Source organism: Ahaetulla prasina, chromosome 2 (genome assembly GCF_028640845.1).
Source record: "Ahaetulla prasina isolate Xishuangbanna chromosome 2, ASM2864084v1, whole genome shotgun sequence".
NCBI lineage: Eukaryota > Metazoa > Chordata > Lepidosauria > Squamata > Colubridae > Ahaetulla > Ahaetulla prasina.
In genome coordinates this window covers 23887370-24128278 of record NC_080540.1, presented here as the reverse complement: position 1 = coordinate 24128278, position 240909 = coordinate 23887370, and the positions used below count along the sequence as shown (strand labels likewise).

Sequence of the window (240909 nt, the reverse complement as noted above, 5' to 3'; positions counted from 1 at the left end):
AGATAGAAAGTGGATAAGAGAAACAAGGAGATTGCAAGATAGTCCATAGGACTGTAATTTAATTAAATGATAACCAAAGAAAATTAATAGTTGAAAGTTGCAGTTATATTGAGAAGCTTACTCAGGTTTCAACCAAGGTTTAAAAACTTTTCTGCAGTTTGTTCTTGCCTAGTTTTTTTTTTTTTTTGTCCTGCTGTGTAGTTTTGTGTCTCTCTCAGGTTTGTTTCACATACCTCCCTGAACACAGAGGAGTAGCTTCTGATGGATTTCCTCTTCACCTTCGTGCAGCCTAACTTCTGTTTAGAATCATGTTGCAATTAGCTAAAAAGTGGTGAGCAGGACCCCCCAGTGAATCTAGGAGAAATCCTAAATTCTGAATCATGCATACATTGCTCTCAAAAATGAAATTTTCCTAGAAGAATTTTCCTGGGGTTTGGTGGTAATTTACAGAACTCTCAGATTGCATTTACTTTTTTTAAGAAAAAACCTCCTGCCACTACAGTAATTGACTTAAGAGTCTCCAGCCAGACTCCCAGAGGGAAATTGGGGAGGAATATACAGAACTAAATAATAACCAAACAAACAAAATAATAACCAAAAGCCAACATGGGTTTGTCAAAAACAGATCATGCCAGACTAATCTTATTGCATTCTTTGACAAAGTGACAAAATTAGTGGACCAGAGGAATGCTGTCGATATAATTTACTTGGACTTCAGTAAAGCATTTGATAAAGTAGACCATAACCTACTACTAGATAAAGTAGAAAAATGTGGGTTAGACAGCACCAGCACCAGATGGATTCATAACTGGCTGACCAACCGCACTCAATGTGTAGTCTTCAATGGAACTACATCCACATGGAGGGAAGTATGCAGTGGAGTACCCCAAGGCTCAGTTTTAGGCCCAGTACTCTTCAACATCTTCATCAATGACTTGGACGAGGGGATAAATGGGGAACTCATCAAATTTGCAGATGACATCAAGCTGGCAGGAATAGCCAACACTCCAGAAGATAGACTCAAGTTACAGAAGGATCTTGACAGACTTGAACATTGAGCGCTATCTAACAAAATGAAATTCAACAGCGAAAAAAGTAAGGTTCTACATTTAGGCAAAAAAACCAAAATGCACAGGTACCGTATATGTGGTACCTTGCTCAATAGTAGTACCTGTGAGAGGGATCTTGGAGTCCTAGTGGACAACCATTTAGATATGAGCCAGCAGTGTGCAGCAGCTGCCAAAAAAGCCAACACAGTTCTGGGCTGCATAAACAGAGGGATAGAATCAAGAATCACGTGAAGTGTTAGTACCACTTTATAATGCCTTGGTAAGGCCACACTTGGAATATTGCATTCAGTTTTGGTCGCCACGATGTAAAAAAGATGTTGAGACTCTAGAAAGAGTGCAGAGAAGAGCAACAAAGATGATTAGGGGACTGGAGGCTAAAACATATGAAGAACGGTTGCAGGAACTGGGTATGTCTAGTTTAATAAAAAGAAGGACTAGGGGAGACATGATAGCAGTGTTCCAGTATCTCAGGGATTGCCACAAAGAAGAGGGAGTCAAATTATTCTCCAAAGCACCTGAGGGTAGAACAAGAAGCAATGGGTGGAAACTAATCAAGGAGAGAAGCAATTTAGAACTAAGGAGAAATTTCCTGACAGTAAGAACAATTAATGTGGAACAACTTGCCTGCAGAAGTTATGAATGCTCCAACACTGGAAATTTTTAAGAAAATATTGGATAACCATTTGTCTGAAATGGTGTAGGGTTTTCTGCCTGGGCAGAGGGTTGGACTAGAAGACCTCCAAGTCCTTTCCAGCTCTGTTATTATTATTATAACTGTACTTACAAACACAATACTTGCAAACTCCAGTACAGTTCTTAAAAAGAAACAGAGCAGTTCCCAAAGTGCTTACAAACAGGCAGTACAGTACTAGAGTTACAAAAAAGAATTTTTAAAAATACTTGTAGAATTCCTGAATGCGAAATAACATCATAACTACATAGTACAATGGACTTTCAGGGCTGGCGCAACGTGTAACATGTTCACACGGGTGCAATAGGACTGGGTGGTTGTTAATATGATTTATTGGGTTAGGGATTCACTGTGATTTATATTGTGTTGGGAGGGATGCATGGAGGGAGCTCAACCAATCTCATTGTATATATGTTGTGCCATGCAATAAAGATATGAATTTAGAAGCAATTCTAGGACTCCAGTTCTCAAGCCGAGGAGCAGCAGATCCTCCACGCCAGGGGTCCCCAACCTTTTGGATCTCAGGGACCACTAAATTCATAATTTTAAATCCCACAGATAACTAATACGATCTGCCTAATGACCAGCTGGGTGGGCATGACTAGGTGGTCATGTGACTGGGTGGGTATGGCCAACTTGATGTCACTCACATCGAGAGGCGCCTCACTGGCTTCTACTCACTCCTCCCCTGCCAGCCACTCCTCACCTCCCCCGCAGGCTCCTTAGGACCCCAACAGGAAGCAGTTGTTGGAGCTAAGCAGCCACCATGAGAAAGAGTTGGCAAAACAGCTCAGTTCAAATTGGATCTGACCCTGAAGGAGGCTCAGCAGAAGCACCTCACTGAGGACTACAGGCATAGACTTTCCAAGCAGAGGGAAGACCTGTGGGAGTGCAAGGCCAGGTATCGGTGCTTGGAGGCTCAGCGGGCTGCGATGGTCAGCCAGTTCCAGGCCATGAGGCAGTCCCACTGGAGCAAGACCCTCCGGCTCTTTGCCACCAGTGGCACTTCCCTCCAGCCTTAGCCCAAAGCCCCTCACTAGGAGGCTGAAACACACCCGAAGTTGGAATTTCTGCCCCCCTCCGACCCACACAAAAAGACCCTGAAGGGGGAGACTCTCTGAAGTAACAAAAATGTTCATTGCATGTATCTGGCCCAGGGGCCATAGTTTGAGGACTCCTGATTTAGTTCAATATTAAAAATGCAAATAATTTTTCAGCAGACCACCAAAATTTTCTCATGGACCACCATAGTTGGTGACCGCTGCTCCACATAGCACCAGAAAAACAAAAACAAACAGAGTGAGGTGGGTTTAAATTCCATGTGCTGCTTTGGTCACTATCTCTAGGCAGTTGGTGTTGATATTCAAAGAAATATGGAGTTGTTTGGCTGCCCCCTAAAAGTTGGTGCCTCTGTCTAAACAAATGTATTTAAAGGGCCTTGGATAGCAATAAAATATCTGAGGGCATTTATGAAGCTAGAAGTGTCCATACTTAATAACTTCAGAGTGGGCAGCTCTAATGGCCATACTGGTGAATAGGGCTGCCCACCTCTTATTATTTGCTTAACACCCTCTAGTGTGATGCGTGGTCACAGACCAGGGGCCAAAGATATCAAGGCCAACGTTTGTGAAAGGAGGATTTGCACTGAGTCTGTCGTCTGGAAGATCAGCCATCTTTTGTGTTTGTAACCTACCATGGATCTTGCGACAAGAAATAGACCTGAAGATTACCTGCTCACACATCTTTTAGCTCCAACTATCCACAAACCAGCAGTTCTTATAGCTCCTTCTGTAAATAGTCATCCTTGATGTTTGACTTGATGGTGATAGTGCAGCACAATCAAAGAAGCAACGTGATGATTGCCAGGAGGGTTTTTCTCCTCTGTTTCTATCTTTAAGGCAGCCACCTACTCCCCATAGACCATTTTGATGGAGAAATGGGTCACGTTTCCTCAGGGAGCTCTCTCCAGGGATCAGTCTTTAGTTTAGCATACAGTCAATTTCTTGGGATTAGTTGCTCTAGTATTATTGCAATTAAAGCTGAAGTAGTCTTTGACAGGAAGGACATTACAATAGATGATTCTGTGAGTTAAACTTAGGTCTTGTCGAAGGCGACGGAGTTCCAAGTTTTCTAAGCCTAGGATTTCAAGTCTGGTGGGATAAGGTATTTTATTGTTTTCAGAGGAATGGAGAACTCTTCTTGTAAAATATTTCTGGACACGTTCAATTGTATTGATGTCAGAGATGTGGTGAGGGTTCCAAACAGGCGAGCTGTATTCTAGAATTGGTCTAGCAAATGTTTTATATGCTCTGGTTAGTAGTGTAGTGTTTTTGGAAAAGAAGCTACGCAAGATTAGGTTTACAACTCTTAGAGCTTTTTTTGCTATGTAGTTGCAGTGGGCTTTGGCACTTAGATCATTTGACATGAAAACTCCAAGGTCTTTAACGGGATGGGGGTCGTCTGCAAGGTAATGTCCATCTAGTATGTACTTAGTGTTTGGGTTCTTTTTTCCTATATGTAAGACTGAGAATTTGCTGGTTGAAATTTGGAGCTGCCAATTTTTAGACCAAGCGGTTAGATGATCAAGGTCGTTTTGAATGATAGAAATATTGTCTGTGGTGTTAAATAGTTTGACATCGTCAGCAAAGAGAACACAATTACTTGAGATATGGTCACAAAGATCATTTATGTATAGTATAAATAGTGTTGGTCCAAGAATGCTGCCTTGAGGAATGCCACTCTTGACAGGAACAGAATTTGATAGAGCATTGCCAATTTTGACCACTTGTTGTCTGTTAGACAGAAAAGCAGATATCCATTTGTGAAGGGGTCCTGAGATGCCATAGGATGTTAGTTTTAGGAGAAGTTTATCGTGTACTACTGAGTCAAAAGCTTTGCAGAAGTCTATGTAGATTGCATCTATTGATTTGCCTTTATCAAGATTTGTAGTCCATATGTTTTTACAGTGGAGAAGTTGTAAGTTACATGATAATTTTTTCCTGAAACCAAATTGTTTATTGGAGAGTAGGTTGTTAGTTTCTAAGTATGGATTGGTTGATGATTGATTCCATGACTTTGCAGGTGACGCAGCAAAGAGAGATCGGTCTGTAATTTTCGACTAAGCTGGGGTCTCCTTTTTTGAAGATAGGGATGACTGTGGCTAGTGACCAAAGTTTGGGAAGGGAACTGGTAGTGGAAGCTTTATCAAAGATAATACTTAGGGGTTCTGTTATATTAATGGAAAGTTTTTTTAAGGAGTATGCACATAGTCCATCGGGTACAATAGATAGCGATGGCTTTAGGTTATGAAGAGCTTTTCCACCGTTATCTTCTGTGAAATCTATATGAGTTAAGTCATCATAATCATTGCTGGTACGTTTGTGGAATGTCGGATATGTGTTATCGGAATTAACAAAAACTGAGCCAAAGAAAATGTTGAAGAGGTTTGCTTTAACTGTTTCATCATTGCATTCTTTGTTGTTAGAATCTTTTAGTGGTGGAATGGATCTTGAGTCTTTAAGTTTATTGTTAACAAAATTATAAAAGGCATGATTGGAATTTGTGCGCAGAAGGTTCTCTTCTTGCTTGGTGTGGTAATTTGTGTATTCAGTTTTTATTTGGTTGCATATATTTCTGTAGCGGTTTTTGAAATTTGCAACATAGCCTTTTTTGTTTCTTTTCCAGAGGGATTTTTTTTTTGATTGAAGCTTTTTTATTGATATGGGTAGTTTGTTTTTCCTGATCATGGTAGTCATTTGTGGAACATATAGTTTAATGACTCTATTGATTTCAAGTAGGAAGACTCTATAGTGGTCTTCAGCGGTTATGCAGGTTGCAAATAGATTTTGCCAGTCCAGAAATGAAAGATCGTTGTTTATAAGGTCGTAATTGGCTTTTTTGAAGTTGTAGTTGGGAATACTGTTGTTATGACGATTTAAGTATGGACGTATATTGAGACGAAAATCAATCATGCAGTGGTCACTGTTGGAAAAAGGTTCTTTAATTTGTAGTCCATAAATTGAGTTTGAATTGTTGCAGAAGATGAGATCAAGGCAGTTGTTGAGTCTTGTATTGTTAGTTACAAGTTGTTCAAGACCTAGGTTTGTAACAGCATTGTATAGTGTAGCATGGACAATCGCTACCGGGTCACACGAGCCGGTCCGATCCGGGAGCATTTCACCCCTGGTATGAAGAGTGTTGGTCCAAGAACGCTGCCTTGAGGAATGCCACTTTTGACAGGAACAGGATTTGATAGAGCATTGCCAATTTTGACCACTTGTTGTCTGTTTGATAGGAAAGCAGTTATCCAATAGTGAAGAGGTCCTGAAATGCCGTAGGATTTTAGTTTTAGGAGAACTTTATCGTTTACTATTGAGTCAAAAGCTTTGCAGAAGTCAATGTAGATTGCATCTATTGCTTTGTATATATATGTATATTGTGTGTGTGTGTGTGTGTGTATGTATGTATGTGTATATATATATATTTGTTTTCTGAGGTTTTCGCGGGTGTTTGTATGTAGGTCTTTGGTTATTCGGGTTTTCTCCCGCGTAAAATTGAAAGTGTCTTGGCGACGTTTCGACGAAGTCTCATTCGTCATCTTCAGGCTTCAGCTTCGTGCTTCTGGGAGCAATGTGTGTCTGGGAGCACACATTGCTCCCAGAAGCTTCTGGGAGCAATGTCTGGGAGCAATGTAATCAGAGAAGCCATCGAGATAGAAAAACGCCCACACAGCATGAACAAACGAGATGACGCCTCCTGCCTACCAGCCATTTGGAAACCCGCCCTTATTGACAAACGAGTCCCTAACATGAGGAATGACACCAGACCCACACTCACAAGGTCCACACAGGATGTCACCCCCACTACATACAAATACCCGCGAAAACCTCAGAAAATATATATATATGTATATGTAGGTCTTTGGTTATTCGGGTTTTCTCCCGCGTAAAATTGGAAGTGTCTTGGTGACATTTCGACGAAGTCTCATTCGTCATCTTCAGGCTTCAGCTTCGTGCTTCTGGGAGCAATGTGTTATTGCAGCTGTTTCTTCCTTTTTAACTGCTAGTGGGGGTTTGAACTGATTGGGTGGGAGCTTGGCTGTACTCTGATTAGATGGGAGGTTTTTTGTGCTCTGATTGGCTGGGTGTGTGTCCTGTTTGGGTGGGGGCTTGGTTGTGCTAAGATTAGTCTGAGTTGCAGGGGTATTTGAGCTGGTGAGCTGCATTGCTGTTGTTTGGCTTCGTGGTCATGGTCGTGCTACATCTTCATAGTGGGTGTCATTCTGCTGCATGTATGGATTGGAGGGGTTTGAAATGTCTAATGTTGCAGCTGCGGTCTGGCTTCTGGTCCTTGGTCGTGCTTCATGATCAGTGTGGGTTTGGGACTGCTTTCTGGGTGGATGTGCGGTGGTGACATCCTGTGTGGACCTCGTGAGTGTGGGTCTGGTGTCATTCCTCGTGTTAGGGACTTGTTTGTCAATAAGGGCGGGTTTCCAAATGGCTGGTAGGCAGGAGGTGTCATCTCGTTTGTTCATGCTGTGTGGGCGTTTTTCTATCTCGATGGCTTCTCTGATTATTCTGTTGTTAAAGTGTTCAGTTTTGGCGATAGTTCTGGTCTTTTTAAAGTCAATATCATGTCCTGTGGCTTTAAGGTGTTGGACCAGGGAAGAACAAACCCCCACTAGCAGTTAAAAAAGAAGAAACAGCTGCAATCACACATTGCTCCCAGAAGCACGAAGCTGAAGCCTGAAGATGACGAATGAGACTTCGTCGAAACGTCGCCAAGACACTTCCAACATTACGTGGAGAAAGACAACTAAAAGACCTATATATATATATATATATATATATATATATATATATATATATATATGTATGTATATATGTATGTGTGTGTGTGTGTGTCATCTATCTCTGTTGCACAAGAATGCAGGCCCTGATAACCGTGCAGTGTCTTTAAGGTGACTTGCAGCAACAGCTCTTGTAGAGTGGTCTAGAGGGTTGCGATCAGGAGGTACATAGTGTAGGACAGTTAGATCTCCTAATTCTTAGAACTCTGTTGGTGGATGATGATGATGCATATGGAAGCATAGAGGAGAAAGTTTGCAGGATGCAGTTTCCTCTGAGTCCACCTTCTGCCTTGACAGGTCTCTGGAGAGGAAGGGGTGGGGGGTGGGGGAGCTATGTTCTGAAGCCCCAACACGTTAATCTGTGTGAAGCTCGACATGCAGCTAAACCCACCCATCCTCCAATAAAACAGACCGTGTATGTAGATCTGAATGCTTTATTGAAAGAACAGGCTATGGTGAATGGAGAAAATAGGGATACATACAATGAGAACTGAAATACAAGAGAGACCATATTCAGTTACTGCTGAACATAACAATTAATAAATACAAGCAATTTAAATCTCACCAGCGATGCTCTGTGTGTGGGACATAGGTTTGTCCTTGGATGACCATGGATGACCATGTGCCATAGATTAAGATGGCAAATTCCAAATTCTAAAGGAAATGGAGTCTGGCTTCCCAGCCTGCACTTGGTTTGAGAGTATGGGCTGATGGTTAAATGGGTAGGATCAGCTTCAAACAATATACTTGGGGCATGTTTGTCTCTCCAGCTACTAGATGGGGCTAGAGGGCAACAACAGTATATAGAGAATGTTAGGGCATGTTTGTCCCTCTGGCCACTAGATGGGGCTAGAAAGTCACCACAGTATATAAGATTATATGGTGTGGCATGACACTCCCTTCCGGGTATTAACCGAAACCACTATTTGAGTTTGGAGATGATAGCATTAGGTGAGCTGCTATTGCTTTTTTGCTGATATGGTCATCGATGTAGTGGTGCCACTGCAGTTTCCGATGAGGCTTTTGGGAACTTGACAATGATCTAAGACCTGAATATAACATCCCATTGCTATTCTCTAATGTACTTGTCAGCATGCTGCTAACTAAGAGGTTGGTTTCTTCCAATATAACTTCTTACACCATCTCCATCCTCATCATCCTCTGTACGTCCAGGTCAATCGACTGGCATTTCATTTGATGTGGACTGAATTTTCATCATTTCTTAAATACACTGAATATTTTAGGTGGAAGTCATCAATTTACCATCTCAGAAAAGTCCTTCTATGGGGATGTGTGTTGTTGAATGGCTGTTGAAGGCTTAATGTTTTTGTATAGATGAACATTGCTATAGTTGAAAAAGTATTAAAAAGGATGCTCGGTAACTAGATTAGTATTTCCCTTTCCCTCAGGAAATCTGCTGATGTACATATTATACGTAGTCCTCGATTTTGCTAAGTCTCCCTCACAAGGAAGGGTAGTGAGAACTTGACTCATCCATATGGTAGAGCTGAAATAGTGATCAAAATTCCAACTCACGCAAGACGAGGAAATTTATTAGATTTGTATTCTTCCTTTTCTTTGGGTACAGCTGGGGTACATTGTACAGTCACCTTTCATTTTTCTTATTTGTTTCGGTTGACTTATTCCTTTTGTAAGGTCCCAAAAGTTCCCTCAGCCACTGAGATGCCAAAGAGAGTGAGACTCAAAACGAGGCTTGCAAAAAATATCAGCTTTTTATTTATGGACAAAGTAAAAAGTCTGGGTGACAAAGCTATACACAAAACATAGAGACATAATGCATGTAAGAAATAACCATACCCCTGCGAGAATGGCTCAGAGTATTATATACATTGTACCCCATTAGAAACAAAGTTTACCCAATCAGAGACAAAGGTTCATTACCAATGTGGTCTTTAAAGCAGGGATCTCCAACACTGGTCCCTTTAAGACTTGGGGGCTTCAACTCCCAGAATCTCTCAACCAGCAAAACTGGCTGAGGAACTCTGGGAGTTGAAGTCCACAAGTCTTAAAGGGACCAAAGTTGGAGATCCCTGCTTTAAAGTGTTCTCCATAGATAAGGTGGGCAGGCCCCTGTCCACCTTATATATGGAGCATGTTTTCAGGATTCAGAATTTATGAGAAAGAAAAACTCCCTACTCTGATTCCTTTATCTATGGGGCCTGATATTCCTGGTTAACACTTTCTTCTATATTAACTTTGAAGGAACAGGAACAGAAGTGAAACTCAGAAGCAAGATACAAACTTTGCACTAATGCCAACCAGTATTAAGGTTACAATTTACTTAGCTAGAATTAGTTCCCAACAACTAATTTCTGACAGTGTACAATAATATGAGCAGAAGCCAATAACAAAACTTAATTCCTAATAATGATTTCTAGCAGTATATCATATCAGAAGCAAACACCAAATATTGGTTGGATCACTATGCTCCTTCACTTTCTCCCCCAGCAACAGATTTCAATGAGATTCTTGTACGGAATTTTATTTTCCTAATACCAGTACTTTACACACAGTGCGATTTACTAACATTGCCAAAAGCTTCCCAATCAAGGAGCCCCCTCCTGGCCCCCCATGGGAAACGCACCATTTCTCTGCTCTTGGCATGAGCACCTTCCGTGCACAGAAAATCCACCAGGGGGGGCACTTCGGTTTTGGGCCTTACAAGTTGGGAAGGCAATGACATCATTCAGGTTTTGCCTTTCTAGGATACTGGACTCTCTCTCACTTTAACCCTTTGAGCTTTGCAGGAGTTTACAAAGGCGGAAAATAAAATCCAAAGGTAGAAAAGGTGGGTGTCTGTGCATGTATGTTTTCTCGTAGAAAGGGAGACAGAGGGTTCTCACTCTAAAAAAGGGCAAGAGACACATGCCAAGTCCTCATCCATTTGCAGTTTTTTTGAGTATCAGGAGTGGGAGACTCCCCCAGATCCCATATTCCCCTACCCTCCCTTTCCCCTGATTGTAAGAGGCACGGGGGAAAGCAGAGACCACGCACGCTGCCCTCGGGAATAAATCGAGATCCTCAGGAATGAAAGTGGGGGGGGGAACTTGAGGAGTCATTCACACCCCATTTCCTGGTGAAAGCTCCTGTGTAGGGGGAGAGCTTGCATGGGAAATCTCAAGAAGGAAATAAGAAATATATTTGCAAGGAAGGGAGGCAAAAGATGATGCCTACATTCTCACTGTGTGCTGGATGACACTAAACTGGGTTTGGATCCCCAATTTGTCTGTATGTAACCCAGCATCCTAAACAAGGGTCAATTGACTGGCATTTCAATTTATGTGAACTGAACTTTCATGCTTTGTTAACCTGTTCTGGGCAAGAACTGGGCAGAAGATGCTGGAAGAAGGAACCATCCTTTCACAAGTTCATGACTCCATAGGAATCCAGAAGGTTTAAAATAAACCCACTCTAAACTCCATTTTGTCAGCTCTCCCAGAATCACATGTGGTTGGTGGATCTGCTTCAACAATAAGGGGATAAAATAACCTTTCTTTCCAATCAGCCTCCACCCTCCATTTTATTTCCAGTGCCTTCCTCCTGTATTAGAACTGAACCAGATGGATATTTCTTCCAAGAAATGAAAAAGCATTTGGAGATACACAATTTTCCTTGCACTAATTTAGAATTGTGTTATAGGACAGAGAAAGAATGGCAAGCCTTCCTTTAGCAAGTGGGGAAACTAGAAAAGGCCCTTCCGGTGCTCAGTCTGGAATCTACGGGGAGATGTTGGCAAGAACTGGGCAGAAGATGCTGGAAGAAGGAACCATCGTTTCACAAGTTCAGGCTTGGAATTTCAGGAACTTCCAATTTCAGGAGGATGAGAATCCCCGAGGACTTTGCAGCCGACTCCACTACTTCTATAGTCGGTGGTTGGGACCAGACAAGCACACAAAAGCGCAGATGCTGGACCTGGTTGTTCTGCAGCAGTTCCTGGCCCTTCTGCCCCTGCAGATGGAGAGCTGGGTGCGGGAGTGTGGAGCAGAGACCTGCTCCCAGGCGGTGGCCCTGGTGGAAGGCTTCCTCCAGAGCCAGGCGGAGGAGAAGAAGGAGCAGGTTGAGTTGCAGGTGAGAGGACTTCCTCTAGGGACTCCAGAAAAAATTGAATATAATAATATGTTCACATTTTTGTGTCCTTTTAATAGTTTTATTAAGTTTATTAAGAAATAAAATACAAAAAAATGTAAATAGTAGGAACTGAAGGGAAGGGAAGAGAAAGATGTGTAGGAGAAAGGGAGGGGGGAATTCATTGAAAATCGGAATCTTTTTAGCACAGTCGAATAAAATGGTAACATTACAGGATCAACTTTTTACTTTTACATACTTAATAGGTACTAGCAAATTCTGTAACAACAAACTTATGCAATCAGCAAAACTGGAATAGAATAGAATAGAATAGAATAGAATAGAATAGAATAGAATAGAATAGAATAGAATAGAATAGAATAGAATAGCATTGGAAGGGACCTTGGAGGTCTTCTAGTCCAACCCCCTGCTTAAGCAGGAACCTTATATCACTTAAGACAAATGGTTATTCAATCTCTTCTTAAAAGAAAGAGAAAAAAGCCAACACAGTTCTGGGCTGCATAAACAGAATCAAGATCACATAAGTGTTAATACCACTTTATAATGCCTTGGTAAGGCCACATTTGGAATAATGCATCCAGTTTTGGTCGCCACGATGTAAAAAAGATGTGGAGAATCTAGAAAGAGTGCAGAGAAGGGCAACAAAGATGATTAGGGGACTGGAGGCTAAAACATATGAAGAACGGTTGCAGGAACTGGGTATGTCTAGTTTAATGAAAAGAAGAACTAGGGGAGACATGATAGTGTTCCAATATCTCATGGGCTGCCACAAAGAAGAAGAATAGGTAGAAATTAATCAATTTCCTGGGCAGGGGGTTGAACTAGAAGAGCTCCAAAGTCCCTTCCAACTCGTTATTCTATTATTCTATTCTATTCTATTCTATTCTATTCTATTCTATTCTATTCTATTCCTATTCCTATTCCTATTCCTATTCCTATTCCTATTCCTATTCTACTCCCCAGTACTTCGTTGCTTTCTCACAAGTCCAGCAGAGATGGTAAAAAGTTCCTTTTTTACATTTACATTTCAATCATGTATTTGAAATTCCATTATACATCGTTGGCAGTTTATCATGTGTTAATAGAAGTACATATCACTTCATGATGTGTGATGTCCATTAATTCTTTTCTCCTGCATATGATTTCAAGTCCTTCGCAATGGAGATCAGAGATCCTGAGAGAAAGAGGCATCGCTCAAATCTCCTTCAAGAACTGTCTTTCAGGGGGATCCCTCAGGAAGATCCAATTCAGGACACCTCAGGAGGTAATATAAGGTCCTTCTTCTCCTCTGATAAATCCTAACTTTCTCACCTTCTCTGGGTCTTCTCCTGTATAGCATTCCTCCTCCCAGTTTACTAATTATGCTTTTTGAAATTCTGTCTCACCCACAGGGGAGAATAGAAGGAAGTTGACTCTTTGTTTTGGGGGAGCAGAAACTAGGATTGACCCTCCAACTCAGGTAAGAGAAGAACATTCATTTACTAGATTTTTATTTTCCATTTCCCTCAAGGAAATCAGAGGATTTATATAGTATATGTCAGTGATGGCTAATATTTTTGTTGTTGATAGCACACGCGTGCACAATAGCACACGCGTGCCAGCACCCATAATGCAATGTGTGTGTGACACCCAGCCCGCATACCCAGCTCCCCTGTGCATTTAGCATGGCCCCCTGCACTCCCCCATGCAATGCACATACTGCTGCCCTGCCCCGTTTTGGCCGAGTAGGCCTCCCTGCAGCCTCCTGGGACCAAAAGCGGGCCACGGGATGTGTGCTGCACCCCCCGTGTTCCCCCCAGCCTTATGTAAATGCGACCCCCTGCCCCACCCCATGTGCATGTGATTCTCCACGCTTCAGCATACATCTTCCACATGTGTCCCACCAAACGGCGCATGCGCAACAGAGTCCCAAAAAGCAGCTAGCTGGTTGGAGGCACGCATTCATGCACGGTGGAGCACATCTGGGTGACGACTTGTGTGCCCGCAGAGAGGGCTCTGCATGCGTGCCATAAGTTCCCTGTTGAATTCCGCATGCTGTGGTGACAACTTGGGCGCAGCATTCTTGATTGGTTGACTTACTGTGCGGGAGTTTTGCTGGGTTCCTATTGGTTGTTCCGATCTGATAGCCGAATATAAAAGGGCTGTCAGCTGTTCTTCGTTGCCAGTTCTGTCAGCAGTTGCTGGTTATTAGTTGTCAAATAAAGAGTTCTGTTTTAATCACCCGGGTCGCCTCAGTAATTACTCCCCCTGCCTCGTACCAAGCACTGGCGACAAGAGTGGGGATACTGAGGCGAGCGGTGATCTGAGCCTTGAGCGGCTGCGCTGCGCAGGAAGGAATGAGATGTGGAATTGAGGCAAATTCTTGCTGTCAGAATGGCACCGCCGATCTTCGCTCCTTTTGATGCGGCTGCTGAAACGTGGGAGGCATACATGGAGAGATTTGAGTGCTTCTTAGAAGCAAATGATTTTACCGATCTCTCCAGCAGCCGGAAGCGGATGCATTTCTTAAATTCTTTCGGTCCTAAGTTATTTGCGACCGCCAGGGCATTACTCGCCCCTGCCCCACCCCATGCCAGTACACACGGCACACTGGGAGATTTTGAGGGAGAAGCTGAAAGGGCATTATGTGCCTACCCCCTCCCGAATTGCCCACCGCTTTAAATTCTGACAGACACTCCAGGAGGAGGGAGAGTCAGTTAATCAGTACGTGGCCTCCCTCAGAACCGCAGCTCTTGATTGCGAGTTCCGGGACTTAGAAGACTCCCTGCTGGAACAGCTGGTATGTGGGGTAAATGACATGCGGCTGCAGCGGCTGTGTTAGCAAAGAAGGAGTTGACTCTCCAAACCGCTTTGGAAGAGGCTTAAGCATCGGAGATGTCAAGCAAGTCGACTGCCGATATTCGCAAGTTCCACACCCTCACTGGCCAAGCCGCGGCCGTTCATTATTAGGAAGCCGTTTCTACCGAGGGAGACACGAGGAAGCTGAGGTTAGCTGTCTGAAAGCCTTTGTTACCAAGAAGAAGGGCGGATAGAAAACACCCATCGCTTCTTGCCTAAGCTGCGGTGATCCCATTCTCGTCAACCTGCCGTTTCCGGTCAGCTACTTGCCACCGTTGCGGCAAATCTGGCCATATTGCTAGAGTCTGCCATTCAGGCAAGCAGGCTTCCCCAAAAGAACGGCCAAGGTGTTTTTCAGCCAAGCGAAAAATACCGGGTGAGAAGTGTTTTGCCATCTTCCATGGCCGTAGGGTTGCTGAGGTGACAGCCTGACAATCTGATCAGGAGACTCCGAACAAATTGACTTTAATTGTCAAGATTGAGGGGGTGTCCTGGTTAATGGAGGTTGACACGGGTTCCACTAAGTCAATAGTTTCTTGGGCCACTATAAAAAAAACTAGTGCCTTCCTTGCTGAAAAGTCAGTTGCAACCCTGTCCAGTCTGGTTGTGTGATTATCAGGGAAATTCTATTCCAATAATTGGCCATGGCCGTTTTCTGGTCAAAAAAGATGGGTTCACTGGCTGGCTTCCTTTGATTGTGGTAAACGGAACTCTACCCAGTCTCCTGGGTTTGGATTGGTTCAGCTCTTTGGGGCTGGGCATTTCTGGTATTCATTCCACTGAGGCCACCAGCCCTGATCATTTGTATCAGGAATTCGCTGATGTTTTTAGCGATTCTCTGGGCAAATATGTTGGCTCTCTTATTACCCTTAACTTAGACCCTCAGATAGCCCCCATTAGGCTGAAGCCCCGCAGGGTCCCTTTTGCTCTCCGCCCTAAGGTGGATGCGGAGTTGGACAAATTAATCAGCCAGGGGTCCTTGAGCCCACTGACCATTCCCACTGGGAGACCCCAATTGTTATTCCCATCAAATTGGACGGCTCTATTCGAATTTGTGCGGATTTTAAATGCACCCTCAACAAAGCCTTACAAGCAAATCCATGTCCTGTTCCGGTGGTGCAACATTTGCTTCATTCTCTGGGGCTGGTGTTGCAATGGCCCGAAGGCTGAAGATCATTGATCAGACTTTATAGCAAACTGTCCAGAATCAACAGCACTTTATTGAACATCACAGAAAGTTTATATAGTTTCTCAGTTTCTCATTTCTCATCTAACATACATTACTTCATTATTGTATAATGAATCTCCAAGGCACAATAATTGGTTAGTAATTACACCATTGGCTTTTCGTGTGAATATGTGTTTATGCTAGAAAAATAAGTGCAACAATGTTTCAGAGTTTATACTTTGTTTCATCCTGTATTCTTGTATATGCTGGGAACGCTGCTTAACTGAGGTTTGCCATCCAAGATAAGAGTACTACCCACATTCCAAAATGTATACATGATGATGAACAAAATGTTAACCCTTCATAAACCCTTCATTTCCTTGCTTTTTGTTTTTAATGAAGAAAAGAGAGATTTTTCAAAAGCACGCAATTGAATTGGATGGAAAGTAATTGGAGGAGGCTTACGAAAAAGAGCACAAAATGAAGGAATGCATTGCATAAAACAGCCACAACTTATAAGAAAAACAAATATAATCACACCATAGAAAAGCAATTGTTTTAACCAGGAAAAATCAGGTAACCAATTAGTTAACCAATCAAAAGGAGAAAAATTTTCATGAACATTATCTTTTATAGAAGCTTGTAAATTAGCCAGTTCATCCTCAATAGTCTTATTAATAGTCTTATTAAGTGAATGAAAATGTACAGCACAAGCACGTTGACCAACCAAGGTACAAAATCCACCTTGACGAGCTAACAAATAGTCTATAGCAAATCGTTGTTGAAGCATATCTTGATTTAATTCTTCAATTTAATTCTGCAAGTCTCAAATGATTGCAGCAGTAGCATTGATTGATTTTTCTAAGCGACATGTAAGTCCTAAAATAGAACGTCTATTTTCTTGAACAATTATTCCTGGATATGATCCCAAGGTAATGACTCCAGTTATTGCTCCAGCAATTGCACGTCCATAGGTAGACAATGCAGAAAGTTGAGTGTCTATGATGACTTCATCAGAACATGACGGTCCCAAGGCTGCACGCTTTCTGTGAGATGATAATTGTCCAGGAACACCTATCTGTACTGGTAATGACAAATATCCAATTGCTGCACATTGATAGTTCTGAGGGTGTATATTTGTTGCATATTTGTCAAAGAAAAATCATATAGTAGAATCTTTTAACTGCCACCCAGCACAAATAGATCCCACATTAAAAGAATTTTTGGCTTCAAAAAGAGGAAAATTATCAGGATACATATCAGGTACAATATTATGACCCTGTGATGTTTTATTAATAGTATCCCATAACCAATATTTTTGAGTACAATGACTATAATTTCCCAATTTATCTAAAATACGTTTTGCTTTTGGGTAATCAGACCAATTATTAAGCCAAGTTTGTCTAGCATAACAACAAAAACATAAACCTCGAGTAAACTGATTAATACAAAGATACTTCCATTTAACAAAATTCAATTGACTTGGAAGTTTAGAAAATAACTAAGAAGAGTTAAAGCGCTCCATGGCATAGGGCCGGGCTATTTACGGGACCGCCTGCTGCTACCGAATACCTCTCACCGACCCGTGCGCTCTCACAGAGAGGGACTCCTCAGGGTGCCGTCAGCTAGGCAGTGCCGTCTGGCGACACCCAGGGGAAGGGCCTTCTCTGTGGGGGCTCCCACCCTCTGGAACGAACTCCCCCCAGGACTTTGTCAACTTCCGGACCTCCGAACCTTCCGTCGCGAGCTCAAAACACATCTATTCATCTGCGCAGGACTGGATTAGATTTTAAATTTATATTGGTTTTAATGGGTTTTATTATTTATATTGTTCTTTTAAAAATTTGGCCATGTAGAATAAGTTTTTTAACTGTTATTTTATTCTGTATTTATATGTACTTTTTTATTTGCCTGTGAACCGCCCTGAGTCCCTAGGGAGATAGGGCGGTATACAAATGTGATAAATAAATAAATAAAGAAGAAATATGTTTAAGTTGCGAAACAATAAAGGTAGATTAGGAATAAAAGCAACTTGATCAAAAGCCATAGGAGCTTCATAATATAAAGTTATATTGCGGCCATGAATTAAAAACATATATTGAGCATGACAAATCCAAAGGTTAGGACTGAGGGAAAAAGTAGGAGTTGTTTCAGAAGTAGTTAAAACAGGAGGAGGAAAACAAAGGAAACAACATAAAATAACATATAACATCAACTTATACATTGTAAGCCGCCCTGAGTCTTCGGAGAAGGGCGGGATATAAATGTAAATAAATAAAATAAATAATAAAAGAATAGTAACAGAATTAGCAGTTATAACAGCGAAAACTGCAGCTACAAGATTTTCTGGAGTTTGAGGTAAAGAAGCTTTCTTTAGTTGTTGTTGAGCTTCATAGGTAGTAGCTTTAACTTAACCCCAAGTCATGGCTGAAGCATGTGGCGACCTGGGAAGATGAGTCTCCATTTTGAGATTTGGATTGAAGTTTGGAATGGGTTTGTGAAGACTCTGATGCCATGCCATGATAAGGACGAACACACCAGCCTGGAATCCACACAGCTTGTTTTGTCTGAGAATCCTCAATTGCAGCGTAACCACGACCCCAGGTTATAAGTTTAGCAGGTCCACGCTAGGCAGGATCAGGAGGTTGACAATAGGATAACAGAGGTCGAGAGACAGGATCCTGAATATGAAAATGTAAGTTGACTGGAATTTCTGAAAAGGAATCTAAAAAAGTTAAGTAATTCCAAGCATAAAGAGCAACAGATATCAAATTTTGAATCTTTTGCAGATTGTATGGGCCAGATTCAGTTTTCATTAATTTAGTTAATGTAGCTTTAAATGTACAATGAGCTCGCTCAATTATAGCTTGCCCTTGAGAGTTGTAAGGAATTCCATGAGTCAACTTAATATTCCATTGTTGACAAAAGGAAACAAAGTCCTTACTAGTGTATGCCGGACCGTTGTCTGTTTTCAATTGAGTCGGTCGGCCCATTGCAGAAAAAGCAGAAAGACAATGAGACACTGCATCAGAAATGTGCTCATGTCTAGAAGCAGTAACCCACAAAAAGTGAGAATATGTATCAATGGATACATGCAAATAAGTGTATGGTTTAAAATTAGGAAATTGTGTGACATCCATTTGCCAAATCTGATTAGTTTTGTTCCTCAAGGATTTACTCCCATAGGAAAAGGAACAGCAAATTGTTGACAAGAAGTACATCCTCGAACAATATCACGAGCCTGAGAAAGAGGAATATGAAATTGTTTAGCCAAAGAGTTAGCATTTTGATGAAAATATGAGTGACAAGCAACAGGATCTGAAAACAGTGTTGCAGTATTTTTTAGAGCTTCATCAGCTTGTTGATTTCCTTCTGTTAGAGAATTCTGAAAAGGAGTATGGCTCCGAATGTGTTCAACATATGAAGGAAAAACACGTCCTTCCAAAATATGTTTTAAAGATAAAAATAAAGATAAGAGATTGACATCAAGAGAAACTGCACAATAAGCATAAGGAAGAGATTGCATTGTAAGAAATACATATTGTGTATCAACAATTAAGTTGAGAGGCTGATCAGAAAATAATCTTAAAGCCAAAATAACAGCAGCCAACTCAGAATGTTGAGCAGATGTCTGAATTGAAGTGTATTTAGAAAACCATTGTTGACCATCTGTCCAAACCACAACACCTTGAGTCGGTGATCCATCTGTGAAAACTGTTAATGTTTCAGGAAGAGGAGAATAAACAAAAATAGAAAAAAAAGAAAGATTTAATGTATTTGTAATAACTATACGAGGATCTTTAGGCAAAGAATAGCTAATATCACCAAGATATTGAGAAAAAGCAATTTGATATGAATCAGAGACAGTCATTAAATGTTCATGTTCAAGTTTAGTATGAGTGAAAGCAATACCCTCCAAATCTTGACCTGTTAATTGTAAAGCACGTCACCTTGCCTTCATGATTAATTCTTCTAAAGCTGACTGATAAGGAAAAATATTTCGAGGAGAAGCAGATAAATTTAACCATTCATGAATGTGAATGCCTTTTCAGTAAAGAGAGAATAAAGACAAGCAGTAGGTAAAGGTGAAATAGAAAGAATTGCTAACCATAATCCCCTAGCTGTAGAAGCTATTCTATCAACATATCGCCGTTTTAAGTTTAGTTAGAATTTTATGTAAACAATTCTTCTGCAAAGTGGTGAGAGACACCAAGTCTCCAGGATGCTTGGAACCTTTTAACAAAGAGAAGAGAGGTAACATTTCTCCTGTAGAGATTTAAAAATATGGACGAGCCCAATTAATTATACCTAACAATTTTTGCCATTGAACTAAAGTATATGAAGTTTGTACTTTCAGTTCAGGTAAGATAGGAATAGAAGAAGATTGTAAAACTTTATGACCTAAATATGTATAAGGTGCAGTGCGTTGTATTTTTTCAGGAGCTATATAGAGACCCCTGCTGGCCAAAGTGGCAGTCAATTTTTGTAGCATTGTTCTTCATCAAAATCTTGGCCAGCTATTAAGATATCATCCATATAATGATAGACTAAATAAGAAGGAAATTGATCATGAAAAGGTTGCAAAGCTTGATCTACAAAATATTGACATATAGTAGGAGAGTTCAACATACCCTGTGGTAAAACACACCAATGATAGCGTTTTGTAGGTTGACTTTTATTTAATACAGGCACAGTAAAAGCAAATTTTTCTTTATCCTGTGGCTGTTAAGGAATAGTAAAGAAGCAATCTTTCAAATCCACAACCAATAATTTATGAGACTGTGGGATTAAATTAGGGTTTGGAAGACCACATTGTAAAGGACCCATAGGTTGAATGCATAAATTAATTTTCCTAAGGTTATGTAAGAATCTCCATTTTCCACTTTTCTTTTTTATAACAAAAACAGGAGTTTTCCACTGACTAGTGGAAGGCTCAATATGGCCAGCATCTAATTGCTCCTGTACTAAGGAATGAAGAGCAATCAATTTTTCAGATGATAAAGGCCATTACTCAATCCAAACAGGTGTAGAACAAATCCATTTAAGAGGAAGTGCCATCGTCTAAAATCACATGAGCATTGAGAAGAGAAAGAAGATCCCTGCCCCATTTATTAGTATGAATATCTAAAATGTAAGACTGTAAAGATACAGACTTACCCGCAGAAGTTGTGATGGCAATAGGACGAACGCTTTGCCAGGAAGATGTTGACCCACCAATGCCCCATAAGGAATTAACAGCACGTTTGGGCCATTGCACGGGCCACTGCAAAAGTGAGATGACAGTAACAATGGCACCTGTATTTAACAATCCTTGAAAAGGTTGCTTATTAAGATATAATGTAAGAAGTGGACGAGAAGAATTGATTTTTTTTTAATAAAAATTTTTTTATTTCCATTTTCCAACATCATATTCATGTACAGTCTGTTGTCCATCATTAATCATTAATTTTTATTTATTGCTGATTCGGGCCTGCCCGACTGCCACTTCCTTTCTTCACCACCTCTCTCTACCCTCTACTGCTTTCCCCTCCTTCATCTCCTTCACTTTACTACTTCCTCTCCTCCTTCTCCACTCCTCCCTTCTTCCACCCTTTCTAACCTTCTTATTCCCCTCCTCCTTCTCAACTCTTTCCTACCTACTTTCTTCCCTCCTTCTACTCCCCTCTCCCTTTCTTTCTGAAATGGAAGTCGGGCAGCCCCAATATCATTTCAAATTTTAATTTCATAATTTCAATCATTACATTATAATGATGATATAATAACCAATCCATGTATCATATCCGATCTTCCAATATTACTCCATCAGTCAAATATCATTACGAATAAAGTCTCTCAGATACAATATTTCCAACTTAACTCCATAACTTTTACTGTCTATAAACGTATCAATTAAAACGAATAATCATTTAAGTTACATCCACAATGTAACAGTAAAAATTAACATCATTACATCCACAACATTATCTAAATTCATAAATTTTACTTTCCATCCTTCACAATTAAATAATATCATCACATTGGTTTATACCTTACAAATAACAAATAACAAAAATCCTATAATTTATATCCTAAACAAATCAATTCTAGAAATTAACCATAATCATCATATTCACATCTTAAACATTCCCCCCCTCTCCTGTTCTATTTTCCATCATCTCCAAACCAGTTAACTTAGCATCTAACAACAAAGGATTCCCACTCTTTAAAACATTAATATAGAAATGTCTTGCTTTCATAACTGTACTAAGAAAATACTTTCTACCTCTAAAATTCACTGACAAACCCATTGGAACTTCCCATCTAAAATATATCTGATGTTTCTTAAACTCATCCACTCATCTTGTGGCTCAACAGGCTAATGCAGTCTGTTATTAACACAGCTGCCTGCAATTACAATTACTGCAGGTTCGAGTCCCACCAGGCCCAAGGTTGACTCAGCCTTCCATCCTTTATAAGGTAGGTAAAATGAGGACCCAGATTGTTGGGGGGGCAATACAAGTTGACTTTGTATATAATATACAAATGGATGAGACTATTGCCTTACACAATGTAAGCCGCCCTGAGTCTTCGGAGAAGGGCGGGATATAAATTAAAAACAACAACAACAACAACAACAACAACAAAGCAAATTCTCTCCTCTTTCTTAACATTTTAGGAGGAATTTCCTTCATCATTTTTATATCTTGTCCCAATATTTGAAATTTATTTTTATAAAAGGCTTGCAAGATTTCAAACCTAACCTTTTTAGTTGTAAAATAAATAACCACATCCCTCGGTAATCTTGCCCACCAAGAATTAACACAATAAATTCTTTCAATATTAATGTCACCAGTTTGTGGAACTTTCAAAAAAGCTCTAAAAGCACATTCAGAGACTACAGCTAAAGTAGCAAGAGGAAGAACAACCTGTGTAGGGATAGTTGCAAATTGACCAGATCCAAATAATTGTTCCACTGTGTAAGCACCCCCCTCCCCAAAGCAGCTGCTTGAGCATGACGAAGATATTCACTTTCCCAGGCAACATATTGCATAGATGATAATATCATGCGAAAAATTTGTTTCCAATCTTCAGGTACCGTAGTATATCCATCTTTAATTCCTTCTAGTAATCCCCTTGTAAAATTACCACTAATTCCATAATCAGTAATAGCTTTTTTCAACTCACGTAAGATTTGATATGGCAAACCTTCCCATTTTGCTATCTGTTGTCCAGCTTGTGGTTCTGGATGATATTGCACTGGACAAACTGATAACAATTCAGCTAACTCTTCCCCAGAAATAGCAGCAACCTTCTTACAAGTTTCCACCATCTTTTGAAAAGAAGATTGTAGAACGATGTCAGGAGGAGTTTTTTGTCCAGTATCAGGAGGTGCAGAAGGCAACAAAATTTTAATTTCAGATACCGGAGGAAGGACTACAGCAGTAGAATGCTGAGGCAAAGGAGGTGATAAAAGAGAAACTTCCTCATGACCAAATGTTTCCACAGCATGCCTACACAAATGCCAAACATGCAAAATTTCTATCTGTGCTCTTGGCTCAGAATGCAAAACTTTACCAATTTTTTCCCAATCCAACAATTTTAAAGAACCCTTTTCAGGATACCATAAACATTTTAAAGCAATTTCTCGTACCAGCCGAAAAAGAACTTTTTGTGAAACAGCTATATCAGATTTTTAAAGAAGATAACCCAATTCCTCTGCATGCTTTTTCTGTTCCTGTGAAAGCGAAGACCCCATTACTTACAGAAACCTTGAAAGGTTGAAAAGCTGAAAGCTGACGATGCATCTGTCCTCGCCAGACGAAGTAAAAAGTCCCTGTTCGGGTGCCAAATGTTGCAACAGCCTGAAGGCTGAAGATGATTGATCAGACTTTATAGCAAACAATGTCCAGAATCAACAGCACTTTATTGAACATCACACAAAGTTTATATAGTTTCCCAGTTTCTCATTTCTCACCTAACATACATTACTTCATTATTGGTTAATGAATCTCCAAGGCACAATAATTGGTTAATAATTAGATCATTGGCTTTTTGTGTGAATATGTGTTTATGCTAGAAAGTAAGTGCAACAATGTTTCAGGGTTTATACTTTGTTTCATCCTGTATTCTTGTATATGCTGGGAATGCTGCTTAACTGAGGTTTGCCATCCAATATAAGAGTACTACCCACATTCCAAAACGTATACATGATGATGAACAAAATGTTAACCCTTCATAAACCCTTCAGGCCGGGATCTATTTTTGCCAAATTGGATCTGGCTCAGGCATACCAGCAGCTCCCCGTGGATGATGCCTCAGCTGAGGCACACGATCGTCACCCACTGGGGAGCTTTCAGGTGTCGCTGCCTCCAGTTTGGAATTAGTATTGCCTCAGGTTTATTTCAAAACCTGATGGAACGCCTTCTCCACGGGTTGCCTGGCGTCGTGCCCTACTTCGACGACGTTCTCATCTCCACTTTGAGTCGTAGTGAGCTCATTGATTGAGTGAGGGCTGTCCTAACCTGTTTCTGGGAGTCAGGGCTTAAATTGTAGAAGTCCAAGTGTGTCATTGGCGTTCCCCACATGGAGTTTTTAGGTTACCTTATTGATGCATCTGGCATCCACCCCACTCCTTCCAAGATTGCTGCTATCAAACACGCTCCTGTCCCCTCTGGCAAAATGGAGCTTCAGGCCTTTTGGGGGCTCTTGAACATTTACAGCATTTTCCTGCCCCATAAGGCCTCTGTCACTGAGCCGCTTCATAGGCTCCTGGACAAAAATGCCATTTGGTCCTGGTGGCCGTTGCAATCCAAGGCTTTCAAGGCTGTTAAAGACTTGTTGGCATCCTCTGCTGTGCTGGTTCATTATAGTCCACATCTTCCACTGGTGCTGACAGTTGATGCCTCTCCTTATGGGATAGGTGCTGTATTGAGCCATAAGCTTCTGAGTGGTTTGGAAGTCCCCATCATGTTTTACTCAAGGACTCTGTCCATTTGGACTTTGCGGGCCCCTTTTTTGGTCGCACCTTCTTAATTGTAGTAGATGCATATTCAAAGTGGGTAGAATTAGCACTCATGACCTCCACCACATTGGAGGCAGTTGTTCAGGTGCTAACTCGCCTTTTTGCAACCCATGGTATTCTGGATGTCCTGGTTTCGGACAATGGGCCGCAACTGACTTTTGCTACTTTCCAGGCTTTCCTGGCCACCCAAGGTATCCTTCAGGCCCTGGTGGCTCCTTTTCATCCGGCCGGAAATGGTTTGGCCGAGAGAGCCGTAAGGTCCGCTAAGGAGGCTCTGGCCAGACTGGGGCCGAGGGGGTGGCAGGACAGGGTCTCCACTTACCTATTGGCCCAACACACTATGCCCTGCCCATCTACCAACCGAAGCCCTGCAGAAATGCTTGTGGGTTGTCGCCTTCGTACCACCCTTGACCGGCTGCATCCCAATTATGTGGCCGACACCCCCCCTAACTTCACCCACCCCCAGGACCTTTATTGAGGGGGACCTGGTCTATGTGCTAAACTTTTGGGGTGAGCCACGGTGGTTGCCGGGTACCATTACTCATGTTACAGGTCCCTGTTCTTACAGGCTCTGACCAGAGGACGGCAGAGTTTGGCACGTCATGTGGATCAAATAAGGGGGCGGTTCCCAACACACCTGCTGGCTGGCGGATCTGATATGCAGCTCGCCACGGCCGAAATGAATACAAGCAGCCCCGAAGTCAGAACCCAAATAACACCCATCCCAGGAGGAGCAATAACCGTGCCAGGTTTACCGGAAGGAGCTGATCCATCGGAAACTGTCGTGTCGCCAGATGAATCTCCAAATGAGTTGCCGGCCGCCTCGCAAACAGAGCAAGCCGTGTCCCAGCCAGCTATCGGACCAGAGCTACGTCGCTCGGGTCGAATTCGCTGGTGGCCGGCATAACCTGACAGTGACACCGGAAATCCAAGTCAAGCCGGTCTTATTCAGATCACATCCCACCATGTTTTGAAAGGGAGAAGGCACAGCCCTTGTTGCCTATGCTCAGCTTTGCACAGCAACGGTGAGAGACTTCAGGATTTATTAATTTTTTTTATTTCCCTTCCAAAACAGGCAGGGACAGCAGCAGGCAGAGGCAGAGGCATGGGACCACCCACTTCATTCCAGCAATCGCTGCAAGCATATTTCAGGCAGCTGTCCAAGCTGAGTCCTGCTTTTCCCTTTTGACGCACTTGCCACTCCCTTGCACCGAGTGGCACAAGTGACTACCTGTGCTGCTGCTGGCCTCAGGGGACCTCTTTGCCCTCCTGGCAGCACTGCTCTTGGCCATCCTGCTGGGCTGCTCTTGCCTGGTGCAGGACGAGTCGACCGAGATCTATGACCTCCAGAGCACCTTCCCACTGTCGGCTTGTCCTTAGATGAGCCAAGGAGGGTTTCCTTCCATGCAACAGGAAATACAGTGTTTCTGTTCTGTTTGCCTCCCCCCAATACTCCCAGCAAAGAGTCAGTCAGAGGCCTTCTTTTCTCCTTTTATTTACATAAATAGATGTCCTGGCCACGTCTACCCACGGGCCTGCCAAGTTTCTGGAGATAACGAGGAAATTATAGATAAGGCCAGAATTACTCACGAATATATTCTTCCCTCCATTGATACAGTTTGCCCGCGCAAATTCATTGCTTTGTCCAAGACAAAAAACCAGGAAGTCCCGCCTCCTATTTATAGTCTCTGCAGATGTCACTGCATGACAATTATGACTTGGCTTTATCCCAACTCTGCTTCTGCTGCTGCGCGCGATCACGCCTGCGCAGTCTTGCATCACTCAAAACTGTTCTTGGGCGTTGCCAAATCAGAAGAAGGCTCCAGAGAATCAGGTCTTGCCGGCCCCTCCTCCTCCCTTTGAGTGGGTGCCAGGGAGGGAAAGGGCTCAAGAGAAGCAGGGCTTGCCAGGTCTTCTCCCTCACTTTCTGAATCATCCGAGTCCAGGAGTCCGGGTCCAGGAACCTGGGTCACAACACTATCCCTCACCGCAGGGCCCTTCCCCCGGGGCTGACGATCGGGATGCGGTCGAGCTGGATTCTACTCATGGAAGGCCTGCACCAGGTCAGGGGCAGGAACGTCGGAGCCATCTACCCAGGAGAAATCAGTCCCATATCCCTTCCACGCGATCAAATATTGGAAAGCGACCCTTCAGCCAGCGGGAGTCTCAGACGCTGTGGACTTCAGATTCCTCCGACCCGTCCTCGGCGACAGTGACGGTGCTGTTGGGCACCGAAGGGGACTCGGTGTGGCCTCAGGAACCAGAAGGGACCGGTGAAAGACGGGTGGATCCGCATGGATCGTGGCAGGGTCAGTCGGTAGGCTACCGGGTTGATGACTGCCTCGACAGGGAACGGGCCGCTGAATCGGTGGTCCAACTTCTTTACCGGGCGGTCGGACGGGAGGTGTTTGGTGGAGAGCCACACCCGGTCTCCAACTGCCAGCGGGCGTTGCCCGTCGGGAGCGGTCGGCGGATCGCTTGTAGTCCTCCTTTGCCCGATTCAGCTGCTGGCGTACCAACTGTTGGACCGCATGCAATTCCGTCAGGAAGGTCTGCGTTCGGGAACAGGAGAATTTGGTGGTGCCAGAGGAAGAGCCGCGGATGGTACCCACATTGGCAAAGAACGGGTCATCTGAGTAGAGGTGTGCTGAGAGTTGTTAAAAGCAAACTCCGCCAGGGACAGGTAATCGGCCCAGTTGTCCTGTTGCTGGTTGATAAAGCAACGGAGATACTGTTCCAGTATACCGATGACCTTCTCTGTACCCCTGTCGGTCTCCGGATGGTGCGATGACGACAGACACACCTGCACCTCCAACGCGCCATCAGGCTCTTCCAGAAGCGGGCTGTGAACTGAACTCCGGTCCGAAACCACCCTGTCCGGTAGACCATGGAGGCGGAAGATGTGCTGCAGAAAGAGGCGGGCGTTTTGCGGCTGTGGGCAGTCCGCGGCATGGGATGAAGTGTGCCATCTTGGTGAGCATGTCTACCACCACCAGCACTGTGGTGAACCCAGAGGACAGCAGCAGGTCCATCAGGAAGTCATGGAGATTGCCCTCTAGGGTCTGTTGGGTGTCGGCAGGGGCTGGAGGAGACCGGAAGGGGCCCCCGTGGCGGCCCTTGGTTGCCCGCACGGGACGCAGGGTGGCACGTAGGCATGTACTTCATTCCGCACTCGGGGCCACCAAAAGGTCCATATCACCAGGTGGAGGGTCTTGAAGAACCCAAAATGTCCTGCTGCAGGGTTGTCATGGCATTGGGTCATGACGAGGGCTTGGAGTGGTGCTGTGGGCACATACAATCACCCACGGAACTTGAGCAAGTCCTCCTCCAAGGTCGAAGGAGACGTGGAGCCCACCTCCACTCTCCTCTGCTGGAACCAGGCATCCTGGCACTGCGCCTCTTGCACTCAGGCCCGGAATTCCACCGGTTCCCGTGCTGCGGCCAAGGCTTCTGCCAGCACAATCCATGGAGGAAGAGGGTCCTTGGTGCAGAGGTACTCTGGCTTGCGGGACAGGGCATCTGCCCTCTGGTTGTGACCGCTGGGAATGTAGGTCACATGGAAGTTGAACCAGGCGAAAAACAACAACCACTGGATCTGCCGCTGGTTCAACTCCCGAGCCGTGGTGAGGTGCTCAAGATTCCAATGGTCCGTTCGGAACTCGACCTGATGTTGGGCCCCCTCCAGATGGTGTCGCCAAGCCTCGAATTCAGCCTTGATAGCCAGCAACTCTTTTTCCCAGATGGTGTAGTTGCGCTCCGAAGGATTGAGTTTCCGGGAGTAGTAAGCGCAGGGAAAAAGTGTGCCGCCGTTCGTCGGAGCCTGTACCAGCACCGCTCCCAGAGCCACATTGGACGCGTCTGTTTCCACCACAAAAGGCCGGAGTGGGTCGGAATGCCTCAGGACGGGTTCCGTGACGAAGGCGGTGAATACTTCTTGAGGGCGGTGAATACTTCTTGCTGTGGGGGACCCCACCGGAATGCAACCTTCTTCCTGAGGAGCTGGGTAAGTGGAGCTGTCAGTGTGGCAAAGCCCGGGATGAAGGTCCGGTAGTAGTTGGCGAAGCCCAGCAGGCGCTGAACATCCTTCACCCGACGAGGGGCTTCCCAGCTACACAAAGCTTCTACTTTGCATGGGTCCATGGCTATGCCCTCGGGCGAGATGATATGCCCGAGGAATTCTATGGAAGTCCGGAAGAAGACGCATTTCTCCAGCTTCGCATTGAGTTGTTGCTCCCGCAAGCGTTGCAGAACCAGACCGACGTGTCGAAGGTGGCTTTCCCTGGACCGGGAGTAAATCAGGATGTCGTCTAGGTAGATAACCACGAACCGATCCAACATGTCTCGGAACACGTCGTTCATGAAGTGCTGGAAAACGGCGGGAGCATTGGTCAACCCAAATGGCATGACAGTGTATTCGTAGTGTCTGTATCGGGTGCCGAATGCCGTCTTCCATTTGTCTCCTTCTCGCATCCGCACCAGGTTGTAGGCCCCCCGGAGATCGAGCTTGGTGAAGATCGTGGCCTCCCGCAACCTCTCCAGCAGCTCCGGGATGAGCGGCAGGGGGTAGCGATTCCGCACCGTAATGGCGTTTAGCCGGCGGTAATCACAGCACAGGCGCAAGTCCCCTGTCTTCTTCTTCACGAAGAGGACCGGGGCCGAGAGAGGGGACTTTGAAGGCCGGATGAACCCTTGGGCCAGATTTTTGTCCAGGAAGTCCCTGAGGGCGGCCAACTCGGGCTCCGACATGGAATACCACAGGCAGTGTTCTCTGTGTTCTCTGTGTTTCCACCCAAGCTGCAGCCGCACTCCCATTTGCCACAAGCAGTAGATGGGAGGGCGGCTGTGGCTGACTTGGGATGGAAACGGCTGAGCCTTTTTTTTTCTTTCCCCCTCCTGCAGCCGCTTCGAGGGCTTTGCAGCGCGGAGGACGCTTCCTCCACAGGCTGCGACAATGGGAGTAGCCGCCTCCCAAGGTTTGAGGAGGGAAGTGGGTCGTGTTAAAGAAAGGTAAAAGGGAAGCGGGGTGGGGGTGGGTGGCAAGCTGGCCACAGGGACAACAGGAAGGCTGCGTGGAAGGCAGGCAAGCATGGCAGGGAAAAGAGAAGGCTGCTAATTCCCTTCCCCACAACCCTGCCATCCTTGCCTGCCTTCCATGTGGCCTTCCGCTTGCCTGCCTTTGCAAACTGGCTACGGGGATGCCAGGAAGGCAGCATGGAAGACAGGCAAGCATGGCAGGGCTGTGGGGAAGGAAGTAGGCTGCTAGCTCCTTTCCCCACAGCTGGGTGGCCCTGCCTGCTTGCTTACCTTCGCAAGCTGGACACGGGGAAGGCCGTGTGGAAGGCAGGGAAGCGTGGCAGGGATACAGGCCACGAGGAAGGGAGTAGGGGAGGCAGGCTGGGATGGTGAGGGAGGGCAGGGGCAGTTAGGTAGGGCACGGCTTGCAGGCTTACCTGGCAGGCAGATCAGGGCTGCTCAGTTGGGGCGCAGTGCTTCAGACAGGCAAGCTGCAAGTGAGGACCCATGCAGTAGAAGTGAGGAGTGACTCAGTAGAGGGGGCAGGGCCAGTGAGTGGGGACTGGTTCAGGGGTGTGGTCAGCCCACGGTTTAGCGACGCAGCCCAAATTACCGCTACCGGTTCTTCCAAAATGATGTGAACCGGTAGCAACCCATCACTGGTTGGCTGGCTGGCTGGATGTTTGGTAGATCAATTGATCCAGGAGGAAACTGGGCTTATTGAACCTGAGTGGCACTGAAAGTCCTACAGAATCATTCAAGTTGATAAAATGTGTTTAAAATATTTCTTTAGTCAAATGCTTTTTGTTCTCTCCATTTTGTCATCTAAACCATGATTCTTACAAAGCATACTTACCTTAGTATATATGTTTGCTTTGGGAATTTCTAAATAATAGGAAAGATCCTGCAGTGCCTCCTCGGTCTGTTTTGTACTTTTTGTTCCCTTTCAGGAGGGTCTTGTGTCCTTTGAGGAAGTGGCTGTGTATTTCTCAGAGGAGGAGTGGACTCAGCTGGATCCTCACCAAAAAGCTCTGCATTGGGAAGTCATGCTGGAGAATTATAAGAATGTGGCCTCTCTTGGTAAGAGTTTCCTACTCTCCAGTCAGAGAGTTCAGGAAGCCATTTTGTACTTAATGTCATTAGTTATTATTTCTTATGAAAACTTCTCTAAATAGATTTCTTCTCTTCAGAGGAAAAAGGAAAAGTTCTGTTTTTCTACTGCTCCAAGGAAGGAAATAGGTCTATGTCATTCTGCTTAGATATATCCGATCCAATTTATTTTTGTATTTGTATTTAAACATTTTAGTGACAAAGTAATTCCTTAGTTTGAGGTAATGCCGAACTCCATCACACAGATTTCCACTATTTTGGCCCAGATGCTTCACTTTTACGTTTTTTGACTTAATGTCTTTTTCAAGGTTTTATGCTTCATCAATAGAGATACTATCATTTCTATAGCATGCCATTATAAGGATACAGATATGCAGTATATATTAGAATTTGGCACAATACCTGAAGGCAATTAATATGACTTCCGACAGAGTGAACTTTTTCCCTAACCTTTCTCTCACTTTCATTTCTCTTTCCCTTTGAAGGTGATAATGAGATTGACAATAAAGAATCTGGAGAACCAATGAAAGTGTTTCGACAAGGAGACATAATGAAGAAATCTGCAATTCAAACAGAATTCCAAAGGCAGGAGAGAAACCTGTCAAATAACTGGAATAAGGGAAGTTCATCTTCGATTGTTGCTCAGATGCAGGAATTTATTGATCACCGAAGAAAACTAAAGAAGAAATATATTGGGAAAGTTGTAAGACTCTTCAAAGACACATTAGATGTAAATGGACCCTCTCCATCAAAAGCCAAAGGAGCAGCCAATATATGCGAAGACAAAGGGAAAAATTACAGTTGGATATTCACACTTTCTCAAGAAAATGGGTCACTTGAGTCACAGAAAAGTTTTCACATGGGAGAGAAGTCAAATAAATGCAATGACCATGGAAACAATATTGTTAATAAAGGGACATACACAAGGGAGAAGCCATATAAATGCATGGAATGTGGAAAGGGCTGTAGCCAAAAGAGTGCCCTTATTACCCATCAAAAGATCCACACAGGAGAGAAGCCATATAAATGCATGGAGTGTGGAAAGAGCTTCAGATTAAGCAATAATTTTACACGTCATCAAAGGATCCACACTGGGGAGAAGCCATATAAATGCATAGAGTGTGGAAAGGGCTTTAGCCAAAAGGGTATCCTTATTGACCATCAAAGGATCCACACAGGGGAGAAGCCATATAAATGCATGGAGTGTGGAAAGAGCTTCAGAACAAACCGTAAACTTAAATCCCATCAAAGGATCCACACTGGGGAGAAGCCATATAAATGCATGGAGTGTGGAAAGGACTTCAGAATAAGCAGTAAACTTACATGCCATCGAAGGATCCACACAGGGGAGAAGCCACATAAATGCATGGTGTGTGGAAAGGGCTTTAGCCAAAAGAGTATCCTTATTGCCCATCAAAGGATCCACACCGGGGAGAAGCCATATAAATGCATGGAGTGTGGAAAGGACTTCAGAACAAACCGTAAACTTACATCCCATCAAAGGATCCACACTGGGGAGAAGCCATATAAATGCATGGAGTGTGGAAAGGACTTCAGTACAAGCAGTAAACTTACATCCCATCAAAGGATCCACACAGGAGAGAAACCATATCAATGCATAGAATGTGGAAAGGACTTCAGTACGAGCAACGAACTTACATGCCATCAAAGGATCCACACAGGGGAGAAGCCACATAAATGCATGGTGTGTGGAAAGGGCTTCAGAAGAAACAGTCATCTTACATGCCATCAAAGGATCCACACAGAGGAGAAGCCATATAAATGCATGGAGTGTGGAAAGGGCTTCAGAACAAGCAGTGATCTTACACGCCATCGAAGGATCCACACAGGAGAGAAATCATATAAATGCATGGAGTGTGGAAAGGACTTCAGTACAAGCAGTTACCTTACATGCCATCAAAGGATCCACACGGGGGAGAAGCCATATAAATGCACGGAGTGTGGAAAGGGCTTCAGAACAAGCAGTTACCTTACATGCCATCAAAGAATCCACACAGGAGAGAAGCCATATAAATGCATGGAGTGTGGAAAGGACTTCAGTACAAGCAGTAAACTTACATGCCATCAAAGGATCCACACAGGAGAGAAGCCATATAAATGCTTGGAGTGTGGAAAGGGCTTCAGCACACCCCATAGTCTTATTTCCCATAACATGATTCATAGACTGGAGAATCCCGAAAACAAAGATACATTTGGATGAGAATGTATGCTAATTATTGATTTAATAGGTTCTGTGTATGGATTTCCAATTTACAGACTGAACTCTGAAAAGGGTTTTTCTGCGGTTCACCCTCCTGACAGCCGTAGAGAGATGAATTTAGTAATGAAAATAAAAACAATGGACATGTGTCATTATAATTATGATTTCTACTTTTTTGAATGTATCTGTATATACAGTATATAGCAGTGTCAAAATGGAAGCTCACGGTTCGGATGCGTCACAATGCAGAACACACCCACCCCAGCTCCGCGAATAGGGAAACTGTCCCAATGCATCCCATAATGGCAAAGTCACGTGGGGAGTTTGAAACCGGTGGTATATGGGTTCATTTTATTTTATTTTTTAGAAAAGACCTTCCTGTTCCCCAACTGTCATCATTCTCCCAGTTCGTCATAGCTCTCAGAGGGATGCAAAGACGTTTAACAGATGTTGCTTTCCTAAACCCAAACGGAAAATATCAAAAAATAATCAAATTGCACCCATGGTGTAGAACTGGGATCCCCAAAAGTAATTAAATTTGCAACCTCAGTGTAGAACTGAGACCTGAGTCAGCCGGTCTCTATGCAGAAACATTGAACATCATTCAGTCAAAGGCCTCAGGATATGAGGGAATTGTCACATGCAGATCAATGTAGAGCATGTGGGAAGAGCTGAAAGGATGAACAATTCCTCTCTCACAAAAGGAGCCAGAAGCACCCCAAATGCTTGTGCAAGTTTGTTTTCAAGCATTATGGCCGTATTTTGCTCTTCTGTAGTGTGGTGAGAGCTAAGAAGTCCACGTTTGATTTAAATAAAATTAATTAAATATCAATGGTGTGGTTTTCTTCTAGTCTTGTATTATATTATCTATTAAACTCTTTAGTTGCTTTAAAAATGTATTAACACATGAAGATTTTTGGAAGGATTTGGAGGGGGTATATTTCAGGATTTGAGAGGCTCATTTAGTTTGAAGCTCAATTGTCAGTAATAGTGTCAGACGTGCCTCCATTCAAAACCCAAGAAAGAAAAACCCCAACTCCATGTTTATAGAGTGAGGTACTTTTACTGAGTATGAACTGAATGCAATGAAAGAAAAACAAGGTCTGAGGCAATAGGTGTGAAAATTAGATTGTCAGGCCTGGAAACCATACTAGGCCGTAGGTTCCCAGACGCTGCCACATTTCTCCCCTGAGGGGAAGAAGGGGGGGTGATGGGTATGGTTATATTCTTCAAGCGGTGAAGGTCGGATTGTGTTCGCATCTGCAGAAGAAGTGGCAAGAGGTGGTTTCAAATAAAGTGGAAGAACGTTGGACCATGTGACCGACAAAGGGGTTAGGGGGATGGGACTCTTGGGGTTTGTATAACTCAGAAAAGAATCCGGAAGTTTCAGTTTTGGAATTATGTCAAGGTTCCAGAAAACTGTTGAGACTTGTCCTCCCTCCTCTCCTCAGCCGGGCCCGTCCCGTCTCCAACCGGGCCTGTTATCAAACTCCGAGTCTGATAATGAAGATGAACGGCCTGTCATGCCTCCAGCCCCCGGCCCTGGCCCCATGCCCAGAGACGATTCCAGGAGTGAACAAACAAGCCCGATAAACCTCACTCATACGGCGTGTGTTAGAATAGAATAGAATAGAATAGAATAGAATAGAATAGAATAGAATAGAATAGAATAGAATAGAATAGAATAGAATTTTTTATTGGCCAAGTGTGATTGGACACACAAGGAATTTGTCTTGGTGCATATGCTCTCAGTGTACATAAAAGAAAGATACGTTCATCAAGGTACAAATTTACAACACAATTGATGGTCAGTAGATCAATATAAATCATAAGGATTGCCAGCAACAAGTTATAGTCATACAGTCATAAGTGAAAAGAGACTGGTGATGGGAACCATGAGAAGATTAATAGTAGTGCAGATTCAGTAAATAGTTTGACAATGTTGATGAAATTATTTGATTAGCAGAGTGATGGCCTTCGGGAAAAAACTGTTGTTGTGTCTAGCTGTTCTGGTGTGCAGTGCTGTATAGCGTCGTTTTGAGGGTAGGAGTTGAAACAGTTTATGTCCAGGATAGTATTGTTCCTTTGGCTCAGCCGTCAGAGGAAGCCAGCCAGGGATTGGAATTGCTCGGGCCTACTCCTGACTCCTCCCTTTCCCAAACAGCAGAAGACAATTCAAAGTGGGAGGATCCTTGCTTCCGGAGATCTGAGAGGCGATGCCAGCAGAAGGAAGGGAGGGGCAGGCCTGGATAAATGCTGAATCATGGAGCCACACCCCACAGCCTATATAAAGGACCTGCTTTTGGCATTCCAACCTTGAGTCAAGCAAAGTCTCATCTAGTTTGCTGATATCAGACTCTATCGCTGAAGTCACAACTTGGACTCCTGCCTGCCCTGATAAACCTCGAAGGAATTTGGCAAGCTGCAGAGGCTTCGTTGCCATGTTTGATACGGACTTCCTTAACCCGGTCGTCGGAGGGGGAGGGGGACAGGACATCAACCCACTTCTGCATAAAAAAGAAACTGAAGCCATTTTCTTTCAAAGTTCTTTACTAGCATAAGGAAACTGGCACACAATGAGTGAAATTCCAAAACTGAAATTTCTGGATTCTTTTCCCAGTTATATAAACCCCAAGAGTCCCACCCCCCTAACCCCTTTGCCGGTCACATGGTCCAACATTCTTCCACTTTATTCGAAACCTCTTCTTGCCACTCGTTCTGCAGATGTGAACACAATCTGACCTTGACCGCTTGAAGAATGTTACCATACCCATCACTCCCCCTTCTTCCCCTCAGGGGAGAAATGTGGCAGCGTCTGGAAACCTACGGCCTAGTATGGTTTCCAGGCCTGACATAGATACTGAAAGCAATCCCAAATCCCTTCCACCAAAGAAGCATTTATAATCCCTGAGCAGCCTCGTGTCACTTCCTGAACAGCCAGCACTAGCCAGAAGGACACGGGGTCCAGTAAATGAGTTGCATGTAACCTCCCCAGCAACCCGTCCACGTCTGGGAAGGCCATTAAGAATCAAACTCATCCCAAATAACCTCAACAAGACCAAGTCTCAGTCATCTTGGTCGGATCATCACAATCTTGGTCCAAGTTATCCAAGGTGAACGATTTTATCATATAGATAACTGTTAAATCCCTCAGCTCGTCTAGAAGGGTCATTGCCCTCGGAAAAACTGTTGTTGTGTCTAGCTGTTCTGGTGTGCAGTGCTGTATAGCGTCGTTTTGAGGGTAGGAGTTGAAACAGTTTATGTCCAGGATAGTATTGTTCCTTTGGCTCAGCCGTCAGAGGAAGCCAGCCAGGGATTGGAATTGCTCGGGCCTACTCCTTCTGACTCCTCCCTTTCCCAAACAGCAGAAGACAATTCAAAGTGGGAGGATCCTTGCTTCCGGAGATCTGAGAGGCGATGCCAGCAGAAGGAAGGGAGGGGCAGGCCTGGATAAATGCTGAATCATGGAGCCACACCCCACAGCCTATATAAAGGACCTGCTTTTGGCATTCCAACCTTGAGTCAAGCAAAGTCTCATCTAGTTTGCTGATATCAGACTCTATCGCTGAAGTCACAACTTGGACTCCTGCCTGCCCTGATAAACCTCGAAGGAATTTGGCAAGCTGCAGAGGCTTCGTTGCCATGTTTGATACGGACTTCCTTAACCCGGTCGTCGGAGGGGGAGGGGGACACGACATCAACCCACTTCTGCATAAAAAAGAAACTGAAGCCATTTTCTTTCAAAGTTCTTTACTAGCATAAGGAAACTGGCACACAATGAGTGAAATTCCAAAACTGAAATTTCTGGATTCTTTTCCCAGTTATATAAACCCCAAGAGTCCCACCCCCCTAACCCCTTTGCCGGTCACATGGTCCAACATTCTTCCACTTTATTCGAAACCTCTTCTTGCCACTCGTTCTGCAGATGCGAACACAATCTGACCTTGACCGCTTGAAGAATGTTACCATACCCATCAACCCCCCTTCTTCCCCTCAGGGGAGAAATGTGGCAGCGTCTGGAAACCTACGGCCTAGTATGGTTTCCAGGCCTGACATAGATACTGAAAGCAATCCCAAATCCCTTCCACCAAGGAACCCAGTTCAGTGTCCAATCCACATCTCCCCTAGGTGTCATGTGGGGCTCTTCTTCAGATGGGCCCCATCTCTCTGGCATGCCGGAAAGGTTGACCTTGACAGCTGTCAGTTCCTTTCACAGCTGCTTGAAGCCTGTGAGAAATTTCCTCCCTTTTCTGGAAACATCTCCATCAGCTCGCTTCCCCCCCCAACACCCATATACCAGCAAAGCCTCCCCCCTCCTGTTAACAATGGCAGCCAATAGCAAGGAAGCATCATGGATCAATCAAGAAAAAATCAATAAATCAATAAAAAATCAATAAAAAATCAGGAAGGCCCTCTTCTTGATTCGTGCAGTATACAAGTCCTCAATGGAAGGCAGGTTGGTAGCAATTATTTTTTCTGCAGTTCTAATTATCCTCTGAAGTCTGTGTCTTTCTTGTTGGGTTGCAGAACCAAACCAGACAGTTATAGAGGTGCAAATGACAGACTCAGTAATTCCTCTGTAGAACTGGATCAGTAACTCCTTGGGCAGTTTGAGTTTTCTGAGTTGGCGCAGAAAGAACAGTCTTTGTTGTCGTTTTTTGATGATGTTAACTGTCCATTTTAGATCTTGCGATATGATAGAATCTAGAAATTTGAAGATTTCTACTTTTGATACTGTGTTGTCAAGTATTGTGAGAGGTGGAAGTATGGAAGGGTTTCTCCTAAAGTCTACCACCATTTCTACAGTTTTGAGTGTGTTCAGTTCCAGATTGAGATGCTACAGAAACACACCAAATCTCAGAAAGCTACACAAATATTTTATTTTATTATTTTATTTATATTTTTAGATAAAAGCAGCTAAATTGAGAACTTCCTTAACTTTAAATTGCTATGTCTAACTAAAAACTAAAAACCCCTAATTAACTATTTTTTAAAGCCTCCCTTAGTTACCTAATTCAAGGGACAAGGCAGGCAGATTGAGTTGCTCACCATGAGATGGATTGCAGGCAGGCTTTGATTGAGTTGCTAGCTTATGCAATTGATTGCAGCAGCAAGGCAGGAATAGCTAGCAAGTCCGAAAGAAGCACCAAGCTGCCAAGTAGGCAAGTGACCAGGCGATTGCGTGGGCATGGGCAGGGGTTGGGCAGGGATTTTGCTACTTCTCTTCAGAACTACCCACCCCATTGCTACCGGATCATCAAGCATTTCACCCTGGTTCTATGTATGAAATCCTTAATTTACAGACTGAACTCTGAAAAGGGTTTTTGAATGTATCTGTATACAGTATATAGAATGTACAAAACTGAAGCTCACGGGCTGGTTGTGTCACGTGCAGGACACGCCACCCACCCAGCTCCACTGAATAGGCAATGCAATGTTACAAATGGCAAAGTCATGTGGGGAGTTGAAACCGATAGTTCTGTGGCTTTAATTCCTTCCTGGCTTGCCCTCCGTGACTGGGTGGTGTGGCCAATAACAATAAATAATAAAAATAATGAACAAAGTACACAAAACAATAAGAGGTACCAAAACAAACTTTCACATGATCAATCACACACAACACAATACAACTGACTCACACACAATGTAAAGCAGCTGCATCATCTAAAATGGCCCTGCTGCAAGCAGGAACCTCAGACAGCTACAAAAGCTCAAAACCAAGTTTCACACTTTACAGACACACAACACAACATCAACTGATTACACACACAAAATGCCACATAAAGCTTTGGGATTTTGTGTGTTCAGTTCCAGATTGTTTCGGTCGCACCACAAGGCTAGTCTTTCGACCTCATGTCTATATGCGGATTCATCAATGTCTCGAATGAGACCAATCACTGTTGTGTCATCTGCGAACTTCAGTAGTTTAACAGATGGATCGTTGGAGATCCTCTGATTCAGATAAGTCCTCCGATCGCCTCGGGATTGAGCTAGCTGTTGGTTCAAATGTTTGGTAGTCAGGGTCTGGTTGTTTGGTCTCTGGATCGTTTTGCATTCTTTTTCGTAATTGATCTATGTGGCGTTTCCACACCCAGCCATCCCCCATGTCCACTAAATATGATTTGGGGCCTGTCACTCCTACAATTGTTCCCTTTAGCCACACGGGACCCTCACTATGGTTGTGTGCCCATACCAAGTCGCCCGTGGTCATCGTTCTGGTTTTGTCCCTTGTATTCTGGTACCCATCAGGGGAGTATGTTGGGTTTAACCGATCTAAGGGGCACCGGAGTCTCCTTCCCATTAATAACTCCGCTGGGCTGCGGCCAGTGGCCACACAGGGTGTTCTATGTTGGACTGCTAGAAAGGTGTCAATTTTGGTTTGCCAATCTCCTGGGCTAATTCTGGATAGCGCTTCCTTGGCACTGCGCACAAAACGTTCTGCAAGTCCATTCGTCGCCGGATGGAAAGGGCATGCCGGATGCCCACTTCGGCCAAGTACCCCTCAAACTGGGTGGCCATGAATTGTGGGCCGTTATCAGACACTATGGTGTCGCGCAACCCGTGTGTCACAAATAGTCGCCGCAAAACTGTAATTACGGCTTCAGCTGTTGTGGTTTTCATGAGTATTATTTCGAACCACTTCGAATAGGCATCTACCACAATCAAGAAGATCTGCCCATGGAAGGGCCTGGCAAAATCTATGTGGATCCTTGACCAAGGTCCTTGGGGTTTTTCCCATTCCCTTATTGGGGCTGTAGGGGGTAGTGGTCTCGAATCTTGGCAAGTTTGGCATTTCCCCACCTGGTCGCTAATGTCTTTGTCCATTAGTGGCCACCACACATAGCTTCTTGCTAGGCTTTTCATCCTCACAATACCCAGGTGGCCCACATGTAACAATTCCAATATATGCCCTCGTAATCTCTCTGGAATAACCACTCTATCCCCCCATAACAAACAACCCTCTTGTACCGACAGTTCTGAACATTTTTTGGTAAACTCTTTAAACCATTCCCCCGGTGCAGTGGGCCATCCCCTCTGCACCCAGCCGATTACAGTACAGACAATAATATCTTTGTAGGATGCCCTAGCCACTTCTGTGGACGTGACCGGGCCAGAGTCCAGAGAGTCAATTAGCAATACAGGTGTCCCTGGGGTTGGGTCTTCAATAGTCTCTGGCAATGGACATCTACTTAAAGCGTCCACATGTCCCAAGTCCTTGCCCGGTCGGTGAGACAGTTGGTACGAGTATGCTGCAGGAAAATAGTCCAACGGGTCAGCCTGGGCGATAATGCAACCGGTGTTGGACGGTTCCCCGCCAAGAGTCCCAATAAAGGTCTATGGTCTGTAACTATTTCAAATTGCCGCCCAAACAGATATTCGTGAAATTTCTTTACTCCTGAGACTATGGCTAGCGCCTCCCGGTCTAGTTGGCTATAGTTCCTTTCTGTTGCTGACAACATGCGGGAAAAATATGCGATAGGGGCTTCCGAACCGTTCAGTAACTTTTGGCTGAGGACAGCTCCTACTCCGTAGGGTGAGGCATCGCATACCAATACTAATGGCATTGTCCCATTATACTGTATTAAAAGGCTGTCGCTGGACAATAGTCTCTGGCAATGGACATCTACTTAAAGCGTCCACATGTCCCAAGTCCTTGCCCGGTCGGTGAGACAGTTGGTACGAGTATGCTACCAGGAAAATAGTCCAACGGGTCTGCCTGGGCGATAATGCAACCGGTGTTGGACGGTTCCCCGCCAAGAGTCCCAATAAAGGTCTATGGTCTGTAACTATTTCAAATTGCCGCCCAAACAGATATTCGTGAAATTTCTTTACTCCTGAGACTATGGCTAGCGCCTCCCGGTCTAGTTGGCTATAGTTCCTTTCTGTTGCTGACAACGTGCGGGAAAAATATGCGATAGGGGCTTCCGAACTGTTCAGTAACTTTTGGCTAAGGACAGCTCCTACTCCGTAGGGTGAGGCATCGCATACCAATACTAATGGCATTGTCCCATTATACTGTATTAAAAGGCTGTCGCTGGACAATAGTCTCTGGCAATGGACATCTACTTAAAGCGTCCACATGTCCCAAGTCCTTGCCGGTCGGTGAGACAGTTGGTACGAGTATGCTGCAGGAAAATAGTCCAACGGGTCAGCCTGGGTGATAATGCAACCGGTGTTGGACGGTTCCCCAAAATAATTAAATTTGGACACCTTGAGTGTAGAACTGAGACTCAGTCAGGGCATGCAGAAACATTGAACATTATTCAGTCAAAGGCCTCATGATATGAGGGAATTGTCCATCACCAGATCAATGTACAGTTCCTGGAAGAGCTGAAAGGATGAACAATTCCTCTCTCACGGACCAGCGCTTCCCAAGTGCTTGTGCAATTTTTGTTTTCAAGCATTATGGCCACATTTTGCTCTTCTGTACTGTGGTGAGGGCTACAAAGACCATATTTGATTTAAATAAAATTAATTAAATATCAATGGTGTGGTTTTCTAGTCATGTATTATACTCATCTATTAAAGCTTTAGTTGCTTTAAATGTATTAACACATCGTCAAAATATGGGACCACTCCCGGTAGACCCTGTAGGAGCCGTTTCATGAGGTTTTGAAATAACCCAGGGGCTACACTAACTCCGAATTGAAGTCGAGTGCATTTAAAAGCGCCCCTGTGTGTGACAATTGTCTGTGCTTCAGCTGTTTCGTTGTCAACTGGTAACTGTTGGTAGCCTGTGCCAAATCAAGTTTGGCATTTCCCCACCTGGTCGCTAATGTCTTTGTCCATTTGTGGCCACCACATAACTTCTTGCTAGGCTTTTCATCCTCACAATCCCTGGGTGGCCCACATGTAACAATTCCAATATATGCCTCGTAATTTCTCTGGAATAACCACTCTATCCCCCATAACAAACAACCCTCTTGTACCGACAGTTCTGAACATTTTTTGGTAAACTCTTTAAACCATTCCCCCGGTGCAGTGGGCCATCCCCTCTGCACCCAGCCGATTACAGTACAGACAATAATATCTTTGTAGGATGCCCTAGCCACTTCTGTGGACGTGACCGGGCCAGAGTCCAGAGAGTCAATTAACAGGTGTCCCTGGGGTTGGGTCTTCAATAGTCTCTTAACAGATTCGAACGCCTTTGCCTCAGCCCTGCTCCAAGTCCAGACAGAGTTTTTTGCTAGCAGCTTGTGTAGCGGTTCGGCCACCATTGCCTTATTTTTTAAAAATACTGCATAGAAGTTTACAAGCCCCAAAAATGCTTGTAAATCTGCTTTGTTTTTTGGGGGTAAAGCCTTCCTAATGGCTCACACCTTGCTCTCCGTGGGGTGGATGCCTTCCTTATCTATCCGATAACCCAAGAATTCTACTGATTCTACTCTGATATGGCATTTGTTGAGTTTAACCTTAAGCCCCGCAGTCCTGAAAATTTCCAAAACCCTTCGCAATTTAACCCTTAATTCTTCCAAATCTGTGGCTGATATTAATACATCGTCAAAATATGGGACCACTCCCGGTAGACCCTGTAGGAGCCGTTTCATGAGGTTTTGAAATAACCCAGGGGCTACACTAACTCCGAATTGAAGTCGAGTGCATTTAAAAGCGCCCCTGTGTGTGACAATTGTCTGTGCTTCAGCTGTTTCGTTGTCAACTGGTAACTGTTGGTAAGCCTGTGCCAAATCAAGTTTGGCAAAAACCTGTCCCTGCCCTAACGAGTGCAACAAATGTTGCACGATGGGGACAGGGTAAGCACTCTTTTGCAATGCCTTGTTAAGCGTTGCCTTATAGTCAGCACAAATATGGACAGATCCATCCGGTTTGACTGGGGTCACTATTGGTGTCTCCCATTTTGTGTGGTCGACGGGGACTAGAATTCTCTGGTTTACTAGTTTGTCTAATTCCCTGTCAATTTTGGGTTTGAGAGCGAACGGAACCCTCCTTGCTTTTAGTCTAATTGGGGTTACCTGGGGATCTAAATTGAATGAAATGGGGGTTCCCACGTACTTGCCCAGGCTGTCTTGAAAAATGTCCTCGAATTCCCGCAACAGTTCCTCCTTCAGGTCGCCACCGACGCTGTGAACCCCGGTAATGCCCATTCCCAGGGCTCGGAACCAATCGAGACCCAGCAAGCTGGGCAGGTTTCCATCGACGATGGTGATCGGCAGGGTTTTATTGAATTGTCCATATCTCACTCTGACCATGGTGGCTCCTCGAACAGGGATTCGGTTTTCCTGGTAGTCTTGCACTCTCAGCTTCTGGGGTTGCAGCTGGCGTTTCGCGACTTCTGGCAGGTCCTTTGCGATTGTGTCCCAGGACATAATCGTGATTGATGAGCCGGTGTCCACCTCCATCTTACACGGCACTCCTTCGATGTAGGTCCTGGTGAATATTTTCCTTTCCAGTCGTGTCGATGCGTGGCCCACTCGCACAGCGGTGTGGTTTGACTTCGCACCTTTTTTGAATTGGCCAATCCCTGGACGTCTCGCGGAGCCAGGGCTTTGCTGATTTGCCGGTTTGAATTTTTGGCGGCAAGGTTGGGAGGCTCGGCACGCCTGAGCTATGAGTCCTTTCTTTTCACACCTTCGACAAATTGCGTCTTTGAAACGGCAATTCTGTCATTGGTGTTGGCCTCCGCAACTCACACACTCGTCACGGTCGCTTCTTTCCGGCCTCCCGGTGTGGAAAACCTCTTCCTCTTCTTCACCTTCCCACTCCGCCTGGATTTCTTCGCTGTGGACCAGCTTCACTTTCGCTGAGGAATTTGGCGTGTTCGGCTTCTGTAAGGTTTCCACCACTTTGGTGGACATCTCGTGCGCCCTGGCCTCATCTAGGGCTATCGCTAGGGTTAGGTTGCTCTTCGAAAGCAGCTGCCCCTGTAGTTGGATGTCCCTGATCCCACAAATGAGTTGTTCTAATAGAGTGTCCTCCAAGTCCCTATACTCACAGTGGGTTGCGGCTTTCCTTAATGCAGCCATGTACACGCTGATCGATTCGCCCTCTCGCTGAACTCTCTGCCTTAGTTTGAAACGTTGCACGAACTTCGATGGCACAGGCGCGTAGTGTGCTCGTAGCGTTGTCTGTAGCATTGTCCATGGCACCGACTGGACCGGCGTTGGTTCCGACAGTGATTCGGCGGTATCGAAGACTTCTGGTCCGCAGTGGTTCAGGAAGTAAGCACGCTTCCGATTATCCGATACTCCTTGCAGTTCGTTGGCTTCGAGGAAACACTCGAAGCAAGCCATGTATGACCCCCATTTCTCCTTGGCTGGGTCGAATGGTGCTGGCGGCGTATAGCTAGACATCGCTATGTATCCGTCCTTGATAACTGGCTGGGTTTGAAACTCAGTTGCTCCTTCAGCTCTTTTCCTAGTCTCACTGCCTTCAATATCCCATCCTTGTCGCCAATGTTAAGTTTGGGCAATGAAGAGGCAGGAGACGATGCAAGTGACAACAGCTCTTTAGTTTATTGTGAAAACCCAGCAAAGACAATAGGCAAACACCTCTCTTTATATAGTATTTGGCTGAGGCACCAGCCAATCAGCAACATGTATTTTCCCGCCCAAATTTCCCTCCAAAAATTCAAATACATTACACAGTCATTGGTATACAGAGAGAAGAGAGGTGGGGAGAACACACAGCCTTGGGGGGGGCCTGTGCTAATTGTACAGGTATCTGATGTGATCCTGCTTAGTTTCACCTGCTGCTTCCTGTTTGTTAGGAAGCTTGTGATCCACTTACAAGTCTGTTCAGGTACTTGTAGCTGGTTTAGTTAAGTTAGAAGAGTGTCTGGAATGATGGTATTGAATGCTGAACTAAAGTCTACAAAGGACCCTTACATAGGTTTTTGGAGATTCAAGATGTTGTAAGATGTAGTGCAGAGCCATATTAACAGCATCATCTGCTGATCTATTTGCTCAGTATGCAAATTGCAAGGGGTCTAACAGCGGATCCATGATGGTTTTCAAGTAGGAGAGCACTAGCCTTTCAAAGGCTTTCATGACTACAGATGTTAAAGCAATTGGTCTGTAGTCGTTCAGTTCCTTGATAGTGGGCTTCTTTGGCACTAGGATGATGGTAGAGCGTTTGAAGCAAGAAGGAACATAGCACATCTCTAGTGATTTATTAAAGATATGGGTGAAGATGGGGGCCAATTGGTCAGCACAGACTTTTAAGCAAGAAGGGGTTATCTTGTCTGGGCCTGGAGCTTTTCCTGGCTTTTGTCTGTGAAATAGGTCCTGCACTTCCTTTTCTGTGACCACTAGGGGTTGTGAACCCAATGGGATGGGGTCAGTTGTAGGAGGCTTGGCTGTTGTTGGTGTGTCTGAGATGGGGGTTATGGAGATAGGTGACTGTAGTTTCCTTTCAAACCTGCAGTAAAACACGTTCAAGTCATCTGCCAGTTGTTGATTTCCTTCAGCCTGGGAGGGACGTTTGCCATAGCCGGTGATATTTTTAAGAGTTTTCCACGTTTGCTGGCCGTGAAAATATTTACAGATCCCTCACATCCTGGACATAAACTGTTTCAACTCCTACCATCAAAACGACACTATAGAGCACTGCACACCAGAACAACTAGACACAAGAACAATTTTTCCCCGAAGGCCATCACTCTGCTAAACAAATAATTCCCTCAACACTGTCAAACTATTTACTAAATCTACACTACTATTAATCTTCTCATTGTTTCCATCACCAATCTCTTTCCACTTATGACTGTATGACTAACTTTTTGTTGCTATCATTAAGGGTTAAATTGTACCCTATGACCATCATTTGTGTTGTAAATGTTGTACCTTGATGAAGGTCGATGTCACTGTGGTGGCCATATTCAAAGAAACATGTAGTTCTTTGGTTGCCCCCAAAAAGTTGGTGCCTCTGTCTGAAGGGCCTTGGATAGCAATAAAACATCTGAGGGCATTTATGAAGCTAGAAGTATCCATACTTAATAATTTCAATGTGGGCAGCTCTAATGGCCATACTGAATAGGGCTGCCCACCTCTTACTATTTGCTTAACACCCTCTAGTGTGACGCGTGGTCACAGACCAGGGGCCAAAGACATCAAGGCCAACATTTCTGAAAGGAGGATTTGTACTGAGTCTGGAAGATCAGCCATCTTTTGTGTTTGTAACCTACCATGGAGCTTGCGACAAGAAATACACCCGAAGATTACCTGCTCACACATCTTTTAGCTCCAACTATCCACAAACCAGCAGTTCTTATAGCTCCTTCTGTAAATAGTCATCCTTGATGTTTGACTTGATGGTGATAGTGGCTTCATCAGGTGATGATTGCCAGGAGGGTTTTTCTCCTGTTTCTATCTTTCTTCCTTAAGGCAGCCACCTACTCCCCATAGACCATTTTGATCGAGAAATGGGTCACGTTTCCTCAGGGAGCTCTTTCCAGGGATCAGTCTTTTTTTTTTTAATTGAAAAAGTTTTTACAAAAATTTTCAACCCCCCCTTTTCCCCCACCCACTGCATCCCCTCCCTACTCCCTCCAAAACCACCCTCCTCCCTCCCCCACCCCCAACTTCCCAGAACAAACACAAAGTATAGTTCAAAAGAAAAAAACAATAATTCGCTAAATTTTCCCTACCACAAATTATAATCCTCCTTCTTCTCAAATCCTAACTTCCCCATACAAATCAAAGATAAATACATCCTAATCATTCAAAAGCAATCTGAAATCTCTTTTTTTTAATTGAAAAGTTTTACAAAATTTTCAACCCCCTTTTCCCCACCCACTGCATCCCTCCTACTCCTCCAAAACCACCCTCCTCCCTCCCCACCCCGACTTTCCAGAACAAACACAAGGTATACTTCAGAAGAAAAAAACAATTCGCTAAATTTTCCCTAACACAAATTATAATCCTCCCCTTCTTCTCAAATCCTAACTTCCCCCATACAAATCAAAGATAAATACATCCTAATCATTCAAAAGCAATCTGAAATCTCTTAATCTGATATCTAGTTTGCGTATATTCAATCCATTTTTTCCATTCAGTTAGATATTTTTCTTGTGTAGTGTCTTTCAAAAAGGCTGAGATTTTAGCCATCTCAGCCAAATTAGCAACTTTCAATATCCATTCTTCTATTGTAGGTAACTCTTTTTTCTTCCAGTATTGTCCTATCAGTAGTCTTGCCGCTGTTATTAAATTTAAAATCAATTTAGTCTCAATTACCGTACAGTCCGTAATAATTCCCAATAAGAAAAATTGCGGTAAGAACTTTACCTTCTTTTTCAAAACATTTTGTATAATCTACTAGATCCTTATCCAAAAAGCCTTAATCTTCTTACAAGTCCACCAAATATGAAAATATGTAGCATCATTACAATTACATCTCCAACATTTCGCTTGCATATCTGGATACATACATGATAATTTCTTAGGGTCTAAGTGCCACCTATAAAACATTTTATAAAAATTTTCCCTCAAGTTCTGTGCTTGCGTAAATTTAACATTTCTAACCCAATTTTTTCCCCAAGTTTCCAAAAATATTGGTTCTTGAATATTTTGTGCCCATTTTATCATACAATCCTTTATTAGATCCCTTTCAGAGTCTATTTCTATCAACACATTATACAATCTCTTTATATGCGCCTGAGTTTGATTTATAATTTGTTTTACCAAGTTTTCTTCATTCTGCATGATACCAATTTTCTGGTCTTCTTTCCACCTAGCTCGTAATTGCCCATATTGGAACCAAGTATAGTTTCTCCCTTCTTCTTTTAATTGTTGCAAGGATTTTAATTGTAAATTACCTCTCTCGAAATATAAAAGTTCTTTATAAGTAATCATTTCCTGTTTCTGTTCTATATTTCTATTTTCTATTGCATGCCTGGGGTTTGCCCAAATAGGAATTTTATAATTCAACTTGTAATAGTATTTCTTCCAGACACGCAGAAGAGCAATTCTTAACATATGATTCTTAAAGGCTCTATCCACTTTTTTATCATACAATAAATATGCATGCCATCCATATAGTAATTCTATATTCAAAATCCTTTCCTCCGTTAGGTTAAACCAATCACTTATTACCGAAAGAGCAGCTGCGTCATAATATAAGTTAAAATTGGGCATTTTTAAACCTCCTCTTTCCCGTATGTCTTGAATTATTTTCATTTTAACTCTCGCTTTTTTACCTTCCCATATAAATTTATTAATTCCAATCTGCCATTCTTCCAAATTTTTATCTTTCTTAATTATTGGTATCATCTGAAACAAAAACAAAAATCTAAGTAAAACATTAATTTTAATGGCTGCTATTCTCCCCAATAATGATAATTGTAATTTTTTTCCAACCAAGCATTTCCTTCTGAACTTTTTGCCATAATACCTCAAAGTTATTCTTATACAATTTCACATTTGAAGATCCCAGGGATCAGTCTTTAGTTTAGCATACAGTCAATTTCTTGGGATAGGTTTCATACTGCACAGTGTGGATGATGACATTTTGAGATTGCTGACGTTCTAATACTGAACAGAAGTGTTGGCAGTTGTGCCAGCCTTTGCAGCTACTGCGTGTGGCACTTTTGAATGACTAAGCTAGGTGAGTCAGGCAAGTAGTAGCTCGAATGACTGAATTCCAGGTTGAGAATCTGCCAAATCTATGTGATTCAAATTGAGTCTCTGGGGCCAGTGTCCAAACGGTAAGAACTTCAAGACGGACTTCTGCATCTGAGTGTGCAGGTTGAATGTATCGACCTGAGGAACAGTCTGATCTGTGTTGCACAAGAATGCAGGCCCTGATAACCATACAATGTCTTTAAGGTGACTTACAGCAACAGCTCTTGTAGAATGGTCTGGAGCAGGGATCCCCAACCTTTCGGACCTCAGGAACCACTAAGTTCATAACTTTAAATCCCACGGACCACTAATATGATCTGCCTAATGACCAGCTGGGTGGGCAGGCTAGGTGGTCATGTGACTGGGTGGGCATGGCCAACTTGATGTCACTCACATTGAGGGGAACCTCACTGGCCTCTACTCACCCTTCCTCACCTCCCTCCCAGGCTCCTTAGGGCCCCAACAGGAAGCAGTTGTTGGAGCTAAGCAGCCACCATGAGAAAGAGTTGGCAAAACAGCTGGCTCCGTTCAAATTGGATCTGACCGAGAGGAGGCTCAGCAGAAGCACCTCAATCAGGACTACGAGCATAGGCTTTTCAAGCAGAGGGAAGACCTGTGGGAGTGCAAGGCCAGGTACCGGTGCTTGGAGGCCAGCGGGCTGTGATGGTCAGCCAGTTCCAGGCCATGAGGCAGTCCCACTGGAATAAGACCCTCCGGCTCTTTGCCTTAGCCCAAAGCCCCGCACTAGGAGGCTGAAACAGACCCCAAGTTGAAATTTCTGCCCCCCTCTGACCCACACAAAAAGACCCCGAAGGGGAGACTCTCTGCAGTAACCCAAACGCTCATTGCAGGTATCTGGCCCAGGGGCCGTAGTTTGAGGACCCCTGATTTGGTGCAATATTAAAAAATGCAAATAATTTTTCTGTGTGAAGCTCAACATGCAGCTAAACCCACCTATCTCCCAATAAAATGGACCGTGTGTGTAGATCTGAATGCTTTATTTGAAGAACAAGCTATGGTGCATGTGGGGAAAATAGGGATACATACAATGAGAACTGAAATACAAGAGAAACCATATTCAGTTACTGCTTAACATAACAATGAATAACTACAAGCAATTTAAATCTTGCCAGCGATGCTCTGTGTGTGGGATATGGGTTTGTCCTTGGGTGACCATGTGCCACAGATTAAGATGGCTGCTTCTGCCTTCACCAAATGCTAAAGAAAATGGAGTCTGGCTTCCCAGTGTGCACAAAGAAGGATTAGGGGAGACATGATAACAGTGTTCCAATATCTCAGGGGTTGCCACAAAGAAGAGGGAGTTGGGCTGTTCTCCAAAGCACCTGAGGGTAGAACAAGAAGCAATGGGTGGAAACTAATCAAGGAGAGAAGCAACTTAGAACTAAGGTGAAATTTCCTGACAGAACATTTAATAAGTGGAACAACTTGCCTGCAGAAGTTGTGAATGCTCCAGCACTGGAAAAAATTAACAAAATATGGATAACCATTTGTCTGAAATGGTGTAGGGTTTCCTGCCTGGGCAGGGGGTTGGACTAGAAGGCCTCCAGGGTCCCTTCCAACTCGTTGTTGTTGTTGTTGTTGTTGTTATTTGGTTTGAGAGTGCGGGCTGATGGGTAAATGGGTAGGATCAGCTTCAAACAATATACTTGGGGCATGTTTGTACCTCTGGCCACTAGATGGGGAAAGAGAATGACAACAGTATATTAAGTTATATCATGCGGCATGCCAAGCTACATGGGGGAGGCTGGCCAGGCAAAGCAGGAGGCAGAGGGCGATGCTGCCAGTGGAGCTGCAGTGTCTAACTTCTGCTTTGGCAGATCTCTGGAGAGCAAGGGGAAGAGGTAGCGGAGCAGCACTCCCTGAGTTGTGGGGTCCTGCACAAGGGAGTCTGGCCCTTCTTGAAAGGGAATCCTTGTTTCCAATATTGTGTGGTAAGGATGGTGGCTTGTTGGGGCAGCCTTCCCTCATGCAGCTCCCCTCCCACCTCCTCTCTAGAGATCTGCAGAGGAGACACATCTGGAGGGCAAGGTGCAGCCTCCATATTGGCTACTTCTACCTCTACAAGCCCCCCCCCCTGATGGGAGGAAAAAGCCAAAAGAGGGCACCTGTGAGGGGCCAAGCAAGGCTGGGAGGGAGGATCTGGAGGTCTCCAGCAGAGGAAGGTGAGACCAGGGTGAGCGCCAAAGTCTTGTCCACTGGAGGAGCCTAGCTATTCCTCTCAGGCCACACAGAGGACCCCTGGATGGTGGTGCAGGCTGCCTGGAGCTCCTGGAAGCAGAGGACAAGGGCCCAGCCCTCAAGCTCCCAGGGCATCAGGACCCCACAACTCAGCCCAGCCCTGCTTCCTCCAGGGGCCACCCAGCCCTGTTTATCTCCTCCTCGAGGCTGCTGCTACTGTGCTCCCTCTCCTTAGGGAGGTTGGTCATGGTGGGTATAGAAGGGCGAGGCTCACGGATGCTGCTTTGAGGCTTCTGCTTTACCCAGTGGGCTATGGCCACAGCTTCCCCTCCTGGCTCATGGGCTTCCCAGGCTGGAAGACAGTGGAGGGGTGGCAGGGCTCCTCCTGGACAGGGGCTGCTGCTTCCAGTGCCACCATTGTATGGTGAGGCGAGGCAGGTGGCAGGGGTGTGGGGCCCCGAGGTGTGCAAGTATGGTGCAGGTGGGTTGGGGCCAAGCGCAGTTTATTGGATCTCCGGGCTCACATTCAGCTGGCTACCAACAAGCTGCAGGTGCTGCTGGGCACCGCCAGTTCCTGCACGCTGACCACATGAACCCGGGGGAGTGCCCAGCTGGGCTGGTGTGGGCCAGGGCCGAGGCCGTGGGGGCAGGCCCCTTGCCATCTCCAGGGCAGCCCTGCAGCCCAGATGTAAACACCTTATGGGCTGGATGCAGTGATGGGATTCAGCCAATTCGCACCACCTCAGGAGAACCGGTTGTTAACTTTCTGAACAGTTTGGCAAACTGGTTTTTGGAAGAAATCATTAGGGCAGAGACCGGTTATTAAATTACTTGAATCCCACCACTGGCTGGATGCGGCCCTCGGGCCTTGAGTTTGACATGTCTGTTGTAAAGGGTATATAGGGGGCATATAGGTATGCAACTTGACAATCAGATAAGGTGGTAGAGAATTTTTCCATTCTTTTCCAGGGGTTCCTCTTTTCATCAGGTAGTGAGGCATTCCAGTCAGATGTTTCACAGGTTAAGTCTCTGAGTAATGCTTTACCTTGAGTTAGGCTGCAAATCCTAATGGGGCTTAAGGCTATTTATTGCAGACAAGACACCCCTATGAGTGAAAGGTTTCCATTCTGTATTTACTTGGGAAGTAAAGGAATCAGTGTTCAAGTCCCACAGAAGACCAAGATTGTGTTGGACAGGTAGAGAAACTGTCCCTAAATTGAAAAGTCTTGAAATGGAAAGGCTTCCATAACTTTTTTACTGTGGGAAGCAATCTTGTGAAGCCTGAGAGTTGAACAGAAAAGCGTTTCCTGAGCTCTTTTGAGGAGACTGATTGCAGACTCATTTGAAGTTATCGATTTTAAGCAGTCATCTACATAGAAGCCCTTTTCTATCAATTGTCTAGCATCGGAGCCGTACTTTGTCTCACCTTCTTTGGCAGAATGTCTGAGTCCCTAGATAGTGACCGAGCAGAAAGGCTTGTTGCCAAAGATGTGTATTTTCATACACTACTCTGTGATGTCTTTGGAGGGATCATTGTCCCCCAAAAAAAGAAATCTTAAGGAATTTCTGTGTTTCTCTCTAACAAAGAAGAAATGGAACACCTGTTGGATATTGGCTATGAAAGCAACAGAATCTCTGCGAAATCTCAAGAGCACTCTAGAAGTTTGTTATTGAGGTCTGGACCCAACAGGAGAACATCGTTTAAAGAAACATCTTCAACTCTGGCACTAGAGTCAAATATCTGACCTGGCTTTTTAGAGCAGGGGTCTCCAACCTTGGCAACTTTAAGTGTGGCAGACTTCAATTCCCAGAATTTCCCAGTCAGCTTTGCTCAGAGTTCAAGTCCGCCAGGCTTAAAGTTGCCAAGGTTGGAGACCCCCTGTTTTAGAGGGCTATCGTAGTAGGTACCAGCATTCCTTGTAGTCTTTCTGCATGACCATTCTGAAAGATTTTCTCCATGAAAGAAAAGAAGTAGTCGCTCCTTTCTTCCTCAGCAACAGATTTAAACGAGATTCTTGTTAGGGAATGTTTTTTCCTAATACCAGTACTTAAAATGCAATGGTCTTTACGACTGTATAACATCGCCAAAAGCTTCCCAATCAAGGAGCCTCTTTCCTGCCGCCCCCACCCCCAATGGAAATGCACCATTTCTCCGCTCTTTGCATGAGCACTTTCCGTGCACAGAAAATCCACGGGGGGGGTGCCTTCAACTTTGGGCCTTACAAATTGGGAAGGCAGTGACATCATTCAGTTTTTGCCTTTCTAGGATACTGGACTCTCTCTCATTTTAACCCTTTGAGCTTTGCAGGAGTTTAGAAAGGCGGAAACAAAATCCAAAGGTGGAAAAGGTAGGGGTGTGTGTGTGTCTGTTTTCTCATAGAAAGGGAGACAGAGGGTTCTCACTCTAAAAAAGGGAAGAGTCACATGCCTAGTTCTCATCCTGGTGCAGATTTATGAGTATCAGGAGTGGGAGACTCCTCTAGATCCCATATTTCTCTACCTTTTCCGTGATTATAACAAGCATGGAGGAAAGCAGAGACCACAAACGCTGCTCTCAGGAATAAAAAGAGATCCTCAAAATTAAAGTGGTGGCGGGGGTTGGGTGGGCTGGAGAATCCTACACACCCCATTTCCTGGGAAACTCCTAGTTCTGGGGAAAGCTTGCATGAGAAACCTGAAGCAGGAAGTAAGAAATATATTTGCAAGTAAGAGAGGCAATAGATTATGCCTACATTCTCAATATGTGCTGGATGACACTAAACTAGGTTTGGATCCCCAATTGTCTGTATGTAAACCAGAATCCTAAACCAGGATCAATTAACTGCATTTCATTTTATGTGAACTGAACGTTCATGCTTTGTTAACCTGTTCTGGGCAAGAACTGGGCAGAAGATGCTGGAAGAAGGAGCCATCCTTTCACAAGTTCATGACCCCATAGGAATCCAGAAGGTATAAAATCCACCCACTCTAAACTCCATTTTGTCAGCATTCCCAGAATCACATGTGGTTGGTGGATCTGCTTCAACAATAAGGGGAACCTTTCTTTCCAATCGGCCTCCAGCCTCCATTTTATTTCCAGCGCCTTCCTCCTATATTAGAACTGAACCAGATGGATATTTCTTCCAAGAAATGAAAAAGCATTTGGAGATACACAACTTTCCTTGCACTAATTTAGAATTGTGTTATAGGACAGAGAAAGAATGGCAAGCCTTCCTTTAGCAAGTGGGGGAACTGGAAAAGGCCCTTCCGGTGCTCAGTCTGGAATCCACGGGGAGATGTTGGCAAGAACTGGGCAGAAGATGCTGGAGGAAGGAACCATCATTTCACAAGTTCAGGCTTGGAATTTCAGGAATGTCCAATATCAGGAGGATGAGGGTCCCCGAGGACTTTGCAGCCGACTCCACTACTTTTGTAGTCGATGGTTGAGACCAGACAAGCACACAAAAGCGCAGATGCTGGACCTGGTTGTTCTGGAGCAGTTCCTGGCCCTTCTGCCCCTGCAGATGGAGAGCTGGGTGCGGGAGTGTGGAGCAGAGACCAGCTCCCAGGCGGTGGCCCTGGTGGAAGGCTTCCTCCTGAGCCAGGCAGAGGAGAAGAAGGAGCAGGTTGAGTTGCAGGTGAGAGGACTTTCTCTTGGGACTCCAGAAAAAGTTGAATATAATAATATGTTCATATTTTTGTGTCCTTTTAAGAGTTTTATTAAGTTTATTAAGAGATAAAATACAAAAAAATGTAAATAGTAGGAACTGAAGGGAAGGGAAGGGAAGAGAAAGACGTGTAGGAGAAAGGGAGGGGGGAATTCATTGAAAATCGGAATCTTTTTAGCACAGTCGAATAAAATGGTAACATTACAGGCTCAACTTTTTACTTTTACATACTTAATAGGTACTAGCAAATTCTATAACAACAAACTTGTTCTATCAGCAAAACTAGAATAGAATAGAATAGAATAGAAAGCATTGAAAGGGACTTTGGAGGTCTTCTAGTCCAACCCCCTGCTTAGGCAGGAACCCTATATCACTTAAGACAAATGGTTATTCAATCTCTTCTTAAAAGAAAGAGAAAAAAAGCTAACACAGTTCTGGGCTGCATAAACAGAGTGATAGAATCAAGATCACATGAAGTGTTAATACCACTTTATAATGCCTTGGTAAGGCCACATTTGGAATACTGCATCCTGTCGCCACGATGTAAAAAAAGAAGTGGAGAATCTAGAAAGAGTGCAGAGAAGAGCAACAAAGATGTTTAGGGGACTGGAGGCTAAAACATAGGAAGAATGGTTGCAGGAGCTGGTTATGTCTAGTTTAATGAAAAGAACAACTAGAGGAGACATGATACCAGTGTTCCAGTATCTCAGGGGCTGCCACAAAGAAGAAGAATTGGTGGAAATTAATCAAGGAGAGAAGCAACTTAGAACTACGGAGAAATTTCCTGACAGTTAGAACAATTAATCAGTGGAACAACTTGCCTCCAGAAGTTGTGAATGCTCCAACACTGGAAGTTTTTAAAAAGATGTTGGATAACCATTTGTCTGAAGTGGTGCAGGGTTTCCTACCTGGGCAGGGGGTTGAACTAGAAGACCTCCAAAGTCCCTTCTAATTATTCTATTATTCTATTCTATTCTATTCTATTCTATTCTATTCTATTCTATTCTATTCTATTCTATCCCTATCCCTATCCCTATTCCTATTCCTATTCCTGTTCTATTCTATTCCCCCAGTATTTCTTTGCTTTGTCACAAGTCCAGCAGAGATAGTAAAAAGTTCCTTTTTTAAATTTACATTTCAATCATGTATTTGAAATTCCATTATACATCGTTGGCAGTTTATCATGTGTTAAATAGAGGTACATATCACTTCATGATGTGTAATATCCATTAATTCTTTTCTCCTGCATACGATTTCAAGTCCTTCGCAATGGAGATCAGAGATCCTGAGAGAAAGAAGCATCCCTCAAATCTCCCTCAAGAACTGTCTTTCAGGGGGATCCCTCAGGAAGATCCAATTCAGGACACCTCAGGAGGTAATATAAGGTCCTTCTTCTCCTCTGAGAAATCCTAACTTTCTCACCTTCTCTGGGTCTTCTCCTGTATAGCATTCCTCTTCCCATTTTATTAATTATGCTTTTTGAAATTCTGTCTCCCCCACAGGGGAGAATAGAAGGAAGTTGATTCTTTGTTTTGGGGGAGCAGAAACCAGGATTGAACCTCCAACTCAGGTAAGAGAAGAACATTCATTTACTAGATGGCTAATATTTTTGTTGTTGCATGCTGAGAGCACACGTGTGCACGATAGCACACGCGTGCCGGCACCCATAATACAATGTGTGTGTGACACCCAGCCCGCACGCCCAGCTCCCCTGTGCATTTAACATGACCCCCTGCACTCCCTCACACAATGCACATACTGCTGCCCTACCCCATTTTGGCCTAGTAGGCCTCCCTGCAGCCTCCTGGGACCAAAAGTGGGCCACGGGGTGTGTGCTGCACCCCCTGTGTTCCCCGTAGCCTTATGCAAATGTGACCCCCTGCCCCACCCCATGTGCATGTTACCCTCCAGTCTTCAGCATACATCTTCCACATGTGTCCCACCAAACGGCGCATGCGCAACAGAGTCCCAAAAAGCAGCTAGCTGGTTGGAGGCATGCATTCATGCGTGGTGGAGCACATCTGGGCGACGGCTTGTATGCCCGCAGAGAGGGCTCTGCATGCGTGCCATAAGTTCCCTGTTGAATTCCGCATGCTGTGGTGACAACTCGGGTGCGGCATTCCTGATTGATTGACTTACCGTGCGGGAGTTTTGTTGGGTTCCTATTGGTTGTTCCGATCTGACAGCCGAATATAAAAGGGCTGTCAGCTGTTCTTCGTTGCCCGGTTCTGTCAGCAGTTGCTGGTTATTAGTTGTCAAATAAAGAGTTCTGTTTTAATCACCCGGGTCGCCTCAGTAATTACTCCCTCTGCCTCGTACTAAGCACTGGCGATGAGAGTGGGGATACTGAGGCGAGCGGTGATCTGAGTCTGGAGTGGCTGCGCTGCGCGTGAAGGAACAAGATGTGGAATCGAGGCAAGTTCTTGCTGTCAGAATGGCACCGCCGACCTTCGCCCCTTTTGATGTGGCCGCCGAAACGTGGGAGGCATACATGGAGAGATTTGAGTGCTTCTTAGAAGCAAATGATTTTACCGATCTCTCCAGCAACCGGAAGCGGATGCATTTCTTAAATTCTTTCGGTCCTAAGGTATTTGCGACCGCCAGGGCATTACTCGCCCCTGCCCCACCCCATGCCAGTACACACGGCACACTGGGAGATTTTGAGGGAGAAGCTGAAAGGGCATTACGCGCCCACCCCCTCCCAAATTGCCCACCACTTTAGGACACTCCAGGAGGAGGGAGAGTCAGTTAATCAGTACGTGGCCTCCCTCAGAACTGCAGCTCTTGATTGCGAGTTCCGGGACTTAGAAGACTCCCTGCTGGAACAGCTGGTATGTGGGGTAAATGACATATGGCTGCAACGGCGTGTGTTAGCAAAGAAGGAGTTGACTCTCCAAACCGCTTTGGAAGAGGCTCAAGCATCAGAGATGTCAAGCAAGTTGACTGCCAATATTCGCAAGTTCCACACCCCCACTGGCCAAGCTGCGGCCGTTCATTATGAGGAAGCCGTTTCTACCGAGGGAGACACGAGGAAGCTGAGGTTAGCCGTCTGAAAGCCTTTGTTACCAAGAAGAAGGGCAGATGGAAAACACCCATTGCTTCCTGCCTAAGCTGCGGTGATCCCCATCCTCGTTCAACCTGCCGTTTCTGGTCAGCTACTTGCCGCCGTTGCGGCAAATCTGGCCATATTGCTAGAGTCTGCCGTTCAGGCAAACAGGCTTCCCCATGAGAATGGCCAAGGCTTTTTTTGGCCAAGCAAAATATACCGGGTGAGAAGTGTTTCACCATCTTCCGTGGCCGTAGGGTTGCTGAGGTGACAGCCCAACAATCTGATCAGGAGACTCCGAACAAATTGACTTAACTGTCAAGATTGAGGGGGTGTCCTGCTTAATGGAGGTTGATACGAGTTCCACTAAGTCAATAGTTTCTTGGGCCACTATAAAAAAACTAGTGCCTTCGTTGCTGAAAAGTCAGTTGCGACCCTGTCCAGTCCGGTTGCATGATTATCAGGGAAATTCTACTCCAATAATTGGCCATGGCCGTTTTCTGGTCAAAAAAGATGGGTTCACTGGCCGGCTTCCTTTGATTGTGGTAGACGGATCTCTACCCAGTCTCCTGGGTTTGGATTGGTTCAGCTCTTTAGGGCTGGGCATTTCTGGTATTCATTCCACTGAGGCCACCAGCCTTGACCATTTGTATCAGGAATTCACTGATGTTTTTAGCGATTCTCTGGGCAAATATGTTGGCTCTCCTATTACCCTTAACTTAGACCCTCAGGTAGTCCCCATTAGGCTGAAGCCCTGCAGGGTCCCTTTTGCCCTCCGCCCTAAGGTGGATGCGGAGCTGGACAAATTAATCAGCCAGGGGTCCTTGAGCCCACTGACCATTCCCGCTGGGAGACCCCAATTGTTATTCCCATCAAATCGGATGGCTCTATTTGCATTTGTGCGGATTTTAAATGCACCCTCAACAAAGCCTTACAAGCAAATCCATATCCTGTTCCGGTGGTGCAACATTTGCTTCATTCTCTGGGGCCGGGATCTATTTTTGCCAAATTGGATCTGGCTCAGGCATACCAGCAGCTCCCCATGGATGACGCCTCAGCTGAGGCACACGATCGTCACCCATCGGGGAGCTTTCAGGTGTCGCCGCCTCCAGTTTGGAATTAGTATTGCCTCAGGTTTAGTGCCTGGCGTCATGCCCTACTTCGACGACGTTCTCATCTCCGCTTCTTGTTGTAGTGAGCTCATCGATTGAATGAGGGCTGTCCTAACCCGTTTCTGGGAGTCAGGGCTTAAGTTGAAGAAGTCCAAGTGTGTCATTGGTGTTCCCCACGTGGAGTTTTTAAGTTACCTTATTGATGCATTTTGCATCCACCCCACTCCTTCCAAGGTTGCTGCTATCAAACACGCTCCTGTCCCCTCTGGCAAAATGGAGCTTCAGGCCTTTTTGGGGCTCTTGAACATTTACAGCATTTTCCTGCCCCATAAGGCCTCTGTCGCTGAGCCGCTTCATAGGCTCCTGGACAAAAACGCCACTTGGTCCTGGGGGCCGTTGCAATCCAAGGCTTTCAAGGCTGTTAAAGACTTGTTGGCATCCTCTGCTGTGCTGGTTCATTACAGTCCACATCTTCCGCTAGTGCTGACAGTTGATGCCTCTCCTTATGGGATAGGTGCTGTATTGAGCCATAAGCTTCTGAGTGGTTTGGAAGCCCCCATCGTGTTTTACTCAAGGACTCTGTCCATTTGGACTTTGCGGGCCCCTTTTTTGGTCGCACCTTCTTAATTGTGGTAGATGCATATTTGAAGTGGGTAGAATTAGCACTCATGACTTCCACCACATTGGAGGCAGTTGTTCAGGTGCTAACTCGCCTTTTTGCAACCCATGGTATTCTGGATGTCCTGGTTTCAGACAATGGGCCGCAACTGACTTTTGCTACTTTCCAGGCTTTCCTGGCCGCCCAAGATTTCCGTCAGGCCCTGGTAGCTCCTTTTCATCCGGCCGGAAATGGTTTGGCCGAGAGAACCGAGGGGGTGGCAGGACAGGGTCTCCACTTACCTATTGGCCCAACACACTGCGCCCTGCCCATCTACCAACCGAAGCCCTGCAGAAATGCTCATGGGCCGTCGCCTTCATACCACCCTTGACCGACTGCATCCCAGTTATGTGGCCGACACCCCCCCGAGAACTTCACCGCACCCCCAGGACCTTTATTGAGGGGGACTGGGTCTACTCACGAAACTTTTGGGGTGAGCCACGGTGGTTGCCGGGTACTATTACTCATGTTACAGGTCCCTGTTCTTACAGGGTCCGACCAGAGGACGGCAGAGTTTGGCAGCGTCATGTGGATCAAATTAGGGGGCGGTTCCCAACACACCTGCCGGCTGGCGGGTCCAATATGCAGCTTGCCACGCCCGAAATGAATACAAGCAGCCCCGAAGTCAGAACCCAAATAACACCCGTCCCACCAGGCAAAAGCAGCCCAGCAGGGTGGCCAAGAGCAGTGCTGCCAAAAGGGCAAAGAGGTCCCCTGAGGCCAGCAGCAGCACAGGCAGTCACTTTTGCCAGTTGATGCAGGGGAGTGGCAAGTGTGTCAAAAGGGAAAAGCAGGACTCAGCTTGCAGCAGCTGCCTGAAATATGCTTGCAGCGAAATAAAAACATTAATAAATCCAGAAGTCTCTCACCGTTGCTGTGCAAAGCTGAGCATAGCTAACAAGGGCTGTGCCTTCTCCCTTTCAAAACATGCTGGGATGTGATCTGAATAAGACCGGCTTGACTTGGACTTCCGGTGTCCCTGTCAGGGAAACACAGAGGGAAAAGAACGAGCTCTGTTCTTTGACTCTGTTTATTTTGTGCTTGGGGACCCTTCGAAGGGGTGTTGAAGGCTTGGAGAGCTACATGAACCAGAGGGGAAGCCCGGGGGTCAGTCAGGTGGTATGCAACCGCCCGCTGGAACGAGGGAAACCCTCTTTAACCCGGCGTGAATGCGTCTGTCATCTCATTCTGACATGGCTGATCCGAGGCTGTGACAGCGCATAATAGAATTGGAAGAGGAAACTTAATCAGCACACTGTGCCCATTTTTACTGGTGAGAGACTCCCAGATGCATAGCAGTTGGAACTGTCAAAGTGAGTAAAAACAGAGTATTTGGCAAAATACAAGACAGCTCCAGCAGGAAACGAGTGGCGAGTTAAAGAGACGAGCCGTGACTAAGTGAAAGTAATTGGCGAGAGAGGAATTGGGTGAAATAGAAAGGAAGACCAAAAGCTGACCATAAAGGGAGGAGTGAGAGGGACATAACGGAGGAAAAGGAAGAGCAAGGGAAAAAAGAAAACCTTTCACTTTGAAAAATGATGAGGAAAAAAAGGATTGATGAAAGACAATCAAAGACGGAAGGAGATCGGGTGTCCAGGGAAAGTACGAGAGACAAGGAAAGGAATCTGGAGGATTAGAAGATTTGTGAATAAACAAACTGAGAACGGTGTGTGGTGGAGGAAAACTGGAATATATAACGAAAAAGTGGAAGTGGAGCGGCAGAAACAGCCCGGACTCAAATAGCTGATATAATGTTAAAGACATTTGAAAGGGTCAGTGAGAAGACAGTGAAAGAGTGAAGAGAAGAAGGGGAAAAAAACCCTGTAAAAACTGAGAAATCCAGATATAACAGAGCATTGGGAAACTTTAAAAGTTAAAATAGAGGGCGACTTTCGAGTGAAATAGCAAATAGACTGTTATATTATTACACTATAGTCTGTGATCAACATTCTGGTAATAGGATATTTTCTGATGGTGATGTTCTGATATTGTAACTGTAATTTTTTCCCCCCAAAAAAGTTTTATTTTAACATTCATATCCAATAATATATTTAGTGCACCATTATATACAATTAATCGGACCTGCCCGGTCACCACCCCCTTCCTTTAACTCTCTTCCCTTCTCTACCTTCGTCTACTTTCCATGACCATCCTCCCCTTCTCTTATCTACATCTTCTCCTCCTTCCTCCCTACTCCTTTCTTCTCCCTCTTCTATCCCTCTTCCTTCCTTTCCTCTTCCTCCTCTTCTCTTTCCTACCTCCTTCTCTCTTCTCCTTCCCTCCTTCCCATCATTCTGAAATGGTAGCCAGGCAGCTCCGATCTTACATTAATTATACATCTTCAGTCATCTCTGTACATTAACCATCAATCCATTTTCTACCCTCATACCCCCCTCCCCCTCCTTCCCCCCACCCCCCGGGACTTCCCAGAACCGAATACAGGGTATAAAACTAACAGTCAAAAATTAAAATATAACACAAATCATAATCCATAGTCACTCCTTAAAATCTCAACTCCCCTTCCAGAAACAAAGAAAATACATTTCTTCCAATCCATTATATATCAAACCATTCCATTCCTAGAGTTCTCAGAAATTTCCGATTGAGTTGGTGTTTGTTCTTCAATAAAGTACATAGTTTTTGATATCCAACCTTCATCAATCAATATCAAAAGAACGTTCCATCTTCCAATATTCACCAAGGATTCTTCTGTAATGTCTTTCTTCATTAGGCAGTCTCACAAAAATAGTTCATATTTCCAACTTAATTTCTTAAATTTTACTGTCCAACCTCCAAAGGTAAAAAATAATCCATCTTTTCATATCTTTGGTATCATTTACATACATCCAATAATATTACAAATATTATTATTAATCCTATATTATCTCCACAATATATCAGTTGTAATAATTAAAATCTTCACTTTACTTTGCTTATATCAAATAACATTATTAAAATTACACCTATAACTTATCCAAAATATATCAGTTATAACAATTAAATTCTAGTTAACCATATAACAACGTTACATCCATCTCTCAAATATAATATTTAATCCAAATTCCTAAATTTTACTATCTATCCTCCAAAATTAAACAATATTCCATCTTCCTATTCCTTTATACCTCAAATATATCAAATAGTACCCCTAAAATTACACATTTATATCCAAAATAAATCATTTACAAAAATTAACCATAATCATATATAATAAAATTAAACATTCTCCCTCCCCTTATCTTCTATCTTACACATTTTCCACGATCTATTCACCATTCAACTTAGCATCTATCGATTAAGGATTCCCAATCTTTAATACATTAGTGTAGAAGTCTCGTGCTTTAAAAACTGTATTAAGAAAATACTTTCTTCCTTTATAATTCACTGTTAAGCCAGCTGGAACCTCCCATCTAAAATATATCTGATGTTTCTTAAACTCATCCACTAAAAGGCAAATTCTTTTCTCTTTCTTAACATTTTAGGAGGAATTTCCTTCATCATTATTATATCTTGTCCTAATATTTGAAATTTATTTTTATAAAATGCTTGCAAAATTCCATACCTAATCTTCTTATTTGTAAAATAAATAACCACATCTCTCGGTAAACACTTCTGCCTTGCCAACCAAGAATTAACACGATAAATTTTTCAATATTAACTTCAAAATCTTCTGGTTCCACTCCATCTATCTGAGCAAAGGCCTGAGTAAAATCTCTTTCAAATTTTCTTCCTTACATTCTTTTAATCCCTCACCCTTATAGCATATTCCATTAATTTATATTGTAATATAACCCTTTCTTCATCTGCCCTATCTACCTTAACCTGAATATCATCTATTTTATTTTCTAAATTAAAATATAATTCAATTGTTTTGACTTTGTTCTTTCTTCTTAACATTTTAGGAGGAATTTCCTTCATCATTATTATATCTTGTCCTAATATTTGAAATTTATTTTTATAAAATGCTTGCACAATTCCATACCTAATCTTCTTATTTGTAAAATAAATAACCACATCTCTCGGTAAACACTTCTGCCTTGCCAACCAAGAATTAACACGATAAATTTTTTCAATATTAACTTCAAAATCTTCTGGTTCCACTCCATCTATCTGAGCAAAGGCCTGAGTAAAAATCTCTTTCAAATTTTCTTCCTTACATTCTTTTAATCCCCTCACCCTTATAGCATATTCCATTAATTTATATTGTAATATAACCCTTTCTTCATCTGCCCTATCTACCTTAACCTGGATATCATCTATTTTATTTTCTAAATTAAAAATAATTTGAACCTCTATCTTCCTTTGCAAATCTAAATTAATTTGGTTAAGTTCTTCCAGTCTTTCTTCGGTCTGAATATTAGATAGCAATAATGGGGTAATTGATTCCTTTAATTTTTTTCATCTCCCTCCTCTGCTCTTCCACCGTATCCTTAAAATCCAATATTTCTTTCTCCATTTCATTAAATTTTTGATCTATTTCTGAAAGATGAGCCTCCATAAGCTCCTATAAAAATTCCTTAGACCTTCTTTGATATCTTCTTTCAATTTCCGTATCTGAATTGAAAAAATTTCCAATATTTTAGAAGTAGTTAAATCTCTTTGCTTAAGAGCCATTTTTAAACTAAGTAATACCAAGAAGAAGAAGAAAAAAGAGAAAAAGAAAAAAGAAAAATTCAGTAAACTATTCTTCTTAAACACCGTAATAAAAAGATAAAAGAAACAAGAAAAAAAATCCATTTAAAAAAATATATCTTGTTATATTCTTCTTAAAGGTTCCAGGCCAGCAATTGTAATAAGCATTTCCTTAGCTTTCACTTCCAATACACAAAATGGCATTTACTTTCAATACACAAAACACCATTTCCTTTCATCATCTCCAATCTTGACTACGAATACATTCTCTGTCAGGGAGTTAAAATCTTCTTACAATCAGATGCTAACGCTCCTGTTTCAACTCTGTCCGTGTTAGCAGTCCTTCAGTAATCCATTTCAGTCGCGGAGATGGACGCTGCGTTTTGTTCTGCCACTTGGCAGAAGCGTTCCGGATTCTGGAGCTTTTTTCGGGCTATAGAAGGAGCGTTCCCACCAAGCCACCAGACTCTTCCTGGGGCTTTCCCTGGGAGCTCTACTTCAGCCCAAATGCTCACCTCCCCCTCTTTGCCCGAGGGAAGAGGTTTTCAAGCCACTTGACAGCAGATTAACGCTGACTAAGCGGCTCTACAGAATCACACAGAACTGGCGGTCTGAATAGACCGCCACTAACGAAGCGGAGCCACCGGAACTCTGTAACTGTAACTGTAATTTTTGTGGTAAAGCCATATTTATAAGCATACAATGAAATATTGATATAGACAGTAATTTAAGGTTAGTTAGATTGTTTTGAAGGTATTATATTTAACATAGAATTATTTATAATTAATATTTATTAGAAAATAGGATATTTAAGTTAATTTAACCAGCTAAATTAATTCGACTGGTAACCATAGAAGATCTGTTTAGAGTAATTCATAATTATATCGTATTGAATTGTACGCTCTTATAATTGACTTACGGTTATAAATGTTAATAAGCTTTTGGGTAGGTAGCTAACGATAATAACAATAATAAGAATTGAAACTTAGAACTTAGAATCAGCAAAACGTGAAAGAAACAAACACTGCAATATTGATAGGTAGTGGTCAAACTTACTTTAGATATAAGGGGGGGAAAAGAACATAACTATAGGAAAATTAACCTAGGGGGATAAAAGAAAATACTACTAGCGATAAAAACAGTGGCTGGTGATCTGGGAAAAGATTTATAGAATTTTAGAGTAAAATTCTAAAAGAAATGACAAGTATCACTACCACAACACTGAAAACAGGGGAAAAGGCAGCATCAAACCCAACAGCGGCGATGGCTTCTCCATCAACCCAAAGAACAATAGAAATAATGCTGTCCACAGAAAAAACAAGCCCCAGTTTGACTTCCCAATCGATGCAGTCTACTCTCGTAACGATACAGGAAACGATGATGAAACTTCAGGAGATGATGACAAAAAAACATGGAGAACTGAAATCCAACATACACATTTTAGACAACAAAGTGGATTCAATTCAAGATGCGATACAAAGAAATAAGCAAAAAATTAGGTCCGTGGAAATAAAAGCTGAACAAACTGAAAAAAAACTAGAGCAGATAGACCAAAAAATGATGGCAGCGAACAAAGATTTGGAAAGTACGCTAATACATCTACTTCTGACCAGCCTTCATGTCATTCCTTTATCATGCTTCCTTCCAGAAACCTAGTGCTATGCATTGGCATGAACACATCAAGATTAGCATGCACCTGATTCCCATTGTTCTGCTCCGCAAAACTAGCAGATCTAGAAATCACAACTTTTCTGGTTCCATCTGTAAACCTATACCCTTTGGAACCTGGCTCATACCCAATAAACTTAAGCTTCCTGGCCTTTTTCTATTCTTTTCTCCTGGTGCCTTTGGGACTATGCATCCAGGCATAACTGTCAAATGTCCTTAGATGAGCCAAGGAGGGTTTCCTTCCATGCAACAGGAAATACAGTGTTTCTTTTATCGCCACACTCCATCTCTTGCTGTCTTCATGGCTTCCCCTCAGTAAACAAGGTTGACTCAGCCTTCCATCCTTTATAAGGGGGGTAAAATGAGGACCCAGATTGTTGGGGGCAATAAGTTGACTTTGTATATAATATACAAATGGGTGAAGACTATTGCTTGACATAGTGTAAGCCGCCCTGAGTCTTCGGAGAAGGGCAGGATATAAATGCAAAAAAAAAACAACCACAAAAACCTTACTCACACTTGCATCAGCAAGCAATGAGTCCTTCATGGCCTGTTTCTCACCATTTCTTCTTGCAACCACTCCGTTTACAACCAGCGAATATGGATTCGTACATCTAAACTTCTTAGTTGGAAATTATTGTTGGAAATTATCAGACATAAACTCTGTTCCCCTGTCTGTTTGCAGCTGCCATACTTTACAACCATACCGTCCCTCTACAACTTTTACCCATTGCTTGAATTGTTGCAATATTTCTGTCTTGCTTTTTAGCAGATAACAAAGCCCATGTCTCCTGTAATCATCTACTATGACTAAAGCACACCTAGCTCCTCCTAAGGAGGGTGCCATAGGGCCAATCACATCGGCGTGCACTAACTGCAATACTCTGTTTGTTTGCCTTCAGCTTTTCCTACTTACAGGTTACAGCCTGGACTTTGACTCGTTACAAACAGCGCAATCTAAATACACTGAGGGCCTTTTGATTGTGGATGGATTAATAGATCTAGAAGGAAGAGTATTTTGATGATGGTTGGCTACAGTGGTGGGTTCCAAAAATTCTTACTACCAGTTCTGTGGGCATGGCTTACTTTGTGGGCATTGCTTGATGGTCATGTGACTGGGTGGGCGTCTTGGTGGTCATGTGACTGGGTGGTCATGGCTGGTTGGTCATGTGACTGGGTGGGCAAGGCCAACTTGACATCACTCAGATCAAGGGTTAGGGTTAGGGTTAGGGTTAGAGTGCCTGGCCTCTCCTCGCCTCAAAGGCCTCAACAAGATACAATTTCCCTATTTATTTACTACTACTCAACATCCAAAATATACAATTTAATCCTATGTATATATGTCCTATGTGTACATACATATTACATAGTATAGAGCAGGGGTCTCCAACCTTGGCAACTTTAAGACTTGTGGACTTCAACTCCCAGCCAAATTGGCTGAGGAACTCTGGGAGTTGAAGTCCACAAGTCTTAAAGTTGTCAAGGTTGGAGAGCCCTGGTATAGAGTGTATATAGGCACACAAAAAAATACATTATCTACTATATATGCTGTATGTGTAGTATACACACACACACACACACACACAGCTCTTCTAAAACTATACACATTCAACCTCACTTACTACATTTGGAAAAACACACCCAGAGTCCACTTTCTGCCACACATTTAACTATAACGTCTGTACATTTAGAACATTACATACACCTTCAGATGTTCTTCCCTAGCTTGTACATGACTGTTAGAGCCTGGAGAGGTCATGGATTGAATAAAATGTGGTGAAACTCACTTAACAACGCTCTTGCTTAGCAACCAAAATTTTGGGCTCAATTGTGGTCATAAGTCAAGGATTATCTCTGCCTTTCTCTGCATGGCAGCCTTGTCCTAGTAAACTCCTTTTCCTTCCTGGCAATTTTCCTCTGTTAGAGGCACCAAAATAATCCAGACGATATAAGGTTTCCTGCTGGGTTGGACAAGATGGCCTCCAAGGTCCCTTCCAGCCCGAGATTGCTGTCCTGTTTCAAAGTGTCTTCTGAAGCCACGTCTAGTGCCAGGGTTTGTGGGCCTTACTTCTTCTTTCTCTCCCCCTTCCTTCATCTTCCTTCCTCTTTCTTCTCTTTTTTCTTTCTCCCTCTCTCTCTTTTTTTCTCTCCCCCTTCCTCTTTCTTTCTTTCTTTCTTTCTGTCTTTCTTTCTTACTTTCTTTCTTTCTGTCTTTCTGTCTTCTTTCTTTTTTTCTTTGTCTTTCCCTTTCTCTTTCTCTTTCTCTTTCTCTTTCTCTCTCTCTCTCTCTCCATGTCACATCTTCTTTTAGGGGGGGAGGTTCAATTCATCACCCAGTTAAAGATTGAAATGAAATGCTCCAGGCTGACAGCATTACTTTCAATGACATTCGGCTCCAGATCAGATCGGGCTTTTTTTTTTTTTTTGGCATGAAGGAGGAACAAGGAGCGAATGAAAAAAAAGGATCCGTCTCTCTCTCTCTCTCTCTCTCTCTCTCCCACCCCACTTCCCTTTTACTTTTCTTTAACACGTTCCCCTTCCCTCCCCAAATCTCGGGAGGTGCGGCCTGTGGAGGAAGCCTCCTCTGTGCAGCAAAGCCCTGGAGGCGGCTGCAGGAGGGCGAAAAGAAAAAAAAAGGCTCGGCCTCTGAAGCCACCCAAGGAGACCTCCTTGTGTGTGTGTTTGGCGGGCTGAGGTGAGCCATGTGAAGGGAGCCTGGGGAACCATGCCAGCTGTGATCGGCCACTTTCCTGCCACTGCTGCTGGCGCCTCTTCCCTTCTCTTCACTAAGAGAAGTCGGAGAGGAAAAGGCAGTTGCTTCATTGCGTGTTTCTCTGTGTTTCCACCCAAGCCGCAGCCGCACTCCCATTTGCCACAAGCAGTAGATGGGAGGGCGGCTGTAGCTGACTTGGGATGGAAACGGCTGAGCCTTTTTTTTTCTTTCCCCCTCCTGCAGCCGCTTCGAGGGCTTTGCAGCACGGAGGACGCTTCCTCCATAGGCTGCGACATGGGAGTAGCCGCCTCCCAAGGTTTGAGGAGGGAAGTGGGTCGTGTTAAAGAAAGGTAAAAGGGAAGCGGGGTTAGGGTGGGTGGCAAGCTGGCCACGGGGACAACAGGAAGGCTGCGTGGAAGGCAGGCAAGCATGGCAACAAAAGGAGAAGGCTACTAGCTCCCTTCCCCACAGCCGGGTGGCCCTGCCATGCTTGCCTTCCTTCCCGGTGGTCCCCATGCCCAAGCCTGCTTGCTTACCTTCGCAAGCTGGACACAGGGAAGGCCGTGTGGAAGGCAGGGAAGCATGGCAGGGATACAGGCCACGTGTGAGGGAGTAGGGGAGGCAGGCTGGGATGGTGAGAGATGGCAGAGGCAGTTAGGTAGGGCACGGCTTGCAGGCTTACCTGGCAGGCAGATCAGGGCTGCTCAGCTGGGGCGCAGTGCTTCAGACAGGCAAGCTGCAAGTGAGGACCCATGCAGTAGAAGTGAGGAGTGACTCGGTGGAGGGGGCAGGGCCAGTGAGTGGGGACTGGTTCAGGGGTGTGGTCAGCCCACGGTTTAGCGACGCAGCCCAAATTACCGCTACCGGTTCTTCCAAAATGATGTGAACCGGTAGCAACCCATCACTGGTTGGCTGGCTGGCTGGATGCTTGGTAGATCAATTGATCCAGGAGGAAACGGGGCTTATTGAACCTGAATGGCACTGAAAGTCCTACAGAATCATTCAAATTGATAAAATGTGTCTAAAATATTTATTTAGTCAAATGTTTTTTGTTCTGTCCATTTGTCATCTAAACCAAAGCATACTTACCTTAGTGTATATGTTTGCTTTGGGAATTTCTAAACAATAGGAAAGATCCTGCAGTGCCTCCTCAGTCTGTTTTGTACTTTTGTTCCCTTTCAGGAGGGTCTTGTGTCCTTTGAGGAGGTGGCTGTGTATTTCTCAGAGGAGGAGTGGACTCAGCTGGATCCTCACCAAAAAGCTCTGCATTGGGAAGTCATGTTGGAGAATTATAAGAATGTGGTCTCTCTTGGTAAGAGTTTCCTACTCTCCAGTCAGAGAGTTCAGGAAGCCATTTTGTACTTAATGTCATTAGTTATTATTTCTTATGAAAACATCTCTAAATAGATATCTTCTCTTCAGAGGGAGAAGGAAAAGTTCTGTTTTTTTACTTCTCCAAGGAAGGAAATAGGTCTATGTCATTCTGCTTAAATGTATCCGATCCAATTTATTTTTCTATTTGTATTTAAACATTTTAGTGACAAAGTAATTCCTTAGTTTGAGGTAATGCCAAACTCCATCACACAGATTTCAACTATTTTGGCCCAGGTGCTTCCATATCTTTCACGTTTTTTGACTTAATGTCTTTTTCAAGGTTTTATGCTTCATCAATAGAGATACTATTATTTCTATATCATGCCATTATAAGGATACAGATATGCAGTATATATTAGAATTTGGCACAATACCTGAAGGCAATTAATATGACTTCCGTCAGAGTGAACTTTTTCCCTAACCTTTCTCACTTTCATTTTTCTTTCCCTTTGAAGGTGATAATGGGATAGACAATAAAGTCTCTGGAGAAACAATCAAAGTATTTAGACAAGAAGACGTAATGCAGAAACCTGCAATTCAAACAGAATTCCAAAGGCAGGAGAGAAACCTGTCAAATAACTGGAATAAGGGAAGTTCATCTTCGATTGTTGCTCAGATGCAGGACTTTATTGATCAACGAGGAAAACTAAAGAATAAATATATTGGGAAAGATGTAAGACTCTTCAAAGACACATTAGATGTAAATGGACCCTCTCCATCACAAGCCAAAGGACGAGCCAATATATGCAAAGATGAAGGGATAAATTACAGTTGCATATTCACACTTTCTCAAGAAAATGGGTCTCTTGAGTCACAGAAAAGTTTTCACATGGGAGAGAAGCCATATAAATGCATAGAGTGTGGAAAGAGCTTCAGATTAAGCAATAATTTTACGTGTCATCAAAGGATCCACACTGGGGAGAAGCCATATAAATGCATAGAGTGTGGAAAGGGCTTTAGCCAAAAGGGTATCCTTATTTACCATCAAAGGATCCACACCGGGGAGAAGCCATATAAATGCATGGAGTGTGGAAAGGACTTCAGTACAAGCAGTAAACTTACATCCCATCAAAGGATCCACACAGGAGAGAAACCATATCAATGCATGGAATGTGGAAAGGACTTCAGTACGAGCAACGGACTTACATGCCATCAAAGGATCCACACTGGGGAGAAGCCATATAAATGCATGGAGTGTGGAAAGGACTTCAGTACAAGCAGTAAACTTACATGCCATCAAAGGATCCACACTGGGGAGAAGCCACATAAATGCATGGAGTGTGGAAAGGACTTCAGTACAAGCAGTGAGCTTACATGCCATAGAAGGATCCACACAGGAGAGAAGCCTTATAAATGCATGGAGTGTGGAAAGGACTTCAGTACAAGCAGTGAGCTTACATGCCATAGAAGGATCCACACAGGAGAGAAGCCTTATAAATGCTTGGAGTGTGGAAAGGACTTCAGTACAAGCAGTTCCCTTACACTCCATCAAAGGATCCACACAGGGGAGAAGCCATATAAATGCAGGGAGTGTGGAAAGGACTTCAGTACAAGCAGTTACCTTACACGGCATCAAAGGATCCACACGGGGGAGAAGCCATATAAATGCATTGAGTGTGGAAAGGACTTCAGTACAAGCAGTTCCCTTACACGCCATCGAAGGTTCCACACTGGGGAGAAGCCATATAAATGCATGGCGTGTGGAAAGGATTTCAGTACAAGCAGTAAACTTACACGCCATCAAAGGATCCACACCGGGGAGAAGCCATATAAATGCATGGAGTGTGGAAAGGACTTCAGAACAAGAACTTACCTTACATGCCATCAAAGGATCCACACTGGGGAGAAGCCATATAAATGCATGGAGTGTGGAAAGGATTTCAGTACAAGCAGTAAACTTACACGCCATCAAAGGATCCACACAGGAGAGAAGCCATATAAATGCTTGGAGTGTGGAAAGGGCTTCAGCACACCCCATAGTCTTATTTCCCATAACATGATTCATAGACTGGAGAATCCCGAAAACAAAGATACATTTGGGTGAGAATGTATGCTAATTATTGATTTAATGGGTTCTGTGTATAGATTTCCAATTTACAGACTGAATTCTGAAAAGGGTTTTTCTGCGGTTCCCCCTCCTGACAGCTGTAGAGAGATGAATTTAGTAATGAAAATAAAAACAATAGACATGTGTCATTATAATTATGATTTCTACTTTTTTGAATGTATCAGTATATACATTATATAGCAGTGTCAAAATGGAAGTTCACGGGCCGGTTGTGTCACAATGCAGGACACACCCATCCCAGCTCCGTGAATAGGGAAACTGTCCCAATGCGTCCCATAATGGCAAAGTCACGTGGGGAGTTTGAAACCGGTGGTATATAGGTTCATTTTATTTTATTTTTTTAGAAAAGACCTTCCTGTTCCCCAACTGTCATCATTCTCCCTGTTCGTCATAGCTCTCAGAGGGATGCAAAGACGTTTAACAGATGTTGCTTTCCTAAACCCAAATGGAAAATATCAAAAAATAATAAAGTTGCACCCATGGTATAGAACTGGGATCCCCAAAAGTAATTAAATTTGCAACCTCAGTGAAGAACTGAGACCTGAGTCAGCCGGTCTCTATGCAGAAACATTGAACATCATTCAGTCAAAGGCCTCAGGATATGAGGGAATTGTCACATGCAGATCAATGTAGAGCGTGTGGGAAGAGCTGAATGGATGAACAATTCCTCTCTCACAAAAGGAGCCAAAAGCACCCCAAGTGCTTGTGCAATTTTGTTTTCAAGCATTATGGCCGTATTTTGCTCTTCTGTAGTGTGGTGAGGGCTAAGAAGTCCACGTTTGATTTAAATAAAATTAATTAAATATCAATGGTGTGGTTTTCTTCTAGTCTTGTATTATATTCATCTATTAAACTCTTTAGTTGCTTTAAAAATGTATTAACACATGAAGATTTTTGGAAGGATTTGGAGGGGGTACATTTCAGGATTTGAGAGGCTCATGTTAGTTTGAAGCTCAATTGTCAGTAATAGTGTCAGGCGTGCCTCCATTCAAAACCCAAGAAAGAAAAACCCCAACTCCATGTTTATAGAGTGAGGTACTTTTACTGAGTATGAACTGAATGCAATGAAAGAAAAACAAGGTCTGAGGCAATAGGCGTGAAAATTAGATTGTCAGGCCTGGAAACCATACTAGGCCGTAGGTCCCAGACGCTGCCACATTTCTCCCCTGAGGGGAAGAAGGGGGGGTGATGGGTATGGTTACATTCTTCAAGCGGTGAAGGTCGGATTGTGTTCGCATCTGCAGAAGGAGTGGCAAGAGGAGGTTTCAAATAAAGTGGAAGAACGTTGGACCATGTGACCGGCAAAGGGGTTAGGGGGATGGGATTCTTGGGGTTTGTATAACTCAGAAAAGAATCCAGAAGTTTCAGTTTTGGAATAATGTCAAGGTTCCAGAAAACTGTTGTGACTCGTCCTCCCTCCTCTCCTCAGCCGGGCCCATCCCGTCTCCAACCGGGCCTGTTATCAAACTCCGAGTCTGATGAAGATGAAGATGAACGGCCTGTCATGCCTCCAGCCCCCGGGCCTGGCCCCATGCCCGGAGACGATTCCAGGAGTGAACAAATAAGCCTGATAAACCTCACTCATACGGCGTGTGTTAGAATAGAATAGAATAGAATAGAATAGAATAGAATAGAATAGAATAGAATAGAATATAATTTTTTATTGGCCAAGTGTGATTGGACACACAAGGAATTTGTCTTGGTGCATATGCTCTCAGTGTACATAAAAGAAAGATACGTTCATCAAGGTACAACATTTACAAGACAATTGATGGTCAGTAGATCAATATAAATCATAAGGATTGCCAGCAACAAGTTATAGTCATACAGTCATAAGTGGAAAGAGACTGGTGATGGGAACTATGAGAAGATTAATAGTAGTGCAGATTCAGTAAATAGTTTGACAATGTTGATGGAATTATTTGATTAGCAGAGTGATGGCCTTCGGGAAAAAATGTTCTTGTGTCTAGTTGTTCTGGTGTGCAGTGCTGTATAGCGTCGTTTTGAGGGTAGGAGTTGAAACAGTTTATGTCCAGGATAGTATTGTTCCTTTGGCTCAGCCGTCAGAGGAAGCCAGCCAGGGATTGGAATTGCTCGGGCCTACTCCTTCTGACTCCTCCCTTTCCCAAACAGCAGAAGACAATTCAAAGTGGGAGGATCCTCACTTCCGGAGATCTGAGAGGCGACGCCAGCAGAAGGAAGGGAGGGGCAGGCCTGGATAAATGCTGAGTCATGGAGCCACACCCCACAGCCTATATAAAGGACCTGCTTTTGGCATTCCAACCTTGAGTCAAGCAAAGTCTCATCTAGTTTGCTGATATCGGACTCTATCACTGAAGTCACAACTTGGACTCCTGCCTGCCCTGATAAACCTCGAAGAAATTTGGCAAGCTGCAGAGGCTTCGTTGCCATGTTTGATACGGACTTCCTTAACCCGGTCGTCGGAGGGGGGGGGGACATGACATCAACCCACTTCTGCATAAAAAAGAAACTCTGAAGCCATTTTCTTTCAAAGTTCTTTACTAGCATAAGGAAACTGGCACACGATGAGTGAAATTCCAAAACTGAAACTTCTGGATTCTTTTCCCAGTTATACAAACCCCAAGAGTCCCACCCCCCCTAAACCCCTTTGCCGGTCACATGGTCCAACGTTCTTCCACTTTATTCGAAACCTCTTCTTGCCACTCGTTCTGCAGATGCGAACACAATCCAACCTTGACCGCTTGAAGAATATTACCATACCCATCACCCCCCCTTCTTCCCCTCAGGGGAGAAATGTGGCAGCGTCTGGAAACCTACGGCCTAGTATGGTTTCCAGGCCTGACATAGATATTGAAAGCAATCCCAAATCCCTTCCACCAAGGAACCCAGTTCAGTGTCCAATCCACATCTCCCCAAGGTGTCATGTGGGGCTCTTCTTCAGATGGGCCTCATCTCTCTGGCATGCCGGAATGGTTGACCTTGACAGCTGTCAGTTCCTTTCACAGCTGCTTGAAGCCTCTGAGAAATTTCCTCCCTTTTCTGGAAACATCTCCATCAGCTCGCTTCCCCTCCCCCAACACCCATATACCAGCAAAGCCTCCCCCCTCCTGTTAACAATGTGTGAAAATATGGTGAAAATATGAAAATACGGTTCTGCGCATGCGCCAGATGGCGCGGTGCTGAAGATCCGGCTTCGGTGTTTCTGAGGCCCTCCGAGGATGGCAATGCCTGGGCCGCCCACCTAGCTGCCTGCTGCCCCTGGCCTGGATTACCATCTGTCCGGCAGCCGTGGGAGAGGTCTCCGGACATTTTTGTGCCCACGGCTGCTGAGAACGGGGCCGGGTAAGCAGGCGGTGAATTCCGGCGGCCGTGTTTTTTCGGGCCCGGTGGTGGGGCGATGACTCGGTGTTTTTTCGGCCGATTTTTTCGGCTGATTTTCAGCCGGTTCCTGCAGTTTGCTTTCGGGATTTGGTATCTCTTGGCTGGTCTGCTTCCTGACTTTTACATCTTGGCATCTTGGCTGTGCTGTGCCGTTCGGGTCTGGGTCCTTTTGCTCTGATCTGGGCGATATCGACAGCGGAGACGTTCCATCTGTCTCCTGCCACGTCGTCCATGGCCTCTCCCTGCTGCCAGATTGCGATCATGGTGTCCTTCATAATCCAGCCTCTCGGAGAGGTTCAACCTGCTGGACAGGCCTAAGGAATCTTAAATTTACACAAGCGCAAAATATGAGAGAAAATTTTTATAAGATGTTTTATAGATGGCATTTAGACCCCCAAAAATTGTCATGTATGTATCCTAATGTACAGGCTGGAGATGCGATTGGAGATGCGATTGTGAAGATGCCACTTATTACCATATATGGTGGACTTGTAAAAAAGTTAAAGAAAATAGATTATTGCGCATGTCCAAGATGGCGCCGCGCCGCTGAACGGGAGATGCGGCGACAGGCCTCTTTTGGACCCAACCGGGCTGGGGGGGGTCTTTTTGAGAACTTGGACCCCCCGCCCGGGTAGAGGGCAGTGTGATGAGTCAGGGGAGGGATAGATTGGGGCTGGGTGGCTCCGGGTCGCTTCAGGAGGAGCCCCGGAGCGCTCTCCCCCCAACGGCGATGGCCCGGCCTTTTCCAGCGGCCGCGGCCGGGCTTCGCATGGCCTTGGGGAGAGCCCCGGAGCTCTCTCCCCTTATCGATAGACCATCGGCGGTGATGGCGGCCTGGCCTGGTCTTTCCCGCCGGTGGCGGCGGTGGCCGGGCCTTCAGTAGCGGCGGCGGCGGCCGGATCAGCGTTGCTTTGGGAGGAGCCTTGGAGCTCTCTCCCTCCAGCGGCATTGCCATCAGCGGCAGCAACGGCGGTAGCGGCGGCCTGGCCTGGCCTGACCGGTCTGGCGACCGCCTGGCCCGACAATGGGCTGCTGGGCCCGGCGAACTGGCCTAGGGGTCGGAGCCGGTGGTGTGGCCCAGTGGGCCCAGCGGGCGAGTGGCCTATTCCAGCGGCCTATTCCAGCGGCCTGGCGGCCGGGCCGGTTGGGCAGCCTAGCTTGGAGATCGCAGGTGGGCCCGATAGACGCCTTGTTGGTATCATCTTGGAGGCTGTCCTCGGGCCTAGTGGACGCCCCCTTTTTATCATCTCTACCATCTAGACGACGTCTATGGACCGCCTGTGGGGGGGACTTTTTAAAGACCTTTTTAAGATCCTGCTCCTCCCCCCCTGGACTTTGGGAGAGAGATGGCTTAGCGGCTGAGCGGCCTGGCCTAATGGATGCCCCTGGCCTAGCGGTGTAACAGCTTCCCCCATCCTCTTTTAACCACCCCTCGGGACTGTATAATGAGGGGTTGGTGAAACTGACTGAATCATGGTGGTGTTATCCATCTACCGCCCAAGAACTATTCCTTAACTGTGCTCACCCGGAATTGCCGGTATTATCAGTTATCATCTTGACTGGTCCAGGATGGGCCTGTTTGCCGGACTTTTACTATGCGGACATTCACAGCGGCTGACCTTCTTGCCCTGTGAGATTCCCCTCTCTCGCGGGTTTGGCCCCCTACACTATCGAGGGCCCATCTTGAGGACGGGTTTTGGAACCCCGAGAGGTGGCATGCCAAAAATAGGAGACTCAGGGGATTTTTAATTAACTGTTTTAACCGTTTTTTTAAGGGGAGTTTTAATGGGAATTTTAAGGGGGGGTGGATGGGTGGGGGGGGAAACCCGTCATGGAGGGGGCTAGGTCCACCATGTGTTCGTGGCGGTAACTTAATAGGTCCTAGGGTTGTGGAGAGGGGTGTCGTTCCAGTTTGTCAGGGTCGAGCTATTACTACGGTAAGTGGGAGAGGCAGATATGACAGAAGGGGGGGGCCACATCAGGTTTCGGGGGCTCGCTCGCGCTGTTTACGAGCGATTGCATGCTCCGGCCCCCCAGGAATTTCCCGTGACCTGAGTGGCCAGAGTAATCGGGACCAGGGTCTTCGGCTGATGTTATGTAATGCCAGGTCCGCGGTTAATAAAGCCCCCCTGATCTCAGATCTTATTCAGGAAGGGACCGCGGACGTTATGGGCATTACGGAGACCTGGTTGGGCACCGAAGGGGGGGTCCCCCTAGTGGAGATGTGCCCACCAGGTTTCCGAGCATTCCATCAGCCGAGGGCCCAGGGTAGGGGTGGCGGGGTGGCGGTTATTATTAAGGAGAGTCTCGAGCCGAGGGAAACCACTGTGCCTCAGATAGCTGGGTGTGAATCCCTCTACGTGAAGTGGGGTCGTAGAAATCAGGTGGGCTTGTTGATCACGTACCTGGCTCCTTGCTGTGTGACAACAGCCCTGCCTGAGCTGTTGGAGTTGCTGGCCGGGTTGGCAGTTGAAGCCGGCGTAGCATCCTCAGCAGCTCAGGAGTTCATGGCTTCCATGACGGCCATGGACCTGATTCAATTAATTGATGGCCCTACCCACATCGGGGGAGGCACCCTAGACTTGATTTTTATCTCTGGCCAGTGGTCTAATGATCTGGTTTTAAATGATTTAGTTGTCGAACCTTTGTCATGGGCAGATCATTTTCTCCTTTGTCTAGACTTTCTGATCGCTACCCACCACCGCAGGGAGACGGAACCAATGCGTTGGTTCCGTCCCAGGCGCCTGATGGACCCGGAGAGGTTCCTGACGGAGCTTGGGCCGTTTTTCGAGCACCTGGCCCACGACTCGACTGAAGAACTAGTTGCGGCCTGGGAACAGGCTGCAGCTGGAGCTTTGGACCGTGTCGTGCCTTTGCGGCCTCTGACCCGGCGTCGGTCTCAACCAGCTCCTTGGTTTTCCGAGGAGCTGAGGGAGATGAAGCGCCGGAGAAGACGCCTAGAGAGTGTCTGGAGATCCAGCCGTTCTGAGGCTGACTGGACACTAGTTAGGTCCTATAGTAGGACCTACCTAGTGGCAATGAGGGCTGCGTTCCCACGTTCCTCCCTCATTCTGGCCGGCAGATAACCGCCCGGCCGCCCTGTTTGGGTGACCCGCCGCTCCTTCAACAGGAGGGGCGGAGGACCCCTACAAGGCGTGCCGAGGAGTTTAACGGTTATCTATCGACAAAATCTTTCAGCCGGGACGGACTGGATCAAAATTGGGTAGATCCAGGCGAGGGTTCTGAGACCCGTCTTGTTGAGGTGGTTTGGGATGACTTTGATCCTGTGACTCCCGAGGACATGGACAGGTTGCTGGTTAGGCTGAACGCCACCACATGTTTACTGGATCCGTGCCCCTCCTGGTTAGTACTGGCTACTCGGGAGGTGACACGAGGCTGGCTCAGGGATTACAAATGCTTCTTTGCGGGAGGGTCTTTCCTGTGGCCTTGAAGAGGCGGTGGTGAGACCCCTCCTCAAGAAGCCTTCCTGGACCCAGCTGTTTTAGGGAACATCGCCAGTCTCCAATCTTCGCTTCACGGCGAAGATTGTAGAGAGTGTGGTGGCATGTCAGCTACCCCAGTACCTGGATGAAGCTGTCTATCTAGACCCATTCCAGTCTGGCTCCCAGCCCGGATACAGTACGGAGACAGCTTTGGTCGCACTGGTGGATGATCTCTGGAGGGCCAGGGATAGGGGTTACTCCTCTGCCCTGGTCCTATTAGACCTCTCAGCGGCTTTTGATACCATCGACCATGGTATCCTGCTGCGCCGGTTGGAGGGGTTGGGAGTGGGAGGCACCGTTTATCGGTGGTTCTCCTCCTACCTCTCTGACCGGACGCAGACTGTGTTGACGGGGGCAGAGATCGACTCCAAGGTGCCTCATGTGTGGGGTGCCGCAAGGGTCGATTCTCTCACCCCTCCTGTTCAACATCTATATGAAGCCGCTGGGTGAGATCATCAGTGGCTTTGGGGTGAGATACCAACTGTACGCTGATGATACTCAGCTGTACTTTTCCACACCGGGCCACCACAGTGAAGCTGTTGAAGTGCTGTCCCGGTGTTTGGAAGCCGTACGGGTCTGGATGGGGAGAAACAGGCTCAAGCTTAATCCCTCCAAGACAGAGTGGCTGTGGATGCCGGCACCTCGGTACAGTCAGCTGCAGATGCGGCTGTCTGTCGGGGGTGAGTCATTGGCCCCGATGGAGAAGGTACGCAACTTGGGCGTGCTCCTGGATGGTTGGTTGTCCTTTGAAGATCATTTGGCGACCGTCTCCAGGAGAGCATTTTATCAGGTTCGCCTGATCCGCCAGTTGCGTCCCTTCCTGGACCGGGATGCCTTATGCACAGTCACTCATGCTCTCGTTACCTCTCGCCTGGACTACTGCAATGCTCTCTACATGGGGCTCCCCTTGAAGAGCACCTGGAGACTTCAGCTAGTTCAGAATGCGCTCGCTGGTTATTGAGGAGCGGTTCGAGCTCCCACATAACACCTATCCTGCGCAGACTGCACTGGCTACCTGTTGTTTTCGGTGCGCTTCAAGGTATTGGTTACCACCTTTAAAGCGCCCATGGCTTAGGACCGGCTATCTACGGGACCGCCTACTGCCGGCCTCTATCTCCCATCGTCCGGTGCGCTTCAAGGTATTGGTTACCACCTTTAAAGCGCCCATGGCTTAGGACCGGCTATCTACGGGACCGCCTACTGCCGGCCTCTATCTCCCATCGTCCGCACGCTCCCACAGAGAGGGACTCTCAGGGTGCCGTCAGCCAAACAGTGTCGACTGGCGGCCCCCAGGGGAGGGCCTTCTGTGGGGCTCACCCTGTGGAACGAACTTCCCCTCGGACTTCGACAATTACCTGACCTTAGGACCTTTCGCCGCGAACTTAAAACTTATTTATTTCGCATGGCTGGACTAGCTTTATTTTTATCTTGGAATTTTAATTGGATTTGATGGGTTTTTAAAGTTTTGTAATTTTATGGGGGAGTGTGTTATTTTAACATTTGGGCAAATTTAAATTAGTTTTTTAAGGGATGTTTTTAACTATTGTGTGTACCTGTATTTTATCTGCCTGTTCACTGCCCTGAGTCCTTCGGGAGAAGGGCGGTATACAAATTAAAATATTCATTCATATTCATATTCAAAGCATTTTGGATTAAAGTATGGTGGATCAGAATATTTTGAAAAAGAAAATTAAGTTTACCCCGCAGTTCTTTCTACTAGGAATAATTATGGATTGTACAGCTATAGAGACTAAATTGATTTTGAACTTAATAACAGCCGCAAGACTTTTGATTGCTCAATATTGGAAGAAAGAAGAATTACCTACAATTGAAGAATGGACACTTAAAGTATCAAATCTGGCAGAAATGGCAAAAATCTCTGCTTACTTGAAAGACTATACACAAGAAAAACATATTTTAGAATGGAAAATGTGGATTGATTATATTCAAAATAAGTATCAGATAAAAAAATATCGAATAGCATGTGAGTAAATTTAGGAAATATTTTGTATTAGATATATTTCTGAAGGAGAGGGGAATTGAGAGTGTGATTAAGTGTGGAGAGACTAGAGATTATAATTTAGGAATTATTTTAGATTATGATTGTTAGTTTTGATACCCTGCATTTTGTTCTGGGAAGTCGGGATGGGGGGTGGGGGGTAAGGGGAGGGAATTGGGGGTTGAGGCTAGAGATGGAGTGATGGTTAATGTACAGGGATTATTGAAGATGTATAAATATAATTAATGTAGGGTCGGGTCTGCCCAGTTACCATTTTAGAATGGTGGGGAGGGAGAAAAGAGAGAGTAGGAGGTAGGAAAGAGGAGAAGAGGAAGGAAGAGGGGTAGAAGAGAGAGAAGGAAGGTGTAGGGAGGAGGGAGGAGAGGATGTAGATAAGAGAAGGAGAGGAAGGTCTGGAAAGTAAAAGAAGGTAGAAGAGGGAAGAGTGTTAAAAAGGGGGGTGGTGACTGGGCAAGCCCGACTAATTGTATATAACTGTACATTGAATGAGTTGTTTGACATGATTGTAAAAATAAAACTTTTTTATGAAAAAAAAAAAAGAAAGAAAGCCTAGAGCCAAGGGAGTCCACTGTGCCTCAGATAGCTGGTTGTGAATCCCTCCTTGTGAGGCAGTTGAGATTCCCAGACTTTTGGTCATGGGTGATTTCAACTTGCCATCGGCCAGCTTGTCATCAACGGTAGCTCAGGAGTTCCAGGCTTCCATGACGGCCATGGACCTGATTCAAGTAACTGATGGCCCTACACACACAGGGGGAGGCACACTAGATCTGATTTTTATCTCTGGACAGTGGATTAATGATCTGGAATTAGGAGATTTAGTGATGGAACCGGTGTCATGGTCAGATCATTTTCTCCTTCGCCTGGACTTTCGGACCACCGCTCACCACCGCAGGGAGACGGAGCCAATGCGTTGGTTCCGTCCCAGGCGCCTGATGGACCCTGAGAGGTTCCGGATGGAGCTTGGGCCGTTCCCTGAGGATCTTGCTCACAGCACGACTGAAGAACTAGTTGCGGCCTGGGACCGGGCCGCGGCTGGGGCTTTGGACCGTGTCGTGCCTTTGCGGCCTCTGACCTGGCGTAGATCTCAATTGGCTCCTTGGTTCTCTGAGGAGCTGAGGGAGATGAAACGCCGGAGAAGATGCCTAGAGAGTACCTGAAGGTGTAGCCGTTCCGAAGCTGATCGGACACTAGTGAGATCTTTTACTAAGACCTATCTAGTGGCAATGAGGGAGGTGAAACGTTCTTACATTTCCACCCTCATTGCATCGGCAGATAACCGCCCGGCCGCCCTGTTTCGGGTGACTCGCTCCCTCCTTCACCAAGAGGGGTGGGATGACCCCTTACAGAGAGGTGCTGAGAAGTTTAACAGTTATCTATACGATAAAATCGTTCAGCTTCAGGATAGTTTAGACCAAAATTGCGATGATCCAAGTGGGATGACGGAGGCACGTCTTGTTGAGGTTGTTTGGGATGAGTTTGAGTCTGTGGCTCTAGAGGACGTGGACAGGTTGCTGGGGAGGTTACATGCAACCACATGTTTACTGGACCCGTGTCCTTCCTGGCTGGTGCTGGCTACTCAGGAAGTGACACGAGGCTGGCTCCGGGGAATTATAAATGCTTCATTGTTGGAATTTTCCCGCTGCCTTGAAAGAGGTGAGACCTCCTCAAGAAGTTTCCCTGGACCCAGCTATTTTGGGAAATCGTCAGTCCAACCTTCGCTGCAAAGGTTGTAGAAAGTGGTTGTATGGCAGCTTAGTACCTGGATGAAGATGTCTATCTAGACCTGTTCAGTCCCCCGGTCCGGACATCACGGAGACAGCTTTGGTCGCAGGATGACCTCTGGAGGCCAGGATAGTTGGTCCTCTCAGCTTTGATACCATCGACCATGGTATCTTGCTGCACATGAGAGTTGGGAGTGAGGCACCGCTTATCGGTGGTTCTCCTATCTCCGACTGGTCACAGACGGTGTTGACAGGGGCAGAGGTCACCGCAGGCGCCATTTGTGGGGTGCCAGGGTCGTTTCTCACCCTCCTGTTCAACATCTATATGAAGCCGCTGGGTGAGGTCATTAGTGGTTTCGGGTGAGTTACCATCTGTACGCTGATGACACTCAGCTGTACTTTTCCACGGACCACCCCAACGAAGCTGTCAAGTGCTATTCCGGTGTCTGGAAGCCAATGGGTCTGGATGGGGAGAAACAGACTCAAGCTCAATCCTCCAAGACGGAGTGGCTGTGGATGCTGGCAGGTACAGTCAGCTGCAGCCGCAGCTGACTTGTGAGCATGGCCCAAAGGGTGCTAACTTGGTGTCCTCTGGATGGGCGGCTGTCTTGAGATCATTTTGGCCGTCAGAGGGCCTTTCACAAATTTTTCGCCAGTTCCTTGAGAGGGATGCCTTATGCAGATCACCATGCTTGTCACTTGTTGGATTATTGCAATGTTTCACATGGGGCTGCCTTGAAGTAACCCGGAGGCTGCAGTAGTCCAGAATGCAGGGTAATAGTGGGAGCAATGTGATCCCATGTAACACCATCCTGCGCAGTCTGCACTGGCTCCAGTGGTCTTTGCGCGCTAAGATTTTACCACCTTTAAAGCGCCCATGGCTTAGGCCCGGTACTTACGGACCGCCTGCTGTTACCTTATGCCTCCCACCGACCCATACAGAGAGGGTTCAGGTGCCGAAACAACAATGTCGGGCCTTCTGTTGGAGCACACTTTGGAACAATTCCCTGGTTTACGAAATGCCTGATCTTGACTTCAGTGAGCTAAAAGATATTTATTCAAGCGGGACTGGCTTAAAAGTTTTATTAAATTTTTAATTGGGGCTATTTATATTTTAGGGTTTTAAATTGTTTAAAATTTTGGCCATCTTGTAATATGTTTGGTTTTAGTCTTGTTTTAATTGTGTATATTGTGGATTTTTATTTGGCTGTACACCGCCCTGAGTCCTTTGGGAGAAGGGCGGTATAAAAATCTAATAAAATAAAATCTAATAAAATAAAATAAAATAAAATAAAATAAAATAAAATAAAATAAACAATGGCAGGCAATAGCAAGGAAGCATCATGGATCAATCAAGAAAAAATCAAATCAATAAAAAATCAATAAAAAATCAGGAAGGCCCTCTTCTTGATTCGTGCAGTATACAGGTCCTCAATGGAAGGCAGGTTGGTAGCAATTATTTTTTCTGCAGTTCTAATTATCCTCTGAAGTCTGTGTCTTTCTTGTTGGGTTGCAGAACCAAGCCAGACAGTTATAGAGGTGCAAATGACAGACTCAGTAATTCCTCTGTAGAACTGGATCAGTAGCTCCTTGGGCAGTTTGAGTTTTCTGAGTTGGCGCAGAAAGAACAGTCTTTGTTGTCCTTTTTTGATGATGTTAACTGTCCATTTTAGATCTTGCGATATGATAGAACCTAGAAATTTGAAGGTTTCTACTGTTGATACTGTGTTGTCAAGTATTGTGAGAGGTGGAAGTATGGAAGGGTTTCTCCTAAAGTCTACCACCATTTCTACAGTTTTGAGTGTTCAGTTCAGATTGTGGTATTAGTCTTTCGACCTCATGTCTATATGCGGATTCATCATTGTCTTGAATGAGACCAATCACTGTTGTGTCATCTGCGAACTTCAGTAGTTTAACAGATGGATCATTGGAAATACAGTCATTGGTATACAGAGAGAAGAGAATAGAGCACAGTCTTGTTATCTTATAAATAGTCACAGAAATTTCATGAAAACAAAGGACTAGATATGATAGCTGTGTTCCAATATCAGCTGACAAAGAAAACCACTGTTCACCAGCACCTGAGTAGAACAAGAAGCAATGTGGACTGTCAAAGAAAGAAGCAAATTAGAACTAAGGAGAAATTTACAGTTGAATTAATCAATAAGGGAACAACTTGTCAGAAGTTGTGAATGCTGACACTGGAAATTTTTAAGAAAATGTGACAACCATCTGACAGATGGTGATCTGCCTGGGCAGGTTGGACTAGAAGGCCCAAGGTCCCTTCAACTCTGATGTTATGAAGAAAGGATGTTGTTAGATGTTATGTTATGTTATGAGTTATGTTATGTTATGTTATGTTATGTTATGTTATGTTATGTTATGTTATGTTATGTCAGCTCAGAAGATTCTGTGATCTGAAGAACTTCTGGTTTATTAAATAGACTGGACCTTTCACAATTGAAAATGTATTTATTTATTTTAAAAAACATATTTATATACAATCTTAAGGACTCAATTCATGGAAGTTAAAAATATAAAAAGATTATTAAATACAGTATTTATTCATTTGCAAAATTTTAAATTTATATTTTTAAATTTATATTCCATATTCCTAAAATATGAATTTTAATGAGAATTTTAAATGTTTTAAAAAGTTTTGCCAATTGTGTAATAAGATTTCTGTTTAATTGTATATTGTATTGTTTGACTTTATGTACATCTGAGTCCTTCAGAAAAGTATAGATTAAAAAATAAATAATATTAATAATAATAATAAAATTAAAATAATAATAATAATAAAATTATTATTATTATTATTAAAATATTATTAAAAAAAAAAAAATTAAGCCCTATGCTAATTGTACAGGATCTGATGTGATCCTGCTTAGTTTCACCTGCTGCTTCCTTTGTTAGAAGCTTGATCCACAGTGTTCAGGTATTGTAGCTGGTTTAGTTCAGAAGAGTGTCTGGAATGATGGTATTGAATGCTGAACTAAAGTCTACAAAGAGGACCCAATATCTTTGGAGATTCAAGATGAAGATGTAGTGCAGAGATATTAACAGCATCATCTGCTGAACTATTTGCTCAGTATGAAAATTGCAAGGGTCTAACAGCGGATCCATGATGGTTTTCAAGCAGGAGAGCACTAGCCTTCAAAGGCTTTCATGACTACAGATGTTGAATTGTCTGTAGTTTCAGCCTTGATAGTGCTTTTTCACTGGATGATTAGAGCTTTGAAATAAGAAGGACATAGCACATCCTAGTGATTTATTGAAGATATGTGAAGATAATTGGTCAGCACAACTTTACAAGAAGGATTATCTTGTCTGCCTGAGCTTTTCCTGGCTTTTGTCTGTGAAATAGGTCCTGTACTTCCTTTTTCAGACCACTTGGGTTGAAATTTATTTATTTATTTATTTATTTATTTATTTATTTATTTATTTATTTATTTATTAATCATTTTATACATTCTCCCAAAGGACAGGGTGGTTTACAGCCAGACAAAAGACAACAATATAAATATAGAATAAAATAATATTTAAAAACTTATTCAATTTGGCCCAAATTAAACTTTTAAAAGATAAACCCAAATTAAAACCAAATAAAATCTAAAATATGCCAGTCCTGCTATGAATAAGTATGTCTTCAGCTATGAAGGTTCAAGGTCAGAAATTGGCAAGTCCTGAAGTTCATTCCAAATAGTCACAGAGAATTTCCTTACCGCCAAATCACATTGTTTCTGACGGAAAGGAGATCTGTGAGCACATCAGTGAGAGGTAGTCGATGGCACGGTCCTGTAAGAACTGTCAAGCCATGGAGCGCTTTAAAGGTCAACTAGATTGAAGTGCAAAGACCACAGAAGCCAGTGCAGCCTGCACAGGAGTGGTGTCACATGAGCCATGAGCTTATGAGAGCTGTATTCTGAACCAACTGAGCCTCCAGATGCTTTGGAGCATGTAGAGACATTGCACCCAAGGAGATAGAGCATGAGTGACCCATGGGCATCGGCCAAGGAAGGCAACTGGCAATCAGCGAACCTGATAAAAAGCTCTCCTGAGTCATCCACCAATGTGACAAATTGTTAAGAGGCCAATCACTGACTCAGATAGATGCATCCATATTGAAAGAACATAACTATGGAAAATTAAAATGAAAAGAGAAAATACTGATCAGGGATGGTGATCAAAAGATTATAGAATTTGAGTAAAAGAATGAAAGTATCACTACCACAACACTGAAAACAGGGAAAACATCAAACCCAACAGAATGTTTCCATCAACCCAAAGAACAATAGAAATAATGCTGTCCAGAAAAACAACAGTTTGACTAACGATTACTTAAGATACAGGAAACATGATGAAACAGGATGATGACAAAAACCATTTATTTTATTTTGTTCAATAATATATGTAGGAATCATACAAAAGATTATATTAATATATATGTATATAAACATATATGGGTAAATATAAGGAGGATAAGCACATAGAAAGAAGAAAAGAAAACAATAGGACAGGAACTAGGCACGCTTTGCTTTATGCACCTTTATGGTCCTCTTAGAATGTGAGTCAATAGTAGAAAGTGGATAAAGCTTTAGGATTATGGAAGAGACCACAGAGTCAGGTAAAGTATTCCAAGAATTGATGATTCTGTTATAGAAGTATATTTTCTGCAATCAGATTAAAGCTTGACATTAAGTTTAAATTATTAGTTTTAGTATTATTGCAATTAAAGAAAGTAGTCTTTAACAAGGACATTAAATAGATGGTTCTGTGAGTTACAGGTCTTGTCAAGGCAAGGAGTTCCAAGTTTTCTGCCTAGATTTCAAGTCAAACATTCAGAGGAATGGAAAAACTCTTCTGTAAAATGGACAGTCAATTGATTGATGTCAGAGATGTGGTGAGGGTTCCAAACAGGCAGCTGTATTCTAGAATTTTCAGCAAATGTTTTATATGCTCTGGTTAGTAGTTGTTTTTGAAAAGAACACAAGATTAGGTTTACAACTAGAGCTGCTATGTAGTTGCAGTCTTTCACTTAGATCATTTGACATGAAAACTCCAAGGTCTTTAACATTTGTCTGAAGGTAGTCCATCTAGTATGTACAGTTTTTGTTCTTTTTTTTCCTATATGTAAGACTGAGCATTTGTTGGTTGAATTTGAGCTGAATTTATCAATTAGATGATCAAGATTTTGAATGATAGAATTTTGTCTGTGGTGTTAAATATTTGACATCACAATTTTGAAACAAAATATTGAGAATGGTCACAAAAGATCATAATGTATATATGAGGACTAAGGCATTCATTGGTTATATTCAGACTGTGATTAAAGAGATCAAAGGATCATGTGAAGGTTCTCTGTTCTGTTCAACATCTATGAGAGAGATCATTGGTCTTGGGGTGAGTTGTCATATAGCTGATGATACTCAGTATATTTATCAAAAAGAGGCTGTTAAGTGATGTCCCAGTGCCTGGAGGCCGACTCTGGATGAGGAACAGACTCAGACTAATACCAAGAAGTTTGTATTAGGAGTCAGCTAAAATCACTGACATTAAATTGACGAAAGTTTAATCTCTCCTGATGCATTGTCTTAGAAGATCATATGATAGGACCAGGAGCTTCATCAGGTTGTGATAGCCAGTGTTTCTGGATCGGGCTATGCACTCGATGCCCTTGTTACATGCCTGACTGTAATGTTACATGTGATGTGAGAAACTGGTCCAGAATGCAGCTGAGGGTGAAGAGGAGCATTGGATGTAACATCTTGTAATAATATGCACTTAGTGGTCTTGGTTCACTTTAAGGTACTTGATCACCTTTAAAGATGGCCTAGGGCCGATATTTGGGATACTGCCAATTAGTCTAACCAGTGCGCTCACAGAGGTATAGAGCTAAACAATGTTCTGAAGAGGGTTCTTGTTATCTGGAAGATTGGGGCTTGAACTATCTCAAGTCCTTAGAGCTGAAGACGCTGTAAGAGCAGGACTATTTAATGTAATTTTAAATTGGGATTTTTAAAAATTTAAATGAGGTTTTAAATTTGTATTTAAAAAGTTAGAGCATCAATTGAATTTAACTATCTATTCATTTTTATCTATTATATGTTTTCTGTTGTTTTAATGTGAATGAGTCCTTCAGATGTATACAAATATAATAAAATAATAATAATAATAATAATAATATAGTATAAAGAGTGTTGGTCCAAGAACGCTGCCTTGAGGAATTTACCTTGACAGGAACAGGATTTGATAGAGCATAATTTTGACCACTTGTTGTCTGTTAGACAGAAAGCAGATATCCATTTGTGGAGGGGTCCTGAGATTATAGGATATTAGTTTTAGAGAAGTTTATCGTGTACTACTGAGTCAAAGCTTTGCAGAAGTCTATGTAGATTGCATCTATTGATTTGCCTTGATCATTTAAGTCCATATGTTTTTGCAGTGAGAAGTTGTAAGTTACATGATAATTTTTCTGAAACCAAATTGTTTGTTGAGAATAGGTTGTTTGTTTCAAGTATGAGGTAATGGATTGGTTGATGATAGATTCCATGACTTTGCAGGTGACACAAAGGAGATCGGTCTGTAGTTTTACAAGCTGGGGTCTCCTTTGAAGATAGGGATGACTGTATTAGTGACCAAAGTTTGGGAAGAGAACTGGTAGAAAGCTTTTTAAAGATAATACTTAGGGTTCTGCTATATTAATGGAAAGTTTTTTAAGAAGTATGCACACAGTCCATCGGGTCCAGTTGTTGTGAAGAGCTTTTCCAACGTTGTCTTCAGAAATCTATATGAGTTAAATCATCATAATCATTGCTGGTATTTTGAAGTCGGATATGTGTTATCGAGACAAAAACTGAGCCAAAGAAAATGTTGAAGAGGTTTGCTTTAGCTGTTTCCATTGCATTCTTTGTTGTTAGAATCTTTAGTGGTGGGATGGATCTGAGTCTTTAAGTTTATTGTTAACAAAATTATGGCACGATTGAATTTGTGATATAGAAGTTCTTCTTGCTTGGTGTGGTAATTTGTATTCAGTTTTATTTGGTTGCATATGTTTCTATAGCGGTTTTGAAATTTGTAACATAGCCTTTTTGTTTCTTTTCCAGAGGATTTTTGATTGAAGCTTTTATTGATATGGGTAGTTTGTTTTTCTTGATCATGGTAGTCATTTGTGGTACATATAGTTTAATGACTATTGATTTCAAGTAGGAAAACTCTATAGTGGTCTTCAGCGGTTATGCAGGTTGCAAACAATTTTAGTCCAGAAATGAAAGATCGTTGTTTATAAGGTCAATTATTTTTTGAAGTTGTAGTTGGGAGTACTGTTGTTATGACGATTTAAGTATGGACGTATAGACAAAATCAATCATGCAGTGGTCACTGTTGAAAAAGGTTCTTTAATTTCTAGTCCGTAATGAGTTTGAATTGTTGCAGAAGATGAGATCAAGGCAGTTGTTGAGTCTTGTATTGTTAGTTAAGTTGTTCAAGACCTAGGTTTGTAACATTGTATAGTGTAGTATGGATTGGGTCAGTTAACATCAGTTGTCCAATTAATGAGAGGTAGATTTAGGACCCAGGAAGATGAGAGGATATGGGCAAGAGGTAGCCCATGTTAGCATGAGTTAGCATTTGCATGGGTAATGTCATAGTCAGGGCTCTGTAGCATAGTAAGAATCAAGAGTAGTGTCAAGGATAGGTTGCATACAATAGTTTCAGGAAGAGAGAGTTTATACTACTGGATATTTTTAGATTCAGTGACTTTGTAAAAGATAGCCACTCCACCACCTCTTGTTTTCACGATCTGATCGATAGACTTGATATTCTTTGTTTGAGATAATGGAGTCAGGAAGGATGAGTTCAGCCATGTTTCACAAACAAAAATGATATCAAATGTGCCACTGTTTAATAAGAGGAAATTCAGGTAATTTGTTGACTATGCTTCTTGCATTTATCAATCCATTTGAGATCCAAGTGATTGGTGTTGAGAATGCATACCTAGTTTTGGATGTTAGTAGGTTTTGTGTACAAATTTTGCAGATGGTTGGGTGGCTGTTTGGATGGCTGTTTGGATGGTTGTTTGGATGGCTGGTTGGGTGGCTGTTTGGATGGCTGTTTGGATGGCTGTTTGGATGGCTGGTTGGATGGCTGTTTGGATGGCTGTTTGGATGGCTGTTTGGATGGCTGTTTGGATGGCTGGTTGGATGGCTGGTTGGATGGCTGTTTGGATGGCTGTTTGGATGGCTGTTTGGATGGCAAGATGGTTGAATTTATGCAATGAAAAAATGAAATTGTTCTGATGTTTGATGCAGATTGCAATTTGTCACATGAGTCAATAGATTATCAAGAATGATTCTGAAAACTGGAGATTTTCAATGATGTAGAGAGCATTGAATGCAGAGAAAATAGGTGCATCCCGGTCAAGGAAGTGGCGCAACTGGCGAATCAGACGAACCTGATAAAAAGCTCTCTTTATTGAAGTGGAACCCCAAGAGGTAGCTTACCAAATTGATAAAATATATAGAGTTAATTCCTGGATCGCAAGACAGAGAAAGCTTCCTCAGGACATTGTGGTTTATTTTGTGAAAAGGACTATGAGAAATCAGATTTTGCAAGTTTCATATCAGACAACTTTAAAAATTGGAGAACAGGAGCTGAAGGTGCTGAAAGAGATTCCTTCAAAGATGTTAAGAGATAGGAAGGAATTTGTTTTTTTCACACAAGAACTTAAAAAACATCAGATTCAATTCAGATGGGAGGTGCCAGTTGGACTGACAGTATTTTATCAAGGAAGGAGGTACAGAATTGACACTGTTTTAAAGGCAAAGGATTTTCTTTCTACAGTTTTGAAAGTCGAAATAGAAGTGATAGAAAAACTTCAAGAGATTCAAGAAGGTGTGGTGATCCAAGAGGCTTCATTGCTGCCAGCATCAGAGGAACCACAAGAGCAAAGGGTGACAAGAGGAGCTCTTAAGCATAAAGAAGAGCAACAGTTTCAAAGTAAAAGTCAGGACCCCGGTATGGAAGCTGTGGGAGGAGCTAGACGGAAGATACCAGAGGAGGATCTTCCGTTATTTGCTTCAAAGCTTCAGGAGGCCAGTAATGGCAAATAGAATTTTGTCATGGAATGTTAATGGCTTGAATTCAGCTCAGAAAAGAAGGAAAATATTTCACTACTTGAAACAATTTTAAAATGATGTGATTTGCCTGCAAGAGACACATATCAAATTATCAGACCAAAAATACTTAATTAACTCAAAATTAGGTAAACATTTTGTTGCTTCAGCTTTGGATAAGAAGCAAAATGGAATTGTTGTATATATCAGGAAGGATATACCAGCTAAGTTAATTGAGGCAGATATTCAAGGAAGATTTATTGCTATTGAACTGGTGATAGATGCAAAAAAGACTTTGTTGATAGGTATTTATGCACCTAATCAGCAACAAGAAAAGTTTTATAAAATGTTACACGAGAGGTTGATCCCCTGGGATTATAGTTCGTTTATTTTATTAGGAGACTGGAATGGAGTAATTGATACAAGAAGTGATAAGAGAACCTCTTCCAAGAAGATACCTATACATGCAAAATTACCAAAATCCTTCTTTGAAATGATGGAAGACTTTGAGTTTAGAGATATATGGAGGTTACGGAATCCAGATGAGAGAGATTTTACTTTTTTTCCCGATAGGTATAGGTATATGACTTGCTTTCTAGGGTGAAGAAAATGAAGATATTTCTGAGGTTTTTAACTGACCGTAGCCCAGTATGGATGGAATTATTACAAGGGAAAAAAGGTGGTAGAACATGGAGGCTGAATGAAAATCTGTTTAGATATGAGGATAATGTAAATCATTGTAAGAAACAGATGAAGGAATCTTTTGATTTTAATATGCACAAGGGGACACCTATAGGAACTGTGTGGGAGGCGAGTAAAGCTTTTATTAGAGGTATATTGATATATTTGGACAATAGGCAGAGGAATAATAAACAAAGGCAGCATAGGTACTTGGAAGAAGAAATTCAAAAGAAACAACAGTTATTAATTCAAAACCCACAAGATCACAAACTTAAAGAGGCTATAAGAAGATTACAGAGTCAATTTAATATGTTAATGGCAGACCAGGTGGCAACGAATATACAATATGCTAAACATAATACCTTCTGTAATGCAAATAAACCTGGGAGATGGCTGGCATATAACTTAAGGAAAAAACAGAAAGCATGTGTCATACAAAAAATAGAATATAAAGGTAAAGAGATATATCAACAGGATAAAATTAAAAAGGCCTTCTCAGAATTTTACACTATTCTATATGCAAAAGATAAAATATCGAATAGGGACATTTATGATTATTTGAAAGATTATAAGGTTAATACTCTAACATTAGAACAAAGGGAGGAGCTGAATCGGCTGATAGCTACTGGAGAAATAGTGGAGGCAATTAAACAATTAAAAATGGGGAAAAACCCCGGTACAGATGGTCTTACAGCAAGTTATTATAAAAAACTACAGGATGAAATACTAGGCCCACTTAAAGAATTATTTAATCAGATACAACTAGGAGCGGGAATACCCCCGTCATGGAAAACATCTTTTATTTCACTGATACCAAAAGAGGAGCAAGATTGCTCTAAACCCGGTAATTACAGGCCTTTTAAATAATGATTATAAGATTTTTGTTAAAATAATAGCAAATAGATTAATGTTAGTTTTACAACAAAGAATTCATACTGATCAATCTGGTTTTATAAAAGGGAGGCAGATGAGGAATAATGTTAGACAGATTATTAATATATTGGAATATTTGGAAAAGAAGAATACTTCAGCAGCACTTATTTTTTTGGATGCGGAGAAGGCCTTTGATCGATTGCATTGGGATTTTTTATTTAAATTAATAGAGAAAATGCAATTTGGAGATTGTTTTGTTAGAATAATTAAAGCGATTTATGGAGAGCAAACAGCTCAGATTATAATAAAGAAGTTATTAAGATTGCGAAAGGAATGAGACAGGGATGTCCCTTATCACCTCTATTGTTTGTTTTGACTCTGGAACCATTATTAGATAAAATACGAGAATTAACGAAAATAGAGGGAATTAAAATTAGACAATATGAGTACAAAGTTAGAGCTTTTGCAGATGATGTAGTGGTTACTTTAACAAATCCTATAAATTCAAGTAGATCATGTTGGAAGTAATTGATAAATATGGAAAGGTATCAGGATTTAAAATAAATCAGAATAAAACAAAAGTGATAATCAAAAATATGTCTATACAACAGAAACAAAAACTAGAGGAAATAACAGGATTTGAGGTGGTAAAAAAGGTTAAATACTTAGGGGTTTATATTAGCTCATCGAACAAGAAATTTTATAAGAATAATTATGCCTTGCTATGGCAAAAAGTTCAGAATGATATGAGTGTCTGGAAAAAATTGCAGTTGTCGCTATTGGGGAGGATTGCGGCTATCAAAATGAATGTGTTACCTAGATTTTTGTTTCTGTTCCAGATGATACCAATAATTAAGAAAGATAAAAATTTGGAGGATTGGCAGATTGGGATTAATAAATTTATATGGCAAGGTAAAAAGGCGAGGGTTAAAATGAAAATAATTCAGGACTCACGGGAAAGAGGTGGCTTAAAAATGCCTAACTTTAAACTATATTATGAAGCAGTAGCCCTTTCAGTAATAAGTGACCGGTTTAATTTAATGAAGGAAAGAATTTTGAACATAGAAGGTTATGACTTGTTATATGGATGGCATGCGTATTTATTTTATGAAAAAAAAGTGGGATAGGGCTTTTAAGAATCATGTGTTGAGAAGTGCTCTTTTGCGGGTCTGGAAAAAATATTCTTATAAACTAGACTATAAGATTCCTATATGGGCGAGCCCCAGACATGCAATAGAGAATATAAATATAGAACAGAAACAGGAAATGATTACTTATAAAGAACTTTTGTATGCTGAAGGAGGTAGATTGCAATTAAAATCATTACAGGTATTAAATGAAGAAGGGAGGAATTATACTTCGTTTCAATATGGGCAAATAAGTGCTAGATGGAAAGAAGATCAAAAAATTGGTATAATGCAAAGGGAGGAAAATTTAATAAAGCAAATTAGAAATCAGACCCAGGAGCATATAAAGAGATTGTATAATGTGCTGCTTGAAATAGATTCGGAAAAGGATTTGGTAAAGGACTGTATGATAAAATGGGCACAGAATATTCAGGAACCAATAATGTTGGAAACATGGGAGAAAATCTGGGTTAGAAATGTTAAGTTTACACAAGCACAGAATTTAAGGGAAAATTTTTATAAGATGTTTTATAGATGGCACTTAGATCCCCAAAAATTATCATGTATGTATCCTGATATCCAAGCAAAATGTTGGAGGTGTGACTGTGATGACGCTACGTATTTTCATATTTGGTGGACTTGCAAGAAAATTAAGGCCTTTTGGATAAAAATTTGGTGGATTATTCAAAATGTACTGAAGAAGAAGATAAAGTTCCTGCCGCAATTTTTCCTTTTGGGAATTATAACGGATTGTACAGGGATTGAGACTAAATTGATTCTGAATTTAATAACAGCAGCAAGACTGTTGATTGGACAATACTGGAAGAAAGAAGAAGTACCTACAATAGAAGAATGGATATTGAAAGTCACTAATTTGGCTGAGATGGCTAAAATCTCAGCTTTTTTGAAAGATAATACGCAGGAAAGATATTTAATTGAATGGAAAAAATGGATTGATTATTTACAAAACAGATATCAGATTAAGAAATATCAGATTGCCTTTGAATAATTAGGAAGTATTATTTTATGTAATGGGGGGGGTTGGGAGATGAAAAGATTTAGATGAGGTTAATTGGATTAGAAGGGAAAATTTTACTCTATGTTTGGTTTATGTATAACAATACCTTGTGATTGACCCGGGAAGCTGGGGGGGGGGAGGGGGGAAGGGGGTTTTGTGGGAGGGAGGGGGGAAAAGGGGGGAAAATGTTTTTGTTTTTTAAAACTTTTTCAATTAAAAAAAAAAAAAGAAAGAACAGTTATTGATAACTGATATTGACTGCCCAGGAAATAGTAAAATAAAAGAATCAATAAATATATTAAGAGGTCAGTTTAACATGTTGATGGCAGATCAAGTAGCAATTAACTTACAATATGTAAAACATAATACATTCAGTAATGCTAACAAGCCAGGAAGATGGTTTGCCTATTTAATAAGGAAAAAACAGAAATCACAAACGGTTGATAAAATAGAATATAGGGGTAAAGAAGTGTATCAAAAGAATTTGATTAAAAAAGCGTTTTTAGAGTATTATACAAAGTTATATACTAGGGATATGATTGATGATACAGAGATAGAAAGATATTTACAACAATAAGATATTTGTGAGCTTACAGAAAATCAAAGGGAAGAATTGAGTCAATTAATTACTTCAGAAGAAATTATGTAAGTAATTAAGCAGCTTAAAGTCGGTAAAGCACCAGGTACAGATGGCCTAACAGCTGTTTATTATAAAAATATACAAAATGAGATGGTTGAACCACTTAAAGAGCTATTTAATAAAATTCAAATGGGAGGGGATGTTCCCCCTTCATGGAGGGCAGCTTTTATTTTGTTAATACTGAAGGAAGATCGAGATGGTATTAAAGCAGAGAATTATAGGCCAATATCACTTTTAAACACTGATTATAAGATATTTGCCAAGATACTTGCTAATAGATTAATGCCAGTGATGAATCAAATAATTCATAATGATTAATCAGGATTTATTCAGGGTAGGCAGATGAGATACAATGTGAGGCAAATTGTAAATTTATTTGAATAATAAATTTGAACAAAACAACCAAGTCTCAGCGGCACTTTTTTTTCTGGATACTGAAAAAGCTTTTGATAGATTGGATTGGCAGTTTTTGTTTAAAGTAATATAAAAAATGCAATTTGGGGATTATTTTATCCATGCAATTAAAGCAATATATCAGAAGCAAACAGCACAAATAATAGTAAATGGTGGGTTAACAGAAACTTTTAAAATTGGGAAAGGGACGAGACAGGGATGCCCCTTGTCTCCATTACTTTTTATTTTAACTTTAGAAATTCTTTTGAATAAAATACGTGGTTCAGATCGAATAAAGGGAATTAGAATTAAACATCAAGATTATAGATTAAGAGCCTTTGCAGATGACTTGGTTGTTACTGTATCTCAACCAATATATTCAGCTATTGGTTTAAAAGAAATAATTGATCATGGTAAAGTATCTGGATTTAAGGTGAATCAGCAAAAGACAAAGATGATAACTAAAAATATGAATATACAACAAAAAGAAGAGTTAGAAAGATCTACGGGTTTTGAAATAGTTAAAAAGGTTAAATATTTAGGAATATACATTACAGCTTCAAATGTGAAATTATACAAAAATAACTATGAGATATTGTGGCAGAAGGTATGGAAAGAAATGGAGAATTGGAAGAAGTTACAATTATCTTTGCTGGGAAGAATAGCAGCTATAAAAATGAATGTTTTGCCCAGGTTTCTATTTTTTGTTCCAAATGATACCGGTACTTAAGAATGATACCAAATTAAAGGAATGGCAAAAGGGGGTTAATAATTTTGTATGAATGGGCAAAAAACCAAGAATAAAGTTAAAAATAATGCAGGACACAAGGGAAGGGGGGGGTGTCTTAAAATGCCTAATCTAAAATTGTATTATGAAGCAGTTGTCTTATCATTAATTACTGATTGGATTAATTTAACTGAGGAAAGAGTTTTGAATATAGAAGGTTAGGGTTTGTTATATGGGTGGCATGCCTATTTATTATATGATAAGAAAGCTGACAAGATATTTAAAAGTAATATAATTAGAAATGCATTATTGAGGGTGTGGAGGAAATATCAATATAAATTAGATGGAAAGATATCAATATGGGCAATTCCGAGACATATGATAGAAAATATAAATATATATCAAAAGATGGAGGTAGTTACCTATAAAGAACTCCTTTGTATGGAAAAGGGGGAATTACAATTAAAATCCAGAGAAAAGATGGGGGAAGAAGGGAAAAATTATACATGGTTTCAATATGGACAATTACAAGCTAGATGGAAATTAGATCAAAAAATAGGTGTTAAGCAAACTGAGGATAATTTGTTAAAACAAATGAGAGATCAAGGTCAACAGCATATTAAGAGGTTGTATAATGTATTAGTAGAAATAGACTCAGAGACTGAATTGGTTAAAGATTGTATGATTAAGTGGGCACAAAATTTTCAGCAACCAATAATGTTGGAAACTTGGGAAAGAATTTGGGTGAGGAATGTTAAATTTACACAAGCGCAAAATATGAGAGAAAATTTTTATAAGATGTTTTATAGATGGCATTTAGACCCCAAAAAGTTGTCATGTATGTATCTTAATGTACAGGCTAAATGTTGGAGATGTGATTATGAAGATGCCACTTATTACCATATATGGTGGACTTGTAAAAAAGTTAAAGCATTTTGGATTAAAGTATGGTGGATCATGCAGAACATTCTGAAAAAGAAGATTAAGTTTACTCCACAGTTCTTTTTACTAGGAATAATTATGGATTGTACAGCTATAGAGACTAAATTGATTTTGAACTTAATAACAGCCGCAAGACTTTTGATTGCTCAATATTGGAAGAAAGAAGAACTACCTACAATTGAAGAATGGACACTTATAGTATCAAATCTGACAGAAATGGCAAAAAATTCTGCTTATTTGAAAGACTATACACAAGAAAAATATATTTTAGAATGGAAAATGTGGATTGATTATATTCAAAATAAGTTTCAGTTAAAAAAAATATCAAATACCATATGAGTAAATTTAGGAATTGTTTTGTATTAGATATATTTTTAAAGGAGAAGGGAATTCAGAGTGTGATGATGTGTGGAGTGACTAGAGATTATAATTTAAGATTTATTTTGGATTATGATTGTTAGTTTTGATACCCCGCATTTTGTTCTGGGAAGTCTTGGGTGGGTTGGGGGGAAGGGTAAGGGGAATTAAGGGGGGGAATGAGAGTAGAAAATGGAGTGATGGTTAATGTACAGGGAATATTGAAGATGTATAAATATAATTAATGTAAGGTCGGGTCTGCCCAGCTACCATTTTAGAATGGTGGGGAGGGAGAAAGGAGAAGAGAGTAGGAGGTAGGAAAGAGGAGAAGAGGAGGAAAGAGGGGTAGAAGAGGGAGAAGGAAGGTGTAGGGGGGAGGGAGGAGAGGATGTAGATAAGAGAAGGGGAGGAAGTAGAAGGAAGTGGAAAGTAGAAGAAGGAAGAAGAGGGAAGAGAGTTAAAAGGAGGGGGTGGTGACTGGGCAAGCCCGACTAATTATATATGACTGTACATCAAATAAGTTATTGGATATGAACGTAAAAATAAAACTTTTTTACAAAAAAATAAAATAAAAAAATTGACCTCACCCCATTTCTAAGAGGTCTGTAAGGGGCGTGCATAAGAGCACAAGCGTGCCTACCGTTCCTGTCCTATTGTTTCCTATATCCAACTAATATAGTTATTACATACTCATACTTATATATATGCTTATATATTGTATAGTAATTTCATGCTTATGCTTATATATACTGTGTGACAAAATAAATAAATAAAATAAATAAAAGAGAGGGTGGGAGGGTGGGAAGGGTAAATCCTTTTACTCACACTTCATCCTCACTTTTTAGGGATCCCCACGTGCACTGAGCTTGAATTGAGAGCTTATTGTAAGTGGCTGCTAGCTGTCCTTGCTCAGGCTAAGCTAATTAATAGTGGAGCTCTAAGAATGCCAGATGATCAATGGGCATATTCTGAGTTTCCAAACGTCCGGCTTTGCTTCCTCCTACTGAAGACCTTCTGGGGTTCCTCACAGAAAGGGAGAAAGGAAGAAGAGAGGGAGAAAAAAAGAAAGAGAGAGGGAGAAAGAGAAAGAAAGGGAAAGAGAAAGAAAAAGAGGAAGGAAGCGGGAGAGAGAATGCAGGTATTTATTTATTTATTTATTTATTTATATTTATTTATTTATTTATTTATTTGTCACAACAGTATATATAAGCATAAGCATCAAATAACTACGCTATATATAAGCATATATATAAGCATAAATATGTAATAACTATACGAAATTGGAGTCAATCAAGGGAACATTAGGACAGGAACGGTAGGCACACTGCTGCTCTTATGCATGCCCCTTATAGACCTCGTAGGAATGGGGTGAGATCAATAGCAGATAGTTTTTGGGTAAAGCTTTGGGGATTTTGGGAAGAGACCACAGAGTCTGGTAGTGCATTCCAGGCATTAACAACTCTGTTACTGAAGTCATATTTTATGCAATCAAGATTGGAGCGGTTCACATTAAGCTTAAATCAATTGTGTGCTCGTGTATTGTTGCGATTGAAGCTGAAGTAGTCTTCAACAGGAAGGACATTGTAACAGATGATTCTATGAGTTAAACTCAGGTCATGTCTAAATTTTTTAAACCCAGGATTTCAAGTCTGGTGGCATAAGGTATTTTGTTGTAATCAGAGGAGTGGAGAACTCTTCTTGTAAAATATTTCTGGACACGCTCAATTGTATTAATGTCCGAAATGAGGTATGGGTTCCAGACAGGTGAGCTATATTCAAGAATTGGTCTAGCAAATGTTTTATATGCTCTGGTTAGTAGTGTAGTGTAGTGTGAAAAAAAAATTCTATTCTATTCTATTCTGGAGAAGAAGCTACGCAAGATTAAGTTTACAACTCTTAAAGCCTTTTTTGCAATGTAGTTGCAGTGGGCTTTGGTACTTAGATCGTTTGATATGAAAACTCCAAAGTCTTTAACGGGGTGAGGGTCATCTGCAAGGTAATATCTATCGAGCTTGTATTTAGTGTTCAGATTCTTTTTTTCAATGTGTAAGACAGAGCATTCGCTGGTTGAGGTTTGGAGTTACCAAGTTTTTGACCATTCCGACACAAAGTCAAGGTCTTTTTGAAGGGTAGCTTTATTGTTGGTAGTGTTAAATAGTTTTAACATCATCAGCGAAGAGAACACAATTACTTATAATATGGTCACAGAGATCATTAATGTATAATATGAAGAGTGTTGGTCCAAGAACGCTGCCTTGGGGAACGCCGTTATTGCTTGAACTTGCCTGAAATTAGATCAAGCCCTACATCACTTACCCAATATATCAGATTAAATTGTTATTGAATTATTTTTGGTATATATATTACATTCTCTTGTGTCATTTAGTTAGGTTAAAACTAGTCCATTATGTCTCAAAATAAAAGGGAGATCAAAATCCAATTAGTGCCATGTAAATTCTGAAGACCTTTTCCATTGTATTTAATAAACAAATTTATATAGTTACCCAACTCATATAGTGACTTTATCATATTCTTGGTCTTTTCACATAGTTCTCAATGTGTCAATCTCCTTGCTACTCTATTTCCTCCATCAAAATTCTATTATAAATAATATTATCACACATTACAGCTCTGATTTTGCGTATTTGGGCCAGTAATTTTCAGAAAAAGATTTTTTAAAATTTTTATTTACATTTATATCCCGCCCTTCTCCGAAGACTCAGGGCGGCTTACAGTGTGTAAGGCAATAGTCTCATCCTATTTGTATATTTATATACAAAGTCAACTTATTGCCCCCCCAACAATCTGGGTCCTTTTTAAAGCAACTAAAGCAACTATTTTTACTAATTTTTAAAGCAACTAAAGAGTTTAATAGATGAATATAATACAAGACTAGAACAAAACCACACCATTGATATTTAATTAATTTTATTTAAATCAAACGTGGACTTCTTAGACCTCACCACACTACAGAAGAGCAAAATGTGGCCATAATGCTTGAAAACAAAATTGCACAAGCACTTGAGGCGCTTCTGGCTCCTTTTGTGAGAGAGGAATTGTTCCTCCTTTCAGCTCTTCCCACACGCTCTACATTGATCTGCATGTGACAATTCCCTCATATCATGAGGCCTTTGACTGAATAACGTTCAATGTTTCTGCACAGATACCGGCTGACTCAGGTCTCTGTTCTACACTGAGGATGCAAATTTAATTACTTTTGGGGATCCCAGTTCTATACCATGGGTGCTATTTGATTATTTTTTTGATATTTTCTTTTGGGTTTAGGGACGCAGCATCTGTTAAACATCTGTGCATTCTCCTGAGAGCTATGACGAACTGGGAGAATGATGACGGTTGGGGAACAGGAAGCTCATTTCTAAAAAATAAAATAAAACGAACCTATATACCACCAGTTTCAAACTTCCCATGTGACTTTGCCATTATGGGACACATTGGGACGGTTCCCCTATTCGCGGAGTTGGGGTGGGTGTGTCCTGCATGTGACGCATCCGAACCGTGAGCTTCCAGTTTGACACTGCTATATACTGTATATACCGATACATTCAAAAAAGTATAAATCATAATTATAATGACACATGTTCATTGTTTTTATTTTCATTACTAAATTCATCTCTCTACGGCTGTCAGGAGGGGGAACCGCAGAAAAACCCTTTTTAGAGTTCAGTCTGTAAACTGGAAATCCATACACAGAACTCATTAAATCATTAGTTAGCATACATTCTCACCCAAATGTATCTTTGTTTTCAGGATTCTCCAGTCTGTGAATCAGGTTGTGGGAAATAAGGTGTGCTGAAGCTCTATGGATCCTTTGATGGGATGTAAGTTTACTGCTTCTTCTGAAGCCCTTTCCACACTCCATGCATTTATATGGCTTCTCCCCAGTGTGGATCCTTTGATGGCGTGTAAGGGAACTGCTTGTACTGAAGCCCTTTCCACACTCCATGCATTTATATGGTTTCTCCCCAGTGTGGATCCTTTGATGGAGTGTAAGGGAATTGCTTGTACTGAAGCCCTTTCCACACTCCATGCATTTATATGGTTTCTCTCCCGTGTGGATCCTTCTATGGCATGTAAGATCACTGCTTATTCTCCCCACACTCCATGCATTTATATGGCTTCTCCTCTGTGTGGATCCTTTGATGGGATGTAAGTTTACTGCTTATTCTGAAACTCTTTCCACATTCCATGCATGTATATGGCTTCTCCCCAGTGTGGATTCTTTGATGGCGTTTAAGGGAACTGTTTCTTCTGAAGCCCTTTCCACACTCCATGCATTTATATGGCTTCTCCCCCGTGTGGATCCTTTGATGGGGTGTAAGATCACTGCTTATTCTGAAGTCCTTTCCACACTCCATGCATTTATATGGCTTCTCCCCAGTGTGGATCCTTTGATGGCGTGTAAGGGAACTGCTTGTACTGAAGCCCTTTCCACACTCCATGCATTTATATGGTTTCTCCCCAGTGTGGATCCTTTGATGGAGTGTAAGGGAATTGCTTGTACTGAAGCCCTTTCCACACTCCATGCATTTATATGGTTTCTCTCCCGTGTGGATCCTTCTATGGCATGTAAGATCACTGCTTATTCTGAAGTCCTTTCCACACTCCATGCATTTATATGGTTTCTCTCCTGTGTGGATCCTTTGATGGGATGTAAGTTTACTGCTTATTCTGAAACTCTTTCCACATTCCATGCATGTATATGGCTTCTCCCCAGTGTGGATTCTTTGATGGCGTTTAAGGGAACTGTTTCTTCTGAAACTCTTTCCACACTCCATGCATTTATGTGGCTTCTCCCCAGTGTGGATCCTTTGATGGGGTGCAAGTTCCTTGCTTAATCTGAAGCTCTTTCCACACTCCATGCATTTATATGGCTTCTCCCCAGTGTGGATCCTTTGATGGCGTGTAAGGGAACTGCTTGTACTGAAGCCCTTTCCACACTCCATGCATTTATATGGCTTCTCCCCTGTATGGATCCTTTGATGGAGTGTAAGGGAATTGCTTGTACTGAAGCCCTTTCCACACGCCATGCATTGATATGGCTTCTCCCCTGTGTGGATCCTTTGATGGGATGTAAGTTTACTGCTTATTCTGAAACTCTTTCCACACTCCATGCATTTATACGGCTTCTCCTCTGTGTGGATCCTTTGATGGGATGTAAGTTTACTGCTTATTCTGAAACTCTTTCCACACTCCATGCATTTATATGGCTTCTCCCCTGTGTGGATCCTTTGAAGGCGTTTAAGGGAACTGTTTCTTCTGAAACTCTTTCCACACTCCATGCATTTATGTGGCTTCTCTCCAGTGTGGATCCTTTGATGGGGTGCAAGTTCCTTGCTTAATCTGAAGCTCTTTCCACACTCCATGCATTTATATGGCTTCTCCCCTGTGTGGATCCTTTGATGGATAATAAGGATACTCTTTTGGCTAAAGCCCTTTCCACACTCCATGCATTTATATGGCTTCTCCCTTGTGCATGTCCCTTTATTAACTATCTTGTTTCCATGGTCATTGCATTTATTTGACTTCTCTCCCATGTGAAAACTTTTCTGTGACTCAAGTGACCCATTTTCTTGAGAAAGTGTGAATATCCAAAGGTAATTTTTTCCTTTGTCTTCGGATATATTGGCTGCTCCTTTGGCTTGTGATGGAGAGGGTCCATTTACATCTAATGTGTCTTTGAAGAGTCTTACATCTTTCCCAATATATTTATTCTTTAGTTTTCCTCGTTGATCAATAAATTCCTGCATCTGAGCAACATCTGAAGATGAGCTTCCCTTATTCCAGTTATTTGACAGGTTTCCCTCCTGCCTTTGGAATTCTGTTTGAATTGCAGGTTTCTTCATTACGTCTTCTTGTCGAAACACTTTGGTCGGTTCTCCAGATTCTTTATTGTCAATCTCATTATCACCTTCAAAGGGAAAGAGAAATGAAAGTGAGAGAAAGGTTAGGGAAAAAGTTCACTCTGTCGGAAGTCATATTAATTGCCTTCAGGTATTGTGCCAAGTTCTAATATATACTGCATATCTGTATCCTTATAATGGCATGCTATAGAAATGATAATATCTCTATTGATGAAGCATAAAACCTTGAAAAAGACATTAAGTCAAAAAACGTAAAAGTGAAGCACCTGGGCCAAAATAGTGGAAATCTGTGTGATGGAGTTTGGCATTACCTCAAACTAAGGAATTACTTTGTCACTAAAATGTTTAAATACAAATAGAAAAATAAATTGGATCGGATACATCTAAGCAGAATGACATAGACCTATTTCCTTCCTTGGAGCAGTAGAAAAACAGAACTTTTCCTTCTCCCTCTGAAGAGAAGAAATCTATTTAGAGATGTTTTCGTAAGAAATAATAACTAATGACATTAAGTACAAAATGGCTTCCTGAACTCTCTGACTGGAGAGTAGGAAACTCTTACCAAGAGAGGCCACATTCTTATAATTCTCCAACATGACTTCCCAATGCAGAGCTTTTTGGTGAGGATCCAGCTGAGTCCACTCCTCCTCTGAGAAATACACAGCCACCTCGTCAAAGGACACAAGACCCTCCTGAAAGGGAAAAAAAAGTACAAAATAGACCAAGGAAGCACTGCAGGACCTTTCCTATTATTTAGAAATTCCCAAAGCAAACATATACATTAAGATAAGTGTGCTTTGTAAGAATCCATGGTTTAGATGACAAAATGGATAGAACAAAAAGCATTTGACTAAAGAAATATTTTAGACACATTTTATCAACTTGAATGATTCTGTAGGACTTTCAGTGCCATTCAGGTTCAATAAGCCCAGTTTCCTCCTGGATCAATTGATCTACCAAGCATCCAGCCAGCCAGCCAACCAGTGGTGGGTTGCTACCGGTTCGCACCAGTTTGGGAGAACCGGTAGCGATAATTTGAGCTGGGTCACCGAACCACTGGCTGGCCATGTCCCCAAACCGGTCCCCACTCGCGGGCCCCTCCCTCCTCCACCCAGTCACTCCTCACTTCTACTGCATGGGTCCTTGCTTGCAGCTTGCCTGTCTGAAGCACTGCGCCCCAACTGAGCAGCCCTCATCTGCCTGCCAGGTAAGCCCACAAGCCGTGCCCTACCTAACTGCCCCTGCCCTCCCTCACCATCTCAGCCTGCCTCCCCTACTCCCTTCCCCGTGGCCTGTATCCCTGCCATGCTTCCCTGCCTTCCATGTGGCCTTCCCGGCAGTCCCCATGACGAGCCCCACTTGCGTAGAAATGAAAAGGCATTAGCCAGCATAATTCTGGCTTTAGAGGACAGTCAGCTGATAAACCTGAGGGGTCTCCAGTCTGCGAAAGAGTGCTGGGAGGCTTTGCGCATTGTGTATCTTAGAGAGACTACGGGTAGTAAAGTTGCTGATAAGGAAACTGTAATTAGCACAACTGAAGCCGGGGGAGAGCATGTCCACACATCTGCAGGATATGAGAAAGACATTCCTTGAGTTAGAGGAAAGAGGAATGACATTTAAAGAGGTACAGAAGGTGTATGTGGCACTCAGTTCAGTCGACAGTTCATGGGACGTTCTTGTGACTAGTCTAGAGTCCATGCAAGAGTGGGATTTAACCATGCCATATTTGACTGGTCGATTGTTGAAGGAGGAGCAGAAATGGCTGGAGAGGCGACCAGGAAAGGGCGGAGAGAATGCTCAGCAATAACCAGCATCTGCACCAGTCCAGGATGCCAGCAAAGCAGCTGAGACAGTTTATTCAGTAAGAGATACTACACGAGTGGCTCTACGGAGTATCTCTAGAGACGCTGCCCGGAGAGGAGAAAAAGAGGAGCGGCGAGACAAGGGCGCAAGACTACTCAACACATAAGGAGCGGATCTCCAGCAAACAGAGTATTGCAGTTAGTGCATGCTGATTTGATTGGCCCTATGTTACCCACCTTAGGAGGAGCTAGGTATGCCTTAGTTATAGTAGATTACTACAGTAGACATGGGTTTTGTTATCTGCGAAAAAGCAAGACAGAAATATTGCAACAATTCCAGCAATGGGTAAAACTTGTAGAGGGACGGTATGGTTGTAAAGTATGGCAGCTGCAAACAGAGAGGGGAACAGAGTTTATGTCTGATAATTTCCAATTATGGTTTAGATGTACAAATCCATATTTGCCAGGTATAAACAGAATGGTTAAAAGAAGAAATGGTGAGAAACAGACCATGAAGGACTCATTGCTTCTGATGCAAGTGTGAGTAAGGTTTACTGAGGGGAAGCCATGAAGACAGCAAGATATGGAGTGTGGCGATAAAAGAAACACTGTATTTCCTGTTGCATGGAAGGAAACCCTCCTTGGCTCATCTAAGGACATTTGACAGTTATGCCTGGGTGCATAGTCCCAAAGGCACCAGGAGAAAAGGACAGAAAAAGGCCAGGAAGCTTAGGTTTATTGGGTATGAGCCAGGTTCCAAAGGGTATAGGTTTACAGATGGAACCAGAAAAGTTGTGATTTCTAGATCTGCTAGTTTTGCGGAGCAGAACAATGGGAATCAGGTGCATGCTAATCTTGATGTGTTCATGCCAATGCATAGCACTAGTTTTCTGGAAGGAAGCATGATAAAGGAACGACATGAAGGCTGGTCAGAAGTAGATGTATTAGCGTACTTTCCAAATCTTTGTTCGCTGCCATCATTTTTTGGTCTATCTGCTCTAGTTTTTTTTCAGTTTGTTCAGCTTTTATTTCCACGGACCTAATTTTTTGCTTATTTCTTTGTATCACATCTTGAATTGAATCCACTTTGTTGTCTAAAATGTGTATGTCGGATTTCAGTTCTCCATAGTTTTTTGTCATCATCTCCTGAAGTTTCATCATCATTTCCTGTATCGTTACGAGAGTAGACTGCATCGATTGGAAAGTCAAACTGGGGCTTGTTTTTTCTGTGGACAGCATTATTTCTATTGTTCTTTGGGTTGATGGAGAAGCCATCACCGCTGTTGGGTTTGATGCTGCCTTTTTCCCTGTTCTCAGTGTTGTGGTAGTGATACTTGTCATTTCTTTTAGAATTTTACTTTGTTGTCCTAAAATTCTATAAATCTTTTCCCAGATCACCATCCACTGTTTTTATTGCTAGTAGTATTTTCTTTTATCCCCCTAGGTTAATTTTCCTATAGTTATGTTTTTCCCCCCTTATATCTAAAGTTAGTTTGACCACTACCTATCAATATTGCAGTGTTTGTTTCTTTCACGTTTTGCTGATTCTAGGTTCTAAATTTCAATTCTTATTATTGTTATTATCATTAGCTACCTACCCAAAAGCTTATTAACATATATAACTGTAAGTCAATTATAAGAGCGTACAATACAATACGATATAATTATGAATTATTCTAAACAGATCTTCTATGGCTACTAGTCAAATTAATTTAGCTGGTTAAATTAACTTAAATATCCTATATTCTAATAAATATTAATTATAAATAATTCTATGTTAAATATAATACCTTCAAAACAATCTAACTAACCTTAAATTACTGTCTATATCAATATTTCATTGTATGCTTATAAATACGGCTTTACCACAAAATTTACAGTTACAATACCAGAACATCACTATCAGAAAATATCCTATTACCGGAACGTTGATCACAGACTATAATGTAACAATATAACAGTCTATTTGCTATTTCACTCGAAAGTCGCCCTCTATTTTAACTTTTAAAAGTTTCCCAATGCTCTATTATATCTGGATTTCTCAGTTATTACAGGGTTTTTTCGCCTTCTTCTCTTCACTCTTTCACCGTCTTCTCACTGACCCTTTCAAACGTCTTTAACATTATATCAGCTATTTGAGTCCGGGTTGTTTCTGCCGCTCCACTTCCACTTTTTCATTATATATTCCAGTTTTCCTCCACCAGACACCGTTCTCAGTTTGTTTATTCACAACTCCGTCAAATATGTGGGTCAATATAAAAGGGGAAAAAATGATATTGCCATAGGTCTATAGGCCACCCAAACAGAGGAAGTAGATGAACTTTTTGCTAGTCAGCTAACCAAGGTAGGTAGGAAGCACATCACAGTAGTAATGGGGGATTTTAACTACCCTGACATCAACTGGGAGACAAATTCTGCACCAAGTGGAAGATCCAACAGGTTCCTAACAAACTAGCAGACAACTTTGTTTCCCAAAAAGTAGAGAAGGCAACAAGGGGATCAGCCATACTGGGCTTAATTCTCACTAACAGAGATGAAATGATAGAAGGTGTTGAAGCTACAGGAACCTTGGGGGCAAGTGATCATGCAATATTGGAATTCAACATTAAGCAAATACAAGTAGTAGAACAAAGTCAAACTAGAGTCTTGGACTTTAAGAGCGCTAATTTCAATAAACTTAGAGAGAGCTTGAGAAGGATTCCATGGATGAGAATCCTCAAGGGAAAAACAACTCAAGAAGCTTGGGAAATTTTGAAAAGTAAGATTATAAAAGCACAATCTAGCACAATACCAATGAAGAAGAAAAATAATAGATCTCAAAAGAAACCAGGATGGATGCATAAAGAACTATCTGGCAAATTGAAAGACAAAAAGGACAAGTATAAAAAGTGGAAAGAGGGGCAAATAACTAAGGCAGAATATCAGCAAATAGCCCGAGCCTGTAAAGATGAAGTGAGGAAAGCTAAGGCTCACAATGAACAAAGGCTAGCGACAAAAGTAAAAAATAAGAAAAAAAGCTTCTTCCAACATGTTAAAAACAAGAAAAAAGTCAAGGAAACAATTGTCCCATTGCTGGGACAAAGTGGTAAGAAGGTGACCAGCAACAGGGAGAAAGCAGATCTAGTTCCCATCTTCAAAAAAGGAAAAAAAAACAGATCCAGGAAACTACAGACCTATCAGTGTGACCTCAATACCAGGGAAGATTCTGGAAAAGGTAATCAAGCAACTAATCATTGAACATCTAGAAGCAAACAAAGTAATAACCAAAAGCCAACATGGGTTTGTCAAAAACAGATCATGCCAGACTAATCTAATTGCATTCTTTGAGAAAGTGACAAAATTAGTAGACCAGAGGAATGCTGTCGATATAATTTACTTGAATTTCAGTAACGCATTTGATAAAGTAGACCATAACCTACTACTAGATAAAGTAGAAAAATGTGGGTTAGACAGCACCACCACCAGATGGATTCGTAACTGGCTGACCAACTGCACTCAACGTGTAGTCCTCAATGGAACTACATCCACATGGAGGGAAGTATCCAGTGGAGTACCCCAAGACTCTGTTTTAAGCCCAGTACTCTTCAACATCTTCATCAATGACTTGGACAAGGGGATAGATGGGGAACTCATCAAATTTGCAGATGACACCAAGCTGGAAGGAATAGCCAACACTCCAAAAGATAGGCTTAAGTTACAGAAGATCTTGACAGACTTGAACATTGGGTGCTATCTAACAAAATGAAATTCAACAGTGAAAAAAGTAAGGTTCTACATTTAGGCCAAAAAAACAAAATGCACAGGTACCGTATATGTGGTACCTTGCTCAATAGTAGTACCTGTGAGAGGGAACTTGGAGGGAAAGTAGAACAAGGTAGAAGGAAGGGGCAGAGAAAAAGCCAACACAGTTCTGGGCTGCATAAACAGAGGGATAGAATCAAGATCACGTGAAGTGTTAGTGCCACTTTATAATGCCTTCGTAAGGCCACACTTGGAATACTATGTTCAGTTTTGGTCGCCACGATGTAAAAATGATGCTGAGACTCTAGAAAGAGTGCAGAGAAGAGCAACAAAGATGATTAGGGGACTGGAGGCTAGAACATATGAAGAATGGTTGCAGGAACTGGGTATGTCTAGTTTAATAAAAAGAAGGACTAGGGGACACATGATAGCAGTGTTCTGATATCTCAGGGGTTGCCACATAGAAGAGGGAGTTGGGCTGTTCTCCAAAGCACCTGAGGGTACTTTGATCAAGGAGAGAAGCAACTTAGAACTAAGGAGAAATTTCCTGACAGTTAGAATAATTAATAAGTGGAACGACTTGCCTGCAGTTGTGAATGCTCCAACACTGGAAACTTTTAGGAAAATGTTGGATAACCATCTGTCTGAGATGGTGTAGGGTTCCTGCCTGGGCAGGGGGTTGGACTAGAAGGCCTCCAAAGTCCCTTCCAACTCTGTTGTTGTTAAATTGTTAAAAAAAAATCTTCTATTCCTCCAGATTCCTTTCCTTGTCTCTCGTACTTTCCCTGGACACCCAATCTCCTTCCGTCTTTGATTGTCTTTCACCAACCCATTTTTTCCTTGTCAATTTTCAAAATAAAAGGTTTTTTTTTCCCTTGCTCTTTCTGTTGTGTCTTGCCCGCCCTCAGAGCAGCCGGGCTCTTACCTGCTCCCGAACACTGAGGAATGTATGCCTCCCGGCCCAAGTCCTGGCTCCATGCCCACACAAACTGCAGAAGAAGGAGCATCTTGAGCCCTGACTCCATGCCCAGGCAAACGGAGCAGCTAGATCCCTCCTTCACAGCATGTGAGCCTGAGGATTTCCAACAGCTGCTGATTGGTGTGACCTCGCATCAGGCTGATAGGCGGAGGCAACAGAAGGAAGGGAGGGCAGGCCTTAATGAGTGCTGAGTCATGGAGCCACACCCATGGCCTATATAAAGGATCTGCTTTCTGGCAGTCTCTGAGTCAGGCAAAGTCGAACTTATCTTGCTGAAGTCACTTACTGGTCTCCTGCCTGCTCTGAGGACTTTGTTAGACTTCACAGCTATCCTGATTCATTTCCTGACTCAGCAGGTACACGACACTTTCTCTTCCTCCGCTATCTCGCTCTCACTCCCCCCTTTACAGTCAGCTTTTGGTCTTCCTTTTTATTTCACCCAATTCCTCTCTCGCCAATTACTTTCACTTAGTCACAGCTCATGTCTTTAACTCGTCGTTAGTTTCCTGCTGGAGCTCTCTTGTATTTTGCCAAATACTCTGTTTTTACTCACTTTGACAGTTCCAACTGCTATGCATCTGGGAGTCTCTCACCAGTAAAAATGGGCACAGTGTGCTGATTAAGTTTCCTCTTCCAATTCTATTATGCGCTGTCACAGCCTCGGGTCAGCCATGTCAGAATGAGATGACAGACGCATTCACGCCGGGTTAAAGAGGGTTTCCCTCGTTCCAGCGGGCGGTTGCACACCACCTCACTGACCCCCGGGCTTCCCCTCTGGTTCATGTAGCTCTCCAAGCCTTCAATACCCCTTCGAAGGGTCCCCAAGCACGAAATAAACAGAGTCAAAGAACAGAGCTCGTTCTTTTCCTTCTGTGTTGCCCTGACAGCGACACCGGAAGTCCAAGTCAAGCCGGTCCTATTCAGATCACATCCCAGCATATTTTGAAAGGGAGAAGGCAATGCCCTTGTTGCCTGTGCTCAGCTTTGGACAGCAACTTCCGGATTTATTAATGTTTTTATTTCGCTGCAAGCATATTTCAGGCAGCTGCTGCAAGCTGAGTCCTGCTTTTCCCTTTTGACACATTTGCCACTCCCCTGCATCAACTGGCAAAAGTGACTGCCTGTGCTGCTGCTGGCCTCAGGGGACCTCTTTGCCCTTCTGGCAGCACTGCTCTTGGCCACCCTGCTGGGCTGCTTTTGCCTGGTGGGACGGGTGTTATTTCGGTTCCGACTTCAGGGCTGCTTGTATTCATTTTGGGCGTGGTGAGCTGCAAATCAGAGCTGCCAGCCGGCAGGTGTGTTGGGAACCGCCCCCTTATTTGATCCACATGACGCTGCCAAACTCTGCCGTCCTTTGGTCGGACCCTGTAAGAACAGGGACCTGTAACATGAGTAATGGTACCCGGCAACCACCGTGGCTCACCCCAAAAGTTTTGCGCGTAGACCCAGTCCCCCTCAATAAAGGCCCTAGGGGTGTGGTGAAGTTCTGAGGGGGGGGGGTCGGCCACATAACTGGGATGCAGTCGGTCAAGGGTGGTATGAAGGCGACGGCCCATGAGCATTTCTGCAGGGCTTCAGCCTAATGGGGGCTACCTGAGGGTCTAAGTTAAGGGTAATAGGAGAGCCAACATATTTGCCCAGAGAATCGCTAAAAACATCAGCGAATTCCTGATACAAATGATCAGGGCTGGTGGCCTCAGTGGAATGAATATCAGAAATGCCCAGCCCCAAAGAGCTGAACCAATCCAAACCCAGGAGACTGGGTAGAGATCCGTTTACCACAATCAAAGGAAGCCGGCCAGTGAACCCATCTTTTTTGACCAGAAAACAGCCATGGCCAATTATTGGAATAGAATTTCCCTGATAATCACGCAACCGGACTGGACAGGGTCGCAACTGACTTTTCAGCAAGGAAGGCACTAGTTTTTTTATAGTGGCCCAAGAAACTATTGACTTAGTGGAACCCGTGTCAACCTCCATTAAGCAGAACACCCCCTCAATCTTGACTGTTAAGTCAATTTGTTCGGAGTCTCCTGATCAGATTGTCGGGCTGTCACCTCAGCAACCCTACGGCCACAGAAGATGGCGAAACACTTCTCACCTGGTATATTTTGCTTGGCCGAAAAATGCCTTGGCCGTTCTTTTGGGGAAGCCTGCTTGCCTGAACGGCAGACTCTAGCAATATGGCCAGATTTGCATACGGTGCAAGTAGCTGACCAGAAAGCGGCAGGTTGAATGAGGATGGGGATCACTGCAGCTTAGGCAGGAAGCAATGGGTGTTTTCCATCTGCCCTTCTTCTTGGTAAATGGGCAGGGCGTAGTGTGTTGGGCCAATATGTAAGTGGAGATTTCTGTCCTGCCACCCCCTAGGCCCAGTCTGGCCAGAGCCTCCTTAGCGTTAACCTTGGAAGGAGTGGGGTGGATGCCAGATGCATCAATAAGGTAACCTAAAAACTCCATCTGGGGAACGCCAATGACACACTTGGACTTCTTCAACTTAAGCCCTGACTCCCAGAAACGGGTTAGGACAGCCCTCACTCAATCAATGAGCTCACTACAACAAGAAGCGGAGATGAGAACGTCATCGAAGTAGGGCACGACGCCAGGCAACCCGTGGAGAAGGCGTTCCATCAGGTTTTGAAATAAACCTGAGGCAATACTAATTCCAAACTGGAATCGGCGACACCTGAAAGCTCCCTGGTGGGTGACGATCGTCTGTGCCTCAGCTGAGGCGTCATCCATGGGGAGCTGCTGGTATGCCTGAGCCAGATCCAATTTGGCAAAAATAGATCCCGGCCCCAGAGAATGAAGCAAACGTTGCACCACCGGAACAGGATATGGATTTGCTTGTAAGGCTTTGTTGAGGGTACATTTAAAATCCGCACAAATGCAAATAGAGCCATCCAATTTGATGGGAATAACAATTGGGGTCTCCCAGCGGGAATGGTCAGTGGGCTCAAGGACCCCTGGCTGATTAATTTGTCCAACTCCGCATCCACCTTAGGGCGGAGGGCAAAAGGGACCCTGCAGGGCTTCAGCCTAATGGGGGCTACCTGAGGGTCTAATTTAAGGGTAATAGGAGAGCCAACATATTTGCCCAGAGAATCGCTAAAAACATCAGCAAATTCCTGATACAAATGATCAGGGCTGGTGGCCTCAGTGGAATGAATACCAGAAATGCCCAGCCCCAAAGAGCTGAACCAATCCAAACCCAGGAGACTGGATAGAGATCCGTTTACCACAATCAAAGGAAGCCGGCCAGTGAACCCATCTTTTTTGACCAGAAAACGGCCATGGCCAATTTCTGATAATCACACAACCGGACTGGACAGGGTTGCAACTGACTTTTCAGCAAGGAAGGCACTAGTTTTTTTATAGTGGCCCAAGAAACTATTGACTTAGTGGAACTCGTATCAACCTCCGTTAAGCAGGACACCCCCTCAATCTTGACTGTTAAGTCAATTTGTTCGGAGTCTCCTGATCAGATTGTCGGGCTGTTACCTCAGCAACCCTACGGCCACGGAAGATGGCAAAACACTTCTCACCCGGTATTTTTCGCTTGGCTGAAAAACGCCTTGGCCGTTCTTTTGGGGAAGCCTGCTTGCCTGAACGGCAGACTCTAGCAATATGGCCAGATTTGCCACAATGGCAGCAAGTAGCTGACTGGAAACGGCAGGTTGAACAGGGATGGGGATCAGCGCAGCTTAGGCAGGAAGCAATGGGTGTTTTCCATCTGCCCTTCTTCCTGGTAACGAAGGCTTTCAGATGGCTAACATCAGCTTCCTCGTGTCTCCCTCGTTAGAAACGGCTTCCTCATAATGAACGGCCGTGGCTTGGCTAGTGGGGGTGTGGAACTTGCGAATATCGGCAGTCGACTTGCTTGACATCTCCGATGCTTGAGCCTCTTCCAAAGTGGCTTGGAGAGTCAACTCCTTCTTTGCTAACACAGCCGCTGCAGCCACATGTCATTTACCCCACATACCAGCTGTTCCAGCAGGGAGTCTTTTAAGTCCCGGAACTCGCAATCAAGAGCTGCAGTTCTGAGGGAGGCTACGTACTGATTAACTGACTCTCCCTCCTCCTGGAGTGTCTGTCAGAATTTAAAGCGGTGGGCAATTCGGGAGGGGGTAGGCACATAATGCCCTTTCAGCTTCTCCCTCAAAATCTCCCAGGGTGCTGTGTGTACTGGCTGAGGGGTGAGTAAGGCCCTGGCGGTCGCAAATACTTTAGGACCAAAAGAATTTAAGAAATGTGCCTGCTTCCGGCTGCTGGAGAGATCAGTAAAATCATTTGCTTCTAAGAAGCACTCAAATCTCTCCATGTATGCCTCCCACGATTCCACGTCTCGTTCCTTCATGCACAGAGCAGCCGCTCCAGACTCAGATCACCGCTCACCTCAATATCCCCACTCTTGTCACCAGTGCTTAATACGAGGCAGGGGGAGTAATTACTGAGGCGATCCGGGTGATTACAACAGAACTCTTTATTCGACAACTATTAACCAGCAAGAACAGCTGACAGCCCTTTTATATTCGGCTGTCAGATTGGAACAACCAATAGGAACCCAGCAAAACTCCCGCACGGTATGTCAACCAATCAGGAATGCCGCATCCGAGTTGTCAGCGCAGCATGCAGAATTCAGCAGGGAACTTATGGCACGCATGCAGAGCCCTCTCTGTGGGCACACGAGCCGTCGCCCAGATGTGCTCCATCGCACATGCATGTGTGCCTCCAACCAGCTAGCTGATTTTTGGGACTCTGTTGCGCATGTGCCGTGGGGTGGGGCACATGTGGAAGATGTATGCTGATACGTGGAGGGTCACATGCACATGAGGTGGGGGCAGGGGGTCGCATGCGCATAGGGCTGGGGGGAACACAGGGGGTGCAGCACACACACCCATGACCCGCTTTTGGTCCCAGGAAGCTGCAGGGAGGCCTACTAGGCCAAAACGGGGCAAGGCAGCAGTATGTGCATGCGTGGGGGAGTGCAGGGCGTCATGCCAAATGCGCAGGGGAGCTGGGCATGCAGGCTGGGTGTCACACACACACATTGCATTATGGGTGCCGGCATACGTGTGCTATCGCGCATGCGTGTGCTATCAGCATGCAACAACAAAAATATTAGCCATCTAGTAAATGAATGTTCTTCTCTTACCTGAGTTGGAGGTTCAATCCTAGTTTCTGCTCCCCCAAAACAAAGAGTCAACTTCCTTCTATTTTCCCCTGTGGGGGAGACAGAATTTCAAAAAGCATAATTAATAAAATGGAAGGAGGAATGCTATACAGGAGAAGACCCAGAGAAGGTGAGAAAGTTAGGATTTCTCAGAGGAGAAGGACCTTATATTACCTCCTGAAGCGTCCTGAATTGGATCTTCCCGAGGGATCCCCCTGAAAGACAGTTCTTGAGGGAGATTTGAGGGATGCCTCTTTCTCTCAGGATCTCTGATCTCCATTGCGAAGGACTTGAAATTGTATGCAGGAGAAAAGAATTAATGGATATTACACATCATGAAGTGATATGTACTTCTATTTAACACATGATAAACTGCCAACGATGTATAATGGAATTTCAAATACATGATTGAATTTCAAATACATGACTAAATTTAAAAAAGGAACTTTTTACCATCTATGCTGGACTTGTGACAAAGGAAAGAAATACTGAGGGAATAGAATAGAATAGAATAGAATAGAATAGAATAGAATAGAATAGAATAGAATAATTGGAAGGGACTTTGGAGGTCTTCTAGTTCAACCCCCTGTCCAGGCAGGAAACCCTACACCACTTCAGACAAATGGTTATCCAACATCATTTTAAAAACTTCCAGTGGTGGAGCATTCACAACTGCTGGAGGCAAGTTGTTCCACTGATTAATTGTTCTAACTGTCAGGAAATTTCTCCGTAGTTCTAAGTTGCTTCTCTCCTTGATTAATTTCTACCCGTTCTTCTTCTTTGTGGCAGCCCCTGAGATACTGGAACACTGCTATCATGTCTCCCCTAGTCCTTCTTTTCATTAAACTAGACATACCCAGTTCCTGCAACCATTCTTCATACTGTATGTTTTAGCCTCCAATCCCCTAATCATCTTGTTTGCTCTTCTCTGCACTCTTTCTAGATTCTCCACATCTTTTTTACATCGTGGCGACCAAAACAGGATGCAGTATTCCAAATGTGGCCTTACCAAGGCATTATAAAGTGGTATTAACACTTCATGTGATCTTGATTCTATCACTCTGTTTATGCAGCCCAGAATTGTGTTGGCTTTTTTGGCAGCTGCTGTACACTGCTGGCCCATATTAAGTATGTAAAAGTAAAAAGTTGAGCCTGTAATGTTACCATTTTATTCAATTGTGCTAAATGGGCTAAATGGGCCTCTGGTGGCTCAACAGACTAAGACAGTGTTATTAACACAGCTGCTTGCAATTACTGCAAGTTCAAGTCCCACCAGGCCCAAAGTTGACTCAGCCTTCCATCCTTTATAAGGTAGGAAATGCATGTTCAAGTTGCTTGATTAATTCAAATGTGAGATATTGAACATTGTAATTGTTTCATTTTGCGATTCGATTTTCAATGAATTTCCCCCCTCCCCTTCTCTTCTCTTCCCTTCCCTTCAGTTCCTACTATTTACATTTTTTTGTATTTTATCTCTTAATAAACTTAATAAAACTATTAAAAGGACACAAAAATGTGAACATATTACTATATTCAATTTTTTCTGGAATCCCGAGAGGAAATCCTCTCACCTGCAACTCAACCTGCTCCTTCTTCTCCTCCGCCTGGCTCAGGAGGAAGCCTTCCACCAGGGCCACCGCCTGGGAGCTGGTCTCTGCTCCACACTCCCGCACCCAGCTCTCCATCTGCAGGGGCAGAAGGCCCAGGAACTGCTCCAGAACAATCAGGTCCAGCATCTGCGCTTTTGTGTGCTTGTCTGGTCTCAACCATTGACTACAAAAGTAGTGGAGTCGGCTGCAAAGTCCTCGGGGACCCTCATCCTCCTGATATTGGACATTCCTGAAATTCCAAGCCTGAACTTGTGAAATGATGGTTCCTTCCTCCAGCATCTTCTGCCCAGTTGTTGCCAAGATATCCCCGTGGATTCCAGACTGAGCACCGGAAGGGCCTTTTCCAGTTCCCCCACTTGCTAAAGGAAGGCTTGCCATTCTTTCTCTGTCCTATAACACAATTCTAAATTAGTGCAAGGAAAGTTGTGTATCTCCAAATGCCTTTTCATTTCTTGGAAGAAATATCCATCTGGTTCAGTTCTCTTTTTTTTTAATTGAAAAAGTTTTACAATAATTTTTTTTAACAATTATCTCCCCCCCCTCTCCCCCCTCCCCTTCAGCCTCCCCCCACCCCGCCCGAGACTTCCCAGAGCAAAATACAGGGTATTACATCTAACAAACATACACTAAAATACTACAAAAACCATAACTCATAATCTCTTCTCCCCCATTGCTCCCTTAACTCCTCTTTCCTTTTTAAACCAATACACAAATACAATACATTTCCTACAATCACTCATAAACTATTTGATACTTTTTAGTCTGATACGTATTTTGAATATAATCAATCCATTTTCTCCATTCTACTATATATCGTTCTTGTGAATAATCTTTCACGTACGCAGAAATTTTTGTCATTTCTGCCAAATTTGAAACTTTAAGTGCATCTGGTTCAGTTCTAATACAGGAGAATAGAATGGAATAGAATAGAATAGAATTTTTATTGGCCAAGTGTGATTGGACACACAAGGAATTTGTCTTGGTGCTTATGCTCTCAGTGTACATAAAAGAAAAGATACGTTCATCAAGGTACAACATTGACAACATAATTGATGATCAATATATCAATATAAATCAATATAAATAATATAAATATACATCAATATAAAGGAAGGCGCTGGAAATAAAATGGAGGCTGGAGGCCGATTGGAAAGAAAGGTTCCCCTTATTGTTGAAGCAGATCCACCAACGACATGTGATTCTGGGAGAGCTGACAAAATGGAGTTTAGAGTGGGTGGATTTTATACTTTCTGGATTCCAATGGGGTCATGAACTTGTGAAAGGATGGCTCCTTCTTCCAGCATCTTCTGCCCAGTTCTTGCTCAGAACAGGTTAACAAAGCATGAACGTTCAGTTCACATAAAATGAAATGCAGTTAATTGACCCTGGTTTAGGATGCTGGTTTACATACAGACAAATTGGGGATCCAAACCTAGTTTAGTGTCATTTAGCACATATTGAGAATGTAGTCTTTTGCCTCTCTTACTTGCAAATATATTTCTTATTTCCTGCTTCAGGTTTTCCATGTAAGCTCTCCCCAGAACTAGGAGTTTCCCAGGAAATGGGGTGTGTAGGATTCTCCAGCTCCCCACCACCACCACTTTAATTTTGAGGATCTCGATTTATTCCTGAGAGCAGCTGCTTTCCCCCATGCCTGTTATAATCATGGAAAAGGTAGAGAAATATGGGATCTGGAGGAGCCTCCCACTCCTGATACTCATAAATCTGCACCAGGATGAGAACTAGGCATGTGACTCTTCCCCTTTTTTAGAGTGAGAACCCTCTGTCTCCCTTTCTATGAGAAAACACACACATACACACACCCCTACCTTTTCCACCTTTGGATTTTGTTTCTGCCTTTCTAAACTCCTGCAGAGCTCAAAGGGTTAAAGTGAGAGAGAGTCCAGTATCCTAGAAAGGCAAAAACTGAATGATGTCACTGCCTTCCCAATTTGTAAGGCCCAAAGTTGAAGGCCCCCCCCCCCGTGGATTTTCTGTGCACGGAAAGTGCTCATGCAAAGAGCGGAGAAATGGTGCGTTTCCATTGGGGGTGGGGGTGGGGGCGGCAGGAAAGAGGCTCCTTGATTGGGAAGCTTTTGGCGATGTTATACAGTCGTAAAGACCATTGCATTTTAAGTACTGGTATTAGGAAAAAACATTCCCTAACAAGAATCTCGTTTAAATCTGTTGCTGAGGAAGAAAGGAGCGACTACTTCTTTTCTTTCATGGAGAAAATCTTTGAGAATGATCATGCAGAAAGACTACAAGGAATGCTGGTACCTACTACGATAGCCCTCTAAGCAACTTTAAGCCTGGCGGACTTCAACTCCGAGCAAAGCTGACTGGGGAATTCTGGGAATTGAAGTCCGCCACACTTAAAGTTGCCAAGGTTGGAGACCCCTGCTCTAAAAAGCCAGGTCAGTTATTTGACTCTAGTGCCAGAGTTGAAGATGTTTCTTTAAACGATGTTCTCCTGTTGGGTCCAGACCTCAATAACAAACTTCTAGAGTGCTCTTGAGATTTCGCAGAGATTCTGTTGCTTTCATAGCCAACATCCAACAGGTGTTCCATTTCTTCTTTGTTAGAGAGAAACACAGAAATTCCTTAAGATTTCTTTTTTTGGGGGACAATGATCCCTCCAAAGACATCACAGAGTAGTGTATGAAAATACACATCTTTGGCAACAAGCCTTTCTGCTCCGGTCACTATCTAGGGACTCAGACATTCTGCCAAAGAAGGTGAGACAAAGTACGGCTCCGATGCTAGACAATTGATAGAAAAGGGCTTCTATGTAGATGACTGCTTAAAATCGATAACTTCAAATGAGTCTGCAATCAGTCTCCTCAAAAGAGCTCAGGAAACGCTTTTCTGTTCAACTCTCAGGCTTCACAAGATTGCTTCCCACAGTAAAAAAGTTATGGAAGCCTTTCCATTTCAAGACTTTTCAATTTAGGGACAGTTTCTCTACCTGTCCAACACAATCTTGGTCTTCTGTGGGACTTGAACACTGATTCCTTTACTTCCCAAGTAAATACAGAATGGAAACCTTTCACTCATAGGGGTGTCTTGTCTGCAATAAATAGCCTTAAGCCCCATTAGGATTTGCAGCCTAATTCAAGGTAAAGCATTACTCAGAAACTTAACCTGTGAAACATCTGACTGGGATGCCTCACTACCTGATGAAAAGACGAACCCCTGGAAAAGAATGGAAAAATTCTCTACCAGCTTTATCCGATTGTCAAGTTGCACACTTATACGCCCCCTATATACCCTCTACAGCAGACATGTCAAACTCAAGGCCCGCGTACCACATCCAGCCAGTGGTGGGATTCAACTAATTTAATAACCGGTTCTCTGCCCTAATGATTTCTTCCAAAAACCAGTCTGCCAAACTGCTCAGAAAGTTAACAACCGCTTCTCCTGAAGTGGTGCGAATTGGCTGAATCCCACCACTGCATCCAGCCCATAAGGTGTTTACATCTGGGCTGCAGGTCTGCCCTGGAGATGGCAAGGGGCCTGCCCCCACGGCCTCGGCCCTGGCCCACACCAGCCCAGCTGGGCACTCCCCCAGGTGCATGTACAGGAGGTGGTCAGCCTGCAGGAACTGGTGGTGCCCAGCAGCACCTGAAGCTTGTTGGTAGCCAGCTGAATGTGAGCCCGGAGATCCAATAAACTGCGCTTGGCCCCGACCCACCTGCACCATACTTGCGCACCTCGGGACCCCACACCCCTGCCACCTGCCTCGCCTCGCCATACAATGGTGGCACTGGAAGCAGTAGCCCTTGTCCAGCAGGAGCCCTGCCACCCCTTCACTGTCTTCCAGCCTGGGAAGCCCACGAGCCAGGAGGGGAAGCTGTGGCCATTGCCCACTGGGTAAAGCAGACACCTCAAAGCAGCATCCGTGAGCCTCGCCCTCCTATACCCACCATGACCAACCTCCCTAAGGAGAGGGAGCACAATAGCAGCAGCCTCAAGGAGGAGATAAGGAGGCTGGGCTGAGTTGTGGGGTCCTGATGCTCCGGGAGCTTGAGGGCTGGGCCCTTGTCCTCCGCTTCCAGGAGCTCCAGGCAGCCTGCACCACCATCCGAGGGTCCTGTGTGGCCTGAGAGGGATAGCGAGGCTCCTCCAGTGGACAAAACTTTGGCACTCACCCTGGTCTCACCTTCCTCTGCTGGAGACCTCCAGTTCCTCCCTCCCAGCCTTGCCTGGCCCCTCACAGGTGCCCTTTTTTGGCTTTTTCCTCCCAGCACCCGGGGGGCTTAGAGTGGTAGATGTAGCCAATATGGAGGCTCCACCATGCCCTCCAGATGTGTCTCCCCTGCAGATCTCTAGAGAGGAGGAGGAGGTGGGAGGGGAGCTGCATGAGGGAAAGCTGCCCCAACAAGCCACCATCCTTACCACACAATATTGGAAACAGGGATTCCCTTTCAAGAAGGGCCAGACTCCCTTGTGCAGGACCCCACAACTCAGGGAGTGCTGCTCTGCTACCTCTTCCCCTTGCTTTCCAGAGATCTGCCAAAGCAGAAGTTGGACACTGCAGCTCCACCACAGCATCGCCCTCTGCCTCCTGCTTTGCCTTGCAAAAAAGGCTTTAAGAGTTGTAAACTTAATCTTGCATAGCTTCTTCTCCAGAAAGATTACACTACTGAGAGCATATAAAACATTTGCTAGACCAATTCTTGAATACAGCTCGTCTGTCTGGAACCCACACCTCATTTCGGACATTAATACAATTGAGCGTGTCCAGAAATATTTTACAAGAAGAGTTCTCCACTCCTCTGATTGCAACAAAATGCCTTATGCCACTAGACTTGAAATTCTGGGCTCAGAAAATTTAGAACTCCGCTGCCTTCGACATGACCTGAGTTTAACACATAGAATCATCTGTTACAATGTCCTTCCTGTCAACAATACACGAGCACACAATCGATTTAAGCTTAATGTGAACCGCTCCAATCTTGATTGCAGAAAATATGACTTCAGTAACAGAGTTGTTGATGCCTAGAATGCACTACCTGACTCTGTGGTCTCTTCCCAAAATCCCCAAAGCTTTAACCAAAGACTATCTACTATTGACCTCAACCCATTCCTAAGAGGTCTGTAAGGGGCGTGCATAAGAGCACCAGTGTGCCTACCGTTCCTGTCCTAATGTTCCCTTTAATTGTATCCAATTCGTATAGTTATTTCATGCTTATGCTTATATATATGCTTATATATCGTATAGTTATTTCTTGCTTACGCTTATATATACCAGCAGTCACCAACCGGGTTGTCCATGAGAAAATTTTGGTAGTCCGCAGAAAAATTATTTGCATTTTTCAATATTTCATTAAATCAGGGGTCCTCAAACTATGGCCCCTGGGCCAGATACGTGCAATGAATGTTTGTGTTACTGCAAAGAATCTCCCCCTTTGGGGTCTTTTTGTGTGGGTCAGAGGGGGGCAGAAATTCCAACTTGGGGTCTGTTTCACCTCCTAAAAGGTAGGTTACAAACACAAAAGTTGGCTGATCTTCCAGCCGACAGACTCAGTACAAATCCTCCTTTCACAAATGTTGGCCTTGATGTCTTTGGCCCCTGGTCTGTGACCACGCGTCACACTAGATGGTGTTAAGCAAATAGTAAGAGGTGGGCAGCCCTATTCACCAGTATGGCCATTAGAGCTGCCCACTCTGAAGTTATTGAGTATGGACACTTCTAGCTTCATAAATGCCCTCAGATGTTTTATTGCTATCCAAGGCCCTTCAGACAGAGGCACCAACTTTTTGGGGGCAGCCAAAGAACTACATGTTTCTTTGAATATGGCCACCATAATGACATCGAGCTGGCCCCGAGGTCAAACACAACCCTGATGCGGCTCTCAATGAAATAAAGTTTGACATCCCACGTGGTACCTGCACTGTGCCCCAATTGAGCTGCCTCCTCCTGCCTACAGGTAAGTCCTGCTGCCCCCCCACCCCCCGAGCTTGCTGCGCCCTCCCAGAAGGCTTGCGACCTTACCTTCCCTCGCCCCTTCCACGAGTTCGTTTTGGCTCCCAGGCACTGCAGGGAGGCTTGCTAAGCCAAAAATGGGGCGCGGAGGGAGTGCCTAGCAAGACTCCCTGCAGCCCCCTAGAAGCAAAAATGGGCTGCAGGGGATAGGGGGCTTCAAGGAAGAAAGAAACAAATAAATCCTCACTATTTAGGGATCCTCATGTGCACTGAGCTTGAGTTGAGAGCTTATTTATTGTAAGTGCCTGCTAGCTATTCTTGCTCAGGCTACACTACAAAACGCCTGGCTTTTCTTCCTCCTACCAGAAACCTTCTGGGGTTCTTCACAGGAAGGGAGAAAGGAGAAAGGGAAGGAGGAAGAAAGAGAGGGGGGGGAGGGAGGGAAGGGTAAATCCTTTTACTCACACTTCATCCTCACTGTTTAGAGATCCCCACATGCACTGAGCTTGAATTGAGAGCTTATTGTAAGTGGCTGCTAGCTATCCTTGCTCAGGCTAAGCTAATTAATAGTGGAGTTCTAAGAATGCCAGATGATCAATGGGCATATTCTGAATTTCCAAAGGTCTGGCTTTGCTTCCTCCAATCAAAGACCTTCTGGGGTTCTTCACAGAAAGGGAGAAAGGAGAAAGAGGGAGAAAAAAAGAAAGAGAGAGGGAGAAAGAGAAAGAAAGGGGAAGAGAAAGAGGGAGAAAAAAAGAAAGAGAGAGGGAGAAAGAGAAAGAAAGGGGAAGAGAAAGAGGAAGGCAGCGGGAGAGAGAACGCAGGTATCTCTTAACAGAGGCTTGAACTTGCCTGAAATTAGATCAAGCCCTACATCACTTACCCAATGTATCAGATTGTTATTGAATTATTTTTGGTATATATATTACATTCTCTTGTGTAATTTAGTTACAGTGTAAAACTAGTCCATTATGTCTCAAAATAAAAGGGAGATCAAAAATCTAATTAGTGCCATGTAAATTCTGAAATCCCCAAAGACCTTTCCCATTGTATTTAATAAACAAATTTATATGGTTACCCAACTCATATACAGTGACTTTATCACATTCTTGTTCCTTTCATATAGTTCTCGATGTGTCAATCTCCTTGCTACTCTATTTCCTCCATCAAAATTCTATTATAAATAATATTACCACACATTACAGCTCTAATTTTGTGTATTTGCGCCAGTAATTTTCAGAAAAAGATTTATTCCTCTCTTACATGGTTATTTAAAAGTAGCTTCATACGTCAGTTTACTTCTACCATTAAAAATGTTTTGTTGCATTATATGACTGCAAAAGCCTTTTAGAAGTTTCATATAACAGGAAATATCCAGTAACAATTTTGAAAGTAGTTATCATAGCCACAAACACCCTCCCCCAAAAAGAGAGAGAGAGAGAGAAAGAAAGAGGAAGGAAGGGAGAGAGAGAAAAAAAACCCTCTGTGCTATTATTTTTAATTGTTCCATTATTTATCATGTGTAAAATAATTCTTTTCTTTTTTTCCTAGATGATCGTTCTTGCTTGTGAGAGGTCTTATCCCTTCTGATTTACCTCTATGACCCAAAAATGCCTTTGAGAGGCAAGAAAGAACCTGGACCAGCCTGAGCAATGATACTGGGATTCATCAATCCACAGATTGCGAATAAACAGAGAAAAACGTTCCAATCACAAGACCTGAAGATTCCAATGGTTTGAAGAGATTCCTCTTTATATGGAGGTTACAATGCAAGGGGGGAAAAGAAGAGATTTAGCTAGTTAATAAAAGAAAGGATGTAGATGGAAAGAAAAAAGAGGTTAAAAAAGAACTGAGTTACCCTCGCTGCTCTTTTCGGTCTCTTTATTGGCTAGCTTGACCCAGAACTCTTTGTCAGCCTCTGCCTATGATGCTTGCTTGCTATCGGCTGCCATTGTAACAGGAGGGAGGAGGCTTTGCTGGTATATGGGTGTTGGGGTGGGGGGAAGCGAGCTGGTGGAGATGTGTCAAGAACAGGGAGGAAACTTCTCAGAGGCTTCAAGCAGCTGTGAAAGGAACTGATAGCTGTCAAGGTCAACCGTTCGGGCATGCCAGAGAGATGGGTCCCCTCTGAAGAAGAGCCCCACATGACACCTTGGGGAAATGTGGATTGGACACGGAACTGGGAGGGATTTGGGATTGCTTTCAATATCTAATGTTCACGCCTATTGCCTCAGACCTTGTTTTTCTTTTGTTGCATTCAGTTCATACTCAGTAAAAGTACCTTTCTCTATAAATATGGAGTTGGGGTTTTTCTTTCTTGGGTTTGAATGGAGGCACGCCTGACACTATTACTGACAATTGAGCTTCAAACTAACATGAGCCTCTCAAATCCTGAAATGTGCCCACTCCAAATCCTTCCAAAAATCTTCATGTGTTAATACATTTTTAAAGCAACTAAAGAGTTTAATAGGTGAATATAATACAAGACTAGAAGAAAACCACACCATTGATATTTAATTAATTTTATTTAAATCAAACGTGGACTTCTTAGCCCTCACCACACTACAGAAGAGCAAAATATGGCCATAATGCTTGAAAACAAAATTGCACAAGCACTTGGGGCGCTTCTGGCTCCTTTTGTGAAAGAGGAATTGTTCCTCCTTTCAGCTCTTCCCACACGCTCTACATTGATCTGCATGTGACAATTCCCTCATATCATGAGGCCTTTGACTGAATAACGTTCAATGTTTCTGCATAGATACTGGCTGACTCAGGTCTCTGTTCTACACTGAGGATGCAAATTTAATTACTGTTGGGGATCCCAGTTCTATACCATGGGTGCAATTCGATTATTCTTTTGATATTTTCCTTTTGAGCTTAGGGACGCAGCATCTGTTAAACGTCTTTGCATCCCTCTGAGAGCTATAACTAACTGGGAGAATGACAGTTGGGGAACAGGAAGGTCTTTTCTAAAAAATAAAATAAAATGAACCTATATACCACCGGTTTCAAACTCCTCGCGTGACTTTGCCATTATGGTACGCATTGGGACAGTTTCCCTATTCGCGGAGCTGGGGTGGGTGTGTCCTGCATGCGACGCAACAGGCCCATGAGCTTCCAGTTTGACACTGCTATATACTGTATATACAGATACATTCAAAAAAGTATAAATCACAATTATAATGGCACATGTCCATTGTTTTTATTTTAATTACTAAATTCATCTCTCTGCAGCTGTCAGGAGGGGGAACCGCAGAAAAACACTTTTCAGAGTTCAGTCTGTACACTGGAAATCCATACACAGAACCCATTAAATCAATAATTAGCATACATTCTCACCCAAATTTTGGGGGGGATTCTCCAGTCTATGAATCATGTTATGGGAAATAAGACTATGGGGTGTGCTGAAGCCCGTTCCACACTCCAAGCATTTATGTGGCTTCTCTCCTGTGTGGATCCTTTGATGGCGCGTAAGATCACTGCTTATTCTGAAGTCCTTTCCACACTCCATGCATGTATATGGCTTCTCCCCAGTGTGGATCCTTTGATGGGATGTAAGATCACTGCTTGTTCTGAAGCCCTTTCCACACTCCATGCATTTATATGGCTTCTCCCCGGTGTGGATCCTTTGATGGAGTGTAAGGGAACTGCTTGTACTAAAGCCCTTTCCACACTCCATGCATTTATATGGCTTCTCCCCCGTGTGGATCCTTCGATGGAGTGTAAGGGAACTGCTTTTACTAAAGCCCTTTCCACACTCCAAGCATTTATATGGTTTCTCTCCTGTGTGGATCCTTCTATGGCATGTAAGATCGCTGCTTATTCTGAAGTCCTTTCCACATTCCATGCATTTATATGGTTTCTCTCCTGTGTGGATCCTTCTATGGCATGTAAGAGCACTGCTTATTCTGAAGTCCTTTCCACACTCCATGCATTTATGTGGCTTCTCTCCAGTGTGGATCCTTTGATGGGATGTAAGTTCCTTGCTTAATCTGAAGCTCTTTCCACACTCAATGCATTTATATGGCTTCTCCCCTGTGTGGATCCTTTGATGGATAATAAGGGCACTCTTTTGGCTACAGCCCTTTCCACATTCCATGCATTTATATGGCTTCTCCCTTGTGCATGTCCCTTTATTAACTATCTTGTTTCCATGTTCATTGCATTTATTTGACTTCTCTCCCATGTGAAAACTTTTCTGTGACTCAAGGGACCCATTTTCTTGAGAAAGTGTGAATATCGAACTGTAAGTTTTTCCTTTGTCTTTGCATAAATTGGCTCGTCCTTTGGCTTTTGATGGAGAGGGTCCATTTACATCTAATGTGTTTTTGAAGAATCTTACATCTTTCCCAATATATTTATTCTTTAGTTTTCCTCGTTGATCAATAAAGTCCTGCATCTGAGCAACAATCGAAGATGAACTTCCCTTATTCCAGTTATTTGACAGGTTTCCTTCCTGCCTTTGGAATTCTGTTTGAATTGCAGGTTTCTGCATTACTTCTCCTTGTCTAAATACTTTGATTGGTTCTCCAGAGACTTTATTGTCTATCCCATTATCACCTTCAAAGGGAAAGAAAAATGAAAGTGAGAGAAAGGTTAGGGAAAAAGTTCACTCTGTCGGAAGTCATATTAATTGCCTTCAGGTATTGTGCCAAGTTCTAATATATACTGCATATCTGTATCCTTATAATGGCATGGTATAGAAATGATAGTATCTCTATTGATGAAGCACAAAACCTTGAAAAAGACATTAAGTCAAAAAACGTGAAAGATATGGAAGCACCTGGGCCAAAATAGTTGAAATCTGTGTGATGGAGTTTGGCATTACCTCAAACTAAGGAATTACTTTGTCACTAAAATGTTTAAATACAAATAGAAAAATAAATTGGATTGGATACATCTAAGCAGAATGACATAGACCTATTTCCTTCCTTGGAGCAGTAGAAAAACAGAACTTTTCCTTTTCCCTCTGAAGAGAAGAAATCTATTTAGAGAAGTTTTCATAAGAAATAATAACTAATGACATTAACTACAAAATGGCTTCCTGAACTCTCTGACTGGAGAGTAGGAAACTCTTACCAAGAGAGGCCACATTCTTATAATTCTCCAGCATGACTTCCCAATGCAGAGCTTTTTGGTGAGGATCCAGCTGAGTCCACTCCTCCTCTGAGAAATACACAGCCACCTCCTCAAAGGACACAAGACCCTCCTGAAAGGGAAAAAAAAGTACAAAACAGACTGAGGAGGCATTGCAGGATCTTTCCTATTGTTTAGAAGATCCCAAAGCAAACATATACACTAAGGTAAGTATGCTTTGGTTTAGATGACAAATGGACAGAACAAAAAACATTTGACTAAAGAAATATTTTACACACATTTTATCAACTTGAATGATTCTGTAGGACTTTCAGTGCCATTCAGGTTCAATAAGCCCCGTTTCCTCCTGGATCAATTGATCTACCACACATCCAGCCAGCCAGCCAGCCAACCAGTGGTGGGTTGCTACCGGTTCGCACCAGTTTGGGAGAACTGGTAGCGGTAATTTGAGCTGGGTCACCGAACCGCTGGCTGGCCACGCCCCAAACTGGTCCCCACTCACTGGCCCTGCCCCCTCCACCGAGTCACTCCTCACTTCTACTGCATGGGTCCTCGCTTGCAGCTTGCCTGTCTGAAGCACTGCACCCCAACTGAGCAGCCCTGATCTGCCTGCCAGGTAAGCCTGCAAGCCGTGCCCTACCTAACTGCCTCTGCCATCTCTCACCATCCCAGCCTGCCTCCCCTACTCCCTTCCACGTGGCCTGTATCCCTGCCATGCTTCCCTGCCTTCCACGCAGCCTTCCCTTTGTCCAGCTTGCGAAGGTAAGAAAGCAGGCTTGGAAAGTTATTTTATGTAATGGGGAGGGGGTTGGGAGATGAAAAGCTTTGGATGTGGTTATTTGAATTGGAAGGGAAAACTTTATTCTATGTTTGGTTTATGTATAACAATACCTTGTGATTGACCCGGGGGGAGGGAGGGGGGGAGGGGGTTTTTTGGGAGGGAGGGGGAAAAAGGGGGGGAAAAATGTTTTTGTTTTTTAAAACTCTTTCAATAAAAAAAAAAGAAAAGAAAGCAGGCTTGGGCCCGGGGACCGCCGGGAAGGAAGGCAAGCATGGCAGGGCCACCTGGCTGTGGGGAAGGGAGCTAGCAGCCTACTACCTTCCCCACAGCCCTGCCATGCTTGCATGCCTTCCACGTGGCCTTCCTGTTGTCCCCGTGGCCACCTTGCCACCCACCCCCACCCCGCTTCCCTTTCTTTAACATGACCCACTTCCCCCCTCAAACCTTGGGAGGCGGCTACTCCCATGTCGCAGCCTGTGGAGGAAGCGTCCTCCGCGTTGCAAAGCCCTCGAAGCGGCTGCAGGAGGGGGAAAGAAAAAAAAAGGCTCAGCCGTTTCCATCCCAAGTCAGCCACAGCCGCCCTCCCATCTACTGCTTGTGGCAAATGGGAGTGCGGCTGCGACTTGGGTGGAAACACAGAGAAACACGCAATGAAGCAACTGCCTTTTCCTCTCCGACTTCTGTTAGTGAAGAGAAGGGAAGAGGCGCCAGCAGCAGTGGCAGGAAAGTGGCCGATCACAGCTGGCATGGTTCCCCGGGCTCCCTTCACATGGCTCACCTCAGCCCGCCAAACACACACACAAGGAGGTGTCCTTGGATTGGCTTCAAAGGCCGAGCCTTTTTTTTTCTTTTCGCCCTCTCTGCAGTCGCCTCCAGGGCTTTGCTGCACGGAGGACGCTTCTGTTGTGTCTTGCCCGCTGTCACCGCAGCCGGGGCCTTCTTATCTGCTTCCAAACGCTGAGGAATGTCCTAGTATGCCTCCTGGCCCCAGCCCTGGTTCCATGCCCAGACAGGCTGAGGAGGAGGAAGCACCTCCCGGCCCCAGCCCTGGCTCCATGCCCAGGCAAACGGAGCAACTAGACCCCTCCCCTTCAGGAGAATTGATGAGCGGCGTCAACAGAAGGGAGGGGCAGGCCTGGATAAGTGCTGAGTCATGGAGCTACACCTCATGGCCTATATAAAGGATCTGCTTTCTGGCATTCTCTGAGTCAGGCAAAGTCTAACATATCTTGCTGAAGTCACTTTCTGGTCTCCTGCCTGCCTTGAGGACTTTGCTAGGACTTTGGCAGAGCTGCAGAGGCACACCTGATTCGGATTTCCCTGACCCGGCCGTCAGCGGAGAAGTGGGACACGACAGCTTCCTCCACAGGCCTCCCGAGATTTGGGGAAGGAAGTGGAACGTGTTAAAGAAAAGTAAAAGGGAAGTGGGGTGGGAGAGAGAGAGAGAGAGGCGGACTCTCTTTTTTCATTCGCTCCTTGTTCCTCCTTCATGCCAAAAAAAAAAAAAAAACCCGATCTGATCTGGAGCCGAATGTCATTGAAAGTAATGCTGTCAGCCTGGAGCATTTCATTTCAATCTTTAACTGGGTGATGAATTGAACCTCCCCACCTAAAAGCAGATGAGACGTAGAGAGAGAGAGAGAAAGAGAAAGACAAAGACAAAGAAAAAAAAAGAAGACAGAAAGACAGAAAGAAAGAAAGTAAGAAAGAAAGACAGAAAGAAAGAGGAAGGGGGAGAGAAAAAAAGAGAGAGAGGGAGAAAGAAAAAAAGAGAAGAAAGAGAAAGGAAGATGAAGGAAGGGGGAGAGAAAGAAGAAGTAAGGCCCACAAACCCTGGCACTAGACGTGGCTTCAGAAGACACTTTGAAACAGGGCAGCAATCTAGGGCTGGAAGGGACCTTGGAAGCCATCTTGTCCAACCCAGCAGGAAACCTTATATCGTCTGGATTATTTTGGTGCCTCTAACAGAGAGGAAAATTGCCAGGAAGGAAAAGGAGTTTACTAGGACAAGGCTGCCATGCAGAGAAAGGCAGAGATAGTCCTTGACTTATGACCACAATTGAGCCCAAAATTTTGGTTGCTAAGCAAGAGCGTTGTTAAGTGAGTTTCACCACATTTTATTCAATCCATGACCTCTCCGGGCTCTAACAGTCATGTACAAGCTAGGGAAGAACATCTGAAGGTGTATGTAATGTTCTAAATGTACAGACGTTATAGTTAAATGTGTGGCAGAAAGTGGACTCTGGGTGTGTTTTTCCAAATGTAGTAAGTGAGGTTGAATGTGTATAGTTTTAGAAGAGCTGTGTGTGTGTGTGTGTGTGTGTGTGTGTGTGTGTGTGTGTATACTACACATACAGCATATATAGTAGATAATGTATTTTTTTGTGTGCCTATATACACTCTATACCAGGGGTCTCCAACCTTGACAACTTTAAGACTTGTGGACTTCAACTCCCAGAGTTCCTCAGCCAGTTTGGCTGGGAGTTGAAGTCCACAAGTCTTAAAGTTGCCAAGGTTGGAGACCCCTGCTCTATACTATGTAATATGTATGTACACATATGACATATATACATAGGATTAAATTGTATATTTTGGATGTTGAGTTGTAGTAAATAAATAGGGAAATTATATCTTGTTGAGGCCTTTGAGGCGAGGACAGGCCAGGCACCCTAACCCTAACCCTTGATCTGAGTGATGTCAAGTTGGCCTTGCCCATCCAATCACATGACCAACCAGCCATGACCACCCAGTCACATGACCACCAAGACGCCCACCCAGTCACATGACCATCAAGCAATGCCCACAAAGTAAGCCATGCCCACAGAACTGGTAGTAAGAATTTTTGGAACCCACCACTGTAGCCAACCATCATCAAAATACTCTTCCTTCTAATCTATTAATCCATCCACAATCAAAAGGCCCTCAGTGTCTTGAGAGAATCAACTGGCAGCTGGGCCTTGGAAAACCCACCAATAAGTGATACTAATCCTTCAGAAGTGTGTCTGTAGGCAAAGGGATTCTTTCTAGTGTTTTATGAAATGATTTATGTTGTCCTAAGAAGGAACAATCTTGTTCATCCTTGTCAGAGTAATGAAAATTTAAAGCTGACCAGCTGCTTTAAGACTGAGGTTGAGTCAGCAGGGTTATTGCCGCTTTAAGACTGAGGATGAGTCAGCAGGGTTATTGCCACTTTAAGACTGAGGATGAGTCAGCAGGGTTATTGCCATTTTAAGAAGCTGTCTATAAAAGGGAGGCCATGAGAAGGCATCTCTTTCTCCTCGTCTATTTCTCTCCTCATTGTGTTTTATCTGCATTGCAGTTCTCAGTGTAGAGTTGAAGATTGATTGATTGCCTGGTATATGCCTACCACGTATATGTATATATGTATATAGAAGTCTCGTATAGAAGCCGCTATTTGTAAGACAAACCTCTGTGTACTGTATTTTGCTCCTGGGTTGTCTCAAAATAGTCACGCTGTGCACAGTCTGACAGATTATGGGCCCAGTCCAGAGAGAAGGCCAGACTGACTACAGAGACTAGAGATAAGAGAAACCCAGTACGAGCTTCCACCAGAGACAGAGGGGTTATGCAATGCAGTTTGATAGTGGTTAGTGGCTTGTGAACGAAGCAGGCAACATGGCCTCCATTGGCGTAATGGGAGGAGGTGTCTTGGTGTCGTGGCTGAATGAGACAAACTATTTCTCCTGGAATGTGAACATGGAGCTGTATCTACGGAGGGAGGAGTTGTGGCAATTGTTACTAATCCACCAGCAGTCCTGGACGATGGGGAACAGAGAAGAAACGAAAATGCATTAGCCAGCATAATTCTGGCTTTAGAGGACAGTCAGCTGATAAACCTGAGGGGTGTCCAGTCTGCGAAAGAGTGCTGGGAGGCGTTGCGCATTATGTACCTTAGAGAGACTGCAGGTAGTAAAGTGTTGCTGATAAGGAGACTGTAATTAGCACAACTGAAGCCGGGGGAGAGCATGTCCACACATCTGCAGGATATGAGAAAGACATTCCTTGAGTTAGAGGAAAGAGGAAGGACATTTAATGAGGCAAAGAAGGTGTATGTGGTACTCAGTTCAGTCGACAGTTCATGGAACGTTCTTGTGACTAGTCTAGAGTCCATGCAAGAGTGGGATTTAACCATGGCATATTTGACTGTTCGATTGTTGAAGGAGGAACAGAAATGGCTGGAGAGGCGACCAGGAAATGGCGGAGAGAATGCTCAGCAATAACCAGCATCTGCACCAGTCCAGGATGCCAGCAAAGCAGCTGAGACAGTTTATTCAGTAAGAGATACTACACGAGTGGCTCTACGGAGTTACTCTAGAGACACTGCTTGAAGAGGAGAAACAGAGGAGCAGCGAGACAAGGGCGCAAGACTACTCAACACATAAGGAGCGGTTCTCCAGCATCGTTTTCCCTGACAGCAACAGCGTCCGAAAACACCAGGAACACTTGGTTGTTAGACAGTGGAGTGAGTCAGCATATTGCAAATGATCCACAAGCGTTTTCTGGTTTGAAAACAACTATGCAAACATGTGTTAGTCTAACTAATGATCAAAGAGCTGCTGTAAAAGGGGAAGGTAACGTGTATGTATCTGAGATAGGAGAAACATTGTGTAATATCCTTTATGTACCTGTATTAAATCATAATCCAAGTTAGACAGGCAGGGTTAGGAAATTCTGTTTGCAGGAGGACCATATTCTATTAGGAAAGATGGAAGATTTGCGCACGAGGGGTTAAGAAGAATGGCTTGTATGTTCTCGGAAGGCAGGAGAATAGTTGTGCACATGCACTTATGAAGGCTCCCAAACATGACAATTGCGTATATTTGTTGCATAGGCAATTGGAACATGCAAGTTTTGATATACTGAAGAAGATGCCAGGCCTAACTGAGGGGTTTAGAATAAAGAACTGCAATGTGTATTTAGATTGCGCTGTTTGTAAGGAGTCTGTTCTGTTTCCCTTCCCCCAATACTCCCAGCAAAGAGTCAGTCAGAGGCCTTCTTTTCTGATTTATTTACATATATATAAATGTCCTGGCCACGTCTACCCACGGGCCTGCCAAGTTTCTGGAGATAACAAGGAAATTACAGATAAGGCCATAATTACTCACGAATATATTCTTCCCTCCATTGATACAGTTTGCCCGCGCAAATTCATTGCTTTGTCCAAAAAACCAGGAAGTCCCGCCTCCTATTTATAGTCTCTGCAGATGTCACTGCATGACAATTATGACTTGGCTTTATCCCAACGCTGCTTCTGCTGCGCGCGCCGGTCACGCCTGCGCAGTCTTGCATCACTCCAAAACTGTTCTTGGGGCATTGCCAAATCAGAAGAAGGCTCCAGGGAATCAGGCTTTGCCGGCCCCTCCTCCTCCCTTTGAGTGGGTGCCAGGGAGGGAAAGGGCTCAAGAGAAGCAGGGCTTGCCAGGTCTTCTCCCTCACTTTCTGAATCATCCGAGTCCAGGAGTCCGGGTCCAGGAACCTGGGTCACAACACTATCCCTCACCGCAGGGCCCTTCCCCCGGGGCTGACGATCGGGATGCGGTCGGGCTGGGTTCTGCTCATGGAAGGCCTGCACCAGGTCAGGGGCATGAACGTCGGAGGCATCTACCCAGGAGAAATCAGTCCCGTATCCCTTCCACACGATCAAATATTGGAAACGACCCTTCAGCCAGCGGGAGTCTCGTACGCTGTGGACTTCGTATTCCTCTGACCCGTCCTCGGCAACAGTGACGGGTGTTGTTGGGCACCGAAGGGGACTCGGTGTGGCCTCAAGAACCAGAAGGGACCGGTGAAAAACGGGGTGGATCCGCATGGATCGTGGCAGGGTCAGTCGGTAGGCTACCAGGTTGATGACTGCCTCGACAGGGAACGGGCCGATGAATCGGTGGTCCAACTTCTTTACCGGGCAGTCGGACGGGAGGTGTTTGGTGGAGAGCCACACCCGGTCTCCAACTGCCAGCGGGGGCGTTGCCCGTCGGGAGCGGTCGGCGGACCGTTTGTAGTCCTCCTTTGCCCGATTCAGCTGCTGACGTACCAACTGTTGGACCGCATGCAATTCCGTCAGGAAGGTCTGCGTTTCGGGAACAGGAGAGTCGGTGGTGCCAGAGGAAGAGCGCGGATGGTACCCACATTGGCAAAGAACGGGTCATCTGAGTAGAGGTGTGCTGAGAGTTGTTAAAGCAAACTCCGCCAGAGACAGGTAATCGGCCCAGTTGTCCTGTTGCTGGTTGATGAAGCAACGGAGATACTGTTCCAGTATACCGATGACCTTCTCTGTACCCCATCGGTCTCCGGATGGTGCGATGACGACAGACACACCTGCACCTCCAACGCGCCATCAGGCTCTTCCAGAAGCGGGCTGTGAACTGAACTCCGGTCCGAAACCACCCTGTCCGGTAGACCATGGAGGCGGAAGATGTGCTGCAGAAAGAGGCGGGCGTTTTGCGGCTGTGGGCAGTCCGGCATGGGATGAAGTGTGCCATCTTGGTGAGCATGTCCACCACCACCAGCACCGTGGTGAACCCAGAGGACGGCGGCAGGTCTGTCAGGAAATCCATAGAGATCGCCCCAGGGTCTGTCGGGTGTCGGCAAGGGCTGCAGGAGCCCGGGAGGGGCCCCCGTGGCGGCCTTGGCTTGCCGGCACGGTACGCAGGATGTCACGTAGGCATGTACATCATGCCGCACTCGGGGCCACCAAAAGGTCCGTGTCACCAGGTGGAGGGTCTTGAAGAACCCAAAATGTCCTGCTGCAGGGTTGTCGTGGAACTGGGTCATGACGAGGGCTCGGAGTGGTCCTGTGGGCACATATAATCGCCCCTGAAACTTGAGTAAGTCCTCCTCCAAGGTCCAAGGAGACGCGGGGCCCACCTCTGCTCTCCTTTGCTGCGACCAGGCGTCCTGGTGCTGCGCCTCTCGCACCTGGGCCCGCAAGTCCACTGGCTCCCGTGCTGCGGCCAAGGCTTCTGCCGGCAGCACTGTCCGTGGAGGAAGGGGGTCCTTGGTGCAGAGGTACTCTGGCTTGCGGGATAGGGCATCCGCCCTCCGGTTGTGACCGCTGGGAATGTAGGTCATGTGGAAGTTGAACCGGGCAAAAAACAACGACCACCGGATCTGCCGCTGGTTCAACTTCCGAGCTGTGGTGAGGTGCTCTAGATTCCGATGGTCCGTTCGGACCTCCACCTGATGTCGGGCCTCCTCCAGATGGTGTCGCCAAGCCTCAAATGCAGCCTTGATAGCCAGCAACTCTTTTTCCCAGATGGTGTAGTTGCGCTCGGAAGGATTGAGTTTCCGGGAGTAGTAAGCGCAGAGAAAAAGTGTGCCACCGTTCGTCGGAGCCTGTAGCAGCACCGCTCCAAGAGCCACATTGGACGTGTCCGTTTCCACCACAAAAGGCCGGAGCGGGTCGGGATGCCTCAGGACGGGTTCCATGACGAAGGCTTTCTTGAGGGCTGTGAATGCTTCTTGCTGCGGGGGATACCACCGGAATGCAACCTTCTTCCTGAGGAGCTGGGTAAGTGGAGCCGTCAGTGTGGCGAAGCCCGGGATGAAGGTCCGGTAGTAGTTGGCGAAGCCCAGCAGGTGCTGAACATCCTTCACCCGACGAGGGGCTTCCCAGCTACACAAAGCTTCTACTTTGCATGGGTCCATGGCTATGCCCTCGGTCGAGATAATATGCCCGAGGAATTCTATGGAAGTCCGGAAGAAGACGCATTTCTCCAGCTTCGCATTGAGTTGTTGCTCCCGCAAGCGTTGCAGAACCAGACCGACGTGTCGAAGGTGGCTTTCCCTGGACCGGGAGTAAATCAGGATGTCGTGTAGATAACCACGAACCAATCCAACATGTCTCGGAACACGTCGTTCATGAAGTGCTGGAAAATGGCAGGAGCGTTGGTCAACCCAAATGGCATGACAGTGTATTCGTAGTGTCCATATCGGGTGCCGAATGCCATCTTCCATTTGTCTTCTTCTCGCATCCGCACCAGGTTGTAGGCCCCCCAGAGATCGAGCTTGGTGAAGATCGTGGCCTCCCGCAACCTCTCCAGTAGCTCCGGGATGAGCGGCAGGGGGTAGCGATTCCGCACCGTAATGGCGTTTAGCCGGCGGTAATCACAGCACAGGCGCAAGTCCCCTGTCTTCTTCTTCACGAAGAGGACCGGGGCCGAGAGAGGGGACTTTGAAGGCCGGATGAACCCTCGGGCCAGATTTTTGTCCAGGAAGTCCCTGAGGGCGGCCAACTCGGGCTCCGACATGGAATACAGGCGTCCCACAGGCAGTGGTGCGTTGGGCAGAAGGTCCACGGGGCAATCGTAGGGCCGATGCGGGGGTAGTCGGTCCGCCTCCTTCTCGCTGAACACGTCGGCGAAGTCCGTCAGCTCAGGAGGCAAGGTGATGGCAGCAGTGGGGACGTTCTGGCCGGCACAGGTGTGGTGGATGTGGTCGACGCACTGCAGACTCGGGAAAGAGATGGCATTCCACGACCAGGCCACCTGAGGATCGTGGGTCCGAAGCCAGGCCATCCCAAGGACCAAGGGAAAATGAAGGTCCGCCGTGACATAAAACTGGATCGCCTCCTCATGGTCCCCAATAGCCAGGCGCAAAGGCTGGGTGGCAAATTTAATGGGGCCGGACACCAGTTCTCGTCCATCAATTGTCTCTACCAGCATAGGAGGGTCCACCGGAACTACGGGGACTGCAAACTGGATCACAAAGGCCTGGTCCATAAAGTTTGTTGTGGCCCCTGAGTCCACCAGCGCATGCGCCTGGAGCCCGTCTGACTGGTTCCCCAACCATATCCGTGTGTCTAGAATCAGATGCCGAGGGGGCCCAGAGTCTACTTCCGCAACGTCCAGTGGGGGCTTAGTACGTGCCCGACCTAGGGTTTCCCCAAGGTCGGGCCTGCTCCGTTTCCCGATTGGTCACGCTGTGATTCAGGGACCAGCGTGCGTGCCCCACTTCGCTTTCTGGGGCAAGAAGCGGCGAAGTGGCCGGGCTCTCCACAGTACAGGCACAATCCCCCTTGGCGCCTCCGGTTCCACTCCTGGGCTGTCAGGCGAGGTCTGGCCGCTCCCAACTCCATGGGCTCTTCCGCAGCGGTTACAAAACGTGGGGCGACCCAGGGTGCTGGTGGGGGGAAAGGGGGAAAAAAATTTTCTGTAAAACTTTTTGAATTAAAAAAAAAAAGGATACGGTGGAAGAGCAGAGGAGGGAGATGAAAAAATTAAAGGAATCAATTACCCCATTACTGCTATCTAGTATTCAGACCGAAGAAAGACTGGAAGAACTTAACCAAATTAATTTAGATTTGCAAAGGAAGATAGACGAGGTTCAAATTATTTTTACTTTAGAAAATAAAATAGATGATATCCAGGTTAAGGTAGATAGGGCAGATAAAGAAAGGGTTATATTACAATATAAATTAATGGAATATGCTATAAGGGTGAGGGGATTAAAAGAATGTAAGGAAGAAAATTTGAAAGAGATTTTTACTCAGGCCTTTGCTCAGATAGATGGAGTGGAACCAGAAGATTTTGAAGTTAATATTGAAAAAATTTATCGTGTTAATTCTTGGTTGGCAAGGCAGAAGTGTTTACCGAGAGATGTGGTTATTTATTTTACAAATAAGAAGATTAGGTATGGAATTGTGCAAGCATTTTATAAAAATAAATTTCAAATATTAGGACAAGATATAATAATGATGAAGGAAATTCCTCCTAAAATGTTAAGAAAGAGAAAAGAATTTGTCTTTTTAGCGGATGAGCTTAAGAAACACCAGATATATTTTAGATGGGAAGTTCCAGCTGGCTTAACAGTGAATTATAAAGGAAGAAAGTATTTTCTTAATACAGTTTTTAAAGCACGAGACTTCTACACTAATGTATTAAAGATTGGGAATCCTTAATCGATAGATGCTAAGTTGAATGGTGAATAGATCGTGGAAAATGTGTAAGATAGAAGATAAGGGGAGGGAGAATGTTTAATTTTATTATATATGATTATGGTTAATTTTTGTAAATGATTTATTTTGGATATAAATGTGTAATTTTAGGGGTACTATTTGATATATTTGCGGTATAAAGGAATAGGAAGATGGAATATTGTTTAATTTTGGAGGATAGATAGTAAAATTTAGGAATTTGGATTAAATATTATATTTGAGAGATGGATGTAACATTGTTATATGGTTAACTAGAATTTAATTGTTATAACTGATATATTTTGGATAAGTTATAGGTGTAATTTTAATAATGTTATTTGATATAAGCAAAGTAAAGTGAAGATTTTAATTATTACAACTGATATATTGTGGAGATAATATAGGATTAATAATAATATTTGTAATATTGGATGTATATAAATGATACCAAAGATATGAAAAGATGGATTATTTTTACCTTTGAGGTTGGACAGTAAAATTTAAGAAATTAAGTTGGAAATATGAACTATTTTTGTGAGACTGCCTAATGAAGAAAGACATTACAGAAGAATCCTTGGTGAATATTGGAAGATGGAGCTTCTTTTGATATTGATTGATGAAGGTTGGATATCAAAAACTGTACTTTATTGAAGAACAAACACCAACTCAATGAAATTTCTGAGAAATTCTAGGAATGGAATGGTTTGATATATAATGGATTGGAAGAAATGTATTTTCTTTGTTTCTGGAAGGAGTTGAGATTTTAAGGAGTGACTATGGATTATGATTTGTGTTATATTTTAATTTTGACTGTTAGTTTTATACCCTGTATTCGGTTCTGAAGTCCGGGGTGGGGGAAGGAGAGGGGATGAGGGTAGAAAATGGATTGATGGTTAATGTACAGAGATGATTGAAGATGTATAATTAATGTAAGATCAGCCTGGCTACCAGAATGATGGGAAGGAGGAAGGAGAAGAGAAGGAGGTAGAGAAGAGGAGGAAGAGGAAAGGAAGGAAGAGGGATAGAAGAGGAGAAGAAAGGAGTAGGGAGGAAGGAGGAGAGAAGATGTAGATAAGAGAAGGGAGGATGGTCGTGGAAAGAAAGAGAAGGTAAAGAGTTAAAGGAAGGGTGGTGACGGGCAGGTCCGATTAATTGTATAATGGTGCACTAAATATATTATTGGATATGAATGTTAAAATAAAACTTTTTAAAAATTCAGTTACAATATCAGAACATCTCATCAGAAAATATCCTATTTTAATTGATCACAGACTTTATGTAATAATATAACAATCTATTTGCTATTTTGAAAGTCGCCTCTATTGACTTGGTTGGCAAGGTGATGGCGGATCTTTCGATCACCAACCTCTGGATTATGGAATCTAGACAGCAAATCTGCTGTCAGCGGTTAAAACCTTCTTCAGAAGGTGTGAGCTGAGGGCAAGGTTGAATTTCTAAAGCCCTGAGAAAAAGGGTTTGAAGGAGTTCTAGTAACAGTGCTCCAGATCCATTCTTCTGCTTTAACCAATCAGACCAAACTATTATTTTGGACAATAAATTATCCACAGAACGAAAGTGGAGAACTTTATGCAAGTAGCCAAGCCGATTGATACTTTGCTTGAAACAGTAAAAAAATGGGCGAATTGTTAACAAGTTAACAGTGGAAAGCAGCGATACTTTCAGCTTGTCTGCAGTTAGTATTTGCATGTTACGCTTTCTCTTTAACTCTTTCTGCCTGCTGATAGAATCTAGAGATTTTAAATACACTTTAAAAGACTGTGTTTTTAGAGTTGAAGATTTAAAGTGAATAGTTGGAAATAAATAAATATATAATTTTATAGAAGATGGCAGCCAAACAATTAAAGTCTACTGTAACAAGAGCTCTGGAACTTATCATCTCCAGCTCATAGAGACTAGAACATTGAATTTAGAGGCAAGAGACTTAAATTATAGAAGAAAATTTAAGTAATAACTGATGAGATGTCTGAAATGAAGAGCAGATATCAGAAATTCAAGTGGGAAATAAAGAAGTTAAAGAAGGATTTGTAATGGCAGTACAAGTTTGGCACAATGTGATTTTATTAGAGGAGGTTGAAGAAATTAAGCAACATAATTTAAATTAGTAAATAAAATGGATGAATTTCAAGTAAAATGGAAAAACAGAGGATGAAATAGTTTTGATACAATATAGAAATATGGAATTTGCTCTTAGAATGAGTTTGAAAATAAGGAAAGAGAGAATTTAAGAATTTTTCTGAGTATTTTGAGATATTAGCAGCTCGTCCTTGGCTTATCAAATTGATAAAATATCGTGTGAATTCTTGGATAGAGCAAAAAGTTGCCAAGGATGTTTGTTATTTTACAACAGAACAGTGAAATCAGATTTTAAGCTTCATATAAGGGAGAAGATTCAGATTGCTGGTCAAGATATTTTTTAAAGGAAATTCCAAAATAAAAAGGAAAATTTGCCTTCCTGGTGAATGAACTTAAAAAACATCAGATTGAATATAGATGGGATATTCCAACTGGTATAATAGTATATTATGGAAAGTATATCGTTTCAATACTGTTGGAAAAGCAAGAATTTTATGTTGAGGTATTAAAGTTGGAAGTCTTCATTTGCTAGAGGAGGAGGCTGAAGTGAAGAAGAAGTGAAGCAGGTACAAGAACAGATTGTGATGGAAGAAGATTTATTACAAGTGTTGGAAATACCTACATTTAGATTCAAAAGAACAAAGGTTGACAAAATGCTAAGCATGAGGAACGAGATGAAGGCACAACAACAACTACTACTGGAACAGTGGGAGAGCAAGGCTAAAATAAAATGATCTACCTTGTTTAAAAAGTTTCCTATCTTGGAATATTATGGCCTGAACTCACTGAAGAAGAAAAATTTCATTATTTGAAACAATTTAAAAATGACATTACCTTTTACAAAACACATATTAGATCTTGCTAAATGTTGATAGATTGTGAAATCTAAAACCATATATGGTGGACTTGTAGTTAAAGCATTTTGGATTAAGTATTGTGGATCATGCAGAATATTTTGAAAAGAAGATTAAGTTTACTCCAGTTCTTTCTACTAGGAATTTATGGATACACAGCTATAGAGACTAAATTGATTTTGAACAATAACAGTGACTTTTGATTACTCAGTATTGGAAGAGAAGAATTACCTATAATGAAGAATGGACACTCAAAGTATCTGACAGAGATAAAAATCTCCGCTTACTTGAAGACTATACACTAGAAAATATATTCTAGAATGGAAAATGTGGATTGATTATATTTAAAATAAGTATCAGATAAAAAAAAAATATTGAATAACATATGAGTAAATTTAGGAAATATTTTTGTATTAGATATATTTTTGAAGGAGAATTGAGAGTGTGACTAAGTGTAATGTGACTAGAATTATAATTTAGAATTATTTTGGATTATGATTGTTAGTTTGATACCCTGCATTTTGTTCTGGGAAGTGGGTACAGGGATTTCAGATGGAGTGATGGTTTGTACAATTATGAAGAAATATAATTAATGTAGGTGGTCTGCATAGTTACCATTTTAGAACTGAGGAAGAAAAGAGAGTAGGAGGTAGGAAGAGGAGAAGAGAGGAAGAGGATAGTAGAGGAGAGGAAGGTGTAGTGGAGGAGAGGATGTAGATAAGAGAGGAGAAGGTTTGGAAAGTAAAAGAAGGTGAAGGAAGAGTGTTAAAAAGGGGGGTGGTGACTGGGCAAGCCCGACTAATTGTATATAACTGTACATTGGATGAATTATTTGATATGATTGTAAAAATAAAACTTTTTATGAAAAAAAAAAAAAAAAAGAAAGTCGCCCTCTATTTTAACTTTTTAAGTTTCCCAATGCTCTGTTATATCTGGATTTCTCAGTTTTTACAGGGTTTTTTTCCCCTTCTCTTCACTCTTTCACTGTCTTCTCACTGACCCTTTCAAATGTCTTTAACATTATATCAGCTATTTGAGTCCGGGCTGTTTCTGATACTGATATATTCCAGTTTTAAAATCTCAGTTTGTTTATTCACAAATCTTCTAATCCTCCAGATTCCTTTCCTTGTCTCTCGTACTTTCCCTGGACACCCGATCTCCTTCCGTCTTTGATTGTCTTTCATCAATCCTTTTTTTCCTCATCATTTTTCAAAGTGAAAGGTTTTCTTTTTTCCCTTGCTCTTCCTTTTCCTCCGTTATGTCCTCTCACTCCTCCTTATGGTCAGCTTTTGGTCTTCCTTTCTATTTCACCCACCTCTCTCAACTTACACTTAGTCACTCGCTCTCTCTTTAACTCGCCACTGCTTCCTGCTGGAGCTGTCTTGTATTTTGCCAAATACTCTGTTTTACTCACTTTGACAGTTCCAACTGCTATGCATCTGGGAGTCTCTCACCAGTAAAAGACAGTGTGCTGATTAAGTTTCTTCCAATTCTATTACTGTCACAGGGATCAGCCATGTAGAATGAGATGACAGAGATTCAGTTAAAGATTTGTTCCAGGTTGCACACCACCTCACTGATGGCTTCCCTCTGTTCATTTAAGTTCAACATTCAAGGTAAGCAAATAACAGAGTCAAAGAACAGAGATCTTCTTTTCCTCTGTGTTTTGACAGGGACAGAAGTCAAGTCAAATCTTATTCAGATCACATAGCATGTTTTGAAGGACAGTTGTTAGCTATATAAATGCAAATGAGAGACTTCTGGATTTATTAATGTTTTTATTTCGCTATAAGCATATTTCAGGCAGCTGCTGCAAGCTGAGTCCTTTTCCTTTGACAATTGCACTCTTATCAACTGGCAAGTGACTGTAGCTTGCTGAGGGACCTCTTTGCCTGGATACTATACTGCTGGGCTGCTTTTGCCAGACTGTTATTTGGGTTCTGACTTGGGTTGCTTGTATTCATTTATAATGAATATTGGAAGGAAATGGGAATTAATTTGATCCACATAGAAAACTCTGGCCTCTGGTAAAAGAACAGGGACCTGTAACATGAGTAATGTAGAACCATGGCTAAAACAATAGAAGAATAAAGGTCCTTGGTGAATTCTGTCACAATGGATCAGTCACATAACTGATGCATGGTCAAGTATGTATGAACAATGAGATTTCTGCAGAATTTGATGGGCACTGAATAGGTAAGTGGAGATGTCCTGATTTTTAAACATTTGGATGAAAAGGAGCTACCAGGGCCTGAGGAAATAGGCCAGGAAAGCCTGAGAGCAAAAGTCAGTTAAGATTGTCTGAAACCAGACATCCAGAATACCATGGGTGAAAAGAAAGGAGCACCTGAACAACTGTAGTATGGAAGTCATGAGTGCTAATTCATTCAAATATGCATCTAACAAAGAAGGTGCACCAAAAAAAACTAAAGTTGGACAGAGTCCTTGAGTAAAACCATGCTTAACCACTCAGAATTTTATGAAATACAGATATCCCATAAAATCCTGTCAGCAAGCAAGATGTATAATGAACCAGCACAGCAGAGGATGCCAAGTCTTTAACAGCCAAAGCCTTGATTGAAAGGCCCAGGACCAAGTATCTCCAGGAGCCTAATGGCTCAGCACAGAGGCCTTATCAGGAAATTGTAAATGTTCAAGAGCCCCAAAACCTGAAGATTTGCCAGAATAGAATTTTGATAGCACAATAAATATGCCAGATGCATCTAAGGTAACCAAACTTCCTGTTTGAATCAGGTGATGGCTGATTTTACGATCACCAATCTGGATTATGTGGAATCGCTAGGACAGCTTAAATCTGCTGTCCAGTGTTCAAAAAACCCCTCTTCGGGAGAAGAGGAGGTGAGCTGCAGGGTAGAGGTAGAACTTCCTAAAGCCCTGAGAAAAAGGGGTTTGAAGGTTAAGTTCCTCCAGCAACCAAGTGCTCCAGATCCGAGGATTTTTCTTTTGGAACCAATCACCACGACCAAACGCCGATTTATTTTGGACAATAAAGGATTATACCGACAGAACGAAAGTGGAGAACTTTATGCAAAAGCCAATTCGTACTTTGTAACAAGCTTGAAAATAGCAAGAAAATGGAGGCAATTGTTAACAAGCTAACGAATGGAAAGCAAAAGTGATATTTTTATTGCTTGCTGCCGCTGGTAAATTGCATGTTATTTGCTACTTTAACTCCTTGCTGCCTGCTGATAGAATCTAGGGAGATTTTTAAATATTGCTTTAAAAGACTGTTTTGAGGTTAAGAAGATTTAAAGTGAATATTAAGTTGGAAATAAATAAATAATTTTATAGAAGATGGCAGCCAAACAATTAAAGTCTACAAACAAAGGGCTCTGAATTTCATCAGCTGGTGCCTCTCAGCTCATACAGCAGAGACTAGAACATTGAATTTAGAGGCACAAGAGAACTTGAAGGACTTTATACAAGAAAATTTAAAGTAATAACTGATGAGATGTCTGAAATGAAAGAGCAGATATTAGAAATTCAAGTGGAAATAAAGAAGTTAAAGAAGGATTTGTAATTGCAGTACAAAGTTTGGCAACAAATGTGATTTTATTAGAAGAGGAAGTTGAAGAAATCAAGCAATTAATTCAAAATTAGAAAATAAAATGGATGAATTTCAAAGTAAAATGGAAAAACAGATGATGAAATAGTTTTGATACAATATAGAAATATGGAATTTGCTTTAAGAATCGTGGTTTGAAAGAATAAGAAGAGAATTTAAGGAAATTTTTCTGAGTATTTGCTGAGATATTAGCAGTTTGTCCAGCAGATGTGGCTTATCAAATTGATAAAATATATCGTATGAATTCTTGGATAGCAAGGCAAAAAAAGTTGCCAAGGGATGTTGTTATTTATTTTACAAATAGAACAGTGAGAAATCAGATTCTGCAAGCCTCATATAAGAGGAGAAGATTCAGGTTGCTGGTCAAGATATTTTAATATTAAAGGAAATTCCACCAAAATGTTAAGGGCTAGGAAGGAATTTGCCTTCCTGGTGAATGAACTTAAAAACAGATTGAATATAGATGGGATATTCCAACTGGTATAATAGTATATTATGCAGGAAAGTATATCGTTTCAATACAGTTGGAAAAGCAAGAGAATTTTATGTTGAGGCATTAAAAGTTGGAAGTCTTCCCCATTGGAAGCTAGAAGAAGGAGGCTGAAGTGAAGGAGAAGTGAAGCAGGTACAAGAACAGATTGTGATGGAAGAAGATTTATTACAAGTGTTGGAAATACCTCTGACGGGTTCAGATTCAAAGAACAAAGGCTGACAAGAGCTGCTAACGCAAGGAACAAGAGATGAAGGCACAACAACAACTGGCAACTACTACAATGAAACAGTGGGAGGAGCAAGGCCTAAAGCAAAATGTGATCTGGCTGGTGTTCCAAAAGTTTCCTTTGGGATAATGGCAATTAAACTATTATCTTGGAATATTAATGGTTTGAATTCACCACAGAGAAGGAAAGTATTTCATTATTTGAAACAATTTAAAATGACATTACCTGTTTACAAAACACATATTAGATCTTTAGAATAGAATATGATAAAATTGATAACATTTTGTTGCCTCTTTAAAATAGTTTATATATATATATAAGATATATATCAGAAATATATATGAGGTATATCAGCATAAGCAAGGAAGATACATTGCTATTGAACTTTTGTTGGAGGAAGAAGACATTATTAATAGGAGTTTATGCTCAGAATCAACAACAAGAAATTTTTTCAAGTTTTTACATAAAAGAATAGTATTTTGGGATTATAAATCATATATATTAATGGGTGATTGGAATGGTGTGTTGGATACTCAAAAGACAAAAAATTTAAGGAAGATTTCAAGCGAAATTACCAAAGGCTTTTTGAAATGATGGAGGACTTGGAATTAAGAGATATTTGGAGAGAACATAATACAGAGAGAGGATTTTACCTTCTTTTCTGACAGGCATCAATCATTTTAGATTGATTTTATTTTGATTTCTAATGATTTGTATTCTAGAGTGAAGAAGACTAAGATTTGTTCAAGAACTCTATCTGATCATAGTCCAGTTTGGATTGAACTTGATCGGGAAAAGGAAGCTAGGAGATCATGGAGGTTGAATGAGAATTTGTTTAAATATGAACAAATGTAAATGAATGAATGTAAATGCAAATGAAAATTTTATTATGAATATGAAAAAGAGACATCTATAGAGATGATTTGGGAGCTAGCAAAACTATGAGAGGAAATCTTATACAAATGAATATTAAATACAAAAATAAATTGCAGAAAAAGAAAAAGGAATTGGAAGAGGAAATTAAAAAGAAAGAACAGTTATTGATAAATAGCCCAGGAAATAGTAAAATAAAAGAATCAATAAATATATTAAGAGGTCAGTTTAACATGTTGATGGCAGATCAAGTAGCAATTAATTTACAATATGTAAAACATAATATGTTTAATAATGCTAATAAGCCAGGAAGATGGCTTATTTTATTTTATTTATTTATTTATTTATTTATTAAATTTTATACAAAGGACTAGGGCGATTGATGATAAAGATAAAAAAACACAAAATATACAATTAAAACAACATTTAAAGAGCATATTAGAAAAATGGAACATTAAAAATTTAAAATTTAAAAATATTAAAAATATTATAGTGCTTGAATAAATAATGTTTTCAGTTCACAAAAGGTGGTTCAGGCTGAATAAGAATTCATTATGAGAAGAATTATAGGACATTGTTTCATCATGAAAGATCTGTGATCTTAGCATGAGGAACAGTATATTAATAGAAGATATTTGAAGATGGTGAAAAATCTTTTTTTTCATCTTAAAAAGTTTTATTTTGACATTCTTATAATAACATATCAATAACATATTTAATGTATTTATACAATTAATGATCTGTGGTCAATTCCTTTTAAAAATTTTTTTATTCTATTTAAAAATTTTCTTATCTACATTTTTTTCCTTATTCCTTTCTTTTTTTTTTTCCTTTTTTTTTTTCTCTTTCCTCCTTCTCTCTTCTCCTTCTTTCCCTTCATTCTAAAGTAGTAACCAGGCAGGTGATCTTACATTAATTATTTCTTCAATCATCTTTTGATTAACTATCAATCCATTTCTATTCCTTTTCCTAAGGACTTGAATACAGGGTATAAAACTAACAACAAAAATTAAAAATATCATAATCCATTCTTCCTTAAAATTTTAAAGACAAAGATACTTTTCTTCCACTCCATTATATATCAGACCATTCCACTCTAAATTCTCAAAGTTTCCAATTGAGTTAGTGTTTGTTCTTGAATAAAGTCGTAGTTTTAATATCCAACCTTCATCAATCAATATCAAAACAACGTTCCATCTTCCAATATTCACCAAGGTTTCTTCTAAAATGTCTTCCTTAGCAATCTCTCAAAAATAGTTCATATTTCCAACTTAGTTTCTTTAATTTTCTGTCCAACCTTCAGGGGTAAGCAATTCCATCTTTTATCTTTAACATTTATATATACAAAATAATATTACAAATATCCAAAGTGTCAATTGTAATAATTAAAATCTTCACTTTACCTTACTTTATGTCAAATAACATTGTTAAAATTTTTTATCATAAATATATCTATTATAACAATTCATTCTAATTAACATACATCCATCTCTTGTATAATATTTAATCCAAGTTCCTAAATTTTACTATCTATCTAATTAAACATATTCCATCTTCCTATTCCTTTATACCTTTAATATATCATATAGTACCCTAAAATTACACATTTATATCCACAATAAGTCATTTAAAATTAACCATAATCATATTTAATAAAATTAAACATTCTTTTCTTCTATCTTACATTTCAACCATCTATTCACCATTCAACACATCTGTTAACAAGAATTAATCTTTTACATTAGATATAAAAATCTTGCTTTACAAATTGTATTGAGAAAATACTTTCTTCCTTATAATTCAGTGTTAAATGCTGGAACCTATCTAAAATATATCTGATGTTTCTTAGCTCATCCACCAGAAGGCAAATTCTTTCTCTTTCTTAACATTTTAGGAGAATTTCCTTCATCATTATTATATCTCCTAATATTTGAAATTTATTTTATAAAATGCAAAATTCCATACCTAATCCTCTTATTTATAATAAATAAATCTCTCGAAAACACTTCTATTGTTAAGGATTAACACGATAAATTTTTCAATATTAACTTAAAATCTTCTGGACCATTTCTATCAGGCAAAAAGATAAAAATCTCTTTCAAATTTCTCTTTAATTCTCTTAAAAGAGCATATTCCATTAATTTATATTTATTAATTTTCTTCCTCTGCAATTAACCTGAATATCATCTATTTTATTTTCTAAATTTAAAATTAATTTGAACTTCATCTATTTTCCTTTGCAAATCTAAATTAATTAATTCATTCAGTCTTTCTTCTGTCTGTGTACTAGATACAATAATGGAGTAATTGATTCCTTTAATTTTCATCTCCTTACTCTGATCTTACCAAATCTTTAAAATCAGTATTTCTCCATTTCATTAAATTTTGATCTATTTCTGAAGATGAGTATAAGCTTAAAAAATTCATAGACTGTCTTTAATATCTTCTTTCAATTTGATGAAGTGAGATATTTCAATAATTTAGAAGTGGTTAAATCTCTTTGCAAAAATAATTTTTAAACAAGTAATATCAAGAAGGAAGAGAAAGAAAAAAAAAGGAGGAATAAAAAGAAAAAAAACCAATAAATTTTCTTAAACACTGTAAAAAAAGATAATAAAAAGAAATAGATTTTTTTAAAAAGAATTATTTGAAAAAATCTTATTTTCTTCTTAAATTCCACAAGGAAGTGAAAAATCTTAAAGCGCAAAAGACAGGAAGCCAGTGCAACAGAGATTATTTTACATAGAAGATTTGCTTATTTGTAAGCTGCATTCTGAATGCAATTATTCAAGGGAGATGAGCATTAATAATCCAGAGTGAAGTGGAGTGATCATTCAAGAAGGCGCAATGATCAGCGAACCTGATAAAAAGATTGGATATGGCTCAAATGATCTAAGACAAGAATCAGGAGGGCTATTCCTAATAATTTGACAGAGTGGTGCTGGGATAGAATGATAAAGTCTGGAGGGATTGAGCTTGACTGTTTCTATAGAAGTAGGCTTAGACAACAGCAAATTTATTAAAAAATACAGCTATTTGATCATCAGCATACATGGTAATGAAAAGATGATGATCACCAGCTTATAGATGTTGAACATAGGCGAGAGATTGGCAACAAGTGATTATTCTGTGTACAGCTTAGATAGAGATAAGAACCAGATTGGTGCCTATAAATAATGCAGGATACAAGGGAAAGGGTGTCTTAAAATGCCTAATTTAAAATTGTATTATGAAAAGACTAGAACATCTGATACATTTTAAAAAGGAAAAAACAGAAATCACGAACGATTGATAAAATAGAATATAGGGGTAAGGAAGTTTATCAAAAGAACTTGATTTAAAAAGCATTTTTAGAGTATTATAGTAAGTTATATACTAGGGATATGATTGATGATACAGAGATAGAAAGATATTTACAACAACAAAATATTTGTGAGCTTACAGAAAATCAAAGAGAAGAATTGAATCAATTAATTACTTCAGAGGAAATTTTGTTAGCAATTAAGCAACTTAAAATCGGTAAAGCACCAGGTAGAGATTGTTTAACAGCTGTTTATTATAAAAATTTACAAAATGAGATGGTTGAACCACTTAAAGAGTTATTTAATAAAATTCAAATAGATGTGTTTTCATGGAGGACAACCTTTATTTCGTTAATACCGAAGGAAGATCGAGATGGTATTAAAGCATGCCTATATCACTTTTAAATACTGATTACAAGATATTTGCCAAGATACTTGCTAATAGATTAATGCCAGTGATGAATCAAATAATTCATAATGATCAGTCAGGATTTATTAAGGGTAGGCAGATGAGATATAATGTGAGGCAAATTGTAAATTTACTTGAATATTTGGAACAAAACAACCAAGTCTCAGCGGCATTCTTTTTTTTTTTTTGATGCTGAAAAAGCTTTTGATAGATTGGATTGGCAATTTTTGTTTAAAGTAATAGAAAAAATGCAATTTGGGGATTATTTTATCCATGCAATTAAAGCAATATATCAGAAGCAAACAGCACAAATAATAGTAAATGATGGGTTAACAGAAACTTTTAAAATGGGAAAGGGATGAGACAGGGATGTTCCCTGTCCCCATTACTTTTTATTTTAACTTTAGAAATTCTTTTGAATAAAATACGTGGTTCCGATCGAATAAAGGGAATTAGAGTTAAACATCAAGATTATAGATTAAGAGCTTTTGCAGATGACTTGGTTGTTACTGTATCCCAACCAATATACTCAGCTACTGGTTTAAAAGATATAATTGGTCAGTATGGTAAAGTATCTGGATTTAAGGTGAATCAGCAAAAGACAAAGATGATAACTAAAAATATGAATATACAACAAAAAGAAGAGTTAGAAAGAACTACAGGTTTTGAAATTGTTAAAAAGGTTAAATATTTAGGAATATATATTACAGCTTCAAATGTCAAATTATACAAAAATAATTATGAGGTATTGTGGCAGAAGGTATGGAAAGAAATGGAGAATTGGAAGAAGTTACAACTATCCTTGCTGGGAAGAATAGCGGCTATAAAAATGAATGTTTTGCCCAGGTTTCTATTTTTGTTTCAAATGATACCGGTACTTAAGAATGATATCAAATTACAGGAATGGCAAAAGGGGGTTAATAACTTTGTATGGATGGGCAAAAAACCAAGAATAAAATTAAAAATAATGCAGGATACAAGGGAAAGGGGGGGTCTTAAAATGCCTAATTTAAAATTGTATTATGAAGCAGTTGTCTTATCATTAATTACTGATTGGATTAATTTAACTGAGGAAAGAGTTTTGAATATAGAAGGTTATGGTTTGTTATATGGGTGGCATGCCTATTTATTATATGATAAGAAAGTAGATAAAATATTTAAAAATAATATAATTAGAAATGCATTATTGAGGGTCTGGAGGAAATATCAATATAAATTAGATGGAAAGATTCCAATATGGGCAATCCCGAGACACATGATAGAAAATATAAATATATATCAAAAGATGGAGGTAGTTACCTATAAAGAACTCCTTTGTATGGAAAAGGGGGAATTACAATTAAAATCCAGAGAAAAGATGGGGGAAGAAGGGAAAAATTATACATGGTTTCAATATGGACAATTACAAGCTAGATGGAAATTAGATCAAAAAATAGGTGTTAAGCAAACTGAGGATAATTTGTTAAAACAAATGAGAGATCAAGGCCAACAGCATATTAAGAGGTTGTATAATGTATTAGTAGAAATAGACTCAGAGACTGAATTGGTTAAGGATTGTATGATTAAGTGGGCACAAAATTTTCAGCAACCAATAATGTTGGAAACTTGGGAAAGAATTTGGGTGAGGAATGTTAAATTTACACAAGCGCAAAATATGAGAGAAAATTTTTATAAGATGTTTTATAGATGGCATTTAGAACCCAAAAAGTTGTCATGTATCCTAATGTACAGGCTAAATGTTGGAGATGTAATTGTGAAGATGCCACTTATTACCATATATGGTGGACTTGTAAAAAAGTTAAAGCATTTTGGATTAAAGTATGGTGGATCATGCAGAATATTTTGAAAAAGAAGATAAAGTTTACTCCGCAGTTCTTTCTACTAGGAATAATTATGGATTGTATAGCTATAGAGACTAAATTGATTTTGAACTTAATAACAGCCGCAAGACTTTTGATTGCTCAATATTGGAAGAAAGAAGAATTACCTACAATTGAAGAATGGACACTCAAAGTATCAAATCTGGCAGAAATGGCAAAAATTTCTGCTTACTTGAAAGACTATACACAAGAAAAATATATTTTAGAATGGAAAATGTGGATTGATTATATTCAAAATAAGTTTCAATTAAAAAAATATCAAATACCATATGAGTAAATTTAGGAATTGTTTTGTATTAGATATATTTTTAAAGGAGAAGGGAATTCAGAGTGTGATGATGTGTGGAGTGACTAGAGATTATAATTTAAGATTTATTTTGGATTATGATTGTTAGTTTTGATACCCCCATTTTGTTCTGGAAGTCTTGGGGGGGTTGGGGGGAAGGGTAAGGGGAATTAAGGGGGGGAATGAGAGTAGAAAATGGAGTGATGGTTAATGTACAGGGAATATTGAAGATGTATAAATATAATTAATGTAAGGTCGGGTCTGCCCAGCTACCATTTTAGAATGGTAGGGAGGGAGAAAGGAGAAGAGAGTAGGAGGTAGGAAAGAGGAGAAGAGGAGGAAAGAGGGATAGAAGAGGGAGAAGGAAGGTGTAGGGGGGAGGGAGGAGAGGATGTAGATAAGAGAAGGGGAGGAAGTAGAAGGAAGTGGAAAGTAGAAGAAGGAAGAAGAGGGAAGAGAGTTAAAAGGAGGCGGTGGTGACTGGGCAAGCCCGACTAATTATATATGACTGTACATCAAATAAGTTATTGGATATGAATGTAAAAATAAAACTTTTTTACAAAAAAATAAAATAAAAAAATTGACCTCACCCCATTTCTAAGAGGTCTGTAAGAGGCGTGCCTACTGTTCCTGTCCTATTGTTTCCTATATCCAACTAATATAGTTATTACATACTCATACTTATATATATGCTTATATATTGTATAGTAATTTCATGCTTATGCTTATATATACTGTGTGACAAAATAAATAAATAAAATAAATAAAAGAGAGGGTGGGAGGGTGGGAAGGGTAAATCCTTTTACTCACACTTCATCCCCAATGCCCAGCCCCAAAGAGCTGAACCAATCCAAACCCAGGAGACTGGGTAGAGATCCGTTTACCACAATCAAAGGAAGCCGGCCAGTGAACCCATCTTTTTTGACCAGAAAATGGCCATGACCAATTATTGGAATAGAATTTCCCTGATAATCACGCAACCGGACTGGACAGGTTCGCAACTGACTTTTCAGCAACGAAGGCACTAGTTTTTTTATAGTGGCCCAAGAAACTATTGACTTAGTGGAACTCGTATCAACCTCCATTAAGCAGGACACCCCCTCAATCTTGACAGTTAAGTCAATTTGTTCGGAGTCTCCTGATCAGATTGTCGGGCTGTCACCTCAGCAACCCTACGGCCACGGAAGATGGTGAAACACTTCTCACCCGGTATAATTTTGCTTGGCCGAAAAAAGCCTTGGCCATTCTTTTGGGGAAGCCTGTTTGCCTGAACGGCAGACTCTAGCAATATGGCCAGATTTGCCGCAACGGCGGCAAGTAGCTGACCAGAAACGGCAGGTTGAATGAGGATGGGGATCACTGCAGCTTAGGCAGGAAGCGATGGGTGTTTTCCATCTGCCCTTCTTCTTGGTAACAAAGGCTTTCAGACGGCTAACCTCAGCTTCCTCGTGTCTCCCTCGGTAGAAACGGCTTCCTCATAATGAACGGCCGCGGCTTGGCCAGTGGGGTTGTGGAACTTGCGAATATTGGCAGTCGACTTGCTTGACATCTCCGATGCTTGAGCCTCTTCCAAAGTGGTTTGGAGAGTCAACTCCTTCTTTGCTAACACACGCCATTGCAGCCATATGTCATTTACCCCACATACCAGCTGTTCCAGCAGGGAGTCTTCTAAGTCCCGGAACTCGCAATCAAGAGCTGCAGTTCTGAGGGAGGCCACGTACAGATTAACTGACTCTCCCTCCTCCTGAAGTGTCCTAAAGCGGTGGGCAATTCGGGAGGGGGTGGGCGCGTAATGCCCTTTCAGCTTCTCCCTCAAAATCTCCCAGGGTGCCGTGTGTACTGGCATGGGGTGGGGCAGGGGCGAGTAATGCCCTGGTGGTCGCAAATACCTTAGGACTGAAAGAATTTAAGAAATGTGTCCGCTTCCGGTTGCTGGAGAGATCGGTAAAATCATTTGCTTCTAAGAAGCACTCAAATCTCTCCATGTATGCCTCCCACGTTTCGGTGGCCGCATCAAAAGGAGCGAAGGTCGGCGGTGCCATTCTGACAGCAAGAACTTGCCTCGATTCCACATCTTGTTCCTTCACGCGCAGCGCAGCCACTCGACTCAGATCACTGCTCGCCTCAGTATCCCCACTCTCATTGCCAGTGCTTAGTACGAGGCAGGGGGAGTAATTACTGAGGCGACCTGGGTGATTAAAACAGAACTCTTTATTTGACAACTAATAACCAGCAACTGCTGACAGAACCGGGCAATGAAGAACAGCTGACAGCCCTTTTATATTCGGCTGTCAAATCGGAACAACCAATAGGAACCCAGCAAAACTCCCGCACGGTAAGTCAACCAATCAGGAATGCCGCACCCGAGTTGTCAGCACAGCATGCGGAATTCAACAGGGAACTTATGGCACGCATGCAGAGCCCTCTCTGCGGGCACACAAGCCGTCGCCCAGATGTGCTCCACCACACATGCATGCGTGCCTCCAACCAGCTAGCTGATTTTTGGGACTCTGTTGCGCATGCGCTGTTTGGTGGGATATATGTGGAAGATGTATGCTGAAGAGTGGAGGGTCACATGCACATGGGGTGGGGCAGGGGGTCACATTTGCATAAGGCTGGGGGGAACACGGGGAGTGCAGCACACACCCCGTGGCCCACTTTTGGTCCCAAGAGGCTGCAGGGAGGCCTACTAGGCCAAAATGGGGCAGGGCAGCAGTATGTGCATTGCGTGAGGGACTGCAGGGGGTCATGTGAAATGCACAGGGGAGCTGGGCGTGCGGGCTGGGTGTCACACACACATTGTATTATGGGTGCCGGCACGCGTGTGCTCTCAGCATGCAACAACAAAAATATTAGCCATCTAGTAAATGAATGTTCTTCTCTTACCTGAGTTGGAGGTTCAATCCTGGTTTCTGCTCCCCCAAAACGAAGAGTCAACTTCCTTCTATTCTCCCCTGTGGGGGAGACAGAATTTCAAAAAGCATAATTAATAAAATGGGAAGAGGAATGCTATACAGGAGAAGACCCAGAGAAGGTGAGAAAGTTAGGATTTATCAGAGGAGAAGAAGGCCCTTGTATTACCTCCTGAGGTGTCCTGAATTGGATCTTCCTGAGGGATCCCCCTGAAAGTCAGTTCTTGAGGGAGATTTGAGCGATGCCTCTTTCTCTCAGGATCTCTGATCTCCATTGCAAAGGACTTGAAATCGTATGCAGGAGAAAAGAATTAATGGATATTACACATCATGAAGTGATATGTACTTCTATTTAACACATGATAAACTGCCAACGATGTATAATGGAATTTCAAATACATGATTGAAATGTAAATTTAAAAAAGGAACTTTTTACTATCTCTGCTGGACTTGTGCCAAAGCAAAGAAATACTGGGGGAATAGAATAGAATAGAACAGGAATAGGAATAGGAATAGGAATAGGAATAGGAATAGGAATAGGGAATAGAATAGAATAGAATAGAATAGAATAGAATAGAATAGAATAGAATAGAATAGAATAGAATAGAATAGAATAGAATAATAGAATAATTGGAAGGGACTTTAGAGGTCTTCTAGTTCAACCCCCTGTCCAGGCAGGAAACCCTGCACCACTTCAGACAAATGGTTATACAACATCTTTTTAAAAACTTCCAGTGTTGGAGCATTCACAACTTCTGGAGGCAAGTTGTTCCACTGATTAATTGTTCTAACTGTCAGGAAATTTCTCTGTAGTTCTAAGTTGCTTCTCTCCTTGATTAATTTCCACCAATTCTTCTTTGTGGCAGCCCCTGAGATACTGGAACACTGCTATCATGTCTCCCCTAGTTGTTCTTTTCATTAAACTAGACATAACCAGCTCCTGCAACCATTCTTCATATGTTTTAGCCTCCAGTCCCCTAATCATCTTTGTTGCTCTTCTCTGCACTCTTTCTAGATTCTCCACATCTTTTTTTACATCGTGGCGACCAAAACAGGATGCAGTATTCCAAATGTGGCCTTACCAAGGCATTATAATGTGGTATTAACACTTCATGCGATCTTGATTCTATCACTCTGTTTATGCAGCCCAGAACTGTGTTAGCATTTTTTCTCTTTCTTTTAAGAAGAGATTGAATAACCATTTGTCTTAAGTGATATAGGGTTCCTGCGTAAGCAGGGGGTTGGACTAGAAGACCTCCAAGGTCCCTTTCAATGCTTTCTATTCGAATTTGATTTGATTTGATTCGATTCGATTCAAGTTTTGCTGATTGCACAAGTTTGTTGTTATAGAATTTGCTAGTACCTATTAAGTATGTAAAAGTAAAAAGTTGAGCCTGTAATGTTACCATTTTATACGACTGTGCTAAAAAGATTCTGATTTTCAATGAATTCCCCTCTCCCTTTTCTCCTACATGTCTTTCTCTTCCCTTCCCTTCAGTTCCTACTATTTACATTTTTTTGTATTTTATCTCTTAATAAACTTAATAAAACTCTTAAAAGGACACAAAAATGTGAACATATTATTATATTCAATTTTTTCTGGAGTCCCTAGAGGAAGTCCTCTCACCTGCAACTCAACCTGCTCCTTCTTCTCCTCCGCCTGGCTCAGGAGGAAGCCTTCCACCAGGGCCACCGCCTGGGAGCTGGTCTCTGCTCCACACTCCCGCACCCAGCTCTCCATCTGCAGGGGCAGAAGGGCCAGGAACTGCTCCAGAACAACCAGGTCCAGCATCTGCGCTTTTGTGTGCTTGTCTGGTTCCAACCACCGACTATAGAAGTAGTGGAGTCGGCTGCAAAGTCCTCGGGGATCCTCATCCTCCTGAAATTGGACGTTCCTGAAATTCCAAGCCTGAACTTGTGAAACGACGATTCCTTCTTCCAGCATCTTCTGCCCAGTTCTTGCCAACATCTCCCCGTGGATTCCAGACTGAGCACCGGAAGGGCCTTTTCCAGTTCCCCCACTTGCTAAAGGAAGGCTTGCCATTCTTTCTCTGTCCTATAAAACAATTTTAAATTAGTGCAAGGAAAGTTGTGTATCTCCAAATGCTTTTTCATTTCTTGGAAGAAATATCCATCTGGTTCAGTTCTAATACAGGAGGAAGGCACTGGAAATAAAATGGAGGCTGGAGGCCGATTGGAAAGAAAGGTTCCCCTTATTGTTGAAGCAGATCCACCAACCACATGTGATTCTGGGAATGCTGACAAAATGGAGTTTAGAGTGGGTGGATTTTATACCTTCTGGATTCCTTTGGGGTCATGAACTTGTGAAAGGATGGCTCCTTCTTCCAGCATCTTTTGCCCAGTTCTTGCCCAGAACAGGTTAACAAAGCATGAGTTCACATAAAATGAAATGCAGTTAATTGATCCTGGTTTAGGATTCTGGTTTACATACAGACAAATTGGGGATCCAAACCTAGTTTAGTGTCATCCAGCACATATTGAGAATGTAGGCATAATCTATTGCCTCTCTTACTTGCAAATATATTTCTTACTTCCTGCTTCAGGTTTCCCATGCAAGCTCTCCCCAGAACTAGGAGTTTCCCAGGAAATGGGGTGTGTAGGATTCTCCAGCCCACCCAATCCCCGCCACCACTTTAATTTTGAGGATCTCGATTTATTCCTGAGAGCAGCTGCTTTCCCCCATGCCTGTTATAATCATGGAAAAGGTAGAGAAATATGGGATCTGGAGGAGTCTCCCACTCCTGATACTCATAAATCTGCACCAGGATGAGAACTAGGCATGTGACTCTTCCCCTTTTTTAGAGTGAGAACCCTCTGTCTCCCTTTCTATGAGAAAACACACACACACACACACACACCCCTACCTTTTCCACCTTTGGATTTTGTTTCCGCCTTTCTAAACTCCTGCAAAGCTCAAAGGGTTAAAGTGAGAGAGAGTCCAGTATCCTAGAAAGGCAAAAACTGAATGATGTCACCGCCATCCCAACTTGTAAGGCCCAAAGTTGAAGTGCCCCCCCTGGTGGATTTTCAGTGCACGGAAGGTGCTCATGCAAAGAGCGGAGAAATGGTGCATTTCCATTGGGGGTGGGGGTGGGGGTGGGGGCGGCAGGAAAGAGGCTCCTTGATTGGGAAGCTTTTGGCGATGTTATACAGTCGTAAAGACCATTGCATTTTAAGTACTGGTATTAGGAAAAAACATTCCCTAACAAGAATCTCGTTTAAATCTGTTGCTGAGGAAGAAAGGAGCGACTACTTCTTTTCTTTCATGGAGAAAATCTTTCAGAAGGAATGCTGGTACCTACTACGATAGCCCTCTAAAACAGGGGTCCCCAACCTTGGCAACTTTAAGCCTGGCGGACTTCAACTCCGAACAAAGCTGACTGGGAAATTCTGGGAATTTCTCCCAGAAATTTAAGTGTGGCCAAGGTTCTCCAACCTTGGCCACACTTAAAGTTGCCAAGGTTGGAGACCCCTGCTCTAAAAAGCCAGGGCAGATATTTGACTCTAGTGCCAGAGTTGAAGATGTTTCTTTAAACGATGTTCTCCTGTTGGGTCCAGACCTCAATAACAAACTTCTAGAGTGCTCTTGAGATTTCGCAGAGATTCTGTTGCTTTCATAGCCAACATCCAACAGGTGTTCCATTTCTTCTTTGTTAGAAACACAGAAATTCCTTAAGATTTCTTTTTTTGGGGGACAATGATCCCTCCAAAGACATCACAGAGTAGTGTATGAAAATACACATCTTTGGCAACAAGCCTTTCTGCTCCGGTCACTATCTAGGGACTCAGACATTCTGCCAAAGAAGGTGAGACAAAGTACGGCTCCGATGCTAGACAATTGATAGAAAAGGACTTCTTTGTAGATGACTGCTTAAAATCGATACCTTCAAATGAGTCTGCAATCAGTCTCCTCAAGAGAGCTCAGGAAACGCTTTTCTGTTCAACTCTCAGGCTTCACAAGATTGCTTCCCACAGTAAAAAAGTTATGGAAGCCTTTCCATTTCAAGACTTTTCCATTTAGGGACAGTTTCTCTACCTGTCCAACACAATCTTGGTCTTCTGTGGGACTTGAACACTGATTCCTTTACTTCCCAAGTAAATACAGAATGGAAACCTTTCACTCATAGGGGTGTCTTGTCTGCAATAAATAGCCTTAAGCCCCATTAGGATTTGCAGCCTAACTCAAGGTAAAGCATTACTCAGAGACTTAACCTGTGAAACATCTGACTGGAATGCCTCACTACCTGATGAAAAGAGGAACCCCTGGAAAAGAATGGAAAAATTCTCTACCACCTTATCTGATTGTCAAGTTGCATACCTATATGCCCCCTATATACCCTCTACAGCAGACGTGTCAAACTCAAGGCCCGCGGGCCGCATCCAGCCAGTGTTGGGATTCAAGTAATTTAATAACCGGTCTCTGCCCTAATGATTTCTTCCAAAAACCAGTTTGCCAAACTGTTCAGAAAGTTAACAACCGGTTCTCCTGAGGTGGTGCGAATTGGCTGAATCCCATCACTGCATCCAGCCCATAATGTGTTTACATCTGGGCTGCAGGGCTGCCCTGGAGATGGCAAGGGGCCTGCCCCCACGGCCTCGGCCCTGGCCCACACCAGCCCAGCTGGGCACTCCCCCGGGTTCATGTGGTCAGCGTGCAGGAACTGGCGGTGCCCAGCAGCACCTGCAGCTTGTTGGTAGCCAGCTGAATGTGAGCCCGGAGATCCAATAAACTGCGCTTGGCCCCGACCCACCTGCACCATACTTGCGCACCTCGGGGCCCCACACCCCTGCCACCTGCCTCGCCTCACCATACAATGGTGGCACTGGAAGCAGCAGCCCCTGTCCAGGAGGAGCCCTGCCGCCCCTCCACTGTCTTCCAGCCTGGGAAGCCCATGAGCCAGGAGGGGAAGCTGTGGCCATAGCCCACTGGGTAAAGCAGACACCTCAAAGCAGCATCCGTGAGCCTCGCCCTCCTATACCCACCATGACCAACCTCCCTAAGGAGAGGGAGCACAGTAGCAGCAGCCTCGAGGAGGAGATAAACAGGGCTGGGTGGCCCCTGGAGGAAGCAGGGCTGGGCTGAGTTGTGGGGTCCTGATGCCCCGGGAGCTTGAGGGCTGGGCCCTTGTCCTCTGCTTCCAGGAGCTCCAGGCAGCCTGCACCACCATCCAGGGGTCCTCTGTGTGGCCTGAGAGGGATAGCGAGGCTCCTCCAGTGGACAAGACTTTGGCGCTCACCCTGGTCTCACCTTCCTCTGCTGGAGACTTCCAGATCCTCCCTCCCAGCCTTGCCTGGCCCCTCACAGGTGCCCTTTTTTGGCTTTTTCCTCCCATCACCCGGGGAGGGGGGGGGCTTGGAGAGGTAGAAGTAGCCAATATGGAGGCTGCACCTTTCCTCCAGATGTGTCTCCCCTGCAGATCTCTAGAGAGGAGGTGGGAGGGGAGCTGCATGAGGGAAGGCTGCCCCAACAAGCCACCATCTTTACCACACAATATTGGAAACAAGGATTCCCTTTCAAGAAGGGCCAGACTCCCTCGTGCAGGACCCCACAACTCAGGGAGTGCTGCTCCGCTACCTCTTCCCCTTGCTCTCCAGAGATCTGCCAAAGCAGAAGTTAGACACTGCAGCTCCACCGGCAGCATCGCCCTCTGCCTCCTGCTTTGCCTGGCCAGCCTCCCCCATGTAGCTTGGCATGCCGCATGATATAACTTTATATACTGTTGTCATTCTCTTTCCCCATCTAGTGGCCAGAGGTACAAACATGGCCCAAGTATATTGTTTGAAGCTGATCCTACCCATTTACCCATCAGCCCGCACTCTCAAACCAAATAACAACAACAACAACAACAAGAACAACAAGTTGGAAGGGACCCTGGAGGCCTTCTAATCCAACCCCCTGCCCAGGCAGGAAACCCTACACCATTTCAGACAAATGGTTATCCATATTTTGTTAATTTTTTCCAGTGCTGGAGCATTCACAACTTCTGCAGGCAAGTTGTTCCACTGATTAATTGTTCTAACTGTCAGGAAATTTCTCTGTAGTTCTAAGTTGCTTCTCTCCTTGATTAGTTTCCACCCATTGCTTCTTGTTCTACCCTCAGGTGCTTTGGAGAACAGCCCAACTCCCTCTTCTTTGTGGCAACCCCTGAAATATTGGAACACTGCTATCATGTCTCCCCTAATCCTTCTTTGTGCACACTGGGAAGCCAGACTCCATTTCCTTTAGCATTTGGTGAAGGCAGAAGCAGCCATCTTAATCTGTGGCACATGGTCACCCAAGGAGAAACCCATATCCCACACACAGAGCATCGCTGGCAAGATTTAAATTGCTTGTAGTTATTCGTTGTTATGTTAAGCAGTAACTGAATACGGTTTCTCTTGTATTTCAGTTCTCATTGTATGTATCCCTATTTTCCCCACTTGCACCATAGCTTGTTCTTCAAATAAAGCATTCAGATCTACACACACGGTCCATTTTATTGGGAGATAGGTGGGTTTAGCTGCATGTTGAGCTTCACACAGACTAATGTGTAGGGGGGACAGAACACAGCTCCCCCACTACCCCCCTCTTCCTCTCCAGAGACCTGTCAAGGCAGAAGTTCGAATCAGAGGAAACTGCCTCTTGCAAACTTTCTCCTCCATGCTTCCACATGCAGCAGCATCATCCACCGCCTCCTGCTTTGCCGAGAGGGGGCACCGGACAGGGAAATGCCAACGATGCCTGGGATTGGGAGAAAGGCATCTCCTTTGACGTGCTGTGCACATGCAGCCCCGAACACACCATTCCAAGTTTGGAGACTTTTATCCACATCTGAACATGGAAACTGCCAATCATGCCTGGGCTCGGGGAGAAGACCTTCTCTGTGGATAAAAGTCCCCAAATGTGAAATGCAGTGTGTGCGTGTGCGTGTGTGTGTGCACGTATGCGTGCACGTGCTTGTTTAGGGAGGCAAGGAGCTTATGGGGCACCAAGTACTCCCCATATTGAATTAGCCATTACGACTTCTTCCATCCTGACCCAGATGTCCCAAGTCAGCTGTGCCCAGTGAGCAGCGTCGAGCCGGCCATGTCGAGCCAGCCATGCTCACCTAGTCCCAACGATCTGGCTGCGACAACCCAGCCGTGCCTACCCAGCCATGCCCACCTGGCATTGTGAGTCATCATAGTCTTACATGCAACTGGCCCTTTGAGAGCAACCGTAATGCTGATGCGGCCCTCAATAAATTGAGCTTGAAATCCCTGCTTTACAGAGTTACAAAGCCAAAAACTCTGTATAGTTTCTGATGCTTCTATCAAAGCAATAGCTGCTGTTGCCTACTTCAAAACAATATATACTAAAGAACAATGTCACCTAAGATTTGTTATGGGCAAAACAAAACTGGCTGCACATCCTGAGCACAGTATACCCAGACTAGAACCTTGTGCTGCAGTATTAGCTGTTGTGCTAGGTGAAATTATTTCATCAGAAATGGACATTGAACGTAAAGATATTGAATTCTATACCGACTGCAAAGTAATGCTAGGTTACTTCAACACAGACACCTGACAATTTTATTTTTATGTTAACAACAGAGTTCTAAGAATTAGGAGATCTAGCTGTCCTATAGAGTGGCACTATGTACCTTCTGATCACAACCCTCCAGATCAGCGGTCACCAACCAAAGAAAATTTTGGTGGTCCGCAGAAAAATTATTTGCATGTTTTAATATTGCACCAAATCAGGGGTCCTCAAACTACGGCTCCTGGTCCAGATACCTGCAATGAGCGTTTGGGTTACTGCAGAGAGTCTCCCCTTCGGGGTATTTTTGTGTGGGTCGGAGGGGGGCAGAAATTTCAACTTGGGGTCTGTTTCAGCCTCCTAGTGCGGGGCTTTGGGCTAAGGCAAAGAGCTGGAAAGTCTTATTCCAGTGGGACTGCCTCATGGCCTGGAACTGGCTGACCATCACAGCCCGCTGGCCTCCAAGCACCGGTACCTGGCCTTGCACTCCCACAGGTCTTCCCTCTGCTTGAAAAGCCTATGCTCGTAGTCCTGATTGACGTGCTTCTGCTGAGCCTCCTTCTCGGTCAGATCCAATTTGAACGGAGCCAACTGTTTTGCCAACTCTTTCTCATGGTGGCTGCTTAGCTCCAACAACTGCTTCCTGTTGGGGCCCTAAGGAGCCTGGGAGGGAGGTGAGGAGGGGTGAGTAGAGGCCAGTGAGGTTCCCCTCGATGTGAGTGACATCAAGTTGGCCATGCCCACCCAGTCACATGACCACCTAGCCTGCCCACCCAGCTGGTCATTAGGCAGATCATATTAGTGGTCCGTGGGATTTAAAGTTATGAACTTAGTGGTCCCTGAGGTCCGAAAGGTTGGGGATCCCTGCTCCAGACCATTCTACAAGAGCTGTTGCTGTAAGTCACCTTAAAGACATTGTATGGTTATCAGGGCCTGCATTTTTGTGCAACACAGATCAGACTGTTCCTCAGGTCGATACATTCAACCTGCACACACAGATGCAGAAGTCTATCTTGAAGTTCTTACCATTTGGACACTGGCCCCAGAGACTCAATTTGAATCACATAGATTTGGCAGATTCTCAACCTGGAATTCAGTCATTCGAGCTACTACTTGCCTGACTCACCTAGCTTAGTCATTCAAAAGTGCCACACGCAGTAGCTGCAAAGGCTGGCACAACTGCCAACACTTCTGTTCAGTATTAGAACGTCAGCAATCTCAAAATGTCATCATCCACACTGTGCAGTATGAAACCTATCCCAAGAAATTGACTGTATGCTAAACTAAAGACTGATCCCTGGGATCTTCAAATGTGAAATTGTATAAGAATAACTTTGAGGTATTATGGCAAAACGTTCAGAAGGAAATGCTTGGTTGGAAAAAAATTACAATTATCATTATTGGGGAGAATAGCAGCCATTAAAATGAATGTTTTACTTAGATTTTTATTTTTGTTTCAGATGATACCAATAATAAACTGGACATAAACATAAACTGGACATAAACTGTTTCAACTCCTACCCTCAAAACGACGCTATAGAGCACTGCACACCAGAACAACTGGACACAAGAACAGTTTTTCCCCGAAGGCCATCACTCTGCTAAACAAATAATTCCCTCAACACTGTCAGACTATTTACTGAATCTGCACTACTATTAATCGTTTCATAATTCCCATCACCAATCTCTTTCCACTTATGACTGTATGACTATAACTTGTTGCTGGCAATCCTTATGATTTATATTGATATATGGACCATCAATTGTGTTGTAAATGTTGTACCTTGATGAATGTATCTTTTCTTTTATGTACACTGAGAGCATATGCACCAAGACAAATTCCTTGTGTGTCCAATCACACTTGGCCAATAAATTCTATTCTAATTAAGAAAGATAAAAATTTGGAAGAATGGCAGATTGGAATTAATGAATTTATATGGGAAGGTAAAAAAGCGAGAGTTAAAATGAAAATAATTCAAGACATACGGGAAAGAGGAGGTTTAAAAATGCTCAATTTTAACTTATATTATGATGCAGCTGCTCTTTCGGTAATAAATGATTGGTTTAACCTAACAGAGGAAAGGATTTTGAATATAGAAGGTTATGATTTACTATATGGATGGCATGCATATTTATTGTATGATAAAAAAGTGGATAGAGCCTTTAAGAATCATGTGTTAAGAATTGCTCTTCTGCGTGTCTGGAAAAAATACTATTACAAGTTGAATTATAAAATTCCTATTTGGGCAAACCCCAGGCATGAAATAGAAAATAGAAATATAGAACAGAAACAGGAAATGATTACTTATAAAGAACTTTTATATTTCGAGAGAGGTAATTTACAATTAAAATCCTTGCAACAATTAAAAGAAGAAGGGAGAAACTATACTTGGTTCCAATATGGGCAATTATGAGCTAGGTGGAAAGAAGACCAGAAAATTGGTATCATGCAGAATGAAGAAAACTTGGTAAAACAAATTATAAATCAAACTCAGGCGCATATAAAGAGATTGTATAATGTGTTGATAGAAATAGACTCTGAAAGGGATCTAATAAAGGATTGTATGATAAAATGAGCACAAAATATTCAAGAACCAATATTTTTGGAAACTTGGGGAAAAAATTGGGTTAGAAATGTTAAATTTATGCAAGCACAGAACTTGAGGGAAAATTTTTATAAAATGTTTTATAGGTGGCACTTAGACCCTAAGAAATTATCATGTATGTATCCAGATATGCAAGCGAAATGTTGGAGATGTAATTGTGATGATGCTACATATTTTCATATTTGGTGGACTTGTAAGAAGATTAAGGCTTTTTGGATAAGGATCTGGTGGATTATACAAAATGTTTTGAAAAAGAAAGTAAAGTTCTTACTGCAATTTTTCTTATTGGGAATTATTACGGACTGTACAGTAATTGAGACTAAATTGATTTTAAATTTAATAACAGCGGCAAGACTACTGATAGGACAACACTGGAAGAAAAAAGAGTTACCTACAATAGAAGAATGGATATTGAAAGTTGCTAATTTGGCTGAGATGGCTACAATCTCAGCCTTTTAAAAGACACTACACAAGAAAAATATCTAACTGGTGATTACTTTAACAAACCCTATAAATTCTAGTAAATCTTTGTTGGAAATAATTGATCAATATGGGAATGTCTCAGGGTTTAAGGTAAATCAGAAAAAGACAAAAGTGATAATAAAAAATATGGCCAGACAACAGAAAGAAAAACTAGAAGAAGTAACAGGATTTGAAATTGTAAAGAAGGTTAAGTACTTAGGGGTTTATATTACATCGTCAAATGTGAAATTGTATAAGAATAACTATGAGGTTTTATGGCAAAAAGTTCAGAAGGAGTTGATTGTTTGGAAAAAATTGCAATTATCTTTGCTGGGGAGAATTGCTGCTATTAAAATGAATGTTTTACCTAGATTTTTATTCCTCTTTCAGATGATACCAATAATTAAGAAAGATAAGAATCTTGAGGAATGGCAGAAGGGAATTAACAAATTCATATGGGAAGGTAAAAAGCTAGGGTTAAAATGAAAATAATTCAAGATTCTCGGAAAGGGAGGTTTAAAATGCCTAATTTTAAATTATATTATGAAGCAGCTGCTCTCTCTGCAATAAGTGATTGGTTTAATTTAACAGAGGACAGAATTTTGAATATAGAAGGTTATGATTTGCTATATGGATGGCATGCATATTTAATTTATGACAAAAAGTGGATAAGGCCTTTAAAAATCATGTGCTAAGAAATGCCCTTCTCGTGTTTGGAAAAATACTCTTATAAACTAAATTATAAGGTTCCTATATGGGCAAGTCCTAGACATACAATAGAAAATATAAACATAGAACAGAATCAGGAAATGATTACATATAAAGATCTTTTGTATACTGAAAGAGGTAATTTGCAGTTAAAATCTCTGCAAGTATTAAGAGAGGAAGGGAAAAATTATACTTGGTTTCAATATGAGCAACTACGTGCTAGATGGAAGGAGATCAGAAAATTGGTATAGAGCAGAGCAGGAAATTTGGTAAAGCAAATTAGAAATCAGTCTCAGGAGCATATAAAGAGATTGTATAATGTGTTACTTGAAATAGATTCTGAAAGGGACTTGGTAAAGGACTGTATGATAAAGTGGGCACAAAATTTTCAGGAGCCAATATTATTGGAAACTTGGGAAAAATTTGGGTTAGAAATGTTAAATTCACAGGCACAGAATCTGAGGAAAATTTTATAAAATGTTTTATAGATGGCATCTAGATCCTAAAAAATTATCGTGTATGTATCCAGATATGCAAGCAAAATGTTGGAGATGTAATTGTGATGACGCTACATATTTTCACATTTGGTGGACTTATAAGGACATAAAGGCCTTTTGGATAAAAATTTGGTGGATTTTACAAAATGTTTTGAAAAAGAAGATAAAGTTCCTGCCGCAACTTTTCTTGTTGGGAATTATTACGGATTGTACAGTAATTGAGACTAAATTGATTTTAAATCTAATAACTGCAGCAAGATTACTAATAGGACAATATTGGAAGAAAAAAGAAGTACCTACAATAGAAGAATGGATATTGAAAGTTGCCAATTTGGCTGAGATGGCGAAGATATCAGCCTTTTTGAAAGACAATACGCAAGAAAGATACTTAAAGGAATTAAAAAAATGGATTGATTATATTCAACGTAGATATCAGACTAAGAGTTATCAGACTGTTTTTGAATGATTATGATGTATTATTTTTTATTGTTTTCGGGGGAAGTTAGGAATTGATGATTGTAGGGGTATAATTAAGTTGGGACGAAAAATTTTTAGCATATGTTTGTTTTATTTTTAACTACCGTATATACTCGAATATAAGCCGATCCGAGTATAAGCCGAGGTCCCCAATTTTACCCCAAAAAACTGGGGTAAACTGGGGACTCGAGTATAAGCCGAGGGAAGGAAATGAGGCAGCTACCGGTCAGGGAAAGCCTCCCTCCCTCCGCCGAGCAGGGTGGCGGCCCCGCCCGCCTCTCACTGCACCGCAGGGCTTCCCGCTAATGCAAAAGCCCGCCAAGTTTGCACCATCCGGTATAATGTGAAAAAGAAAAACAAAACTCGAGAGATAAGCCGTATATACTCGAGTATAAGCCGAGGGCGTTTTCAGCACAAAAACGTGCTGAAAACTCGGCTATACTAGTATATACGTATACCTTGTGTTTGTTCTGGAAAGTCGGGGTGTGAAGGGAGGGGAGGAGGGGAAAGGGGAAAAATTTGTAAAACTTTTTGAATAAAAAAAAAAAAAAGAAAAATATCTAACTGAATGGAAAAAATGGATTGAATATACGCAAACTAGATATCAGATTAAGAGATTTCAGATTGCTTTTGAATGATTAGGATGTATTTATCTTTGATTTGTATGGGGGAAGTTAGGATTTGAGAAGAAGGGGAGGATTATAATTTGTGCTAGGGAAAATTTAGCAAATTGTTTTTTTCTTTTGAACTATACCTTGTGTTTGTTCTGGAAAGTCGGGGGTGGGGGAGGGAGGAGGGTGGTTTTGGAGGGAGTAGGGAGGGGATGGAGTGGGTGGGGGAAAAGCGGGGGTGAAAATTTTTGTAAAAACTTTTTCAATAAAAAAAAAAAGACTGATCCCTGGAGAGAGCTCCCTGAGGAAACGTGACCCATTTCTCGATCAAAATGGTCTATGGGGAGTAGGTGGCTGCCTTAAGGAAGAAAGATAGAAACAGAGGAGAAAAACCCTCCTGGCAATCATCACGTTGCTTCTTCGATTGTGCTGCACTATCACCATCAAGTCAAACATCAAGGATGACTATTTACAGAAGGAGCTATAAGAACTGCTGGTTTGTGGATAGTTGGAGCTAAAAGATGTGTGAGCAGGTAATCTTCGGGTGTATTTCTTGTCGCAAGCTCCATGGTAGGTTACAAACACAAAAGATGGCTGATCTTCCAGACGACAGACTCAGTACAAATCCTCCTTTCACAAACATTGCCCTTGATGTCTTTGGCCCCTGGTCTGTGACCACGCATCACACTAGAGGGTGTTAAACAAATAGTAAGAGGTGGGCAGCCCTATTCACCAGTATGGCCATTAGAGCTGCCCACATTGAAATTATTAAGTATGGATACTTCTAGCTTCATAAAATGCCCTCAGATGTTTTATTGCTATCCAAGGCCCTTCAGACAGAGGCACCAACTTTTTGGGGGCAACCAAAGAACTACATGTTTCTTTGAATATGGCCACCACAGTGACATCGACCTTCATCAAGGTACAACATTTACAACACAAATGATGGTCATAGGGTACAATTTAACCCTTAATGATAGCAACAAAAAGTTAGTCATACAGTCATAAGTGGAAAGAGATTGGTGATGGAAACGATGAGAAGATTAATAGTAGTGTAGATTTAGTAAATTGTTTGACAGTGTTGAGGGATTATTTGTTTAGCAGAGTGATGGCCTTCGAGGAAAAACTGTTCTTGTGTCTAGTTGTTCTGGTGTGCAGTGCTCTATAGCGTTGTTTTGATGGTAGGAGTTGAAACAGTTTATGTCCAGGATGTGAGGGATCTGTAAATATTTTCACGGCCAGCAAACGTGGAAAACTCTTAAAAATATCACCGGCTATGGCAAACCTCCCTCCCAGGCTGAAGGAAATCAACAACTGGCAGATGACTTGAACGTGTTTTACTGCAGGTTTGAAAGGAAACTACAGCCACCTATCTCCATAACCCCCATCTCAGACACACCAACAGCCAAGCCTCCTACAACTGACCCCATCCCGAAGGTTGCAGAGAGTGTGGTGGCATGTCAATTACCCCAATACCTGGAGGAAACTGTCTATCTAGACCCGTTCCAGTCCGGCTTTCGGCCCGGATACAGTACGGAGACGGCTTTGGTCGTGTTGGTTGATGATCTCTGGAGGGCCAGGGATAGGGGTTATTCCTCTGCTCTGGTCCTATTAGACCTCTCAGCGGCTTTCGATACCATCGACCATGGTATCCTGCTGCACCGGCTGGGGAGTTTGGGAGTGGGAGGCACCGTTTATCAGTGGTTCTCCCCCTATCTCTCTGACCGGTCGCAGATGGTGTTGGCAGGGGGGCAGAGATCGACCCCGAGGCGCCTCACTTGTGGGGTGCCGAAGGGGTCGACCTCTCTCTTGTTCAACATCTATATGAAGCCGTTGGGTGAGATCATCAGTGGTTTTGGGGTGAGGTACCAACTGTACGCTGATGATACGCAGCTGTACTTTTCCACCCCAGGCCACTCCAACAAAGCTATCGAAGTACTGTCCCGGTGTCTGGAAGCCGTATGGGTCTGGATGGGGAGAAACAGACTCAAGCTCAATCCCTCCAAGACGGAGTGGCTGTGGATGCCGGCACCCCGGTACAGTCAGCTGCAGCCGCGGCTGACTGTTGGGGGCAAGTCATTGGCCCCAATAGAAAGGCTTTTCTCCGGGATGGGCGGCTGTCCTTTGAAGATCACCTGACAGCCGTCTCCAGGAGAGCTTTTTTATTGAAAAGTTTTAAAAACAAAACATTTTCCCCTTTTTCCCCTCCTCCCAGAAAACCCCTTCCCCTCCGTTCCCCCAGGCTTCCCGGGTCAATCACAAGGTATTGTTATACATAAACCAAACATAGAGTAAAATTTTCCCTTCTAATCCAATTAACCTCATCCAAATCCTTTCATCTCCCAACCCCCCCCATTACATAAAATAATACTTCCTAATTATTCAAAGGCAATCTGATATTTCTTAATCTGATATCTGTTTTGTAGATAATCAATCCATTTTTTCCATTCAATTAAATATCTTTCCTGCGTATTGTCTTTTAAAAAAGCTGAGATTTTAGCCATCTCAGCCAAATTAACGACTTTCAATATCCATTCTTCTATTGTAGGTACCTCTTCTTTCTTCCAGTATTGTCCAATCAACAGCCTTGCTGCTGTTATTAAATTCAGAATCAATTTAGTCTCAATCCCTGTACAATCCGTTATAATTCCCAAAAGGAAAAATTGCGGCAGGAACTTTATCTTCTTCTTCAGTACATTTTGAATAATCCACCAAATTCTTATCCAAAAGGCCTTAATTTTCTTGCAAGTCCACCAAATATGAAAATATGTAGCATCATCACAACCACACCTCCAACATTTCGCTTGGATATCAGGATACATACATGATAATTTTTTGGGATCTAAGTGCCATCTATAAAACATCTTATAAAAATTTTCCCTTAAATTCTGTGCTTGTGTAAACTTAACATTTCTAACCCAGATTTTCTCCCATGTTTCCAACATTATTGGTTCCTGAATATTCTGTGCCCATTTTATCATACAGTCCTTTACCAAATCCTTTTCCGAATCTATTTCAAGCAACACATTATACAATCTCTTTATATGCTCCTGGGTCTGATTTCTAATTTGCTTTATTAAATTTTCCTCCCTTTGCATTATACCAATTTTTTGATCTTCTTTCCATCTAGCATTTATTTGCCCATATTGAAACGAAGTATAATTCCTCCCTTCTTCATTTAATACCTGTAATGACTTTAATTGCAATCTACCTCCTTCAGCATACAAAAGTTCTTTATAAGTAATCATTTCCTGTTTCTGTTCTATATTTATATTCTCTATTGCATGTCTGGGGCTCGCCCATATAGGAATCTTGTAATCTAATTTATAAGAATATTTTTCCAGACCATAAAGAGCACTTCTCAACACATGATTCTTAAAAGCCCTATCCACTTTTTTTTCATAAAATAAATACGCATGCCATCCATATAACAAGTCATAGCCTTCTATGTTCAAAATTCTTTCCTCCGTTAAATTAAACCAGTCACTTATTACTGAAAGGGCTACTGCTTCATAATATAGTTTAAAATTAGGCATTTTTAAGCCACCTCTTTCCCGTGAGTCCTGTATTATTTTCATTTTAACCCTCGCCTTTTTACCCTGCCATATAAATTTATTGATCCCAATCTGCCAATCCTCCAAATTTTTATCTTTCTTAATTATTGGTATCATCTGGAACAGAAACAAAAATCTAGGTAACACATTCATTTTAATAGCCGCAATCCTTCCCAATAGCGACAACTGCAATTTTTCCCAGACACTCATATCATTCTGAACTTTTTGCCATAACAAGTCATAATTATTCTTATAAAGTTTCTTGTTCGATGAGCTAATATAAACCCCTAAGTATTTAACCTTTTTTACCACCTCAAATCCTGTTATTTCCTCTAGTTTTTGTTTCTGTTGTATAGACATATTTTTGATTATCACTTTTGTTTTATTCTGATTTATTTTAAATCCTGATACCTTTCCATATTTATCAATTACTTCCAACAATGATCTACTTGAATTTATAGGATTTGTTAAAGTAACCACTACATCATCTGCAAAAGCTCTAACTTTGTACTCATATTGTCTAATCTTAATTCCCTCTATTTTCGTTAATTCTCGTATTTTATCTAATAATGGTTCCAGAGTCAAAACAAACAATAGTGGTGATAAGGGACATCCCTGTCTCATTCCTTTCGCAATCTTAATAACTTCTGTCAAACTACCATTTATTATAATCTGTGCTGTTTGCTCTCCATAAATCGCTTTAATTATTCTAACAAAACAATCTCCAAATTGCATTTTCTCTATTAATTTAAATAAAAAATCCCAATGCAATCGATCAAAGGCCTTCTCCGCATCCAAAAAAATAAGTGCTGCTGAAGTATTCTTCTTTTCCAAATATTCCAATATATTAATAATCTGTCTAACATTATTCCTCATCTGCCTCCCTTTTATAAAACCAGATTGATCAGTATGAATTCTTTGTTGTAAAACTAACATTAATCTGTTTGCTATTATTTTAACAAAAATCTTATAATCATTATTTAAAAGTGAAATCGGCCTGTAGTTACCGGGTTTAGAGCAATCTTGCTCCTCTTTTGGTATCAGTGAAATAAAAGATGTTTTCCATGACGGGGGTATTCCCGGTCCAAGTTGTATCTGATTAAATAATTCTTTAAGTGGGCCTAGTATTTCATCCTGTAGTTTTTTATAATAACTTGCTGTAAGACCATCTGTACCGGGGGTTTTCCCCATTTTTAATTGTTTAATTGCTCCACTATTTCTCCAGTAGCTATCGGCCGATTCAGCTCCTCCCTTTGTTCTAATGTTAGAGTATTAACCTTATAATCTTTCAAATAATCATAAATGTCCCTATTCGATATTTTATCTTTTGCATATAGAATAGTGTAAAATTCTGAGAAGGCCTTTTTAATTTTATCCTGTTGATATATCTCTTTACCTTTATATTCTATTTTTTGTATGACACATGCTTTCTGTTTTTTCCTTAAGTTATATGCCAGCCATCTCCCAGGTTTATTTGCATTACAGAAGGTATTATGTTTAGCATATTGTATATTCGTTGCCATCTGGTCTGCCATTAACATATTAAATTGACTCTGTATTATTCTTATAGCCTCTTTAAGTTTGTGATCTTGTGGGTTTTGAATTAATAACTGTTGTTTCTTTTGAATTTCTTCTTCCAAGTACCTATGCTGCCTTTGTTTATTATTCCTCTGCCTATTGTCCAAATATATCAATATACCTCTAATAAAAGCTTTACTCGCCTCCCACACAGTTCCTATAGGTGTCCCCTTGTGCATATTAAAATCAAAAGATTCCTTCATCTGTTTCTTACAATGATTTACATTATCCTCATATCTAAACAGATTTTCATTCAGCCTCCATGTTCTACCACCTTTTTTCCCTTGTAATAATTCCATCCATACTGGGCTATGGTCAGTTAAAAACCTCGGAAATATCTTCATTTTCTTCACCCTAGAAAGCAAGTCATTAGAAATTAAAATAAAATCAATACGTGAGAAAGATTGATGCCTATCGGAAAAAAAAGTAAAATCTCTCTCATCTGGATTCCGCATCCTCTATATATCTCTAAACTCAAAGTCTTCCATCATTTCAAAAAAGGATTTTGGTAGTTTTGAATGTATAGGTATCTTCTTAGAAGAAGTCATCTTATCATTTCTTGTATCAATTACTCCATTCCAGTCTCCTAATAAAAAAAATGAACTGTAATCCCAGAGAGTCAGCCTCTCGTGCAACATTTTATAAAACTTTTCTTGTTGCTGATTAGGTGCATATATACCTATCAGTAATGTCTTTTTTGCTTTTATCACCAATTCAATAACAATAAATCTTCCTTGAGTATCTGCCTCAATTAACTTAGCTGGTATATCCTTACTGATATATACAACTATACCATTTTTTTTGTCCAAAGCTAATGCAACAAAATGTTTACCTAATTTTGAGTTTATTAAGTATTTTTGGTCTGATAATTTGATATGTGTCTCTTGCAGGCAAATCACATCATTTTTAAATTGTTTCAAATAGTGAAATATTTTCCTTCTTTTCTGAGCTGAGTTCAAGCTATTAACATTCCATGACAAAATTCTATTTGCCATTACTGGCCTCCTGAAGCTTTGAAACAGACAACAGAAGATCCTCCTCCGGTATCTTCCATCTAGCTTCTCCCACAGCTTCCATTCTGGGGTCCTGACTTTTACTTTGAAGCTGTTGCTCTTCTTTACGCTTAAGAGCTCCTCTTGTCATCCTTTGATCTTGTGGCTCCTCTGGTGCTGGCAGCAATGAGGCCTCTTGGGTCACCACACCCTCTTGAATCTCTTGAAGTTTTTCTATCACTTCTATTTCAACTTTCAAGACTGTAGAGAGAAAATCCTTTGCCTTTAACACAGTGTCAATCCAGTATCTCCTTCCTTGATAAAATACTGTCAGATCAACTGGCACCTCCCATCTAAATTGAATCTGGTGTTTTTTAAGTTCTTGTGCGAAAAAGACAAAATCCTTCCTGTCTCTTAACATCTTGGAAGGAATCTCTTTCAGGACCTTCAACTCCTGTTCTCCAATTTTCAAAGTTTTCTGATATGCAACTTGCAAAATCTGATTTCTCATAGTTCGTTTCACAAAATAAATCACAATGTCCCGAGGTAGCTTTCTCTGTCTTGTGATCCAAGAATTAACTCTATATATTTTATCAATTTGATAAGCTACCTCTTGGGGTTCCACTTCAATAAATTCAGCCAATGCTTCTGATTTTTCTTAAGTCCTCTCCTCTCTCTTCCTGTAAACCGCGAATTCTAAGAGCTCCTTCCATAAGTTTGTACTGCAATATCACAACCTGATCTTTGTTTTCATCCACTTTTGTCTGAATACCTTCCATTTTATCTTCTCAGTGCTTATTTGACTGAGAAATCTGTTGCATCTCTTCTTCCATTCCCTCAACTTTTTTAGACAAGCATTGAAAAGCCAGCATAACATCTTCTCTTATTTTTTCATTATTGTCCTTCATTTTTTCCCTTATTTCTCTATTAAGTTTTTCCATGATCTCCTTTTGCCTCTCTTCAGAGAGTTTTAATTGTTCTTTAAGTATATCCTCAAGATTAGGACGACTTCCGGTATCCGGCGGCAACGGACATCTGGAGGTGCCTCTCCTGCCTCCAGTGTCCGAATCCGGCCGCCTCCGAGGCCCTCAGGGGCCAGGTGTTCCGAAAAGGACACCTGCCGCACGGACGGCTCGCCAGGGTCTCCCAGCCGACATACAGGACTGGGGACCGATGCTGGCGCGTCCTAGGCTCGGAGGGGTTCGAGGCCTCAGGCCGCGCCATTACTTTGGTCGCCTGGGCCGCTGTGCCCGTGACACCGGGCTTTGGATTTATAATTGCAGCAGCCTGGTGGCGAACAGGAACGGAGAAGAATTGAGGAAGGGAGAAGGAAGGAGATATCGGCAAATGTGAGTGGAGTGCTCCGAGTGCGGGGGTTTCTCTCCTGCGACTGGAAGGAGCACGAATCACTGGAGAGAGGAGAACTTAAAATAACAAGATTACCGGTTTTGTGGAGCTCTGGAGAGAAGAGGTGATGGAGAAATTTAGGAGGGAGGGTTTGAGGCCCCTCCTCTGGGGAACAATGGTGGCGTCCAGCTTCCGCCTTCACTATGAGAATCTTGATGACATCACTTCCTTCGGCTTCCTGGTTGACTAACTGTACTCTGGACTCGTTGCTCCTGTGAGTGCCCCTGGTGGATCCGGAGGAAATTACAAGGATACTGTGCTTGCCTGAGGATTTTAAAAATTTTTTAAATGGCAAAGGTCAGAGACCAACTGCTGGAGAAATGGAGAATTTTGGAAAAGTTATCTAATATGGACAAGAAACTGGATGAAATAAGAGCAGAAATTGTGACTATCCAAAAGGATTTTAAAGGACACTCAACAAGTCTCAGCAGAAAACAAGCAGAAAGTGGAAGGTCTGGAGGGTGAGATGCGGGCAGTGCAGAAAAGAGAGGAGACGACAGGCAATGCTGTGCTTGGACTACAGATGGATAAAATGTCTTATTTCCTTAGGTTTCAAAATCTGGAAGAAGTGGACCAAGAAGACTTGAGAGATGTTGTGACTAAACTGTTGGGAGAATTTCTTGGGAGAGGTGTTGACTTTATGAATTGGGATGTGGATCGAGCTTATAGAGTTAATTCAAAATATGCACGCACGCATGCAGTTCCTAGAGAGGTTCATGTCAAATTTGTGAGAAGAGAGACGAGAGATGAAATTCTTAGAAAACATAGGAGTGGGGCACTGACTTATAGGGGCAGGAGATAGCCATTCTGAGGCAGATTCCCAGACAGGTACGTGAAATGAGAAAGAAATATTACTTTTGTCAAGCAAATTGTACCAGAAGGAGTAGGCTTCAGATGGCTGATGCCAGAGGGATTGATGATTTTCCGGGAGGGCATTACGAAAAAAATTAGTACAATTGCGGAGGCTGCGGCCTACGTGGAGGAACACAAAGCCCTCCTGGAATTAGATGACCCAGGAGTTGAAGAAGGGGAGGTTATAGACCATGGGAAGGAGGCGGCTGCCGCTGTTGCGCCCTGGAGTTGGGTCAGGCTGAACCCAGAGTTCTGAGATCCAAAACTAGGAAGTGACAATGATATTTGGTATTGTGTTGGTTTTCCTTATTCTCCTTTGTATGATATTCTGATTATTCTTGACCCTTCTTTATTGCGTATGTAAGATTGATAAACTTAGCTACTTCGTATCACCTGCTTGCCATATGGCTGTTGTATGTGTTTAAAATTTTGAGTAAAATTCTTATCTTGTATAAGAAAAATGAAAATTTACCATACCTGATATGTATTTGTATAAACCTTTTTTGACCAATAAAAACTTTTTGGATAAAAAAAAAAAAAAAAAAAGTATATCCTCAAGATTTGCTTCAGATCCCCTTCTTCAGGAGGGTTTTGGTGGCTTAGCAGCCATTTCAGTCTTAAAAATTCAATAAAGTTAAGAATTTAAACTTAAAAGCTTTTCTTTGCCCCCTTCAGTATAGGAGAGCTCCATTTGTAACAATCCACAAATAGCGCTACTTTGTTAGACTGAGAACTTCACACTTTCGCTTTCAGACACCATTTTAAAGAATCAATTAAGCAGAGACAAAGAAGGGTTTCCAATTTCAAAGGGGGAAAAGTCAGGATACTTGCGTGCTGTTTCTACTTCAAAGATCGAACGCTTGTGATTTTCCCCGTCTCCTTAAGAAGTCAGTCCATTTGACAAGTCCTTTTGAGCAGAAGTGGTCCCTACTCCCTTTTCCTGACAAAGCAGAAGCGCGTTTGAAGTCGGAGGACAGCGGGCCTCGGTGGGACCTCAAACCCAGGAATTTCGCTCCTTAGAGCAAAGCCCCTGGGGAGATCTACCACTCCCCCGCAGTTCTGCAAACCCCTTTTCGCCCAGGGGGTATGCTAAGGCCGGCGAACAGCTGATTTCTGCTGTTTCACTGGCTTTTATGATCTTCTAACGTGGAGCACCCTGTTCGAGCGCCCAACAGGAGCGGTGACGTCACTGGAAGCCCTGATGAAATAATTTCACCTAGCACAACAGCTAATACTGCAGCACAAGGTTCTAGTCTGGGTATACTGTGCTCAGGATGTGCAGCCAGTTTTGTTTTGCCCATAACAAATCCTAGGTGACATTGTTCTTTAGTATATATTGTTTTGAAGTAGGCAACAGCAGCTATTGCTTTGATAGAAGCATCAGAAACTATACAGAGTTTTTGGCTTTGTAACTCTGTAAAGCAGGGATTTCAAGCTCAATTTACTGAGGGCTGCATCAGCATTACGGTTGCTCTCAAAGGGCCAGTTGCATGTAAGACTATGATGACTCACAATGCCAGGTGGGCATGGCTGGGTAGGCACGGCTGGGTGGTCGCAGCCAGATCGTTGGGACTAGGTGAGCATGGCTGGCTCGACATGGCTGGCTCGACATGGCTGCTCGCTGGGCACAGCTGACTTGGGACATCTGGGTCAGGAAGGAAGAAGTCGTACTGGCTAATTCAATATGGAGACTACTTGGTGCCCCATAAGCTCCTTGCCTCCCTAAACAAGCACGTGCACGCATACGTGCACACACACACACACACACACACACACACACACACTGCATTTCACATTTGGGGACTTTTATCCACAGAGAAGGTCTTCTCCCCAAGCCCAGGCATGATTGGCAGTTTCCAAGTTCAGATGTGGATAAAAGTCTCCAAACTTGGAATGGTGTGTTCGGGGCTGCATGTGCACAGCACGTCAAAGGAGATGCCTTTCTCCCAATCCCAGGCATCGTTGGCATTTCCCTGTCCGGTGCCCCCTCTCGGCAAAGCAGGAGGCGGTGGATGATGCTGCTGCATGTGGAAGCATGGAGGAGAAAGTTTGCAAGAGGCAGTTTCCTCTGATTCAAACTTCTGCCTTGACAGGTCTCTGGAGAGGAAGAGGGGGGTAATGGGGGAGCTGTGTTCTGTCCCCCCTACACATTAGTCTGTGTGAAGCTCAACATGCAGCTAAACCCACCTATCTCCCAATAAAATGGACCGTGTGTGTAGATCCGAATTCTTTATTTGAAGAACAAGCTATGGTGCAAGTGGGGAAAATAGGGATACATACAATGAGAACTGAAATACAAGAGAAACCGTATTCAGTTACTGCTTAACATAACAATGAATAACTACAAGCAATTTAAATCTCGCCAGCGATGCTCTGTGTGTGGGATATGGGTTTGTCCTTGGGTGACCATGTGCCGCAGATTAAGATGGCTGCTTCTGCCTTCACCAAATGCTAAAGGAAATGGAGTCTGGCTTCCCAGTGTGCACAAAGAAGGATTATGGGAGACATGATAACAGTGTTCCAATATCTCAGGGGTTGCCACAAAGAAAAGGGAGTCAAGCTATTCTCCAAAGCACCTGAGGGTAGAACAAGAAGCAATGGGTGGAAACTAATCAAGGAGAGAAGCAACTTAGAACTAAGGTGAAATTTCCTGACAGAACATTTAATAAGTGGAACAACTTGCCTGCAGAAGTTGTGAATGCTCCAGCACTGGAAAAATTTAACAAAATGGTTGATAACCATTTGTCTGAAATGGTGTATGGTTTCCTGCCTGGGCAGGGGGTTGGACTAGAAGGCCTCCAGAGTCCCTTCCAACTCGTTGTTGTTGCTGTTGTTATTGTTATTTGGTTTGAGAGTGCGGGCTGATGGGTAAATGGATAGGATCAGCTTCAAACAATATACTAGGGGCATGTTTGTACCTCTGGCCACTAGATGGGGAAAGAGAATGACAACAGTATATTAAGTTATATCATGTGGCATGCCAAGCTACATGGGGGAGGCTGGCCAGGCAAAGCAGGAGGCAGAGGGCGATGCTGCCGGTGGAGCTGCAGTGTCTAACTTCTGCTTTGGCAGATCTCTGGAGAGCAAGGGGAAGAGGTAGTGGAGTAGCACTCCCTGAGTTGTGGGGTCCTGCACGAGGGAGTCTGGCCCTTCTTGAAATGGAATCCGTTTCCAATATTGTGTGGTAAGGATGGTAAGGATTCCCTCATGCAGCTGCCCACCCACCTCCTCCTCCTCTCTAGAGATCTGCAGGGGAGACACATCTGGAGGGCAAGGTGCAGCCTCCATATTGGCTACTTCTACCTCTCCAAGCCCCCCGGGTGATGGGAGGAAAAAGCCAAAAGAGGGCATCTGTGAGGGGCCAGGCAAGGCTGGGAGGGAGGATCTGGAGGTCTCCAGCGGAGGAAGGTGAGACCAGGGTGAGCGCCAAAGTCTTGTCCACTGGAGGAGCCTCGCTATCCCTCTCAGGCCACACAGAGGACCCCCGGATGGTGGTGCAGGCTGCCTGGAGCTCCTGGAAGCAGAGGACAAGGGCCCAGCCCTCAAGCTCCCAGGGCAATAGGAGAACATCATTTAAAGAAACATCTTCAAATTTGGCACTAGAGTCAAATATCTGACTTGGCTTTTTAGAGCAGGGGTCTCCAACCTTGCCAACTTTAAGCCTGGCGGACTTCAACTCCCAGAATACCCCAGCCAGCTTTGCTCGGAGTTGAAGTCCGCCAGGCTTAAAGTTGCCAAGGTTGGAGACCCCTGTTTTAGAGGGCTATAGTAGTAGGTACCAGCATTCCTTGTAGTCTTTCTGCATGACCATTCTCAAAGATTTTTTCCATGAAAGAAAAGAAGAAGTCTCTCCTTTCTTCCTCAGCAACAGATTTAAACGAGATTCTTGTTAGGGAATGTTTTTTTCCTAATACCAGTACTTTAAATACAATGCACTTTACTACAGTATAACATCGCCAAAAGCTTCCCAATCAAGGAACCCCCTCCTGGCCCCCATGGGAAATGCACCATTTCTCCGCTCTTTGCATGAGCACCTTCCATGCACAGAAAATCCACGGGGGCATTACAAGTTGGGAAGGCAGTGACATCATTCAGTTTTTGTCTTTCTAGGATACTGGACTCTCTCTCACTTTAACCCTTTGAGCTCTGCAGGAGTTTAGAAAGGCGGAAACAAAATCCAAAGGTGGAAAAGGTAGGGGTGTGTGTGTGTGTTTTCTCATAGAAAGGGAGACAGAGGGTTCTCACTCTAAAAAAGGGGAAGAGTCATATGCCTAGTTCTCATCCTGATGCAGATTTATGAGTATCAGGAGTGGGAGACTCCTCCAGATCCCATATTTCTCTACCTTTTCCATGAAAGCAGAGACCACACACGCTGCTCTCAGGAATAAATCGAGATCCTCAAAATTAAAGTGGTGGCGGGGGTGGGTGGGTTGGAGAATCCTGCACACCCCATTTCCTGGGAAACTCCTAGTTCTGGGAAGAGGTTGCATGGGAAACCTGAAGCAGGAAATAAGAAATATATTTGCAAGTAAGAGGCAAAACATTATGCCTACATTTTCAATATGTGCTGGATGACACTAAACTAGGTTTGGATCTCCAATTTGTCTGTATGTAAACCTGCATCCTAAACCAGGGTCAATTAACTGCATTTCATTATTTTATGTGAACATTTTATGTGAACTAAACGTTCATGCTTTGTTAACCTGTTCTGGGCAAGAACTGGGCAGAAGATGCTGGAAGAAGGAACCATCCTTTCACAAATTCATGACCCCATAGGAATCCAGAAGGTATAAAATCCACCCACTCTAAACTCCATTTTGTCAGCATTCCCAGAATCACATGTGGTTGGTGGATCTGCTTCAACAATAAGGGGAACTTTTCTTTCCAATCGGTCTCCAGCCTCCATTTTATTTCCAGTTCCTTCCTCCTGTATTAGAACTGAACCAGATGGATATTTCTTCCAAGAAATGAAAAAGCATTTGGAGATACACAACTTTCCTTGCACTAATTTAGAATTGTGTTATAGGACAGAGAAAGAATGGCAAGCCTTCCTTTAGCAAGTGGGGGAACTGGAAAAGGCCTTTCTGGTGCTCAGTCTGGAATCCACGGGGAGATGTTGGCAAGAACTGGGCAGAAGATGCTGGAAGAAGGAACCGTTGTTTCACAAGTTCAGGCTTGGAATTTCAGGAACATCCAATATCAGGAGGATGAGGGTCCCCGAGGACTTTGCAGCCGACTCCACTACTTCTATAGTCGGTGGTTGGGACCAGACAAGCACACAAAAGCGCAGATGCTGGACCTGGTTGTTCTGGAGCAGTTCCTGGCCCTTCTGCCCCTGCAGATGGAGAGCTGGGTGCGGGAGTGTGGAGCAGAGACCAGCTCCCAGGCGGTGGCCCTGGTGGAAGGCTTCCTCCTGAGCCAGGCGGAGGAGAAGAAGGAGCAGGTTAAGTTGCAGGTGAGAGGACTTCCAGAAAAAATTGAATATAATAATATGTTCACATTTTTGTGTCCTTTTAAGAGTTTTATTAAGTTTATTAAGAGATAAAATACAAAAAAATGTAAATAGTAGGAACTGAAGGGAAGGGAAGGGAAGAGAAAGACGTGTAGGAGAAAGGGAGGGGGGAATTCATTGAAAACCGGAATCTTTTTAGCACAGTCAAATAACATGGTAACATTACAGGCTCAACTTTTTACTTTTACATACTTAATATGTACTAGCAAATTCTATAACAACAAACTTGTTCAACCAGCAAAACGAATAGAATAGAATCGAATCGAATCGAATCGAATAGAATAGAATAGAATAGAATAGAATAGAATAGAATAGAATAGAATAGCATAGCATTGTAAGGGACCTTGGAGGTCTTCTAGTCCAACCCCCTGCTTAGGCAGGAACCCTATATCACTTAAGACAAATGGTTATTCAATCTCTTCTTTAAAAAAAGAGAAAAAAGCCAACACAGTTCTGGGCTGCATAAACACAGTGATAGAATCAAGATCACATGAAGTGTTAATACCACTTTATAATGCCTTGGTAAGGCCACATTTGGAATATTGCATCCTGTCGCCACGATGTAAAAAAAGATGTGGAGAATCTAGAAAGAGTGCAGAGAAGAGCAAACAAGATGATTAGGGGACTGGAGGCTAAAACATACAGTATGAAGAATGGTTGCAGGAACTCGGTATGCCTAGTTTAATGAAAAGAAGGACTAGGGGAAACATGATAGCAGTGTTCCAGTATCTCAGGGGCTGCCACAAAGAAGAAGAATGGGTAGAAATTAATCAAGGAGAGAAGCAACTTAGAACTACGGAGAAATTTCCTGACAGTTAGAACAATTAATCAGTGGAACAACTTGCCTCCAGAAGTTGTGAATGCTCCAACACTGGAAGTTTTTAAAAAGATGTTGGCTAACCATTTGTCTGAAGTGGTGTAGGGTTTCCTGCCTGGGCAGGGGGTTGAACTAAAAGACCTCCAAAGTCCCTTCCAATTATTCTATTCTATTCTATTCTATTCTATTCTATTCTATTCTATTCTATTCTATTCTATTCTATTCTATTCTCCTATTCTATTCTATTCTTGTTCCTGTTCCTGTTCCTGTTCCTGTTCCTGTTCCTTTTCCTGTTCCTATTCCTGTTCTATTCTATTCCCCCAGTATTTCTTTGCTTTGTCACAAGTCCAGCAGAGATAGTAAAAAGTTCCTTTTTACATTTACATTTCAGTCATGTATTTGAAATTTCGTTATACATCATTGGCAGTTTATCATGTGTTAAATAGAAGTGCATATCACTTCATGATGTGTGATGTCCATTAATTCTTTTCTCCTGCATATGATTTCAAGTCCTTCGCAATGGAGATCAGAGATCCTGAGAGAAAGAGGCATCCGTCAAATCTCCCTCAAGAACTGTCTTTCAGGGGGATCCCTCAGGAAGATCCAATTCAGGACACCTCAGGAGGTAATATAAGGTCCTTCTTTTCCTCTGATAAATCCTAACTTTCTCACCTTCTCTGGGTCTTCTCCTGTATAGCATTCCTCCTCCCAGTTTACTAATTATGCGTTTTGAAATTCTGTCTCCCCCACAGTGGAGAATAGAAGGAAGTTGACTCTTTGTTTTGGGGGAGCAGAAACCAGGATTGAACCTCCAACTCAGGTAAGAGAAAAAATTCATTTACTAGATTTTTATTTTCCATTTCCCTCAGGAAATCAGAGGATTTAGATAGTATATGTCAGTGATGGCTAATATTTTTGTTGTTCAGAGCACACGCGTGCGCGATAGCACACATGTGCTGGCACCCATAATACAATGTGTGTGCCCAACTCCCATGTGCATTTGGCATGATCCCCTGCACTCCCCCATGCATGTACATACTGCTGCCCTGCCCCGTTTTGGCCTAGTAGGCCTCCCTGCAGCCTCCTGGGACCAAAAGCGGGCCACAGGAGGTGTGCTGCACTCCCTGTGTTTCTCCCAGCCCTATGTACATGTGACCCCCTGCCCCATCTCATGTGCATGTGACCCTCCACGCATCAGCATACATCTTCCACGTGTCCCACCCCACAGTGCATGCGCAACAGAGTCCCAAAAATCAGCTAGCTGGTTGGAGGCGCGGTGGAGCACATCTGGGTGATGGCTTGTGTGACCGCAGAGGAGGCTCTGCATGCGTGCCATAAGTTCCCTGTTGAATTCTGCATGGGTATAGGTAGAATAGTCATAAGTGTGAAAAACAGGCATGTCGTTTTTTTCGCTGCTGTGTAAATTTGAAGATCCTGTCTTATATTATCTTAGGCCCCGAAATAAGCACTCAGGCTTATTTTTGGGGCTCTCTTATTTTTTTCACGTACAGGAGGTGGGGAGCCCGCTGGCCCCACCCTCTCCATCCCATGCCTGATTGCCTGAAGCCACAGTAGCCCAGCTTTTTGGCATACTCTGGCCTCCACCTGTCCTGCCAAGTGGCTGCCTGTGCTGCTACTGGCCGCCTGGCAGTGCTGCTTTCGTCCATCCTGCTGGGCTGCTCCTGCCTGCTGCAGGGTCAGATCAAGAAGATCTATGACTTCCGTAGCACCCCCCTGCTGCAGGTGGAGCTGCGCTGCCCACACCACCTCACTTAGCCAGCATGAGAGCTAGCACCCGCCAGGGCCCAAAGACTGCCAGGCTCAACACATAGTCTGGCACCTGCAGCATTGAGTAGACCTGCAGGAAGGTGCTCAGCAGCCCAAAGGCAGTGGTGGATAAGGTGGCGTGGCTTCACCAGTAGCCGCTGGCAAAGGGCTATCGCAAGCCGAGAGTGGGAAGGTGCTCCGGAGGTCATAGATCTCGGTCGACTCGTCCTGCACCAGGCAAGAGCAGCCCAGCAGGATGGCCAAGAGCAGTGCTGCCAGGAGGGCAAAGAGGTCCCCTGAGGCCAGCAGCAGCACAGGCAGTCACTTGTGCCAGTCGGTGCAAGGGAGTGGCAAGTGCGTCAAAAGGGAAAAGCAGGACTCAGCTTGGACAGCTGCCTGAAATATGCTTGCAGCGATTGCTGGAATGAAGTGGGTGGCCCCATGCCTCTGCCTCTGCCTGCTGCCGGTGCTGTCCCTGCCTGTTTTGGAAGGGAAATAAAAAAAATTAATAAATCCTGAAGTCTCTCACCGTTGCTGTGCAAAGCTGAGCACAGGCAACAAGGGCTGTGCCTTCTCCCTTTCAAAACATGGTGGGATGTGATCTGAATAAGACCGACTTGACTTGGACTTCCGGTGTCGCTGTCAGGGCAACACAGAAGGAAAAGATCGATCTCTGTTCTTTGACTCTGTTTATTTCATGCTTGGGGACCCTTTGTCGTGTCCCACTCCTTCGCTGACGGCCGGGTCAGGGAAATCCGAATCAGGCTTGCCCCTGCAGCTCTGCCCAAAGTCCTATCAAAGTCCTCAGAGCAGGCAGGAGACCAGAAAGTGACTTCAGCAAGGTAAGTTCGACTTTGCCTGACTCAGAGACTGCCAGAAAGCAGATCCTTTATATAGGCGATGGGGTGTGGCTCCATGACTCAGCACTCATTAAGGCCTGCCCCTCCCTTCCTCCGCCTATCCAGTCTTCTGATGCGAGGGTCACTCCAATCAGCAGCTGTTGGAAATAAACTTTCCTCAGGCTCACATGCTGTGGAGGAGGGGGAGGGGTCTAGCTGCTCCGTTTGCCTGGGCATGGAGCCGGGGCTGGGGCCGGGGGATGCTCCCTCCTCTGCAGCCTGCTTGGGCATGGAGCCAGGGCTGGGACCGGGAGGTGCCCCCTCCTCTTCAGCTTGTCTGGGCATGGAGCCAGGACTGGGGCCGGGAGGCATACATTCCTCCATGTTCGGGAGCAGATAAGAAGGCCCCGGCTGCTGTGAGAGCGGACAAGACACAACACCCTTCGAAGGGGTATTGAAGGCTTGGAGAGCTACACGAACCAGAGGGGAAGCCCGGGGGTCAGTGAGGTGGTGTGCAACCGCCCGCTGGAATGAGGGAAAACCTCTTTAACCTGTGACAGCGCATAATAGAATTGGAAGAGGAAGAGCATACTGTGCCCATTTTTATTGGTGAGAGACTCCCAGATGCATAGCAGTTGGAACTGTCAAAGTGAGTAAAAACAGAATATTTGACAAAATACAAGAGAGCTCCAGCAGGAAACGAGCAGCGAGTTAAAGAGACGATCTGTGACTAAGAGAAAGTAATTGCCGAGAGAGGAATCAGGTGAAATAGAAAGGAAGACCAAAAGCTGACCATAAAGGGGGGAGTGAGAGCGAGATAACAGAGGAACAGAAAGGGCAAGGGAAAAAAAAACCTTTTACTTTGAAAATTGATAAGGAAAAAATGGGTTGGTGAAAGACAATCAAAGACGGAAGGAGATTGGGTGTCCAGGGAAAGTACGAGAGACAAGGAAAGGAATCTGGAGGAGTAGAAGATTTGACAGAGTTGTGAATAAACAAACTGAGAAGGTGTCTGGTGGAGGAAAACTGGAATATATAATGAAAAAGTGGAAGTGGAGCGGCAGAAACAGCCCGGACTCAAATAGCTGATTCAATGATGAAACGTCAGGAGATGATGACAAAAAACTATGGAGAACTGAAATCCGACATACACATTTTAGACAACAAAGTGGATTCAATTCAAGATGCGATACAAAGAAATAAGCAAAAAATTAGGTCAGTGGAAATAAAAGCTGAACAAACTGAAAAAAAACTAGAGCAGATAGACCAATAAATGATGGCAGCGAACAAAGATTTGGAAAGTACGCTAATACATCTATTTCTGACCAGCCTTCATGTCATTCCTTTATCATGCTTCCTTCCAGAAAACTAGTGCTATGCATTGGCATGAACACATCAAGATTAGCATGCACCTGATTCCCATTGTTCTGCTCCGCAAAACTAGCCGATCTAGAAATCACAACTTTTCTGGTTCCATCTGTAAACCTATACCCTTTGGAACCTGGCTCATACCCAATAAACCTAAGCTTCCTGGCCTTTTTCTGTCCTTTTCTCCTGATGCCTTTGGGACTATGCACCCAGACATAACTGTCAAATGTCCTTAGATGAGCCAAGGAGGTTTCCTTCCATGCAACAGAAAATACAGTGTTTCTTTTATCGCCACACTCCATATCTTGCTCCATATCTTGCTGTCTTCATGGCTTCCCCTAAGTAAACCTTACTCATGCTTGCATCAGCAGGCAATGAGTCCTTCATGGTCTGTTTCACACCATTTCTTCTTTCAACCACTCTGTTTACAGCCAGTGAATATGGATTTGTACATCTAAACCATAATTGGAAATTATCAGACATAAACTCTGTTCCCCTGTCTGTTTCCAGCTGCCATACTTTACAACCATACCGTCCCTCTACAAGTTTTACCCATTGCTTGAATTGTTGCAATATTTCTGTCTTGCTTTTTAGCAGATAACAAAGCCCATGTCTCCTGTAATCATCTACTATGACTAAGGCATACCTAGCTCCTCCTAAGGAGGGTGCTATAGGGCCAATCACATCAGCATGCACTAACTGCAATACTCTGTTTGTTTGCCTTCAGCTTTTCCTACTTACAGGTTACACCCTGGACTTTGACTCCTTACAAACAGCGCAATCTAAATACACATTGCAGTTCTTTATTCTAAACCTCTCAGTTAGGCCTGGCATCTTCTTCAGTACATCAAAACTTGCATGTTCCAATTGCCTATGCAACAAATATACGCAATTGTCATGTTTGGGAGCCTTCATAAGTGCATGTGCACAACTATTCTCCTGCCTTCCGAGAATATACAAGCCATCCTTCTTAACCCCTTGTGTGCGAATCTTCCATCTTTCCTAATAGAATATGGTCCTCCTGCAAACAGTATTTCCTAACCCTGCCTGTCTAACCTGGATTATGATCTAATGCAGGTACATAAGGACATTGTACAATGTTTCTCCTATCTCAGGTACATACACGTTACCTTCCCCTTTTACAGCAGCTCTTTGACCATTAGTTAGACTAACACATGTTTGCATAGTTGTTTTCAAACCAGAAAATGCTTGTGGGTCATTTGCAATATGCTGACTCACTCCACTGTCTAACAACCAAGTGTTCCTGGTGTTTTCGGACACTCTTGCTGTCAGGGAAAACGATGCTGGAGAACCGCTCCTTATGTGTTGAGTAGTCTTGCGCCCTTGTCTCGCTGCTCCTCTGTTTCTCCTCTTCGAGCAGCGTCTCTAGAGTAACTCCGTAGAGCCACTCGTGTAGTATCTCTTACTGAATAAACTGTCTCAGCTGCTTTGCTGGCATCCTGGACTGGTGCAGATGCTGGTTATTGCTGAGCATTCTCTCCGCCCTTTCCTGGTCGCCTCTCCAGCCATTTCTGCTCCTCCTTCAACAATCGAACAGTCAAATATGCCATGGTTAAATCCCGCTCTTGCATGGACTCTAGACTAGTCACAAGGACGTCCCATGAACTGTTGACTGAACTGAGTGCCACATACACCTTCTGTACCTCTTTAAATGTCATTCCTCTTTCCTCTAACTCAAGGAATGTCTTTCTCATATCCTGCAGATGTGTGGACATGCTCTCCCCCGGCTTCAGTTGTGCTAATTACAGTTTCCTTATCAGCAACACTTTACTACCTGCAGTCTCTCTAAGGTACACAATGCGCAATGCCTCCCAGCACTCTTTCGCAGACTGGAGACCCCTCACATGTATCAGCTGACTGTCCTCTAAAGCCAGAATTATGCTGGCTAATGCCTTTCATTTCTTCTCTGTTCCCCATCATCCAGGACTGCTGGTGGATTAGTAATAATCGCTACAACTCCTCCTTCCGTAGACACAGCTCCATGTTCACATTCCAGGAGAAGTAGTTTGTCTCATTCAGCTGCAACACCAAGACACCTCCTTCCATTACGCCGACGGAGACCATGTTGCCTTCTTCTTTCACAAGCCACTAACCACTATCAAACCACATTGCATAACCCCTCTGTCTCTGGTGCAAGCTCTCACTGGGTTTCTCTTATCTCTAGTCCCTGAAGTCACTCTGGCCTTCTCTCTCAACTGGGCCCATAACCTGTCAGACTGTGCACAGCGTGACTACTATTTTGAGACAACCCAGGAGCAAAATACAGGACAACCCAGGAGCAAAATACACAGAGGTTTGTCTTACAAATATGTCTATATACATACTGTTGTGTCTGCGCCCCCCGAGCTGGGCCCCCTGCCAGAAAGTGACTCAGAAAATGAGGGGGAAGGGCCATCAGGACTTACCTCTGGAGCACCGGCTTCCCTGGCTCAGCTCCAGGAGCCAAAGGCAGGCCAGGTGGAGGAGATAACAAGGCCTTCGTCCCTGACTCTTCCCCCCCAGGCCACGCCTCCAGACCCGGCTGATGGCAATCAGGCCTGGCTGGATCCCTGGTTTTGGAGATATGAGAGTCGGCTACAACAAAGGAAGGGGTGGGGCAGGCCTAGAGAGTGCTGAGTCATGGAGCCACACCCTACAGAATATGAAAGCAGCCCTGGCTGCTCTTCTGCTCCGTGACGAGCAAAAATTGAGTTAAAGTATTTCGTGGAGAACTGAGCTGAACTCTTTGACTCGTGGAGAATTGAGCTGAACATTTGGCCTGGATTGCTGACTTCGTGGTTGCCTGGCAACCCCAAGATAAGAGAGACTTTGGCAGGCAGCTGCAGATTCCCTGCCAGGACTGATAGCAGCCGTGAACTCAATTACTGGCTCGTTTAGCCAGCTCGCGTGGCTGAGGCCGGGAGGGGACAGAACACATAACATACGTATACGTGGTAGGCACATACCAGGCAATCAATCAATCTTCAACTCTACAGTGAGAACTGCAATGCAGATAGAACATAATGAGGAGAGAAATACACGAGGAGAGAGAGATGCCTTCTCATGGCCTCCCTTTTATAGACAGCTTCTTAAAGTGGCAATAACCTTGCTGACTCATCCTCAGTCTTAAAGCGGCAATAACCCTGCTGACTCAACCTCAGTCTTAAAGCGGCTTGTCAGCTTTAAATTTTTATTACTCTGATTGCTCCTTCTTAGGACAACATAAATCATTTCATAAAACACTAGAAAGAATCCCTTTGCCTACAGACACACTTCTGAAGGGTTAGTATCACTTATTGGTGGGTTTTCCAAGGCCCAGCTGCCAGTTGATTCTCTCAAGACATTGAGGGCCTTTTGATTGTGGATGGATTAATAGATCTAGAAGGAAGAGTATTTTGATGATGGTTGGCTACAGTGGTGGGTTCCAAAAATTCTTACTACCAGTTCTCCCAAACTGGTGCGAACCGGTAGCAACCCACCACTGGTTGGCTGGCTGGCTGGCTGGATGTTTGGTAGATCAATTGATCCAGGAGGAAACTGGGCTTATTGAACCTGAATGGCACTGAAAGTCCTACAGAATCAATCAAGTTGATAAAATATGTCTAAATATTTCTTTAGTCAAATGCTTTTTGTTCTGTCCATTTTGTCATCTAACCAATGGATTCTTACAAAACACACTTACCTCAGTGTCTATGTTTGCTTTGGGAATTTCTAAATAATAGGAAAGATCCTGCAGTGCCTCCTCGGTCTATTTTGTACTTTTTTTTCCCTTTCAGGAGGGTCTTGTGTCCTTTGAGGAGGTGGCTGTGTATTTCTCAGAGGAGGAGTGGACTCAGCTGGATCCTCACCAAAAAGCTCTGCATTGGGAAGTCATGTTGGAGAATTATAAGAATGTGGCCTCTCTTCGCCTCAAAGGCCTCAACGAGATACAATTTCCGTATTTATTTACTACTCCTCAACATCCAAAATATACAATTTAATCCTATGTATATATGTCATATGTATACATACATATTACATAGTATAGAGCAGGGGTCTCCAACCTTGGCAACTTTAAGACTTGTGGACTTCAACTCCCCAGCCAAACTGGCTGAGGAACTCTGGGAATTGAAGTCCACAAGTCTTAAAGTTGTCAAGGTTGGAGACCCCTGGTATAGAGTGTATATAGGCACACAAAAAAAAATATTATCTACTATATATGCTGTATGTGTAGTATACACACACACACACACACACACACACACAGTTCTTCTAAAACTATACACATTCAACCTCACTTACTACATTTGGAAAAACACACCCAGAGTCCACTTTCTGCCACACATTTAACTATAACGTCTGTACATTTAGAACATTACATACACCTTCAGATGTTCTTCCCTAGCTTGTACAGGACTGTTAGAGCCCGGAGAGGTCATGGATTGAATAAAATGTGGTGAAACTCACTTAACAATGCTCTTGCTTAGCAACCAAAATTTTGGGCTCAATTGTGGTCATAAGTCAAGGACTATCTCTGCCTTTCTCTGCATGGCAGCCTTGTCCTAGTAAACTCCTTTTCCTTCCTGGCAATTTTCCTCTCTGTTAGAGGCACCAAAATAATCCAGACGATATAAGGTTTCCTGCTGGGTTGGACTAGATGGCCTCCAAGGTCCCTTCCAGCCCTAGATTGCTGCCCTGTTTCAAAGTGTCTTCTGAAGCCACGTCTAGTGCCAGGGTTTGTGGGCCTTACTTCTTCTTTCTCTCCCCCTTCCTTCATCTTCCTTTCTCTTTCTTCTCTTTTTTCTTTCTCCCTCTCTCTCTTTTTTTCTCTCCCCCTTCCTCTTTCTTTCTGTCTTTCTTTCTTACTTTCTTTCTTTCTGTCTTCTTTCTTTTTTTCTTTGTCTTTGTCTTTCTCTCTCTCTCTCTACGTCTCATCTGCTTTTAGGTGGGGAGGTTCAATTCATCACCCAGTTAAAGATTGAAATGAAATGCTCCAGGCTGACAGCATTACTTTCAATGACATTCGGCTCCAGATCAGATCGGGTTTTTGGTTTTTTTTGGCATGAAGGAGGAACAAGGAGAGAATGAAAAAAAAGAGTCCGCCTCTCTCTCTCTCTCTCTCTCTCCCACCCCACTTCCCTTTTACTTTTCTTTAACACGTTCCACTTTCCTCCCCAAATCTCGGAAGGCCTGTGGAGGAAGCGTCCTCTGTGCAGCAAAGCCCTTGAGGCGGCTGCAGGAGGGCGAAAAGAAAAAAAAAGTCTCAGCCTCTGAAGCCAATCCAAGGACACCTCCTTGTGTGTGTGTTTGGCGGGCTGAGGTGAGCCATGTGAAGGGAGCCCGGGGAACCATGCCAGCTGTGATCGGCCACTTTCCTGCCACTGCTGCTGGTGCCTCTTCCTTCTCTTTGCTAAGAGAAGTCGGAGAGGAAAAGGCAGTTGCTTCATTGCGTGTTTCTCTGTGTTTCCACCCAAGCCGCAGCCGCACTCCCATTTGCCACAAGCAGTAGATGGGAGGGCGGCTGTAGCTGACTTGGGATGGAAACGGCTGAGCCTTTTTTTTCCCCTCCTGACAGCCGTAGAGAGATGAATTTAGTAATGAAAATAAAACAATGAACATGGAAACAAGATAGTTAATAAAAGGACATGCACAAGGGAGAAGCCATATAAATGTATGGAGTGTGGAAAGGGCTTCAGTACAAGAAATGATCTTACATCCCATCAAAGGATCCACAGGGAGAAGCCATATAAATGCATGGAGTGTGGAAAGGGCTTCAGTACAAGCAGTAAACTTACATGCCATCAAAGGATCCACAGGGAGAAACCATATCAATGCATGGAGTGTGGAAAGGACTTCAGAGTAAGCAGTTACCTTACATGCCATCAAAGGATCCACACAGGAGAAGCCATATAAATGTATGGAGTGTGGAAAGGGCTTCAGTACAAGCAGTTCCCTTACACGCCATCAAAGGATCCACACTGGGAGAAACCATATCAATGCATGGAATGTGGAAAGGACTTCAGAGTAAGCAGTTACCTTACATGCCATCAAAGGATCCACAGGGAGAAGCCATATAAATGCAAGGAGTGTGGAAAGGACTTCAGTGCAAGCAGTTCTTACACGCCATCAAAGGATCCACACAGGGAGAAACCATATCAATGCATGGAATGTGGAAAGGACTTCAGTGCAAGCAGTTCTTACACGCCATCAAAGGATCCACAGGGAGAAGCCATATAAATGCATGGAATGTGGAAAGGACTTCAGAATAAGCAGTAAACTTACACGCCATCAAAGGATCCACACAGGAGAGAAACCACATCAATGCATGGAGTGTGGAAAGGGCTTCAGTACAAGCAGTTCCCTTACACACCATGAAAGGATCCACACAGGAGAGACACTATATCAATGCATGGAATGTGGAAAGGACTTCAGTACAAGAAATGATCTTACATCCCATCAAAGGATTCATATAGGGGAGAAGCCATATAAATGCATGGAGTGTGGAAAGGACTTCAGTGCAAGCAGTTCTCTTACACGCCATCAAAGGATCCACAGGGAGAAACCACATCAATGCATGGAGTGTGGAAAGGGCTTCAGTACAAGCAGTTCCCTTACACACCATGAAAGGATCCACACAGGAGAGAAACCATATCAATGCATGGAGTGTGGAAAGGGCTTCAGTACAAGCAGTTCCCTTACACACCATGAAAGGATCCACACAGGAGAGAAACCATATCAATGCATGGAGTGTGGAAAGGACTTCAGAAGAAGCAGTAAACTTACATCCCATCAAAGGATTCATATAGGGAGAAGCCATATCAATGCATGGAGTGTGGAAAGGACTTCAGTACAAGCAATGATCTTACATCCCATCAAAGGATCCACACAGGAGAGACACTATATCAATGCATGGAGTGTGGAAAGAGCTTCAGATTAAGCAAAGAACTTACATCCCATCAAGGATCCACACAGGAGAGACACTATATCAATGCATGGAGTGTGGAAAGGACTTCAGTACAAGCAGTTCCCTTACACGCCATCAAAGGATCCACACTGGGAGAAACCATATAAATGCAAGGAGTGTGGAAAGGACTTCAGTACAAGCAGTAAACTTACATCCCATCACAGGATCCACACAGGAGAGACACTATATCAATGCATGGAGTGTGGAAAGGACTTCAGTACAAGCAGTAAACTTACATTCCATCAAAGGATTCATATAGGGAGAAGCCATATAAATGCATGGAATGTGGAAAGGACTTCAGAGTAAGCAGTTACCTTACATGCCATCAAAGGATTCATATAGGGAGAAGCCATATAAATGTATGGAGTGTGGAAAGGACTTCAGTACAAGCAGTAAACTTACATTCCATCAAAGGATTCATATAGGGAGAAGCCATATAAATGCAAGGAGTGTGGAAAGGACTTCAGAGTAAGCAGTTCCCTTACACACCATGAACGGATCCACACAGGAGAGAAACTATATCAATGCATGGAATGTGGAAAGGACTTCAGTACAAGAAATGATCTTACATCCCATCAAAGGATTCATATAGGGGAGAAGCCATATAAATGCATGGAGTGTGGAAAGGACTTCAGTGCAAGCAGTTCTCTTACACGCCATCAAAGGATCCACACAGAAGAGAAACCACATCAATGCATGGAGTGTGGAAAGGGCTTCAGTACAAGCAGTTCCCTTACACACCATGAAAGGATCCACACAGGAGAGACACTATATCATGCCATTATAAGGATACAGATATGCAGTACATATTAGAACTTGGCACAATACCTGAAGGCAATTAATATGACTTCTGACAGAGTGAACTTTTTCCCTAACCTTTCTCTCACTTTCATTTCTCTTTCCCTTTGAAGGTGATAATGAGATTGACAATAAAGAATCTGGAGAACCAATCAAAGTGTTTCGACAAGAAGACGTAATGAAGAAACCTGCAATTCAAACAGAATTCCAAAGGCAGGAGAGAAACCTGTCAAATAACTGGAATAAGGGAAGTTCATCTTCGATTGTTGCTCAGATGCAGGAATTTATTGATCAACAAGAAAAATTAAAGAAGAAATATATTGGAAAAGATGTAAGACTCTTCAAAGACACATTAGATGTAAATGGACCCTGTCCATCAAAAGCCAAAGGACGAGCCAATATATGCAAAAACAAAAGGAAAAATTACAGTTGGATATTCACACTTTCTCAAGAAAATGGGTCGCTTGAGTCACAGAAAAGTTTTCACATGGGAGAGAAGTCAAATAAATGCAATGAACATGGAAACAAGATAGTTAATAAAAGGACATGCACAAGGGAGAAGCCATATAAATGCAAGGAGTGTGGAAAAAGCTTCAGATTAAGCAAAGAACTTACATCCCATCACAGGATCCACACAAGGGAGAAGCCATATAAATGCATGGAGTGTGGAAAGGGCTTCAGTTTACGCAATAATTTTACACGCCATCAAAGGATCCACACTGGGGAGAAGCCATATAAATGTATGGAGTGTGGAACGGGCTTTAGCCAAAAGGGTATCCTTATTGCCCATCAAAGGATCCACACAGGGGAGAAGCCATATAAATGCATGGAGTGTGGAAAGGACTTCAGAACAAACCGTAAACTTACATCCCATCGAAGGATCCACACTGGGGAGAAACCATATAAATGCATGGAGTGTGGAAAGGACTTCAGAGTAAGCAGTTACCTTACATGCCATCAAAGGATCCACACTGGGGAGAAGCCATATAAATGCATGGAGTGTGGAAAGGACTTCAGAATAAGCAGTAAACTTACATTCCATCAAAGGATCCACACTGGGGAAAAACCATATAAATGCATGGAGTGTGGAAACGACTTCCGTGCAAGGAGTTCCCTTACACGCCATCAAAGGATCCACACAGGAGAGAAACCACATCAATGCATGGAGTGTGGAAAGGGCTTCAGTACAAGCAGTTCCCTTACACACCATGAAAGGATCCACACAGGAGAGAAACCATATCAATGCATGGAGTGTGGAAAGGGCTTCAGTACAAGCAATGATCTTACATCCCATCAAAGGATTCATATAGGGGAAAAGCCATATAAATGCGTGGAGTGTGGAACAGAGACCTGAGTCAGCCAGTATCTATGCAGAAACATTGAACGTTATTCAGTCAAAGGCCTCATGATATGAGGGAATTGTCACATGCAGGACACACCCACCCCAACTCCATATTTATAGAGAAAGGTACTTTTACTGAGTATGAACTGAATGCAACAAAAGAAAAACAAGGTCTGAGGCAATAGGCGTGAACATTAGATATTGAAAGCAATCCCAAATCCCTCCCAGTTCCGTGTCCAATCCACATCTCCCCATGGTGTCTTCTTCAGAGGGGACCCATCTCTCTGGCATGCCCGAACGGTTGACCTTGACAGCTATCAGTTCCTTTCACAGCTGCTTGAAGCCTCTGAGAAATTTCCTCCCTGTTCTTGAGACATCTCCACCAGCTCGCTTTCCCCACCCCAACTCCATATTTATAGAGAAAGGTACTTTTACTGAGTATGAACTGAATGCAACAAAAGAAAAACAAGGTCTGAGGCAATAGGCGTGAACATTAGATATTGAAAGCAATCCCAAATCCCTCCCAGTTCCGTGTCCAATCCACATCTCCCCATGGTGTCATGTGGGGCTCTTCTTCAGAGGGGACCCATCTCTCTGGCATGCCCGAACGGTTGACCTTGACAGCTATCAGTTCCTTTCACAGCTGCTTGAAGCCTCTGAGAAATTTCCTCCCTGTTCTTGAGACATCTCCACCAGCTCGCTTTCCCCACCCCAACTCCATATTTATAGAGAAAGGTACTTTTACTGAGTATGAACTGAATGCAACAAAAGAAAAACAAGGTCTGAGGCAATAGGCGTGAACATTAGATATTGAAAGCAATCCCAAATCCTCCCAGTTCCGTGTCCAATCCACATCTCCCCATGGTGTCATGTGGGGCTCTTCTTCAGAGGGGACCCATCTCTCTGGCATGCCCGAACGGTTGACCTTGACAGCTATCAGTTCCTTTCACAGCTGCTTGAAGCCTCTGAGAAATTTCCTCCCTGTTCTTGAGACATCTCCACCAGCTCGCTTTCCCCACCCCAACTCCATATTTATAGAGAAAGGTACTTTTACTGAGTATGAACTGAATGCAACAAAAGAAAAACAAGGTCTGAGGCAATAGGCGTGAACATTAGATATTGAAAGCAATCCCAAATCCCTCCCAGTTCCGTGTCCAATCCACATCTCCCCATGGTGTCTTCTTCAGAGGGGACCCATCTCTCTGGCATGCCCGAACGGTTGACCTTGACAGCTATCAGTTCCTTTCACAGCTGCTTGAAGCCTCTGAGAAATTTCCTCCCTGTTCTTGAGACATCTCCACCAGCTCGCTTTCCCCCACCCCAACTCCATATTTATAGAGAAAGGTACTTTTACTGAGTATGAACTGAATGCAACAAAAGAAAAACAAGGTCTGAGGCAATAGGCGTGAACATTAGATATTGAAAGCAATCCCAAATCCCTCCCAGTTCCGTGTCCAATCCACATCTCCCCATGGTGTCATGTGGGGCTCTTCTTCAGAGGGGACCCATCTCTCTGGCATGCCCGAACGGTTGACCTTGACAGCTATCAGTTCCTTTCACAGCTGCTTGAAGCCTCTGAGAAATTTCCTCCTGTTCTTGAGACATCTCCACCAGCTCGCTTTCCCCACCCCAACTCCATATTTATAGAGAAAGGTACTTTTACTGAGTATGAACTGAATGCAACAAAAGAAAAACAAGGTCTGAGGCAATAGGCGTGAACATTAGATATTGAAAGCAATCCCAAATCCCTCCCAGTTCCGTGTCCAATCCACATCTCCCCATGGTGTCATGTGGGGCTCTTCTTCAGAGGGGACCCATCTCTCTGGCATGCCCGAACGGTTGACCTTGACAGCTATCAGTTCCTTTCACAGCTGCTTGAAGCCTCTGAGAAATTTCCTCCCTGTTCTTGAGACATCTCCACCAGCTCGCTTTCCCCCACCCCAACTCCATATTTATAGAGAAAGGTACTTTTACTGAGTATGAACTGAATGCAACAAAAGAAAAACAAGGTCTGAGGCAATAGGCGTGAACATTAGATATTGAAAGCAATCCCAAATCCCTCCCAGTTCCGTGTCCAATCCACATCTCCCCATGGTGTCATGTGGGGCTCTTCTTCAGAGGGGACCCATCTCTCTGGCATGCCCGAACGGTTGACCTTGACAGCTATCAGTTCCTTTCACAGCTGCTTGAAGCCTCTGAGAAATTTCCTCCCTGTTCTTGAGACATCTCCACCAGCTCGCTTTCCCCCACCCCAACACCCATATACCAGCAAAGCCTCCTCCCTCCTGTTACAATGGCAGCCGATAGCAAGCAAGCATCAAAGGCAGAGGCTGACAAATAGTTTTGGGTCAAGCTGGCCAATAAAGAGACCGAAAAGAGCAGCAAGGGTAACTCAGTTCTTTTTTAACCTCTTTTTTCTTTCCATCTACATCCTTTCTTTCACTAATTGTAGCTAAATCTCTTTTTCCCCCCCTTGCATTGTCACCTTCATATACAGAGGAATCTCTTCAAACCATTGGAATCTTCAGGTCTTGTGATTGGAACGTTTTTCTCTGTTTATTCACAATCTGTGGATTGATGAATCCCAGTATCATTGCTCAGGCTGGTCCAGGTTCTTTCTTGCCTCTCAAAGGCATTTTTGGGTCATAAAGGTAAATCAGAAGGGATAAGACCTCTCACAAGCAAGAATAGAATAGAATAGAATAGAATAGAATAGAATAGAATTTTATTGGCCAAGTGTGATTGGACACACAAGGAATTTGTCTTGGTGCATATGCTCTCAGTGTACATAAAAGAAAAGATACGTTCATCAAGGTACAACATTTACAACACAATTGATGATAATATATCAATATAAATCATAAGGATTGCCAGCAACAAGTTATAGTCATACAGTCATAAGTGGAAAGAGATTGGTGATGGGAACTATGAAACGATTAATTAAATTTGCATCCTCAGTGTAGAACAGAGACCTGAGTCAGCCAGTATCTATGCAGAAACATTGAACGTTATTCAGTCAAAGGCCTCATGATATGAGGGAATTGTCACATGCAGGACACACCCACCCCAACACCCATATACCAGCAAAGCCTCCTCCCTCCTGTTACAATGGCAGCCGATAGCAAGCAAGCATCATAGGCAGAGGCTGACAAATAGTTTTGGGTCAAGCTGGCCAATAAAGAGACCGAAAAGAGCAGCGAGGGTAACTCAGTTCTTTTTTAACCTCTTTTTTCTTTCCATCTACATCCTTTCTTTCACTAATTGTAGCTAAATCTCTTTTTTCCCCCCTTGCATTGTCACCTTCATATACAGAGGAATCTCTTCAAACCATTGGAATCTTCAGGTTTTGTGATTGGAACGTTTTTCTCTGTTTATTCACAATCTGTGGATTGATGAATCCCAGTATCATTGCTCAGGCTGGTCCAGGTTCTTTCTTGCCTCTCAAAGGCATTTTTGGGTCATAAAGGTAAATCAGAAGGGATAAGACCTCTCACAAGCAAGAATAGAATAGAATAGAATAGAATAGAATTTTATTGGCCAAGTGTGATTGGACACACAAGGAATTTGTCTTGGTGCATATGCTCTCAGTGTACATAAAAGAAAAGATACGTTCATCAAGGTACAACATTTACAACACAATTGATGATAATATATCAATATAAATCATAAGGATTGCCAGCAACAAGTTATAGTCATACAGTCATAAGTGGAAAGAGATTGGTGATGGGAACTATGAAACGATTAATTAAATTAATTAAATTAAATTAATTACTGCAGATTCAGTAAAGAATGATCATCTAGGAAAAAAAGAAAAGAATTATGCGTAACATGGATGAATAAAGGAGATGAAAGGGAAGACAAGATAGAAAGTGGATAAGAGAAACAAGGAGATTGCAAGATAGTCCATGGGAGGACTGTAATTTAATTAAATGATAACCAAAGAAAATTAATAGTTGAAAGTTGCAGTTATATTGAGAAGCTTACTCAGGTTTCAACCAAGGTTTAAAAACTTCTGCAGTTTGTTCTTGCATAGTTTTTTTTTTTGTCCTGCTGTGTAGTTTTATGTCTCTCCCAGGTTTGTTTCACGTACCTCCCTGAACATAGAGGAGTAGCTTCTGAGGGATTTCCTCTTCACCTTCATGCAGCCTAACTTCTGTTAAGAATCATGTTGCAATTAGCTAAAAAGTGGTGAGCAGGACCCCCCAGTGAGTCTAGGAGAAATCCTAAATTCTGTATCATGCATACATCGCTCTCAAAGATGAAATTTTCCTAGAATCATAAGGTCTGTTCTGTCCTCATTAGATGTTACTCTCTGTGCAGTTTGACATGCTGCTAAACCCAACTACCCTCCAATAAAACAGACCATGTGTGTAGATCTGGATGCTTTATTAAAGGAACAGGATGGGTGAAACTGGAAAAACAGGAATACAGGTATTCCTCAAGGTACGAACCTAATGGAGCCTCCCCATTAGGTTTGTACCGCAAAAAATGTGTCAAATGAATCAGATTCAATTTTACACATTTTAAAAATCAAATTCATTAATTGAATCAAATGGCTTGTTAAATGAATGAAGATCTGACTTACTTCCTACCTGTCGCTGACCAGTTGTTTCCACCACCAATCAGCTGATTCCAGTGCAGCTGAAGGAGGAACTAAACTGCCTCCAAGTAGCTCCGTTCTCAATTTTTAAAAAATCCACTTGCTGCTCATCAGCTTCAGCTACAGTTCTTAAAAAGGAGCAGAGCAGTTCCCAAAGTGCTTACAAACAAGCAGTACAGTACTATAGAGTCACAAAAAAGAATATTTTAAAATACTTGCAGAAGCAATTCTAGCACTCCAGTTCTCAAGCCCAGGAGCTGGAAAAACAAAAACAACTTGATGGCTGCAAAAACCACCAGATGTTGTTTGGCCATGAAGAGTGAGGTGGGTTTAAACTCCATATGCAACTTTGGTCACTTAGATATTTCTACACTGTTGGTGTCGATATTCAAAGAAACATGGAGTTCTTTTGCTGCCCCCTAAAATTTGGTGCCTCTGTCTAAACGAATGTATTTAAAGGGCCTCGGATAGCAATAAAACATCTGAGGGCATTTATGAAGCTAGAAGTGTCCATACTTAATAACTTCAGAGTAGGCAGCTCTAATGGCCATACTGGTGAATAGGGCTGCCCACCTCTTATTATTTGCTTAACACCATCTAGTGTGATGCGTGGTCACAGACCAGGGGCCAAAGATATCAAGGCCAACGTTTGTGAAAGGAGGATTTGTATTGAGTCTGTCGTCTGGAAGATCAGCCATCTTTTGTGTTTGTAACCTACCATGGAGCTTGCGACAAGAAATACACCCAAAGGGACTTCCGGTGGCAACGCAGGCTCCGCGGACGTTCCTTTGGGATCGTCTGCCCTGGGTTTCGTCAAACCGTCCCTGACAGCGTACATGGGCTGTCAAACGGTTTGGGATTCCCTCCCCCGGATGAAGGGGGAGGGAAGAGTGGTCAGGATTTGGGTAGAGCTCCCCGGGATCCCCTGGAATTTAACCAGGGGATCGAAGGGTGAGAGCTCCCCTTTAGCCTGACGAAGCTCCGTGCCCAGGGTGCTTCTGTTTATACAGAACGAGAAGCCGCGACCATCTCTGTGTCAAGATTTATTCCTAAAGAGAATTCAACACAGACAGAGCAAAGCAGGAGGACTAGCAAGAATTTGCAAGTAATAAATCTTAACTTCAGCTCATAAATAGCTTTCCTTTGAACTAACTTTCAACTTGAGTGGATTTAAAATGGCGTTTGCAATAAACAAAGGAAAACGAAACTATAAAGAAGAAGAATATAACAAGCTACTTTTACAAGAACTGTTAATGATTTTTTTTCTCCTTTTACCTTTTTCTTTATCACAATGTTTAAGAAGAAAAGTTTACTGAAATTTTTCTTTTTCTCTTTTGGTAGATTTTACAGTTTATGAATGGCTCTTAAGCAAACAGAACTAACTATTAAAATCTTGCAAACTTTTTCATTTTAAATACGGAAACTTTTTTTTTTTTTTTAATAGAGAATTTGCAAGTAATAAATCTTAACTTCAGCTCTTAAATAGCTTTCCTTTGAACTAACTCTCAACTTGAGTGGATTTAAAATGGCGTTTGCAATATACAAAGGAAAGCGAAGCTATAAAGAAGAAGAGCATAACAAGCTACTTTTTAAAATGAAATGAACAAGAACTGTTAATGATTTTTTTCTCTTTTTACCTTTTTCTTTATCACAATGTTCAAGAAGAAAAGTTTATTGAAATTTTTCTTTTTCTCTTTTGGTAGATTTTACAGTTTATGAATGGCTCTTAAGCAAACAGAACTAACTATTAAAATCTTGCAAACTTCTTTATTTTAAATATGGATCTTTTTTTTTATTCTCTTCTTTTTTCTTTTTTTTTTAATAGGAACTTTTGGAGGCTTATCTTTTCTTAAAAAGTTTTTAAACAAGAGATTTTTACACCAATATATTAAGGATTGGAAAGTCTTTATTGTTAGATGTTAAGCTGATTGGGTGAGCAGATGGAGGAAAATGTGTAAGGAAATGTGTAAGGAAATGTGTAAGATAGAAGACAAGGGGAAGGAGAATGCTTAAGGTGATTTTGATGGTATTTTCTTTTTTTAATATATATACATAGGGTTTAATTTTTACAACTGACTTATTTTGGGTATATCACTATTTGATATATGTGAGGTATAAAGGAATGGGAAGATGGAATATTGTTTAACTTTTGGAGGACAGATAGAAAAATTTATGGATGTAATGTTGGTATTTGGTTAAATAGAATCTAATTGTTATAATTGATATATTTTGGATATAAGTTATAATTTTAATAATGTTATTTGTTAGATGTAAGGTAAATTGAAGAAATATTAATATTTGTAATGTTATTTGATTTATGTAAGTGATATTTTGGGAGATTGAAAATGTGTAAGGAAATGTGTAAGATAAAAGACAAGGAGAAGGAGAATGTTTAAGATGTGATTTTGATGGTATCTTTTTATATATATATATATATAGGGTTTAATTGTAAGGTAAATTGAAGAAATATTAATATTAGCAATGTTATTTGATTTAGGTAAGTGATATTAAAGATATGAGAAGATAAAATAAAGTTTACTTTTGGAGATTGGATAAAATTTAAGAATTTAAGCTGGAAATATGAATTATGTTTGGGACACTGTTAAGGAAGAAAGGTATATTATAGAAGAATTTTTGATGAATACTGGAAGATGGAATATCGTTTTGGTCTTGATCGATGAAGATTGGATATATATTTGGTCTTAATTGATGGAGATATTTTATTGATGAACTGAAAATACTAACTTAATTGGAAGATTCTGAAGATTTTAGGAGTGGAATGGACTGATATATAATGGACTGGAAGAAGAATGTTTTTTGTTTTGGAAGGGAGTTAAGGTCTTGACTTATGTTGTATTTTAATTTATGATTGTTAATTTTATACCCTGTACTTTGTTCTGGGAAGTCTCGGGGTGGGAGGGGAGGGGAGGGGAGATGAAGGATCAATGTAAAGGAATGATTGAAGATATGTAATTAAGAAATAGAAATAATCTGAAATGAAAGCGGGGCTGCTCAGCTGCCATTTCAGAAGGAATGGAGAGGAGAGGAGGGAGTGAAGGAAGAAAGCAGGTAGGAAAGAGAGAGGTAGAAAAGGGAAGGAGAGGAAGAAGAAAGGGAAAGAGAGAGGTTAGAAAGGGTGGAAGAGAAGAGTAGGGAAAAGAAAAGCGAAGGAGAGGAAGGATGAAGAAAGTAGAAGAAAGTAGAGAAGGGAGGAGGAAGGTTTGTTAAGGAAGGAAGTGGTAGCTGGGCAGGTCCGAATAAGTAACAAATGAAAGTTAATGATTAATGTTGAATAAGAGACTGACGCTGGCAAACGCCTGGACGAAGCCAGAGCGCATGAAATGTCCACCCAAGCGGCGGAGACACTGCAAAGCCTCTCACACCAAAGGCGAGCACAAAGTCAACCCGTGCACCAAGAAGAGATCCAGACCGAATCCGACGGAGAGGATGAGGAAGGGTCTGCCGAACCGAGAAACGGAAAGAGGACCGGGACGAATGCGGAAGTTGGAGGTCAACACCAGCGCCAACGCTGCAAGTTTAAGGACGCAACATGTCGGCGGTGCGAGAAGAAAGGGCACCTAGCTCAAGTCTGTCGAGCTCCCAACCTTCCCGCCGAAAATTCAAATCGGCCAATCAGAGCTGGATCGGCAAGGCGACCCGCGATTGGCTCAAACAAAAAGGCGCGATTCAACCAAACGACTGTGGTCATAGGCGCGCCTCAACCCGAGTGGAGAAGAAGATCTTCACCAAACCCAAAATAGAAGGAGTACGGTGCCGACTCGAAGTGGACACCAGGTCAGCAATCACCATCATGTCCTGGGACACTTTGGCGAAGTCACTGCCATCAGTCACGAAGCGCCACCTGCAAACACAACGGCTACGAGTCCACCACTACCAAGGGAATCGAATCCTGTTCGAGGACCACCTCTGTCCGAGTCGAGTACGGACCACACAAGAAGACCCTGCCCATCACGATCGTCGAAGGGACCCTGCCTAGTTTGTTGGGACTAGACTGGTTTCGCGCACTGGGCATGGGCGTGACTGGCATCTACAGAAGTGACTGTAACCTGAAAGACATACTCATGAATGAGTTCGAAGATGTCTTCAAGGACTGCCTGGGCAAGTACAAGGGGACCCCTATTTCCTTCAACTTAGACCCCCAGGTAGCCCCCATTAGGTTAAAGGCAAGGAGAGTCCCTTTTGCCCTCAAACCTAAAATTGACAAGGAGCTAGATAAGCTCATAAATCAGGGGATTTTGGTGCCAGTCGATCACGCAAAGTGGGAGACGCCAATCGTCACCCCAGTAAAACCAGATGGGTCAATTAGAATCTGCGCTGACTACAAGGCGACGCTAAACAAAGCCTTACAGAAAAGCGCTTACCCGGTTCCCGTGGTGCAACACTTGCTGCACTCTTTGGGGCAAGGGCAAGTCTTTGCAAAGTTAGACTTGGCCCAAGCCTACCAGCAACTGCCCGTAGACGCCAACACAGCCGAAGCCCAAACGATTGTAACTTACAGGGGTGCATTCAAGTGTACCCGATTACAATTTGGGGTGAGTGTGGCACCGGGGCTGTTCCAAAACTTAATGGAACAACTTCTGCAAGGGCTCCCAGGGGTAGTTCCCTACTTCGATGATGTATTGATATCAGCCGAAAACATAGAAGAATTGGGGGAGCGTCTGAGAAAGGTTCTGGGCATTTTCCGGTCAGCCGGACTAAAGGTTAAAGTGAACAAATGCCAGATAGGGGTAGAATCCGTCGAATTCTTGGGCTACCGAATAGACAAGAAAGGAATTCACCCCACTGAGAGCAAGGTCAAGGCAATTAGAAAGGCTCCAGCGCCCAAAAACAAAACAGAGCTACAGGCATTCCTGGGGCTAGTGAATTTTTACGCGGTTTTTTTAAAAAACAAAGCGACCGTTGCTGAACCGCTGCATAAGCTTCTAGGAAAAATACTGTTTGGTCTTGGGGAAAGTCGGAAAGTAGGGCTTCGAGCAGTAAAAACCTGCTCTCGGCGATAGCCTGCTCATCCAATATCATAGCTCATTGCCCTTAGTGCTGGTTTGCGATGCCTCCCCTTACGGGTGGGGGCTGTGCTCAGCCACAGACTTCAAACGGCACAGAAGCCCCTATAGCCTTCTACTCCAGAGCGATGTCCTCCACAGAGAGGAACTATAGCCAGTTAGATAAGGAAGCGCTAGCAATTGTGTCAGGGTAAAAAATTTCACGAATATGTTTTTAGGCGAGACTTTGAAATTGTGACTGACCACAGACCGCTGTTAGGAATACTGGCAGGCGACCAACGCCTGTGGCACTTTCGCCACGATTGACCCGATGGACTATTTTCTTAGCCGCTTATTCTACAAGCTGCAGCATCGACCGGGAAAAGAAGTGGGGCATGCGGATGCTAAGCAGATGCCCACTGCCAGGGCGATCAAGACCCCACTCCGGGACGCCCATCCTGCTGATTGACTTTGACTCTGGCCCAGTCACATCTAAGGAAGTGGCTCGGCATCATACCGGGACATTATGCTAAGGACTGTACTCGGTTGGGTACAAGAGGGTGGCCCTGCCGGGCGAACGGTTTAAGGAATTTGTAAAACGTGAGGAGCTCTCGGCTCAAGGGGTGCCTGCTATGGGGTGATCAGTGGTAATCCCGGAGAAATTGAGGGAAGGTATTGGACCTCCTCCACGAGGGTCACCCAGGATCGTAAGGATGAAGGGGCTAGCAAGAAGCTATGTGTGGTGGCCACTCATGGACTCAGAGATTGCTGAGAGGGTAGGAAATGCCAGGCTTGCCAAGAGTCCAGACCTCTACCCCAACGGCCCCAGTCAGGAATGGGACAAACCCAAAGGGCCCTGGTCGAGAATCCACATTGATTTTGCTGGCCCTTTCCACGGCCAAACCTTCCTAGTGGTTGTCGACGCTTTCTCTAAATGGTTGGAGATCATACTCATGAAATCCACGACAGCCGAGGCAGTAATCGCAGCCCTGCGCCACCTATTCGCAACCCACGGGTTGCCTGACACGCTGGTATCCGACAACGGCCCGCAATTCACGGCAGCCCAGTTTGAGGAATACTTGGCAGAGGAGGGCATCCGACATGCCCTCTCTGCGCCTTTCCACCCTGCGTCGAATGGCCTTGCAGAGCGTTCCGTCCGGAGCGCTAAGGAGGCATTGTCCAGGCTCAAGCCAGGTGACTGGCAAACAAAGATAGATTTCTTTCTGGCCGTTCAGCATAGAACCCCAAGCACTGCTACAGGCAGAAGCCCAGCCGAATTATTGATGGACGGAAACTCCGGTGCCCACTTGACGTTTGAATCCCATTACACACCAGAGGGTTACAAGGGAACTAGAAAACGAGAGAAATGGGCATAGGCGATCGAGTGTGGGCCCGCAACTATGGGGATGGCCCAAGTTGGCTAGCAGGGCAAATCATAAAAGCAACGGTCCAAAATCATACTTGGTTGAGTTAAAGACAACCGAGTATGGAGGCACCACATAGATCAGATAAGGAAGCGACTAGCTGAACAACCCGAGCTAAATGAGACAGATCATGACCACTCATTATTTGAACCCACAGCTGACCATAACCGGGAGGCGCAAGACTTAGCTGAGGTCCCGGAGGTCCAGCGGCGCCATCAGGTTCCCGATGGAAACAGCAGGAAAATTCAAAAGTAATCCAGGGCGGATGGCCAAGAAAAGAGTCTGCAAGTAATCCAGGGCCCGATGGCCTAGAGGAAGAGCTGGGAGGAGAAAACAGCCCTCCGACCAGCTCAAAACACCACCAGGACTGAACCGCAGGTCCGAAAGAATTAGGAGACGCCCAGGTTATTTGCGTGACTACGTCGAAAAATAACATGTAAATAATATGTAAATAGTGGTAAAGTGTTTTCTGGGAGGGGAGGAGTGTTATGTATCTTTAAATATTTTGGCGGGAAACAAGCACGTTGCTGATTGGTTGAAGCCGCCAGTTAAACAGTATATAAAGGGTTGTTTTTCCCCAGCTTGGTTGCTGGGTTCACCATATATTAAAGAGCTGTTGTCACTACCCTGGTCTCCAGCCTCGTTACTTCCCGAACTTAACAAAAACATTGTAACAAAAAGCTAACTGCAAAGGGATGCAGGCACTTAAGGAGATAAGGCCAGCTATCTAGATGGCTCCATTCATAAGCAAAGCAAATATTGCCTGCAGAAGTCTACTCATGACAGGATATTTCGAATCCCCTTACAGCAATTTCAACAGCTAACAAAACCAGAGTGATTGTCAGCTCTGGTGTTCCACTGCAGCTTGTTCCGTCCTGCCTATCGTCCCAGTTCCGGGGACCACCTACTCAACCACCTCCACCCACCATGGTGGGCAGGGAATGACACTATACATTATGAGGTGAAGAAAGTACTAGATGCCCGGTGGCATAGGGGATGACTGCAATAGCTCATCCTATTGAAAGAATACCCCCTCTCAGAAGCCTCATGGGTGTGGAGTGATAATGTAAGGGCCTCTAGGTTGGTAGCCAAAATCCACCGGAAGCATCCGACTAAACCGGGGGGGAGAGGGACACACGCATCATGTCAACTCACCCTAGTCTTTTGTCTTCCAGATGCTGTCTCCATGGTAGGGAGCCGCATGTCAGCTCCAGCGCGCCGATGGCCCAGAGCTGCCATTCAGGCAGGGGACGCAGCACGGGAACCACAAACAAGCCAGCCGCCGACACCCACCTTTCAGAAGCAGCTGCGAAGCGGGAAGCAGCTGCAATGGCAGCATTCATGGCCAGGACTGGACCGAGTGCGCAGGGAGCCACAGAAGTCTGCCTTAAAGGCGATGACATCAGAACAGCTGAGAAGCGGCCGGCTGTGACGACACAATCACAGCAGAGCTGCAGAATAGTAAATTCGGCCTGGCATGCCTGTGCAACAAGCATCATGGGGTCACGTGGGAGTAGGGAATGAGGATATGCGTGTGTTAGCCCCCACCCCCACCGGGCCTGGCCCCCTGCCAGAGAGTGACTCAGAGAGTGAGGGGGAAGGGCCATCAGGGCTCCCTTCTGCAGGGCCGGCTTCCCTGGCTCAGCTCCAGGAGCCAGAGGCAGGCCAGGTGGAAGAGGTGATGAGGCCTCTGTCTCCTGTATCTCCCCCCACCCAGGAAAAGCTTCCAGACCCAACTGAGGACAATCAGTCCTGGTTAGATCCCAGGTTTCGTAGACAAGAGAGGCAGGAACAACAGAAGCAGGGGTAGGGCAGGCCTAGAAAGTGCTGAGTCACGGAGCCACACCCCACAGGGTATAAAAGCAGGAGGGACTGCTATACCGCTTTGTGACGAACAAATCCAATTGCCTGGAGAGAACTTGAGCTGAAGTGCTGTTTATTCCTGGCTTCCTGGTTGACACGCCGGCATCAAGAAAGATAACAGAAAAACCTTGGCAGACGCTCACTGGGTTGCTGCCAGAGCTGATAGTTGCCGTGGACTCCATTGCCGGCTAATTGAGTCATTTCTCGTGCCTCCCGGACTGCGGTGGGGGGGACAGAACAGCATGTGGGTGGGGCAATGCAGCAAGTTTAAAGGTGGTGGGGACCACTGAGCGCGCAGCTCTGACAAGATATTCACTTGAAGGCTTATGCTTGTGATGGTCAGTTCGTGCCCGAGGAGGAGTAAAGGAACAGCTGCAAACCGGCATTGTGTTTGAAGTCCTTATTTCTCTACCGGAACCTGACAGTGATAGGATTAGAGCAAGCAGCCCCTCACCCAAAAATCTAGCCCAGGACATAGCCATCAGCCGCAATAAGAATTACCTAACTCCCTTTCAGAACCCAAAGCCCATATTGGACAAATCCCAAACTTCAAAGTTACAGAACCATATAAGAACCTTTCCACTCACCCAGTTGGTTGGTCAGCTGCCCCAGAACTGCACACTGTGTGTACATCCAGATACAATTATTTGTGTCTTGGGAGTGGAGACCAGAGGTGGGTTTCAGCAGATTCTGACCAATTCTGGAGAACCGGTAGCAGACATTTTTTAGTAGTTCGGAGAACCAGTAAATACCACCTCTGACTTGTCCCGCCTCCATCTATTCTCTGCCTCCTGAGTCCCAGCTGATTGGGAGGAAATGGGGATTTTGCAGTATCCTTCCCCTGGAGTGGGATGGGAATGGAGATTTTACAGTATCTTTCCCCTGCCATGTCCACCAAGCCACACCCACCAAGCTATATCCACAGAACCAGTAGTAAAAAAATTTGAAACCCACAAAATGGGGAATGGGTGAGCTTGCATGGTCAATCTCAAGCAGGAAATCAGAAAAGATTAGCAAGGAAGAGATGCAAAAGATTATGCCTCCATTTTCATTATGTGCCGGATGACACTAAACTAGGTTTGGTGCCTCTACAGTTCAATTTGTCATGGGAGGGTAGTGAATCAGATCGTCATGTTAAGCTGCATGCTTTTAGGCCTTCGTGTTTCACGTAAACTGAGCCCCTCGATTTGGTTGACCTGTTTGTGTTCAGGGCTTGTGGTGTGAACTTGCATGGCTGAGTGTAGGAAGAAAGAGAAATGGGGCATCCTAAACTAGGGTCAATCAACTGGCATTTCATTTGATGTGGACTGAATTTTCATAATTTGTTAAATGCCAAATACACTGACTGAATATTCTAGGTGGAAGTCATCAATTTACCATCTCAGAAAACTCCTTCTATGGGGATGAGTGTTGTTGAATGGTCAAATCCACTACTTTCTAATTCTTTAGATTTATTCACTTTTCTATAGAGAATCAAAAAATGGAGAACATTTGTTGATCTTTGTGTAGAGACAAAGTTATCACTTTGGCAAAGAGAGCTTAATGGCTTGTTCTCATATTCCCCTAGCTAGATGAACATTGCTATAGTTGGAAAAGCATTGAAAAGGGCATTCACTAGCTAGATTAGTATTTCCCTTTCCCTCAGGAAATCGGCTGATGTACATATTAGGTAGTCCTCGATTGAGCCCAAAAATTTTGTTGCTGAATCTCCCTCACAAGGAAGGGTAGAGAGAAGTTGACTCATCCTTGTGATAGAACTGAAATAGTGGTCAAAATTCCAACTCATGCAAGACGAGGAAATTTATTAGATTTGTATTCTTTGGAAAGCTAAGCTGGGGTATATTGTACAGTCACTTTCGTTTTTCCTTCTTGTTTGGGTTGACTTATTCTTTTTTCTAATACCGGTACTTTAAATATAAGTATAACATTGCCAAAAGCAGTAGGATTGAGAAGGCTTCCCGATCAAGGAGCCCTCTCCTGCCCCCACCCCACATGGGAAATGCACCATTTCTCCGCCCTTTGCATGAGCACCTTCCGTGCACAGAAAATCCACCAGGGGGGGCATTTCAGTTTTGGGCCCCTGTTACAAGTTGGGAAGGCAGTGACATCATTAAGTTTTGCCTTTCTAGAATACTAGACTCTCTCACACTTTAACCCTTTGAGCTTTGAAGGCGTTTAGAAAGGCGGAAAGAAAGTCTTAACAATCCAGAGGTGGAAAAGGTAGGTGTATGTGTGTTGGGGGAGGATGGGAGGGGGGTTGATTCTTCTCATAACAGGCACAGGGAAACGCAGAGTTCCAGAGAGGAAAGTGGGGAGTGGGGTACCTGGAGAATCCTTCACACCTCATTTCCTGGGAAACTCCTAGTTCGGGTGGAGAGCTTGCATGGCAGATCTCAAGCAGGAAATAAGAGATACGTTTGCAAGGAAGAGAGGCAAAACATGATGCCTACATTCTCACTGTGTGCTGGGTGACACTGAAGTAGGTTTGGATCCCCTGCAGTTCAATTTGTCTTAGGAAGGTATTGAACCGGCATCCTAAGCCAGGGTCAATTGACTGACAGTTCATTATATGTGAACTGAAGTTTCATGTTTTTTTAACCTGTTCTGGGTTTTGTATGTTGGGTGAACCCTGCTTGTAGGTAAATGTAGAGCTACATTTTTAAAAAGCCTCTCCTTCTGAGTAAAAAGAAATTGAAATGATCCAAAATGTCAAATGTCCTGAACGTTCTTGATGGGAGTCAACACATCATTCCAGTTCAGAAAATACTTCAGTAGGGATGAATGTTGATGAATGGTCCAATCCTCTATTTTCTGACAGTTTGAATACATTCTTTTTTCTATATGAGAATCACAAAATGAAGGTCACTTGTTTATCTTCTTTAGAGATGTTATTTCTTTGGCTAAGAGAACTTAATGGCTTTTTCGGTATTCCCATGGCTAGATGAACATTGCTATGAATGAAAAAGCATTTGGAGATACACAACTTTCCTTGCACTAATTTAGAATTGTGTTATAGGACAGAGAAAGAATGGCAAGCCTTCCTTTTGCAAGTGGGGGAACTGGAAAAGGCCCTTCCGGTGCTCAGTCTGGAATCCACGGGGAGATCTCAGCAAGAACTAGGCAGAAGATGCTGGAAGAAGAAACCATCATTTCACAAGTTCATGCCTGGAACTTCAGACGCGTCGAATATCAGGAGGATGAGGGTCCCCGAGGACTCTGCAGCCGACTGCACTACTTTTGTAGTCGATGGTTGAGACCAGACAAGCACACAAAAGCGCAGATGCTGGACCTGGTTGTTCTAGAGAAATTCCTGAGCCTTCTGCCCCTGCAGATGGAGAGCTGGGTGCGGGAGTGTGGAGCAGAGACCAGCTCCCAGGCAGTGGCCCTGGTGGAAGGCTTCCTCCTGAGCCAGGCAGAAGAGAAGAAGGAGCAGGTTGAACTGCAGGTGAGAGGATTTCCTCTTGGGACTCCAGGAAAAGTTGAATATAATAAACAATATGTTCACATTTTTGTATCCTTTGTATAGTAGGAAGTGGTAGGTGGGAAGGAAAGAGAAAAAAGTGTAGAGGAAAAGGGAAAACAAGAAAGAAAATCATGCCATTTTTTTAGTAGTCACATAAAATGGAAATATTACTGCCTCAACTTTTTTTACTTTTATAAATTTAATATGTACTAGCAAATTCTATAAAAACAAACATGTAATTAATAAAACTCAGTCAAAGTTTCATTTTTTTCCATCTCAAGAACGAAATCCAGCAGTGGTTTCCAAGTAGAAACAAGGTTGGGTGTCGGCTTTTCTTTAATTAAAGCAGTTAATTTTTCCATCTCTGCTGGTTCCATCACATTTTCCAACAACTTCTCCATTGTGACTATTAAAATATCCATCTGCTTTTGTGCCAAGAGCATCCTTGCTGATCTCAACATATATAACAGCAAAGTTAGGGATTGTTGTTCAATCTCTTTGTCTATTAAACCTAAAAGAAAAATCTCTTCTTTTATTTTCATACCCACTGTCACACGTCCAGCAGAGATGGTAAAAAGTTCCTTTTTTATATTTAAATTTCAAACATGTATTTGAAATTCCTTTATACCTATTTGGAAATTTATGTGGAGATGCTTCACTAATCTTTGTATATCCCTTATCCATTCTAGAAGAAAGATTTTGCACAGCCATTTCTTTCTTCCTTCCCAGCCTAATTTATTGACACCAAGTGATTTGCAGTTTGCTGGAAAAGAAACCATTTCATGATTTGTGATGTCCATTAATTCTTTTCTCCTATTTCAAGTCCTTCACAATGGAGATCAGAGATCCTGAGAGAAACAGGCATCCATCAAATCTCCCTCAAGAACTGTCTTTCAGGGGGATCCCTCAGGAAGATCCAATTCAGGACACCTCAGGAGGTAATATAAGGTCCTTCTTCTCCTCTGATAAATCCTAATTTTCTCATCTTCTCTGGGTCTTCTCCTTTATAGCATTCTTCCTCCCATTTTACAAATTATGCTTTTTGTAATTCTGTCTCTCCCACAGGGGAGAATAGAAGGAAGTCGACTCTTTGTTTTGGGGAAACAGAAACCAGGACTGAACATCCAATTCAGGTAAGAGAAGAACATTCATTTATTAGATTTGTATTTTTCCTTTCCCTCAAGAAATCAGCTGATATACATATTATAGGTATCCTTGACTTATGACAACAATTGAACCCAACACTTTTGTTGCTAAATGAAAGATTTGTTAAGTCAACTTTGCCCCGTTTTACCACCTTTCCTGCCACAGGTGTTAAGTGAATCACTGCAGTTGTTAAGTTTGTAATATGGTTGTTAAGTGAATCTGGTTTCCCTAATGACTTTGCTTGTCAGAGGTTCACAAAAGGTGATCACATGATTCTGAGACCCTGCAACTGTCATAAATATGAGTCAGTTGCCAAGCATCCAAATTTCAATCATGTGGCCACAGGAATGCTGTAACAGTCGCTAGCGTTGTAACTTTGAATAGTCATTAAAACTGTTGTAAGTTGAGGACTACCTGTACTGTCTTCTGCCATTTTGCCCTCTGCTTTTGGTTGGAGATACTTTTTAGGATCTTTTTAAAAGACCTGTACTTTAAAAACAAATGTCTTTTTACTAATTATTCTCCGTGCTTTTCAGTATAAAATGTTTTACAGAATTCTTCATGGTGCCCCTTCTTTTCGTAATTCTTTGAGTTAGATTTGTGCAAGGATCCTCAAAAATATTTAAATAGTCAAACTGGCAAAATATCATTTTTAAAAAGCTGCATTTATAATAGATAAGAAAAAGGAGAGATTAACAGCTAAGATTATTAAAATCCCATGAGATTGGCCCTATAGAAATGTCTCCAAGTAAAAATTGTTCTGAAAGAACACATAACCAAGGCCCTGTTTGGCTTGCAAATCTATGATTTGTGCCTGCATTTGGATGGCCAACCAATCCAGCTTTGCAAAGGCTAAGAAATCTTTTCCTCAGAAAATGTTCTTCATTTTCTTATTTATATACTATATACTTCCTTGAAATCTAAAGAGGGGCAGAGTCTCTGGATGTTGATCGCACACCACACAGATCATTGGTTGAGCTCTCCCAGCACTTTCATGAAGGTGTTGAGAATGAACAAGATTGCTCCTTCTTAGGACAATATATGCCATTTCATAAAATACTACAAAGAATCCCTTCCCCGACTGACACATTCCTTTCTTTAAACCCAGGAAGCAGGGTTTGCTACTCGTTTGCTCTGATTTGGGCAAACCAGTAGTGATAAAAACTACCAGTTCAGGCAAACCGGTAGTTTAAAAAAAGCTACCAGTTCAGGAAAACCGGTAGTTAGCTACCAGTTCGGGCAAACCGGTAGTTTAAAAAGCTACTGGTTCCTTTGAACCGGTATTTCCAATGATCAGCTGTGCCGCAAGATTTAGCTTTGCTAGAAAGCAGGAAATCCTGCTTTCTAGCAAAGTTAAATTGTGTAGCACAGCTGATTCCCACCCCATTGTTCTACTTACCTTCCCAAGCCTCCTTTTGGCCCGTAGTGCGCATATGTATGTTTGCAGCATACGCGGCCAATGAACCAGTAGCAAACCGGTTCAGATTTCCACTGCCAGGAAGGGTTAGTATCACTTACTGGTGGGTTTTCCAAGGCTCACCTGCCAGTTAATTGTCTCAAGACACTGTCTTTTGATTATGGATGGATGAATTGACTGAGAAGGAAGAATATTTTGATGATGGTTGACTGGCTGGCTGGCTGGATAAGTGGATGTTAGATCAATTGATCCAGAAGGAAACTGGGCTTAGTTAACATAATGGCACTGAAAGACCTACAGAATCATTCAAGTTGATAAACCCTGCCTCTTTAGTCAACTTTAGTCAAGTTTTTCTCATCTAAACCATGGATACTTATTAAGCATAGCTTCTAAGTGTATATGCTTGTTTTGAGAATTTCTAAATAATAGGAAAGATCCTGTAGTCCCTCCTTGGTCTGTTCCGTACTTTTTTTTCCCCCTTTCAGAAAGGTCTTCTGCCCTTTGAGGAAGTGGCTGTGTATTTCTCAGAGGAGGAGTGGACTCAGCTGGATCCTCACCAAAAAGCTCTGCATTGGGAAGTCATGTTGGAGAATTATAAGAATGTGGCCTCTCTTGGTAAGGGTTTCCTACTCTCCAGTCAGAGAGTTCAGGAAGCCATTTTGTACTTAATGTCATTAGTTAGTATTTCTTATGAAAACATCTGTAAATAGATATCTTCTCTTCAGAGGGAGAAGGAAAAGTTGTGCTGTTCTAGGAAGGAAAGAGGTCAATGGCATTTTGCTTAGATTTATCCTATCCAATTTATATTTCTATTTAAACATTTTAGTGACAAGTAATTCCTTGGTTTGAGGCAATGCCAAAATCCATCACACAGATTTCAACTATTTTGGCCCAAATGCTGCCGTATCATTCAAGTATTTTGACTTAATGTCTTTTCAAGGTTTTATGCCTCATTTTTTTTAATTTGAATTTATATCCCGCCCTTCTCTGAAGACTCAGGGCGGCTTACATTGTGTAAGGCAATAGTCTCATCCATTTGTATATTATATACAAAGTCAACTTGTATTGCCACCCCAACAATCTGGGTCCTCATTTTGCCTACCTTATAAAGGATGGAAGGCTGAGTCCACCTTGGGCCTGGTGGGACTCGAGCCTGTAGTAATTGTAATTGCAGGCAGCTGTGTGTTAATAACAGGCTGCATTAGCCTGTTGAGCCACTTCCCAGCCCTCATCAATAGAGATAACATTTCTATACCATGCCATTATAAAGATACAGCATGCAATATATTAGAATTTGGCAAAATACCTGAAGGCAATCAATATTTCCAACCGTGATCTTTTTCGCTTAACCTTTCTATCACTTTTATTTCTCTTTCCCTTTGAAGGTGCTAATGGGAATGACAGTAAAGTCTCTGGAGAACCAATCAAATTGTTCAGACAAAGAGAAATAATGGAAAATCCTATAATTCAAATGGAATTCCAAAAGCAGGAGAGAACCCCGTCAAATAACTGGAATAAGGAAAGCTCATCTTCCATTGATGCTCAGATGCAGATCTTTATTGATGAACAAGGAAAAATAGAGAAAAAATATATTGGGAAAGATGTAAGACTATTCAAAGACACATTAGATATAAATGGGCATTATCCATCCCAAGCCAAAGTACAAGATTATATCTGGAAAGACAGAGGAAAAAATTACAATTGGACTTGCATACTTTCTCAAGAAAATGGGTCTCTTACTTCACAGAAAAGTATCCACATAGGAGAGAAGCCAAATAAATGCACTGAGTATGGAAACAAGACTCTTAATAAAAGGATATGCACAAGGGAGAAGACATTTAAATGCATGGAGTGTGGAAAAGGCTTCCATATATACAGTCATCTTACATCCCATCAAAGGATCCACACAGGGGAGAAGCCGTATAAATGCATGGAGTGTGGAAAGTGCTTCACCCAACATTATCATCTTACATCCCATCAATGGATCCACACAAGAGAGAAACCGTATCAATGCATGGAGTGTGGAAAGGGCTTCACCCAACATTATCATCTTATATCCCATCAAAGGATCCACACCGGGGAGAAGCCATATAAATGCATGGAGTGTGGAAAGGGCTTCCGCATACACAATTACCTTATATGCCATCAAAGGATCCACACAGGGGAGAAGCCATATAAATGCATGGAGTGTGGAAAGGGTTTCAGCCAACATAGTAAACTTACATCCCATCAAAGGATCCACACAGGGGAGAAGCCATATAAATGCATGGAGTGTGGAAAGGGCTTCCGCATACACAATTATCTTATATGCCATCAAAGGATCCACACAGGGGAGAAGCCATATAAATGCATGGAGTGTGGAAAGGATTTTACCCAACATGGTCATCTGGTTTCCCATCAAGCAATCCACACAGGAGAGAAGCCGTATAAATGCATGGAGTGTGGAAAGGGCTTCAGAAGACCTCATACTCTTACTTCCCATAGCATGATTCATAGATGTGAGAAGCCAGTCCCCAAAACAAAGATACATTTGGGTGAGAATGTATGCTAATTATTGATTTAGTGGGCTCAATCTATGGATATCGGATTTACACCGACGAAACTCTGAAAAGAAGTGGCTTTTTTTGTAGTTCACCCTCCTAACTGAAAGCCCTAGAGAGATTAATTTAGTAATGAAAATTTTTGGAAGGATTTGGAGGGGCATATTTCAGGATTGGAGAAGTTCATGTTGGTTTATTCAAGTTATTCAATTACATGGCAGTAATAGTACTGTGTCAAGCTGGACAATAAAGAGACTGAAAAGAGCAGAGAAGTTAACTCAATTTTTAACCCCCTTTTTTCTATCCATCTACATTCTTTCTTTCACTAATTATAGTTAAATCTTCTTTCTTCTTGCATTGTCATCTCCACATTCAGAGGAATCTCTTCAAACTATTGGAATCTTCTTGTGGAAAGCTGTTTCACTATCCAAGGACAAAGTTATTCAAAACAACATAAATCAAAGGGAAAAAATATGTTCCAGCAAGGGGTTAAAATAAATCAGTATTCAGCCTTGTATTACGCCCTTGGTAGTTGGAATGGATGCTGTTAGATGTCCTTGGGAGATGCGTCTTACTTTAAAGTGCTGTCTTCATGCAGTACATGAATAAGTACACAAATAAGAAGCAAGCGGTGGTTAACAGCTGTACCATACAGCTTAGTCCAAGCTTAGTCCAAGAGTCAAATACTGCCTTAAGATCAGCAAAGTTTTAGAACAAACAGGAAAACCATTTGTCTGGGATCATATAAGGTCTTTTGCCTTGGGCAGGAGGTTGGACTAGAAGATCTCCAATATTCCTTCCAGTTCTATGAGTCTATGAAAGGCTGCATTAAGTGAAGCAGTATTCTAAGAGTTGTACAGTATTTCTCAAAACAATGTTAAAATGTAAGATCATGGTCAATTGTTGAAAGAACTTTCCTAAAAACAGTTTGTTTATCTACCAGTAGTCTTTTCTGTACCATTCAGTCTGTAAGCTTCCCCTGAAAATGCCTTGCATAAAGTTTACTTATTTTATTTTTCATGTTATCGTACTTTTATTATTTTTACAAGCGATGCACACAACTAATACCCCATTCTCCACCTATTTTCCACACAACAATAAATCTATGAGCTGAGTTGGGCTGAGAGAGAGTGACTGACCCGAAGTCACCCAGCGAACTTTCATGTCTAAGGCAGGACTAGAACTCATCGTCTCGCAGTTTCTAGCCTGAGGTCTTAATCACTAGACTGAATTGGTGCTCATTATTACTTATAATTATAAGGGGCTGCGGTGGCTCACATGATAAGACGCTGGGCCTGCGCACCACTGAAGTCAGCGGCTCAATTCCCGTCAGCGAATAAACCATGTAGGGACAAGAAAGGAGCCTCCCCCGATTACCTACCCGCATTCAGGTGTCCCATGGGTAAAAATAACACCACCCAAAGAAATTCTTTTCACCTCGATGATCCCTGGCTAACATGTGCCATATGCTAAAAGAATTTTTTTAAAAATAACTTAATAATATTAAGAAGACTTAGAGGTCGATAACTGACAGGGTGAGTCAGTCAGTCATTCCCTTTCTTATGTACTGTATAGGCATAATGATCCTCATTCTTAAGGAATACAGTAGGATTTGTCAATTGCTGTGAAGAATGTATAGCAGACCACTATGCTGCGTTATTTTTAATTAAGTCAGGGATGGTACCATCTGTACTTTCCAGATTTCAGTTGAGAAATTAGATCCATAATTCCTTGTCTTTTACTGGTTGCCAAAAAGGCAGCTCGCTATGTCAGCATGTGGGGACCTGTTGGGCATTGAGCTGTTTTAGTAGACTTCAACTCTCAACTCCATGTGGTCAGCTGCACCAGAACTACAAACATCTGGTTCTGTTCATCAATAAATGGACCCTCTTATCAAGCGGCCTCCAGCCTCCATTTTGTCTCCAGTGCCTTTCTCCCAGCCTGGAACTGAAACCAGATGGATATTTCTTCCAACACCACCTCAGAAGGATGGAAGGCTGAGTCAGCCTTGAGCCCGGTGAGATTTGAACTGCCAAATTGCAGGCAGCTGGCAGGCAGCAGAAGTAGCCTGCAGTATGGCACTCTAACCACCGTGCTCCGCGGCCCACAGGCAACCAATGACATTTGCATGTTGTATTCCAGTCAGAAACTGATTGCCAGGCAGCCAAATAATCTGCATGGTATAAAGCTCTCTGCAATTGCAGAGCACCAACTCTTTCAGGCAAGGCAAGCCAAGCACGGAACATTGCAAAGCCTATTAGAGGGGTATGATATTGTTGTTTGTTGTAATAAAGAGAATATGGAAAGCCCATCATTAGCCCTGCCTGCTAATCTTTTTCATGGGATGCAGAATCGAGGGAGGATTATTTCGAATCTCTCGAGTAAGAAGAAAGCTGAATTTGTGTTTCTTTATTCCCTCTGTGAAGAGACGTGGCTCTAACGCTGTCAAAAGTAAATTGGATTAAGAAGGATTTTATTGATCGGGGGAGAAACAACGCCCTCCTTTCTCCTGGGCCCCAATGGAAAATGCACCCTTTCTCCCCTGTGTGCAGGTGTCTTGCACACAGAATCCACCAGAGGTCTCTCTCTGCCAAGAGAAGACAACCCTATGAGCTTCAGCACTGGAGGTATAACAGGTGGTTTACCATACGAGAGTGGGAAGGAAGTGACATCAATGAGTCTTGCCCCTCTAGGATGCTGCGGGCTCTTTCTTTTTAACCCCTTGAGCTTCTCGGGGGGGGGCTTAGAAAGGCTGCAGAAAGGTCTTAAACGGAAGATATCTTAGAGGTGGGCGGGGTCAGCGTATCTTCCCGTGCAAAGGGGGGCAGAGAGCTCTCGCGCTAACCAAGGAAGGGACCGATCAGATGTCAAGTCCTCATGCAGGTTCAATCGGCTAAATCCCGGGAGAGAGAGAGCCTGGATCCTATGTTATCCTGCCGCTCGTTTCGAGGCACGTAGCCGGTAGAGGGGAAGCCGCGCTCCAGACCAGCCGCGTTGCCCCAGAATTAAATCCAGATCCCCGGAGAGGAGGAGGAGGAGGAGGAGGAGGTGTCCTGGGGGAAATCCTTCGCACCCGGTATCCTCGATGAAGTTCCTGGGTGGTGGGGAGATTGCCTCCATGGCAAATCTCGAGCAGGAAATAAGAAAAAACTTGCAAGGGTGGAACTGCAGGAGATTATGCCTGCCTTTTCCTTCTGTGCTGGATGTCACTAAAATAGGGTTGGATCCTCAGGAGTTCAATTTGTCTTAGGAGGGTGAGTGAACCAGGACATCACCAACCCCGGTGTCTCGTGTGAAGTCATTAGTTGGTTACTCTGTTTTATTTATTTGTTTGTTTGTTCAATTTCCCTGGCCACCCATAGAAATGTGTTTCTGTTTAGAGGATGTTATGTGAAGTTGCCTGCATGTAATTTGGCTGTTAAAAAGCAAACCCCGAAGAAAGGGAAAATGGAATGTCCTAAACCAGGTCATTTCATTTAATGTGAACTGAACTTTCCTGATTGGTAAACCTGTTAAGCATTTTGGCATGTTGTGTGCATCCTGCTTGTAGGTAAATGCAGATGTGGGTTTTATAAAGGAAGCCCTATCTTGATCACATGGTCTCATGTGAACACTGAAACCTTCGTAAATATATGCCAGTTGCCAAGCGTCCAAATGCTACAACCGTCATAAATTTGAAAAATAGTCAGAAGTCACTTTTTTTGGTGCCGTTGTAACTTTGAACAGTCATTCTACAAATGGTTGTGATAAAAGTGGGATACAAATAAATAAATATTAGATATTAACGCACAGACACTAACTGTTCATTGCCAGTATAATCCTATACTATCTTAGAAAAATACTTTCTTCCATTGGGATAAGTGTTCTTTGGGGATTAAATCCACTACTTTCTAATTCATGTCAGATACACAAATTGGATGCAATTTGTACATCCTCTTGTAGAGGCAAAAAGGTCTCTTGGACAAAGACAAAGAATGACTTGTTCTGGTCATTATTGTGGCTAGAGGAATGATCCTATGAATGAAAAGTGTTTGGAGAGCCACAAGATTCCCTGGACTGATTTGGAGTTGCATTACAGGACAGAAAAAGAATGGAAAGTGAGCCTTTAGGAAGTGAGGGAACTGGAAAAGACCCTTCTGGTATTTGGCCTGGGAACCAAGGGAAGATCTGGGCAAGAATTGGGCAGAAGATCCAGGAGGAGAAAACCATACTCTCAGACATTCAGCCCTGGAAATTCAGGAGCATCCAATATCAGGAGGATGAAGGTCCCCGAGGACTTTGCAGCCGACTCCATTACTTTTGTAGTCGATGGTTGAGACCAGAAAAGCACACAAAAGCGCAGATGCTGGACCTGGTTGTTTTGGAGCAGTTCCTGGCGCTTCTGCCCCTGCAGATGGAGAGCTGGGTACGGGATTGTGGAGCAGAGACCAGCTCCCAGGCGGTGGCCCTGGTGGAAGGCTTCCTCCTGAGCCAGGCAGAGGAGAAGAACAAGCAGGTTGAGTTGCAGGTAAGAGACCATCATCATGGGAGATTAGAAGAGGTTTAAATGTAATGTCACTTTATCGGTAACACATAAACTTAATAAATAGAAAATTCTTATTTGAATTCTTAACCCTTCCCTACCAGCGTTCTGTTGCGTTCGTAATATGTGGAAAGGTTTCATTAATTATTTGGGACATTATTTCATTCTCCATTCTCCAAGAAAGATACAGGTCAGCTGTTTCTTCCTTCTTTCCAGCCTCACTGATGGACATTGGGGGCTTTGAATTGGTGTCTATAGAACAAGAATCCTCTTCACAATGTGTGATGTTTGTTAATTCTTTTCTCCTGCCTATTATTTCAAGTCCTTTACAGTGAAGATCAGAGATCCTGAGATAAAGAGGCATCCATCAAATCTCGCTCAAGAACCATTTTTCAAGAGGATCTGTCAGGAGGTTTCAAATCAGGACACCTCAGGAGGTAAAACAGGTCCTTCCACTCCTAGCTTTCTTATCTTCTCTTTGTCTTCTCTTCTATAGAACACCTCTTCCTACTTTTTTAATTATGCAGATTTAAAATTCTGTCTTTCTCACAGGGAAGAATAGAAGGAAGTTGACTCTTCCTTATGGTGGAGCTGAAACAATGATTGAACCTCCAACTCAGGTAAGAAGAGGAACTTATTGGATTTTTATTCTGTCTTTCTTTCATGAAGTCAAGTACATAGAATTGTTTCCTTACATTTTATCTCTTTTTTGGGGGTCAGTCGTTTTTGTGGTTGTGAGCATATAGAAGATTCAAGATTATTAGGAAACATTTTTTGTTAATGACCAGTATTGAATCTCTTTGTAATGATTATTCTTTCTAGTTTTCAATAACTAATCTATTTATAAAATCCTCAAGGGACTCATCGTTTGTAATTGTTTGATTTCGAATTGTGCAAGGATGTCAAAATTAACTACTCATTCCGGAACATTGCCAGTTTTAAAAAACTTTCTTTGCAACCAATGATTATTGTATGAACCAATTAAGCAGATCGGGTTAAAAGATAAGGCAGACTATAGTACTTAGCAATAGCATTTAGATTTATATACCACTTCACAGTGCTTTACAGTCCTCTCTAAGCAGTTTACAGAGTCAACATATTGCCTCCAACAATCTAGGTCCTCATTTTACCGACCTTGGAAGGATGGAAGGTTGAGTCAGCTTTGAGCCTGGTGAGATTCGAACTGCCAAATTGCAGGCAGCTGGCAGTGAGCAGAAGTAGTCTGCAGTACTGCATTCTAACCACTGCGCCATTGCGGCTCCTTCCGCAAACACAGGGAGAACTGGAGTCATTGACGGTGAGGTTTCCAAAGCTCATCTGCCAGTTGATTCTTTCTAGACACAGAGTCTTTTGATTGATGAATAGATGGACTGATGGACAGATAGAGAAAGGTAGATCAATTCATCCAGTGGGGTTACTTTTCACTGAATAGCACTGAAAGTCCTGCAGTATCAGTCAAGTTGATGAAACTTGCCTGAAATATTTCTTCAGTCAAAAGTTTTTGCTTTGTCTATTTTCTCACCTAAACCATGGAATTCTACCAAGCATAACCATTTACCTAAGTGCATATCTTTGATTTGGGAAGTTGTAAACAATATGTCAGTTTTTTTACAATTCCTCCTGGACCTTTTGTGTACTCTTTTTCCCTGTCAGGAGGGCCTTGTCTCCTTCGAGGAAGTGGCTATGTATTTCTCCAAGGAGGAGTGGTCTCAGCTGGATCCTCACCAAAAAGCTCTGTATTGGGAAGTCATGATGGAAAATTATAGGAACGTGACCACTCTTGGTAAGGGTTTCCTATTCTCCAGTCAAAGAGTTCAGGAAGACATTTTGAAATTAGATGTCACAGCTTTTGTTGTTGTTCTTTGCACAGTCATCCATAGTTTTAGACTGGATTTGACTTTTTTTATCCACCTATCATGTCCTTTCCAAGGACTCGGATTAGGCAGATGTTATTATTTTCTTAAAGAAATTTTTCCAGAGTAAAACAACCATCCATGTTTTGAATAGGAAATAAAAAAGCACAGTAAAGTAGTAATTGAATAAGAAAAATTATGAAGAAAGGAAGAAAGGGGGAAGAAAGAAAAAGTAACAGAAATAGCTTCTGATCTTTTTCATAGCAGTTGCAAGTGCAATTGCATTTTAGCCTCTCTCTCAAAGGCTACATCATAGTTTTCTTTTTTCCGTCTAATCTTCAAACCCACAGATCACATGTTCATTGTCTCTTTTTCTCAGCAAAAAGTCCATGGGGTTTCTAATAGCTAATAAATGTTTATGCCATCATTTATCTAATGAAACACATCAATTTAGCCATCTCCAGCAACCATTTCTTCATTGTAGATATTTTAGGGTCCTTCCATCTTTTTGCATATAATAGTTTCTCTGTGGTTATTGTACATAGAAACAGCCTCCTATGACTCTTTTCTAGCTGCCTATCCATTATTCCCAACAGGGAGCATTCTTTTTTTTTTTTGGAATTTTTTTTATTTATTTTAAACATAAAAAAAGAAAACTCATCAAATCAATTTCATTACAACTTGCTGCATGGATGTTAGCATATCTTCCTGTGCATTCACAGAATAAACATCTCTTTCATACATATATCTTATATTTATCGTTACTGACATATCTTTCCATCTACCCAATTATAAAATAAATCCCATATTTTATAGTACTGCTTATCTTCTTGCTCTCTGATTTCAAATGTTAACTTACTCATCTCTGCACATTCCATCATTTTTCTAATTATTTCATCTTGCGAAGGTAATTTCTCATTTTTCCAATTTTTAGCAAACACAATCCTAGCTGCTGTAGTAATGTTCACAATCAAATATTTTATCTCTCTAGTATATATCTCAGGTATAATTCCCAACAGAAAGACTTCTGGCTTAAAGTCAATATGTTTTTTGATCATTTTTTCCAACCACGTGTGTATTTTAGTCCAGTATCTTTTCGCTTCGACACATGTCCACTACATGTGGTAGTATGATCCAGGTGTCTGATGACATTCCCAGCATTTTTCAGATTTGTCTTTGAACATTCTAACAATTCTTGTTGGGGTAAATGCCACCTGTAAAACATCTTATACAAATTATCTTTAAATGCTGTAGACATTGTCATTTTATAATTATACATCCACAATTTCTTCCAAGCTTCTAAATCTATCCCATGGCCAAAATTCTTCCCCCAAGCAATCATTGTCTCTTTTACTTGTTCTTCTTCCAATTTCACCTCTAATAAGTATCCATACAGTTTCTTAATCAAGTTGTCATCTGAACCTCCAATAGGAAGCATTCTTGTTTCAGTTGGATTTTGATCTTTAAAATTGTCTGTATCATATATATTTAAATACAAATTTTTCTACTCTGTTTTCCCCAAAATAAGACATCCCCTGATAATAAGCCCAATTGGGCTTTTGAGCGCATGGCAATAAGGCCAAGCGCTTATTTCAGGGTTCAAAAAAATATAACACAGGGTCTTATTTTCGGGAAAACACAGTAGCTTTTTTTACAAGTCCCTAAAGTATGATAAAATAACCCTTCATGTTGATCGCATTTCCAACATTAATTTGAATTATCAAAACTTTATTCAGTTTTGATAATTTATTAATAAGTTTTCTGGTGTAATATACCAACACTGCATCATTTTGTCAGTTCTCTTTCAGAATATAACATAACTCCTTTCAATTCCTTATTTTCATTCAGACCAAACAGCAGGTTGCAAAGTATAGGTGCAAACTGGACAGACCTAATCCTCCTGTTTCCTTACCTTTCCATCTTGGAGAATTTTATATTTCACCTGTTCGTTTGTTTTCCTTGCAATGCAAACCTAGATGCTGCATGTATTTCTGTGATTGGTTAAATGGTATACCAGTTTTCAAAATAGGTATAGTTTAAAACAAAACATTCTAGGCAAAAACATTATTGTCACAGAAATTCTCTCCCAACAACAACTGCAATACATCCCATTTTTCTTTTTTCTCGATATTAAAACTAGTTTTTCTCATTGATTCTAGTTGATCTTCCATTTTCATTTTTAACATCTTCATCTTTTGATTATTACTCTTAAATACTATGTTCCTTTAATGTTTCCATTAGTATTTGTATTTGAATTCCCTCCAAGGGTTCTTTCAAAATTACCATAAAATCTTCAGCAAATGCTTTTAGTTGCAGAGGCAAAGGGCATCCTTACCCTTTTTCTATGTCACAGTTTCATTAATTCTCCATTAACAATTTGTGTTTTTAGCATAGATTGATTTCACTTAAATAATACAATTCTATCTGAAGTCCATTTCTTTCAAAATGTTAAACAAGAAAATCCAATTCTGATTGTCAAAGGCCTTCTCCACATCTAAAACCAGTGCAGCTCTTTTATTATGTTCTTCTAAGTTAGAACAGTTGTTCAGTTAGAACAATTAATCAATGGAACAACTTGCTTCCAGAAGTTGTGGATCCTCCAACACTGGTTTTTTTTTTAATTTTTAAAAAGAGATTGGACAGCCATTTGTCTGAAATGATATAGGGTTTCTTGCCTGAGCAGGGGGTTAGACTAGAAGTCCTCCAAGGTCCCTTCCAACTCTGCTATTCTATTCTATTCTATTCTATTCTAATCTATTCTATTCTGTTCTATTCTATTTTATTCTATTATTTCCAAAATTTACAATATTTTTCTAATATTACCTCTTAACTGTCATTAAATAAAAATCAATATTGGTCTTCATGAATAAATTCTTTTAAAGCTAGTTGCATCCTTCTAGCCAGAATCATTGCAAAAACTTTGTAATCATGTTCAAAAAATGATATTGGCTGGTTGTTTTGGGGTAATGTTTTTTGATACTATTAGCTATTTCTTATTAAAAAATCTCCAATGACATGTCATTTTTGGGGTAGCAGAAGGAAAAGGTCTGTCCTTATCCTTCTCTGAGAAAGGAAATAGATCAAATGGTTCTCTGATTAGATACATCCTGTGCCATTTATCATCTGATGAATACTTCTATTTAAGTATATCAGATTAGAGACAAATTAGCTCTTTGGCTTGAAAAGATGCTTAAACTCCATCACACATTTCAGCTTTTGGGGCCAGATGCTTCCATATCAGTTGTCAGGGTTCCTCCCCCTCCTCCCCTCAAGATAAAAATGTGGCAGCGTCTGGAAACCTAAAGTTTAATATGGTTTCCAGGCCTGACATCAGTCCTGTGAATGATTACTTGATGTTTTTGACTTTTCTTAATTTTCTGTTCTATCCTAAGCCTTGGAACAAGGGGCAAAATGTGCCATTGTTCTATTGCATATACACTATGCAGGGTTATTAGAAGAACTCTAGTTTATTTCACTATGTGATTTTGGCAAAAGAAAAATGAAAAGCAAAAGAAGGTATTTTTGGTGGGACGATATCAGGGAATTTACACAGCAGGCATCCAAATGAAATCAGAGCCGCTAACATGCTTTATATAAATAAATATATTTTACATCTATATTTACAGCAGACAAGATGTAAATAGGAGCATCATGAGGTAAATTACAGAGCACACAGAAGAAAAAGGCGGGGAAAAAGGAAACACCCTCTCTATACCCACCCCAGCCAATCACAATGCAGATTGCCTCACGCAGGAGCCAGCACTCTCCAACCCAACAACTATAACTGTGTGTTCTGGCTCATTGTACAGCCCCACTGTTCCAGCTACTAAATTTAAATATCTTTACAGAAAAAAAGAAACACTTAAAAATTGATTTAGTTCTTACAGGTCTCTTCTCCTAATGTCTCCTTGTTATAACGATACTTCTAATGAAAAAGGATGCTTTCAATATTTTCAAAGCTTTTATGGTTCATGAATGTTTCTATTCTGTGTTACTGCAAGCACATAAAATTGTAAAATTATTGTTTCTGACATGTTTTTTCCTAACCTTATTACCAGTTTCATTTCTCTTTTCCTTTGAAGGTACTTATGGGCAGAAGAATAAAGATTTGGTTGAACCATTCCAATTGATTAGACATGGAAAAGGAATTGAGAAACATGCAGTTCAAATGGAACTAGAAAATTGTGAGAGAAACTGCAATAAGGAAAGCTCATCTTTCATTGATGCACAGATTCAAGACTTTCATACCCAACAAGGAAAACATAAGAAAAAACACATCGGGAAAGGTGTAAGACTATTCAAAGACACATCCAATGTAAATGAACCCAATCCAACCCAATCCAAAGGAGAAGATTATATATGCAGAGACAATGGAAAACATTGCAATAGGACTTTCACGCTTTTGCGAGAAAATCGGACATTTACCTCTCATAAAAGGATTCACACGGGAGAGAAACCATTTAAATGCCTGGTGTGTGGAAAGGGCTTTAGCCAGCAGAGCAACCTTAGTTCCCATAAAAGGATCCACACAGGGGAGAAGCCATATAAATGTATGGAATGTGGAAAGACCTTTACTCAGAGTGTTCAGCTTACTTGCCATAAAACAATCCACACAGGGGAGAGACCATATAAATGCAAAGAATGTGGAAAGAGCTTCAGTCAACCCAGTAGTCTTACTGTTCATAAAAGGATCCACACAGGGGAGAAGCCATATAAATGTATGGAGTGTGGAAAAACCTTTTCTTACAGTGGTCATCTTACCTCCCATAAAAAGATCCACACAGGGGAGAAACCATATAAATGCATGGAGTGTGGGAAGACCTTTAGTCGTAACATTCAACTTACTTCCCATAAAAGGATTCACACAGGGGAGAAGCCATATAAATGCTTGGAGTGTGGAAAGGGCTTCTGTGAAAACTGGTCTCTTACTGTTCATAAAAGGATCCACACAGGAGAGAAGCCATATAAATGTATGGAGTGTGGAAAGGGCTTCAGCCAACATAGTAATCTTACTTCCCATAAAAGGATCCACACAGGGGAGAAACCATATAAATGCTTGGAGTGTGGAAAGATGTTTATTTATAGCAGTCATCTTACTTCCCATAAAAGGATCCACACAGGGGAGAAGCCATATAAATGCATGGAGTGTGGAAAGACTTTTACTCATAATATTCAACTGACTTCCCACAAAAGGATCCACACAGGGGAGAAACCATATAAATGCATGGAGTGTGGAAAGGGCTTCAGCCAACATGGTAATCTTACTTCCCATAAAAGGATCCACACTGGGGAGAAACCATTTAAATGCATGGAATGTGGAAAGACATTTACTCATAGCAGTCAACTTATTCCCCATAAAAGGATCCACACTGGAGAGAAACCATATAAATGTATGGACTGTGGAAAAACCTTTACTCATAGCATTCAACTTAGTTCCCATAAAAGGATCCATACTGGGGAGAAACCATATAAATGTATGGAGTGTGGAAAGGGCTTCAGTCAACATAGTAGTCTTACTTCCCATAAAAGGATCCACACAGGGGAGAAGCCATTTAAATGCATGGAATGTGGAAAGGGCTTTACTTATAGTAGTCACCTTACTTCCCATAGCTGGATTCACATAGGAGAGAAACCATTTAAATGCATGGAATGTGGAAAGACCTTTACTTATAGCAGTCATCTTACTTCCCATCAAAGGATCCACACAGGGGAGAAGCCATTTAAATGCATGGAGTGTGGAAAGGGCTTCAGCCAACGCAGTAATCTTACTTCCCATAAAAGGATCCACACAGGGCCGAAGCCATATAAATCTCGGGCATGTGGAAAGAGCTACAAGAGGAGCAATGACCTAAAAGAGATACACTTAGGTGAGAATCTTTGTTAATTTTATATTTAGTTGGTTACATTTATGCATTTCCTATTTATGTATACCGAAACTAGGTAGGGAAGGTTTCTTTGAATTTGACCTTCACAATTGGCAGTCCTAGAGAGATGATGAATAATAGGCATATATTGTTTTAATTATGCACTGAATTTTTCAAAATACTTTCATCTGGAGGTGGCAAATTCTATTGGACATTTTTTTAAAAAGTTGTTAAATTTATTTTTGTTCCAGATTCCTGTTGGCAGTCAATTTTAAGAAATTGGTGGTTTTAGGCATCTCTATTGCTGGGCTATTTTATGAAGATGTTGTCTCTATTGTGTCTTTATAAGTGAGTTTCTTGCTCCCAATTATTTGTTCTTCCCATTTGATCATGGCTTTGGAGGAATATGAACAAACAGATGTTTAATAGGCACAGCCTCCCCAAGCAGCAGAAGCAGCTGTATTTCCTTGATGCATATTTTTCAAGATTTATTGGTGTTCGTTCCGGTATAGCCGATATATAGAAAAAAATTCAACTGATTCACAGTAACTTTTCATACTTTAAATTTTTATTTTTTCCCCTGATCTTAACAGCTGTTTTTCCTTTCCTTTTCATTCCTTATTACATACACAATTTCTCAGTGGATTTTACATTTCTCTGTTCTTGCAACAATTTGGAAATGCCAAATTCATTGGATTTGAATGAATATTACAATTCAAAGGGAATTCAAGTTCCGTCAAGAGTTTACAGAGTGAGATGTAATGTGATATTAAATTGCTCTATTAAATAACTGGGGTATTAAATTAAAAATCACAACTAAGAGAAATTGCACTTTGAATTTTTCATGATTTCCTCTTTCTTTTTGTATCTAGTTAAGGATATTCAGGAGGATGAAAGTGACTGCAGTGTGCTGACATTGCAAACTATCAACCAAGGAAAGAGATCTTTGGAAACCAGTGTGGACCAAAAGAAAATAATATGAAATTATGAAAAATGACTTCAGTTCCTCCTGACCAAACACACAGTAATGAGAAGGGGAACTGCCTGTGAGATGTGAAAATACCAGAAAATAATACTAGCCAACAAAGATTTTGCATCCTGTGCACCTTTAATGTATCTTACAGATTTTTGGCTGCTAATCACAAAAATAGCCTGTACTGCTTTATAGAAATCATCTCTTTTTACACAACAGCAGTGTACACCTACAGTATCTTTTGGCTGTATGGCACACATGCAAACCATGAAAACAAGGAACTGTTGTTGAAGCACATGCAGTACATCAAGCAAAACTAGAATATCTGTGGAGATTTAAAAGTAGTGGCTCTGCTGCTAGGAATGCAGCTCAGATGTATCAAGTACCGTTATTACATATGCAGATGTGAAAGCTATGCAAGAGAATTGCATTACATTAAAAAGAAATGGTCACTGTAAAAGAATTCGGTTCCAGGCCAGAAAAACACAGACATGAATGAACCACTTGTTGAGCCAACAAATAAATGTTTGCCTCTGCTTCACATAAACCTCAGACTGATTAAATGTTTTGTCAAAGCAATGAACAAAGAAGGTGAAGGTTTTTGTTATTTTAGGCAGATGTTTCCAAGAATAATTGATGTCAAGATTAAGGAAGGTATTTTTTGGTCCACAGATCATAGATATCGTCAATGACAATCAAAGAGCTGTTAGTGGGGCCAGAGAAAATCACCTGGACATCATTCAGAGATGTCGTTGAGAATTTTCTTGGCAACTTCTTGGCAAACTACATTCAGCTGATTGACAAATGTGTTACAGCGTACAAGACCATGAAGTGCAACATATCACTGAAGATGCATTTTCTGCATTCACACTTGGACTTCTCCCTCAGAAATCTAGGTGCAGCCAGTAACAAACATAGTGAAAGGTTTCACCAGAACATTGCCATGATGGAAAATTTGTATCAGGGCAACTGGAATCCATCGATCCTGGCTGAATAATGTTGGGCAGTTCAGTGAGAGGCATCGGACACTTGCAAATGAAAAGCAGAAGCAAAACAATTTTATTCCTATTGAATTCAAGCAGCATTTTGGAAACATCATTCAATTATACACATTATAGTAATTAAAAGTTAATTTCATATTTCTCAAGATGTGACTATGTGTTATAGTTGTCTTGAAATTTCTGTTCAGTTTGAAGGGATCTGTCATAATAACCAAAAGATTTTCATGAAGCAAAACTTTTGAAAAAAATTGTCCAGTGTGACCAGGCTCACATCTACAGTGTAGAATCACTCAGTAGGAATGCAAGAAGCATGGAATCTTCTTAAGTCACAGATCTCATTACAGGTAGTCCTCAATTTACAACCACAATCGAAGCCAAAATTTATATTGCTGAGAAATTGTTAAGCAAGTTTTGCCCATTTTATGACCTTTCTTTCCACAGTTGTTAAGTAAATCACTGCAGTTGTTAAATTAGTAACACAGTTGTTAAGTGAATCTGGTTTCTGACTTTTCTTGTCAGAAGGTTGCAAAAGCTGATCACATGACCTCAGGACACTGCAACCGTCATAAATGGAAGTCAGTTGTCAAGCATCCAACTGTAAATCATATGACCATGGGGATGCTGCAATGGTCATAAGTGTGAAAAATGATCATCTCACTTTTTTCAGTGCTGTTGTAAGTGAACTAAGCGAACTGTTGTAGGTTGAGGACTGCCTGTATATGAGGGAATCATTAAATCATTAAATACTATCAATTTATAAGATGACACAGTTCTGCTTGCAAGTTACTCATCAACAGAGTCACAGAAATATCTAAAAAATACAGTTTGAAGCTTAACACCTCAAAAACCAAGATCATCGTCATCAGCAAACAACCCATTAATTTATCACCAATAACTTTGGAAGGAATACCACTAGAAAAAGTTGAAACCGTACCTCGATTCTAATTTACATGAAAGCTGGAACATGACCACTGAAGTAAAAACAAGGATAGAGAAAGCTCGAACAGCACTCTTTAAAATGAAAAAGGTCTTCTGCAGTCACGACATAAGCCTAAGATTGAAAACCAGGCTTGTCAGATGCTACATCTTTTCTATTCTGCTCTACGGAGTGGAGAGTTGGTCTCTGACAGAAAAGAGACTAGAAACATTTGCAATGTGGATTTACAAGGAAAGATTGAAGGCAAATAAGGTCCAGGCAGAAGAAAAACATGGCTTCAAAATCTAAGGGACTGGTTTGGACAAAACTCAGCAGCACTTTTTCATGCAGCTGTTGATAAAAATAGGATCACCAACATGAACCCCAAAGTCTGATGACAGATATGGTACAAGAAGAAGAAGATGTGAAAGAAAGAAACTTGGACGAGGGGATAGATGGGGAACTCATCAAATTTGCAGATGACACCAAGCTGGCAGGAATAGCCAACACTCCAGAAGATAGGCTCAAGTTACAGAAAGATCTTGACAGACTTGAACATTGGGCGCTATCTAACAAAATGAAATTCAACAGTGAAAAAAGTAAGGTTCTACATTTAGGCCAAAAAAACAAAATGCACCAGTACCGTATATGTGGTACCTTGCTCAATAGTAGTACCTGTGAGAGGGATCTTGGAGTCCTAGTGGATAACCATTTAGATATGAGCCAGCAGTGTGCAGCAGCTGTTAAAAAAGCCAACACAGTTCTGGGCTGCATAAACAGAGGGATAGAATCAAGATCACGTGAAGTGTTAGTGCCACTTTATAATGCCTTGGTAAGGCCACACTTGGAATATTGCATCCAGTTTTGGTCGCCACGATGTAAAAAAGATGTTGAGACTCTAGAAAGAGTGCAGAGAAGAGCAACAAAGATGATTAGGGGACTGGAGGATAAAACATATGAAGAACGGTTGCAGGAACTGGGTATGTCTAGTTTAACAAAAGGGCTAGGGGAGACATGATAGCTGTGTTCCAATATCTTAGGGGCTGCCACAAAGAAGAGGGAGTCAGGCTGTTCACCAAAGCACCTGAGGGTAGAACAAGAAGCAATGGGTGGAAACTGGTCAAAGAAAGAAGCAACTTAACATAACATAACATAACATAACATCGATGTTTTTTAATTGTGTTGGAGAAGACCTATAGGAAGAATTCTTTGCGAGGAGATCAAATCAGTCAACCCCAAAGGATGTCAACTCTGACTGTTCTTTGGATGGATAGATACTGAAGCTGAAGCTCAAATACTTTGGCCACCTAATGAAAAGACTTATTGGTAAATACACTGATGAAAGGAAAGACTGAAAGGAAAAGGAGATGGCAGAGGATCAAGTGGTTAGATAGTGTCATTGACACCATGAATATGAATTTTGGCAAACTCCAGGAGACAGTGGAAAATGGGAAACTGGCATGCTGTGGTCTATGGGGCCTTAAAGAGTTGGACACAATTTTAGCAACTGAACAACAACAAAAATACTTTAAACAGACTGATTGGATAGATGTTAGGCAGATTGTTTTATTTATTTATTTATTTATTTGTTTTGTCACAACATCATACAAAAAGATTATATAGTATTGTAGTAGGACAGAAGGCAGGCTTCAGAAAACGATATATACTACAAATCAGTGTTTACAACTCTTCACAGGTCAATGAATGGATCCTTAAAATGCCTATATATAGCATTTATTGACTCATCACTTGCTTTTGATACAATAAGTAGAGGAAAATGATGGGACATGTTTCCAGCTACTGATATAGATTACCTATATATAAATTGATGAAGATACTTACATGCAAATATGGATAAACCAAAGTGTCTCCCTAACAAAGCATTAAAACCACAAAAGGTGTCCATCATGGCTGTATGCTAGCTCCTCTTTAATTTTTATATAAACAACAATGTTTATAATTAATGTTAATAATCCTTTTTATGTCTCATCAACTGAAAGCAGAAAAGTCTTTTTATTACACGCAGACAACATTGTATTCATATTGATAGCATTAACTTGAAAAAAGAGAATCCTGATAGAGCTTGTAATAAGTCACAGGTGGAAAATTTGATCCTTTACTTATTGCACTGCATCAGGAACCTAGAACTAGATTAATCATGCCTCTGTTTGTCCAACTGAATCAGTCTAGTTTAGAAGATGTTTTTTACTATTGACTGATATAGATGAACATGTAACAAAACAATAACAATGCAAGATACAAAGGTGCATGTTGACAAAGAGTGCTGTTAAAATGAAAGGAAATGTATTGAACTGATATGGATTGTTGTAATTGTATAGAGTTTTCCTAAAGTCAGTGTTGCCAATAAACATATATACTACTAAAAAAAATCAGACTCCTCTACATTGTAGAATTGAGACCTGACTCAACTGGTATGAATGATGAAATGTGGAAAGTTATTCAGTCAAGGGTCTCATTATGGGAGAGAATCATCACATACCTATCCATGTGGAAAGAGCTGAAAGGATGTAAAATTCCTTTCTTACAAATGGAGCCAGGATGATGGGAAGCTCACAAAATGCATGTACAAAACCTTTTTTTCGAGCATTTATATTTTGCCTTTCTATGGTGTTAACGGGTTAAGAAAAATCTAAATTGGATTTAAATAAAATTAATTAAATATCAATAGTGTGCTTTTCAAACATGTATTAAATAGTCTTTCTCTTTAGTTGTGTTATAAATTCATAAAATGCACATAGCAGAGAAGCCATATAAATGTATGGAGTGTAAAAAGAACCTCAGTCACAGTGGTTCCTTTACTTGGCATAAAAGGATTCACACAGAAGAGAAACCATGTAAACGTGGTTTCTGGAAAGAGTTTCAGGAGGAGCCATGACCCAATTTCCCAAAACAGATCTATTTGGGTGAGAAGCCATGTAAATTCTAGATCTAGTTGGTTAAATCAAAGGGGAGAGCTTTAAAAAGTTGAAGAGGTGCTTGTGAAGGCATCATTGAAGCTCCATCTATTTTTATATTATGGGAAGGCAGCCTTGGAGTGGACAGTGTGGGCTTTCCCTTCTTTTTGTGGTCTCTCCTGGGATTTAAGGTGGACTGAAGAGCACTAAACTAGACTTGGTTTCCAATGATAAGAGGAAAATGTTGAAAAAACCAGAGTGTGAGTGTTTAGGTGTGTTTTGAAGAAGAAACAACTGATGATGAAGGAGAAGCAGACTTTATCAAACCAGCAGCAGACAAGCTAAAAAGAAAAGCATATCCCAGCAGATATACCAATCCAGCAGAGACACTACAGGCAGCCAGCAGCAGGTAAAGCACTGGTGTCAAACTCGCCGCGTTACGTTGCCGTCATGTGACATTTCGTGAAGTTTTTCCCATTCGCGGAGGTGGGGTGGATGTGGCTTGGACGTGACACATCCGGCCCATGGGCTGCCAGTTTGACATCTCTGAGGTAAAGCATCTTTCTTTGTTGGTAATCTGAACCATTTCTCAAAAGAAGTCCCTCACAGCAATACTCATCAAAATAGCCTGGACTGTGATTGTATAGCTACACCTGCTATTTTGATCGTCACACATATACAGAGCGATCATCCTTGTTTGTGTCCGTCCTTCCATTAACTCAGACAAATATTCAGTTTCACCCAAATGGAAGCTCCTACGCAGGATCACTGGCTGAAGTATAGCTAGTTCTCAATTTATGACTAAGTTAGGATTAGGCCTCCCACTCAAAGCAACTTGATAACTTTGGGTGAAGAAACCTATTTGACTCTCCACTGATCAACTGATGTGTTTTATTGGACTCCTGGCTTGGCATGAACCCAGGGGTGAAATCCAGCAGGTTCTGACAGGTAGTGGAAATTTTGAGTAGTTCGGAGAATCGGCAAATACCACCTCTGGCTGGCCCCAGAGTGGGGTGGGAATGGAGATTTTGCAATATCCTTCCCCCAGGAGTGGGGTGGAAATGGGGATTTTGCAATATTCTTTCCCTGCCATGCTCACCAAGCCACACCCACCAAGCCACACCACAGAACCGGTAGTAAAAGATGGATTTCACCACTGCATGAACCACAGAAAAAGAAGCTGTTTTGATCCTTCTGACATGTTTCCTGTTATTCATATCCCTTTTCTGCATCTTTTGGGAAATTTGATTTTTTTTCTGAATAGCTTTTTTCCTGGCGTACTGCAGGATAAAAACTTTTTCCTAAGATACTTTTACCTTCACCTCCAATAAGCATACAAACATGTGCTTCCAGCAGATGTATTTGAAGTTTTTTTAGGCCTTCTTTCCCATGTCTATGGAGATTCTCAGTCATCCAGGTCATGGTTGTTCCAGATATGCTTTTTTCTAAGAGGCAAGAATCAGAAAGTCCAGTTGCCTCTTGAAAAAAGCACCTCTGGGACTTTGCTTCCCATGTTGTTTGGAGCTACACATTCTCCTTACCAAACTCCTATGCACTCAGACACAATAAGCAATCAGCAGGCCTCAGGAAATAGTTGACAGCAATTGGTCATTAATCTAAATCTCCTCTCTCAGAAACTTTATTTGCCAACATTTCCTAACCCTAGGAGTTTGGTGGTCAGCAAGTCAGGAACTCTAATTCCATCTCCCAATAGTTTTTTTAAAATATAATAATGGCCTAATAAGTCACACATATAAAGTACTCCAGTGGTGAAATTTGAATTCTTTTATTACCGGTTCTATGGGTGTGGCTTGGTCAGCATGGCTGGGATGGGAAGGATACTGCAAAATCTCCATTTCCTCCCCACTCCAGGGAAAGGATACTGCAAAATCCCCATTCCCTCCCCACTCCTGGGGGAAGAATATTACAAAATCTCCATTCCCACCCCATTCTAGTACCAGCCAGAGGTGGCATTTGCCGGTTCTCCGAACTACTCAAAATTTCCTCTGCCGGTTCTCCAGAGCCTGTCAGAACATGCTGGATTTCACCCCGATGCACTCCACGAGCAAACAATGCAAAATGGTCAGTCTTAATTTGTATCAGCAAGTATACTTTAAAGTAAGTTCTTAATCAAGTTTTAGGTTGAAAATTTTCAGACAGGAACTTAACAAAGAGTTTTAGAGAGCTGTTAGAAGAAACAAGAAGCAGAATTACAATAGTGAAATGAAATTCACTATCTCCCTAGCAGCTTTCAAGGTCTGACGACTGGGAATGGAACACAGCTGCATACCAGTCTCTACTTGAAATGTCCATTTTAAAAACATCTTTGAATTCCCTTGGACATGAGGGCCAGTGGTGGGGAGGCACCTAAGGGAAGGTACAGTTTGACTTGGTTGATTTTAGTGCATGGTTTTCAGTTCTGCCATTGCATTACTGTAATTTACTTGACTTCTAGTGAACTATACCTTTCTCAACAAATGGAATTCAGGATCATTTCTACATAGGACATGAAGCTGAGGCAGGTCTGACAAGTATGTTGGATAATTGGGACACAAACTTCAATCTCTCATAACTACCCTTTCATCCATTCAAATTCTTGAGGAAAGGAAAAATAGCAGAGCAAGAAGAATCTCCATTAGAAACATTTGCAGTAGTTTTATCTTTTCTCCTCCGTCTGCCAGCTGAGGAGGATGGCTTAATCTTTTGGCCAATGCTAAATCCAAAAATGCTAAGGAGTTCGTTGAAATTTGGCATTAAACAAACTTTAACCAAACTAAATTTATCTCAGATTTACTATTCAAAAATAGTAACAGCAATGGCACAGCAATAAAACAAAAAAAACAACCTAAAAAACAATAAAAACAAGCAGCATTTTTTTAAAAAACCAAAAAAGGTCCTTGCTGTATTATCCAGAGGTGGGTTTCAGCAGGTTCTGACCAGTTCTGGAGAACCAGTAGCGGAAATTTTGAGTAGTTCAGAGAACCAATAAATACCACCTCTGACTGGCCCTGCCCCCATCTATTCTCTGCCTTCCGAGTCGCAGCTGATCGGGAGGAAATAGGAATTTTGCAGTAACCTTCCCCTGGAGTGGGGCAGGAATGGAGATTTTACAGTATCCTTCCCCTGCCACGCCCACCAAGCCACGCCCTTCAAATCATGCCATGCCCACCAAGACACACCCACAGAACTGATACTAAAAAAATTTGAATCCCACCACTGGTATTATCTAAGCTTATTATCTTTATCATTAGCTATCTTTGTAGTTAAATTTGTCATTGTTAACAAGAACATTAATAACACTATAGCAATAGTATTAGACTTATATACCGTTTCACAATGCTTTACAGCCCTCTCTAAGCAGTTTACAGGGTCAACATATTGTCGCTAACAATCTGCAGAGGTAGTATTCAGCCAGTTTGCACCGGTTCGTGCGAACCATTGGTGGAAATTTGGTCAAGGTCGCTGAACTGTTTGCGATGGCCGGCTGGCCACTCCCCAAACCAGTCCCCCGGTCGCCACTTGCACGCCCCATCCTCTATGTTTGTCACCACCATGTTCTTCGCACATGCGCATCCCATTGCCTTGCAGGTCCAATGGGATGCGCATGCGCGAAGAAAATGGCAGCGATGGCAGCAGCTTTTTCCACAACCTCTGGTACTTTTCAGCGGCCTGTGGCCAGCTTCTGCCACAGCCATAAAGTGGCTCTCAAAGAGCCTCTCTATCTGAGGCACTGCTGCCACCAAACCAAATAGTGCTGCAATTTGTTAAAATGCTCTCAATCATGCCTCTGTAAAAAGTGGCCAGGACAGAAGATGTGGTCTCCTCATCTGACACAGGAAATGCAGACACTGGTTTGCACACTTCACTTAAAGCTGACATGTGGAGAGACCAGTCTGCCAAGAGTAATAGTTATATTTGGTAAAAGAGCATGTTTAGGGGGAATTTGCACTTTGCAAAGGAAATTGCAAAGGAAAACTTTTCAGGTCAAAGAAAGAAAACAAAGTGATGTACTTTTTAAAGAGGACTGTTATTAGTTCTTACATAAATTGGATAGAAATTATACAAAATGTCAGCATATTGGGAATGTAGGCAGTTAGGAAACTTTGAATGAATTCCATTCTCCTTTCCTTATTTTTCTGTTCTTTTCTTTTCCAGAAAAAAAAAATACCTGAACCAGAATTGTGCCATTCTATTGTAGATCGAAAACCAGACAGGTTTCTACCAATTGACACCTGTTTGATATAACAAATCAACTCTCTCATACTGCAATACTTCATATTACTCATAGATCCTACCCTGTAAATTACCACAGATTAGGTGAGATAAAAGTGTGGGAATGTTTGCAAAATGTGCCTCTGACTCCAATCCAAACTACGATCTGAATTCCAGGATAAGCATAATTTTTTTAAAAAAATCTATTTGGAAGCATCTTATGCCTCTCTCACTGGCACAAAGGTATCTTGTGCTGCCTGGAAAAAAATAATTAAATTATTGTGCTACAAGTTTCATGGATAATATTCCAACTTATTGGGTTGCAGATGAAAGCAAATGTTGGGAAGGTGATTCACTGTATCCCAAAGCAAAGAGAAAGAATGGTGAATGGTGAAGTCAGAAGAAATATCGTATGCCTTCCAGGACAACAACTTGCAGAAATCTCAGTCTTGGATCTCAGCCAGTAGGTTC

General features: G+C 42.5%; 1 protein-coding gene and 1 pseudogene across 1 annotated transcript; one reads left to right on the top strand and one right to left on the bottom strand.

The window, feature by feature from the left end:
* Positions 1 to 10913: 10913 nt before the first annotated feature.
* On the top strand, positions 10914 to 233134 carry LOC131190418 (zinc finger protein 91-like). The gene is made up of 16 exons (XM_058167739.1): positions 10914 to 11698; positions 12866 to 12980; positions 13108 to 13175; positions 54030 to 54458; positions 55749 to 55863; positions 55991 to 56058; positions 69500 to 69629; positions 195498 to 196721; positions 208929 to 209113; positions 212633 to 213061; positions 213903 to 214017; positions 214145 to 214212; positions 216128 to 216257; positions 217028 to 218113; positions 228979 to 230424; positions 231294 to 233134. The coding sequence occupies exons 1-16, from the start codon at positions 11282 to 11284 to the stop codon at positions 231401 to 231403; spliced, it is 6135 nt and encodes a 2044-aa protein (XP_058023722.1). The 5' UTR covers positions 10914 to 11281; the 3' UTR covers positions 231404 to 233134.
* On the bottom strand, positions 99528 to 158944 carry LOC131191556 (zinc finger protein 420-like; annotated as a pseudogene).
* Positions 233135 to 240909: the final 7775 nt, after the last annotated feature.

What these genes read in the sequence shown, in the direction of transcription:
- LOC131190418 (XM_058167739.1), top strand. Translation starts at nt 11,282, where the DNA reads ATGGCAAGCCTTCCTTTAGCAAGTGGGGAAACTAGAAAAGGCCCTTCC. An exon ending in GGATTGACCCTCCAACTCAG is followed by an intron (nt 13,176 to 54,029) that starts GTAAGAGAAGAA and finishes ATTGTGTTATAG; the next exon opens with GACAGAGAAAGAATGGCAAG. An exon ending in CTTCAGAAGACCTCATACTC is followed by an intron (nt 218,114 to 228,978) that starts TTACTTCCCATA and finishes AAAATCGGACAT; the next exon opens with TTACCTCTCATAAAAGGATT.